Below are 278,959 nucleotides of genomic sequence, written 5' to 3'. Positions count from 1 at the left end.
GCTGAGGCAGAGGGTCCTGGACACACATTGAGCCGGGTGATCTACGCCATGACTAGTAACGTAGCACTTAACTAGTTAACTAGTAACGCTGCTTCCCTTTGAATTGTCTCAGGGGTTGTAGAAAATTGCACTTATTTCTATGAACCTGCAGAGGCGCCGCCCCAGCACTGAGCCTCCAGGCGAGGCCCGGGCAGCATCCGCCAGCCGCGGGGGGCTCCTCGGGGGCGCGGGGGCGGTGGCCGCTGAGACCCGCGGTGCCGTGAGGACTGGAGCCCTGGCAGGGAACCTGAGCGACGTCTGAGATGCCCTGAAGTGGCCGTGAAGACCGGGACCCACGCGGCACCGGGCAGCCCGGCGCCGGTCTGAGGGAGCGGCCGGGCGGCGGTCCCGCCCCTCACAGAACGTCCTCAAAGTCCAGCAGCTTCGAGTGCTGGCGGCTCTTCCACAGGCGGTACAGCCGGAAGTCAAAGTAGGTCTCAATCATCTGCTTCCCTGAGGCAGGAGGGGCGAGGGCGCGCTCAGCCCCGCCTCCAGGACACCACCCCCCACCCCCGCGGGGACACCCCCCCACCTCCGCAGGGACGCCACCCGCGGCGGGCCAGCCCAACTCACCTTGAGCCGACAGCTCCAGGGGCGACTCGAAGATTACCCTGTAAGGAGTCATGAGGGTCCTGAGGTTCTGGAAGAGCTGAAAGGAGGGAGTGGATTCTTGAGTGCAGGGCAGAGCAAGAGAGAGGCGGGCAGAAGCGGGGCTGGGTGAGCAGGAAGTCCCAGCTGGTGAGGCCAGGCACTGGGATCTCTCTGGGAGGGCTGAGACGAAAAGGGAGTCTGCAGAGAAGTGGGGTGCTGTACCTTCTCCCCATTGGGGTTCCCCAGGACGTAGCAGCCCATGACATGGATGACGTTCGGCTCAGGGTTCACTTTGCTCATCAAGCGGCTCAACCGCTTCCAGAAGCTGGTGGGGAAGGGGGTGGTCACAGGCGGCCTCCAGCCCGACCTCCAAGTAAGAGGGGACATGGCACCGCAGCAGACACCGCCCCCCGACCCCCAGCCCCCGGGGCACCCCCTGCTCACTGGATCATGTCCTCTTCCTTCTCCACTTTGGCAAAGGTGGCCACCTTGTTCTTAAGCAGGTACAAGTGTCCTGGGCCACCCTGTGAGAGTCTGCGGTTAGGGGGATGGGACTGCACGCTGGGGGTGTCCAACCACTGTTCCCCCAACACATGCAGATGCAAACGTGCACGTCCCTGGAGGTGGCATCCTCCACCCCTGCCCCACTCCCAAGCAGGAAGGGCTGAGCCCTACCTGGCAGAAAATCAGCATCTTCCAGATTTTGGCCCCCTTGTGGTAGATATTCAGCTTCTTCTCTATCTCCTCTGGGGAGGGAGGGGTGTGAGTGCTGCCCCCACCATCTGTGTGTTCCCCCCACTCCAGCCCCGAGACCAGAAGGCAGAGGGGTCAGAGGGCACGTACCCAGAATGTCCTCGAAGGTCGCGTGCTCGTGGTCCTGGGGGAGACAAGACCCCAGGTCAGAGCCCCTCTCGGGCAGTACCCCCCACCCAACCAGAGATGGGGCTGGGGTCACTCACGTAGAGGATGGGGATAGCACCTGCCACCTGACCCCGAGATGGAGCTGGGAGCACTCACAGAGGATGGGGATAGCACCCCCACCCGACCCTGAGATGGGGCTGGGAGCACTCACGTAGAGGATGGGGATGATGGCGGGGTCGTCCCTGCGGATGATGGTGGGGATGTACTCGGCTTTGGGCACTTTGGAGGAGATGAGCTGCGGACAACAGGGGAGGCACTCAGGGCCCTGGCCATCCTGGAGCCCCTCCACCCCGCCCCCACCGCTGAGCAGTAGCTGCAATGGGCCTCACCATGACCTTGGGTGGCACGAAGCCCTCAGTGTCGCAGGCTACGGCCTCCAGGCCCTTCTCAGTCTCCCAGTCCAGGTCCTCGAAAGCCTCGCCCAAGGTGCAGTGGGAGCTCTGCAAGTCACTACCTGGAGGGCAGAACGTGCCACCAGACTGAGGACCATCTGCAGTACCCGCCCTGGCTGCAACCCCAGAGACGGGCAGGGGACAGAGCCAGCAAGCCATGTCCCAGAGGGTCCTCCAGGCCAGCAAGAAAACCAGGGCGGTTAAGAGAGCCAAGCTGAGGGCAAGCCGGGCTGCTGCCACCAGCTGGAGGCCGCCTGGCGGGGAAGGCCGTGGGCCCTAGGGCAAGGCCAGTGGGAGCCGGGGTGCAAGTATTAGTTCCAGCCCAGCGTGCCCGGGGTCTGGGCCAAGGAGAAATCAGGTACTGCAGGTCTCCGGCGTGAGGGGCACCAGGCAGGGTAGACAGCAAGCCCTGGCCCTTAGTTACCCCTACCCAGAAGACTGGAGGTGTCAGAGTGCCCCCCTCAGTCTGACAAACCGAGGTCCAGCGGAAGCGCAGAAGCCTAGCCATCCGGCTGCTGGAAGCCTGGGGCTGGGGGCCTAGGGGAGCCTCTGGGGAAGGTGGGCCGGCCTGCGGCGCCGGGCACCTACTGTCTCGGGAGTCGTGAGAGGTGTCGGCTTTCATGGGGGTGGGGTCGCTCCAGGACCGGCTGAAGCTCCGCTCGCGCCGCTCGGCGAACGCTGCAGTGAGAGCAGAACCCGTTAGGGACGCGGCCTGCAGCCACGCGAGGTGGCTGGGACCGGGGGCCGAGCAGGATGCGGGCCGGTGGGGTCTGGAGGGTGCAGGATGCTGCTGCAACGGGACGGGTGGGAGAGAGGCAAAAGGCAGACCGGGCAGGGCTGGGGGTCACGGGCGGAGTCTGCGTGAAGGGGCGGGGCCCTGTCCTTGGGCGGAGCCTCGGTGTGTGAAGGTGCCCGCTGGGGACGCCCGCCTTGGGGGCGCAGAGAGCAGCACGCCAAGCCCCAGTCGGCCAAAAGCTGCGCCCCCCACCCATCCGCCTTACTCTGGGCCTTACTCTGGGCCTTCACCCTCCGGCTGCCGACCATGCGCAGGTGTTTGCGGAAGTTCCTAGGGGTGGAAGCACAGGGGTGCTGGTGAGGGCCGCCAGGAGGGGTGAGCAGCCCGTCCCCGACTCCGCCCCTTTCCGTCAGGGGTGCCCTCCCGGCGCCCCCAGCTCTCTCACAGGCCAATCCCACCCGGTCCCTCCCCTCCCCGAGCCCTCCCGCCCGCTGGCTGCTGGGACACTGGCAAGGTTATCAAGCTTCCTGTCGCCCCCCACCCTCCTCCCAGGCCAGCGCCCTCGGTGACCCTGTGCACTTGGTCTCCTATCCCTGCTGCCCACCCTTCCCTTCCCTCCGTGCACCCAGGCACACTCTGACCACCCCCAGCCTCCTTCCCAAGTGGTCAAGGGTTCCTGCTTCCCACGCACGATGGCCAAGGCAGCACAGAGGGCCCCACCGCGAGGTGGGCTTGGGGCCAGCAGATGCCTCCACCCCTGATGTTGTGTCCCTAGGCCGCCTCAGAGGCAGGTCTCTTGAACCCCAAACTTTGTGTCCTGCCAAGGCCCCACTTGCAAGACGGACAGTCAAGCTTCCTGGACACATCTGAGGTGGGGGTTGGGAGGGTAAGCCTGCCTGCTGATCCACAACTCTGGGCTTCGAGGGCCCGAGAAAGGCACGGGTGGGCCTGCTGGCTTCAGTTCAGCTCTCAGCCTGGGAGCTCAGGCCACATGATCCCTCCTGCCTGCCGCGTCCCCAGAGCAGGGCCAGGCCAGTGGTCGCCACCGCCCTTCCCCCATCAGGTCCGCTGGACTGGGGGGGCCCAGGCTAGACCAGAACAGACAAGAGACAGACCCTGGTGGCGAGTGGCTGGCAGGCCCTACCTCTGGATTACAGACGCGGAATCATTCTCCCGTTTCCGGCGCTTCCTCTCCGCGTAGCCCCTGAACACCCTGGGAAACCGCCACGAGTCAGCACTGCCCTTGGCCACAGGCGGGAGGGACAGAGACGTGGGGATGGAGGCACCCAGGGCCCTGGGCCAGACAGAGGGCCCCGGCCTGCCTCGCCCTGTCCTCAGCGCAGCTCCCAGCAGGCCCTGGGGCAGTTCAGTGCTCGCTGGGACCCAGCACGCCCTCCTGGCCAAGGCCCAGGTCCCTGGCCTGCCCCGACCTACTTGGGGGTGGGAGAGTTCCCCAGGGACCACCACCATGCCCTCAGGCTCAAGGTCCTCATGGTACTTACGAGATGCTGGAGTTGCAGCGGGAAACGGCAGCGTGAGAGAGAAGACACAGTGAACAGAGACCCTCAGACCTGACCCCACTGGGGTTAGTTTCCTTCTTGTCACTGACTCGAAGGGTCCCTCACAGGCACCCCAGGGTGCCAGCTATGCCACGGGCCAGTCTTTTAAAGGGCAGCAGATGCTGAGGTCACGGTGACCCAGGCCACCAGGTGCTGGTCAGGCTGCTCAGAGGCCTGACTGTGTGCCCTGCCCCTGCTGGGGCCCGAAGCAGAGTGGCCCCCGTCCAGCCTGAGGGTGGCAGCGCACGCCCCAAGGTCGTTTGCAGGGAGCGTCTTCAGAGTGGGGGACACTGCAGCAGAGTGCCTCCCTGGAGGGAACTCCTCGACAGAATACCCAGCCGCGTGATGGTCAAGAGCACGCCCCCCCAGGGGACTAAGCTGTGATCACTCGCGGTGCGTGCAAAGGCAAGGAGGCCACTGGAGCGTGCACCAGGGCAGAGCCGGGCGGTAGCCCGGGAGAAGCACCCCTGCTGGTGACTACATCAGCTGCAGCCCCCTCCCCCCCCCCCCGCCAGCTCCCCAAGAGACGGGACAGGGCAGTGGGGACAGGACGGGGTGGGGGTGGGCTGGGGTGTGAGCAGCTGGGCCCGCCTTCCCGCAGGCTGACACTCAGGCAGAACGGGCGGAGTGGGGGGCCATAGCTCCTGAACAGCAGGAAGAGGCCCTCGGCCTGGGCCCCGTGCACAGCAGACACAACTCACGCTTGCATAGTTGTGGTTGCCGTCTGGAAACTGAAGAGGTTTTCCTTGGGGAACCAGGTACGGATGGGGACGTCATCTGGAAGAGGCCAAGGGGGCAGTGACTAGAGTGGCTTAGGGGTTCCTGAGCCCTTCCCCACCTGCCCGGGGCGGGGGATGTCCCTGAGCACAGGGTTCCCTAGACCCATCCCAGGTGGGGGGCCCGGTGCCGGGCCAGCAAGTTCCGAGGCCCACTCAGCTGTTCAAGCCGCGACAACTCAGTGGCTTTGTGACACTCGTCTTCGCTTGGCTCTCCCCCTGCTGCCCACAGCAGACACGTGTTCCCCGGAAGGCACAGCCGGCCTCCAGGGCGCCCAGGAAAAGCACTGACTTGTCGCCTTCAAGCCGGAGGGGCGGGGCAGGGACCGTGGCTGCAGGCTCTCCTGGGGCTCTAGGGCCTTCTCTGCCACCCAGACATTCTGGGGTCCACTTGGTTGGCCCTCACCTCTCCCAGACCTTCCTGGTGGAGGCCCTCACCAGGCAGGGAGATTGACCCTTCCCAGAGGCCCTATAGCCCCCAGACAGGGTGGGCTAAGGTCACTCTACTCTCTTCCCTGACCCTGTCCCAGAACCTGGCCTGTGTTCCTCAAAGGAGCACGAGGGCCTGGAGATGCCCGCACCCTTGGCCTGTGCCCTGATGCCCCGCTGGGTTGCTGATTTGGAGGCGCCCGGATAGCACATGGCAGGTCTGCCAGGTAGAATTCTGCTCTTCCGGAAATGACGGGCTTAGAGCCCAGAAGCATGGGGCCACCTGAATGTCCCAGGCAGCTTCTTCCTGACAGCAGGTCTCCAGGGCTCCTCAGCCATGAGCATTGCTCGACAATCTTGGTGGGGGGCTCTACTAGCTGGCCAGGCCCCCGACAACTATGTGCCTCCCTTGGTGAGCGGGAGTCCCGCTGCGTGGGTGCCAGGGCAGGGACTGTCCCCCAGGACTCCCGGGAGGCAGCCCCACCTTTCTATTCAACCAGTCTTGCTGCCTGTTCTGCCCTTAAGACTCTCCCGGCCCCCTCGGCCCCCTCGCTGGGGAAGCATGCCTGGCATGACTTGGTGCCGGCAAGCCTGAAGCCAGCCATGAAGCCTGACTGGGTATGGGGTGTGGCAGCAGGACGCCACCTGTGGGCGGTTCCTGAAGCGCCCTGCACTGTCTGGGGCTCCCGGCGCTTGCTACTGCAGAGGAGGCTGCCCGGCCCCCGACCAGCCCCTCACCAGACACTCGGTCGACGCTGTACATCCTCTCCAGCTTCTTGCGGCGGCCGGGAGCCTCAGGCAGAGGCGGCTGGTCCACCCCAAAGGCCTGAGGGGAGGGACTGGGGGCGAGCTGGGCGCATCCGGGACACTCCTTGGAGCCCTGGCGGCTGCCTGCCCAGCTCTGGCAGGGCCTGCTGACGTCCTCGTGACTGCCGCCCGGGCTGGCGCGCAGGGGCTGGCTGTGGTGGTGGGGGTGCCGCTCCCCCTGCCGCCGCCCCTTCACCACAGCCAGCTCGATGGCCTCGGCCTCCGGGCCGGGCAGCAGGGCCGGCTCCCCTGAGATGGTGTACACACGGGGCTGGGGGCCCTCACCGGCCGGCTTCCCGCTGGCAGCCTCCTCCGGAAGGCTGCCCTCATAGCGGCCGTTGGAGATGAGGGAGAGGCGGCGCTTGTTCTGAGGAGCCGGCTGCATCTCGGGGGACCCGTCGTGGCCAGAGTAGGCGTCAGCCAGCAGGTGGTCTGGGGGAGAGGCACCAGGTGAGCTTGCAGGTCCTGCCCTCCCATCTCCTGGTGCTCTGGAGGCAGGGAATGAACACCCAGCGGGTGCCTGGCCCGCTGACCAAACCCTGGGCCCTAACAACTTCACAAAGGGCTTTCTGAGCTGTGCCATGCCCCAGAGGTTCATACTTCACTTCCATCGGGGCCCCAAGCCCCTCTTCTGTGCGTGTGGGTGATGGGGGGCAGGGACAGGCAGGCCACCTCCCAGCCTGCCACCGCACCCGTGTGCCCAGTGCCAACTTCTCCCCTCCCCCCCACCAGCTGGCCCCCAGAGATAGTGGTGCCAGCCCTGGGGGGTGCCAGGAGGCCTGTTGCCATGCCAACGGCCCAGGCTGGGTGGGTGCCATGGTGATGAGTGACTCGCAGCTCCTCCTGGGGCTCTGGGCCAGGGAGGGCAGGGGGCGTGAGGAAGCCAGCCCAGCAGGGCGGTAGCTGCCTGCTCACACCACACAGTGTGCAAGGGCTGTGTCTGCCTGGACAGGGGACAGCACACCCTCCCCTAGATTAGGAGCTATGGGTGGACCGGGTCCTGACACCGCCTCACGTGCCCCTACCTGCACCGTTCCGGTTTTCGGGGTGACTCTGGGACAGGTACTCGCCAAACGCTCGGGCTGCTCTGAGGGGGTGGACAGCGGGGTGCGCCGTCAGGGCACACCACCCACTCTGGCGCCCCCACCCCCCACCCACACCCTCTGCACCTGCAAGGGAGGGCTCAGGGGTCATCCCCAGCAAGCACTCCCATCCCACCTCAGACCGCCCAGGGCTGGCAGGTCGCAGTTCCGGGGACCTTGGCGCCCCGCGCATCTTGGCCGGACCTGCAGGCGGGGCCAGGGTCTGCTTTCCCTCCAGCCCAGCCGCCCAGTGCGTGTGGGGGTCGTGAGGTCGGGCACCTCGCCCACCGCAACCTCAGGGAGGGGAGCTGAACGGAGGTGGGGGCGGGCGCCGGCTACGCGCATGCTGCAGGGACCGGGACGGGGCGGGGGCGGCGCTGGCCCCGGCGGGTGGCCCGCCGCACTCACCGCACTTTGGCCGCCACCGAGGACATGGCCTCGCTTCTTAGCGCCCTCCTCCGGGAGGCGACGGCGCCCATGGTCGAGGCGGCGGCGCATCCCCAGGCCTCAGAGCGCGCCCCGCGCCCGCCGCCTCCGTCGAGGGTGCCGCGCCGCGCCGAGGACTGGGATCAGGCTCGGGCTTGGGCTCGGGCTCGGACTCGGGACCCGCATGGCAGCTCCGGGGCCCTCCGCGCGCCCCGCAGCACCGGACAGAACGGCCAGGCCCGGGGGTGGCGCTCCGCCCACCGCGACGTCAGGGAGGTGGAAGCCCCGCCCACCTGGCGTCAGAGCGGGGCGGGGCTCAGTGAAGCCCCGCCCGCCCCACAGGCAGTGGGCGGGGCCGGGGACCCGCGGCGCGGGGCGGGACCAACCGGCTCTGCCCTCTAGGCGCTGCGTCCGGAGCCGGGAAACCGAGGCCTGCGGTCCCCTGGCCACAGGGTCCCAGGCCTGGTCAAGGGGCTCCCTGCTCTCGCAGACCCACGTGACCCGCTCAGAGACCTGCAGGGACCGTGGACCCCAAAGTCAAAGGCCTGACAGATCTCTTTTTTGTACAAAAGGACTCCCTGGCACTGTTTAATGATCTGAAAAGCCAAGTGCCCGGTTCATCTTAGGGAAGAATCTTGTGTACAAAGTGGGAACAACTCCTGAGAGCTCCAGGGGGCTTCATGCTTGGTTGGGAGGATACCAGCAGCATCCCAACCTTGGATGCCATATGCCTGCCTGGCTTGGGGTCCTGGGGTCCCACGTGGTCACCTCACAGGCAAGCAGGCAACACTATACCCTGCAGGGTCAGGACTGTGAGCTGCCCATCTTGGTGGGGCCCCTGGCCCAGGGACCTCGGCACAGGGACCACATGTCCCACATAATCAGATCTACCTTTATTGACAGGTAAAGCAGAAATACAAGGACTCCAACACGAGAGGCCACAGGGGCTGACACAGCCCCGAAGACTGCTGCATGTGCAGGGGATGCCAGGGCCAGTGGCCCCAGAGAGACGCTCCACCCTGGGCCCCAGCAGGTCTCCCTGGCAGGCTGGAAGAGCTGCAGGACCTAGGCACTCTGAGATGGAGCCATGGGAGGTGCTGGCTTCAGATGCTTCAGGGTGGAAACTTCTACCCATCTTGGTCAGAGAGCTGGGGAGCTGAGGAGTCCTTGGGTGGTTTGGGGGAAGCCAGACCTCAGTGCTGATGCCGAAGCGAGGGCTCATCCTCCTGTTAGTAAACAGCACATGGTCAAGGTCAAGGTGGAGGCAACCCTGGAGGGCAGCAGGGAGGCAGCAGCTGGCCTTGCTTTGGAGCCCTCAGAGCGCATGGCTCAGCCAAGGGGCACAGGGTGTCCAGGCAGCTCACCGAGTCGGAGCCCTGGTCGGCTGGGGCACTTTGGAGGTCAACGTACGCGTCCTTGGGGCCGCCCAGCAGCACCTCCTCATACTCAGTCTGGTAGTCAGACTCATCTGGGCAGACAGCAGGGCCGTGTGGGTCACCTCCTGAGAGCAGGGGCGGGCCACACACAGGCAGGGGTCCCGCTGTGCAGCCAACCAGGTCTGGGGGCTGCCAGAGGGAGCCTGGTGCCCAGGGCAGCTTATTGAGAGTGACGGTCAGGAGGGGACGTTGCCACCACCACCCCCAGCTGTTGGGCATGTATGTCTCGGGGTCCAACTCACCGTCCCCTGCAGCCACCTTGGCAGGCTCGATACGTGATACAATCTCAGCAAGGTCCGTGAAGGAGGCGTTGGGGCAGGTGAGGACCTGGGGGCAGAGGCGAAGAAGACATCTGACCTGCTCCTGACTGCACCCCGCCCTCTCTGTGACCCTCCATGGTCCCAGCCTCCGAGTCAGAGGGGGGCGTGGATGATGGACAGAGTCCTGAGCAGCCCCCACCCAGAGCACCGGCCTCCCCCGATGAGCACTTCCCGGGTGGAGAGTCAAAAGAGGCCCCTGCCTTCTGGCCCCTGGGACGGGCAGGAGCCCCCTGCCCTCCTAAGTGGCTGAGCGGGGGTGCTGAGGTGCCGCAGGGTGAGCACCAGACGATGGGTCAAGGTGGGGGAGGAGCCGCCTGCTTAGGCACTCACGTCCCACGCCTTCATCTTGCTTGTCCCCTGCCGGTCCTGCAGCGTCTTCTCCAGCACACCGCTGCGACTCCAGATGTCAAACACTGCCCGGCCATGCTGGTACCCCACCTCCTGCACACACAGGGAAACCCCATGACGGGGATGGGAGGGCAGAGGGGCCCAGGGTGCAGCCGGCCTGGACACTCACGCAGATCTCATCAAACTTGTTGAACTCCAGGGTGCCATAGCTGTCAATTGGGGGGCGCAGGTACTCGCAGTAGTCACTGCTCTTCACCATCTCCAGCTGCCGGACACAGCACACATAGGCCAGGCGCGTCTGGATCTCAGCCATGTTCAGCACCTGCCCAGTGGCAGCACTAAGTGTGGCTCTCCTGTCCCCACGTGGCTCCTGGCCTCTGTCTGGGCACAGCCACTGTTTCTTCCCTGGCCCCTCCAACCCCTCCCCTCCCCCGTGGGGAGACTATTCCTGCCGGACCTGCGGAGGGAGACAGGCATCCACCAGGGGCTCTGGAGCCTTTACACATGTCCCCCTCCCCAGAGCTGGTCCCAGGCAGGCAGGGACCACCCCCCGCTGGACCCAGAGTCTGGAAGGCACTACTTCCTCCCTGCCTATCTCAGGGTCTCAGGGTCGTGGGCACCAGGGCGTGGGGAGGGGTGGCCAGGGCAGGCGGGGCTGGGCCCACCTTGACCTTCGTGGCCAAGGGATTCCAGCGCTTCCACAAAAGCCACCATCCCGAGAGCGCGTCCCCGTAGTTGGTGAGGTCTGTCTCATCCCGGCTGCCCACGTCGATGGCAATCACGACCTTTGCCCCCATTGACCTGGCCACATCCGCTGGGGAGGAGGTGGCCTGGTGACCAATGGGGACAGGTGTGCAGAGCCTTGGGTGGGAGCACAGCTGAGGGGAGGCTGGGGCAGAGCTAGGGGTGGGGGCAGAGCCTGCCTGAGAGGTGCTGGGGGAGCACGCGGGCCTGCGGGGCGGGTCTCCTCTCCACCGACACAGCGAGACCTGTGCGGGGGCTGGCGAGCGCAGAGCTGTCCAACAGGTGGCCGGTGTGCCCCAGGAGGGGCCGTGCCCACAGCAGCCCCGACACCTGCAGGCTGTTAGCTCTCGCTGTGGGCACAGATGGGCCCTAATTGCACCGGCCGCCACTTGGCCTTGCTCTGAGCCCTGAGCACTGTGGAGCCGGCGACAGAGCCATCTGCTGGGAGCGTGTCTGCGCGCCTCCTGCACTGCCCCAGCGCCGGGCACACGGAGCCGTGGGGTCAAGCAGGCGGGCACCCCTCCCCGCCCACCCGGTACCTGGGAGGTTGTTGATGTAGCCCCCGTCCATCAGCAGGTGCCCATCTTTGGGGTCGCAGAGTGGGGGCATGTAGCCCGACAGGGACATGCTGGCACGCACGTACCTCCACAGCGATCCTGGAAGGTGTGCAGGAGTCGGGAGAGGACAGCAGACCTCCGCTGCCAGCAGCTCAGAGCCTCGCCCAGACAGGTCCTGAGCCCCCGTACACCTGGCCTGGCGAGGGCACCGGGCCGGGCAGAGGACACCCGTCCCGAGCACCCTCCTCCTCAGAGGGAGCTGGCAGGGCCGGACTTGCTCCGGGCCTCCCCACGTCTCCCCTGGCCACGACCTTCTGCCGGCTCTGCCACCCCACTCACTTCCAACCAGACTCATTTCAAGAGGCTCCTCAACACTCTGGCCTGGAAAAGGGCCCTCAGCTGCCCACTCATGGGTCGGCTTTCCCCGGGATCCCCATCGAGCAGTGCCAGACCCTGAGTGCGATCTGTACACAGCCATGACCCTCATGCCCCACTCTGCCTCCGTCTCCACTGGGGACCCTGCAGCCTTCAGGCCCGCAGCAGAGTCATCTTGTTCAAACCTCCCCGAGTCCCTTGCCTTCTCTGGGGGGCACCCCTTTCCTGGAGCCACTCCGCTCCCGCTGGGAAGATGCGCCCTGGGAGGAGGCACTCACCGTCCGTGTGGACCCGCATGGCAGAGGCGGAGATATCCGTGGTGATGGTGAAGTACGGGATCCACAGGTCCTGTGAGGGGACAGGACTCAGACGGACCAACCCAGGCTGCCAGCCCTTGATTCTCAGGGCCCAGGGCGTCCAGACCCAGGCAGGCGGAGACTGTGAACTCTGCTGGGGCTCCCAGGGCAGTCCCTGGGGGGAGGCGCACCTCGATCTGCCTGTCCTTGAAGATGCTGGAGATGCTGCTGTTGAAGCCAGCCCCCGAGAACATGGAAGTGATGGGGTAGGTCAGGTCCAGCATGGTCTTCACCATCGACATCATGTCCTGGGGGGGCACACAGGGCACACGTGAGGCCCCTGGAGGAGAAGGGGCGCACACCCCTGCCTGTAGGCACAGGCAGCAGCCAACCCCACGGGACCACCAGGAGCCTGAGTCAGGAGAAGGGAGTGGGTACACAGACACACCTGCTTCCTGCAAGCCAGAATGGGGGCCTCCAGGAAGCACCCAGGGCCTGGGGGAGCAAACACCATGGCCGGAGTGGCAGGGCCTGGAGGTCCCAGGGGAGCAGCCGCTGACCCCCGGCAGGCTTGACCAACTGGGCCCTTGCTGCTCGCTCAGAGGGACCGGCTGTGGGCACGCTGGGACGAGGCCATCCAGGCCCAGGGCTGGCTGCATGCCCACCGCTGCCCGTGCCTGGGTGCCAGGGCAGGCGCTCCATCCCCCCGACAGAAGCAGGGCCCTGCCGAGGGCCTCATGGCCGAAGCCCCGGGACACCGGGGAACAGAGACCCACCCTCCTCAGTGAGGCCAGACAACTCGGCCTGTGAGCACAGGACCAGGAGTGCCTGACACCTCAGGGCTTGGGGTAAAGAGGAAGGGGCCTCCTCCCTCCCCAGACAGACCTGGAAGGGGAAAGCTCAGGCAGGGCCTGAGCAGGTGGAGAGGGGCACGTGCCCACGTACTCACGTGGGGACCAGGATGAGCAGAAGGAGCACACGTGCTCTTGGAGGACAGGGACCCAGGACGGCCCGGCATCCCTGGGGTCCTCTGTGGCCAACAAGCCCCTCCCTCCTGAGGAAGCCCCTGCTCAGCACCACCTGCCACGCCCCGCCACGGGCCCACAGGCAGGGTCGCAGGATGACCCGCGGGTTCCAGCCCCACACCCGTGCAGGGGCTGCCCAGCAGGCTCCCGTGGCCCAGCACACACTCAGGATGGCAGGATATCAGGCCCCAAGTTCCATGGCTGTTCCCACACCCCCAGAGCAGGAGGGTGAAGAAGGGAGAGACCTGCCCGGCTGTCTCTGGGCCCTCACTGTCCCCTGGGGCCACTGCCCTCGCAGGCTGTTCTCAGGAACAGGAGCTTCAGGGGCAGTGCATCGGGCAGATGGCCTGCTCTGAGAGCTTCTGCACAGAGCACGACCAGCTCCTTTTCTTTTAAAACTGAGAATGCCACTTCCGAGCCCTCTCACAGTCTCAGCGAGGGCTCCGTCCTGCTCCCCAAAACAGACAGAACCCTTAGGAGGGCGGGTGAAGCGCCCCTCCCCCGCCGTCCCTCTGTCTGCCCGGGCCCCAGATTCTGGGCTGTCCTCTGGCACCCGTTCACTACAGGGCCCACTGTGTCAACAACGTGTACTTCTTACTGTCTGATATTTGGGGTCTCACACACCCAGGGAGAGAGACAGCCCAGGGCCCACCCAGCCCTTCCAGAGTCCACACCCAACCCCCTCTATCTACCCCACACGCCAAGCCTGAATATCTCAGGGCCAGATGCCAGACAGCAGCAGACAGCCCCAAAGCCTGCAGGAATTATTGGAAGGGGCAGATCTCAAGCTGTGCGCCCTGCCCTGCCCTGCCCTTGCCACACAGACCCCCAGCCCCAGGCCTCCCCCGCCTGCCTACCAGCACCGGTGCCCCGACGGGCATGGATGTGCGGTGCACTGCGGGTGCACTAACCTGTCCTCAGTCACAACACCAGGCACCAGAGCCGCCGCCCCCAGCACCGAAGTCCTCGCTGTGCTCTCCCTGCCCCCCCAGCCGCGCTGCAGAGCCGCCTGCAGGGGCCGCCCGTCCCCAGGCCCCTGCTGGCCCTGCCCCCACAGGGCCTCACCTCCGCCCACTGCTTGGCCCGGATGCGGATCTGGCTATAGCTGCGTTCCTCCGAGTACAGGGCGCCCATGAAGGCCCCGATGGACGTCCCTCCGACCATGTCCACGGGGATGCCGCACTCCGTCAGGGCCCGGATGATGCCCACCTGCGCGCAGCCTCTACACCGACAGGAGCAGGAAGTCAGCGCCCGCTCTGCCCGCCAGAACCCAGGACGGCTGTCCTGTCCTGCCCACCCTCAGCGCCCACATCCTGCACACGTCGTGGGAAGTGGGGCAACAGTGGCAACTTGGACAGGGGCAGCGACGCTCCTGAGCGGCAGCCGGCGCTCAGCCTCCTGGTGGGGGCGCTGGGGCTGGCTCCGGGACAGGCAGAGGCTCGTCTCCCCACTTCTGCGGGGCGTCCACCACACAATCAGAAACACCACTTGGGAGAAGCAGAGACCCCAGGACCACAGCGGGAGTAGGGACGGATGGTAGGAGCAGACAGAGCAACACCCGAGAGACAGGGAGGTCGGGAAGGTCTAGAACTGATGACTGACATCAGGCCTTGGGTTCAAGAAGCATTCTAAACACAGAGCATAAATTAAAAAAGCAAACCATTCCTACACTGTTGAAAACCCAAGGTGAAGAAAACTTTAGACCAGACTGAGAACAAAAAGGCATGTTACCTCCAAGGGGCAGCACCCAGAGCTGCGGCCTGCCTGCGCTGGCTGGGAGGTTGCGGCCTTGCCACCCGGCCCTTCTCAGACAGCGTCTGCTGGCCCATAAGTCAGGAAAGAAACAACAGCTTAAATCGAAGAGAGCAAAATTAAGGAAATAATAAAGACCAGAAATTAATGAACCAGAAAACAAACTTATAATAGAGAGAACCCTGAAAGCTACAAGTAGGTGCTTTGAAAAGACGAATTCAGTTGATAGCTCCTGGTAAGACTGATCCAGAAAAGTAAAAAGAAGGGGAGAGAGAGACGTGGGGATGGGAGGGACAGAGAAGGAGAGAGAGGAGGGGGAGGGAGACAGCCGGTCGTCATAACTAACCTCAGGACTGAAAAAGGGAACATCTGTACCAGTTAAGAAGTTAATGGTAACTTTGTGCCTTAAGTAGGAAAAATCAGATAAAATGAACACATTCATAACACAAGTTATGAATAACACAGCTTACCAGACCTGACACTAAAAGTAGAAAACCTGGATAGTCCTATAACCATCAAAATAAGTGGATTTTTAACTCTTGAATCCTCACAAAATTTCATGTCCAGATGATTTTACTAGTGAATTGTACTAAACATACAAGGAAGAATAGCACAAGCCACATTAAGACCTTCCAGACAACGGAAGCAGCAGCAAACAAACCTGCCTGCATTTCAGGCGAGGACAAGCACAGCCCACCTCCCGCGGACCCGAGGGCCTGGCAGGCATGGCAGGGCCACAGGCCGATGAGTCTGTCCCAGGGAGGGGATGCTAGGATCACTCGGTGTGATCCATCACGTCAACAGAACACAGGAGTAAGTCACAGAGTCCCACAGACCCAGAAAAACAAGCCCCGGTCGGCTAAGAACAGAAGGCGTGCTCTCAGCCTGGTACAGGGTGTCTCGGAGACCAGCAGCTGTGTGGCACTCAGCCGTTAAAGGGAGTGCGGTCCTGATGCTGCGGGCCAGACCTGCAGGAGGCTCTAACCAGTGCAACAGACGAGGAAGAGAAGCAAAGGCATGTACGTACTTTGGAAAGAAAGAGGAAGTATTATCTTTATTCTTGGAAGATATAACTATATATATATAAAAAATGCAAAAGAACTACAAAAAAGGAAATAGAAGAAATGAATTTACCAAGGTTGTAAGACGACATATTTACAAATATCATTTCTATTTCTACATATCGGCAACAGACAATTTAAAATGAAATTTAAAGCAGACCATTTACAATAGCAAAAACCCATAAAGTACTTGGATGATTCTAAAATTTACGTGGAGGTGCAGAGGAATGAGGACAATCAAAACAATTTCAAGGAGAGGGAGGGTGAAGGACTGGCACTGCCTGATGATTTCCTACAAAGGCTCCCTGCAAAGCCAGGGCAAGGGAGACGGCGTGCGGTGCAGTCAGGACGGCAGGCCCCAGCGCGGCCCACACCTGGGCAGGTGCTGGCCCCTGAGCCGGATGCTGCAGCAGCCCGGCAGGGAGGGAGCAATGTGAGGGAGAAGACTCTCACCCCCGAGAGCGCTGCCACTCAGAGGCGGCAGCTGTGGGGGGATCGCAGGCCCAGAAACACAAGCTTTGAGAAGATAAGGTCCCTGCAAGAGCCCCCGAGCCCCAGAGGTTAAACTATAAGAACCTGGGAAATCCCACTTCACCAGGTTAAAATGAGTTCATCAAAAACAGCCACTAGGAAACAAAAGTCAAAGACTGGAGACAGTATCAGTAATAAACACATCTGGCAGAAGACTTGTATCCGGACTACACACAACCCCTCCAACAAAAGAGCAGAGGACACGCCACCAGGAAAGGAGGCCCCGGAGCCTGAGTTCAGGGATGCAGACCAGGTCCCAACGGCACCAGGAGTGTGGCCATGCTCGCCCTGACAAGGCCAAGGGTGACAGAAGTGTGGGCAGCCCAGGCTCTCCCAGCCTCTGGGGGGTTGGCTATATTCAACTACTCCAGGCAGAGGTGGTCCGCTCCTAGGTGTTATCCCACAAGGAAGATTCGTGTGCAAATGCTGACAGCCATTCTGTGCATAGTAACGCTGACAGGAGGAGGACCAGCACCGTGTGGAGCCCAAAGGGTCCAGGCAGCGACACTGCAGGCGCAGCCAGGGCACAAAGACACGGACAGAGCTCACGGCCGAGCAGACACAGGCCACACAGGGCAGAGAACTCGGCAGGCGGGCACCGACACTCTCAGAGAAGCTCGAACTGCGAGGCCCAGGCACCTCATTGCGTGCTTTCAGAAACACGGGAATGAAGAGCCTCGCCTGCAAGACCCAGAGGGTGCAGGCCTTGGGAACAAAAGGACACCGGACTTTACAGCAACCCTAGAAGCTACACGGACAACGCAAAGAGTTCCCAGGGAAACCACTTCCACCCAGAACCCCACAACCAGACTGCCCTGCAAGTGCGCACAGAACCAGCACACTCTCTGCTAAGCATGCTCCCAGCATATGCTCTCAAGGAGATTTCTCGAGTATGAACTCTTAACAGAGCCAGTAATACAGCAAGAGAGAGGAAGACACAGTACCCAGAAATGGAGCTGGAAACAGGAGACGCGGGGCAGCTCCCAGATCATGGGGGCAGCGCCTCAGCAGTGCGCCCAGGAGGAGGCCGCTGCCCGGCACAGCCGAGCTCGGAGCAGAGAGGGGGCGGGGCGCGCCGAGACGGGGCGGGGCCTGCAGCGGCACCGGGCGACCTGTGCGCACAGGGCAGCCACATCCCTCCAGGGAAGACAGGCTCCGCAGGGACAAGCCCCACCTCATCCTGACAGTGCCAACAGTGCGCACTGGCTGACCGGGACCCTGAGCTGAGGAGGAGGCAGACAGAGGACAGATGACAGAGATGGACCAAGTCTGACTTTGTGTATGTTTGGGCGGGCTTAGAACTCAATAATTTAGAACTGAAAAAAAATGAAAAAGACAAAAACAAACAACAAAGTCCTACTGCCTAGCACAAGGAACTATGCTCACTATCCTGTAATAATCCACAATGGGAAAGAATATATATGTGTGTGCATGTATAACTGAATCACTTTCCCATGAACCTGAAACTGATCCAGTGTTGTAAATCAACTATGCTCTGGGATGAAACAGACAATGTAAGTGAGGAAACAGCTATGAAGCAGCTGAAATGACTGTCTGCAGGATGCTGTCTTGGGACATCTCTGGATTTGCTGACAGGCAGGGTGGGCGGAAGGCACTGTGTGTTACACAAACACCACAGGGCCTTACTGTAGTGGCATTAATCAAACAAATGCCACTTTGATTAAATTTTCATTAAAAATGCTGCAGGAAACCAGGTCCAAGTCTGGACCAGCTGCTCCAGGCACCTCACTGTCCCAGCCCACAGAAAGTACCTGAGTGCCCCCCTAACCTGGCAACTCTGAGCAAATTGCCTGGTTTTCCAGGCCCACTAGCTCAGCTTTCAAGTAAAAACATGGCACTAATGATGCCTCTGAATTACCCAAGATGAACAGGCACAGTGCTCACTAGCCCCCCACCCCAGGCCAGGCTGCACTTGGGGCACCAGCGTCACCACATGCCTGCAGCCTGTGGGGTCCTTCCCGGCAGCCTGAGGCCCCGGTCCCAGGCGTCCCAGCCCAGCCCTCAGAGCAGGGCAGCAACAGGCAGCAACATGCACTGTGAAGGAAGATGAAAGCAGGGAGGAAGCTGGAGTTAGGGGCGGGGTCTCCAGGAGGACAAGCATCCGCCCCAGGTTCCCTTTCCGAAGGGTCTCAGGCTAGAGCTTCGAGCCTCAGCATCTCCAGTCCTAGGGAAGCGAGGAGCGTGAGTCCAGTTAGACAAGCAGTTCTGAGGCTCATCTGCATTATTTCTCAGACCTCATCCAGCTATGATTTGCCGAGGAGTGGAGAAGCTGAGCAGGGTGGGTGCCCACCGTGACTCTAAGGGGCATCTGCCCTTTGGGCTCCTCTCTCCTCCAGCTCACTCCACAAGGGGTGTCCTCCAGCCAAGGGAGGTGGTGAGCCAGGCCCCTCCACTGGGTCCCAGGGACAGGCGGCCAGCACCACGAGCAGGGCCGGCACCAGGGAAGCAGCACAAGGCGGCCAGCCCAGGGAGTGCCCTGATGTCCACCGTGCCCAGGGGCCTGGGCTCCAGTCTGCAGGGCCCCCCGGCCCTGGGACCAGCCCTCGGGGAACAGGGATCCAGTACAGGTGCTGCACTGCCCCTGCGCGTGCCGCCACTCCAGCCGGCAGCCTGGGCCTGTCGCACCCTCACCACACACCTGCTGCTCCATTTCTGCCCCACGTGTAAATTTCTCTTTAACACACATCAGGAGAAGGGCAGCAAGTGTCAGAACAACCTGGGGTTCAAGTTGTTTGGGCTCAACATCCTTAAAGGAAACCACCCACCAGCCCAAGGAGCTAAAGGCTGCTTCAGAGGGTCATGAGCAGAGCAGATCCCTGTTTCATAAAGCAGAGAGACGCTCACCCAAAGTCCAGAGGAAAGAGGAGACGACTAGGAAGAGACACGCTCTCCTGCAGCCTCTGTGGAGGGGCCACATCTGTGCGAGCGGAGCGCACGAGGACCCATGCCCACACCCATGCACACACACAGCCATGCACACACAGTCACGCACACACACCCACACACCCACGCACACACACACAGCCACGCACACACACACACGCCATGCACCCACACACCTACAGTCATGCACACACACACAGCCACGTACACACACTCTTGCCCACGCTCCTGCACACACACACCCCCACACCCCCACTTGCAGGGACGGGCATGAGAAGGAGGGACTCACCTTGCACCCCCTCCCCCAAGGACCAAGGCAATGGCGTTGCCCGTCAGCACTCTCGCCAGGCGGGAGAAGTCCGAGTGCCGGTCCGGGGGCCTCTGACAGACCCGCTCGTACAGCTCCACCTACAAGAGAGGCCAGCAGACAGACCCACACCTGCCTCCAGGACAGGCCGGCGGTCCTGCATCAGCACCTGAGTGCTGGGCTTGCCTGGGAGGCCCCACGGCCCTGGGCCCAGCCGACACTGGCCACCCCACGTGGAGGGGGTGCGGGGCCTGGACGTCTGGGCGTCGACACCACAGTCAGTCTGTGTCCATCGCGCTGCAGGGCCCCTGCTCCCACTGCGGACCATGCCCAGTCTCCAGGGCTGAGGACCCCGAGGAAGAGGTGCCTCAGGATTTGCGGCTTTTTCTGTCCAAAGGAGGAGGCAGGGACAACCTGAGGCCCTTGGGCTCGGCTCTGGCCCCCAGTGGGGGCTCCTCCATCAGAGGTGCCGCCACCCGACAATCAGGCTCAAGCAGAAGTGAGAGCCCCGTCAGCGCTGCGGGCTGGGGTCAGAGGTGGAGGGAGGGCAGGAAGCAGACCCTGGGGCCCCAGGGTCCCAGCTCACCAGCTTGGGCAGGCTCCTCCTGGAGAAGACTCGGCGAGGGCAGCAGAGGTGCAGGTGGCCAGAGCACCAGCCCCGCATGTTGAGCCAGTCCACGGTGCGGGCTGGCGCGGGCCCGTCCTGCCGGTGCAGCAGCACCAGCTGCTTCTGGGCACGCACGGCGGAGGTCTCCAGCATCCGCTCCAGCTGAGGGAAAGCAGAGCCATGCGTCAGCCAGCCCAGCAGAGCCCTGGCCCACGGAGGCCCCAGGCTGGACGCCGCCTCGCCCACCAGCCCACACGGCTCGCGGCACCGGCCCAGCTGTAGTGCGCTGGGACCTTCCTCTGTGAAGCCAGGCCCCGGGGGTTGCGGCTGCGTGCCCACTGAGCTCTGGGGGCCTGCAGGCAGGGAGGGCACCACCCTCTGCTTCTCTAACATGGCCTCGTGAACACACGCTGCAACCTTCTTCGGCAAAGGGACACCGCTCCTGGCACAACTAGAACCCGCAGCAGAGATGACAAGTTTGTAGCTGGCCCAGGACGGGGCGGAACGTGAGATGTGGACAGAGGACGGACACAAAGCAAAGAGACAAAGCCTCCACTTGGCACCCAGGAAGCTGGAGATGTGGGACTTCGGGTGCAGGGCAACGAGCACGGAGCCCCCAGCCTTGCCTAGCAGCACAGCTGACTGCAGTGGGGTCCGGCAGCTCTGTGAACCTCGAGACACAGCCTCTGGCTCAGCAGCTTTTCTAGGTGGTGCCCTGAAGACACCCTTGCACACGCGTGTAGTAAGGAAATTTCACAGTCCGCTGACAGAACAGACAGATGGCGGGGCATTCACAAATAGAAACTAAACAGCCATAAGACGAGTAAAACAATATGGATAAAACTCAGAAGTGTAAGCATTGAGGAAAAAAAGAAATTTCAAGATGGTATAGGCTTCAGCAGTATGTGAACTGAGAACTTCCAGATGTATAAGCTGGACTTAGAAAAGACAGAGGAACTAAAGATCAAACTGCCAACATCCGTTGGATCATAGAAAAAGCAAGGAAATTCCCGAGAATTTCTGCTTCATCTATTTCTGCTTCATTGACTACACTAAAGCCTTTAATGGTGTGGGTCACAACAAGCTGTGGAAGATTCTTAAAGATATGGGCATACCAGACCACCTTACTTGCATCCTAAGAAACCAGTATGTAGGTCAAAAAACAACAGTTAGAACCTTACGTGGAACAACTGACTGGTTCCAAATTGGGAAAGGAATATAACAAGGCTTTGTATTGTCACCTTGCTTATTTAGTTTATATGCAGAGTGCATGTGTGCTTACTAAGTCCCTTTAGTCGTGTCCGATTCTTTGTGATCCCAAGGACTATAGCCCACCAGGCTCCTCTGTCCATGGGATTCTCCAGGCAGGAATACTAGAGTGGGTTGCAATGCCCTTCTCCAGGGGATCTTCCCAACCTAGGGATCAAACCCGTAGTTCCTGCATTGCAGGCGAACTCTTTACCTCTGAGCCACTGGGGAAGCCCATATGCAGAGTACATCTTGCAAAATGCTGGACTGGATGAATCACAAGCTGGAATCAAGATTTCCAGGAGAAATATCAACAGCCTCAGATATGCAGATGATACCACTCTAATGGCACAAAGTGAAGAGGAACTAAAGAGCCTCTTGATGAGGGTGAAAGAGAGTGAAAAAGTTGGCTTGAAACTCAATATTCAAAAAAACTAAGATCATGGCATCCAGTCCCATCATTTCATGGCAAACAGAAAGGGAAAAACTAGAAGCAGTGACAGATTTTATTTTCTTAGGTTCCAAAATCACTGCAGACAGTGACTGCAGCCATGAAATTAAAAGACACTTGCTCCTTGGAAAGAAAGCTATGACAAACCTAGGCAATGTATTAAAAAGCAGAGAGATCACTTTGCCAACAAAGGTCCATAGAGTCAAAGTTATGGTTTTTCCAGTAGTCACATACGGATGTGAGAGCTGGACCATAAAGAAGGCTGAGTGCCGAATAACTGGTGCTTTCAAATTGTGGTGCTGGAGAAGACTCTTGAGAGTTCTTTGAATTGCAAGGAGCTCAAACTAATCAGTCATAGAGGAAATCAACCCTAAATATTCATTAGAAGGACAGCTGCTGAAGTTAAAGCTCCAATACTTTGGCCACCTGATGGAAAGAGCCAACTCACTGGAAAAGACCCTGATGCTGGGAAAGACTGACGGCAAAAGGACAAGGAGGTGGCATGTGGTGAGACGGTTGGGTGGCATCACCGACTCAGTGGGCATGAATATGAGCAAACTCCGGGAGACACCAAAGGACGGGGAATCCTGGCATGCTGCAGTCCATGGGGTTGCAAAGGGTCTGATTCAATTTAGTGATTGAACAAAAAACTTAGTGACTGAACAACAAACCAACAAAGATGGTATAAAGTAGAACACTATTTACATAAAAAACAGTGTCACATACACACATAGTAAAATGAGACTCTGGCTTTACAAGAGACCACCTGGGGGGTGGGCTACTGGCTACTTCATGGTATCTGTCTCAGTTCAGTTCAGTTGCTCAGTCGTGTCCACGACTCTTCGTGACCCCATGAACTGTAGCACGCCAAGCCTCCCTGTCCATCAGCAATTCCCAGAGCTCACTCAAACTCATGTCCATTGGTCGGTGATCCCATCCAGCCATCTCATCCTCTGTCCTCCCCTTCTCCTCCCACCTTCAATCTTTCCCAGCATCAAGGTCTTTTCCAGTGAGTCAGTTCTTCACATCAGGTGGCCAAAGTACTGGAGTTTCAGCTTCAGCATCAGTCCTTCCAATGAATAGTCAGGGCTGATTTCCTTTCGGATTGACTGGTTTATCTCCTTGCTTTCCGAGGGACTCTCAAGGGTCTTCTTCTGCACCACAGTTCAAAAGCATCAATTCTTTGGCACTCAGCTTTCTTTATAGTCCAACTCTCACATCCATACGTGATATTGGAAAAACCAAAGATATCCGCCTGGTCCTGCTAAAACAACGCCAGAGGTAAAAACAGCAAAATGTTTTCAAAATGTGGAGCGCAAACGTCTGGGTGTTTGTTCTTACTCTTCATCCCTTCCTGAGTTCTTGAAATACTTCATTCAAAGGAAGAAAGACAAACCGGGTCTGAGAAAAGAGCCGGTCACGCTAGTCAGGACCTGCCCAGCCTGCTGCCGAAAGACCACGCCCACTACCCGGCCCCACCCGCCGAAGCCCCGCCCACTGCCCGGCTCCCGCAGGCAGCTCACCTCGCCAACAGTGGGCTCCTGCTCGCCCAGGCCCACGACGAGGATGCAGTCCGCTTGCCGGATGCAGCACTGGGTCCAGGGCGTGAGCGTGCCGTCCGCCTGGTAGAGCACGATCCGGTGGATGTCCTCCTGTTGCCCCAGCCAGCTGGACAGCCGGTACTCGTGGATACTGGAAGGCACAGACACCCTGTTGTGTTTCCTGGCCGGGCAGGGGCCCCCTGAGAGCAGGAAGCCGGGCTTGGCCAGGCTGTTCCCACGTGGAGGCCGCGTACCTGTCCAGAGCAGCAGAGCCAAGGCGCTGTTTTATGCTGTCACTGGTCAGTAGCAGGGCAGGGCCTAAAAACAACCACCAGATGCAGAAAACTGTCGGCAGCCCACCTTGGAGGATAGGCGAGGCCCTTCCTCCTGTAATCTGTCTCTCGGGAAAGCGGTACACCTCTCACGGCTCTCGAGGAAGTGCCTGTGGCCCTGAAGGAGACCCTCCGGGCAGGGGGGCCTGCGGCGCCACGGGAGGGCTGCGCCAGGTGCAGGGACGGCAGCCTCTCTGAACCCGTCTCCCCTGTGCGCTCAGGGCTTGAATCTCTGCAGCTCTGAGCCTGTGTGTGCTGGGGGCAGGGGAAGACAAGCTTGTAAAACGCGAGACCAGACAACTTCCCCAACCCAAGTCAGCGGCTGGCTGGATTCCAGCAGATATGGTTTATCAGGATGGAGATGCATGCTTTCACATGCTGTGTCTCTGGGGTCAGCTTGTTCTTCCATCTACAGCGTGCCTCAGATGGTAAATAATTCACCTACACTCTGGGAGACCTGGGTTCTATCCCTGGGTTGGGAAGATCCCCTGGAGAAGGGAACGGCTACGCACTCCATTACTCTGGCCTGGAGAATTCCATGGACTGTATAGTCCATGGAGCTGCAGAGAGCTGGACACAACTGAATGACTTTCACTTTGGGCTTCCCTGACAGCTCAGCTAATAAAGAATCTGCATGCAATGAAGGGGAGACCCCAGTTCGACTCCTGGGTCAGGAAGATCTGTTGAAGAAGGGAGATACTGTCTGCACAGACACATCTGCTCAACCAGGAGGGCTGCCAGGGGTGGGGACAAAAGCTGAGAGACAGTGGCCCTCAGGGTCAGGAAGGCTGCTGGACTGCCCCGAGGATGAAGTCCTGCTGCAGCAAGAGGAACCCAGGCTCCCCCTGCACTGGCATGTGAACTTCCCCGAGGGTTTACAATTAGAAGGGGAGAGACAGGAAATTACTGCCTGTGTTTAACTGGAAGTGTCTGCTTTCTTGACAGCATACAGAATAAGGACGCGTTCCACACAGTGGAATACTTGCCTAGAGCCAGACATCCTGGAGCGCGAATTCAAGTGGGCCTTAGGAAGCATCACTACAAACAAAGCTAGTGGAGGTGACAGAATTCCAGCTGAGCTATTTCAAGTCCTAAAAGGTGATGCTGTGAGAGTGCTGCACTCAATAGGCCAGCAAATTTGGAAAACTCAGTAGTGGCCACAGGACTGAAAAGGGTCAGTTTTCATTTCAATCCCAAAGAAAGGCAATGCCAAAGACTGCTCAAACTACCGCACAATTGCACTCATCTCACACACTAGCAAAGCAATGCTGAAAATTCTCCAAGCCAGTACATGAACTGAGAACTTCCAGATGTTCAAGCTGGATTTAGAAAAGGCAGAGGAACCAGAGATTAAATTGCCATCATCCGTTGGAATGTAGAAAAAGCAAGAGAATTCCAGAAAAACATCTACTACTGCTTTAACTATGCCAAAGCCTTTGACTGTGTGGATCACAACAAACTGTGGAACATTCTTAAAGAGATGGGAATACCACACCACCTTACTTGCCTCCTGAGAAATCTGCATGCAGGTCAAGAAGCAATAGTTAGAACCGGATATGGAACGATGGACTGGTTCCAAATTGGGGGAGGAGTACATCAAGGCTGTATATTGTCACTTTGCTTATTTAACTTACATGCAGAGTACATCATGCAAAATGCTGGATGAAGCACAAGCTGGAATCAAGATTGTTGGGAGAAATATCAATAACTTCAGATATGCAGATGACACCACCCTTATGGCAGAAAACGAAAAAGAACTAAAGAGCCTCTTGATGAAAGTGAAAGAGGAGAGTGAAAAAGCTGGCTTAAAAGTCAGTATTCAAAAAACTAAGATCATGGCATCCGGTTCCATCACTTCATGGCAAACAGATGGGGAAACAATGGAATCAGTGACAGATTTTATTTTCTTGGGCTCCAAAATCACTGGAGATGGTGACCGCTGTCATGAAATTAAGACACTTGCTCCTTGGAAGAAAAGTTATGACCATGAAAAGCAGAGAGATCACTTTTCTGACAAAGATTCATAGAGTCAAAGCTATGGTTTTTCTAGTAGTCATGTATGGATGTGAGAGTTGGACCATAAAGGAAGCTGAGTGCCGAAGAATTGATGCTTTTTAACTGTGGTGCTAGAGAAGACTCTTGAGTCTCTTGGACAGCAAGGAGATGCAACCAGTCAATCCGAAAGGAAATCAGTCCTGACTATTCATTGGAGGGACTGATGCTGAAGCTGAAACTCCAGTACTTTGGCCACCTGATGTGAAGAACTGACTCATTGGAAAAGACCCTGATGCTGGGAAAGATTGAAGGTGGGAGGAGAAGGGGAGGACAGAGGGCATCACCAACTTGATGGACATGAGTTTGAGCAAGCTTCGGGAGTTGGTGATGGGCAGGGAGGCCTGGGGTGCTGCAGTCCACAGGGCCGCAGAGTCAGACACGACTAAGTGAGTGAGTTGAACCACAGGGTGGTGCCTGTGAGGTGGCCGCTGGTCTGACCTGCAGGGGAGCAGCTCTGACTCAAAGGCAGCAGCCTGTGGAAGTGCGGGAGCAACTCCTCTGGGGGTCGGGACAGACGGCGCTGGTCCCACTAAGGCTGCACTCCTGCTCTGGGGGTCTGACAGAGAGGGAGCCCTCTCGGGGCTGGAGGGGCTCTCAGCCTGCGAGGGCGGGCACTCCTGGGCACTGCGGTGACTAGTTCTGTTCACCTCTTGGAAGTAGAGGACAAGGAGGGACAGGCAGGCCGTGCCTGCTGCGGGAGCACGGAGGAGCCCCGCCTGAGGCCCTGGGGGCCGGGCTCTCTCTGACCCTCGGCGCACAGCTGCTCTAGGCCTCTGCCTGGACCCGAGGGTTCTGAGGAGGCCCTCGGGAAAATGTGCAGCCCCTAGGAGTGCTCTGGGCTCTCAAGGCGTTGGCTACAGCCCTGGCCAGTTAGGAATGTGGTGACCCGCTTGTGCCTGGGAGGGGTGTGCCTAAGGCCCAGGCCATGGACAGGACCAGGGTAGTGCATGGATACAGGGTGACTCCCAGGTACTCCAGAGCTGGCTCTGTGGGGGCTGCCCAGGCCTGGAGAGTCACTGTCAGCCTGGCTGTTACACAGCCTCTCCTCCAAACTGGTGAAGCCAGAGGAAGTGGCTGACCCCCTGAAGCTGGAAGACAAGGCCATCGGCCTAGATCCTCTCTCTACAAACACCCTTCACAGACGTGATCACCTTTCAGCAAAGGAGCCCTCAGGGCGGGGTCCAATGGTTCTGAGCAAGGGCTCTGGGTCAGCGGAGGAGCCTACAGAAAAATGCATCCTGACTCTATTCATTTCATAATCAAAACCCATCCCCAACGGATCGTAAATTTGACAGATAATACCATAATAGTTTTAAAAGAACCTCTTCATGACTTGGGGATAGGATGAAATTTATTCAATGAAATGCAAAAATCAGTAACAATATAGGAAAAAAATGATAAATAAATTGGTCCATATTAGAATTAACAACTTGCATTTGTCAAAGTCAGTGAACTAGATGTGTGCTGTCATGTCCAACTCTTTGCAACCCCATGGACGATAGCCCACCAGTCCATGGGATTCTCCAGGCAAGAATACTGGAGCGGGTTGCCATTTCCTTCTCCAGGGGATCTTCCTGACCCAGGGTTGGAATATGTGTCTCTTGTGTCTCCTGTACTGCAGGTGGATTCTTTACCACTGGTGCCACTTAGGAAGATTTGTCAAAAGACATCATTAAAAGAATAAAAAAGCAAGCCACAGAGGGAAAGATATTCGCATTTTCATCTGAAAAAAGCAACTGTATCCAGACTGCCCATTGACAAGGAAAAGATAACAGCCCCACCAAACAGTTGGCAACTTGACAGGCACTCAGAAGGAGGCATCCCAGTGGCCACAAGACAGACTTTTCAGCTGCCAGGAAATGCAGAGGCAAGCTAGACGGGACACTGCCTCACAGTCACAGACGCCCAGCAGCACAGTACAGCACACGCTCCCGCAGAAGAGACTGTGTGCCGGGCCACCACACGCTCCCCCTCTCCCCCAGAAGAGACTGTGTGCCGGGCCACCACACACTCCCCCTCTCCCCCAGAAGAGACTGTGTGCCGGGCCACCACACTCTCCCTCTCCCCCAGAAGAGACTGTGTGCCGGGCCACCACACGCTCCCTCTCCCCCAGAAGAGACTGTGTGCCGGGCCACCACACGCTCCCTCTCCCCCAGAAGAGACTGTGTGCCGGGCCACCACACGCTCCCTCTCCCCCAGAAGAGACTGTGTGCCGGGCCACCACACGCTCCCTCTCCCGCAGAAGAGACTGTGTGCCGGGCCACCACACGCTCCCTCTCCCCCAGAAGAGACTGTGTGCCGGGTCACCACACGCTCCCTCTCCCCCAGAAGAGACTGTGTGCCGGGCCACCACACGCTCCCCCTCTCTCCCAGAAGAGACTGTGTGCCGGGTCACCACACGCTCCCTCTCCCCCAGAAGAGACTGTGTGCCGGGCCACCACACGCTCCCCCTCTCCCCCAGAAGAGACTGTGTGCCGGGCCACCACACGCTCCTGCTCCCCCAGAAGAGACTGTGTGCTGGGCCACCACACGCTCCCTCTCCCCCAGAAGAGACTGTGTGCCGGGCCACCACACGCTCCCTCTCCCCCAGAAGAGACTATGCCGGGCCACAGGTCTTCTGCTGTCATTCAGTCACTAAGCTGGGTCCAGTTCTTTGCAATTCCATGGGTTGCAGCATGTCAGGCAGGCTCCCCCATCTTCCACTGTCTCCTGGAGTTTGCTCAAACTCATGCCCATTGAGCCAGTGATTCCATCCAACCATCTCATCCTCTGTCGCCCCCTTCTCTTCCTGACTTCAATCTTTCTCAGCATCAGGGTCTTCTCCAGTGAGTTGGCTCTTCCCATCAGGTGGTCAAAGTATTAGAGCTTCAACACCAGTCCTTCCAGTGAATATTCAGGGCTCCTTTCCTTTAGGTTTGACTGGTTTGATCTCCTTGCAGTCCAAGGGACTCTCAAGGGTCTTCTCCAGCATCACAATTTGAAAGCATCAATTCTTGAGCATTCAGCCTTCTTCATGGTCCAACTCTCACATCCATACATGACCACTGGAAAAACCATAGCTCTGCCTAGACGAATCTTTGTCAGAAAAGTGATATCTCTGCTTTTTAACATGCTGTCTATGTTTGTCATAGCTTTTCTTCCAAGGAGCAAGCGTCTTTCAATTTCATGGCTGCAGTCACCATCTGCAGTGATTTTCGAGCCCAAGAAACTAAAGTCTGTCAGTGTTTCAACTTTTCCCCCGTTTATTTGCCGTGAAGTGATGGAATCATATGCCATGATCTTAGTTTTTTGAATACTGACTTTTCAGCCAGCTTTTTTACTCTCCTCTTTCACCCTTATCAAGAGGCTCTTTAGTTCCTCTTCACTTTCTGCCATTAGAGTGGTATCATCTGCATATCTGAGTTTGTTGATATTTCTCCTGGCAATCTTGATTCCAGCTTGTGGTTCATCCAGCCTGGCATTTCGCATGATGTGCTCTGCACATAAGTTAAATACGCAGGGTGAGAACACACAGCCTTGACTCACTCCTTCCCAATTTTGAACCAGTCAGTTGTTCCACATCCAGCTCTTCTAACTGTTGCTTCTTGAGCTGCATACAAGTTCCTCAGGACGCAAGTAAAGATTGGATTTACATAAAGTATCTTTTCTGATCACAATGGTATGAAAATTGAAAATTCACAAATATATGGAAATTAAATGCTTAAACAACCAATGAGTCAAAGAAATCACAAAGAAATGAGGAGATATCTTGAGACAAATGAAAACAAAAGCACAACATTCCAGAATGTACAGGACACAGCGAAAGCCCTGCTAGGAGGGAAGTTTATAGCTATAAATGCCTCCTCTGAGGAAGAAAGATCTCTGATCAACAGCTGGCTTTGTACCTAAGTAACCAGAAGAATCTCAAACTAAACACAGACCTAGAGCTGCACTGGGGCTGTGCTCCAGGGCACAGGCTTTCCCCAGCTGCGGCGGGCAGGGGCCACTCTCTGGTTGTGGGGCACAGGCTTCCCTGTGTGCAGCATGGGTTCTGTGGGACGCAGCCTGGAGAGGCTGCAGCACTGAGGTCCAAGCTTGGGCTTGGTAGTTGTGGCGCATGGACTGAGCTGCCTTGCAGCACGTGCAATCTTCCCGGACCAGGGAGGAACCTGTCACCCCTGCATTGGCAGGCTGATTCTTAACCACTGGACCACCAGGGAAAATCCTCTACCAAACATTTAAAGAAAAATTAATACCAGTCCTCCTCAAAGTCTTCCAAAATATTGACTCTGAGGGAACACTTCCTGACTCATTCCATGGGGCTAGCACCCGTACCCCCTTACCAAAGTCACAGTGGGACCAAGATACCACAAGAAACTACAGACGAGCAACCTTGACAGTGCAAAATCCTCCATGAAAGAGAAGCTGACCAAACTCAGCGGGGTAGTAAAAGGATTACACACCAGACCAAGTGGGATTTATTCCTGGAGTGCAAGAATGACTCAATTCATGAATATCAATCAGTGTAATAAATCACATTAACAGAACAATTGATGCAGAAAAAGCACTGACAAAATTTAACATCTTTTTATGATATAAACTCTCAACAAAATATGAAATGAAAGAAACCTTCCTAACGTATTAGAGGCCATCCATAAGAACCTGACAGCTAACACCCTACTCAAAGACAAAAGACTGAGAGCTTTTCCCCAAGACCAGGAATGAGGCAGGAGGCTGCTTCCTCCTCACATTGCTGGGACATCACTGCCACCCAACGCCACCAACTGTTCAGTCCAGTCCCTGTCATGACCCACAGTTTCTCGCAGAAATAGAAATTCACACGGACACACATGCAGTCCCATGAGTGCACCGCACGGACACCAATTTCCTCGTCTGGATGCTGTACTGTGGTTACATAACCAAGGGTGGGGGCTGGCATATGGCTCTCTCTTTACTATTTTTATAACTTGCTATGAATCTATAATTATTTCAAAATAAAAGTTTTTTTTTAAAAGGGAACAAGCTATTATTATGAATCAGCACATCTGCACTGTACAACCGCAGGTCTTTTGATGTGCCCTGGACAGTCTGACCAGCCTCACTGAAAACGAATGGAGGTTTCCAGATCCAGAACATTTGTTATGAAACAGACCAAGACTAATGGAAATTAATGCTTTTTGTGATTTAAATTTTCACTTGGAGAATAACTTTTAAATATTGAATATTTATAATAGTAGCTCAATTTTGTAAATCATTTTTGTTTGGCATTTATTCAACACCTTCTATTACCCCTTGAAGCTATTAAAATAACCCTGTCTCAGAAAATTGACTTCTTGTCTATTACTATGATCACTCATAATTATATAAAAACATATAAGTAAAGTGTTAAGAATATGGAATGCTTTATGATTTGGAGGATTCCTAAGAATTCTCCAGAATTTCAGTTTCTTATTCTTGAGCCCCAAAACTTCACAGCTGTCAGGAGCGCGGAAGCATGACCTAAGCTGACTGACCACAACTGGGGGTGTTCCCGCACTGTCAGCCAGCTCCCCCAGCCGCTGCAGTGTTCTCTCCAAGTGCTGGAGCAGCTGTAGGCACCCATCCTAAGACAGGCTTCTGCTGGGGGCTCAGGAGCCTCTGTGGGTTCAGTTGGGAGGAGTGCAGTGTGGCTCATACCAGCTCCTGTGGCGTCGGGTCTCCCCATCAAGACTGTCCGGAGGTTCTGTCTCACTGTGATGGTCCCCTCCCCAGCACTGCACCCTAACCCTAACCCACCCAGGGTTATCAGCCTTGCAGGCAACGCTGAGCGCTCTTTCCGGAGAACCTGTAAGAATGAGAGGCAGGAGGAGGAGGGGGCCCAGGGGACCTCAGGTGGCCTTGGGCAGGGCTTACCGATAGCGCTGAGGGCGTGCTTGAGTTCCAGGGTGAAGGCGGTGAGGGGCACGTCCTCTGACACTGGCATGACGGCCACCGTGGAGAGGTTGCTGGCGGGGTTCCCCGAGTCCCACTTGCTGCCCACAGTATGGAACCTAAACTGGTGACCTGCAGAACACAGGGGTGTGTGCTAGCCTGAGGAGCTGGCTGCCGCTGGGACAGTCTCAGTGTCCCTGAATGTTTCCAGGTGATGGCATGGCCCCAGCAGCCTGCCGGGGGAATGGGCACCCGGGTCTGCCCTGGTCTCCACAACTAGAGCCCTGGCCTTCCCTGCTGAAAGCCAACCTCACCGCGGCACCCTTGCGTCTCATACACATCAGGACTGGCCCCGCTGAAGGGCGCACGGGCACGGACTCAGAGAAGACCGTGGGGCCCAGAGAAAATACAAAGAGGTGAAGGGTCGGCCAGGGGAGGACCCATCCTTTGACCGCACCCCGTCCTGGAGTTCTTCCACCACCTTCTCCAGAGACAGTGAACAGCCTGGGTTTTGGACGATGACGCCTTTCTACTGTCTTGTCTGCATAGGTTTCCAGACCCAGGGCTGAGGCACAGAACCACCCACCAGAGGTCAGAGCTGGGTCCCCAGGACCACAGGCTCCCCAATTCTCTAGTAGTGAAGCCAGGAGGCCCCACAGCAGAAGCGATGGACCTGCAGGCACGTATGTCCACAAGGTCGTTACCCTCCATCAGTGCATCCCTGGCCGAAGCTTATTTCCAATCACAAAGTCCCTTCCTGGTGTGTGGCATCTCCTGCTTTCATGGAGGTGGCTGATGGGGCAGCCTCACCCTTCCTGCCGGCCACATCCCAGCCAGGCTCCAGTCTCCTGGGGCCCAGACACGCCGAGGGCTGTCTTCCTGGCTCCCCTGGCCAGCCGCGGTCATAACCCAGCTCCCGCACAGACCTCACTAGGCAGGCCATGGCCAGGGCCGTGCAGGAAGGCCCAGTTCTGTCCATTTCTGACTCTGCTGATCTTGTCCCTGGGGAGGAGGCTGGGTCCCCGCAAGGCTTGACCCAGAAGCCAGCGTGGGGGCTCAGGAGGCAGAGACAGGGCTCCCAAGAGCTAATCTGGGGCAGGGAAAGAGGAAGGAGGGCTGTGAGCCCACTGCCAGCTGCACGCAAGGCAGCGGAGGGCCTGTTCCTGGCTTTGCTGAAGCTTCTCTGTGGGGAGTCCCTGCCTCTCTCTCTTTCCCAGTGACCTCTGACTTCAGAACCCTACATCTGCAGTAGGCCCAGAGGGGGAATCAGGCCCAGCTCCTGATAGCTTTCATTTAGCTTTTAAGAAAAGCTGTGAGAAGCTCTGGTTCTGGCCAAGGAGATGGAGCCGGCACATCCCACCTACCTGCGGCCACCAGCTACAAGGCGGCCCTGGACGCAGCTCTCAGGAGGCCCAGAGGAGCACTGAGAGGAGGGCAAAATGGCCACGGACCTCAGCCCATGGGAAGACCACTCCACCAGTGCCACAGGGCTGGCAGTGTCACGCCCTGACCCAGCTACCGCCACGTGAGACCTTTCCTCCCCCTCCCTAGCGGTGCTGTCTCCCAGGAGACTTTCCAGGGCCCTCTGCCCTAAGCAAACCCTGCCTGGGCTGTAGACCCAGAGGATGGAGCCCCAGCTCTCCAAGACCAGCACTAGCAAGCAGAAGCAGCACCCTGTCCAGAGAGGAGCATATGGGGAACAGAGTCCCCTAAACCCTGGGTGAAGTCCTGGGCTCACCCCCAAGTAGCCCATGTGTGAGACTGGCCAGAACCACACAGCAGAGGCTCTGAGAACAGAAGGTGGTGGTGCACCTGCTGGCCTTCACACCGGCTCAGGGGAGCACACGAGTGCAGCAGACCAGCGCAGTGAGGCAGAGGCCTCAGGAACTAGGCTAGCACTCAGACGCAGCCAGGAAGAGGGCCAGGACGCGCTCTGAATACAAGCACACTCAGAATATGCAGGAGTAAGAGATTTAAATGGGATCCAGATCATCATAATACCCGAAATATGGGATACAATCCAAAATGACCAGGCATACCAAAAGCCAGGAAGATCTCAACTTGAACAGGAGAAGACAATTAATGAAGCCAAAAATGACAACAGGGCACAGAATCTGGAAGTCCCTGACAAGGTATTAAAACAGTGGTTCACAGCTAACCAGAAACAGCCATCATGGGTAGCCTTGAAGCAAATGTAGAAATAAAATAACTGAAACAAAAACCTCTCTGGGTGGGGTTAGAAGCAGAGTCAAGAAGACAGGAAAGAGCCAAAGACCTTGAAACAGATCAAAAGAAGCTACTTGATCTGAGCATCAGAGGAGAAAAACAGTTAAAACACAAGCAATGTCCCAGAGACTTTGGGGATGATAACAAGAGGTTTAACATCTGTGTCTGTGAGTTTCAAGAAAAGAAGAAAGAGTACAGGGCCAAGAGAGTATTTGAAGAAATAAAGGCTGAGACCTTCCCAAACGTTGTAAAAACATACATACATACATATATATAAAATAAACCTGCAGATTCAAGAAGATGAGCAAACCCCCAAACAAGACAAACTCAAAGGAATTCATGCCCAAACGTTCCAGAATCAAATTTCTAAACACTGAAGATGAGGGAAAATCTTGAACACAGTCAGACAGAAACAATGCACGCCTACTTGAGAGCAATTCGGTCTGGATTTCTCATTAGACACAATGGAGGTCAGAGGGAAGTGGCACAAAATGTTTAAAGTGCTGAAATAAAAGGGCTGTTAAGACAGAACGGCACATCCAGCAATATGTATCCTTCAGAACAAAAGCAATTTAAAGACAGCCTTTGATGCAGAAAAACTCAGAGAATTTAAGAACCATTGTTAAAGGAACTCCTTACACAGAAAGGAGAGGACACCAGGAGGAAGCCTGGAACACCAGGACGAGGGGATAGTTTCAAACACCGCGTCTGGCAGCTGAAAAAAAGTCCTAACTAACACTGTGTGAAGGGGTGCTTCAAGGTAAGCAGAGGCTCCAGGCGGGGGCGGGGCTCCCAGGTGCCAGGCCTGGGCACGCACCTGCTGCAGCTCCCTGCTGGAGGCTGCCCAGGATCTTCTCACCCAAGAGGCGAATCAGTCGAGTCACAACCTGGGGGCAGAGAAAGAATAGAGACCTTAACCACACACTGTAAACCATAAAACCAAGCACCTTAGACCCGTGGTCTCAAAACTGCCTCGGTTGTAAACTGCTCCAGGCAGTGGATGGTGATGCGGCCACGGTATGGTCACAGGCGGGTGGGCAGGCACGTGGCCTGCGACCTTGCCCCGGCTGGCCACCCCCGTCTTCCCCAGGCAGGAAACACAGGACAAATGGGGAAGCCACAACCCCCGAAGGCAGACCACGAGGGACCTCCACAGAGCCAAGGGTCATTGTGTGGTGCTGAGTGCCGGCTCTGGCCAGACATGGGCTGGTATTATATGATGTCCAGGAAGAATTACCTTTTAAATATAATAATGCTATTTTGGCTATATTAATTCTAATTTTTTTGAGTTGCAGACTCAAGTAAATAAAGTTGAAATGTCAAAATATGTATAATTTACTTCTAAATGCTTTTGCATGTGGATAAAGTGAGTTGAAAGTTTTTTAATTGCTACATTTTTCAAGATGGCAGAGGAGGTACTGTACAGGAAACCTGCTTTTCTGGCTCTTGCATGCTGTACAGAATCATTTTTGAAAAGAAAGGCTGTTGTCAGCTTACCCCAATCACACATATTTATTGCATTAATAGTTGATCTGCTATAACTACGGTACTAAAAGAAATGATCTGTTTTCTGTGTTATTTTTATCAAGTTTTGGTATTAAAGTCACATTAACTTCATAAATAAGCTGGGGGTTGCTTCATTTGTTCACACACGGGCTCACGGGGATGAATCAGGCCTGAGCCTTCAGAGGGGCCACTCCTGTGACTCTCCAGTAGCAGCCCTGCCTCTTCCTCCAAACCGCTAAGGTGCAGGCTCTCCATTTCCCTGTCTACACTCTCATGACTCAGAAGCAGGAAAGTGACATCAGAAAACCAGAAGCAGGGCAGGCTGCCCTCATTCCGCCTCCTGGCTGACTGCCAGGCACTGCAGTCCTGCCCTGAAGCCGGTGGGGACTGCTGCCTGGGGAAGCAGGGTCTGGCCCTCCTCCTGCAGCCTGCCTGATGGGAGCAGTCTTGGTCTTGACCCAGTTCTGGCATTCTGACTTCACAACTTCCCAGCCCTCACCTGCGGGTACTGGCGCTTGATGGAGTTCAGGGCTCCTTCCGGAAGCTTGGCCAGCTCTGAGTCCCGAATGGCATGCACTGTGGTCGCCCTGGCCTGGCGGGTGAGCGCCTCCACCTGGGGACGGGAGCTGGTGCTATGGCTACAGGCTGACCCCAGGGCCCGGAGGCAGGCCTGAGAGCAGGGTCCTAGTGCCACCATTAGAGCAGGAGGAAACGGGGCTCACCCAGCACCCTGCGCTGGGGAAGGAAGCATCAGCAAGAGCTGTGGGCCTGCCACCAGCAGCCCAGATAGGGCAGGGTCTCATCCTCCCCGCGAGGGCCTCGGGGTCTCAGAGGGACCATCCTCCCAGAGGTGGCTGCCGAACCCACCCTAGGCCTGCTCTCCTGGGAGGCGGCCTGTGGGAGGCAACTCCTGGGCTATTCTACTGCCTGTGCCTCTGCCCAGGTGGGCGCCCGAGGCGGTAAGGGAAAGGGTGTGAGGGGATGGGCGTCAGGTGTAGGGAGAGGGGCAGGGAAGGGAGGGGGCGAGGGAGGGGCGGGAAGGGGAGGGGACGCGGTGTGGGCGGGGCGGGAAGGGGGAAGGGCGGGGCGGACAGTGTAGGGAGGAGGAGCGTGGGCGGGAAGGGGTGGGGTGGGGCGGGCAGGGGAGGGCGGGGCGGCCCTACCACGCCCACGAGGTCTCCGCGGCCGTACTCGCCAGCCAGGCGCTTCTTGCCATCGTCCTTCTGGATCACAGCGCGCAGGCGGCCGCTGAGCACGATGTAGGTGCAGTCGGACTTGTCTCCCTGCCTGCGGGACAGAGGCTGTGGGGGCGGGCGGGGCACCTGGCCGGAAGCCCTTGGCCGGAAGCCCTTGGCCACCAGGAGCAGCGAAACAGAAAAAGGAATCGATTCTTCTCACTACATTTATTTGTTTTGGAAAATCGTTATTTTCCATTAAAAGATATGTATACTAACATGTCAAGGGTTTATTGTGATTTTTAAATAAATGACTTTAAGTAATGATTTATCTTAATTTTTAAAACTGTGAAAACTGGTAGCTCTAAGCCAGGTCTGACCCAGCAAGCGTGGACGCCTGAATTCAGCCGTTAGGACACTGGCCTGAGGCTGCCCATCTGAGCCCGCACCTGGCACACACACACCTTCGTGGATGCTGTTTCCACGCAGCCCCGCTGGGCCCTGTGAAAGACTGTGCCGGTGACGAGGGAGCGCGTCTGAGCGCAGTGTGGGCACCGAAGCCAGGAGGCAGCAGCGAGGCCTCTGCCTTTGTCACCCCCAAGGCATAGCAAAGCTGCCCTCCCCTCTGTGCCCGAGGCCAGAAGGCGGGCCTCACCTGTATATGGCACGCCCGGCCTCCACCTCCATCCAGTCAAGGGCGAAGTCGATCTGCCGCACAAAGGACGACACCCGCCTCACCACGGTGTGCGCCACGCTCAGGACCACAGCCGGCTGCCTCCGCATGATGCTGCCGGGCATCCCGCAGTCATTCCCTGCCCCAGCTCCCCGGCCAGTCCCACCAGGCTCCACCCCTTCACTCCAGGCCGCAGGTGCCCCCTACCCCCACTTATCACGAGGCCCACTGAGCCAAGGGTGAGGCTGGAGCGCAGACCCCGGTCAGCTCCCCTGCCCCCTGAGTATGCCCAGTGGCCAGCGACCCTGGGAGGACTGTCGGAGCCCCTCCTCAGTGGTCATCACCACCCACAGTGTCCTGGTAGCACATGCCATGTATAAGGACCCAGTCCTGGCAGTGGGTCAAAACCCCAATCCCCCAGGATGTGCCAGAAGACTAGAGCAGTGGGGATGCACAGGGGAGGGCATGGCTGAGGGTCAGTGGAAGAGACTGTGGAGGCTTGGAGCCCGGAAAGCCACTGGGTCCAGCAGAAATGTCAGCCACTGTCTCCTGATGCCAGTGTGAACCAGGCTGGGGGTGTGGAGCCAAGCGTGTGCCCGCTATGGTGTGGAGGCCTCTGGAGGGCAGCGCTGGGGGAGTGCTCAGCTCCTGGGCTGCAGTCTCCTGGCTGGACTGGGCCACAGAGAGTGCAGGGCCTGGGGGGCTCGGGACTGGGCCAACCAATGGGCAGATGAAGTCACCAGTCTCCGAGACGACTAAGGCAGGGGCAGGGGCAGGTTAGGGAAACGAAAAGTTCTGCTTTGGGTGACGTGTGGGAGCCCCGAGGATCCCAGGGGCTGGTGAGACAGCAGCTGGACGTGTGGGAGCCCCGAGGATCCCAGGGGCTGGTAAGACAGCAGCCGACATGAGCCTCACCACCAGAGGGAACGGACTAGTGCACAGGGCCCCTCAGGACGTCAGCCAAGGTGCCACTGTGAGTGCACATACGCGGACGCCTACAGGGACACACGCAGACACACAAGTACACGCACACATATGCACACGGCACAGACACAATCGTAAGCAGGCCCCTGGGCCCATGTGGAGACATGCATGCACACTACAGACAAGCTCAGAGGGCCACAGGGGAGCCACGCAGGAGCAGTGGCCAGCAGGGGCACTCACTCGTAGAAGTGCGCCTTGGAGATGGACAGGAAGCTGCAGTCCCGGTTGGCCCTGATGGTGAAGATGAGGGGCTCACCCGTGAGCACCGCCAGCTGGCCCACCATCTCACCGGGCCGTGCCATGAACAGGAACGTGTCCTCCTCGCTGTCAATCTTCCGCTGGTACACATGCAGCAGCCCCGAGACCACGAAGAGGATACTCGTGTCCTGACAAAACACAGGCACTGGCGGAGCTGGCAGAGCTCCCGAGCCCGGGCCAGCAGTGGGCAGGCCGCTGCCCTACCTTCACCTGCATGGTTCACGTAACCGGCCCCAGGCCCAGACTCACTGGGAATGTCCTGTCACTCATCACCACCCAGCCCCGGAGGCACCTACACATCGAGTTGCTCCACACAAGCCTGCCAGCAGCTCAGCACTGCGCCGAGCGGAGACAGGAGCTCGCCCCGAAAGCCTGCAGCACAGCCCCCGCCCCACCCCACCCGGGCACGCAGCACACACTCTCAGGGCCCAGCGTTTGCCGAGGTGCCTGTGAAGCCAGTCTGATGCAACCCCTGTCAGGACCCTTCCTCATCTGCTCACCCCACCCTTCAGGGCCCCTCTCCCTGATCAGAGCAGAAAAGGGTCAGCGTGTCAGAAATGGAAAAAATGAAAGCAGCCTGTGCCAGGCCCCACAGGGCTCCAGGGGCTGGGGGCAGGCGGAGGCAGCCCCAGCTCCAGCGCAGCTTCTTGGGGGTAGGGGGTGCTAGGTGCTGTGGAAGGCCCAGGACAGGCTTTCCCACAGGGCCCGATGGCCGGGGGCCAGAAGCCAGCTAGCAGCCCGCCTCCCTCAGGAAAAGGACAGGCCTTTCCCCTGTCTTGTCCCCAGAAAACAAGAGAAAGGACAGAGGGGAGGGGAAGAGGACCGGGAGGGTCCCCACCATTCTGACTCTCCTCGCCCCCGGCCCAGCCCCGCAGGGCTGCTAGGTGGTCTGGCTCCTCAGCGCTGGCCTGGGTGGCCGTGCTCCAGGGAAAGCCCACACAGGAAGGGGACCCAGCTCGGCCTGCTCGCTCAGCAAGGAAGGCCCTTCTCAACACTGCTGCTCAACCAGCAGACTAAGGACTCCTGCTCCCAGCTGGTACAGGGCTGGGGAAGGTGGCCCTCACCACAGGAGGCCGGAGAGATGGTCTCTGCCACCCAGCAGAGCAGGGCTCCAGGGATCAGAAACTGCATGCATCTGTGCTCGCTCATTCGTGTCTGACACTTTGCAGCCCATGGACTATAGCCCGCCAAGCTCCTCTGTCCATAGGATTTTCCAGGCAAGAATACTGGAATGGTTGCCACTTCCTGCTCCAGCGGCTCTTCCCAACCCAGGGACTGAACCCAGATCTCTTGCATCTGCTGCACTGACACGCAGATTCTTTACTACTAGCATCACCTGGGAAGTCCCACATTCATTTATGAGAAATAAAATTATTTTTCATCTATATTAAGTTTGAGGACTGAGCAAACACAGTGCTTCCTCCTGTACCTGACTTCCTGAGTGAGACTGGTCACAGCAACATGCATGTGCAGGTAACACGCCCATGCTGGGCTGGACAAGGCCGCGCAGGAAGAGGGCGGGCTCACTGACCGTCAGCAGGTCTGGAGATGGCTGCACAGGCCGGAGGGCAAGAGCCCATCCACGCTCAGCGACAGCGGACCGCACGTCGTGTGTCCACTGGGTCTAGAGGGCCACACTGAGGCTGCCTCCTCTGAGCTCCGCGCAGTGCCAGTCCTGGGTGGTCTGGGTGGTCTGGGTCCTGGGTGGACCACTCTCGCAGACTCTGCCTTCCCTCACCTGGTCTCCCTGCCTCAACACCACCGTGCCGCCTGCGACGTGGACAAGCGTCACCCGGCCATCTAACAGAGAAGGGTCCTAGGAACGGAAACACAGGGTCAGGACAGGGAGCAGAGAGAGACAAGCTTATGTGGAGGCTGCACATGGCCCCCCAGGCAGAGACACACAGTCACAGGGTATCGCCAGCCCTTGGAGGACCACGCGTGGAGACAGGCCTGGAGGATGCCACTGGCGACAAGCTGGTAACATTGGCACAGGACAGACACACTTCAGTGTGACACAGCAGAAAACAGAAATGCACACCAGCAGTACTGTGATGTCACGTAATGGAGAGAGGACATCACTGTTGCGAGAAAGGTGACTTGCTGACTGCATGGTGCAGGCCTGACTGGCAAGCGTCCTGGTCGGGTGCCCTTTTCCCTACTAGCTACACTGGGAGCTCTTCACAGCATACTCCTCACGGCATACCCAGGAGCACACCCAGGGTCTTGTGAGGAGAGAAACCTGGAAAGTGAGTGCCAAGGGTGTGGAAATACCAGCTGTGTTTACAGTTCACAGTGACAGTAGAACAGAAACAACAAGAAAATTCACTAGTCACCTCTGAAGAGATGTGCGTGAGTGCTAAGTCGCTTCAGTTGTGTCCGACTCTTTGCAACCCTATGGACCATAGCCCGCCAGGCTCCTCTGTCTGTGGAATTCTCCAGGCAAGAATACTGGAGTGGGTTGCCATGCCCTCCTCCAGGGGATCTTCCCCACCCAGGGACTGAACCTGCATCTCTTACGTCTCTTGCATTGGCAGGTGGGTTCTTTACCACCAGCGCCCCCTGGGAAGAGGACAGGAACCTAAATCACTAGTCCCAGCCATGCAAAGCCAAGGTGGCAGGAGTCTAAGCCTGGGCATTGGGGCTGCCAGCCGACACCCACAGAAAAAGATGGATGCCACGCGCCTCCTGACCAAGAGCGAGACCTGCGCCCTGGTTCCCACACCACAGGGGGCGGGGGGCAGCCCAGCTGTCAGGCACAGGGACAGGGACGATGCAGTCCCTGGATAAAGGACGACAGGGGCTTTAGGGAAGAGGCCTGAGAGCCCACCAGCCCCCACCACTCGGCACCTTCAGGAGCAACCTAGACAGGAAAAGATTGAAGAACTGTCGCTGCATTTGGGGGCGGGGACAGGACACTGCGTTGTGTTTAAAAGCAGCCTGTGTCTTTTAGGGAGGAATACTGAAGCCTTAGCTAAACGGGATGCTGGGCGTGGCTGCCCAGGGAGGCCTAGTAGGGGCAGACAGGCGTGCGTGAGCTCATCGGCTCTGCAGGACGTCGGGTCCCCACCTTCCTCTCCTCTGCCACCTGTCTTGCACGTTCTCATAATAAAAGTTGGTTGTTTTTTGTTTTTCAAGAGAGACTGAAGAAACCAAGTGCCACCAGCAACATGTGGACTCATTCAGACCCTGACTCCACAGAACAGGAGGCCGGAGACGACGTGCTGTTTCTGGTCCAGCAAGGAGGGAGCTGGGAAGGTTCCACTCGTCCTAACAAGGGAGGCTGAAAACCCTGAAACGTCAACAGCTCTCAGACCCACAAGAGAAGTGCTCACCTCTCCCTGTGGAGAGGTGGGGGTGCAGGAACGAAGCCCACAGAGGGAAACCTCCACGGCCCCAAGTGTGGAGGCTCAAGGAGCAAGCCTGAGACATGAAAACTCCAAGGACAGGCCACAGGCCCTCAGCCTTGTGAGATTCTCCTCCAGGTGCTCAACCAGGTTCCCCAGAAAACAGGAGAGCAAAATCGCCTCGGGCCTCCAGTAGGGGAGGGGAAAGGAACCACTGTGAACTGCTCAACAAGGCCTGCCCTCAGGGGAAACTGGTTAACCAGAGCCTCACCTGCCGGAGTTCATCTGAGCCTAACTGCTGGTGTGGGGGAGAGGAACACCAACCCCAGCCTACCCCCACCATCCTGTCTCCCTGAGAGATCAGGGGTAAAGCTGAGACACACAAGGGAAGGTCACAACCCAGAAGCGCAGACACACTAAAGACTGAGACCTCATCTAGGCCCATATACCTCACCGCCTCATCACCAAAGGTCTGGGACATCATGTCTTCTACCAAGAAAAAATTACATGGCATACTAAAAGGCGAAAAAAAAATAATGTGAAGAGAAAGAACAAGCACCAGGATCAGACATGGCAAGGATGTTGGAATTATCCGACTGGAATTTAAAATAACTATGGTTAATATGCTAAGGCTCTAATGGAAAAGGAGACAGCACTTAAAGACAGATGGGCACTGTCAGCAGAGAGATGAAAACTGTAAGGAAGAACAAAAGGAAATGCTAGAGGCAAAAAACACTGTAATAGAAACGAAGGATGCTTCTTTTTTTTTTTTCCAAAGGATGCTTCTGATGAGCTTATTATCAGCCTTGATACAGCTGGGAAGAATCTGAGCTCGAAGATAATAACATCAACAGAAAGCTCCCAACAGAAAAGGAAACAGGAAAACGACTGATAAACACAGAACAGAACATGCAAGGGCCAGGGAGCAACTATAAAAGGTACAACGTGCATAATGGGAATACCAGAAGGAAAAGAAAGGAACAGAAGAAATATCTGAAGCAATAATGAATGAAATTAGTGTCAGGCCAAACCACAGATCCAGGAAGCTCAGAGAACACCAACCAGGATAAACGTCAAAAAATGACACTAGGCATCTCATATTCAAACTACAGAAAACCAAAGATAAAAACAACCCTGGAGGAAGTCAGAGGTAGCACTTGATTTGCAGAGAAACAAAGATAAGACTTACTTCAGACTTCTCCGAAACCATGCAGGTAGGAAGAGAGCAGTAGAGTGTTGAGAGAAAAACCCATCAACATAGAAGTCTATGCCCTGTGAAAACTATTCTTCAAAGTGAAGGAAAAACAATGTTCTCAGAGAAACAAAAATTGAGGGAATGTGTCACCTGTAGACCTAGAAATGTTGGAAGAAGCTCCTTAGAGAGAAGTTAAATGATGTAGGTCAGAAACTCTGATCTACATAATACAGAAGGAAGAACACTGGGAGAGGAAAAGTAAGGGTAAAATAAAAACTTGAATTGTTCTTAATCTCACAGGGAAGTTTGTTTAAAATAACATTAGCAACAATGCTTTAGATTATGTGGCTTATACAAACGTGAAGTGAATGCCATCAGTGATACGCACAGCGATGGGAGGGAGAGTCTGGGGTTATTTTGTTATTATAGGCACTCACACTACCCCCAGAGCAGTACAGTGTTTAAAAGGGAAACACTCTTTCTCGCTGCACGCTGCATACCTCTGACACCAAATCCTCCTCCAACTCCTCGGACACCAAGTGTCCCAGACTCAACTCTGACACTACCTGGATTTGTCACCAGACCCACAGGTCAAGGGCTCAGTCCCACAAGACTGCCCCCTCTTCAGACACCAACCGCAAGTAGAGGGTCCTCAGGCTGCCCACACTTCCGTCCAACCTGGCAACAAATCAGGAGTTCCCACAACTGTAATTTGCCAGAATGGCTCACATAACTCAGGAAAACACTTATCTTTACTAGTTCATTATAGAGTTGACCCTTGAACAACATGGCTTTGAAAGCATAGGTCCACTTACATGTGGATTTTTCTCAATAAATACATATACTACTACATGATCTGCGGTTGGTTGAATACTGTGGACACAAAGAACGTGAAAGTCACTTTTCCTTCTGGCATTCCCATTATGTATGTTGTACCTTTAATAGTTGCCCCATGGCCCTTACATGTTCTTATATGCAACTCTACTGCATGTTCTTAGCTAAGATCCCACAAGCCTCACAGTCAAAAAAGCAAAACATAAAACAAGAAATATTGTAACAAATTTAATAAAGACTTTAAAAAATGGTCCACATCCAAAAAAAAAAAAAAAAAACTTTAAGAAAAACTAAATATTTCAAATCCTAAAAGATGATGCTGTAAAAGTGCTACACTCAATATGCCAGGAAATTTGGAAAACTCAGCAGTGGCCACAGGACTGGAGAAGGTCAGTTTTCATTCCAATCCCAAAGAAAGGCAATGCCAAAGAAAGCTCAAACTACCGCACAACTGCACTCATCTCACATGCTAGTAAGGTAATGCTCAAAATTCTCCAAGCCAGGCTTCAACAATATGTGAACTGTGAACTTCCAGATGTTCAAGCTGGTTTTAGAAAAGGCAGAGGAACCAGAGATCAAATTGCCAACATCCGCTGGATCATTGAAAATGCAAGAGAGTTCCAGAAAAACATCTTTTGACACAAAGCCAAAGCCTTTGTGTAGATCACAACAAACTGTGGAACATTCTTAAAGAGATGGGGATACCAGACCACTTGACCTGCCTCTTGAGAAATCTGTATGCAGGTTAGGAAGCAACAGTTAGAACTGGACATGGAACAACAGACGGGTTCCAAATAGGTAAAGGAGTACGTCAAGGCTGTATGTTGTCACCCTGCTTGTTTAACTTGTATACAGAGTACATCACAAGAAACACTGGGCTGGATGAAGCACAAGCTGGAATCAAGACTGCCATTAGCAATATCAATAACCTCAGATATGCAGATGACACCACCCTTATAGCAGAAAGTAAAGAAGAACTAAAGAGCCTCTTGATGAAAGTGAAAGAGGAGAGTGAAAAAGTTGGCTTAAAACTCAACATTCAGAAACCTAAGATCATGGCACCTGGTCCCATCACTTCACGGCAAATAGATGGGGAAACAGTGGAAACAGTTTGCAGACTTTATTTTCTTGGGCTCCAAAATCACTGCAGATGGTGACTGCAGCCATGAAACTAAAAGACGCTTGCTCCTTGGAAGAAAAGCTATGACCAACCTAGACAGCATATTAAAGAGCAGAGGCATTACTTTGTCAACAAAGGTCCATCTAGTCAAAGCTATGGTTTTTCCAGTAGTTATGTATGGATGTGAGAGTTGGACTATAAAGAAAGCTGAGCACCAAAGAACTGATGCCTTTGAACTGTGGTGTTGGAGAAGACTCTTGAGAGTCCCCTGGACTGCAAGGAGATCCAACCAGTCCATCCTAATGGAAATCAGTCCTGAGTGTTCATTGGAAGGACTGATGTTGAAGCTGAAACTCCAATACTTTGGCGACCTGATGCAAAGAGCTGACTGATTGGAAAAGGCCCTGATTCTGGGAAAGATTGAAGGCAGGAGGAGAAGGAGATGATAGATGATGAGATGGTTGGATGGCATCACCGACTCAATGGACATGAGTTTGAGTGAACTCCAGGTGTTGGTGGTGGACAGGGAGGCCTATCGTGCTGCAGTCCATGGGGTCACAAAGAGTCGGACATGACTGAGTGACTGAACTGAACTGAAATGGATAGGGGACACTTATCTGGTGGACCAGTGGCTAAGACTCTGCTCTCAATGCAGGGGGCTCAGTTCCATACCCTGGTAAGGGAACTAGATCCCACATGCCGCAACTAATAGTTCACACGCCCCAACCAAAGACACCAAGTGCCACAATGAAGATCGATGACCTTGCCACAACTAAGACCTGACACAGCCAAATACACAAATAAATTCAGAACAAAAAAAGCAGATGGGCAGGGAAAGATCCATCATGCTAACACTAATCAAAAGAAAGTAGGAGGAGCTATATTAACTTCAGACAGAGCATTCACACTTCAGAAAAGGAATATTATGGGGGATAAAGAAGGGCATTATATCAATATAATGATAAAGGAGTCAATTCTCCAAGAAGACGTAATAATCCAACGTTGTTGTTGTTGTTCAGTCGCTCAGTCGTGTCCGGCTCTTTCTGACCCCATGGACTGCAGCACGCCAGGCCTCCTTGTCCTTCACTCTCTCCCAGATTTTACTCAAATCCATGTCCATTGAGTCGGTGATGCCATCCAACCATCTCATCCTCTGTTGTCCTCTTCTCCTCCTGCCTTCAATCTTTCCCAGCATCAGAGTCTTTTCTAATGAGTCAGCTCTTCACATCAGGTTGCCCAAGTATTGGAGTTTCAGCTTCAGCATCAGTCCTTCCAATGAATATTCAAGACTGATTTCCTTTAGGATTGACTGGTTTGATCTCCTTGCAGTCCAAAGGACTCTCAAGTCTTCTCCAACACCACAGTTCAAAAGTGTCAGTCCTTCAGCACTCAGTCTTCTTTATGGTCCACCTCTCACATCCATATATGACCACTGGAAAAACCATAGCTTTGACTACACAGACCTTCGTTGACAAAGTAATGCCTCTGCTTTTTAATATGCTGTCTAGGTTTGTCATAGCTTTTCTTCCAAGGAGCAAGCATCTTTTGATTTCATGGCAGCAGTCACCATCTGCAGTGATTATGGAGCCCAAGAAAACAAAGTCTGTCACTACCTCCCTTGTGTAAGAATCCAATACATACTGCATAAATGCTTAACAGCAGACCATCAAAGCACATGAGACAAAAACTGACAGAACTGTAAGGAAAAACAGATGAATCCACTATGTAACTGGAGACTTCAAAACCCTTCTATCAGAAACAGACAGATCCAGCAGACAGAAAATCTGTAAGAATATAGTTGAACTTAACATCATCATCAATCATCAGACTAACTCATGTGAAAACAGCAGACTATACAGTCTTCTCAAGCTCACAAGGAACATTCACCAACATAAACTACAATCTGGGCCACAAACCACCTCTTCACAAATTTAAAAGAACAGAAATCATACAATATCTGCTCCTAGGCTACAACAGAATTAAGGTAGCAATCAATTACAGAAAGATAGCTGGAAAATCCCCAATTACTTGGAGATTAAACAGCACACCTCTAAATAACACATGGGTCACAGAATAACTCTCAAGAGAAATTTAAAATATATTGAACTAAACGAAAATGAAATATAGCAAAAGTAATACTTAGAGGGAAATTTACAGCACTGACCACAAACCAGAAAAGAAGAAAGAGCTAACATCAATAATCTAAGCTTCCACCTTAGGAAACTAGGGAAAGAAAAGCAAATTAAATCTAAAGTAGGTAGGAAAAAAGAAATAATAAAAATGAGAGCAGCAATCAATGAAACTGCAAACAGGACATCAATAGAGAAAAATCAACAAAACTGAAAGCTAGTTCTTTGAAAAGATCAATAAAATTGATAAGCCTGAGACTTCCCTGGGAGTTTGAAGCCTCAAACTTCTAGTGACTAAGACTCCGCACTTGCAATGTAGGCAGTGCGGGTTTGATCCCTGGCTGGAGAATTAAGATCCCACGTGCCAAGTGGTGCAACCAAAGAAAATTGACAAACCTCTATCTCAGCTAACCAATAGAGGTGCCATCACTACAGATGCCATGGAAATTAAAAGGATAGTAAAGGAATACTGTAGCAACTCTATGCCCACAAAGTTGACCTCCTAGATTAAATCAGCCAATTCTTTGAAAGGCACAATCTGCTAAAATTGACACAAGAAGAGAGAGACAACCTGAACAGGCCTATATTTATTAGGAAATTAAGCCAATAATTAATAACTTTCAAAACCAGAAAGCACTAGGCCTAGAAGGATTCACTGGTAGCTTCTACCAAATAGTCAAGGAAGAAATCATACCAATTCTCTGCAAACTCTTTCAGAAAACAGAAGCAGAAGGAATACTACTTAACTTATTCTATGAGGCCAACATTTTTCTCACACAAAAACCAAAGACATTACAAGAAAAGAAAACCACAGATCAGTATCTCTCATGAACATAGATTTAAAAATTCTCAGCAAAGCATTTAGCACATTGAATCTAACAACATATAGAAAGAATTATACACAACAACCAAGGAGGATTTATCCCAGGTACACAAGGCTGGTCCAACGTCCAAAAATCAATTAACCCATCAACAGGCTAAAGAAGAAAAATCATATGATCCTATCAATAAATGCAGAAAAAGCATTTGACAAAATGGTGGCACTAGTGGTAAAGAACGCCCCTGCCAACACAGGAAACATAAGAGACTCAGGTTCAACCTCTGGGTTGGGAAGATCCCCTGGAGGAGAGCATGGCAACCCACCCCAGTATTCTTGCCTGGAGAATCCCATGGACAGAGGAGCCTGGTGGGTTATAGTCCACTGGGTTGCACAGAGTCAGACACGACTGAAGCGATTGAGCAAGCACACACACAATACTCATGCATGATAAGGACTCTCAGTAAACTATAACGAAGGAGAATTTCCTCAGCTGGATAAAGAACATCTACCAAAAAAACTACAGCTAACATCATACTCATTGGTGAGAAAATCAAAGCCTTCCCACTAAAATCAGGTATAAGGCAAGGACGTCCTCTCTCATCACTCCTTATGAACATTATACAACATTTCTTCTAACACAAGAAAAGGAAATAAAAGGCATAAGGACTGGTGAGGAAGACATAAAACTGCTTTTCCTCATGGATGACGTGATTGTCTACAGGAAAAAATTTTAAAAAGAATCAACAACAAAAAATTCTTATAACTAATAAGCAATTTTAGCAAGGTTACAGGATGCAAAGTTAACACACAAAAGTCAATTGTTTCCCTATATACTAGCAATGGATAAGTGGAATTTGAGAATAAAAACACAATAACATTTGTATTAGCACACCTCAAAATGAAATAGTTAAGTATAAATCTAACAAAATATGTATAAGATCTCTATGAAAGAAAACTATAAAACTTCAATGAAAGAAGTCAAAGAATAACTAAATTATTGGAAAAATATTTTATGTTTACAGAAAAGAAGACTCAATATTGTCATGATATCAGTTCTTCCAACTTGATCTACAGATCAATGCCATCTCAGTCAAAATCACTGCAAGTTATTCTGTTGTTGTTGTTCAGTTGCGAAGTCATGTCCGACTCTGGGACCCCATGGACTGCACCACGCCAGGCTTCCCAGTTCTTCACTGTCTCCCAGAGTTTGCTCAAACTCATGTCCATTCAGTTGGTGATGCCATCCAACCATCTCATCCTCTGTCACCCTCTTCTCCTCCTGCCCACGGACAGCAAGGAGATCAAACCAGTCAATCCTAAAGGAAATCAACTGTGAATATTCATTGGAAGGACTGATGCTGAAGCTGAAGTTCCAATACCTAGACCACTTGATGCAAAGAGCCAACTCACTGGAAAAGTTATACCGTGGATATTGACAAACTGATTGTAAGGTTTAAATGGAGAGGCAAAAGACCCAGAATAGTTAACACAATATTGAAGGAGAACAAAGTTGGAGGACTAACACTATCCAACTACAAGACTTACTATCGAGCTAGAGTTATCAAGACTGTGGGGTATTGGAGAAATACTGACAAAGAGGTCAATGGAACAAAACACAGAACCCCAAAATAGACCCCAATAAGTGCAGTCAAGTGATCTTCGATACAGGAACAAAGGCAATAGTTAAGTGGAGAAAAGAAAGCCTTGTTAACCAATGGTACTGGAACAATTGGACATCCACATGCAAAAAATTAATCCAGACACAGACTTTTTACTCTTTTAAAAAAAATAACTCAAAAATGGCTCATAGACCTAAATACAAAATGTGAAGCTATAAAAATCCTAGAAAGATGACCTTAGGAGAAAATCTAAATGACCTGGGATTGTGTGATGGGCAACACATATATGACACCAAAGGCATGATCCATGAAAGAAAGAATTCATAAGCTGGACTTCATTAAAATTAAAAACTTCTGCTTGGTGAAAGACACTGTCAAGAGAATGAAAAGAAAACCACAGACTGGGAGAAAACATTTGCAAAAGACACATCTGATAAAGGACTTTTATCTAAAAATATAAAGAATACTTAAAACTCAACAATAAGAAAACAATATGTTTTAAAAAGGGGCCAAAGACCTTAACAGACCTCTCACCAAAGAAGAATCACAAATGGCAAATGAGCACATGGAAAGATTCTCCCCATCATGTGTCATCAGAGAGATGCAAATTCAAACAGTGAGCTATTACTACACAGTTATTAGAATCGGCCAAGATCTGCAACACTGACAACACCAAAAGCTGGTGAGGATGTGGACCAGCGGGGACACTCATTCATTGCTGGCAGGAACGTAAAAATGGTACAGCCAGCTTGGAAGATGGTGTGGCCATTTCTTACAAAACTAAATATTTAATACACTCTTACCATATGATCCTGCCACCACATCCCCTTAGTATTTACCCAAATGAGTTTCAAACTTAGGTCTACACAGGCACATATCACAGCTTTATTCATGATTGCCTAAAGTTAGAAGGAAGCAAGATGTTCTCCAGTTGATGAATGGATAAATAACCTCTGGCCCCTCCAGACAATGGAATATTATTAAGCACAAAAAGAGACATGAACCATCAAGGTATGAAAAGACATGGAAGAAACCTGAATGCAAACTACTAAGTAAGAGACACTCATCTGAAAAGGTGACGTACTCCACACACTGTACACAGTGTGACTCCAACTCTATGACACTCTGGAAAAAGGCCAAACTATGGCATCAGTAAAGGGTCAGGAGTTGCTGGAGGCCGGGGAGGAGGATGAGCAGGAAAACATGGGGGACGTTAGGGCAGTGAAGCTGCTCCGTATGAAGCTACAGCAGTGGGCACGTGTCGGCACAGTGTCCAAGCCCACAGAAGGCCCGACCCCAGCGTGAGCCCCACAGGAAGCTGTGGGCTCTGGGCGATGACGTGTCCAGGCCGGCTCCCTAACTGTAACAGGTGTCCCGGCGGTGATTACAGAGGAAGTGGTGCGTGCTCTCCGAGGGGTAGCAGGGACACGGGAAACTTCTGCACCTTCCTCATTTTGTTGTAAACCTAAAACTGCTCTTCTCTAAAAAATAAAATCTACTTTAAAAAAATTTTAATAGTGGAAAAAAAACATTACTTGATGACAGCTGAGGAAACATGAACACCGGTTGAGTGTATTATGTTTTGAGACCTTTTCAACACTTGAATTGTGACAATGATATTGTGGCTCTGTTTTGAAACAGGGCCCTTAACCTTTAGAGAGGGATGATGTGGAATGATACAGTGTCTGAAGTTTTCCAGGCAGAAGATAACTGGAGGAGGGGCTAGGAGCAAAGTCATAAAAAGACCACTGTGAGCAGAGGATTATTGGTTGGGTGACAGGTACATGGGGGTGCGTAAGGTTATTTCCACTACCTTTTTACATGCCTAAAGCTTTATATAATGAATAAGAACATAAAAAATAAATTCTGGATGTACCAATTATTGAATATGAAAATTAAAATAAGTTTGTTTAAAATTATTAAAATGAGACTCAAAAAATATCAACTAAAATAATCTGAAAATTTTATTGATGGATTAGATATAATAAATAAAATTTTAAGCGTAACTGAGGAATTCTGAAGTCCAGCTTCGGGACATCTGGTTGGCCCAGACTTCTGACAAAAGCAAAAAGAACTCCTTTCTGAAGGAAATAATGTCACCTTTGGTCTCATATAATTTCTACAAAAAAACACCAAATATAGCACACAGTTACCAAGGAAAACCAGGCCTAGTCAAAGGTGAGACACCACAAGCCGGGGCCAGAGGGAAGAAAGGAAACAAAGTGACTCCAAGGGAGGGACTCCAAGTAGCACGCATGCATGTGGGGAAAGCGCGTGACAGCCAGGCTCCTGACAGCAGACCCAAGAAGCAGGCCTGCCAGCATGCTAACAGGGGAGAACCAGGTCTAACAGCACACCTGCTTCTGTTAAAAGAATTAGTGAACTTAAATAAAAACATCAACATTTCTATTTCTTTCAAAGACTTTCGTAACGAAAATGCAGAAGAAAGGGTAAGATTCACAATGGATAAATGAGAACATACGTTCACTCGAGTCTCTGAGGGAGAAGAGAGGAAATGGACAGAGGCAATACTTGGAGAGAGAATGCCGACAATTTGTCAACAATGATTGAGAGAGACAGACTGAAGCAGCCCAGAGTGTCGTGCCAGATGAATAAAAAGAAACCCATGCTCAGTTTTGCCAAAGTGACACTGCTCGATCCGAGAGAGCCTATCCTGACAGCAATAAGGAGACAGTTCTCCTCAAAACAGGGAAGACGAGCACGCCCTCCTCCGCAGACACTCGGGCTGGAGGCAGCGTGCTGCCGCTGACTTGCAACCAGGGACCCAGCCCAGGGGACGTGAGTTGTCCCTCAGGAGGCTGAGTCCCAAAGCAGGAAGGAGCCCGCGCACCAGCCTCGGTCTCCCTCTGCACGCAAGGCGGCTCCCCACGCCCGAGAACTGGCACGTAGCAGCATCTGCACCAGGCAGGCAGAGGTGCCTGTGTACCCCAACGCTGACCTGAAAGCTGACCCAGTCAGGAGGCTGTGCTGTGCATGAGTGCAGATGACAGAACCTTCATGAAAACCCCCCAGTTCCTCCCCGGGGCGGCCAGGAAAGGAGGCCCCATGACCTGAGGGGTGTGGGAGGCCCCATCTGCCCCTGTTTTCTGGGGCTCAGGGAGGGCAGTCTGGCTACAGAGCTATGCTGCCCTGCGCGGCGCTGGAAGTAAGAGAGAAACAGCAGAGGAGTCAGGCCAGATACTGACAGAGACATCGGAGACAGAGCAGGATTCTAAGGCAGCCAGGTAGTCGTGAGCAAAAATACATCGATCCAGTCCTTCCCTGCATCTCACACAAAAATTAACCGCATCTGCTTTAAAACCTAAGAAAGGTGCAGCAGTAAAGCTTTTAGACAACAATATATAAAAATATTTATGAACCCAAAGCAAGGAAATGTTTCTTAGGCACAAAAAGCACTAACCATAAAAGAAAAACGTAAAAAAAAAAAAAAAAAAGAAAAACGTGATGCTTACTGCATTATAATTACAAACTTCTGTCCACCAAAAAGACCACTCAGAAGTCAAAAAAGGCAAATCCCAGAGGAGATGACTATGTGCAAGACCTACGCAGCATAGGACTCTCGTTCAGAAACTGGGAAGAAACCCCAGAAACCTAAAAGACAGAGAAATGGGCAGAAGGCTCCACATGCCTCCCCCACCAGAGGCAAAGACAGTAAGATGTGAGAGACTCAGTCCCACTAGCAACCACGGAGATTGAATTATCGCTAAAAGCCAAGCCCACACCCCCACTTTTATCTAAAATGGAAAAGCCCCCAAATTCCGACTGCTGGCATGGAGCCCTCATCCACCAGCTTGGAGGCGACACAGACCCACATGTGCTGAGCTCAGCACTGGTGTGGACAGAGCCTCTGGCCCAGGCAGCGGCGTGGATGCAGACTCAGAAGACACACAGGATGCTCCCTCTTACCCAGCACACATGCGGGCGCTGGGCAGACGTCCCCTGGGAGGAAGAGGGGTCGTGGCTGGGAGCACTAACAGTCTAGTCTGGGACGAGGTGGCTTCATGCTTTTCTGTTTAGAAGGCATGCACAACTCTTTATGTGAAGGGAAAAGATAAATAAAAAACATGTATGTGATGAAGGCACATTTTGAAACCTCTGTTAGCATCCTGAGTAGTGCCCTGTGGGCACCCAGAGGGCAAGGAGCCCAGGCTGCCCTGGGAGGGGGTCTGCGGGACACCAGCATCAGGACCAGCAGGCACCGTCCTGAGCCCTGCCCGGGGGGAGGGGTGGCCATGGCCGCCCCTACCCTGGAACAGCTGCCTGAAGAGGCAGGACTTCTGAGGACAGGGTCTCCAGGACAGGCAGACGCCCACCGCCCCCGCCCGCCCCGCAACCCCAGCCCGAGGAGGCAGCGGGGTCACGCACATCCAGCTTCATCAGGGTGAGCAGGTCCTGTGTGGCGGCTCTGAGGATGGAATCTGTCTTCTTGCTGGCGACAGACTCGTCCAAGGTACTGTCTGAGTTGGGGAGGACGGCCAATGGGGTCTCTGCAACAACCACACTCTTCCTGGGCTGGAGAAGAACACAGGCAGCTTGATCAGAAGGGTGCAGGTGGCCGGCCAGCCTGGGACTGAGCCAAGACAGGCCTGCAGGGAGCTCCAGCGCAGGGGGCGGGGCGGGGAGCTGCCTACCTTGCTGGCCACAGAGCCCCCGGGGCGCTCTTCTGAGTGCGGCGGGACCCGGGCTTGGTCACACACCATCCTCAGGTCTGAGGTGGCCCCTGCGGTGGCCCCTGCACACGGAGGGGAGACTCAGGATACTATGCTGGCGCCCTGTATACAGCGGGTGCTGTGCCCACCCAGGGCAGGGCCGGCTGAGTGCACAGACGCGAGGGTACACTAGAGACAGCAGCCTCAGGGACTCACAGAAGACTGCGGTCACAACCTCATGACATGCAAAGGCCGGCAAAGCCCAGTCCCAGGCAGAGCGGGAGGAGCAAGGCGGGCAGCTCCCACTGGGCCGGCGGGACTCAGAAGGTGGGAAGGAGCAGCTGTGGGTCTGCCTGTGGTTTGAGAGCAACTTTGCCTGAATACCGCCCTTCAGGGGGCAAATGAATGCAGTTTGTACTTGTATGAAAAAGTAAAAAATGGATTATTAACAGGAACCAGCCATTCCCTTCTCCAGGGAATCTTCCTGACCCAGGGAAAACCCAACTACACTCCCTGTGATGAACACGCGCATATGTGAAAAGTCATACATTTCCACACTGACCTGCTGTTATACTCATACAATCTATAAAACTTAAACTGTTGAGTATAACTTGCCAGTTTATGGAATTTGATCTGCAGTTGATTAAATCCATGGATGTGGAAACTGAGGGCCCATCTGAGGGGCCATCTGACTGCACTGCACCCTTTCATATGAGGGACTTGGGTCCTGCAGGTTCTTGAACCAATCCCCTATGGAAGCCAAGGACGACCGAGTATATCTCAGATTTTTGCCAGAATCATGTCCTCTAAGAGAGCATTACCTGTACAGACAAGAGGAAAGTTAAGTCTGTCCCTGTATGGATGTTTATTCACACTCAGATTTTGTTATATGTGGATTGCTATTATTTTTAGTTATCTGTTATTTATTTTATCTGAAAAAAAAATCACTAAACATGTTTTTAATATGGTGGAGCAAATGGATAACTAGAAGAAATATATCCCAACCCTACCCACTTCAGACAAAAGATTCAATTCTAGGTGAGTATGAAAGATAAAGGGCTTCCCTCATAGCTCAGTTGGTAAAGAATCCGCCTGCAATGCAGGAGACTCTGGTTTGATTCCTGGGTTGGGGATATTCGCTGGAGAAGGGATAGGCTACCCACTCCAGTATTCTTAGGCTTTCCTTGTAGCTCAGCTGGTAAAGAATCCACCTGCAATGTGGGAGACCTGGGTTTGATCCCTGGGTTGGGAAGATCCCCTGGAGAAGGGAAAGGCTACCCACTCCAGTATTCTGGCCTGGAGAATTCCATGGGGTCGCAAAGAGTCAGACAAGAGCAACTTTCACTTTCACATGAAAGATAAAATGTCAACTCTTAAAGGCAGATTTCCTAGACAGGATACAAAATATATTAACCACAAAAGAAAAAATTTGATCAATGGGACTCTTAAAAGATTTCTGTTCATCAAAAGACACTATTAAAAGAGTGAAAAGTGAGCAGAAAATATTTTTAATACATACATCCAACAGAGCGCTCATACAGAGAATATCTAAAGAACTCATATAAATCAAAAAGAAAATGAAAGGTAAACTAAGTGAAAAAGGCCAAAAGGCAATGAAAACCCCAAGGAGATGGACGACCCTCAGGTTCACAAGTTATCAGGAAGATGGAGCGACAGCCACAAGGCCTGGCTGCAGGGCACAGGGGGGCCAGACGGGAGAGGAAGACTTCCTGGGAACACTGGGGCCTCTGAGCTGCATGGTCCCCAGCGGCGTGGCCTGTGAGCAGACTCTCTGACACCGGAGGCCAATGAGCACCTGAGTGGGGCTGAGACCCAAACTGCTAGAATTTAAATACAAACCACCACATGTGGCAGGGGGCCATATCCTGGACTGTGCAGACTGGAGCAGACAGTCTTGTGACACTGGTGAGGGTATAAGCCGGGCGAGCACTAGGAACCCCCAGCAGCAACTCCCAAGCTAGACACAACACAAATGCCCTCATCAGTCGGCAGAAGATGACACATCCCACAGACACACTGGTGCCATGTGTGTTCACAGTGAGACGTTTCACACCGAGGATGGTGTGCTGCCACATGGAACTCTGAGGCCACGAACACCAGGCTGAGCAGAAGCCAGATTCAAAGCCAGTCTCAGGGTTCAGAGGTCAGGGGAATGCAAGGGCGCGGGATGACGACCACACCACTGCTGACAGGAACTGCGGGGTCCCCAACCGGGGTTCCTTCTGGGTGCTGGCCTCACAGCGGAGCTCGGTTTATGCAAATTCATCCAGAGTCCCGGAGGGCTTGCACATTCTGTATGCACATTACACAACCATAAACAGTTTATGACAATAAAGAATAATTCGCTATTAGTGAAGAAACTGATAAATACACAAACAGAACACAAAGATTCCTCAACAGTAGCTCCAAGTAATGAAACAGCCAGGACAGGCAGATCCACAGACAAAGGCAGGTGGGCAGCAAGCAGTCAAGAAGTTGGGAAGTGACGGCTGATGGGTTGGGGGTCTCTCTACCAGGTGACGAAAATGTGTTGGAAATAGGTAGTGGAGGCTGATGTTCAACTTTGTGAAAATACTAAAAACCACTGAATTGTGTACTTTAAAAGGGTAAAGTCTGGGACTTCCCTGGCATTCCAGTCGTTAGGACTCCACGCTTCCACTGCAGAGGGTACAGGTTCAGACCCCTTGAGTTCCCCTGGTTTGGAACTAAGATCCTGCAAGCCATGTGGCATGGCCAAAATAAATAATTAAAAGGGTGAATTTTACGATAAGTTAATTTTACCTCAAGAAAGCTGATTAAAAAAAAAAAAAAAACTATGTAGATCAGAAAGTTGATACCGAATGAAGATAGCCCTAGAAAACGCAACAGGAAAGCGAAAGACTGTTTTGTGAATGGTGCTGGGTAAATTATCACTAGACAGAGTAAGAAAAGGCTGAATTTCCTACTTTGAATATAATGCAAGAGGGAACCAAGAGAAAAGAAAGACTTCCACGTGGAAAGTGAAACTGAAAAGCCACCAGACAAGAATCCAGAAGAATGTGTTTACATCCAATAAGAAGGAGAGGTAAGTGAGACCCAGAACACAATCACAGTGCAACAGCTGGTTTTCAAATAAGGACACCGAGGGTCTCTGTCCCAAAAACAGAGGCCAGGAGAAGGTATGTGGACATTAAAACTGATGGGAGATCTCTATCTGGAGCATATGAAAAATTTATGCAAACCAACAAAACAAATTCAGGAAACCCTGTAGAAAATGGGCAAAGAATATAAACACACAGTTCTTAAAGAAGGAACCCAAACAGTTCTCAAACACACCAGGAGATGATTAAACCGGCCAGCAGCCCAGGAAACGCAGGTGAAGACAAGACAGAGCAATCCTCGGGGGGGCACCAACAGCATCCCATGGCCGGGACACACCGAGGGCAATCACACACTGCAGGTATCATCGGCCAGCTGAGGTCGCAGCAGAGGTCCCCGTCAGGGAGGTGCCCGGGAGAGGGAAGAGAGCTGACTGCTGACCAAAGGTCACGATGAACCCTCTCTGCAACCGAGACCCGACGAGAAGACAGAGCAGACAGCAGAGATGGCCGGTGCGGGCACCCCCTGGGGAGGGAAGCTGGGTGGTGGCTGGGGTACCAAGGCGACGGTGCAGGCAGCGGCCTGCGAGCACAGCCCAGCTCAGGGGCGCAGGGAGGGCGGCGGTCAGCGGTCACAGCAGGGCTGCGCAGGCCCGGCTGGGGAAACGCCCTGGACACGGAGGCCGGGGGAGGGATGCAGAGCCACTGCGGCTTCCCATGGAGGCTGGGACATAGGCACAGGGGCCCCTGGACCCAGAGTGTGCTGGCCCTCTGGGTGGGTCAGAGAGTCCCTTACCTGCAGGAGCCGAAGAGGCCTGGATGCCAGCCTGAGCCTGGCTGAGCTCGGCCACCACCTCTTCGTGGACAGAAGGCAGCAGGATGGGGTGGCTCCTCTTGGGCAGAGGCCCACAGACTGCAGTGCGGCTGCCCCCACGATCTGCTGGGAGGAGCCGGCATGAGGCAAGACCTCTGTTCCCAGAATGCACAAGACCGCACATCTGGAGGCCTGGGGACAGTCCCCAGCGGACCCTGCCACCTGCCCCCACAGGCCAGCTGCCTGTCACCAGCACCTGTCTGGCCCATCACCTGTGCCCGTCTGCTCAGGCAAGTGGCAAGTGAGCGCCAGCCCCAGCTGCCCTCCCAGGTCTGCCGCCCAGCTCTGAGCACCCCCAAAGAGCCTGGCCAGCCTGCCCCCCCAGCCCCCGCTCCTCATTCATAAACGGATAGGACCCAGAGCAGTCAGTGTTTCTGTGTGTCACCGTCATCCCAGAGGGGACTCCCAGGAGACAAGCCTGGTCAACAGTTTCCTTCCCCAACCCACGCTCCCCAAGTGCTCCGAGCAGGGTACGCAGAGGGCAAAGCTGAGGGCCCGCCCGTGGCTGGTTTTCTCCTAGGAGGAGTAGGGGGCAGGATGTGTGTTGGAGGGGACAGCTGGTGACCTGAGGGCAGGAGGTCGGCCCTGGGGCGGGCAGAACCTGGGCTGCAGGGCTCCTGGGGCCGAGGTGGCCTCTCCGGCCGCTCCTCCAGACTGCAGCACATCGGCTTCTTGGCCTTCCCGGCAGTCACGCTGGCCACAGACACGAGCGGGATGGCCTGGCTCTCCTGAGACAGGGAGAAGCAGGGCTGCCTCAGGAGCGCTCCTGGGCCAGCGTCCCACGAGCGGGGAGACACCAGGCTTTGGCGACTGGAAGGGAGGCGGTGACCAACTAGAGCACCGGCGACGCAGAAAGAGGCGAGTTTAAGGCAAGAGAGGCCCAGCTCGCTGTTGTCTTGCCAACTCCATCATGTTTAAATAGTGGTCAAAACTGTCAGAACCTCAATACACCTCATGAAAATGAAATATAATGTAGGAAACACAGGATACGCCCTAAAGTGTCAGCAAAGGAAGACATGAGAACCGGGAGCGTACCCAAGCGTGGTGTGGAGGCTGTGAACACCCGCTCAGCCTGCAGGCCCGCGGGCCCACTGGAGTGTGGCTCACGAGGCTCTGGGCGCCCCCCCGGGGCCCCACATCATGCTTACTGCTCACCAGAACTGAGGGGGTGAAGCGGCTCCTCCCACCTCGCAGCCACCAGCTCAATCCACTGGCCTCGACTGAGGCAGTGTCGAGGGCAGGGCACACTGCCCCACGTGCCCTCAGGAGGGGCCCAGGGCAAGGGGCAGGCCGAGGGCACAGCTCCGAGGTGGGTGTTGGCTCAGCGCAGGTGGGGTGAAGAGCCGGGAGGGCAGCCACGCTCATAAAGCAGGGGGACCAGAGAGGCGGAGTTCGGCCAAACCGCAGGCCCTCCTGGAGGGGAACCACGTGGGCACAGGGCCCGCAGACAGGCAGCCCATCCCCAGGAGGCCCCTGAGACCCAACGGGTGGGACAGGCGCAGCACTGGGCCCCAGGAGACCCCACCCCGGCCTGTCTGCTGGCCAGGCCCTTGAGGCAGAAGCGGCTGTCCCGAGGACCCATGGTGGGATGCTGGCACACTCACGGGGTTGAAGAGCTCCGTGGTCAGGCCCAGGTAGTTGTGCAGAGCCAGAAAGGTGACCCTCTGCAGCCGTACCATGATGATCTGCAGAGAGACGGGCCAGCTGGGCGGGGTGGGTCTCCCTAAGCCAAGGGCTGAGCCCACCAGCCTCATGGGCCGGAGAGCCCCTGGTGGAGACAACCCAACCCGCATGTCAGGTGTGGGCACGGGGCAGAAGGAAACTGCATGTCTTCTGCGAGTTTCTAAAATTACTTCAAGTCAAGACATTTAATAATAACAAGAGTTCTTCTGGGACACGGTAGGCAATTGAAGACCTCATTGAAGCTATCACTATTAATTTTTACAGCAAAATACGTATCACAAGGTTCTGAAAAAACCATCTTAGTTCCTCTGACACCCACCCTGAGCCCCATGTCACCAGCACTCACTCCTGCCAGTGAAGTCACTTCCACTACTGCGGACTTGTCTCATGGTCCCGGGACTCAGTAAACCGATGATGAGATACTCAGGGCCTCAACCCTGGGCCCCTCCCTGAGACCGCCAGGGCACCAGAGACTGCCTGGAAAAGTGACTCACCTGCACCACCCTCACCAGAGTTTCAGGATATCTCTCAAAAACTCCTTGAAAAGCCATAGCTGGGAGCCGGAGGATGGTGGAGGGGACGGCAGCACGGGCGGACACCGTTTTGTACGGTGCGGCGTGGCCCTGCAACGACAGCCCCGGTTAGCCTGTGTCAGCCGGCCCTGAGACCGCGGAGCCTGGCTCCCCCAGCCCTCGTGCAGTCTCAAGCATCTCAGCTCTCAGCACCCCGCTCTCCAAGGCCTCTGGCAAGGCCACTTGGAGCCAGGATCACCCACCCAACGAGCCTGCTGAGCTCTGCCTGGCCACCAGCGCAGCTCTAGGCGGCCAAGGACCAGCTGGGCGCCACTTGGGAACTGGCGGGTGCTTGACAGCAAAGGTGACTTTTTCAGCCTGTCATCATTCCCAGGCAGTGACCTCGGCCCTTTCTGGATCACAGTTCTGAGTCCTGCCACCACCTCTCCCCTGAGTGCCACTTCCATGCAACCACCAGCTTTTTTCTGAGCTGATGTGATACCACATCAGCGGAATCACACAGGGCCAGGCTCCGTCCACTGAGATGACGCTGTTTGTATACCAGGAGTCTGAGCTGTTTGCTGATGAGAACTAGCCTGTTTTACGGATGTATCCCAGTTTCCTCATGCACCCAGCATATGCGAGCTTGCATGCTAAGTCGCTTTAGTCATGTCTGACTCTGTGCAACTCATGGACTATAGGCCACCAGATTCTCTGTCCACAGGATTCTGCAGGGAAGAATACTGAAGTGGACTGCCATGTCCTCCTACAGGGGATCTTCCTGAACTGGAAATCAAACTCACGTCTGCCTGCGCTCTTACTTTACAGGCAGATTGTTTACCCACTGAGCCACCTGGGAAGCCCTATGCATCCAGCAGGTGAAGGACATTTGGGTTTTCCCCAGTATTGGCAATTACAGATAAAACTAATATAAATATTTCCATACCGGGTTTTGTGTGAACAAAGTTTTCATTTTCCTTGCTAAATATTGTGGAATTATTTACCAAAACCTCAGCTAAAGTTGGAGTTGGTGTGGGGGCTGACCTGTAAGGGGGGTGCTCACACCTACCACCATGTCAGTTACCACCCATGTCAGTTACCCAAAAGAGTAACTGCCTATGTCTTGGATGGGAATTTGCCTCTACCTATCCTCTGGCCATAAAGGCTGAGCACTGAAGAACTGATGCTTTCAAACTGTGGTGCTGAAATAGACTACTGAGAGTCCCCTGGACTGCAAGGAGGTCAAACCAGTCAATCCTAAAGGAAATCAACCCTGAATATTCATTGGAAGGACTGATGCTGAAGCTGAAGCTCCAATACTTTGCGACCCCATGGACTGCAGCTTGCCTGGCTTCCCTGTCCCTCACTATCTCCTGGAGTTTGCTCAAACTCAAGTCCATTGAGTCAGTCAAGTCCATTGATGCCATCCCACCATCTCATCCTCTGTTGCCCACTTCTCCTCCTACACTCAGTCTTTCCCAGCATCAGGGTCTTTTCCAATGAGTCAGCTCTTTGCATCAGGTAGCCAAAGTATTGGAGCTTCAGTTTCAGCAACAGTCCTTCCAATGAATACTCAAGGTTGATTCCCTTTACGATTGACTAGTTTGAGCTCCTTGCTATCCAAGACACTTGCTCTCAAAAGTCTTCTCCAGTACCACAGTTCGAATGCATTGGTTCTTTAGCACTCAGCCTTCTTTATGGACCAATTCCCATATTGGTACATCAAAGTGAAAGTTGCTCAGTCGTGTCCAACTCTTTGCAACCCTAGGGACTATGTAGTCCATGGAATTCTCCACGTCAGAATACTGGAGTGGATAGCTGTTCCCTTATGCAGGGAATCTTTCCGACCCAAGAATCAAACCAGGGTTTCCTACATTGCAGACAGATTCTTTACCAGCTGACCTACCAGGGAAGCCCAGATTGGTATGTGACCACTGGAAAAACCATAGTTTTGATTATACAGACCTTTGTTGGCAAAGTGATGTCTCTGCTTTTTAATACGCTGTCTAGATTTATCATAACTTTTCTTCCAAGGAGCAAGTGTCTTTTAATTTCATGACTGCAGTCGTCATCCACAGTGGTTTTGGAGCCCAAGAAAAGAAAATATGTCACTGCTTCCACTCTTCCCCTTCTATTTGTCATAAAGTGGTGAGACTGGATGCCATGATCTTAATTTTCTGAATGTTGAGTTTTAAACCAGCTTTTTCACTCTCCTCTTTCACCCTCATCAAGAGGCTCTTTAGTTCCTCCTCACTTTCTGCCATTTGAGTGGTGTCATCTGCATATCTGAGATTGTTAGTATTGATTCCAGCTTGTGATTCATCCAGCCCAGCATTTCACATGATGTACTCTGCATATAAGTTAAATAAGCAGGGTGACAACATACAGCCTTGATGTACTCCTTTCCCAATTTGGAACCAGTCTGTTGTTCCATGTCTGGTTCTAACTGTTGCTTTTTGACCTGCACACAGGTTTCTCAGAAGGCAGGCAAGGTAGTCTGGTATTCTTATCTAAGAATTTTTCCAGTTTTCTGTGGTCCACACAGTCAAAGCTTTAGCATAGTCAATGAAGCAGAAGTAGATGTTTTTCTGGAATTCCCTTTTTCTATGATCCAATGGATGTTGGCAATTTAATCTCTGGTTCCTCTGCTTTTTCTAAATAAAGCTTGTATATCTGGAAGTTCTCAATTCATGTACTGTTGAAGCCTAGCTCGAAGGATTTTGAACATTATCTTCCTAGAGTGTGAAATAAGCACAGTTGTAGGGTAGTTTGAACATTCTTTGGCGTTGCCTTTCTCTGGGACTGGAATGAAAACTGACCTTTTCCAGTCCTTTGGTCACTGCTGTTCTCCAAATTTGCTGACATTTACTACCATTTGCTTTATGACCCAGAATATATTAATAGTATGTATTGTGAGTACCCCATGTCCACATGAAAGGAATGTACTTGCTATTGTTGGGATGAGTGTTCAGTAAATGTTCACTTAATTAATTAATTAAACAAGGAGGCTGATGGTGCTGTTTAGATTTTCTACATCTCTGTGGACTTTCTGTCTACCTGTCCTACTGATTACTGAACAAGTGAAGTCATCAGCTTTAACTAGGGATTCATTTCTCCTTTCACATCTATAAGTTTCTGCTTCACTTTTGAGATTCCATTCTTAGGAGAATACACATTTGGGGTTGCTCTATCTTCTTTAGTGGTGTTCCTCACCCTGGGAACATTCTGTAGTCTGAAGTCTACTTTGTCTAACATTAATGCAGCCTTTCGGTTTTGAGCTTTCATGATATAGTCTATCATATTCTTTTCTTTTCAATCTACCTAAGTCTTTATAGCTATAGTAGTTTTATGAAGCCAGCATGTAGCTGGATATTGGTATGTCTATCTAAACTGATCACCATTTAATTGATGCATTCAACATTATTACTGATGTATCTAGGGTTAGGCTCCAATTTTCTGGGGAATGTTGAATTTTTTAGCAAGTTATCAAGCTGACTGGGTTCGAACCACAAGTTCTGTCTTACTCCCTGTCCCACCCCACTGTGCCGTGGGGCTGAGTGCCAGCATCTCTGGTTGGGTGATGCCTCAAGTGCTTGGCTCTCCTGGCACAGCCGCCCCTCGGGGGTTAGTCTGAGACCTGCGCTGAGGCTGCATCTTAGCCTGGCTCTCACGGCCCATGCCCAGCCCGTGCCACGCTGCTCTCTGTCTGCCCTGAGACTCTCAAGACCCATGCACACTCTCTCCCACACTGAGAGAGTCCATGACTGGGCTGCCCTGAGGCAGAGCACTGAGACAGAAGAGGATGCCCAGGGAACTGACCACTCTTGGGCTGCTTTTCCTGTTTTTGATTCCCACCCGCGATCAACCCATATTCTCAGATTCCTGGGTAACTGCTTTGCATTCTACCCAGAGTTTCTGTTGTAATCAGCAGGAGAGAGAGGCTATGGTAGCATCACTCTGCCATAGCAGAACTGGAATTCTATTTCATTTTTATTAAAAATAAAATCTCAATGTCTCTCTTCTTTGAAAGCCAGAATGAAGAAGCCTAATAAATTGCCACAGAGAGCAGCTCATCTGTGTGGTGAGGCTCACTGTTGCTGCTGATAGACAGCCCTGCTATACTTGTATGCAAGGCCCTGCAAAAAAGAATTCACACAAGGTAAAACCCAGTGGACGTCCAGTCTCCTGACCTGACTGCCCATGAGTGAACATGGAAAACACCCCTTCCTCCAAACAGCCCTGCCAGTCGGGAACACTGGGCTCTGGCTCAAGGGGTCCTCGTTGTATTCTGGGCTTAGTTATACCACTTCTGTCTTGAAGTCCTTTCTGCCTGCTTCAGATCATTTATACAGAGAAGGCTGTCCCTGTATGAATCCAGAGAAGCCAAAGCTCAAAAAGATACATGCACCCCAATGTTCATAGCATTACTATTCACAATAGCCAGGCCACGGAAGCAACCTAAGTGTCCATCAACAAACGAATGGATAAAGAAGATGTGGAGTATATACACACAATGGGATAGTGTTGTTGTTGTTTAGTCACTAGGTCATGTGCAACTCTTTGAAACCCTATGGAGTGTAGTCTGCCAGGTTCCTCTGTTCATGGGATTTCCCAGGCAAGAATACCAGAGTGAGTTGCCATTTCCTTGTCCAGAGGACTTTCCCAGACCAGGGAGGGAACCTGTGTCTCCTGCTTGGCAGCCACCCGGGAGGCCCGCAGTGGAATGCTACTCAGCCATGAAAAAGGAGTGAGTGACGCCACTTGCAGCAACGTGGACGGACCTAGGGATCACCAAGTAAAAGGAGTCAAAGGCATGGAATTTATCACGTGAATAAATTCCACATATATGTGGAATTTTTTTAATGATACAAATGAACTTGTTTACAAAACAGAAATAGACTCACAGAAAACAAACAGACATAGAAAACAAAATTACGATTACAAAAGGAGAAACAGAGGGAGGGATAAACCAGGAGTTTGAGATTAACATGGACATACTCCTATGTATAAAATAGATAAAACAATGTCTTACTGTATGGCACAAGGAACAATACTCAAAAGGTTGCAATAACCTATAAGGAAAAGGAATCTAAAAAAGAAAAGTGATACATACATATAAGTATAACTGAATCACTTTGTTGCACAGCTAAGACTAATACAACATTGTAAATCAACTATAATTCAATTTTTAAAAACCTATAAAAACCGTAAAATTTTGAGTTTAAAACAATAAGAAAAAGAGAAGATTGCTCCACAAACGATCCACGACCACAAGAAACAGGAGCCCCAAGCAACACAGAGCAGCCACCTGCCAGGCGTCCAACACAGGACCGGGGGGCCAGCCCCGGAGGCAGAGGCAGGGGCCAAGCCAGGTCAGGGCTCCGCCCCTTGATGCGCATGCACCACTGGCTGCTCTGTGGGGAGCAGGTGCCCTCCTCATGGGCTGACAGGTGTGAGGTTCTCTCTCAGACATGACTCCACTCCATTTCCAGCCCTACAAGGCCTGTGTTGGCAGCATGTCTCACACTCACCAGGGAGCCGAGAGGCCAGGAGACCCCGGGAGAAACAGGGGAAGGATATCCCCACAACCCCACCCCCACAAGCCCTAACAGACAGCAACTCTCATCAGTTCCAGAGTTGGGGAGAAAAGTGTATGTGTGTCTATGTCTGTGAGTATGTCTGTGTGTTAAAGGCAGGGTGGGAAGAGAAAATGACAGCTCAACAGCTGACAGTAAAAACAGTTCAAACGGACTTGTTTACTTAGGAAAACAGTGCCCTTGACCTCAGCAAGAAACTTTAAACAACAGGTGACACAGCTGCAGGGGTGTGCGCAGGCCCGGCACACACCTACACACGCCGACAAGTGTTTTCTCTGGCCCTGGCCACCACAGAAAGCAGTCACGGCAACTTGTCAGTCAACAAGGAGGAGATCAAAGGGTAGCGAGCAGAAAATGGAACTGGAACAACACGTCACCACGGGGGATTTACGCCAGTAACCCCCACATACCAGGGTGCTGCAGAGCCGTGCAGAGTAGGACACCACTGAGGAGCTAGGCACAGCAATCACACCACACCTTTGGAAAGTATCAGAGGAAAGTCAGAAAAGCAGCTGCCTCCAGGAAGGGGTGGAGAGAAGCAGAATGGTACCAAGAGCTTACAGCTAGCCTGAGTTACAGGGCCATCATGCTCTCACCTGGCTAACAGCTGACAAGTCTGCTTCCTACGCTGTGCTTTTTTGTATATCTGAAATATTTCACAACAAATTTGTAAAAATTAAAACAATGGGGTAGGTGGGATCGGAGGAAGGTGTTCCAAAGGTACAAAATTCCAGGTACAAGACAGACGAGCACCACACGTCCACACAGCTCCCGTGCACTGCCTTTGCAGCAGGTCAGATGTGGGTTTCCCTCTCACATAACTGGACTGTTGGGAACACGACAGGCCCAGGTCTGAGACATGGAAGCAAACAAGCAGAGACAAGAAACTCACAACAGCCAGAGGTGATGTAGGGAGCAAAGAAAATCTCATCTTACTTCATCCATAAAAAAAATATTCAGAGAGAAAAAAAAGCTCTCGAAATAAAAAACATGATGACAGGAGAAAAGGGAACCCTCCTACACTGTTGGTGGGAATGTAAATGTACAGCCACTATGGAGAACCGTATGGAGGTTCCTTAAAAAACTAAAAACAGAGCTACCATATGATCCAGCAATCCCACTCTTGGCCAAATATCCGGAGATAACTCTGGTTAGCAAAGATATACACACCCCAGTGCTCACAGCAGCACTATTCACAACAGCCAAGACGTGGGAAACCTAAACGTCCATCAACAGATGAGTGGCTAAAGACGGCGCGGTGAGCAGTGTATACACAGACACACACACACACACAGAGAATATTGCTCATCATAAGAAAAAATAAAATAATGCCATTAGCAGCAATACAGATGAACCTAGAGATTATCATACTAAGTGAAGTAAGTCAGAGGGGGAAAGACAAATATCATATGGTATCACTTATATGTGAAATCTAAAAAAAATGATACAAATGGACTTATTTACAAACAAACAGACTCACAGACATGGAAAACAAACTTATAGTTACCAAAGGGAAAAGGGGGAGGGATTAGGAGTTTGGGATTAATATATACATACTACTATATTTAAAATACCACAGAATGATTGTTCGTTTTCAAGGCAAACCATTCAACATCACAGTAATGCAAGTCTATACCCCAACCACTGATGCCAAAGAAGCTGCAATTGACCAGTTCTATGAAGGCCTACAAGACCTTCTAGAATGAACACCAAAAAAAGAAAAAAAAATTTCCTTTTCGTCATAGAGGATTAGAATGCAAAAGTAGGAAGTCAAGAGATACCTGGAATAACAGGCAAGTTTGGCCTTGGAGTACAAAATGAAGCAGGGCAAAGGTTAACAAGTTTGATCAGGAGAACACATTGGTCATAACAAATCCTTTCCCAACAACCTAACAGATGACTCTACACATGGACATCACCAGATGGTCCATACTGAAATCAGATTGATTACATTCTTTGCAGCGGAAGATGGAGAAGCTGTATTCAGTCAGTCAGCAAAAACAAGACCAAACAAGACTTAAATCATGAGCTCCTTATTGCAAAATTCAGGCTTAAATTGAAAAAAGTATAAAAATCATTAGCATTCAGGTATGATCTAAATCAAATCCCTTATGACTGTACAGTGGAGGTGACGAATAGATTCAAGGAGTTAGATCTGGCAGACAGAGTGCTTGAAGAACTATGGGGAAGTTCGTGACATTATCCATCCTAAAGGAGATCAGTCTTGGGTGTTCACTGGAAGGACTGATATTGAAGTTGAAACTCCAATACTTTGGCCACCTGATGTGGAGAGCTGACTCATTTGAAAAGACCGTGATGCTGGGAAAGATTGAGGGCAGGAGAAGAAGGGGATGACAGAGGGTGAGATGGTTGGATGGCATCACCAACTCAATGGACATGAGTTTGAGTAAGTTCCGGGAGTTGGTGATGAACAGGGAGGCCTGGCATGCTGCAGTCCATGGGGTCGCAAAGAGTCGGACACGACTGAGCGACTGAACTGAACTGAACAGGAGGCATGACCAAAACCATTCCAAATAAAAAGAAATGCAAGAAGGCAAAGTGGTTGTCTGAGGAGAGTATACAAATAGCTAAGAAAAGAAAAGAATCGAAAGGCAAGGGAGAAAGGTAAAGATATATCCAACTGAATGCTGAATTCCAAAGAACAACAAGGAGAGATAAGAAAACCTTCCTCAGTGATCAGTGCAAAGAAAGAGAGGAAAATAAAAGAATAGGAAACACTAGAGATCTCTTCGAGAAAATCAAAGATACCAAGAGAACATTTCATGCAAAGATGGGCACAATAAAGGACAGAAACAGTAAAGACCTAAAAGAAGCAGAAAAGATTAAGAAAAGGTGGCAAGAATACACAGAAGAGCTATATGAATAAAAAGTCTTAATGACCCAAATAAACTGTGGTGTGGTCACTTACCTATAGCTGGACATCATAGAGTGTGAGGTCAAGTGGGCCTTAGGCAGCACTACTACGAACAAAGCTAGTGGAGGTGATGGAATTCCAGCTGAGCTACTTCAAGTTTTAAAAGATGGTGCCATGAAAGTGCTGCACTCAATATGCCAGCAAGTTTGGAAAACTTAACAGTGACCACAGGACTGGAAAAGGTCAGTTTCCATTTCAATCTCAAAGAAGGGCAATGTCAAAAAATGTTCAAACTACCTTGCAATTGCGCTCATTTCACATGCTAACAAAATTATGCTCAAAATTCTTCAAGCCAGGCTTCCACAGTATGTGAACTGAAAGCTTCTAGATGTTCAAGCTGGGTTTCGAAGGCAGAGGAACCAGAGATTAAATTGCCAACATTCGATGGATAATGGAGAAAGCAAGGAAGTTCCAGAAAAATATCTACTTCTGCTTCATTGACTATGCTAAAGCCTTCGACTGTGTGGATCACAACAAACTGTGGAAAATTCTTAGAGAGATGGTAATACCAGACCACCATACCTGCCCTCCTGAGAAACCTGTATGCAGGTCAAAAAGCAACAGTCAGAACCAGATATGGAACAATGGAAGGGTTCCAAATTGGGACAGGAGTATCCCAAGGCTAAATACGGTCACCCTGCTTATTTAACTTATATGTAGAGTACATCACTCGAAACGCTGGACTGCAAGAACCAAAAGCTGGATTCGGGATTTCTGGGAGAAATATCAATAACCTCAGATATGCAGATGAAAGTGAATGAGGAGAGTGAAAAATCTGGCTTAAAACTCAACACTTAAAAAACTAAGATCATGGCATTTGGTCCCATCACTTCATGGTAAATAGATGGGTGAAAAAGTGGAAGCAGTGGCAGATTTTATTTTCTTGGGCTCCAAAATCACTGTGGACAGTGACTACAGCCATGAAATTAAAAGACACTTGCTCCTTGAAAGAAAAGCAGAGAGACATCACTTTGCCAACAAAGGCCCATATAGTCAAAGCTATGGTTTTCCAGCAATCATGTACGGATGTGAGAGTTGAACCATAAAGAAGGCTGAGCACCAAAAAATTGATGGTTTTGAATCGTGGTGCTGGAGAAGACTCTTGAGAGTCCCTTGGACTCCAAGGAGATCAAACCAGTCAATCCTAAAGAAAATCAACCCTGAATATTCATTGGAAGGACTGATGCTGAAGCTGAAGCTCCAATACTTGGCCACCTGATGCAAAGAGCCAACTCACTGGAAAAGACCCTGATGCTGGGAAAGACTGAGGGCAAGAGGAGAAGGGGGAGGCAGAGGATGAGATGGTTGGATGGCATCACCGACTCAATGGACATGAATTTGAGCAAACTCTGGGAGACAGTGAAGGACAGAGGAGCCTGGTGTGCTGCAGTCCATGAGGTCAACAAAGAGTCAGAAGTGACTTAGCAACTGAACAACAACATATTTAAAATCGGTAACCAACAAGGACCTACTCTATAGCACAGGGAAGTACATTCAATACCCTGTAATAAACCATTATGGAAAAGAATCTGAAAAAAAAAAAAATGTATATATATATATATATATATATATATATATATACATATAGCTGAATCAATTTGCTGTATATGTAAAATTAAAACAACACTGTAAGTCAACTAGACTTATATAAAAAAATGATGACAGAAATTAAAATTTCAATGGAAGATCTGGAAAATAAAGTTAACAAAATCTCCTTAAAAGTACAATAGAAAGATAAAGGGAGTGCAGAATAAAGACAATTCTAAATCGGTAAGGTTTCAAAACCCAATCTCCCTGCACACTTCTCAGGAAGCAACAGAGGATCTGCTCCACCTGAACAGGCAGATCAAGAGAGGAGGTGGGAGCCCTGCCCAGGAAGGAAGAAAGCACCCCCGGGACAGGGGCTGGACCGTGTGGCCCAGAAGTTCACAGGGGCACAGAGCCTGGGGACCCAGAGGTCACTCCCCGACCCACGGAATACTGGACAAGGGCAGCAGTGCATGCCACGCACAGAAAACTAAGCAGCCAAAAATGAGGCAACTGTTAACTCCAGGGAAAATGAAAAAGAACTTCACCTCCAGGCTCCACAGGCCCAGCTGCCAACCATGCCCACAAGGCGGGATGAGAGGGGCAGGACGGCAGGGCGAGCAGGGCACTGCCTACAGCGGTGAGTCAAAACAAAACTGAGACAGAAGAGTCATAAAACAGCAAGAGCAGCAGTTGTACACAGGAGACTGGAAGAGCTAGAAGCGGCCTTTCCTGGGAGAGGGTGGTGGAACAGACAACTGCACTTCACAAAACATCAGAAGCATTTTTAGAATTTGTTCAGGTTATTTTGATAAGAACAAATAAAAAGAATTTTAAATCACAAATACACATTTGGTGAGGCAAAAATGATGTCCTTCCAAATGATCATTTAACTCAGTTCAGACTTGTTTTTTCCAAACACCCCCCTCCCCACTCTCAGCCCCCACACTTGAGAAAGGAAGAGTCCTGCCCGGGGGCACTGAGGACCCGGGCCGAGGTGACCGCAGTGGCTGGGAGACAGGAGGTACCTGGCCCTGCTCCAAGCACACAGCCCACAGAGCTGCCACAGACGGTGCTCAGCCCAGAAGTCACAGCAGGATCAGGACCAATAGCAGACCAAGAGGCAAGACACGAGCCTCCACCGCCGCTCTCTCTCTTATCTAGGAGCCCCTGTGTGTGACAGACAGCCTGTCTAGACCTCTCAGGCCTACAACACACCTCACAGACTCAGACACTCAAGCCAGAACCCCACAGAACCCCCCTCCTATGGCCCAACGGGCACACCCAGGTGCCCTCTCCCAGCACAAGGTTCCAGGCAGGGGCTGACCCAAGCAGAAAGCAGGCAGGCTTGCTCGGAGCGGGTGGTGTCCCTCTCAGCCCTGGCCAAGCATGTGCTAAAGGCAGGCCAGGTCCTGGCGGCAGACAGAGACCCGGAGTCCCATGCATACCTCCACCCCCAGCCCGCAAACAGCTCAAAGCATGTGTACTGGTCTGACAGGGGCAGGCTGAACACAGTGGACACCCCTGAAGTCTCCATTTGGAGCCTGTCACCCCTTGTCATGCACAACAACTTAGGGCTGGCTTGGAGGACACCCACCAGGGGTCCATCCAGAGTCAGCATCACACAAGCTCCTAGACTCCTGAGCCCGCACAGAGGCACCCCTGCCACGGTTCTGCTGAACTGCCCCAGAGACCCCTCTGTGCAGTGTCTGGAGAAACTGAAGTACAAGTTGCCTCAGTACACAGCTAAAAAGAAAAGAAAAAGATGTAACTTCCAAGGATAAAATTAAAATCAAATACACCTTTTCAGTGACACAGGTGCATGCATGTATCAAAGCAGCTACTTGCACTTAAGATTTGTTTTACTGTAAGTAGGTTTTGATCAGAAGGAAAAATTAAATACTAAATTCCAGTTAACTGGGAGGAAATGAGGAACACTAACAGCTAGTGATAGAAATAAATTAATTTTACTACTCTATTTTTTAACATGTTTGAAATATCCCATGATAGAAGTTTAAAAGTCATAAACTAACATGAGATGCTATTTTTTAACCTACTGGACTAGTGTGTGGAAAGAGCAAATCACCAAGAAGGCGGTGGTCAGGCCTCTCAGCCCCGGGCCTCTCGCTCACCCCATGTTCTGTAACACGGTTACGTAACAGCGAAGACCACTGACAGCGCTGCACATGTGCGCCATGATGTACCCACTTGGCCAGGGGCCACTTCTCTCCTGTAAACATATATCAGCTCCACCTGAAAAGCCCTTGCAGCTGCAATAAGGCTACATTATGTCTCATCTCACACGCTAGTAAAATAATGCTCAAAATTCTCCAAGCCAGGCTTCAGCAATACATGAACCGTGAACTTCCAGATGTTCAAGCTGGTTTTAGAAAAGGTGGAGGAACCAGAGATCAAATTGCCAACATCCGCTGGACCATCGAAAAAGCAAGAGAGTTCCAGAAGAACATCTATTTCTGTTTTATTAACTATGCCAAAGTCTTTGACTGTGTGGATCACAATAAACTGTGGAAAATTCTGAAAGAGATGTGAATACCAGACCTGCCTCTTGAGAAATCTGTATGCAGGTCAGGAAGCAACAGTTAGAACTGGACATTGAACAACAGACTGAATCCAAACAGGAAAAGGACTACATCAAGGCTGTATATTGTCACCCTGCTTATTTAACTTATATGCAGAGTACATCATGAGAAACGCTGGGCTAGATGAAGCACAAGCTGGAATCGAGATTGCCGGGAGAAATATCAATAACCTCAGATATGCAGATGACACCACCCTTATGGCAGAAAGTGAAGAAGAACTAAAGAGCCTCTTGTTGAAAGTCAAAGAGGAGAATGAAAAAGCTGGCTTAAAGCTCAACATTCAGAAAACTAAGATCATGGCATCTGGTCCCATCACTTTATGGCACATAGATGGGAAAACAGTGGAAACAGTGGCTGACTTTATTTTTCTGGGCTCCAAAATCACTGCAGATTGTGACTGCAGCCATGAAACTAACAGACGCTTACTCCTTGGAAGGAAAGTTATGACCAACCTAGACAACGTATTAAAAAGCAGAGACATTACTTTGTCAACAAAGGTACATCTAGTCAAGGCTATGGTTTTTCCAGTGGACATGTATGGATGTGAGAGTTGGAATATAAAGAGGGCTGAGCACAGAAGAACTGATACTTTTGAACTGTGGTGTTGGAGAAGACTCTTGAGAGTCCCTTGGACTGCAAAGAGATCCAACCAGTCCATTCTAAGGGAAATCGGTCCTGGGTTCATTGGAAGGACTGATGTTGAAGGTGAAACTCCAGTATTTTGGCCACCTGATGCGAAGAGCTGACTCATTTGAAAAGACCCTGATGCTGGGAAAGATTGAGGGCAGGAGGAGAAGGGGATGACAGAGGATGAGATGGTTAGATGGCAACACCATCTCAATGGACATGAGTTTGTGTAAACTCCGGGAATTGGTGATGGATAGGGAGGCCTGGCATGCTGCAGTTCGTGGGGTTGTAAAGAGCCGGACACGACTGAGCGACTGACTGAACTGAAGTGAGCATGGCCTTGCCCACCAGAGTAAGACCCAGTTTTACCCATAACCAATCCCTCCCACCAGGAAGCTTTCACAAGCCTCTTAACCTCATCCATCAGAGATAAGAGAGAATGAAAACCACAATCACAGAGGAGGTGGTGATGATGAACAATGAGAGCCCGTGGGTCCCTGCTTGTCAGCAAGGCCTGCTGTACGGCAGAAAGTGACGCATGAGCAGCCTATGGCTCGGCAGGGGCATCATCAAGGGGCCCCCAGTGTGACTGAGTTCACGACATATCAACCGTATACTCAGGTGGAGTTGGTCGACTTGGGTAAGCAGCTTTAGCAGAACCAAGGGAAACCCTTGGCAGCATGCCTTTTGCGACTCTGGGACATAGGGTGGATGGTATCATTTGTTCCAGGGATGAAATAGAACGGTTGGCATCTATAACCCCTCACCCCTCATTGAGACAAAGGTTGTAGAACATTTGAGACTGCAGGTCCCTGCTTGTTAGCAAGGCCAACCATGCAACTGAGACCGGAACAGCAGTTTAAATGCCCACAGCAAGAGACACAAGTGGTTCAGTTAGAAGATTATATGGCACCCAAGGGTGTTCCTTCAGATGCCCTTTTCTGCTTTGAACAGGGCTCAAATCATTGTGTCCACCCAAAGAGCCCAAGCAGGGACTGGAGGCCCCGTGTAGAACTTGCAATTCACTGGTCACTAGCTAATGTACAGAGAGTAATGGCCCTGGTTGACACTGGTGCCGAATGCAGCCTTATTTATGGCAAGCTGGAGCAGTTTCTTGGTCCTGGTGCACACACTGATGGCCATTGTGGCCAAATGATGTATATATATATATATATATTTTTTTTTATGATGTATATCTAGAATAGTAGACTGTAAAAGCTGAGTCCTATGCTGTAGATTTAGAACAATGTACTGTAAAGGCTGTGTCCTCAGATTTAGAAAAGTGTAATCATGAGGGTGGACTGTGAACAACACAAAAATCTCCTCCTTGAAGGGGCTGTCCTGGCGCCTGTGGGGGTTTTGCAAGTAATGTGAGTTCCAGCTTGTATCCTGGGTGACAAGTGCTGTTTCTTGTTGCAGCCCCTACTACTGTTGCAAGATATAAATCCAAGAGTCAGTGTTTTCACCACGGCAATATTGCAGAAGATGGACTGTGCGTAGACTATGAGGTGAAAGACCCTGAAGAGGTGGAATGTAAAGAAAGAGCAAATTTGCCAAGATGGCGGTGGTCAGGCTCTCTCACCCCCAGGGCCTCTCACTACCGCCCCGTGTTTTGTAAATACACGGCGACAGCTGAGATGACTTACAGCACTGTGTGTGCACGTCATGATGTGCCTCCTTGGCCGCAGGCCACTTCTGTACTGTAAGCATATACAAGCTCCACCTGAAAAGCCCTTGAGGCTGCATTAAGGCTACATTATGTCTGTGTTATGGTGTCTTATGGTGCATTACGGCTGTGTCCACTGGGTCAATCATGGGAGGAGAGAATACAGCATGTCTGCTGCTACACCCTCTATGCCAATCAAGAGAGAATAAACATGTCTGCAGTTTCTCTTCACATCTTCTTTCAGCTTCCTCGCTTGCACCTTGCCTACCCTGGGTTCAACAAACAATGAGATACAGTGAGACAACTAGCAATCAGCAGCTATGAGACAGCTCACTAGCGGGCGAGGTGCCCTCACATGCCTGGCAATTCAGTCTCTGTGGTGGGAGGCAGGTCCCTTGGATCAGTGAGTCTCCTAAGGATTTGCCCTACAGACTGGCCTTCAAACACAGGAAACAGTGTCTACACAAGACCATTCACTGCATTGAGGAAGAGCACAAAAGCTGAAGAAGTGACTGAAGAACACGCGTCAGCACAGAAGATCCAGAAAGGGCCTCTCCTGGGAAGGGGCCTTGGGGCCTGAAGACAGGAGAGATCCCCTTCATCCTGCGATGTTTTATGCATGTGACGCTTGGAGCCCATGCACATGCTACTCAGTCCAAAGAATGATCATTTAAGAGACACCAAAACCCATAAGCCAACACCGAGCTCCCCTCAGACACTTAGTCAGAGCCACTCCCAGGCCACTCCAGGCACACCCCCCACCCACTAGGGTGACCCTCCTGTCAGTGGAGAGCTGGCCTGGGTGCTGAGGGCCCTGCTATCTAGTGAGTCCGGGCAGACCCAGGGGAGAAGAGGTACTCACAGTGATGACATCCAGAATGCTGAGGAGACTGTGGACGCTGTCTCCAGCCAGAACCTCCTTGACCGTCACCTCAGTGCCATCCTGCGCTTGGGAAGCAGAGGAGAGTCACCCGTGGTGGGAGGCCAGGCCGGCCAGGCTGGCCACGCAAACAACCCCCCACCACTCGTCGTGTGGGGCAGAGGCTGCACTCTGTCGATGTGTGGAACGAGAACAGAAAGATGAGGGTGACTAAGGAACAAGGAGGCCCAGCCTAGCCCTCAGTCTTGTGTCTTGTCAGCACCAGGAGGATCTGCCTGAGAGAGTTGGTGGGCCAAACTAAAAGGCTGTGGGAACCAAACACAGTTATTCTCAGTATAAATGATAGCATTTTGACATATTTTTTCCCCACTGGATTAAAGGAGAAAGGAAACCATGCAATGCTGGTGATTTAGGATAGGAACTTCATCTCAGGGTGACCCAGAAAAATTCCTTTGAACTTGTTCAAACCTAGCACAGGTCACAGTCCAGGAGCCCATCCGTCTGGGCCAAAGGCTCTGGCCCTCTTGGGAAGGCCTGCCAGGCAGATGGCACGGAGACCCCTGGAGGAGACCGGACGAGAGCATGCCCTTTCTGCTTACCCCACCAGGCCGCTCACAGACACAGTTACGCATGAGACCTGCACCTTGCAACACTGCGGTCTAGGAGCCGGAAGGACTCGCAGGAGCCGTCCCGGGGCAGGTCCACCCAGGGCCCAGCAGGTGGGAAGTTCACATGGCCAGGGATGGGGGCAACCTCATGCAGTCCAGGGTTCACTGAGTGTCTATGGGAAGCCTGGGTCACCTACCATCAGGCAAATAAACCAAGTGCCCAGGAGGCTTGGTCTAGAGATCCCCCCGCCCTCACCTGGCAACTGTGATTTAAGCACACAATTCAACAGAGGCAGGCAGCAAGGAGTTAGCTGCCAGCTGAATTAATATTTTAATTATTTTCTTACAGTTAAAATTATTTATAGCCTGAAACGTGAAAATAAGACAAGCGTGCGGCTGATCTTCACAGGTCAGTACCCACCCACTGAGGGGTCCTAAGGCAGTGGGAGTGACGGGAGCCACCACGCAGCCCGTGTCACAGAAGCTGACATGCTGCGTCAAGGGCAGCTTTGGTCTAATGTGTCTTTTCCTCCAAAGAACTCAAACTTGAGATTTTGCACCCCCTGAAGGCCCTCAGCTTGGCCCTCCGCATTTCTCTCTGAGGTGCTCTGGCCCACGAAACCAGTCTCACCACCCAGTGGGGAAGGCATGAAGGAATCTGCATAAGACAGCTGTGCAGATGCAGCTGGAGGGGCCTTTGGTGTGCCCAGAGACACTCCTGAGAATAACCCGGATGCTCCACTGGATTTTGCACTGGAAAACTATAAAAGGACAGAGCCAACTATAGCAGCAGCTCTGCTTCCAGCCTGAAGACAAAAGGGATGGCTGCCCAGCTCCACTACAAACAGGTGCAGAGGTTTCACAAGTACCTCCAGGGAGAGCATATGAAGCAGCAACTTCTCACACAACATATAACCGAAAGCCAGCTGCGAAGTGTCATATTCATGGCTGCACTTCTCCACCTTGCACACTTCAAAACTCTGCCAACATCCTGGCGATCCCTCAGGAATGCTCAGCAGAAAGGTAGTGGGACGACTCACCTGACAAACTTTTCACTCCTAGTTGGAGTGTTTAGGGACCTGTATAAATGAGTCAACGGTTCAATTCAATGACAACTACTATAGGATCTGACACCTCAGAATATGGAAGAAATTTTTGATGAACTCAGGACTGGCAAAATCCCAAAAGGTGGGCCAAGGAGTGGACACTTCTCATGTTAGCCAGCTGAAGGCCTTACCTCTTCGACTGAACCACCTAAAGGACCTGGTTTTGGTGTGCAATCTGGCCTTTAACTTATATTCAACTGTATATATGTTGCTGGAGAAATAAAATATGAATCTCCTACCTACATAAAATAAAATAAGTTTTGCACTAAGTTTTCAATGGAAAACTTGAGGAATGTCCAAGAGGGCAGACCATGGAGTCCCAACACAACAGCGCCCCCGCCCGGCCCGGGGTGCTCACCGAGTCCTGCACGCAGACCTCCAGCCGCCCGTCCTGCACCACATAGATGCTGTTGTCCAGCTCCCCCGGCCGGAAGATGTACTCCCCTTCCAGAAGCTGCACAAAGACCATGTGTTTGCAAAGTTCCAGGAACAGCGGCTTCTCAAAGTGACCCAGGACCCTACAGAAATCAGAACACGTGGGGCACCGTCAGGAAGGACACTGTCCCTGCTGGCCAGACCACAGGGAGAGCTTCCACGGGCCGCAGAGCCTGCAGCACTAGCACCTGGCTGCCAGCAGGGCAGGAGCCTGAGGTTTAGGAAGCCCCATCAGCTGCTATCCCAGGAGCTCAGAGAAGTCTCAGGACGCGACTGTGAGTTTGAGCCAGGTTTGTAACCAAGGGCAATTAGTGAAGTGCTGGAAAGAAGAGTTGGGGCTTCCAGGGAGAGACAGGGAGCCAGACTTTCAATATTCCATCAGGCCACTCACTTCCCACACTCGTTCTGCATCGCCCTGAAGGCAGAAACTCTGAGAAGCAGACACACATGGGAAAGAACCAGCAAGGAGGCTCTGCTCACCACCAGGAGGGCAGTGACAGCCAGAGGAGAGAAGCTTTGCCAACTGATAAAACAAATGGTCACATGTTGAGGTCCAGAGAGGTCATGCTGGCTGCTACATGTATGAACACCCACTTTATGCTCACCAGACAGAATATCCTATTTGTGGTTGATCAACCACACACTGTACATCTGCTCTAATTATTAAAGGGCACAATTAATGATGCTGAAGCTGAAACTCCAACACTTTGGCCACCTGATGTGAAGAACTGACTCACTGGAAAAGACCCTGATGCTGGGTAAGATTGAGGGCAAGAGAAGAAGGGGACGACAAACGATGAGATGGTTGGATGGCATCACTGACTCAATGGACATGAGTTTGAGCAAGCTCCGGGAGTTGGTGATGGACAGGAAATCCTGGCGTGCTGCAGTCCATGGGGTCACAAAGTCAGACACGACTGAGCGACTGATCTGAACACTTACCAGAAGTAAAGAACACCCACGTTAAAAATAAGGACTCAGTGCCTCTCATCCTGGGAGATCAATCCTGGTGCTCCTTCTACGACAAGACTCCCTTCCCAGGTGTCAATGCCTTACTGACTCACCGTGTACATGTTGATCTGGTTTTGATTTCTTTCTGATACCCTGAAGGAATGTATCTGTGACTAGTTTAACGTTCTTCATTCACACAAGATATAAAACTGTGCTGAAAACCATACTTCTCTGGGGCTGTCTTCCGGGTTACAGTCCTCAATTTGGCTCAAATAAAACTCTTTTCTATTCCTGTTACAGACTGTTTATTGATATTTTTTGTCGACACAACCATCGGTGGCCACAGGGAAAGGATACCTCGGAGGCCAGGCAGGCACAAAGAAAGCCTCCAGGTCCACCTCTCTCTTACCGGACATTTTTCAGCATGTATAAAACTTCTGATGGCAGGTGAGAATTCTTCACATCAAACTCTGTGAGGTCAGCCTCCAGCAGGGAGGGCGGGGGCTCCTTTGGCTGCAAGGAAGGGTATTCCTTCTTGAATCGCAGGATCCTACAAAGCAAAGAGGCACACACCTGGAGCAGAGGCCCAAAGGGGTTCAAAAGCAGACAGCAAGGAACTTCCCTGGTGGTCCAGTGGTTAAGAATCTGCCTTGCAATGCAGGGGATGCGGGTTTGATCCCTGGCTGGGGAACTAAGATCCCACATGCCACAGAGCAACAAAGCCTGAGTGCCACAACTAAGATCTGATGTAACCAAATTAATTAATCAATTAAATATTTTAAAAATTAAAAAATACAGCAGAGAGCATTTGGGCTGTGAGCCCCATAGCAGGGAAGCCACGGATAGATAGCCCACTGGGGAGGGCAGCTGGGAACTGACTGGTCTGAAGGGCATTCCCAGTACCTCTTGGCCAAAGACAGCACCTTGGCCCTCTTCCTCACCCTCTGCCGGGGGGCAGCTGTGTTCCCCACAAGTGTGTGGGGAAGCATGGTCACCTGCAGAATGAAAGGGGGAGGCTAAGTCTGGACTCTGAGACCTGTGGGATCCAGTTCCCAGTCTCAGGGTCGGTCCCAGCTCTCAGGACGTGGCCCCTATGGGCATTCCGGCCCGGCCCCACCTGCTCGCCTGCCCAGGACGCAGGGCACCTCCTTGGTGCTGCTGACAGCGAGGACACAGGGCCATGTCCCCGGACAGCCGGCGCTCCGAGAACTCCGATGTCCTCAGCCCTGCGTCCCCTCTCCTGGAAGGCCGGCGCCCTCCTCCTCACACCTGTCACGCTGGTACACAACCCCAGTGCCTGCACACCCTCCTGGCCTGGACAGCTCTCCGTCCCCCTCACAGTCCAGGCCCGCTGGACTGCCGCAAACAGTGCTGCCAAGGAGTACAAAGGGCCTGGCCCCTACCCAGGCATCAGCCAGCCCCCTTGGGCAGCTCCCAAGCTGCGTCTGCCCCGTGGTGCCAGCTGTGGTTGTCGGTGCGTTGTCACCATGACTTGTCCTTGCCAAGGGGTTCTGGCCCCACTGGACCACGTTCCTGTCTTCCTTAGACCAAATCCAGCTTGCCAACACACAGTCCTCAGGGGGGTCATCCATGGACAGCCCCAGATCCAACCACACACGAGTGCCTCGAGACCTGCTCGCGGGTCATTCCGTGTGGCCCCACACGACTCTGCAGCAGCCCCCACACCACGCACCAGGGCCGCCCCGGCAGACTCGGCAGCCTGAACCAACCTCCCGCTCACAGCACCTGACCCTGACGAGGAGAAAGAGCCACCCAGGGACACCCACGTGACTCCTCGTCTGACAGTTCAAGTTTTTCTACAAAGAACACAAACTAACTGTGTATCTAGAGAAAAGTTAATAAACACAGTATTTTTAAATATCAGCAAACATTTCCAGCATGCCTTTGAGGCACAGTAAGCCTCTGGGAGTCTGCTGAGCCCTCTGTCCTCAGTGGGTGGGGCCCACCAGCAAAGGCTGCTCATCCCCAAGATGGCTCATGACTCTGGGAAGTGAGGTCTGGGAGTTTCCACTTTTCAGGGCCCAGCCCCAAATCATGGGAGGCCCACCAATCTGCACTGGAGCCAGGACCCTCCGCCTTACACACTTGGGGATGCTCCTGGGAGGGGCTTCTGCCGTCCTTCCTGGCTCATTTCCTCTCTAGGTGCTGTGCCTGCCCCAAACCTTCCCCAAGCCCCAGGCACAGGCTGAAGCTGACCCCTCTGAGGGAGGAGGGGGCCCGCGGTGAGTTACCTTCCTCATGATCTTCCTGCCGTAGAACATCACCTTGTCTCTCTTCCGGAACCTGTACTGAGGACTGGGCTGCACCTGTCCTGCAAGGGGCGCCAAGGGGCAGCCTGAGCACAGCTGGGCCAGCTGCGTGTGCACTGAGCTTGTCCTGCCCGCCCTGCGTCACACAGCATCTTGTTCCTGGGCTGTGACACACCCAAGCAGAGGAAGCGGGACTTCATCTCTTCTTGGAAATGAGAGTCAAGAGAGTTCAGGACACAGCTAAATTCTATAGATCCAACGAGGGGTCGACAGGCCAGCAGTTTTCAACAAAAGCCGCTATGGCCTTGAGAGCTATTTGCGGGAGCTTAAAACACAGAGAAAGTCACCCGAACCTACCACCCTCTCAAGCCCTCTTCTCCCTCCCTCACTGGAGCCACGGCCTCAAGCAAGATACTCACGGAATTGGCTAACCCTTCTGTACACAAAAATGATGGTGGTGCCGATGAGGGCCAGGGCCAGGAGGACTCCAGTGACAATCCCCAGCAGCTGGGCAAGGTCACAGACAGAGCACCCATCAGCAAGGCCCCATGACCCCCAACCCCAAACACAGGCTGGACACAAAGGGCCCCGGGCGGCCAAGGGTGCAGGGGGCCACAGATTCTGGGGCCCGCCCATCACCCGGGAGCAGTGAGGTGGTTACCATGGTGGACTGGGAATGCTGCTCCATCAGCTCCAGACCCCAGGACCATAGGGTGGCCAGATAAAAGCCCACCTAGGGCAGAAGCCTGTAGTCAGGAAGGGCCAGGATGGGCACAGCCCCAGCTTCTCAGGGAGCAAGAACAGAGCTGTGGGTCAGGGAAGAAGTCGGAAGCCCTGGAGACCTCCAAAATGAAGCAGCCTTTCAGGAGGCAGAGGGCCCGAGTCCATCTGCTCCGGAGAAGGGCTACCCACCCACAGGATGGCCGGGCAGGGCCAGCAGCCGCGCTGCACTGACAACAAATGCTCCGGGCACCTGAGCCCTCCAGTCTCGGCTTCCCTGTTCCTCAGGATGCACGTCCAGAGGAGCACACCTGGCTGGCCGGGGGCGTGCAAAGGCCACCTCTTCAGGACCTTCTCATCACAGGCAGGACCACATGCTGCTGGCCCAAGGGCGGACACAGGCCCACACAACAGCAGTGCTGAGAAACCCTAATGAGCCAACTGAATTTTGAGAACATTAAATCCAGCACATAGCAGCAAAGGGCTCCCAAGGAGGGAGTTAACAAGGAGCTTCAGAAGCCCAGACCCCAGGGAGAAAGACAGGAAGGTAAGAGGAAACAGTGAGTGTGGAATGGTGAGTGGGCAGACGGCTAGGACCTCCTATACAGGGGATGCTGGCAGGTTCCCCACAAAGACAAGAAACCAGTCAAACAAGTAACTACGCTCCACTCCTCCTGGTACTCACATCCTTCCAAGCAGTCAGGAACAGGATGGACTGAGGGAGGGGGGCGGTGTGTGTGTGTGAATTCTGTCAAGCTTTTACACAAGTGCCAAGGACTAAAGCAGCTTGCCTGATCCTTCAGAGCCAGGATCACACACAGTACTGATGCCAGAAAACCCGAGGGAATCAATGCACTCAGAAAAGCATTTCAAAAGCAGAATGTTACATCAAGACAGAAAAGGAAGTGATCCAAAGACTCAACCCTCTGAACTTGGCTCAGAAAGCAGAGGAAGCAGTGGGAGCTTCTGCCTCAGAGTGAGGTGCCCAGGCCCTCCTGGCCCAGGCTGTGTGCTTGGCTAGAGACCACCTCCACTGGGTGGCAGACAAGCACCCTCCTCAGGAGTGTGTCCGCTGAGCTCAGCCACCCCTTGGGGGGAGGGGAGGGAGGAGCCAGGGGAACGGTCATGAGAGCGACCCAGACCTATTCATAGTCTCTAGTGGTTGGCAGCTCCGACTTTTCAGCTTTTCACTGCTATTTTAATGCATCTAATTTTCTGGTTTAGGAATAAAAGCCTTTGTGATGTGGCTACAGATGTTCCACGGGAAAAAGGCCCTACCTCAAAGCAAGCAGGCTTCCTAAAGGGAAGCAGGAACTGACAAGTGTGACCTTGAGGAAGAGGAGGGAGGGGTTTAGTCCTGACAGGGGAAGAGAGGCCTGCACGCCACTCCCACAGGCAGCCGGCTTCAAGGAGCTGCTGCAGGGCAGCTTTCTCCTTGTCCGGAAGCGGCAACACTGGGAATTTTCAGGCTGATTCCTCACTGGACTCCTCAGGTCCCGTACCTCTGGGCCAGTGTCCTCCTCTTGCTCCATGGCTAAAAAGTGAAACAAAAGAAGAAAGACTGGTTCCAAGGAGGGCAGAGGTTGGACCACCTCAGGCTCACATGCAAAGCAGTGCCTCCCAGCCCTTCCCTGTGTTCCTGTCCACGTTAAGTTACATTTCTACTGACAGGAAAACTCTGATGAAACACTGTGCTCTCCATGGAGAAAACGCTTTTCACAAGCAAAGGGAGCCACTTGCCTCTCTGTAAACAGCCCTGGTGTAGCTGCCCAAGGAACCGAGAACTGCAGCCAAGCCCCAGGCTCCTCTCCCAGTCAGTCAAAGACAAGTGTGGGCAGCTGGGCAAAGGCCTAGTGCAGCCGGGAGTTCCAGGACCATGGCGAGGAGGCTGAGGCTGGGTAAGGGTAGGGGTGTGTGGCCACCGCAGGCTGTGAGCCAGACCCTCCCTAGTGGGCTGGGCACAGGATTTCCCACCCAGTGTGGTGGAGCCCTGAAGGTGGGTGTGCTGGTCCGGGCTGTGGTGAACTTGAGGAGTAGCCCTGTGCACCTGACCTCTCTGCCACGAGAAGGAGCCATGTCCAGGGCCTTCACCTTGCGGCTCCCAGGTCTCTTAGAAGGGCCACAGCAAGGGAGGGTTTGTCTCTTCCAAAATCCCACCCAAATAAGTCAAGAAGCAGAAGGCAGGTGCAGAGTCACCTGCATTTCCTCACTGGTCCGTGCCCTGTGGGAAACTTTCTTCTCAGACGTCTTCTCAAGGACCAGGAGAGCCTTGACCCCAGCTCTACCGCCCAGCCCTGACCAGTCCCATCCCCTGATGCCCCACCAGGCTCAAGGGGGACAAAGCTCAAGCCCCCAGCACCTGCCACACGACGGAAGCGCCTTCAGCTGCTCCGCTTGCTCCACAGCATGGGGCCAGAGGAAAGGTGGTCAAGTCCAGGAGAACTGGGGGAGCCTGGGGCAGCGGGGCTGAGGGCATGGAGGTTAGGGAGGGCGTGGTTAAGGGGGCTTGGAGATTAGGGCGTAGGGTTTGGACAGTAGGGGTTAAGGGGCCGTCCGGTTGAAGGCTCTCAGGCTGGGGGGGGGGGGGGCGTTTGGTGTAGGGGGCACCCGGTTTAGGGGTGTCGGGCTGAGGAGCACCCAGGTTGGGGGCATCGGGTTTAGGGGTGTCGAGCCGTGGGGCGTCGGGGTTGGGGGGGGCGTCGGGGTTGGGGGGCGTCGAGTTAAGCGGGGTCGAGATGACGGACGTCGGGTTGGAAGCAGTCGGGTTGGGGGCGCCGGCGGCCCTGGGGGGGCAGTGTCGTCCCGGCGCGGGCTGGGGGAGATGATGGCGGCCTCTCCTCACAGACTCAGACTCCTAACCTGGCCACTTCGCGGCGCTAGACGGCGACTCACCGGCACCGCGCGCTCCCGTCCCGCCTCCCCGAAGCCCCGCCCCCAACGTCCGCGCTCCCGAAATCCACCTCCCATCGTCCGGGCGCTGCCTCGAAGCCCCGACCCCGACGGCCGCTCTCCTAACGTCCCGCCCGGACGCGGGGTCTCCCCGCGCATTGGTCGGGTTACCGCCGGTCCCGCCCCCTCCCAGGGCCGGGGCTGCATATTCGACACGGCGCAGCCAATCGGAGCCGCTCTTCCTGCGGCGCGGGGGCCGGTGGGACCGGAAGCTGCCAAAGGCGCCGGAAGCGCTGCGCGGTGGGGCTGGTATCCAAGGCGGCTGGAGCCGGCAGCGGCGTGGTGTCTGTGCGCAGACCTCGCCATGGGTCTCCTGAGCGGGGCGGCTCGCGCCCTGGTGCGGGGCGCCGACCGCATGAGCAAGTGGACCAGCAAGCGGGGCCCGCGCACCTTCTACAAGAGCCGTGGTGCCAAGGGTGTCGGCTTCCACGGTCGCGGCGGCAGGTTCGTGCTGGTCAAGGAAATGGTCCCGGAGCTGGTGGTGCCCGAGCTGGCCGGCTTCAAGCTCAAGCCCTACGTGAACTACCGCGCCCCGGAGGGCACAGACGTTCCCCTGACGGCCAAGCAGCTCTTTCTGGAGACGGCGGCGCCGGCTATCGAGAAGGACTTTAAGGCCGGGACTTTCGACCCCGAGCACCTGGAACAGTACGGCTTTGAGCCCACGCAGGAAGGCAAGCTCTTCCAGCTGTATCCCAAGAACTTCCCGCGCTAGGAGTGGTCGGCTGCCGCGCAGGATGTGCCTGCGACCGAGGACTTGGACCTCCTCGCCCAGCCTAGTTCCGGGGTGGCGGGTGGAGAGGCGGTTCCCTCGTTTCGCTTCTATTAAAGACCTTGGCTACCGTATCGTGTTGTTTTGGGCATCTGGTCACTGTGTAAAGGAAGCACGCCACGTGTTACGTTAAAGCGTAGAGACTTAGGCGACGGTCTCAGGTTCCAGCCAAACCAGAACCCCTACCGAGAGGAAAGTAGACAAGAACACGTGGCTCAGCTTGCAGAAGGGAGATACTTCACAAGGCAGGTCCAGCCACGTGACAGCACTGGGTAATTCACCCTAGGGTTAGAGGTCACCCCAGGGGACAACCAATGAGCACATTTATGGGTCCCAAAGCAGTTTATTTTGGTGAAACTCCCCGCCTTGGGGCAAACCTAAAGATAAGGCCACACGGGAAGCTGCTGCCAAACTACTATTTACCTAAAAGTCTCTTCCCTCTTTATGTTCTGTTTCAGCGCATAATTTCTCAGATCCTAATTCTGTTTAATTGATCCTTAAGTGGAATATCCTAAAACTCTGGGGGAGGGTTCAACATTAATACATTCTGACCTGTGCTGACAGTTGTATCAGGAAATAAAGGATAGAAGCTTGTGTTTTCTGATTCAGAACACCTACCTATATTAGTGGATGCTGAGGAGTTGACAAATGCCACAGTGGCCTGTAGTTCTACATCTTCCTCCAGAGAGGAGGAACTCATCTACGGGAGTCAGATCAGTCACAAGCCCAGTAGGTCTGGAGTTAAGCTGTGTCCAGGTTTAACTGAAGCCACAGTGAGGAAGCGTGACTAATCCACCATAGGACTTAACATATTTCAAGTTCATGGTAAGCTAAAGCAATACACCCTTTTTGGTTATTTGCACAGGAGGCTATACAAGCACTTCTGGTGCCATGATCTTTTTTAATGTTCATATAAAACTACTTCTGATATAACACAAAAACAAACTACTTTGGTATTATAAAGTAGCTTTAAAAATTTTAGTTAATGTAAGTAGTTGCTTATGTAAGTATGAAGAGCTGAAAGTCAAAACACAGGACAAGTTTGAGAGCTGGGAACCAAGCCCCTCCTCCACCCCGCCCACTGCTGCCACAGAGCCACCATTTTGAAGGGCCCAGCAGATAAGGTTTATCTGAGAGGCCAACAGCTTTTCTATCTACTGAGAAAATTTCACAGATGCACTGAGCCCCACACAGAAAACTTCATGTAACCAAAATAACAGTGAGATAGTCTGGGGACACTTCATTCTCAAAAAAGATAAAGATGTATTCTAGGTTTTATTTGTGGAAATTGTCTTTACCATGTCAAACCAAACAACGTCTTCCCCAGCTCAGATGTTCTCCCACTTCCAGAGGTGAAGAACATGATTATAAAAGGAGCAAGTGGCCAGAAGGTTGATGTCAAAGTCTGCTGCCTCCAGATCCTGGTCGCAGTCACAGATCTTGATCCCTGAAGTAGGCAGCCGGACATCCTTCTTGTCCTCTGCAGATGGCTGCAGAGGAGCCTCTAGCTTGCTTCCGTCCTGGTGTGTGGTGCCTCCCACTCCATCACTGTCAGCTAAACACTCTGAAGAGGGTGCTGGTGACGGATCTGCAACCTTCAGGGCAGGGTCCTGGTCTGCTGTTCTGGCTTCTGGGTCACTGCCAGGGAAGGACGGCTGGGTCTGTGGCAGACGGCAGAAGTAGAGCCAGGACCAGTCGGTTCCATACACCAGCGAGTTGGGCAAGGGGTAGGACAGAGAGACTGCTTCCTGTTCTTGCTCTGGAGCGAGACGGGAGGACACAGGAAACAGCCAGAGTTAATCTCATCACCCATCCCCGACAGACCCTGCCCACCCTCAAAGAGAAACTTCCAAGAGCAGCCACCGTGTGTCATGCAGAGGACTGCTGAGACACAGACAGACAAGCAGAGAAGCGCAGACCATCCTGCAGTGAAGGCGCTGTGTGCCTGAGAGAGGAGGCATCCTGCACCGCGGATCTCCCATCTAGGGTGCCTGAGGACTCAGGGAGCCAGACAGAGGGAATGGGGTGTATCCGAAATGAAGGGAACAAGCACGCGTGAAGCACACCACAAGGAAAGCTTGGTGTGTGTGAGGAATCACACAGGCGTGGACATGGCTGAGTTGTCATCTGGAACTGGCAACATGTCAGAAGCGTCCCGGCACACAGAGCTCCCTTAGAGAGTCTGGATTTGAACTGGGAAAGGAGTCATTCACTGCCTGAGCAGTTGTCCTTGTGGTGAGTTGCTATGGCAACTCCGAAGCTGAAGGGCAAGACGAAAATGGCAGACATCGTTCTGACATTTGCCGAGAAAGTGTGAAAAGTGACACGTGACCGGAAGAAATGATGAGAGGCCCTCTGGTGGTCTGTGGTAAAGAACCTGTCTGCCAGTGCGGAAGAAACTGGTTCAGTCCCTGATCTGGGGGACCCCACATGCCGTGGAGCAACTAAGCCCGCGCGTTGCAACTACTGAGGCCGTAGAGCTGGTGCGCTGCAAAAAGAGAAGCCAGTACAGCGAGAAGCCCCTGCTCTCTGCAGCTAGAGAAAAGCCTGCGCTGCAATGAAGACCTGGCACAGCCACAAACAAATAAATAAAAAATGTTAAAAATAAAAATGACGCTGTGTCACCAAACCTGAGGTGCTCAAGGGTCCAGGTCAAGGCCGAGGCTGGCAAAAGCAGCCGCAGAAAACTTCTGGCCAGTGAGCTGGGGATGTGAAAACTGGGGATTAGGAAACTTTTACCAGCTGAAGGCCCAGTGGCCGGCCATTCAGTCTTCAGTCACCTGGACACCACAGCCACGTCCCCAGTGTAGGTATCGATGCCGCAGTGCTTAAAATCATGATCAGACTCTGAACCATGACCAGAATGAGAAGTGAAGAGGAGAGGCCAACGCTGGCCTCAGGAAACAGACCAAGGACACACCCAACGCACCAGAGATCCTCCTCCCCAAGTCAGGAAAGAAGCCTGATGCTGAGCTCTCCCAGAAAGCAGAGAGGCACCTGGCACCACCACAGAAGGAAGCTCCAAGGACACTGCCCTGCCCCTCGGTGTGACCATCTAGGGGCCTGGGAGGCAGGGTCGCTGGGACACTCTCACATCCAGCAACCACAGGCAGCGTCCACTCGTGGTCCAGGTGGACACAGCAAGCCTCCTGCCACACAGCAACGCCTCACAGCAACGCAGCGCGCCTGATGCTTGGGGCACTGCAGCAAGAGCTGAACAAGCGCGCTGGGCAGCAGGCAGGCGAAAAGTTCCGTGAAGGAGAAAGAGTACAGTCAACACTGATCACAGCACAATGAAGCAAGATCAATAATGTGGTCAAAACACAAAAAAAGTGTTTCCACCTAGGAATTTTAAAACCTTCTACTAAACCACACTTGGATAAAAGGGGAAATACAAACTTGGATCACAGAGTTTCTTCATAAACATGAAAGCCGAAGCACCACGTATCAGAACCTAACACTATGCTCAAATCAGAGAATAATTCAGACATAAAAATACTAACTACACAGCAAGTAATAAACATAAGTGAACTGTAGTCCCAACTCAAAATGCTACAGAAAGAACTAAGGAGGCAGGAGGAGAGAAACGGCAAAGGTAAAAGAAGTTGACGAGAAGGAGAAGAGCAACGACATGATGATAATGAAAAATCAAACCCCACTTCTTAAAAGAGATAAAGCATACACACTACTAACTAATCTAATTAAGGAAAGAGAAACATAAACATTTGTATATTTCTGTAACTACACAAAGTAAAACAGGATAAAGAGGGAATAACTATTAGGAACTTTTGACCCCAGTAGAGACATAAAGCACAAACAAAGCAACTTTCACAGAAAAATATAAAGTTAACACAGAATCATCATTCAAAAATAAATCAGGCCCAGATAGTCTTGTAGGAGAATATTCACCACATCTTGAATATAAAGACAACCCAAATGACATATAAATTACTTAAGAGATGATAACATGAAAAAAATTTTTTCACATTTTTTGTTTTGATTTTCACATGAATCAAACATAATGCTGATAAATAGCACAAAAGAAAATTTGTGTCATCTTTGAACATTATTGAAAACCCCAAATAAAGTATGGACCAGAATGCAATACTACACTGAAAAAGATAACATATCTTCCAAAGAAGACACACAGATGGTCAAAAGGCACTTGCAAAGATACTCAACACTGTTAATCATCAGAGAAATGCAAAGAAAAATCACTGCCAGGGTCCAGCCTCGGCAGGATCCATGGGGTACCCTCAGGGTGAACGGCGTCGGTAAGAGAGAGAGAGAAGACACTTGAGACCAGCCTTGATAGGGCCAAGTCTGCGAGGGGGAGAGAGAGAAAGAAAGAGAGAGAGAGAGAGAGAGAGAGTGACCAGACTGGGGGTGCTCAGAGTCTGGCAATCCTTTATTTTTTACCGTGGCTTTTATAACCTAAGTCAGTACATTTTTAAGGGGAAGATAGTTTAACATTACGTCAGACAGCAAGCAAATGTTAACCCAATAGCTACTTTTAGAATAATTTTTCTTGTGTTTTCTAATAGGGCTTCCTCACCCCTCAAAGGGCTCTATGTCTACTAGGGCCTTTATATGATTCTTTATGTTCTTTTATGATTATGTTCTTTTATGATTAGGTTCTTTATGTTATTTTATGATTAGGGTATTATAAGCAATCATGCATATTAGTACCAAGGGCATAAACGCATTTGCCAAACAAACTAAAATACCAGCAAAGGAGTTTAAATTAAAACACTCCTTTCACCCTGGATAATCTCATAAAATACCACCACCCGGGAAACTTACTGGTTACAGTTCTAAATTGATTCTTATTTGGAAAGAGATCGGGGAAAGCCTTCTGCCTCTGTCACAGAAATTAGGGAGTAGTCTGTTGAAGCAAGCATCAGAAAGACAGATATCATCTTTAAGGTGAGCACCAGGGGCAGCTTTTCGGAATCCCTGAAAACCTGATCCGCCTTGCCTGTCAGGCTGTCTCCTCGTGACCTTGTCATGGGTGGGATCTCGTGTGCCGGCTCCCGGCAAATCACAATGAGATGTAACGTGACACCTGTCAAAATGGCCATCAGCCAAAAGACCACAAATACCAAATGTGAGGGAGACTGTGGAGAAGAGACCACCCTCCTGCACTGGCACAGACACTGAAAATGGTGTGGAGGCTCCTCAAAAACTGCACACAGACCTGCCAACCATATGATCTAGCAATTCCATTCCTAGGTACATATCCAAAGAAAGTGAGAGAGATTCAAGATACAGGCAGCCCAATGTTCCTATGTGTGTATGCCCGACTCTGAGACCCCATGGGCTGTAGCCCACCAGGCTCCTCTGTCCTGGAGTTTTCCAGGCAAGCATACTGGAGTGGGTGACCATTTCCTCCTCCAGGGGATCTTCCTGGACCAGGTATGGAACCTGCGTCACTTGTGTCTCCTGCATCGGTAGGCAGATCCTTTACCACTGCGCCACCTGGGAAGGCCTCCAATGTTCACACAGACAGAAGGCAGAGATTCGCTCAGTTGTGTCCAACTTTTTGCAACCCCACAGACTGTAGCCTGCGAGGCTCCTCTGTCCACAGAATTTTCCAGGCAAGAATACTGGAGTGGGTTGCCATTCCTTTCTTCAGGGGAATCTTCCCGACCCAGGGACTGAACCTGGATATCCAGCATTGCAGGCAGATTCCTTACCATCTGAGCCACCAAGGAAGCCATCTAATGTTCAGAGCAGCATCATTCACAGTCACAAAGAGTCAGACACGACTAAGCTGCTAAGCACAGCACAGAGCACTGGTGGTTACCAGTGAGGAGAGGGAAGGCAGGAGGGGCAATAGAGAGATAACGGATTAAAAGATACAAACAATGTGTGTGCGCGCTCAGTCGCTCATTGTGTCCAACTGTCTGTGACCCCATGGACTGTAGCCCACTAGGCTCCTCTGTGCAGGGAAATTTTACAGGCAAGCATGTCGGAGTGGGTTGCCATTTCCTGCTCCAGGAGATCTTCCCGACCCAGGGACTGAACCCACATCTTCTTTTGTCTTCTGCACTGGCAGGCAGATTCTTTACCGCTATGCCACCTGGGAAGCCAAGTTACAAGCTAAACTCTCATGTGGCGCACAAAGACGCTGCGAGGACACACCGCACAGAGCCTCCCGGGCGGCCCAGCGGTTAGGGCTCTGTGCTCCCACCGCGGGGGTGCAGGTTCACTCCCTGCAAGTTCCTGCAGGGCGTGCAACAAAACCCAGCCCAGAAAAGGGCATGCTCAAAACATACATACGCAATATATACATGTGAAATACTGGGCTGGATGAAGAACAAGCTGGAATTAAGATTGCCAAGAGACATAGCAATAACTTCAGATATGCAGATGACACTACCCTTACGGCAGAAAGCAAAGAGGAACTAAAGAACCTCTTGATGAAAGTGAAAGAGGAGAATGAAAAAGCTGATTTAAATCTCAACACTCAAAAAGCTAAGATCATAGCATCTGGTCCCATCACTTCATGGCGAATAGACGGGGAAACAATGGAAACAGTGACAGACTTTATTTTCTTGGGCTCCAAAATCACTGCAGTTGGCAAATGCAGCCATGAAATTACAAGATGCTTGCTCCTTGGAAGAAAAGCTATGACAAACCTAGACAGCATATTAAAAACCAGAGACATTATTTTGCTGACAAAGGTCTGTATAGTAAAAGCCATGGTTTTCCCAGCGGTCATGTATGGATGTGAGAGTTGGACTATAAAGAAAGCTGAATGCCAAAGAACTGATGCTTTTGAACTGTGGTGTTGGAAAAGACTCTTGAGAGTCCCTTGGACTGCAAGGAGATCCAACCAGTCAATCCTAAAGGTAATCAGTCCTGAATATTCACTGGAAGAACTGATGCTGAAGCTGAAACTCCAATACTTTGGCCACCTGATGCAAAGAACTGACTCACTGGAAAAGTCCCTGATGCTGGGCAAGACTGAAGGCAGGAGAAGGGGATGAGACGGGATGAGATGGTTGGATGGCGTCACCAACTCAATGGACATGAGTTTGAGTAAAGCTCCGGGAGTTGGTGATGGACAGGGAGGCCTGGCGTGCTGCAGTTCCATGGGGTCGCAAAGAGTTGGACACGACTGAGCGACTGAACTGAACTGTGCAGCACAGGGAATGGAGCCAAAATGTTACAGTAACTGTGAACAGAGCATAACCCTTAAAAATTGTGGGTCACCATGTTATACATCCGCAACATAATACTGTAAGTTATCTATACCTCAATAAAAGAAAAGTTTTTAAATTAAAAAAAAAAACAAACTACTTTGACAACTAAAACAAAATGAAACCGTAACCAAGTGTGATTTATTCCAGGAATATATATTCCACATTAGGAAATCCATAAATAAAATTTACTATATAAATATATCCAAGGAGAAAAATAATACAGTTCAACAGATAGTATAAAAGCATTTGACAAAAAAAGTCAACAATTCCTGATTTTAAATAATACTCAAGACAACAGAAGTTGATGAATACTAAGGACAGGGAGCTCAGACGTAAGGAGTCCACCTGTGATACAAGAGTGAAAGTGAAGTCGCTCAGTCGTGTCCGACTCTTTACGACCCCGCAAATTGATTATGGCCTACCAGGTTCCTCCGTCTAGGAGATGCTTTACCGTCTGAGCCACCAGGGAAGTCTGTGATACAGGAGATTCAGGTTCAATCCCTGTGTTGGGAAGATCCCCTGGAGACGGAAATGGTTATCCACTCCAGTATTCTTGCCTGAAGAATCCCATGGACAGAGGAGCCTGGCAGACTACAGCCCATGGGGCTGCAAAGACTCAGACACGACTGAATGACTAACACTTACTTCTCTTTCAAGGACACACTTTAGTCCTTACATATCATCAAACTACATGGGAACTAGCAGGGCCCCTCTTCAACGTCAGGAATAAGGCAAGATGTCCTCCACTCTTTTTTAAAATTGTACTGGAGACACCAGTAAATGAAGTTAAATGAGAAAATAACTAAAGGCATTCAATTTGGAAAATAAAGAATAAAACTCATCTTTTGCAGATGACACAATATTTACTTGCAAAACCCAAGGAATCAATAACAAAACTAACGGAAACACAAGTTTATAACTGGCAAAATATGAAACTACCAACAAAAAACCCAACAACTTTCAAATAGACAATTTAGTTAGAAGATACAATGAAGAGAATGCCCACCTACAAGAGCAACAAAAACATTAGATTACTGAGGAATATACTTAACAAGAAATGTACAATGTATGCACACAGAAGAAAAGCTAGTTCTTGTGGACTGGTTCAAAATTGGGAAAGGAGTACATCAAGGCTATATATCGTCACCCTGCTTATTTAACTTACATGAAGAGTACATCATGCGAAATGCTGGACTGCATGAATCACAAGCTAGAATCAAGATTGCTGAGAGATATATCAACAATCCCAGGTATGCACATGACACCACCATAAAGGCAGAAAGTGAAGAGGAACTAAAGAGCCTCTAGATGAAGGTGAAAGAGTTGAGTGAAAAAGCTGGTTTAAAACTCAACATTCAAAAAACTAAGATCATGACATCTGGTGCCATCATTTCATGGCAAATAGATGGGCAAACAATGGAAACAGTGAGAAATTTTATTTTCTTGGGCTCCAAAATCACTGCTGATGGTGACTGTAGCCATGAAATTAAAAGACACTTGCTCCTTGGAAGAAAAGCTATGACCAACCTAGACAGTGTATTAAAAGGAAAAATATCACTTTGCCAACCAAGGTCCATATAGTCAAAGCTATGGTTTTTCCAGTAGTCATGTATGGACATGAAAGCTGGATCGTGAAGAAGGCTGAGCATCAAAAAATTGATGCTTTTGAATTATGGTGCTGAAGAGACTTTTGAGAGTCCCCTGGACTGAAAGGAGATCAAACCAGTCAATCCTAAAGGAAATCAACCCTAAATGTTCATTGGAAGGACTGCTGCTGAAGCGGAAGCTCCCATACTTTGGCCACCTGATGCCAAGAGCTGACTCACTGGAAAAGACCCTGATGCTGGGAAAGATTGAGGGCAGGAGGGGAAGGGGGCGACAGAGGATGAGATGGTTGGATGGCATCACTGACTCAATGGACATGAGTTTGAGCAAACTCTGGGAGATAGTGAAGGACAGAGGAGCCTGGTGTGCTGCAGTCCATGGGACCACAGAGAATCAGACACGACTTAGTAAATGAACAACTACAAAAAGATACAGGAACAGATCTGAACAAATGGGAAGGTATCCCTTTTCTTGAATAAGATCCCAGATGATAAATAAGTCAGTTGGAAAGTTAATTTGTATCTAACACAATCCCTATAAAAAACTAATATGCATTTTTTTCTGGGACAAGCTAAGTTGACACTCAAGTTCAAACATAAGAATAGTTAGGAAGTCCTTGAGAAAGACCTAGAGAAGGCAGTAAGCCCACTCTAACAAACACACTAAATGTTTCCATGGTTAAAGAGCAGGTGTGAACACATCAAGACAGCCAGAGGGGGCAGAAGAGAAGAGAAGAAATGCAGGGTCCACACAAGTGCCAGAAGTGCCTGGGCACAAGAGCTGGTGTCTTGAGTCCCCGGGGGTAGGGGTGGGGGAGGATGGGCTTCCAGGAACAGTGTCGGGACAGTTCCACATACCACACAGGAGGACTCGGATCAAAATTCTGATCGTGAAAAGATGATTTCCAACAAGTATGAGAAAACACTGATGAATTCCTTTAGAATTCATCTAGCTGTGTTTAACTAAGATTCAAAAATCTAGACTCAATTAAAAAAACCTATAAATTTGATTACACTTTAAAAAAAAAACCCAACTTTTGTATGGGAGGAAAAACACTATAGGCAAAATCAGGGTAAGAAAACAGAAAAATTATTTCCAACATAAACCAAAAATTAAGGGCTAATGCCACTAATACAATGGGCTAGTACACAGGAACTCTTTAAACCAAGGGAGAAAAAGACCAGGATTCAGAGAGAAAAACAAGCAAAAGACAATTCAGAAAAACAGGAATATAAAACCAGCCCTTCCGCAAGTGAAAATATATTCAGTTTCACTCCTACTTAGGGACATGCAAATTCCAACTACTGTGAGATATCATTTTCACACCCATCAGACTCAAAATTCCAAAGCTGGTGACACATTCTGCTGGCAAGGCTGTGGGAAAGCAGGGTTCTCATCCATGGCTGGTGAGATGATGAAATCTGACAGATGACAGTCTGTGGACCCTGCAATCCCACATGTAGGCAGTAACCCTGAAGATACACCTCCAACAAGCAGAAACACATATGCAAAACAATATATATGAAGCATTATTTGTGGTTATAAGATATTAGAAATAACCCAAATACTCATATAGAAAATTGGAAGAAAAAACTACAGTATACCCACTCAATGGAGTGCTATACAACTTAAAAAAAAAAAAAAAAAAACAACTCTATGAACCAATAAGGAGTGATTTCCATGATGTGCTTTAAAAGTGAAGTAAACAAAATATGAATTTATACAGAATATCTTTTGTGTACCAAAGGAGAAGTATGGATATATAAACATACAGGCTAATTTTTGCAAAAAGACACAGAATTGTAACAAAAACCTAATGAATAGGTTACCTACAAGAGGTAAGTGGGAGCAACGCAAGAGAAGGACGGGTATCTCTGTTGTTCAGTTGCTCAGTGGTGTCTGACTCTGCAACCCCGCGGACTGCGGCACCCCAGGCTTTCCTGCCCTTCATTACCTTCCGGAGTCTGAGCATGCCTTTTAACACATCTTCTTTTTCTTTTTTTGGCTGCACTGTGGCACGCAGGACCTTTGCTCCCCCATCAGGGATTGAACCTACGCCTCCTGCAGTGGAAGCACGGAGTCTTAAGCACCGGACCGCCAGGGAAGTTCCTAACGTAATTTTCATTTCTAGAACATTGTTAATGATTTTATACATTCAAAAGAAAAATGAAATCGGTGAGGATGAATAAAAACATCCTTTAAAAAAAAAACCTAACTGTATTTCAAATATAATTGCCAGAAAGAAGGAAAAAACAACTCCAATCCAAGTAAACTCTGACCGCGGCGCACTGACCAAATCAAACTAACGGGACAAACAGAGCGGCAAGAGCGTCTGGGCCCACTGAACTGTTTGCCTGGGGTGTGGCACCAACAGCATTCCACAGGCTCAGGCACGTGAGTAAAGGCTTGCTGGGAGCCACGGAGACACAGAACGGGAGCAGCAGAGAGAAACCTGTGGTGCTGGAATGAGTTAGCGGTGTCAGCATGAACTCATGTTCTGCCACACACACGTGTGTACACACATAAATCCACATACACAGATACACAAGCATGAGCATACATGTATATACAAGCGTGTACACACACGTACGTGCAGATATGCAGACACGCATACACATACATGTACATACACTCACCACTAAGAGGAGCCAGGACTTCCCGGAAAAACAGCTTGTCCAGGGTGTGGGAGGGAGAGCCCAAAATGAGCCCAGAGCAACCAGAAAGGGAGCTGTCACCTTAACCACATGACCAAAACCAACATTAGCGACAAAGGGACAAAGTGGCATCTCGCGGCTGCTGGCCCCCTCACTCGGAGGGCAGAGCGTCACCTCCGGGAGGCCCGACACCAGCGCATAACCTACAGGACATACGCTGCAGACACACAGCCACGGGCAGACGGGCAGCAAACAGCACCCGTGAGGAAGCGTGAGTGCCTCTCCTAGGATCAGACGATGGAGGCTTTAAAACAAACATGACTAGAGATAAACAGGGACATCCTGTAATGAGAAGGGTCAACACATCAGGAAGACACACGACCACGAGCACACATATACACACCTGACCAGCCCCCAGGTCTCTGAGACAAAACCTGACAGAAATGAGGGAGGAAACAGACACAAATCAGCAACGATAGTTGAAGCAACTGTAGTCCAATTAAAACAAGAACAGCACTCGAGACACTGACTCCCCACTTTCAGAAATGAACGACCAGATAAATCATCAAGAACAGACGGTGAGCCCTCCCCCGACGGGAACAGAGCACGCGGGCCTCCCCGGGCGGACCACAACCAGGCCACAATGAGTCCCAGTAACCTAACCCTAAAACTCGAATCAGTAACAGAAATTCAGGATGTTCTCAAAAATGTGGAAATTAAACAGCACACTGCAAGGTAACCAATGAGTCAAAGAAGAAATGACAAAGAAATTGGAAAATACTTTTTGAGATGAATGAAAATAAAAATACAACATACCAAACTCATGGGACACAGGGCAAGCAGTGTTCAGAAGGCAACCTGTCACTGTGAAGCCTACACTACGAGAGAAGAGAGGGCAGAGGACCGCCGGGGCGTCCACAGGCCAGAGGGCAGCAACCCGGCAGGAGCAGAGCCGAGGGCTCAGACGAGCAAGCCTACAGGCGGCCACCACGGGCCGGAGATGGTGGGGAACCCGTGGGGGTACGGCGGCCGCCTGCTCCTACCAAGGAGGGGACAGGACCCCAGTGTCGGCCAGGATTGAGGAGCAAGAGCAGGGTGGGGGTTCAAGAAAAGAAAATGTGAGGGACCCCTGGTGAGAGGAAGGCCAGGTCCTCCTGACAGTTCGGGCCCTGCTGGGTTCTACCCAGAGCAGGAGGAAGAACCGGGGCAGCAGCTGAAGCGTGTCTGGAACGCAGGCCGCTGAGCCAGAACTGTCCGCAGTGGTGACCACCCCGCAGGCCCCTGTGGGGCTGGGGGTCGCTGGGTGCAGAGGCACACAGGTAACGGAGACGGGCAGGTGAGGACCGCGGGTACAGAGCAGCGGCTGAAGCTGAGGCTCTGGAGTCACCCTGACGGCAAGGCCAGGTAACCCGGGACGTGTCGGGACAGAGGAGGAGCCTGGTGGGCAGGGGTGGGGAAACCGCTCACCTGCTGCCGTCTGGTAGTTGATGATCGTAAAGCCGCCGTGCATGCAGGCCGCTAGGAGCAGGTCGCGGTGGAACGGGTGCCACTTGAGCCTCCACACCCCGCCCTGCACTGGCACGTCAGCCAGTGGCCGCCACAGACTCCGCGTGTCCCAGAGGAGAACATGCTCGTCGTAGCTGCAACCCACGAATCTCAAGCAGTGTGTGGGAAAGCGGGGCTCCGGGGGCAGGGTACCTCCCAGGAGACCCGGACCCGCCCCTCCAGGACGCAATCCCTCACTGAGCCCCCGACACCCACACTCTGGTTCAAAGAGCAGCCCAGTCTGATGCCACAGCGGCCGCAGCGGGAAGCGGCGCCACAGCCGGGACTCACCTTCCCGTGGCCAACACGTTCTCACGGTGGGGGCTGCTCTGGATGCTGCACACGCCCATGGAGTGTCTGCGGGGGGCAGGGGGCTGAGCAGGCGCCCCGCAGCTCCCCAACAGAAGCTGGGGACGGGGCCGGGCGGGGCGGCGAGGGAGGGCTGGCCCCATGAGGACTCACCTGCGGCTGCTGAAGGCGGCTGTGCCGGGCGTCCTGGTGTCCCAGCCCTTCAGGAGGCCATCGTCCCCACCTGCAGGGAAACAGAGCCCATCCCCCCTGGTCAGGAGGCACGCTGCGGATGCGCAGCGGCCATTTCTCGGGTGCAGTCACGCCCGTGAGGACATTCCCACACGGGCAGGCTGCCACAGGCAGGCAAGCCCCAGAGGCAGCCACCTGTGTGCCATCGTGTCTTCACACGCTGCAGAGAAGAAGGGAGAAACGGGGGCCACACCTGCAAGAGAAGGGCAGAGAGAGTCCCGGGTCCAGAGCGACCAGCCACATGGACTCAACCCTTCCGACTCCTGCCACCCGGAGCCAGCGTGGCTGCATCCGAGCGCTTTAGAACAGACGTGTCTGAAGGAGGCTCCGGAGACACCTGCAACTGGCGACACATTTCCGTGTGTTTTAAAGAGAAAGGTCCCTTGTAGCCTCGCAGTGAAAGGGCTTCTTTTGGGGAAACCGAAGGGACAGGAACAAGAGGGAGCTGGTGCCCAGATGCACAGCCAGTCTCTGAAGAAAAGCGATGCCAAGAGATGGGCGTGGCATCCTGAAGGAGGACGGGCAGGGGGGACAAACAGGAGCAAGCCAATCACACGGCTGACCGCACCAAACGCGCCCCCCACCCACCCACCAGCACATCCCGGGCGCACCACAGACGAGGACGGGGTGAGCGTGACCTGTGTCCTTGGACCAGCAGAAGCCACCATCCCAGCACTGAGCTGCGGGTGAGCCTCAACACAAGCTGCCATCCCATGGCAAATCCGTAAAGAGAACTGCTGTGGTTTCTTTGCACACCGGGCTCCCTTCTCTCACACTCCACGGGCTCCACCAGGAGCTCCTACTGATCTACCTTCGTGCAGCAGTTTCCCACCCTTCCTCCTCTCCACTGCCCCCACCTCATTCCTCCCCTGTGTACAGCAGGTCTCTAGCCCACACCCTCACCCCCCTGCAGTCTACACTCAACACAACAGCTAAGGTTGTTGTTCAGTCACTAAGTCGTGTCCGGCTCTCTGTGACCCCATGGACTGCAGCATGCCAGGCTCCTCTGTCCTCCACTATCCCCTGGAGTTTGCTCATATTTACACCCAAAGTCCGTGATGCTGTGTAACCATCTCATCCTCTGCCGCCCCCTCCTCCTTCTGCTTTCAGTCTCTCCCAGAATCAGGGTCTTTTCCAGTAAGTTTTTTGCATCAGGTAGCCAAAGTACTGGAGTTTCAACTTCAACATCAGTCCTTTCAATGAATATTCAGGACTGATCTCCTTTAGGATGGACTGGTTGGATCTCCTTGCAGTCCAAGGGACTCTCAAGAGTCTTCTCCAACACCACAGTTCAAAAGCACCAAATTTTTGGTGCTCAGCCTTCTTCATGGTCCAACCCTCACATCCATATATGACTACTGGAAAAACCATAGCTTTGACTATACGGACCTTTGTTGGCAAAGTGACATCTCTGCTTTTCAATACGCTGTCTGGGTTTGTCCTAGCTTTCCTTCCAAGGAGCAGGTGTCTTAATTTCACAGCTGCAGCCACTGTCCTCAGTGATTTTGAAGCCCAAGAAAATAAAGTCTGCCACTGCTTCCACTTTTCGCCCCCATCTATTTGCCAGGAAGTGATGGGCCCAGATGCCAAGATCTTTGCTTTTTGAATGCTGAGTTTTAAGCCAGTTTTTTCACTCTTATCTTTCACCTTCACCAACAGCCTCTTTAGTTCCTCTTCATTTTCTTTCATTAGAATGATAAGGATCCTCTTAAATTTTAAAATGTAAATCAAAAAACATTCCTCTGTCCAACACCCCGCAATGGCTCCATTCCACTCTGAGCAAATGCTGGCATGTTCCCGGGGGCCTCAGCCCAGCACCCTGTCTCTGTGACCCTATGCCTCCTGTTGCACACTCACTGCTCAAGACACACAAGGCTCCACACCAGGGCAGTCTGTGCCGCCCACGGCACCCAGTACCCTTGCCTGTCTGACCTTCCTCTTCCCAAAGTGCGTTCACCACCAAGTGTACTATACGTGGCCTTCCTTGTCTGTCTCCACCAAGCGCTGGAAGCTTCGTGAAAGCAGGGACTTTGTCTTCCTAACAGACATCTCCCAAGCCCCTGGGACAGTGCTCGGCATGTGGTAGGTGCTCAACAGACGCTAGCTGGATGAATGAATTGATCCTGAATTGTTAAAACATTGTCTCACTCCACTGTGGCTTGAATTAGCTAAGCCTCAAAGCAGAAGAATTAATTCATGAACGAGAGCTCAAAAAATCAAGTCTTTATTGTTCTGTGTCTGTTCAAGGGTGCAACAGTAAAAACTCCAGAAAAGATCCCCTTTCGGGGAAAATAAGCATTAAACACAAAATCTTAAGTGGTCTGAGGACATCCCTGACGGTCCAGTGGTTAAGAATCCGCCTTGCAATGCAGGGGATGCAGGTCCAATCCCTGGTCAGGGAATTAAGATCTCATGTGCCTTGTGATGTGACAAACAATTAATACGATGAGGACAGGGCGCCATGAGACCAATGGCAAGGGACTGAACCTGTACAGTGTTTCTAAAGACAAGATTTTAAGCTGGGCCCTGCCAGAAAAGTAGAATTAACCTGTGAAAAATTAAACTAGGATTAAAGAAAACACAGAATAGTTGAGGAAAAGAAGACTGAGAGCAAGAGCAAGGAAGAATCACTCAAAATAGGGCCAGCCAGGTAGGCACAAACCCAATCGCATAAGACCCAAGGCCCCGCTGGGTACCCTGGGTGGGAGCTGCAGAAGGCTCAGGACTGAGCGAGGGAGAAGCTCACGTGTTCAAACACCTGCTCTATCCTTGAATGGGAGGCTGGGCATAAAACGCAGGCAACTGCCCAGGGCTCTGCCATGACCACAGGATGGGACCGTGGTCCTGACAAGTGGAAAGAGAGGAAGAAAGATATAGCCAATTCTGAGAAATGCTCAGAAGACAAAACCAAGAGACAGGCTCTCAGGAGGGGCAAGTGGATGGAGACATCTGATTTGGGTGCCCAGACCTTGTCCCGGGGCCAACGCGGCAGGGCCACACAGGAGCACAGGCGTGGCTGGAGCCCCGCGGAGGGAAGTGCTGGCAAGCACCCCAGCATGAGCGCGGCGAGCTGGCAAGACAACACAGCCAGATCTCAGAAGAAAGGTCTGGTCCCACCAGCGAAGCACAGTGTCTGTGGAGGAGACATGATAACCGAGTCGGGAGAGCCAGAAGAGGCCGCCGGCGGGACCGCGAACACAATCGCGAGCGTGCTGGTGCGGGACCGGCCAGCAGGGCAGAGGGCACGCTGGTGCGGGAACAAGCCTGTAGAGCAGAGGGTGCCTGGCCGCACGGAGAACCGGGGCCCGGACCGCGCAGCCTCGATGCCTGAGAGGGACGCGGGGGACGACCAGGCAGGCCCGTGGACCTGCCCCCTGGGCTGGGCAGCACGCTGTCCCTCTGCACGAGGCTCCGGGGCCGCCCCGCTCGTGGTGAGCGCGGCATGCCACCACCACCCAGACAGGAGACGAGGCCTCGGCTGCTCTCAGCCTCTGTGGATTCCGTAGCCCTCCACCGTCTTCCCTCAGAGCCCCGTGCCCTCCGCGGCCACCAGGGTGGAAGGGGCTCCCGGTGCCCAAGTCACCACCCCGTCCACACACGCCACCGCTCTCCACAAACAGCCGGAGGAATCACCCCCTTGGCCTGTGTCTCCTCTGCTTCCTCCCGCCCCTCACCCTCAGCAAGTCTTCAAGGGGGCGCTCAGCGGAGGATACCAACCTGAGTACACGACTTCCGTCTGCCAGTAATTGAAAGCAGCAACCCAGGCCTCAAACCGATGGGCCTGCCACGTGACCACAGCCTGCAGTCCAGGCCCCGCCTCGCTGATCTTCAGGAGGTGGAGCTGCCCTTTGGAGTCGCTGCTAATGATTTTCAAGGGCTGGTCACTGGCCCTGGACACAGGGAACCAACGGAGAATCTGGCTGAAATTGATTCACTGCCCCAAACTCCTCACCTCTTGTGGTTCCCAAGCAGGGACACTTTATGCCCCCAAGACACAGCAGAGAGAGGCTCTCCAGGCGCTGGTATGTGAACAAGCCTCCTAAGAGGTTTGCCTGGGCAGAAACTGAAGCTGCCATGAGCTTGTCAACTAGGGTCGCCTTCCCCCGGTGAAAACACGTCCCCTATTTCTTTCACAATAAAGACTGGCAGTGACACTCCCAGGCATGAGAGCCATCGTCACGGCCAGCAAGGTGGCTTTCCTTCTCTCTCTCACACGAAATAGCCAAGACCTAGGCCCACCACCACTGGCCCTCACCTTCCGGCTTTCCCAGTGGACCAGTCCAAGGACAAGGCCAGACACTGCTTTTCCAGGGCCAAGCGGGAGCAGGGCTGTAGTGTCCAAGTGTCCTGCTAGAGAGAAGGAAGCCGTCACAGGGGAACGAGCGGCCCCAGCCCCCCAAGGAGAACACTGTCTACTGCAGCAGACATGCGTCCTCAGGCGCACCTGCAGAGCAGAGCCCGAGGACACTGCAAAACCAGCTCCTGCCCTCCAGGAGCCCTCACCGCTGAAGGAGGACCTGCCCACACACGAGACCTCAGGGGAAGCGGGTCTCTCTGCTGCCCAAGCCCTCCTGGAGACTAGCGCAGCGCCCATGCAGCCTCTTGGAAGCACTGCTGCTGTGTGTTCCCATCGCCTAGGGCCTCCAGGGACAAGAAAAAGGGAACTTTCCTCTGACTCGCTTCCACAGGACACAGCCAGCCATGGAAACGCCGTTTCTCTGGGCTTGACTCTATCTGCAGGGTCCCAGCAGCTGTGATCTCTCCTGGGTTTTCCTACTCCTGCCTCCAACTCCGGTTCTGAGCCCAGTCCTCCTCAGGTATTCCTGCCATCTCTCCTGAGACAGGGCTGCTGCTCTCGGCAGGTCGGAAGCAAGGCCGTCCTCACCACCGCTCAGCACCGTGGACCCGAGGCCAGCTGGACCTGCTCCAAAGCCCACTAGCAGCACCTGCATCAGCGCCTCCCCCTCCACTCCCCTCGCCCGCTGAGTCAGGATGTGGTCAGGGCTACTTCTTCCACCTGTTCCCGTCCCCCAGCATGTGGGCACTTTACAAATGTGTGCCATGGGATTGCTGTCAGAGGCCTGGGGTACGTCACAGAAGAATCACCACTAAGTCGCTCAGCCGTGTCCAACTCTCCGTGACTCCATGGAGTACAGCCAGGTTCCTGTCCACGGGATTGTCCAGGCAAGAAAATTGAAGTGGGTTGCCATGCCCTCCTCCAGGGGATCTTCCTGACCCAAGGATCGAACCCACATCTCCTGAATTGCAGGCGGATTCCTTACCCACTGAGTCATGTTTGGGGAAGCCCAGAGGAATCCTATGCTGTCCTAATTATCAGTGATAAACACTTCAACCCAGAAAACACTGCTCTTCCCAGCCCCAGCACCGTCAGCCCAGGAATGCTGGCCCAGGCTTTCCTCACATGGTGTTCAGGTCCCGTCAGGTTAAAGGACCTGCCTGTCGCTTCAGCTCCTCTGCTAGTGACACATAATGTGTCTTCCTCTTGGAGTTAGATGTAGAACCCATGAACTTAAAAAAGACTGTGTGCTACCTTAGAACGTTTCATGATAAACTTCACCACTGAAAAGATCATCCTAGAAAAATGTTCGTCTCAGCACTGCCTCCCTCCATGTTCTTTGCACCCCTCACTAAGCCTGGCCCAGTCACTGACCTCAGATGGCACCAAGCGGAGGAGCTCTATGGACCCAGAAGCATCTGCCACGCCCAAGAGGGGATGACCGGCTACTGGAACGTGACACCTAGGAGAGAATGCACGTGCCAGTCAGAACACAGAATGTGCCCGGAGTACAGAAGAACAACAGGCACCCCCGTGACTCACTGTTATAGATTTCAGCTCCAAAACCAGTTTGGAGCCTACAGTTCTGTTCCTACAAGATCCTCCAGCTTATGAAGCAGAAAACCAGCACTGCTTCCCAGACAGACCAACGGTACCTGTATGGCTTGGAAACTGAAAAAGGAAATGAGCCCCAAGTTTACAGCTGCCTTCACAGGCGGGAAAGACAGGACAGGAAAGAAATGAACCCCAACTTCATTCAGATGCCTCCTTGTCTTGTTGAATGCTGCCAGGCATCAGGCTCCTCTGGCTAAACAATCAGGTTTTCATGACAAATTCCAACCAAGGGGGACTGTTACCAAACATGTACCATTTCATGTCCAGGATCGCAGAAGTGTCTCTTCTTTGGACTTCAACCAGGGGGCAAGGAGAGCTGTCCTCATTGCAACTATACAGGTAGAGACGACCCAAACGAATTGGAGGCTCGTCAACATCCAGTTCACTCTACAGAAAAAAGCAGATGTGTTCTCTGAATACCTTAACAGACACTGAGGAACCCAAAGGATGGGAAAAGGGACAGGGAAAGAAGAGGTGTGCCAAGACTCGGGAACTCTCCTTTTCTGAACTGGAGAAATGTCTTTTCTCTTGTATGTGATTAATGAGTAGGTGGATTAGGATAGAATGCTTCTTCTAAACGGGCCAACAGAAAGGAGCTGTGGTTAGGATTCCCATGGGACAGTTTGCCTGCCTAAGACGGTCCCAGTGCCAGCTTTCACTCTTAAAAGTGCTTAGGTTTGGATCCACATAAGTGGATGCTTTCAAGGCATTAGGTAGAGCTCCTATGACATCTCTTTTTCTCTTTGCTCTAGACTTCACCCATAACCTGGGCCACGCCGGCAAACAGACGACTTTCCGCTTTCAGGACGCCGTTCCTACCCTACATTCCGGCCACAGGCCAAGGTCGCGTCCACCCCATGTGGCTCCACACGAGATGTCTCCATTCCAGCCTCACCGCTGCAGACCAGAGAGGTCTTGACGCTAGCGGTCGGCTCTGCCTCTTAGGAGCCTCTCCTCGCCCTTCTCGAGAGGAGCTCAAGTCTGGGATTCTAGCCGCTCGGGAACGGCCACCTGGGGTCGCAGACCGCCCGAGGCCCAAGGCCAGCGCACCTGGCTCTCCCGGTCGGCGGGCCGGTCCTCCGGCTTCCACAGCTGGTAGGTGCCGCACGCCAGCAAGTGCCTGCAGCCCGGCAGCGGGCACCACTCCACCGAGTCCACGGTGTGCTCCGTGTCCACCGCCTGCAACAGCTGGACGCGGCCATCTGCCCCCGCGCACCCGGAGGACGCGGCGACGGCCGTGGTGGCGGGCAGCGCGCGGCAGAGGCGGAGTAAGGTATCCACGTTGACAGCGCGGAGCGCGGGCGCTCTGCGACTGGGCCCGCCCAGCCGGGTGGACGGCACTGCTTCCACTTCCGCCGTCGACGCCAGGCCTCTTCCGGGGAGGGACTTCTTACCCCACGGACGCCCCCGCGAAGCTGCGCTCCCGCGCCCCCTGCTGGCCGGCGGACCTCAACCCGCCCCGCGTGCCCTGTGCAGCGGCAAGGCCGGCCTGGGACCGGGCACCTGAGCGTCTGGCACGGAGTCACCTGAAGGCTGGACTCTGAAAGGGGAGCAGAGGAAAGCAGGGCATGGAGGTGGCTATGCCACGGGCCTGAGCCTTCGGGGAGCAGAGTCCAGGGTCTGACCCAAAGGGCCTGGGCACGGGCTGCCCTCCTCTCCCTGGTCATGTCCACCGCAGGGAGCTAGCTGCCTGAGGGCAGTTAAGTGCAGCGCATCTTAACTGCAGGCAGTTAAGTGGACGCAGAAGTCCTGCCAGGACAGCAGAGAAAGGAGACAGGGTGGGCCCCAAGGCCCCAGGCCCCAACAGTGAGCAGGAAGGTAAACAGAGGACACGGAGAAGAGACAGTGTCTGAGCTCTTGGGGCAGGTGGGGGTCTGTGCCCATTAGATATAGGATATAGAGGAGGGGGACCCAGCACACTCACTGACTTGGAAGACTGAGTTATGTGCTGGCACCATTCAACAAAGCCAGTGAACTCTACAGAACAAGTCTGGGGAAGGCACATGTCAGATATTGTTATGAACTGAATGCTGTTATTGTTCAGTGGCTAAGTTGTGTCTCTGAGACCCCAGACCACAGCCCACCGGGATTCCCTGTCCTTCACTCACTCCCAGACTGAACTGTGTCCTCCCTCAAAGATATGCTGAAGTCTTATCTGCAACATCACAGAATGTGACCTTCGGAAACAGGGTCTTCACAGAAGCCATTCAGTTAAGATAAGGTCATTAGTGTACCCCTAATCCAGTATCACTGGCATCCTTGAGAGATGTGCTCTATTACAGACACCCACAGGAGAAGCCTGTGAGGTATGTAGCCTCTACAAGGTAAGGACTGCCTGAGGCCACTGGAAGCTGGGAGAGCCTGGAGCCTTCAGAGGGAGTACCGACGCCCTGCCCAAACCTTGACGTGAGAGACTGGTGTGCAGGACCTAGACCCTACATTGTTTTAAGTCACCCAGCTTGTGTTCCTTTGTTACAGCAGCTGCAGGAAATGGGACAAGACTGAGATCCACATGGAGACCTGGGTGGTTAGCCTGTGGTTTCTGAGGTGGTTTCTATGGCTAGAAAAAGTCAGCTGTTCAGATGGCAGCTGAAGCAGAGTAGAAAGGTTGGTCAGGAAGCAGGAGGACACTCTGAAGTGGCTGACCACACACCTTGATCTAATCTGGTGCAAAAGACAGTCAGGCCAAGCAGCCCCCTGCCTCACTCCTAACAGGTAACAGCCATGAATGCTGAACTTTCAGACGCTCTCAGATGTGTGGCTACAAAAGTCAAGAGGGCGGGGCCATCAGAAGAGCAGAGCCAGGGGCCAGATATCCAATAAACGACAGGGGAAGCTAGGGGATACAGACAGTCTGTGGGCCCCAGGGCACCTTCCCGGGGCGGCTGCTCCAAAGGCCTTGGCAGTGAGAGCAAGCCCTCAGCCCCGCAGCTACCCTCTCAGCTTCCCCCAGGGCCCTGCACCAGGCCAGACTCAGAGTCTAAGCAGCAGCACAGACACAGCACCACCAGGAGGGGACAGCCACCAGCGATGGCCCCACCCCTGCAGCCACAGTTGACAGCTAGCCCACGGCATGCTACTTCGGGTGAGCCAGGAGTCACAGCAACAAGCACCCGAGGTCAGCACACAGTGTGACATCCTCCAGGTCAGCGGAGACTTCAACACTTCCATTCCAGTGGAATTTTCTGAGGACTAGCTAACCACAGGGGAGTCAGTGCTGGTTAGGGAACATAGGCCGGCTGGAGGGCCAAGCTGGCCACTCCCCAAAGGACACAAGGCAGGACACACAGCCTGCAGGCTGGGGCGGGCGCTCATCCCAGGAGCCTGGATCTGAAGGTGAATCGAGCACATGTGGCCCCAGATCCCAGAACACTGGCCTGCACAGCACTCCCCAAGCCTGTGCCCTGGCCAGAGCTGACCTCAGGCCAGCTGTGATCCACAGGACTGCCTCTTAGAATCACATATATCCTCTTCCCCGATGGTTTTCTAAGCCCCCTGGCGGTCTGGGGGCACCTGGAGCAGACCCCCTTGCAGCAAAGACTTGAACTTGGCTGACCTGCACAGCAGCTAAGTCTTCTCAGCAAAAACCCGTGGGCACATGGGGTCCCTTCCCCTGAAGGAAAGCCCTGCCTCGGGGTTGGGACTGAGGTGCCCGCCTGCTCCCCACATGTTGCTAGCACCCATCTCCCCAGTCCTATTCTCCAGACACACTGCCCAAGAAGCCTCCAAGTTCTGAAAGGCAGCCACGGAAAGTTCAGCTCACAGACCAAAGGCCACCCAGGGCTGGCCCCAGTCAGGGAGGCACACGCAGGGCATCCCGGGAGACAGCGGGGAGCCTGTGGGGCCACGTGGGGCCTGGGGCGAGCCAGGATGGGCCAGGGTCCCAGCCACAGCCGCATGCGGCCCCTGGGGGGCTCAGCAAGGTGTACAGGACGCTGGGGACCCAGGTCAGCTCCAAGTCACGGGGGCCCCCAGCAGGGCTGGTGACGCCCCCCCGCCCTGAGCCCCCAGGAGTGTGGGTGACAGCGGCGGCCCCTGACGGGCCCAGATGGGCCAGCGTGTCCTCCCTCCCGCCGCCCAGGCTCAGGGCAGAGTGCAGCCTCACCATCTGTAGCCGCGGACGCCGCCTGAGGCAGAGAGCAGAGCGCGGCCAGGGTGTGGGCGGCCCCACTTTACTGTGCCTGCTGCCCCCCCGCCCGCCTCAGCCTGGCCGCCCAGTGAGCGTTACAGCAAACGACCCGATTTGTACTTCTGAACCCTCCCGCCACCTCCCCCCCAAAAAACTGTACATGAGTTTACAAACATATTAACATATAAATAATGAGAAGCGTCCGGCAGGCCCTCCCAGCTGTCTCTGCTCCGGGGGAGCCTCTGGCTGCCGGGCGGGGGCAGGAGCCAGTGCAGGGCGACCCCGGCCCGCCCGCCGCTGCCGCCGCCTCCGGGGAGCCGGGAGCCGCGCGGCCGCCACGTCATCGCTCGGGCTCCAGCTCGTGCGGGAAGGGGCGCCGCTTCTCGCGGCAGTGCTTCTTGTGGGCCGGCCAGTCCTTCTGCTGGCACTGAGAGCCACAGTAGCGTGCCACCTGGCAGCGTCCGCAGATGTTGAACTCCCGGAGCTGAAAGGACACAGAAGAGCCCGCTCCGGTCACATGAGGACCCGGGGGGCCCGGCCGCCTGAGCTGAGGCTGGAGGGCCCGGCTCCAGCCGGGCAGCCCTGCAGGGGAGAAGCGCAGCCCCGGGCGGCGGCCCGCACGCACCTGCTTCTCGATCATCGTGCAGGGAGGGTAGTGGCACTCGTAGTAGGTGCAGGACGTCTCCTCCTCCTCCACTACGTCCCCGTTGGCGTTGTAGTACCGCGTCACGTTCAGGACCGGGAACTGCTCCTCTATGGGGTCGGTGGGCAGCTGCTGGATGGCCAGCCAGTATAAGCTTTGCTCCCTTAACCAAAGAAACAGGGTTTCAGGCCACCTTGGCCAGAAAGGGGCAAGGCACGGAGGTAACAGTAGGTGACCCCAGGGTAGACCAGCTGCCTCCCCTTCGCAGGACACCCCCTCCCCAACAGTGACCAACAGTCTGACTGTCCTTTGGCCCACCGGTTGCATGGGCTCCCCTCCCCATAACACCCAGGATTCAGCCTGTTTCTCTTCTCACTAAAAGGCACAGGGAGGGCTGTGTATGTCTTGCCCCTCGGTCTTCCCAAGACCGTGACAGCCGGGCAAACGACGGGCATGGAGACCGCATGGTCTCGGCCCCAGGCTCAGCCAGCCTGGGCAGCACCAGGCCACCTCCCTTCCTGCTCGTAGGCCCAGAGGTGTTCAAATCTGCCCCCGGAGAGATCTGGGGATCTGGGCGACCCACCCTCCAGGTGCTGCAGTTGCTTGCCATCCTCCCGACTGCTTCTCTGCCTGGACGGGGCGGGCAGTTCGTACCTGCCCACATCTGTCCCACCACCACAGGTACAGGTGGACGGGGCAAACCTGAAGCAAGGAGCAGCCCACCCCTGGGGCTGGCCTTCAAAGGAGGCACCTGCTGCCCCGCGAGAGCTGTGGCATAGGTGGTCCGTCCCCTCCAGCCTGCCCGCTGTCTTGGGAGGCCAGGCCGAGAGGGACTTGAATAAAAACGGAAGGGGCTGGCACAGCACACGTGCGTGCTCAGTCGTGTCCGACTCTGCGACCCCACAGACTACAGCCCACCAGGCTCCTCTGTCCATGGGCTTCTCCAGGCAAGAATGCTGGAGTGGGCTGCCAGGCCCTCCTCCAGCGAATCTCCTGACCCAGGGGTCGAACCTGCGTCTCCTGCACTGGCAGGTGGCTTCTCTAGCACGGAGCCACCTCAGTGAGTCTACTATACTCCTCAGTAAAAGAGTGAAAAAAAGGGCCTAAATTTAACACCCCAAACAAAACTCTCAGAGAAAACACAGGCAGAGGCTTCACAGCATCAGATACGGCAATGATCTTGGATATGACAGCAAAGGCACAGTAACAAAAGAGGGAAAAAGAGTATTTTTGTGAAAAAAGATATGAAAATTCAAGTATTTTGTCCATCAAAAGAAACAGTAGAATAAGAAGACAATCTATAGAATGGGAGAAAACATTTGCAAACCAAGTATCTGATAAGGGATTCATACCCAGAATAAAGAACTATGCAGCTCAACTAAAAAACAAACCAGCAAGTTTTGAACAGAGATTTCTCTGAAGAAGACACACACAGGGCCAAAAAGCACATGAAACGATGCTCAACGTCACTGGCATCAGGAAGACACAACTCAAAACTGCAGTGGGACCACCTTGCACTCCTGGGATGGCTGCTATCAAACGAACAGAGCCCACCACGTGCTGGCGAGGACGTGGAGACCCTGGGACCTCTGGGCACCGTGGGAGGAGGCAGAACACGCTGACGCCATGGACAACAGCATGGAGGCTCCTCAAAGACTGAACAGAACTAGCAGAGGATCCTGCAATCCCACCTCTGGGCGCACCCTGAGGAACCGAAAGCGGAGACCAGAAGAGCTCTTTGTACAACTGGGTTCACAGCAGATGAGGGAGGAGGCAGCCCCAGTGCCCGACGATGGAGAGCGGATAAACCAAGTGTGCTGCACACACACACGTGCTTTCCGAGCTCTTCAGCAAGGCCCGAGAAGACCGAGAGGAGGGGAGGTTTAGCCCCAGCCGGCGTTTGAAGACGGGAAGGGAGGAAACTGCCCCTTTGCTCAGAGAACCTTCCGCCTGGCTGGGCCACCCCGTGCCCACTGGGGTGAGGCCGGGACAGCAAGCAGGGGTGCGGGCCTGGCAGGTGTGTGCTAGGACCCCCCAGTCACAGGGGCTGATTCCCACCACGAGCCACCGGGCAGAGGTCACAGATGAGACGGGAGGACACGTGACGCGCATGACGGGGAGCTCAGGCTGCCCTCGGGATGGCTCTGTCCCAGCATGTGCAGGACTGTGGACAGGCTGACTGCTGCGGGCAAGCCAAAGCAACCCCGACCAGCTGGGTCCTGGGATGACCAACAGTGAGGGACCTCGGGTGGGGCCCCAGAGCAGTGTAAAGCAGAACGGGGCCATCCCTCCAGCGACTGCAGTGGTCAGCGGCAGAGCCGGCCCAGGTCCACCCTGGTCTCGTGCGAGTGCTGAGCCACCAGCCTGCTGACCGCTCAGCCACCCCTATACTTGTCCTGATGACACAGCCTTCTGTTTTGGGGTGATTTTTTTTGCTGTGCCACGCAACTTGTGGACAGGAATAGGTGAATTTAATTCAGATGACCATTATATCTACTACTGTGGGCAAGAAACCCTTAGAAGAAATGGAGTAGCCCTCACAGTCAACGAAAGAGTCCAAAACGCAGTACTTGGGTACAACCTCAGAAATGACAGAATGATTACAGTTCATTTCCAAGGGAAACCACTCAATATCACAGTAATAATCAAGTCTATGCCCCAACCAGTAACACTGAAGAAGCTGAATTTGAACAGTTCTAGGAAGACCTACAAGACCTTCAGGAACTAACACCAAAAAAAAAAGATGTCCTTTTTATCATAGAGGATTGGAGTGCTAAAGTGGAAAGTCAAGAGATTGCTGGAGTAACAGGCAAGTTTGGCCTTGGAGTACAGAACGAAATAGGGCAAAGGCCAACAAAGTTTTGCCAAGAGAACGCACTGGTCACAGCAAACACCCTCCTCCAACAACATAAGAGACTACTCTACACATGGACATCACCAGATGGTCAATACTGAAATCAGACTGATTATAGTCTTTGCAGCCAAAGATGGAGAAGCTCTATCCAGTCAGCAAAAACAAGATGGGGAGCTGACTGTGGCTCAGATCATGAGCACCTTATTGCCAAATTCAGGCTTAAATTGTAGAAAGTGGGGAAAACCACGAGACCATTCAGGTATGACCTAAATCAAATCCCTTATGATAATACAGTGGAAATGAGAAATAGATTCAAGGAGTTAGAGCTGATAGACAGAGTGTCTGAAGAACTATGGACGGAGGCCTGTCACATTGTGCAGAAGGCAGTGACTAAAACCATCCCCAAGAAAGAGAAATGCAGGAAGGCAAAATGGTTGTCTGAGGAAGGCTTACAAATAGTTGAGAAAAGAAGAGAAGTGAAAGGCAAAGGAAAAAGATATACCCAACTGAATGTAGAGTTCCAAAGAAAAGCAAGGAGAGACAAGAAAGCCTTCTTAAATGAACAATGCAAAGAAACAGAGGAAAACAACACAACGGGAAAGACTAGAGAGCTAGTTAAGAAAACTGGAGGTACCAAGGGGACATTTCATGTAAGGATGGGCACAATAAAGGACAGAAATGTCAAGGGCCCAACAGAAGCATAAGAGATTAAGAAGAGGCTGCAAGAATACACAGAACTATACAAAAAAGATCTTCACGACTCAGATAATCACAATGGTGTGATCACTGGCCCAGAGCCAGACATCATGGAGTGTGAAGTTAAATAGGCCTTAGGAAGCATCACGAAGAACAGAGCTAGTGGAAGTGATAGAATCTCAGCTGAGCTATTCCAGGTCCTAAGAGATGATGCTGTTAAAGTGCTGCACTCAATATGCCAGCAAATTTAACAGTGGCCACAGGACTGGAAAAGGTCAGTTTTCATTCCAATCCCAAAGAAAGGCAGTGCCAAAGAATATTCAAACTATCATACAATTGCACTCATTTCCCATGCTAGCAAGGTAATGCTCAAAATCCTTCAAGCGAGGCAACAGTGCATGAACTGAGAATTTCCAGATGTTCAAGGTGGATTTAGAAAAGGCAGAGGAACCAGAGATCAAATTGCCAACATCTGCTGGATCATACAAAAAGCAAAGGAACTCCAGACAAATATCTACTTCTGCTTCACTGACTAAAGCTAAAGCCTTTGACTGTGTGGATCACAACAAACGGGAAAATTCTTCAAGAGATGGGAATACCGGACCACCTGACCTGCCTCCTAAGAAACCTGTATGCTGGTCAAGAAGCAACAGTTAGAACCGGACATGGAACAATGGACTGTTTCCCAATTGAGGAAGGAGTATGTCAAGGCTGTATATTGTCACCTTGCTTATTTAACTTATATGCAGAGTACGTCATGTGAAATGCCGGGCTGGATGAAGCACAAGCTGGCATCAAGATTGCCAGGAAAAATATCAACAACCTCAGATATGCAGATAACACCACTCTAATGGTAGAAAACAAAGAACTAAAGAGTCTCTTGATGAAAGTGAAAGAGGAGAGTGAAAAGGCTGGCTTAAAAGTCAACATTGAAAAAACTAAGATCATGGCATCCAGTTCCATCATTTCATGGCAAATAGAAGGGGAAAAGAGTGAAAGCAGTAACAGGTTTTATTTTCTTGGGCTCCAAAACCACTGGCAACGGTGGCTGCAGCCACAGAAGTAAAAGACGCTTACTCCCTGGAAGGAAAGCTATGACAAACCTAGAAAACATATTCAACAGCAGAGACATTACTTTGCCAACAAAGGTCTGTAGTCAAAATTACGGTTTGAAGAATTGATGCTTTTGAACTGTGGTGCAGAAGACTCTTGAGAGTCCCTTGGAAAGCAAGGAGATCAACCAGTTAATCCTAAAGGAAATCAGTCCTGAATATTCATTGGAAGGACTGACACTGAAGGTGAAACTCCAATACTTTGGCCACCTGATGCGAAGAGCCAACTCAATGGAAAAGACTCCAATGCTGGGAAAGATTGAGGGCAGGAGAAGGGGGCGACAGAGGATGAGATGGTTGGATGGCATCACCAACTCAATGCACATGAGTTTGAACAAACTCGGGGAGACAGTGGAGGACTGAGGAGCCGGGCGTGCTGCAGTCCGTGGGGTTGCAGAGTCACACAGGACTTAGCGATTGAACAAGAACGCAACCTATGGGTTCTAAGTTCCCCAACCAGGGTTCAAACCTGGGCCCCCAGCAGCGAAAGTGCCAAGTCCCAAGCACTGGATCACCAGAGAATTCCCCAACCTTCCTTTTTGTTGATGAAAGAACCGTCCTATCCCCAGCAGAGCAGATAAGTGCTTCAAAACTATCAAACTCCTCAGTGCCGCTGGTCACTGCTGAGGAGCCCGGCGGCCGCTCCAGAGAACTCCAGGTGGTTTTGTGGCTTGCCACATCTCAGCAGGGGAGCGAACAAGGGTCCTAGTTTTGCTTCAGCTAAATTGGGCTCAGTTTCTGTCACTTGCAACCACAAGTCTAGACTACCATAATCCCCAGGAGGATAAGAATCCTAACTAACTGTCAGGAGGCTCAGCCTCCTTCAAGAGCCGTGTGAGGGCACCTTAGCCAGGATCAGACTCTAACACTGGAGTCTGGACCAAGGAGAGGTGAAGGCTGCCCAGCTGACTTCTGAGCCACTGTCCTGCTTCCATGAGAGCAGGACAAGACCCGACTGTGTGCACAGGGGCGCTCCTGAGACAGGGACGCCTGCTGCATCTCAGGGCGATCTGCCCACCTACACAGGACCAGAGAGACCCCACAACCCGTCCCCCATGAGAGCCAACTCAGAAGACTGACCCAGAAAAACAATCAGGACGTTCTCCTCCCCCAGTGAAGAGGAACCCCACACCTTGAGGGGAGATGACCAGCATTCCCAAACCCACAGAAGCCTCAGAGCACAGAGCCGACCCAACCCCTCTCAGCAGTAAGCTTGGAGGGGCCACATCGCCAGGCCCCAAGAAGACCCACCTCTGCTTGCTGGAGGTCTCCTCGGCTCTGGGCCGCCAGCCCCAGGGCACCAGCTGCAGGTTGTCCAGGCGATTGTCCACAGTGACGGCGTTGAGATGCACCACCTGAAACCCAGGGGCAATGCCTCCCCTGTGCCGCTCCCTAGGAAACAGAGAGTGTTCCAGACAGGCTCCCTGACCTCCATGTGCCCTGAATAGTCCTCAGCACACCCATGTGGCCCGTCGGGGGCACGGCTGCTGAGGGGAACCCAAGTCTGCCAGTCTGTGGCCCAAAGGGGAAAGCCCAGCCCCTGGACTTAAGCGCTAGGCTACAGGGAGCCAAGGATGGAACCCCAAACCATCTCACACACAGCCTGGGGGACACCCGAGTGGCCCCAAGTACTTCGGAACCTTAGCATTCACACAGAAGAGAGAACAGCCCTTCCCTATGTCCCACCGACAAGCTCAAAAGGGCCTAGGAGGGGCCAGACCCCACCCGCCTCCAGAGGCGCCATGGTCTGAGTGCTCAGCGCAGGAAGGGCACACGGCCTGACTCTCAGGCCAGCCCGCCAGGGCCAGAGGACATAGAGCAGCCATCCTCCCAGTTAGTAGCAATGACAAAGAAGTAACTAGGAGACCTGGGGAAGGTACCATCTGTCGATGAGAGCAGAAGGATCTCTGGCTGCCCAAGTCCCTTGCACCGCAGGGCTGGTGCAAACCCAGAAGGGGAATATGCAGCTTGGAAACACCCACCACAGCAGCTCATGAAGGAGCCTTCCTGACCCCCTTCCTCGGTTTTTGTCAAAGGCGTATGCAAATATCTTAGCACCATTTCCATCTGCGTCTACTTCCATCCGGGCCTGAGAAGAAACAAGAAAAAGCTCTGTTAAAAAGCCTGCAATTCTCAACAACATTCCAAATTCCTCTTAGAGAAATGATTGAAACAAACAAGCCAGAGGGATAAATGCCAGGCCTATTCCTGGGACCCTGGTGGTCTCTGGAGGAATCCAGACACGTGGCATGGAGAAGTACCTGCCTACATGAAGGCAAAACACACTTAAGAACCACTCTTTGCAAAATACTGTGGACGTGGACACAGAGAAATACATCTCCCTACCTTAAAAAAAAAAAGTCCCTAATCCAGTAAAAAAGATAAGCCCTGGAACAAGTAAGTGTAAAAGGGTGAAGGCTGAGATAGGAGTGGGGTGGGTCAGCAGGGTGGAGGGAGGAGCAGGCAGGTGAGGACTGGAGCCCAAACAGCTTCGCCAGGTAGGAACAAAGGCACTTGGCCCTGCTGGAGGCCGAGGCTGAAGAGAAGGTGGGGCGGCCCTGGACAGTCTCCCTGGTCACAGCAGCTTATCCGACTGAACTCAATCACAGACATGGCACAATTTGACTCTTTTTTGGGAAGAGCCTGCAAGCAACAAGGAAGTGAGTAAGGCAGCAAGCATCACAGTGGTGGTGGAGGTGCTCCACACTGACAGCCAGGCTCCCTGGAGACCAGGGTTCTGGACAGGGCTTCACCAGCCTGCTTGAGCAGCTCACGCACAAGGGCTTGCCTCACATCACAGGGATGAAAACCCACCCCTCATGACCCTTCTGGGCACGACCGTGGGCAGGCCAGCAAAGGAACAGAATCCTTACCTCAAACGAGTAGCCCTCCACCAGCGGGATGTCTTGCTCGTCTATCAGTGTATACTTGGTCTGGAAATTAACATTTCAAGACATTACATTTGGAATCAGCACAAGGCACTAATGATAAGTAGGAGCAGCCCTTTGGGCTCAGAGAGGTAACTCCACCCTGAAGGTAGGCAGATGTGCCAAAGGCTGCTCCTTCCCCACTCAGCACGGCGCACAGATGTGGCACCAGGCTCCACCTGCCATCTGCTCACGACTAGCCAAGAGAAGTGCCACAGAACTGCTCAACCACTAAGCTGTGTGTTTCAATGTGTTGATAAACCCAGTCCAAGACCACGATGTCACAGAAAGAGGCAGGGCCCTGAGATTGAAGCAGAATATCCAGAAGGTTTCAACTATCAGGCAGTCCGCACACAGGTGCTCACGGAATTGTCCTTCCTATCTCTTCGTCTAAAACGTTCCAAGTAAAAGTTTTAAAGGATGGCATTACTGCAGATGACCACTGAGTTGCAGAGATCTCAGCGCTAATAAGGAGCCCACCCTTTCGTAGTTAGAAAGTCACTGCCCCTTGCGGGAGGGCAGGAAACGGTCCCCGAAATGGGCCAGTCTCACTTTCGCTTGGAGAGCTTTTTACTAGTATCTGAAGCGGCTTTACCTTCATCTGACTGCCTCTGCTCCTCTCTCCCACCAGAAGCTTCGGCCGCTGGTGATGGGAACAGGGTTCCCATCCAGGGTAAGGTCCGTGGCTGGTTCAGCTGCACGGCCGGCCGGCTCCTGGAAACAGCCAAGCCTCAATGCCCACAGGTGCCAGGAAGCCCCAGCCTCGAACACGCGGAGGGCGGGGCCCGGTAAGGGAGAGAAGCAGAGGGAGGCCCCACTCGGCCAAGGCCAACTGAGGCTCAGCCCGACGGGGCCGCCGCGAGCAGCCCGAGCCCTGCTCGAAGCTCACTACGGACCCGCAGGGGCCGGCGGAGAGCGAGCGCGCTGCCCCGGAAGGGCCTGCGCTCCTCGCGGCCGCAGGCACAGCCGCAGCCCCCGACCCACGGCGCACGGTCGGAGCCGGCACTGGACCAAGGCTGCCCCAGGAACCAGGCCACCGGCGAACCTTCGGGCCTGTGCCCGTGCGCCCCGCCGCCCTGGCCGGGCCCTGCGCCCTCAGCCTCGCACCCCCGACTCCGACTCCCAGACCGAGCCCGCGACCCCCAGCGCTGCTCAGCCCCTAGCCTCACACCAGCCCCGGCCCTCGGCCCCGGCCTGGCGCACCACGCCTCCCGCCCAGCCCCGGCCCCAAGCCGCGCCGCGCACCTTTCCGGCCACCCGGCCGAGCCGCACGATGCCCAATTTGAAGTCGGTCATGGCCGGGCCTGCGCTCGGCCGGCGGCGCCGCTCCCTCGGGAGGTGCCGGGGCGGGGCCACGGCGCGCCGGGCGGGCGAGTGGGGGCCGGGAACGGGGCCAGGCGGGCGGGCGGGCGGGACGAGGCTGGGCCGGGGTCGGGCAGCCGCCGCCGGGCGCCCGCCGGACCTGCCACGCGCCGCCGCCGCCGCCGCCGCCACCGCCGCCGCGCGCACCTCAGCGAGCGGGGCCGGGGGCGGGGCGCGCGGCGGACACACCCCCGCCCGCCGCCACCCGGCCAATCGCGCGGCGCGCAGGGCGCCGGCCGGCGCGCGCCGCCACGCCGCAGCCAGTGGCGGGAGAGCGAGTGCGCAGGCGCGCTGGGGCGCCGCGAGCGCGCGGGGGAGGGGCGCGGCCGGGGGCGGAGCCTGCGTAGCCGCCCCGCGCTACGTCAATTTCGCGGGAAGCTTTGTGCCGGAGGCTGCGCCACCCGCTAGCAGCGCAGACCCCCGAGCTCGGCCTCGGCCCGCGCAGCGGGCGATTTGACTGGGCACCCTGGGCCGAACGGGCCCTGCAGGTCGGGGTCCGTGCGGGGCTGGCTGCGGCTCCCTGTGAATAGTCCGTGGACAGAGAGCAGGAGGCCGGGGTGGATTCGCGGATCCGGAGTCCCGGGGCCCCCATGACTGCGTGGCTGGATCCAGTGCCCTAGGGACGTGGGAACCCAGCGAGCGCTGCTGGCTGACCGGGCACCGGGCCGCCCTTCTCCCTGGCCGCCTCCGCGCATGGGCCGGGATCAGGATCCCATAGCCCATGCTTGTGCTACACGATCCTTCCCTGGGCTTAGAGAAGGGGCGCAGAAAAGCCTGCTCCAAATCCTTCCCGAACAGGAACTCCCAGACCTGGCGATTCGGGGGGGCGGGGGGGGCGGTATACCTGTCTCCTGGCAACCACTCCATCTGGCTCTCACCCCCAACCCCCATGAAACCGCTCTACACCAGTGCGCCAAGCAAACTGGAAACCCCTGCTCCTGTTCTAGCGAGGGAGACAGAAAAGGCCCATGACCAGCGAGTTACACGCCTTGTTAGAAAGTGATCAACGCTGTGGGGAAACAAGTAGATCAGCATTAGGGAGTTGGAGGTCCGGGGAAAGTGGGGGCAGGGTAGATCTCACTGCCGAGTAACTTGAGCAAACTGGGAGGGAGCGAGGGAGTGAGCCATGTGGGCTCCAGGGGAAGAGCATCCCCGGCAGAGGGAAGAGCCCAGTACGGAGGCCCTAATCTGGCATTTTTGAAAAGTGGAGGTGGTCTCTGTGAGCTGATGAGTGCATCAGAGCAACAGGGTACATGGCCAGAGAGGTGGAGGTTGGGAAGGATGTAGGGTCTGGTGAGGACTGTGACTTTTACACTCAGAAAAGTGAGCCATTGGAGGATTGGAAAGGAGGAATAGCTTTTTAGTGCATCATGGCAGCTGATGCAGACAGTGAGGGAAGGGTGGAAGCAGGCAGGATGTTTAGGAAGCTAATGCAAACTTACCCAACTAAGAGATGATGGTGTTGGGGACACCTCTGATGGCAGTGTTTTGTAGCAGTCGGGATAGCCCTGGTTATGCTGCAGTAACAAACAATCCTAAATTCTCAGCGGCTTAGCGAGATAAAAATATATTTCTTCCTCATGCTACAGGTTAAGGTTATAAGGCAATTGAATACATGAGTATAGATTGGTGTTCACTAGCGTATTTGTTGTACTTAAAGCCATACAACTGGATGAGTTCACCGTGGGAGGAAATGCAAGTAGAGAAAAAGAGAGAAAAAAGATTGAGCCCTGGGTATTCTCATCCTAAGGGGGAAGGGAGGCTGGGAGGAAGAGCTGGTACAGAGGATGAGGATGCCAGGTAGGAGGGAAGCCAGGGGAGGACAGTGGGCCAAGTGATGACAGTGCTAGGCTGAGAAGGAGAGATCGGCCTTGCCCAGTGCTGCCGAGAGATCCCAGGTGGCGGGCACAGAGCACACCAAAGGGTGCTGGCCACCTTAACAAGTACGTGACCGAGGAGTAAGCCCGACCGAGGGGGCCGAGGGGGAGCGGAAGGGAAGGCCTCGGGCGACTACTTTTCTAGGGTATTCTGGCTGAAAGGGAGCAGAGAAATGACCAGAGTGAGAAAGAAAAGGCAAGTCCGGAGAAACTGTGGGTTTTATGGTGGGAAAGGAAACAGCATGTTTTCCGCCAGTGGGAATGAGCCGGTGGAGGAGAAAGAGGTGAGCCATTGCTGAGAGGAGCGTGTGAGGGCTGGCCTGGAACTGCTCAGGTGGTTCAGCTCAGCCACAGCTCCAAGGGGCGTCTGAGGTGAGGGCGTACGGATGTAGGAAGCTGGGGGGTTCTCCTCTGATGAGAAGGAGGCCATCAGTTGAAGGTAAGAAGGGAGCTGGTCCCAGGAGAGAGGACAAGGATGGAGCTAGGAGAAGACGACAGGGGGCTCAGCAATGTCAGCTGCCCAGTCAGTATAACTGCGTTTCTCCAGCCTATTTAGGCTGCTCCTGAGAGAGCAAGGCGAAAGAAGGCTGAGGTGATCCCAGGCGAGTGTGGAGAGGTGAGGGGGACAGAGGGAGACGTCTAAGAGAGTCTGGTCCCGGTGCTTGCCCGGGGCACTCAGGGGGCTTCAGAGGATCGCTGATCGAGGGGATGAGCAAAGATGGAAAGGGATTCAGAGCCGCGCGGACTCGAGAGGGGCTACAGGTGCTGGGGACGCTCGGGTCTCTGTGACCTGCTGTTGTCTGACAACCCCCCACCCCCGACCACACTTCATGGCTTCCAACCACATCAGCTTGTTATTTTACACAATTGTGTGACTAACAGGGGATCTTCTGTCCCACCCAGTGTCAGCGGGCCCCTCCTTCATTTGGAGTCATCTGAGAATTCGCCTGGAGCACATTTTTCTTCCATGTGACCTGCCCTGGGTGGGGTGTCCTGTTATTTAGCCAAGAGAGCTGGACCGCTCACCCCGTGGAGGCTCTACTCTATGTGACAGGCCCTATTGGACCTCTGCTTGAATCTCTCTTGCTAGTATCCCGCTGGCCACAGCAAGCCCTGCGGGCAAGCCTGGAATCCGTGTGGGAGGGGTGCGCACAGCAGCGCAGAGTTCTGGAAACCACAGCCTATGGCGGGGCGGGCACCAGTGGAACAACCTGCCCGCCACCCATCCACACTCTGGCCCCTAATGATTCAAGTTCCTCCTGCATGAAGACCCCAGAACCACACCTCACTTCTGCTCTTGGCTTATGACATGCAGCAAAGCCAGAAGCAAGTTATCTGCCCCTGCAAGACCCACATTCCATGGGGAAGCACAGGAAAAGTAAATAGACACCCGGTTCAAAAAGGAAAAGAGGGACGTACCCCCCGTAGCCATGGGCACTCGGCAGGGTTGAAATGCAGCAGACCAGCAGACGCTGTCACAATGCTGCTTTAAGAGCTCGTGTGTTCTGGCGAGTGATCCCCTCCCCCTCCCTCTTCCGGGGTGGGCTTCTCCCTCTGCCTCTTGGCCCTGCCCCTCAGTCATCCTCGCTTCTCCACGGGGAAGTGTTTGCAGCTTAAGTAGCTTCCTCAGCCTGCTTCATTCCTGGAGAAAGTTGAGGGCCAAGAAGCCTCTTTTATTTTGAACATCATCCATTTTAATTTAAGCAGATACAACCGTTAAAAAAAAAATGCAGATTTTCTAGGTATCAAATTATAACACATTTTGTTAGACAAAAGCCACCCGGCAAATATCTTTGAGAGGCTCCTCTCTGCTGTGAACGTCAAGGTCGAGCCGTGTGCTCAATACCTCCAGACGCTTGGAAGCCCTTTCATGTGGCTCAGAGCATCTGTGAGGGTCCCCTTCCCGGGATCTTTCCACAATTTTAACAAAGGGTCATATACCACGCCCTTGATTTCTTCTAACCCTGAAGTTGTGTTTTGCTGGCCGTGCCCTGGATTTAATCTTCTGCAGCATGCCATGTCTTACCTTGAGGACCTTTGCTGCCTGGACAGACTGGGATTGAGAAATAATTTTATTTTCCAATTGTAAGACCTGACTTGAAATATTTCCTCCAGCTTCTGGTGGGACATGGAACATTACTTGTTTACTTCGTTTGTCTTTGCTTTGTTTTACTTTAGCATAAATGACTGAAAGAAACCGTCGGCCCCTGTCCTCCCTGCTACCACAGCCGGTGGTCTTCCACTTCCCCACGGATCCCGACCCAGCCCTGCCCTTCTCTGTCCTTCACTGGTGATGCATGTCCTCACCGCCTGCCAGGTTTGCCTGCTGCCTGGCTCCAAAGAGTCACATTTCAGAATTTTGTGATTGGCAGCATCTCACTTCTTAGTGTCAGTGTCTGGTCCGATTTGTGCTGCTGCATAATAAACAACCCCAAAACTCAGTGGCTTAAAACAGCTATTGATTTTCTAATGATTCCATGGTGAGATTGGGTTCTGCTGGTTGACTCTCCTGCTGATGGCTGGTGTGCCAGTTTGTCTCAAACTGTCACCATCAATTTGTTGCAGAAGGGGGACCCCTTCCAGGGCCCGAAACTGGGCTCTTGTCTAACACTCGGAAATGAATTGTCCGAGGAGACACATGCTGACAAAGCAAGAGATTTTATTGGGAAAGGGCACCCGGGTGGAGAGCAGTAGGTAAGGGAACCCAGGAGAACTGCTCTGCCGCGTGGCTCTCAGTCTTGGGTTTTATGGTGATGGGATTCGTTTCCGGGTAGTCTTTGGCCAATCATTCTAATTCAGAGTCTTTCCTGGGGGCCCACGCATCGCTCAGCCAAGATGGATGCTAGCAAGAGGGATTCTGAGACGTGGATAGACACGCGGTGTTTCCTTTTGACCTTTCCCGAACTCTTCCGGTTGGTGGTGGCTTATTAGTTCCATATTCCTTATCAGGATCTCCTGTCATAAAACAACTCATGCAAATGGTTACTATGGTGCCTGGCCAGGGTGGTCGGTTTCAATCAGTGTGCTTCCCCTAACAAATTCAGTTCTTTCTCTCCAATACCAATCCTATGATTGTTTCTTTTCTTTTTTTTTTTTTGGGGGGGGGGTGGGGGTGGGGGGCGGCGCTGTGACTCACTGCTTATGGAATCTTAGTTCCCCAACCAGGGATCATCATCGGCCAGTCATCTCCCTCTTCTGACTGTTTTGACACACGTAAACTGGTAGAAAGTTCTGGGACTTCAGAGGCCAGGTCTGAGGACAGGCAGCTTCATCGTCCTCTCGGGGGCCTGCCCACAGGTAATCAGTCTCACTACCTGGAAATCCTCATTCTGTGCAGACACAGAAACAAATCATATGGGGAGGCTTCAGGGAAGGAGAACCTGACCAGCACCCTGCCATCCCAGCCACATGGGTCAAGCTGTCAGACACCAGCAAAAAGAACATCTAGGACATTCTAACCTGGACAGATACCACACAAAGTAGAAGAGCCTCTTGGCTGAATGCAACCTAGTTCTCAGTTCGTTCAGTTGCTCAGTTGTGTCCGACTCTTTGGGACCACATGGACTTCAGCACGCCAGGCTTACCTGTCAATCACCAACTCCTGGAGTTTACTCAAACTTACATCCATTGAGTAGGTAATACCATCCAACCATCTCATCCTCTGTCACCTCCTTCTCCTCCCGCCTTCAATCTTTGCCAGCATCAGGGTCTTTTCCAAGGAGTCAGTTCTTCGCATCAGGTGGCCAAAGTGTTGGAGTTTCAGCTTCAACATCGGTCCTTCCAATGAATATTCAGGACTGATTTCCTTTAGGATGGACTGGTTGGATCTCCTTGCAGTCCAAAGGACTCTCAAGAGTCTTCTCCAATACCACAGTTCAAAAATCTTTGGCGCTCAGCTTTCTTTATAGTCCGACTCTCATATCCATACATGACTACTGGAAAACCCATAGGTTTGACTAGATGGACCTTTGTCAGCAAAGTAGTGTCTCTGCTTTTTAATATGCTGTCTAGGTTGGTCATAGCTTTTCTTCCAAGGAGCAAGCAACTTTTAATTTCATGGCTGCAGTCACCATCTGCAGTGATTTTGGAGCCCAAGAAAATAAAGTCTGTCACTATTTCCACTGTTTTCCCATCTACTTGGCATGAAGTGATGGGACTGGATTCCATGATCTACATTTTATTGAGTGTTGAGTTTTAAGCCAGATTTTTCACTCTCCTCTTTCACTTTCATCAAGAGGCTGTTTAGTTATTTTTCACTTTCTGCCATAAGGGTGGTGTCATCTGCATATCTGATTATTGATATTTCTCCTGGCAATCTTGATTCCAGCTTATGCTTCATCCAACCTGGCATTTCACATGATGTATTCTGCATATAAGTTAAATAAGTGAAGTGAAACTCGTTAACAGGGTGACAATGTACAGCCTTGAACTACTCCTTTCCCAGTTTGGAACTAGTCTGCTGTTCCATGTCCAGTTCTTACTGTTGCTTCTTGACCTGCATACAGGTTTCTCAGGAGGCAGGTAAGGTGGTCTGGTACTCCCATCTCTTTAAGAATTTTCCACAGTTTGTTGTGATCTACAGTCAAAGGCTTTGGTGTAACCAGTAAAGCAGAAGTAAATGTTTTTCTGGTATTCTCTTGTTTTCTCAATGATTGGTGCAACAGTCAGGTCAGTCCCTCAGTCGTGTCCGACTCTTTGCGACCCCATGGACTGCAGCACCACAGGCCTCCCCGTCAATCACCAACTCCTGGAGCTTGCTCAAACTCACATCCAGTGACTCAGTGATGCCATCCAGCCATCTCATCCTCTGTCCTCCCCTTCTCCTCCTGCCTTCAATCTTTGCCAGCCTCAGGGTCTTTTCAAGGAGTCAGTTCTTTGCATCAGGTGGCCAAAGTGTTGGAGTTTCAGCTTTGGCATCAATCCTTCCAATGAATATTCAGGACGGATCTCCTTTAGGATGGACTGGTTGGATCTCCTTGCAGTCCAAGGGACTCTCAAGAGTCTTCTCCAACACCACAGTTCAAAAGCATCAGTTCTTTGGTGTTCAGCATTTTTTATGGTACAACTCTCACATCCATACATGACTACTGGAAAAACCATAGCTTTGACGAGATGGACCTTTGTCAGCAAAGTAATGTCTCTGCTTTTTAATATGCTATCTAGGTTAGTCGTAGCTTTTCTTCCAAGGAGCAAGCATCTTTTAATTTCATGGCTGCAGCTACCATCTGCAGTGATTTTGGAGCCCCCAAAATAAAGTCTCTTACTGTTTCCATTGCTTCCCCTTCTATTTGCCATGAAGTAATGGGACTGGATGCCATGATCTTAGTTTTCTGAATATTGAGTTTTTTTTTTTTTTCCAGTGGGTTTTGTCATACATTGACATGAATCAGCAATAGATTTACACGTATTCCCCATCCCGATCCCCCCTCCCACCTCCCTCTCCACCCGATTCCTCTGGGTCTTCCCAGTGCACCAGGCTCGAGCACTTGTCTCATGCATCCCACCTGGGCTGGTGATCTGTTTCACCATGGATAATATACACGCTGTTCTTTCGCAACATCCCACCCTCACCTTCTCCCACAGATGAATATTGAGTTTTAAGCCAAAATTTTCACTCTCCTCTTTCACTTTCATCAAGAGGCTCTTTAGTTCTTCTTCACTTTCTGCCATAAGGGTGATTCATTTGCATATCTGAGGTTATTGATATTTCTTGTGGCAATCTTGATTCCAGATTGTGCTTCATCCAGTCCAGCATTTCACATGATATATACTGCATATAAGTTAAACAAACAGGGTGACAATATACAGCCTTGACGTACTCTTTTCCCGATTTGGAACCAGTCTGTTATTCCATGTCCAGTTCTAACTGTTGCTTCTTGACCTGCATACAGATTTCTCTGGAGGCAGGTAAGGCGGTCTCGTATTCCTATCTCTTTAAGAATTGTCTGCAGTTTGTTGTGATCCACACAGTCAAAGGCTTTGGCATAGTTGATAAAGCAGAAGTAGATGTTTTTCTGGAACTCTCTTGCTTTTTTGATTATCCAACAGATGTTGGCAATTTGATCTCTGGTTCCTCTGTCTTTCCTAAATCCAGCTTGAACATCTGGGTGTTCATGGTTCACGTACTGTTGAAGCCTGGCTTGGAGAATTTTGAGCATTACTTTGCTAGTGTGTGAGATGAGGGCAATTGTGCTGTAGTTTGAACATTCTTTGGCATTGCCTTTCTTTGTGTTTGGAATGAAAACTGACCTTTTCCAGTCTTGTAGCTACTGCTGAGTTTTCCAAATTTTCTGGCATATTGAGTGCAGCACTTTAACAGCACCATCTTTTAGGATTTGAAATAGCTCAGCTGGAATTCCATCACCTCCACTAGCTTTGTTCATAGTGAGGCTTCCTAAGCCCACTTAACTGCGCATTCCAGGATGTCTGGCTCTAGGTGAGTGATCACACCATTGTGATTATCTGGGTCATGAAGATCTTTTTTGTACAGTTCTTCTGTGTATTCTTGCCACCTCTTCTTAATATCTGTTGCTTCTCTTAGGTTCATACCACTTCTGTCCTTTATTGAGCCCATCTTTGCCTGAAATGGTCCCTTGGTATCTCTAATTTTCTTGAAGAAATCTCTAGTCTTTCCCTTTCTATTGTTTTCCTCTATTTATTTGCCGTGTTCCCTTAGGAAGGGTTTCTTATCTCTCCTTGCTATTCTTTGGAACTCTGCATTCAGATGGGTGTATCTTTCCTTTTCTCCTTTGCCTTTCACTTCTCTTCTTTTCTCAGCTATTTGTAAGGCTTCTTCAGACATCCATTTTGCCTTCTTGCATTTCTTTTTCTCGAGGATGATCTTGATCCCTGCCTCCTGTTCAATGTCATGAACTTCTGTCCATTGTTCTCCAGGCATTCTATCAGGTCTAATCCCTTGAATCTATTTGTCACTTCCACTGTATAATCATAAGGGATTTGATTTAGGTCATACCTGAATGGTCTAGTGGTTTTCCCCACTTTCTTCAATTTAAGCCTGAATTTGGCAATAAGGAGCTCATGATCTGAGCCATAGTCAACTCCCCATCTTGTTTCTGCTGACTGTATAGAGCTTCTCCATCTTTGGCTGCAAAGACTATAATCAGTCTGATTTTGGTGTTGACCATCTGGTGATGTCCATATGTAGAGTTTTCTCTTGTGTTGTTGGAAAAGGGTGTTTGCTATGACCAGTGCATTCTCTTCGCAAAATTCAGTTGGCCTTTATCCCGCTTCATTTTGTACTCCAAGACCAAAATTGCCTGTTACTCCAGATATCTCTTGACTTTCTGCTTTTGCATTCCAGTCTCCTATGATGAAAAGTATCTCTTTTTTGGGTGTTAGTTCTAGAAGGTCTTGTAGGTCTTCATAGAAACATTCAACTTCAGCTTCTACAGTGTTACTGGTTGGGACATAAACTTGGATTGTTGTGATATTGAATGGTTTGCCTTAGAAATGAACTGAGATCAATCAGTCATTTTTGAGATTGCACCAAGTACTGCATTTCAGACTTTTGTTGACTATGAGGGCTACTCCATTTCTTCTAAGGGATTCTTCTCTACAGTAGTAGATATAATGGTCATCTGAATTATATTCCCCCATTCCAGTCCATTTTAGTTTGCTGCTGCTGCTAAGTCACGTCAGTCATGTCCGACTCTCTGCGACCCCATGGACTGTAGCCCACCAGACTCCTCCGTCTGCGGGATTCTCCAGGCAAGAGTCCTGGAGTGGGTTGCCATTGCCTTCTCTGCTATTTTAGTTTACTGATTCCTAAAATGTCTATGTTTACTCTTGCCATCTCCTGTTTGACCATTTCTAATTTACCTTGATTCATGGACCTAACATTCCAGGTTCCTATGCAATATTGTTCTTTATAGCATCAGACTTTACTTCCATCACCTGTCACATCCACAACTGGGTGTTGTTTTTGCTTTGGCTCCATCTTTTCATTCTTTCTGGAGTTATTTCTCCGCTGATCTCCAGTAGCATATTGGGCACCTACCAACCTGGGGAGTTCATCTTTCAGTGTCTTATCTTTTTGCCTTTTCATACTGTTCATGGGGTTCTCAAGGCAAAAATACTGAAGTGGTTTGTCATTCCCTTCTCCAGTGGACTGCATTTTGTCAGAACTCTCCACCATGACCCATCTGTTTTGGGTAGTCCTACATGGCATGGCTCATAGTTTCATTGAGTTAGACAAGGCTGTGGTCCATGTGATCAGTTTGATTAGTTTTTTGTGATTGTGGTTTTCATGCTGTCTGCCCTCTGACAGAGAAGGACAAGAGGCTTAGGGTTAAGATAAGGGAGGTTCCTGTTAGGAGAGACTGACTCAGGGGAAACCAGGTCTTGTTCTGATGGGCAGGGCCTGCTCAGTAAATCTATAATCCAATTTTCTGTTGATGGGCGGGGCTGTGTTCCCTCCCTGTTGTTTGACCTGAGACCAAACTATGGTGGAGTTAAGGTGAACCCTTAAGGTGAACACTTAAGATGGCAGAGTAGAAGGAGGTGTGCATATCTTCTCCTGCAAGAATTCCACAATTACAACTCAGTGAAGAACTGCCAGTTCTAACTGTTGCTTCAACATGGAACAACATACTGGTTCCAAATAGGGAAAGGAGTACATCAAGGCTGTATATTGTCACCCTGCTTATTTAACTTGTATGCAGAATACATCAGGAGAAATGCTGGGCTGGATGAAGCACAAGCTGGAATCAAGATTGCCACAAGAAATATCAATAACCTCAGATATGCAAATGACAACACCCTTATGGCAGAAAGTGAAGAAGAACTAAAGAGCCTCTTGTTGAAAGTGAAAGAGGAGAGTGAAAAAGTTGGCTTAAAACTCAACATTCGGAAAACTAAGAATGGCATCTGGTCCCATCACTTCATGGAAAATACATGGGGAAACAACGGAAACAGTGACAGACTTTATTTTTGGGGGCTCCAAAATCACCTTAGATGGAAACTGCAGCCATGAAATTAAAAGACACTTGCTCCTTGGAAGAAAAGCTATGAGCAACCTAGACAGCATGTTAAAAAGCAGAGACATTACTTTGTCAACAAAGGTCCATCTAGTCAAAGCTATGGTTTTTCCAGTAGTCATGTATGGATGTGAGAGTTGGACTATAAAGAAAGCTGAACACCAAAGAATTGATGCTTTTGAACTGTGGTGTTGGAGAACTCTCGAGAGTCCCTTGGACTGCAAGGAGATCCAGCCAGTCCATCCTAAGGAAAATCAGTCCTTAGTATTCATTGGGAGGACTGATGCTGAAGCTGAAACTCCAATACTTTGGCCACCTGATGTGAAGAACTGACTCCTTGGAAAAGACCCTGATGCTGGCAAAGATTGATGGCGGGAGGAGAAGGAGGTGACAGAGGATGAGATGGTTGGATGGCATCACAAACTCAATGGACATGAGTTTGAGTAAACTCTGGGTGTTGGTGATGGACAGGGAGGCCTGTCGTGCTGCAGTTCATGGGGTTGCACAGAGTCAGACATGACTGAGTGACTGAACTGAAGTGCTGAACAACCATCATCAGAAGAATGTTGGATCCCACCAAAGAAAGATACCTCACACCCATGGGCAAAGGAGAAGCCCCAGGAAGATGATAGGAGGGGTGAAATCTCATTTAGAATCAAACCCCATACCCACCAGAGACGCTCGGAGGGCTCAAACAAAACTTTACGTGCACCAGGACCCAGAGACCCCACAGATGCTGAGCCAGAACTGTGTTTCAGTGTCTCCTGCAGAGGTACAGGTCATCTGTGGCCTGCCACAGGGGCAGGGGCTCTGGCTGCAGGAGACCTGGGTCACAAAGCCTGTGGCATAAGCCTGTTGGAGGAGGTCACCATTAACCCCACATAGAGCCACCGAGCAGACGACCCACAAATTGCAGAACAATTAGATCAAAGAAATTCTCGTACTGTTAAGAAAGTTCTAGGACCCACAACAGATTTCCCAATCTGGGAATCTGGCAAAGGATTCAGAACCCCCAGGGAATTTGACTTTGGAGGCCAGTGGGATCTGATTACAGAACTTACACAGTATTATGGAAACAGACTCTTGGAGGGCACAAACAAAACCTTGTGCACACCAGGACCCAGGAGAAAGCAGCAGTGACCCCACAAGAGACTGACCTAGACTTGCCTGTGAGTGTCCAGCAGTCTCCTGTGGAGGTGTGGGTGTGCGGTGGCCTGCTGCAGGGTCGGGGGCACTGAGTGTAGCAGTGCGTGCACGCGACCTTCTGAAGGAGGTCACCGTTAGTTTTCAGAGTAAGTAATAAGTTGGGGTAGTTCGTTAGACGGCTGGGACAGCCAGGGTCCCTCCCGCAGCCTCAGTCAGGGTGTCTGAGTGAGGTGGGAAGTCTGACTCTTAGGTCCTGGCTTCCCCCACCCCCAGGGGATGGCTCCAGAGCAGTAGCCAGATACTGTCACGGGGAGCTCAGGACCCTCAGGGAATGAAAGCAAAAGCTGCAAGCTCTCCTTAGAGCCTGAAAGTCGTGTGGCATCTATCTGGCAGTTTAAGCAAGTCAAGGGGTCAGGCCCATTCAACAAGAGGGGATGGCATCCACCTGCTGACGGGAGCAACAGTGAGAGTGGAAAGGGATGAGAGAAGTTGTTGGGAGACATTGTTCAGACAAAAGTTAAGCTGTAGGAGAGGCTGCTGGGGAAGGTTCTCGGAGGACAGGGTCAGGGGGATGAGCACTGCATTGATCATATTTTTTATTTTCTGTATCTTTGATGTTTTGACATCTTGAGGGCCTTGCTGGCTGGGGAGAGACTGCCCCTCCCAGGCTGGCTAATTCCTAGAGACAGCAAACAACTCAGCCTGCCAACACAGCTTTCACATGCAAACCAACCGGTTTAGAGCCCACACCCCAACCACCTCCTTTAATTGCACACCAGGCCAATCACCCAGGGCCAGGTACTGGACAATGATAGATCACTGAAATTATTCACTACCCAATCCTCAGCTTGTGGAAACTTGCCCACCTGCCTCCTGCCCACTGAAAACATGGGCAAGGCTCTGGCCAAGCTCTCTTGTCCCTCCTTCTGCTCACAGCTGACACTGGTGCTTCCCCAAGTGGCCCTGCATTGTGTGGCTTGCCCCTCTTGGGAAGTGTAAGCTTTGAACTCTTCTTTCAAGGCAGTTGGCTGTGTCTGTCACCTTACCATAGCTGATTACAACATATCCTAGGGTTCATGTTCAGATATAGGCCAGGAAGTGAAAATTGGAGGGACGCCTATGCAGATTCTGAGGTCAGAATTCCAGCACCAGTGGTACTGGAGAGAGAATGACAAGGAGTGAGTCAGGCGCTGAAATCACCAAAGAATAAGGGGAGATGGACCTCAGTTCTGAAGGTAACAGTAACAGTGCTGGGGGTGGTGGGGGATGAATGATTACTCTGAGAAAATGAGAGTTAAAGCTGGAAGTTAATAGGGTGAAGGGGGAAATGGTCTGGAGGTAGTCATAAAGAGGAGTTCACCCCACTTGCAGGCCCAGAAGTAGAGGCATTGTTTGAAAATAAACATTTATACTTTAGAGATGCCATGAAAAGCCTGGGTTCTGTGAGAGCAAGAGGAAAGGAATGTTTAGAGAAATGGGATGTCAGAGTGGTGATGGTGGACAGGAGGACACAGCAGCAGAGATTCTGGCAGGGGAGGGTTGGGGTAGGGTCAGAGTAAGGAGTGTGCAGAGCTTTACTGGGGGCCAACTGCAGGAAATAAATGTGACCTGGGATAAAGGCCCCCTGTTTCTGCCTCCATCTCTGCAGCAGCCAGCATACCCTCTCTCCCTGTTGCCTCAAACACTTCCTTTTTGACTTCTGCCATGGATATTTAGCATGTAAGGGCTTCCCACAGTCCTCACTATCCCAAACTCCCTGTTCAGGGATTCCCCCATTTGCACTCCCCTGACAGCAAAGTGTCAGACCAGCCAATCAGAGGCTCCCTCTTGCCTCATCAGAGTCCCAGGTAGGCCAGATGGGCCTGGAGCCTGTGAGAGCCCTGGTCTCAGGATCTCCCTGGCTCCCGGGGACCCCTCAGCCTATAAGACTAAGGCCCCTGTTTGTCGCTGGAGGCCTAGATTAGGTTTCTGGCTCTCATCCCCGATTCTGATGTCATCAGAGTCCTGAATAGAGTCATCAGGTACAAATAAGTCTCTCATAAATCTTTTTTTTGTCCTTCGTGCCCCTCAGACTCATGCCTAGAAGTGCCAGTTCACTCGGGTGCCTAACGGGCGCCTCTGGCTCTGCCAGTCATGATTTTCTTCCAAAACAGCTTGTACCGAGGCCGGTGTCGCCATCAAAAAATGCCTCCCATTCGCCGAGCAGTTCTGGACAAACACCTGGCATCATCCTGACGCCCTCCTTCCAGCAACCCGGTATTTACCCAGCACCGCCTTCTCTGTCCTCAGCCCCTCACCACCCACCTCCTCGCGGCCGACCAAACGCCCACCGCCCAGGACAGGAGCCCAGCCTGGAGACCTCCGGCGGGGCGGGGGGAACCCCTCGGCGGAGCCTGGGCTGGGGGTCTGCCCGGGCCGCCCCTTGACAGGTGGGGCGGCCGGGGGCGCAGGTGCGCCGGGCTCCCGCGAGCTGCGCTGGAGCTGCGCTCGGCGGGCCGGGGAGTGGTGGGGAGAGGCCGGGGGGTGGGCGGGGGCCGGGCGGACCGATCCAGGCGCGGCTGGGGGCAGGGCTGGAGCCGGCGGGGCCGTTTGGGAGACCAGGAGGAGGGAGGGCTGGGGACAAGAGTGGGGAACGGCCGGGGAGTGGCCTGACAGGCTAGGGGGCGGGGCGCGGAAACGGGGGTGCGAACGTTATAGGGGAGGGAGCGTGGCGACTAGGGGGCGTGGCGGGGGCGACGAGGGGCGTGGCGTGGAGTGGGCGCGGGGAGTGGGGTGTGAACGCTGGAGGGGGCGTGGCGTGGCGATGGTGGGGCGTGGCCTGGACGAACGGGGCGTGTCGGGGTGTGGCTGGAGGGGGCGTGTCGGGGCGTGTCGGGGCGTGTCGGGCGGGCGAGCGGGCGGGGCTGGGAGCGCTGCGGCCTCGGCGCCGGCGGGGCGGGGGCGTAGGAGGCTCGGCGCGGCCGCCCCGCAGGGCCGCGGTATGGGGCGGGTGCAGCTCTTCGAGGTCCGCCTGAACCACGGCCGCGTAGTCTACAGCCCGGGGGAGCCGCTGGTGGGGGCTGTGCGCGTGCGCCTGACGGCGCCGCTGCCCTTCCGAGGTGGGCGCGGGGTCCGGGGAGGGCCGCACCTGCGGCGGGCGGGCTGCGCTCAGGAGTGGCCGAGCGGGCGCGGGGCCCGGGACCTGCGAGGCGGGGGGCGTCCGTCCGAGCGCGGGGAGGGCTGCGGGGCTGCCGGGAGGGCGGCGGGCCGCGGGGTGGGAGGCCGGCGCCGGGCGGGGCGGAGCAGGGAAGCCAGGGTGGCCCAGTCCTTCCGCATCTGCCCTTCCTGTCCTTCCGCCAAGGGGCGGCCAGACTCGGGGCCGGGGCTTCGAGCCCATCTGGTTTGCCGAAGGCCGCTCTGACCTGGACCCGCGACGCCTCCGACCTGACCTTCCCTGTCGGGTCTCTGATCCACTGCGCCCTGCACCTGCTGGGCCCTCCTCTCGAGCCCGGACCGCGGTCGCTTTCTCCCCCAGATGCTCAGGCAGCCCCCCGAGTGTGCGGGTCCCCGGCCGAGCCGCGGGGCACTGCCCACACCCAGCCAGGCCCTGAGGGCTGAGGGGGTCTTGCTGATCCCCGCGCGCCGCAGGTCCCCGGCCCAGGGAGCATCTGGAACCCGAACCTGAGCCCTCAGATCCGGTCTCTCTGCTGGCGCAGACATCTGGGACTTTGAGACTCGGGATCCGGTTGCTGCGGCGGCCCTTGCTAGGGCTCCCGACGGCGCCGGCCTGGTCTCCTGCCTGAGGTGTGGACGGGGCCCTGTCGGGGGCCTCACACCCGGGCGGTGGAGGAGGACGTAGCCAGGGGCGGGGCCTCTTTCCTGAGCCCGGCGCTGAGTGTGTGAGGCTGTGTGGTGTGCCCGTCCTGGGGCGCTTCTCTACCTCGGGCTGATTGGCCAGAACCACAGCTGTAGGGGCTTCCTTCTGGACCTCCAGGCTCGCCCGTGGGGTTAACCGTTCAGCTCGTAGGGTGCCCCCTGAGGACAGAGAGCCTCTGCCCTTCTTTCTGGGCAGCTACTGCCTCATCCTGGACAGGTGGGACCCCCCCTCCCCATAACCTGTGGCCTCTTTAATGTCTCCACACTTGGAGTTTGGGGTTGGGTTAGTCGGGTAGGTGTGGTTGGCAGGGGCTCCGCGGCTGGTGCATCTTTTCTCTGTGGCACAAGCTGGTGGTGAGGTGAGTGCAGCCGGCAGGGCACGGAAAGGAGGGGCAGGCCTGTGGCCTGAGGACAGGCAGGCCCTATGAGACCCCACACGGAGCTCTCCACCTGGCCTGCTGATCTGCTGTCCCCCGTAGCTGGGGTCCAGGGCGACTAACAGTGGAGGAGTGGCCCGAGCTTTGTGTGACTAACCTGGGTTGGGCAGAGCCTTCCAGCCTCCACATGGTGGGTGGGATGTGGCTAAACGGACAGCTGGGTCACAGCAGGCTGAAGGAGACCCTGCTGATGGTCCTGACTGTAAGGGTGCTCCCAGAGCCCTGGGACAAGGAGGAGCAGGTGGCCTCGGGCCAGAGAGGGTTTTATTCAGGCTGCCCCCCAGGGGGAGAGGGGATGCCCTCTGGCCGGGCCTAGGGGTGAGAGAGGAAAGACTGTGGTTTTTTTTAATTTTAATTTTTTGTATTTATTTATGGCTGTGCTGGGTCTTCACTGCTGCACGGGCTTTGCTCTACTTGTGGCAAGCAGGGGCTGCTCTCTAGTTGCAGTGCTCTGGCTTCTCACTTCTCTTGTTGAAGAGCACTGGCTCTAAGGAGCACGGGCTTCAGTAGTTGCAGCTCTTGGCCTCTAGAGCACAGGCTCGGTAGTTGTGGTGCTCAGGCTTAGTTGCTCTGAGGCACGTGGGATCTTCCTGGATCAGGCATCAAATTCTTGTCTCCTGCATTTGCAGGTGAGTTCTTCACCAAATGAGCCACCAGGGAAGCCCCCCATGGTTTTTTTAAACTTTCACTCAAAAGATACTTGTTGAACTCCTGCATCCATAGGAGCAGGATCCTTAGGATTTCCATCCTAAAGGAAATCATCCTAAAGGAAATCAGTCCTGAATATTCATTGGAAGGACTGATGTTGAAGCTGAAACTCTAATACTTTGGTCACCTGATGCGAAGAGCTGACTGATTGGAAAAGACCCTGATGCTGGGAAAGATTGAAGGCAGGAGGAGAAGGGGACGACAGAGGATGAGATGGTTGGATGGCATCACAGACTCAATGGACGTGAGTTTGAGTAAACTCCGGGAGTTGGTGATGGACAGGGAAGCCTGTCATGCTGCAGTCCCTGGGGTCGCAGAGTCGGACACGACTGAGTGACTGAACTGAAGTGAACCGAACTGAGCTCCTGCAACCAGACAGCGATGCAACAGGGAGGCCCCTAGCAGGACATGGAGGCTGGGAGGCAGCAGGCCTCTAAGCACTTGACTGAGGACAGTCAGTGCTGATCTGCAGTCAGCCCTGGGAGCTGATGTGGAAGACAGCTGGGGAAGGAGGTGCTTTCCTGGAATCTGGGTCCAGCCCAGTCGGAGGGTCAGGCCGGGGGTCAGGCAGGGCTGCCCTGTGTTCTGCTCTCGACAAGGGAGGGCGATGCCTGGACGACAGCAGCACAGCCCCTGGCTCTGGCGACTCACTGGGCTCTCACCCTGGGCCAGAGGCCTTTCCCACTTCCCAAGGACCAACCCACGAGTCCTCGAGTCCCAGCAACACTGGGAGGTGGGTGTTGTCATTCCTCTGGTGTTACCGATTTGGAAACACGACAGAGGGAAGCGGCTCTCTGGCCAGAGTTGCAGTGAGAGGATGCGGCGGAGGCTGGGCCGCCCCAGGTCTGTGGGAGCTGGCGGAGGCAGGGACACACAAAGATCCTCACGGTCAGACTGCAGGTGGTGCTTAGGAGGAGGGCTGCTGGACAGGTGAGCGTGCTGGCTCAAGAAGTTCCAGAAGTCACTCTGGCACAGGATCCACATGATGGTTCTCCTTGGAGGACCGAGGAGACCTGCAGTTCCCCCTGCGGAGGAGAGCATGCGTAGGGATGGGCCTTCTGACTCCAGGCTGGTGATGGCTCCCGCAGGCAGGGTCCCCGAAGGGGTCTCAGCCTGTTTGCAGAGGAGGCCGTGGCACGATCATGGGGAAGGTTAAACAGTTCAGGCCTGCCTGGGATAACCAAGGGTCAGTCTTGTTTTCTGGGGCCAGGTGCCACCGTGGCTTGTTCACTTTAATTCTGGAGCTGGCTTCTGGCTGAGTGTGTGCCTGGTTTCGCCGCCCTGCTGTTGGACCTGGGGGCTGTGCCTAGATGGTTTGCTGTTACGAGGAGTGTTGCTGGAGGCTCCTGAGTAAACAGGGTGGGATTCTAAGGGGAACTACTGGACCCCTGGAACCTCTGTGTAAAACTTGCACAGATCTTTTGGCTTTGTCTCCAGGCCCCTGTGTCAGCCGACAGTCTGACTCCCATAAGCAAGGGTCTTTCTATTAATACCTGCTTGTAACACGTCAAACAACATTTGTCAACCTGATGGGTTAAAATGGTATGTCATCTGAGTTTCCTTGAATTCTAGTGAGGTTAGACAGCTATTCCTTTATCTGCTGCTATGCAACAGTCACCCCTAAGTGGTTTAAAGCAACCATTTTAACTCCTGCTGTTGTGAGTCAAGATTTTGGGCAGAAGTCTGCAGGGTGGTTCTTCAGCTCTGTGTCCATCCACTGGGGTCACTTGACAGTGCCCGGCCGGCACCGGGCCACCCTAGGGACCACTGCACTTCTTCCAGCATATTCTATTGTTCCCAGTGTTCTCAGGGCAGCCTGATTCAAGGGGGGACACGCCCTCTCCACGGGGAGTGTTTCAAGCAGTGTAGTGTCTGGAATCCACTAGGGAGTCTTCCAGTCAGCCTTCCAGTCCGGCTTCCCCTTTGCTGTTCCCGGCTGTGTCTCCTGGGCTGTGCTGGTCTGTAGGAGTGCTGCTGGTGTTCAGACTTCCAGTGTGGGAACAGTTCCAGGTCTGGCCCTCAGAGGGGATGGCTGGTGGAGCAGAGATGAGGAATTAGGGCTGAGGTCCTAGTGGTGATGCTGGGCTGGCATGGAGGCTGAGGCCAGTGCAGTGCCAACGGGGCGGAGGGGGAGCCAGGGGTTCATGGAGGGCAGCCCAATGCACTGTGGGTGACCCTAGGGAGGCCTGTCCCCTGTCAGCAAGGTGGGGCCCGCCTGGGGAGCCGGGGACAGAGCCAGTGCTGCTGCTTCCCCTACCCCGGGCACTCGAGATGCCACCTTCTGCCTGGTGGCTTCATCAGGAAGGTATCAGATTCCGAGTCGCCTTCCTTCACTAATCCATCAGGTCAGGGGAGGAAGGGCGGCTGGCAGGCAGGCTAAATCTTTGGTCTTGACTCAGCTTGCAGGGAGAGGAAGGAAAGGAGGGAGCCACGGGGCTACCTGTCACTGAGTCCCCACCCCCCGGCCTGCGGACCTCCAGCTGTGGTGTCCCCTCCGGTGGCCAGCCTCAGCTGGGGCTGGTCCAGCCACGGCCTTCCGACTGCAGTAGTGGGCTCTGGACTGAGCAGTTCGAGTTCCTGAGCACAGCCTGGACAGTGGCGGTGACCTGCTGCCTGGTTCCTGTCTGCGGGCTTTCCCTGGGAGCAGGGGGAAGGCCCAGCCACCCCAATGCAGAAATCAACGCTCCTGGGCAGTTCTGGCCCAGGAGCCAAGGTGTCCCCACCCTCTCGCGTGCCAGACTGCTGGTCTCCTATTTTCTCAGGCGCGTCTGACCACATTCCTGCCACATGAGGGCTAATAGGTAGCTTCCTGGTGCCTGGAGGGGTGCCTCCCAGCCTAACTGACATGCCTGTGAGGCAGCAGGAAGGTGGGGCTGCCCCACCCACCTCTGTTCACCTAAGGTTTCCTAAGCTTCCCCTGTAGGGAAGGGGTTTTCTCTGGTCTGGTGAGGGGTCAAGGTGCTGGGGTTTGCCCAGGGGTCATCTGGGTGACCCTTGGGGCCTTCCTGTTCTGGACTGCAGGATGGCTGGAGCCCTGCACCTCAGCACCCTGGCTCGGTGGGAGCACCTCGGGATGTGGGAGAGGCAGGCGGTGTCCTCTGGAGGGCAGCCGGTCGTGTGCTGGCTGTCCTGGAGCCTAGCTGGGTGATTCTGGGTCCCATCAGTCCTGCCTGAATGCCTGTGCTGGGGCTAGGGAGGGGCCAAGGCCGGCACCTGCCTGGGACTCACACTGGCCCTGCCTTGCAGCCATCCGTGTGACCTGCACGGGGTCCTGCAGGGTCTCCAACAAGGCCAACGACTCAGCCTGGGTGGTGGAGGAGAGCTACTTCAACAGTGCTCTGTCTCTGGCCGACAAGGGTGAGTCTGGAACCCACCCCTCACCTCCTCCAACTGAGATGGGTCTGTCTGTCCCCCTACTTTCCTACCTGCCTCTGGCCTCCCCGCACTGGCCCACCCTCTCCCAGGGTTTCTCTTGGTGGCAGGAACAGGGCACTGCCTGCTGGGGGCTGGGGGCTGAAGGGGGCCAGTTCCTCCCGGGTTTGGATGGGTGCAGTGGGAGCTTGTCAGCTGCAGGGCATGCTTCTGCCCTGGGCCCTGTGGTGGCGCCTTGTCCCCTCTCCCCACCTCTCTTGTGTCCTCAGGGAGCCTGCCTGCTGGAGAGCACAGCTTCCCCTTCCAGTTCCTGCTTCCTGGTGAGAGCCCGGCCCGGCCCGGCGGTGGCAGTTGGGGAGGGCGGGTGGGAGGTGGGGGACAGTGGGACCTCAGTCCCTGCTCTCTTTCCAGCCACGGCTCCCACGTCCTTTGAGGGCCCTTTCGGGAAGATTGTACACCAGGTTCGGGCCACCATCGACACACCACGTTTTTCCAAGGATCACCAGTGCAGCCGTGTGTTCTACATCTTGAGCCCCCTGAACCTGAACAGCATCCCAGACATCGAGGTGAGCCTGGGGCAGTGGCCTGCCGGGTGGCTCCCACCCTTGTCTGATGCCCTGCCCCCAGCACAGGTGAGGCCACCTGTGGAAGCAACAGCCTCAGTTCTGAACTGACCCCGGGGATCCTGCCTGCCCACACCCGCCAAACCCCTTCCCTGCTCTCCTCCCAAGCAACCCAATGTGGCCTCCACCACCAAGAAGTTCTCCTACAAGCTGGTGAAGACGGGCAGCGTGGTCCTCACAGCCAGCACTGACCTCCGAGGCTACGTGGTAGGGCAGGTGCTGCGGCTGCAGGCGGACATTGAGAACCAGTCAGGCAAGGACACCAGCCCGGTGGTGGCCAGTCTGCTGCAGGTCAGCATCCCCATGGCTGCTGGGCCCCATCCCCATGGGGCAGAGGAGGGGTGGGTGGCTGGTCTGCCTAGGCTCACAGGCTGACCCTTCCCCAGAAAGTGTCCTACAAGGCCAAGCGCTGGATTTACGACGTGCGGACCATCGCCGAGGTGGAGGGGGCCGGCGTCAAGGCCTGGCGGCGGGCTCAGTGGCAGGAGCAGGTCCTGGTGCCCGCCCTGCCCCAGTCCGCCCTGCCGGGCTGCAGCCTCATCCATGTGGACTACTATCTGCAGGTGGTAGGGGTCAGGGGTGGGGTGGGAGGAGGGGCCGCAGCCGGGCTCCTCACGTGCGCAACCTCCCTAGGTCTCCCTGAAACAACCGGAAGCTGTTGTGACGCTCCCGGTCTTCATCGGCAACATTGCTGTGAACCACGTCCCACTGAGCCCCCGGCCAGGCCCCGGCCTGGTGGTGCCCTCAGCCCCGCCCCAGGAGGAGGCAGAGGCTGTGGCCAGCGGCCCTCACTTCTTCTCCGATCCTGTCTCTCTCTCCACCAAGAGCCACTCCCAGCAGCAGCAGCCGCCTGCAGCCCTTGGCTCTGTGCCCCACAGTGCCCCAGAACCCCGTCCTCAGGATGGCAGCCCCGCCCCACACCCTCTGCCCCCTCCCTTGTGCATCTCCACAGGTGCCACCGTGCCCTACTTTGCAGAGGGTTGTGGAGGTCCGGTGCCCACCTCCAGCACCCTGATCCTCCCCCCGGAGTACAGCTCGTGGGGCTACCCCTATGGTGAGTGGAGGCCTGGGGCCTGGTGGGGAGGGAGTGCCCCGGGCCCCATGCAGACCTGGCTGTCTCCCCACAGAGGCCCCGCCGTCCTACGAGCAGAGCTGTGGTGGTGTGGACCCTGGCTTGACCCCAGGGAGCTGACCCCATGCCACCTCGTCTGGATGGGCGGCCCTCTGCCCTGGGACTGGGCTCCCAGGACCTCGTGCCTTCACTCCTGGCCTGGCCCGGCCCACTCAGGACCCGCTGCTGCCCGCTCTTCCCGCGGCCTCTACCTCCAGATCAGCCTCTGCCCCGGCCAGCCTCCTCAGCTCCCCAGCAGTTGGCCTCTCCCAGGGGGTTGGGGCCTAGAGAGACGCGGTGTAAATAAAGTGCTTCATTTGTAGAGCTGGGCACAGTGGCCTGTTGGGGCCCTCCTCTGCAGGGTCTGTGTTCCCCTCCAGTAAGGGGGTATTGGGCTTCCCAGGTGGCGCTAGTGGTAAAGAACCACCTGCCAATGCAGGAGATGCAAGAGACCATGGGTTTGATCCCTTAGTTGGGAAGATCCCCTAGAGAAGGGCATGGCAACGCATTCCAGTATTCCTGCCTGGCGATTGCCATGGACTGAGGAGCCTAGTGGACTAGTCTATTGGGTCATGAAGAGTTGGCTCGCCCTGACCTGGGGTGTACCCAGCCCCTCCCACTGGACACGCCCCTCATCACACCCCGCTGGAGACGACCCTCTCTTCACCACGCCCCTCCTGCTGGGCACGCCCACTCGCCTTTCCATGCAGGACTTGCCCCCTTCTTGGCCCCGCCCTCACCCTCCGCGGTGCCCCTCCTTTCCTCTCTGGGCCCCTTATGCTTCCGGGCGTCTTCGTCCGGACCGTGGCTGTTGGTCGCTTCCGGCTAAGCAGCGGTGGCGATTAACAAGGGCTGGGGCTGGCCTTTGGCCTCCCGGTTCTGCTTCAGGGTGTGACTTTGGAGGCAGCTTGCATGTCTGGAACCTCAGCGTCACCTTAAAGTGGCCTTGTGATAAGGTGAGGCCTCCCCTGTTCCATTTTGTTAGCACCAATCACTCCAGGAAATGCAGTTTAGACCTCGCGCGCCAGAGGAAATCCAGTCAGGGTGAGGCTTCCCCAAGTCCCTTGCCTTTGCCCTCAAAATCGGGCCCTGTTGGCACCGCAACCACGTCTAGTTCGGAGGGGTTCAGCTTCTCGACTCCCATCCCTGTGTGAACACACAAGCCCGCTCCCGGGGGCTGTAAAGGACTGTCGTCTAGGACGCAAGGAACCCAGGAACAAATAAAAAGGCAGGGTTCCCCAAAGGGGCATTTTGCAGAGTTCCAGAGCGCCCGTAAAAGTCCCGCAGGGCCAGGATCCTGGTGTGCTTTGGGAGCCCCTGGGGGTGGTATGACTTCAGGTTCAAATTCCAGCTCTGCCATATGCTGAAGGAGTCACTTTGGCTAGGTGTGTCAGTTAACTTTATGATAAGCTCATGGGACTACGAGGGGACAAGTCGAGTGTCTTCTACCCTCTCCACCCCCCACGATAGATTATTTCTTGCACATTTAATAGTCTGGAGATGGCATAGCTGTCATTCTCAAGTCGAGGGTGACACCTCTAGGTTTAGGTTGGCAGTTCTATCATCCAGGTTACCAGGCCTGCACCTCCCACTTTCTGGGGGACAGTAGTATCACTTTTGCAAATTCCATTGGCCACCCTACCTGGAATTGTGCAGGCAGCCATGTACCCTAAAACTTGACTTTACTGTTTGTGGGACAAGGAGAAGATGAATATTGGAGAAAAGCACAAAACATACTTCAAGCAGGATAACCTGTGAAATATCTACTAGAAGCTGTAGCCCCACAGTTCAGACTACCTGTTTCAAATCCCATCTCTGCTTCTTGACAGTAGTATAACCTGGAAGGCAACCCCCACCCTCTTTTATTTTGCTCACTGACAAGACCGTGGATAAAAGTGATGCCCACCTCTCAGTACTGACCTGACAGTCACAGGGACAACACGTAATGTGTCATCAGTGAGCAGGGATAATACCAGCGTAGGGTGGATTGGGCTGACCCGAGCATTGCGTACTTCTGACACTCATTTACGGTCAATATTTGCCTAGTAAAAGACTTTTTTCCACATCTTAACTCATTTATTCTTTCAACAAATATTTATTTTGTCTCCTGCATGCCTAACATTGTTCTAGGTACTAGGGCACACAAAACAAAAATCCCTGACCTTTTGGACTTGAATTCTAGTGGGGAAGACAGACAATATGGCAACGGAATGCTATGGAGTAAAATAAGGAAGTTTTGCGATGCAGTAGTATTTTTAAGTAGGGGCAAGGATACACTTCCCTGAAGAGGTGGTATTTAAGACCTAAGGATTGTCAAGAAGTGAGCCACAGATACCTGAGAAGTGTTTCAGAGAAGGGGCAGACTAGGGCCCAAGGCAGGAGTGCAGACGGAGATGGTGCCAGAGAGGCAGGTGTAGGCGAAGGCTAGCTTGGCTGTGCAGGCCAGAGGACAACTCCTGAGCCGCCTCTCCAGAGGCTCCAGACAGAGCTTGGGGTTCCCGGCCTGTCAGAAGTTGACTTAGGTTGCCCCCCACCCCCTAAACCTGGGAAAGGTTTCCTTGGTATTTAGGGTCGTCCACTGCCTCCTCTGCAGCTGTGGGCACTCTCAATGCCAGGTTTCCACGAGATTGAACCCTCACAGCCCCGAGGCCCAGACTCAGATTAGCTTCTGACTTGGGACCTCCTCAGTTCCTGTCGTGAGGACCGGCCAGAGAACCGCGATTTCAGTCTATGCTGCTTCTCTCAACTGCCAGGGAATGAAAGAAACAGGTGGAGCCATGCGGAATGGGTGGCCCAGGCTGGCTTGTGTGGTGCTGTCCAGTGACGGCTGCTTGGGTGCGCAGCAAAGGTCTCACCCTGTGCGCAACTGGGTGGCCTGCAGGAAGGCTGGGGTGATCCGAGAGGCTGCCTATCTGGGGCCACCTCCAAACTGGAGCATCTCACTCCCCTTGTATAAGCCAGGCATTTTCCTTAACCAGAGCGCCCCCCAAAGAGACAATCCCCCCGCAATGGGACACTGCCCACACTTCCCAAACAGGACACTGTCCCCAGCCAAAGCGCAGCCGTATACGGGGCATCTTCCTGAATCAGAGCATCATCCCCACAGTCCGGAAATGCTCCGGGCCGAGCACCCCGGCGCAAGGGCATTCACACTAACTGAGACGCCTCCCCCAAGGCAGCACTGCCAATGGGGGCAGCCCTCCCCCGGGGGGCTTCACCTCTCCCGCTCAGGGATGCCTTCTCAGTGAGGACAGGCGAGCCCCACCACCGGAGCATCCCCGGCCCGTAGCCGGGCCCTTCTCCCTAACCGGACGCAGCCGCAACTGGGGCGCCCCTCCCACCCGGGCACAACCCCCCGCGCGGGCACCGCCCTAGGACGCAAGCCGGGGTCCGCCTCCTACGAAGGCCGACGGAACCGATGTGTGTCCGGGGTGAGAGGTCAGGGGTCCTTCCGCACCCCGGCCGGCCCGCCAGAGCGCCTACGCAGAGCGAGAGGGGACCGCGCGGGCGGGAAGACCGCGACGGGCCGGCGTCCGGAGACGCTCGGACCCCGGAAGCCCGCCGCGCGCGGCCCCGCCCCCGCTGCCGCCGTCCACCCGGTTCCGGCCCGCACAGGCCCGCGGTGCGGACGCCGCTCCCAGGCCGCAGTGCGCAGGCGCGGGGGCGCGCGCAGGCGCAGACGCGGGCTACCGGCCCCGCCCCGCCCCGGGCCTTGAGGAGCGGGCGGGGCGATGGCGCGCGGGAGGGGCGGGGCCACGCTGCGGGCCCGGGCCATGGCCGCCGCCGATGCCGAGGTGAGGAGCGGGCCGGCGGCGGGCGCGGGCGGCGCGGGCGCGGCGGGGGCGGCGCGGGCCGGCGGGCCGGGCGCGGCGGGCGCGCGGGCGGGGGCGCGGGCGGGTTACGGGGCGCGCGGGCGGGCGCCTCCCCACCGCCGCCGCCGCGCCTCAGGCCGAGGCCGGGCCGAGGCGGCCGGGCGTCCGGGCCGCGCTGCGCGGGGCGCGCTTTGTGCGGGCGGGCGGGTGGCGAGGGGCGCGCGCGGGCGGGGCAGGGGCTCGGGCAGGGCCGTCGCCCGGCGTGCCGCGACCCCGGGCCTCGGGCCGCGACCGGGAGCCTCGCGGGAGGGGCGGAGGACAAAAGGGAAAGTGGGGCGAGCCCGCCAACTTGGCGGCGCGGGCGACGCGAAGCCGTGCGCTCCCGGCGCCGCTCCTGCGCCCGCTGACCTTTCACTTTGTTCCGGAGAGGATGGCTGGGTCTTGAAGGAAAAGTTGGCCGGGCCGGCGCTCTTCTCCCCGGACAAAGCTGCCGGCTCCTTGGCTGTCAGGAGTACGGTCGCACGACTTCTGTTTATTTCCAGGCAGACCGCTCACGCTGGCTTTGGATGTAAAAAGTTGCCCTCCCTTTGTTAATGTTTCTGGCCTCCCCTTTGCTCGCTCTCGGGAATAGTTTTCCCTGGCTCGTGGCAGCAGAGAAAGCAAACTCTTGTGAGATGGGCCACTAGCTTTCCGCAGAAGGGAGAAGCCGGAGGGAGGCGGTGTGCCTGGGGAAAGGCAGGAACGGCGTTCTCCGGGCTGACACGAGGGACCAGTTTTGAAGAAAGTGATGACCTAGCAGTTTTTCTGTGGAATTACTCCAGGTTTTCTGTGTAGTAATAACCGCGGGGACGTCTAAAGATCAGGAAGCCAAGGTGTGTGATAAGACCCTGTTAGAGTAATCTGGTGTGTAGGACCTGTACTTTTATCCGGGTAATGCACCGTCTTTTAACGTTTCTTTATTTCTCTCTTGCATTTTTGGGGGGTATGGATATAAGTAAACTGAGAACGTGCAAGAAAATTCTTGAGTTCAACGTGAAGAGTATTTGTTAGCACCTGCAACACTCAAGGAGTGTATTAGGCTGAGCAAAACGGAAAAGGTGAATTAGATAAGCGCCAGCCCTTGTAGGAGAGAAGATGAGCAGTGATCGCGATACCGCTTTCTGAGCGTCTTCTGGGTCCCGGGCACCGCGGGCCCTTAGGTGAGTCCTCCCCTTCACCTTTCTCTGCTCTGTGCAGCAAGTGCTGCCATTTCCTGGTTAAGTGACGTGGGAACCGAGGTTTGGGAGCGATTGGGTGACTCGGCCCAGCCAGTTATCCAGTTAGCAGTTGTTTGGTGTCTGGCACATAGTAGGTTTTTAACTAATAATTGATGAACACATTGCCCCAGACGTCACTGATTCCACAGGCAGCCTTGACTAGAGGGCTTGCTCGAGCCAGTGGCAGTGACAGCCTGTTTTTCCTAAGCCCTTACCTGTGTCCAACCCTGCCTTAGCTGCATGAATTCCCTCATTAAAGTGTGACAGCCATTTTTGAGGTGGGTACAATTACATCCCTGTTTGCACAGTAGGGAACAGGGACTGTGAGGCCCCAGGTTACAGAACTTGTGCAGAAGATGGATGCAGTGGCCTGGCTGCAGAGCCCCTTGAGCTGTATCTGTGGTGGTCACTTTAAGCTGATGAAAGCTCTGGGCTTCGGTGGGTGATCCTGAGTGTTTATTATGGAGGCGCACGTTAGGGCGGGGAGGGACTCCAGGACAGTGGCTAGGCATGGGGTCAAGTGTTGCCACTGAATCACGGAAATGGTTACTGTGTCAGGGTTCTCTAATGGCCAGTTGATTAAACCGGAAAGTGGACGTTTGAAATTTATCTGGCCATATATTTACTTTTTCATCTTTCCTCAACTTAGAAAAAGGTCACCACTTTTTCACACTGAAGAGAGGCCCCCTGTTTTGTGGATTTTGAAGTGCGCTTTTGGAATGTGTCTTCCCTTTTGTGGATTACTGAGTGGGGGCTCCTTCGGTTTAGTGTGTGTTCAGGGTCACCTCAGGCTTTTGACCCAGCAAGATGCTACCTTTCAGCAGGAGGGCCTTCCCAGGAAAACTCTGCATTTCTAGCAGGGTGGCTACTGTGTGTCTCTTCTTTCGTGTTTCTTAAGAGACATGCACATGAGCATGGTTGAAAGTCAGGTAGTGCCGGAAGGTGGTAAAGAAGCTGCGTCTTCTCTAGAGGTAGCAGCCCCTTGACTCTCTTTAGCATTTACCTTATGGGGCTTCCCTGGTGGCTCAACTGGTAAAGAATCTACCTGCAATGTGGGAGGCTTGGGTTCAAATCCTGGGTTGGGAAGATCCCCTGGAGAAGGGGATGGCCACCCACTCCGGTATTTTGGCCTGGAGACTTCTGGTTTGCTGAGCGACTTTCACTTTCACTTTGTGTTGTTAGGCAATACGTTTGTGTTGTCTTATCTTTATTCACCAGTTTTAGGGGTTAGGGTTCCCGCTAAGGTCTCTGTTTTCTTGTCCTCGCTCCTGTTCAGGCAGCGCACAGTTGTGGTTAAACCCGTGTCAGGGTCTTCGTCAGTCTGATCAGGTCAGTGTTGCGCCTTGCTGAGCTGGCTGGTGGGCCACACACGATTCGATTTCTTCCCTTGTACAGACATTTTTATTTCCCTGGAATTAATAATCGCTTTATTTTTCATTTGCCTGATTCCCTTTGAATCTCGGAATAATGTTCCTGCACCTTTCATTCTGTAAAGTGCTCCTTAATTTAATTTTTTACCCCCCAGCCTTGTCAGCTCAGCAGCCGGTGCCGCAGTGCTCCTCAGGCCCCCCAGCCCAGATGGGGGCCTTGTTTTCTGGGCCTGCGTGCTGCCACCCTGGGGCTCTGCCCACTTCCTTGCCTCTCACACTCCCTGTGTACTCACTTTTTTGGGGTGGTGGTAAACAGTCTTCAGTAGCTTCCCAGTAGTTTGCTGGGACCAAGACTTTGGGACTTGCCTGCCTGAAAATGTTTTCATTCTCCTGCCACACTTAAAAGAATAAGTTTGGCTGGGCTTGGCATTTAAGTGTCTTATAGTCTTTGTTGTTGCTATTGAGAGCTCTATAGTTTGATTCTTTTTTTGTTTTTTGGCTGCACTGTATGGCTTGTGGGATTTTAGTTCCCCAACCAGGAATTGAACCCAGGTCCTCCACAATGAGAGCATGGAGTCCTAACTGCTGGACTGCCAGGGAACTCGCCAGCCTGATTATTAATCGTTTGTAAGCATATTCCCACATCAAACTTTTAGGATCTTTGCGTCCTTGATTTCCCTAATTTTCATGAAATGCCTTCGTTGTAGTGCTTTCTCATTTATCCTGCAGGGTACTAAGTAGCCCTGGAATCTGGGGATTGAGGTCCTTAAATTTATAGGGAGTTTTTGTATTATGTGTTTGAGATAGTTCTCTATCAGCTTCTCTTTTTCCAGTTTCTTTGAATGTTGGACTTCCTGTACTTAATAGTCTAATTTTAAAAATGTTTTCATCACATCTTTATCTTTTTGGTCTTTTTGAGAGTATATTTGATAATTTTCCAATTTGTTAAAAAATTTTAACGTCTTTCATATTACCGTGTTCTTTACTGTTTTTTTGTTCCTTTTAAAATGCCTCCTGTTCTTGTTTTATGTATATAGCATCTTTGCTTATCTCTTAATTTCAGTTTTTAAAACTGTAGTTAAAATTTTGAAAACTAAAAAAATTTTTGTTTCCTGCACACTTTATGTTTCCTGTGCATTCCTCTTTCCTGTTATATCTTTTGGTTTCTTTCTTTCATGCTGGAGACCCTTCTTCCAGTGTCTGGTGCTCCTTGGCTGTTTATTCATCCTTATGAATAAAATACTAAAAATGGAAAACTGAGTGTACTGGGGGGCTTGTTTCCTTGTTGCTTTCACTGGAGGGTGATGACTAACGTTTTTTGTTGGCTCGTCTCCAAATGTTACTGTCCTCTGGTTTAGTTTCCTCAGAGAGGGAGCCTGGCTGGCTGGATGTTGGAGCCAGATTAAGGGGCAGGGAGGCAGGAAGGGCCTTCCCTTTGCCGAATCCCCCTGCTTTCCCTGAGCTGTCCACTGCTGCCTTTCTTTGTGCCACTCACCCCAAGTGTGGTACCTTCTGGTGTCTGTAGCTGTGCAAAAGTGCTTGTCTGAGTGTGTGGAGGGGCTGGGGCCCTTCCTTGGAGTTTTGCACCACATCCCTTCTCAGACCCTTTCCATTGTCCCGCCAGTCAGCCTGCTCCTCAGCAGTCACCACCTTACTCGGTTTCCCCTTCGTCTGCTCTGTGGAGTGATTCATGTTCCTTTCGCCTCCGTCTTCCTATTCATGTTTTGTGTAGCGGTTCCAAGTGTTTCCTAGGTGGAGTGCGCGTTTCTCTTTCCTGTTCTTGTCTTTGGCTGAATTTTGATAAGAGAAGGAGTGCAGAGTCTGTTCTGCATCCAGCAATCAGAAGTATTTACAGTAAATCTTGAGAAGTTTCACCCGTACTAACAGCACAGCTATCCTGTGGAAAGGGCTGCCCGTCTCAGATCTTCCTGTGTAGGTTGTGGTTCTGGATCATCACAGAGGTTGGCAAGGGCAGTACACGTACCCCAGCCCTGAGGCCCAGAAGGACATCTGTGGGTAGCTTAGCTGTTGGAGACCCTACACGTGCTAAGTGCTGCATTAGGGCCAGAGCGCCGCTTCCTGCCTTTGCTTCCTGTTGTATCACAAAACCGGTTTGTATATTTGACCACATTGTAATTGAGTTCGTCTTTTAGAATAATTTAGCTTATGGGAACCATATTTTGGGCTCTCCTCTTTAGGAACATTATGTTCTCTGCCATGCATTGGACTTTCCATGTGAGATGGGTGCTGTTATCTCTGAGAGTGGGTGGTTTGGCCCCAGTTGACCTTGCTCCGCAGCAGACCACACGGGGAGTTGAGGAGTGGGGCCCGGTGGTCCAGGCTTCGCAGGCGTGCTGCAGAGGGCATCAGTTCCAGGGCTGCCCACTCACTGTCCCACTTTACTTCACTTCTGGTATTTTTGTTTATTAAAACAGAAACAAAAAACTCTTCAGCGATTTTGGATTTTAAAGAACAAAAATTGAAGTGGTTCTTTTAACTCTTCGAAGGTGGCATTTCCTATGTCACTTTGCCACTAACATAACTGTCAGTTGATATTTTACTTTAGAACAGTTTTTGGACTGCTTTCTGCATCCCACTTTTAATAGATTTGTAAGTTCTGATCAGGGTGTGTTTAAAATGCTGTTTCCAAAGGGTCTGTAGGCAGTGTTGAGCCCCTTGTGTTTATGAGGTGCTAGTCTAGATACTGTGTAAGAGGATATGCAAGTTTATGAGGTTGGTGTCTGGTTTCACAAAATTTAAGCGTGTAATAGAGCAAATACCAAGCAGGAAATGAGATGGAATCAGTTGAGGGTAAACAAGAACAGGCCTGGCTGCTGTGCTGATTGCTGCAGGCAGGCTTGCGTTGGGAAAAACTCCTTGAGGAAGATGAGTTCGCCTCAGGTCCTAAGGAGGTAAGACGTGAAATGGAAGGGCAAAGTTCGGTTGTACATTTCAGAAGGAAAAAAAAATTAGGCATTTTAGCAAAGTTAGAAAAATACCACTGTAATGGCAGAAAGCAAAGAGGATCTAAAGAACCTCTTGATGAGGGTGAAGGAGGAGAGTGAAAGAGCCGACTTAAAACTAAACATTAAAAACACTAAGATCATGGTATCCGGCCCCATTCTTTCTTGTCAAATAGAAGGGGAAAAGGTGGAAGTAGTGACAGATTTCCTCTTCTTGCGCTCAGAATCATTGCAGACGGTGACTGCAGTCATGAAATCAGAAGACGATTGCTTCTTGGCAGGAAAGCTATGGCAAACCTAGACAGTGAGTTGAAAAGCAGAGACATTACTCTGCCGACAAAGGTCGGTATAGTTGAGGCTATGGCCTCCCCAGTGGTCACGTATGGTTGTGAGAGCTGGACTGTAAAGAAGGCAGAATGCCACAGAATTGATACCTTTGAACTGTGGTACTGGAGGACTCCTGAAAGTTCCTTGGACAGCAAGGAGATCAAACCAGTCAATCTTAAGGGAAGTCAACCCTGAGTACTTGTTGAAAGGACTGATGGTGAAGCAGAAGCTCCAGTATTTTGGTCCTCTGATGCGAACAGCCATCCCTTTGGAAAAGTCCCTGATGCTGGGAAAGATTGAGGGCAGAAGGAGAAGAGGGTGTCAGAGGATGAGATGGCTGGATGGCACCACTGATGCAAGGGACATGAACTTGGGCAAACTTCAGGAGATGGTGAGGGACAGGGAGGCCTGGTGTGCTCCTATCTCTGGGGTTGCAAAAAGTCTGACATGACTGGGCGACTCAGCAACAGTAGCAGCTACAAGAAAAGTTGAAACCTAGAAACATAAGAATGCCAAGTATTTGTCATCTGTTTATTTCTGATCTGAGTGTGCAAGTTTGTGTCTCAGGTGGTGGTAATCAGTGAGTGTGTGTTGCGTGCACTCTTCTTTCACAGATCATCTCATGTGCGTGTGTCTTTTAACGTTTTTGGTAGCCAGGTGGTGTTTGTTTTATAGACGTCCCAGCTTCCTCGGTTATGAGCTGGGTGAATCTGTAGCCTTTGTACACGGTGATATTACTGGTCAGAAGGGGCGAGCGGCCTGAGCTGAAGCTGGACAGGTCACTGAGCTGGGTTACGGAGGGCCTTGTCACTGTGGTGATGTGTTGGTGGTCTCCTGAGTGCTGTAGACATCTGCGGGGATTGTTTTAGGAATTCACATTTTAAAAAGATGACCCTGGCTGCTGTGAAGAGTGGCTGGGTGAAAGCTGGAGGGGAGCAGGGGGCCAGAGAGCACGCTTGGCCCCGTGGTAGGTGGAGTCCAGGCACATGTGTTTGAGTTTGTTTTGAGTAGATGAGTTAGTTTCATGGTTCAGATTCTAGAAATGTGGAGTGAGACATCCCCCTCTCTCATCCCCCAGGTACTTGGTTCTTCTCTTGGCAGGCTACCAGCATTCTAAGTACTGTGTATGCAGACACGCACACATAGATACGTTAGAACTCCTACTGTGGACCTTTTTCCGACCTACTCAGATGTAGACATGGTGGGCAGACACACCCCATGTCCCTGTCCCCCGAGTCAGCTGTTGCCTCCTCATGACCACTCTCCAGTCCATCCTTAAGTATTTTTAAGCGGTTCTTAGATATATTTCATATGTGAATATTTCAGTTAGTGTAAGTATTTCTTTCAGTCAGTAAATATTCAGTCACTGTTCAGATTTCTTATTTCAAGTTAGGAACAAAATATGGTCTCTTCCTTACCCTTGATAGGCATCTGTTAATTCTCAGTACATTGATTCCCATGTCGCTATTTTTCTCTTGCAGTTAAGTTTTGAAGAGATTGGTTTATTTGTCCCAAAGTTTCCCATAACGTTAATTTTGCTGATTCCATCCTTGTGATGTTGTTTAACATGCCCCTTTGTGCTCAGTGCTCCTGCCGCTGATGCCTCAGGTCTGGAGCTGCAGCCTTCCCGCAGGATAGCTGCGCGCCGTGTGCAGCTCCTCAGCAGGTGAGACGCGTGGCTGTGCTGGGAGCCCGCTGCAGGTGGAGTGCATGCTGGATCCCCAGGGCTCGGTGCGAGGGAGAGGGAAGCGTCACACGAATGCTTTAAGCTCATTGCCTGCGTGTTGAAGTACATACTTTGGGTATGTTAGGTTAAATAACACTGATTACAAATTATTTGTGTTTCTATTACCTATTTTTTTCTGGCCACGGTGTGGCGTGTGGGATCTGGCTCCCTGAGCAGGGATCGAACCTGGGCCCCTGCATTAGGAGTACAGAGTCTCGGCCGCTGCATTAGGAGTGCAGAGTCTCGGCCCCTGCGCCACCAGGCTGGTCCTCGTCCCCGTGCGCTTTCTGATTATGTTGCTTAGACGCTTCTGGAATGCGCCTGTGCACATTGTTTTCCTGCTGGGGGCGTATTTTATTCCTTTATATGGTAAATAATATTCCATTGTAGGAATATAGTGTGTTTTGTTTATGCATTTATCTGTTGCTCCCGTTTTTTGACTATGATGACTAGCACTGCTATGAACAGTCATGAACAAGTGTTTGTATGGATATATGTGTTCATTCTCTGGGGTGTCTGTCGAGGAGTAGAATCGCTGGGCCCCGGGTGGCTCTGATTAGGAACCGCTCGCCTGTGTTCCCTGGCAGCTGTAGCATCTTCCACTCCTGTCAGCAGCGTGTGAGACGCCCCACTTCTCCACGTGCTTGCGGACACTTGTTGTTAACTGTCTTTGATCATGGCCGTTCTGCTGATTTGGGTTTCCCCGTTTGTGTTATCTTCCTTATAGAAATGTCTGCAGAAATCCTTTGCCCATTTCAATTATATTGTTTCTGTGGTGAGTTATAAACATTTTCTATATATTGAAGAATATAGATACAAATCCCTTATTGATATATTGAAGAATATAGATACAGATCCCTTATTGATATATGATCAGGAAACATTTTCCTCCATTTTGTAGGTATCTTTGCAGTTTCCTGTTAGTGTTCTTTTTGAAACAGCATTTATTTTTGGATGCGCCGGGTCTTTGTTGCAGCTCACGGGCTTTCCCTCGTGTGGTGAGTGGGGGCTTCTCTCTGGTGCAGCGTGAGGACTTTTCATCGCGGTGGCTTCTCTTGTTGTGGAGCACAGGCTGTGGGCATGCGGGCTCAGAAGTGTAACTCCTGGGTTTAGTTCTCCTTGGCATATGGAATCTTCCAGGACCAGGGACCAAACCCACGTGTTCTGCATTGGCAGGTGGACTCCTAATATTGGATCATCAGGGAAGTCCCTTGATAGGGTTCTTTGAAGCGCAAATGTTTTTGATTTTGATGAAGATCAGTTTGTCTGTTTTCTTCTTTTGTTGTTTCTCTTTCTGGTGTCGTATCTGTGAGTCCATTGCCAGATCCATTGTTAAGAAGTTAGCACTGTGTTTTCCTCTGAGTTTTATGTTATAGTTTTAACTCTTAAATTTTGGTCTGGGATCCATTCTGACTTATATATGGTGTATGGTGTGAGGTAGCATGTCCAGCCTTACTCTTTGCTAGTGGAGATGCAGTGGTCCTAGAACTGTTGGTTGAACTCCTCCCCCGAGGGTTGTCTGGGCGCCTCTGCTGTAAATGGATGGCCGCAGACGCTGGGACCTCAGACGCTGGGCCGCAGACGCTGGGCTGCAGGCGCTGGGCCCGCAGGCGCTGGGCCTGCAGATGCTGGGCCGCAGACGCTGGGGCTCGCTTCTGGACTGAGCTGCTGTGCACTGGTTTGTGAGTCAGTACCACACCATCTTGGATGCCGTACCTGGAATTGTGGGTCCACCAGCTTCGTTCTTGCTCTTCTGGGTCCCTTGCAATTCCATGTCAGTTTTAGGGCTAGCTTGTCCACAGATGCCAAAGCCTTTGACTGTGAGGATCACAATAAACTGTGGAAAATTCTGAAAGAGATGGGAATACCAGACCACCTGACCTGCCTCTTGAGAAACCTGTATTCAGGTCAGGAAACAACAGTTAGAACTGGACATGGAACAACAGACTGGTTCCAAATAGGAAAAGGAGTACGTCAAGGCTGTATATTGTCACCCTGCTTATTTAACTTCTATGCAGAGTACATCATGAGAAACGCTGGGCTGGAGGAAGTACATGCTGGAATCAAGATTGCCGGGAGAAATATCAATAACCTCAGATATGCAGAAGACACCACCCTTATGGCAGAAAGTGAAGAAGAACTAAAGAGCCTCTTGATGAAAGTGAAAGAAGAGAGTGAAAAAGTTGGCTTAAAGCTTAACATTCAGAAAACTAAGATCATGGCATCCGGTCCATCACTTCATGGCAAATAGATGGGGAAACAGTGGAAACAGTGGCTGACTTTATTTTTCTGGGCTCCAAAATCACTGCAGATGGTGAATGCAGCCATGAAATTAAAAGACGCTTACTCCTTGGAAGGAAAGTTATGACCAACCTAGACAGCATATTAAAAAGCAGAGACGTTACTTTGCCAACAAAGGTCTATCTGGTCAAGGCTATGGTTTTTCCAGTGGTCATGTATGGATGTGAGAGTTGGACTATAAAGAGAGCTGAGCACTGAAGAATTGATGCTTTTGAACTGTGGTGTTGGAGAAGACTCTTGAGAGTCCCTTGGACTGCAAGGAGATCCAACCAGTCCATCCTAAAGGAGATCAGTCCTGGGTGTTCATTGGAAGGACTGATGTTGAAGGTGAAACTCCAGTATTTTGGCCTCCTGATGCGAAGAGCTGACTTGTTGGAAAAGACCCTGATGCTGGGAAAGATTGAGGGCAAGAGGAGAAGGGAACGACAGAGGATGAGATGGTTGGATGGCATCACCAACTTGATGGACGTGGGTTTGGGTGAACTCCGGGAGTTGGTGATGGACAGGGAGGCCTGACGTGCTGTGATTCATGGGGTCGCAAAGAGTTGGACACAGCTGAGCAACTGAATTGAACTGTCCACAGATGTAGAAAGCCTTCTGTGATTTTTGTAGGGATTGCCTTGATTTTGTGGTTCACGTTAGGGAGTATTACCATCGTAATAATACTTGGTCTAATAGTCCATGAACACAGGGTGTCTTTCCATCTGTTTAGGTCTTTATCTTCTTTCAGTCTTTTTTTTTTTTTTTTCTTCAGTCAGGTTAGCTAAATTTATGTCAGTTTTGTTATCTCTTCAAAGAATCAGCTCTTGTTTTGATGACAATCTCTGATTTTCTTCTCTCGTTTTGTTTGGGGGTAGGTGGGCGGTTGCCGTGCAGCATGTGGGATCCTAGCTGTCCTGCCAGGGACCAAAGCTGTGTCCTGGACAGGGGAAGCTCGGGGTCCCGACCAGTGGACTGCCAGGAAACGCAATCTGTTTTGCTAGTCTCTTTTTAAAATTTTCACTCTAACCTTTGTTACTTCTTCTGCTTCTTTTGGGTTTAGTTTGCACTTTGTGAAATTGTTTTTGTGTGTGTAAAATATGAGGTGTAGGGATCAGGATTCATTATCTCCTATGTGGCTGTGCACTTGAAAAGTGTCATTTACTGGAAAGACCACCCTTTGCCCCTTGTACTTCAGGGTCGCTTTGGCAGAAATAAGGAAAAGCACAGATGTGAGGCTCTTCAAGACTCTCCCATAGTAGCTCCTTCCTGCCTTCTGCCATGTTCACCTCTTCAGGGTTGAAGATGTGTCCCCCGACGCAGGCTGGGTCCCCCCATGTAACGGGCACAGAGGCAGGGAAGGTGGACGGGCAGCTCGTGGCATGCTGACCGCTGGCACACGGCGCAGTCCCTGTCGTCCACTCCCCGCCATGTGGGACAGCCCCCTCCTCGGGGGTCTGTGTGACTGCACGTGCCAGGCGCCTGGCTCAGAGCAGGTGTTAGGATGGTCACAGCCCCTCCTCTGGTCCCTCCACACGTGCCACTTGCTTTCCTGCGGCATGCAGAGCCCAGTGCTTGGGTTGAGGGGTGTTCTGGCGCAGAGACAGCGGTGGGAGAAGCGCCCTGGCCTCAGGGTGCCCATAGGAGGGGCGGTAGGTTTGGGGGGGCTTTGGGGTGTGGGAATTTTCGCAGTGGATGTCTGCTTGGTGGACCCAGTGGATGGTGGGGCAGCTTGGCCCATCTCAGGTGCCAGCAGTGGTGGAGTTGCTGTTTTCTGGAAGTGAGTCTTGTGTGATCGGGTGGGTCCTGCTCTTGGGTCTGCAAGGGTCTACTTGGTCACGTGAATGAACTTTGACCTTTTCAAAAGGTTTTAGTTGAGATGGAGCAGGGCACACATTTTGGCAATGTCTAGCATTGTATTTCTAGTGTGCATTACGAATTCAGCCTCTACTGAGTCGCTCCATGGGCTTTTCCACTCTGTCCTGACGGCTCCTCCGTCAGATGGGGCCACCGTCCCACCATCTCCACTTCACAGAGGAGTCTTGTCTGTGCTGCTTGCCAGATGCTGTGGAGTTTGATTAAAAGTCAGTAAATGGTGAGACCTCTTTGAAGGACGGAGGAGCAGTTAAACTCAAGTTTCCTACCCACACACTGTCTTAGCGGCCCCCTGGGATGGTGGGCGCACCGTCTGCGCTGTGTGCCCACGGGTGTCACCGCACGTGGGGTGGGCCTGGGTCCCCTCGTGGGGTGAGGGCCTGCACGCGCGCCCCGACCTTGCTGCGCCCATGCCTGTCCCCTCGTGTCTGGCTCTGTGTCTTGGCCTGCCAGCCATGAGCTGTCTGAGTGTCGTGCAGAGCGCTCCCGGTGCTTGGTGCGTTGGACACAGGCTTCTCCTTTACCCGCATCTGTTAGGTCTCTGGTTCTTTCGTTTCAGATCTCGTACCTTTGCCCTGTAACATCTGTGTGGAGGAAATGGGTGGCTCTCGTCTCCTTGTCTCACTCCTTTCTGGGGCGGAGAAGCTTCTGCAGAGCGCCCACCATGAGAAGGTGGCCTGAGTCTCCGCTCAAGGAGCCCAGTTGGTGGTGGACAGGGCTGTGACTGCAGAGTCACGGTGCCTCCTGCGTGTGCTCGGCCTTGGCTCTTTGTGAGGACGAGGGATGGCAGTACCCCTGGGCCCTTGCAGCGGCCTGGGCAGAACCCTGTTGGAGGGTGTGGTCCACCCCTGTGGCCACTCTGCTCTCCTGTCCCGTGTGGGCCGCTCTGTGGACCGCCTTCCCCGGTCTTGGGTCAGACCTCTTCCTCCAGGTGTGCGTCTGTTTCTTCAGGTTTTGTCCCTCATCACTCGTCGTGTTGAACTGAGGTTTAGGGTGGGCCCCCCTCCGGGGTCAGAGCCCTGGCTTGGTGTGGCGCTCCCCATGGACGCGGGCATCCGAGGGCGGAGCGGCACGGCGTGTGTCCCAGAGGGTCGGGGGCAGGAGTCATGTACGTCCTCTGTCCGGGGGTGCTGGATGCCATGGTGAGCAAGGACTTTGCTGGGAGGTGTCGTTTGGACAGGACCTGAAAGAATCCATGTTTGCTGGGCGGAGAGCCAGGGGTCTGAGAGCCTTGAGGGCCAGACCAGGACTGCGTCCAGCCCCCGGTGGGGAGGCTCCCTGTCCCTGAAGTGTGCTGGAGGCCGGGCGCCTGAGGGTCTCATGGGGTCCCTGTGCTCGGGAGCCGGGGACTCAGCAGGACGGCAGGGTGAGGGGAGAGCACACCTGACCTCTCCCACTGCCCACGGGAAGGCAGGGGCCCTTCTGTCTGCCCCGAGGCTTCAGGGGCTGGTCAGTAGAAGGGAGGATGGACGGAGGCAGGCTGGCTGTTGTGGACCAGGTCCGCCTACCCTCCTCATGTCTTAGGATGGACTGTGAAGCCATGGAATGCTGCCTGTCTGGTGTGTGAACACGCCGTGGATTTCACAGGGCACAGAAGCTCTGTTGGTAGCTTTGATGCTGTAAGGACTGTCTTGTCCTGATTTGTTTTAACTTATGAGTTAAATGAGTGCAGACTCTTGGGTGCTCCAGTGGAGGTAGAAGTTTTTGGCGTGGATTTTAAGATCAAGGTCAGAACTTCTAGATCCTGACATTCAGGAGCAAGTGTGGACTGTTTGCGGATGTGCTGAGGGACTCGGCACACTAGCCGCCCTCATGGGTTTGCGTGTGTCCTCCCCGGAGCGCTGCTGGCGTGCTCTCGCTGCGTGCTCCGTGCTCTTTGCTACATCCAGGCGGTGAACACTTTGCAGGCAGCACTGCCATCTGTTCACTCCGGTGCGGACGGCACGTGAGGAGCTTAGCACTTTTGGGCAGCGGGCCCTTCCCCGTATCGGCAGCTGTGAGCTCCGGACGGGACCTGTTGTTCACCACCCTGATGGCTTTGGTAGCCGGATGTTCTCTGGAGGGGCCTTGGAGGGGCCTTGGAGCACAGAGACGCTGGGAGGCCGGGGCAGTTCTGGGGAGCCTGGGGCGGGCGGGGGTGGGGGGCGCAGCACAGCCAGGAGACGCTGGAGGCGGCTGGTGAGTGGTGGGGCTCAGGCGAGGGTGGGAACAGCTGAGGTGCTAAGAATAGGCCCGACTGTGTGCGTCTGAAAGAAGAGCAAGCAGGGAGGCGTGGAGGAAGTGAGCACCCGCGGGAGCGCAGTGTCGTTTCTTGAGACGGGAGGGCCAGGTGCCTGGTGGACCTTGAGAGGGGGAAGGTTGGACAGGGGACGGTGGTCCACGGAGTCCAGGAGAGAGGCCGGCCTGCTGCAGAGGAAAGTGTGGGGCCCAGGCCCCCGCGGCCAGCTGCGGGGCCGGGCAGCCAGGGCAGGGGCCCGAGCGGCCTCGGTGTGATGGATGCCCGGAGCCCCGGGGTGCATAGTGTGGCGCGGTTGTGTGCCGCCTGTACGTGGCAGGTGCTGTCTCGCGCTCCAGATGTTTGGGGACTCTGCCACGGGACTGGGGGCGTTGGAGCCTCTTCTGCCCATGTGGGAAGGTGCTGTGCAGGGCGTCCCAAGGTCAAGAAGAAATTGCAGAGGGTACTTTGGAGATGCCAGTGGGAAGAGCCACCTTCCACCTGGTCCTGGAACACAGAGAAGCTGAGTCACCAGGACGAAACCGCATCTGTGCCAGGGTGGAGCGCGCGGGGCTGCTGTGGGTGGGCAGGAGTCCTGCCGACCCTGGCGCCAGCCCCCACCGGGGTCAGCCTGCTTTGCCGTCTGGTTTTGAGAATCCAGCAAGACGTTGTGTGGGAATAGCGGGAGGAGTTGGGAGCAGTTGGGCGGTTATCAGTGTGTATGACTTTATATCTCTTGTGTAAGTGCCGTGTGGAGGGCACAGCTCAGCACGGCGCACGGGCAGTCGGGGTGGCTGGTCCACAATCAGAAGCTCAGAGGGATTCTCGTCCTTGTCCCAACGGTGGTGGCGAGCTTCGGGACGCGGTGGCGTGGTCAGATGTGCGTGCTGGGAAGGTCTCCCGGCCACTGTGTGCAGAGGGGCTCATGGAGCGGCCACGGCGGTGGGGGCGGCAGTCCTGGGGAGATGGGGAGGCCCCTCCCTGCGAGAGCTGAGGATGGTTCCTGGGCCCCAGGCCTGAGCCGGACGCTGGCTTCCGCTTGGGCACCAGACTGGGGGGTGGTGCCAGTTGTCGAAACAGGCACAGACGGGGCTGAGGTCAGCTCCAGGCACGGTTCGTTTTGGAGGTTGGAATGGTTGGATAGTAAATATTTTAGGCTTTGTGCACCACGAAGTAAAATCAAAGATAATTTCGTAATTTCTTACTGACAAAAGTCAAAATACAATATTGATGATTGCTTTTTTCTGCCTTCCTGGTGATACAGATCTACCCCCCAGAAGAGTGACCGTTTTGGACGGGTGTTTTACTTGCTTGGGTTTGGAGTTGGTTTCCTGTCATCAGGATCTATTGGAAATGTTCATCTGCTGATGCTGAACTTGATCAAAGATCAGTTTTCTGTTCCTCATTTTTGAAAATGTCTCCATGCTGATAGGTTTTGCCAAATGCCAGAATCGGTCCAGAAACATGATTTTTTTGAACTTACAGTATTATTCACATACCATAAACTTCACATTTGTAAAGTGTACTGTTTAGTATTTTTTCCCTGCTTTTTGCAGCTATCACTGCTAATTCCAGAACGTTTCTGTCACCCTGGAAAGAAACTCTGTGCCCATTAGTTGCCATTCCCTGTCCCTCCCCGCAGTCCTGGCAACACCGCTCTACTTTCTGCCCTTGTGGGTCTCCTGTTCTGGGTGTTTGATGGAAGTGGAGCACACGTGCTTGTGCTCAGTCCCGCAGTCGTGCCCAGCTCTTTGCGACCCCATGGGCTGTAGCCTGCCAGGCTTCTCTGTCCCTGGGGATTCTCCAGGCAAGAACACTGGAGTGGGTTGCCATGCCTTCCTCTAGGGTATCTTCCCAATCCAGGGATCAAACGTAGGTCTCCCACATTGCAGGCAAATTCTTTACTGTCTGAGCTGTCAGGGAAGCCCATGAATACTGGAGTGGGTAGCCTATCCCTTCTCCAGGCAATCTTGCTGACCCAGGAACTGAACCGGGGTCTCCACATTGCAGGCAGATTCTTTACTAGCTGAGTTACCAGGGAATTTATAAATGGAATCATAAATAAATGCCTTTTGTGATTGTCTTTCCTCGTTTAGCACAGGGGCGTCCACGTTGCAGGCTGTGTCAGCACCGGATGCTGTCTTGATGGCCAAGGAAAGGTGCGTTGTGTGGATGTAGCATGTGTTGTTTCTGTTCTTCAATAGGTGGACTTTGGGTTTGATTCCACTTTTTGGCTGCTCTGCATATCTGAGTACAAGTTTCTGTGCGGTGGACCTCTTCATTCAGCTCTCTTGGGTGTGTACCGAGCGCTGGAGTTGCTGGGTCAGACGGTAACTCAGTGTTTACCTGTTTGACTGCACTTCTTACATTCCCACCAGTGGTGGGTGAATCCAGGTTTTCCACATCCTTGCCTTCACATCCTGTGCCCACTTTTAATATGGTTTAATTACTGAGTTGTAAGAGAGTTTCTGTATTCTGACCCAAGTCTCTTACTAGGTAATATGATTTGCAAAAAAAAACTTCTTTCCGTTCTATGGTTGTCTTTAACTTTCTGATTTTTTTTGGTGTCCTTGGAAGCACAAAAGTTTTTTTTTTTTTTTCATTTATTTTTATTAGTTGGAGGCTAATTACTTTACAGTATTGTAGTGGGTTTTGTCATACATTGACATGAATCAGCCATGGATTTACATGTATTCCCCATCCCGATCCCCCCTCCCACCTCCCTCTCTGCCCGATCCCTCTGGGTCTTCCCAGTGCACCAGGCCCGAGCACTTGTCTCATGCATCCGACCTGGGCTGGTGATTTGTTTCACTATAGATAATATACATGTTTCGATGCTGTTCTCATGAAACATCCCACCCTCGCCTTCTCCCACAGAGTCCAAAAGTCTGTTCTGTACATCTGTGTCTCTTTTTCTGTTTTGCATATAGGGTTATCATTACCATCTTTCTAAATTCCATATATATGTGTTAGTATACTGTAATGGTCTTTATCTTTCTGGCTTACTTCACTCTGTATAATGGGCTCCAGTTTCATCCATCTCATTAGAACTGATTCAAATGAATTCTTTTTAATGGCTGAGTAATATTCCATGGTGTATATGTACCACAGCTTCCTTATCCATTTGTCGGCTGATGGACATCTAGGTTGCTTCCATGTCCTGGCTATTATAAACAGTGCTGCGATGAACATTGGGGTGCACGTGTCTCTTTCAGATCTGGTTTCCTCGGTGTGTATGCCCAGAAGTGGGATTGCTGGGTCATACGGCAATTCTAATTCCAGTTTCTTAAGAAATCTCCACACTGTTCTCCATAGTGGCTGTACCAGTTTGCATTCCCACCAACAGTGTAAGAGGGTTCCCTTTTCTCCACACCCTCTCCAGCATTTATTGCTTGTAGACTATACAAAAGTTTTTAATTTTGACAAGTCCAGTTAAAATTTTTTTCCTTTGATCGCTTGAACTTTTGGTGCCATATAACTGCATAATCTATGTCATGCAGTTTGTTTCTTTCTAAAGGTTTTGCAACACTGAGGTCTTTGCTCTGAGGTGCTCTTGGTATTTGATGTGAGGCGGGAGCACAGCTTGGTTCTTCGTCGCTTGCCTCTCCAGTTGGTCCGCCACTGTTTACTGATGACTCTTCTTTGCCCATTGAATTGTGAAGGCATCCTTGTTGAAAATCAGTTGACCACAAATGTGACAGTTTATTTCTAGATTCTCAGATCTAGTTTGTATAGCTGTATGTCTGTCCTGCCGGTACCATCTTGTCTTGACTTCTCTACTCATGTAATAAGTAAAACAAATGGGAAAGTGTGAGTCCTCTGACGTAGTCCTTTTTCAAGATCTTTTCAGGCTTATCTAGACTCCTGCTTCCTTATGAATCTTAGGAGCAGGGTGATACTTGCAGAAGAGACTTCTGGGACTGTGATTGGGATTGTGTTGACTGTAGATCAGTTTGGGGTGTGTCCATCTGAAGTCTTCCAATCCATGAATTCGGGTGATGTTTCCATGTGTTAAGTCTTTAATTTCTTTTTTATAAAGAAATAATTTTGCTTATTTCCTTGTTTTGGCTGTGCTGGGTCTCCGTTGCTGCTGTGGCCTTTCTCTAGCCGTGGCGAGCGGCGCTGCCCTGGTTTCGGCGCGCAGACTTCTCGCTACTTCCCTCGCTGCGGAGCACGGCCTGCAGACCTCGGGCTCAGAGGTCGTGGCACGCGGGCTTCGTCGCTCTGAGGCTCGTGGGGTCTTCAGGACCAGGAAGGGGGCTTGCGTCCCCATCGTCGGCAGTGGGTTCTTACCCACTGGGCCTCAGGGGAGTTCTCCTGCTTTCCTGCTTGATTTTAGTATTTGAGTCTTCTTGCTTTCTTGGTCAGTCTAGTCAGAGGTTTGAGTTAAGTTGAAGATGCGAGGAAGTAACTTTTGATTTTATTGATTCCTGATTGTTTTTCTGTTCCCTATTTTATTTTCACCCTGGTCTTTTATTTCCTTCCTTTTGCTTGTTTTGGGGTTCGTTTTCTTTTTTCTAGTTTCTTAAGGTGGAAGCTTAGGGTCTTGGCATGAGTTCTTTTTTGATACAGGGGTTTAAGACGGTTCCATTTCCCTCACAGTGTTTCTTTCTTGTGTTATTGGGTTCAGTTATGTTTCCTCAAAAGATATACTGAAGTCCTGTTTTCCCAGTATCTTAGAATGTGACCTTGTTTGGAAATAGGGTCATAGCAAATGAATTCGGATGAGGTTGAACTTGAGTAGGGTGGGCCCAGGTGTCAGTGTGACTGGTGTCAGCCTCAGAGGAGAGGACCTCGCGAGCACAGACCTGCACAGAGCGAGGACCAGGTGGGTAGTCCCTGGAGGAAGGCAGCTGTCTGCCTGGAGTGCCTAGGATCTCTGGCAGGCAGGAGGCAGCTCCCCTGGAGTCATCTGCGCCGGAGTGGCCCAGCTGGGCTTCTGGCCTCCAGACCTGTGAGACAGTGAGTCTCTCGTGTTGTAATCAACCCAGTTTATGGGGTTCAGTTGTGGCAGCCCTAGGAAACAAACAAGATGCTTCCTGTAAGTTTTGATATGTTCTGTTTTCTTTTTTTGTAGCTCAAAATATGTCCTCTTTTCTTTGACCCGTGGGTTATTTAGAATTGCAGTGTTTAACTTCTCAGTGTTTAGGTATTTCCTGGACTACCCTGATTTCTTGATTTCTAGTTCCATTATGGTCAGAGGACATCCTTTAATAGCAGTGTGTTTAAATTTGCTAGGTTCTTTTAATGGCTCAGAGTCTGTCCTGTCCTTTCTCAGAGCGGGGCCTGCGCTGTCCAGGCAGCTGTGCCTGGTGTGTCAGGCGGGCGTGCCCCCAGTCTCCAGTCTTCGACCCTTCCTCCCCACCCCCTCTTTTTTCTTTAGTGATTCTGTCGGTTGCTAACAGGGTTTTGGAATCGCCAGCTGTTCTTGCTGGCTTTTCTTTTCCTTTCTGTTCTGTAGGTTTTACATCACCTATTTTGAGACTTTGTTGTTCAGTTCAGTTGCTAAGTTGTGTTCAGCTCTTTTCAGCCCCATGGACTGTAGCACGCCAGGCTTCCCTGTCCATCACCGACTCCCGGAGCTTGCTCAAAACTTATGTCCAAGTCGGTGATGCCATCCAATCATCTCATCCTCTGTTGTCCCCTTCTCCTTCTGTCTTCAGTCTTGCCCAGCATCAGGGTCTTTTTCAGTGAGTCAGTTCTTCGCGTCAGGTGGCCAAAGTATTGGAGCTTCAGCTTCAGCATCAGTCCTTCCAATGAATATTCAGGACTGATCTCCTTTAGGATGGACTGGTTGGATCTCCTTGCAGTCCAAGGGACTCTCAAGAGCCTTCTCCAACACCACAGTTCAAAAGCATCAGTTCTTTGGCACTCAGCCTTCTTTATGGTCCAACTCTCACATCCATACGTAACGACTGGAAAAACCACAGCTTTGACTATACAGACCTTTGTCGGTAATGTCTCTGCTTTTTAAATATGCTGTCTAAATTGGTCATAGGTTTTCTTCCAAGGAGCAAGTGTCTTAATTTCATGGCTGCAGTCACCATCTGCAGTGATTTTGGAGCACCCCAAAATAAAGTCTGTCACTTTATTTTTGGAAACAAAATGGGAAGTCTGTTTCCATTGTTTCCCCATCTATTTGCCATGAAGTGGTGGGACTGGACTGGATGCCATGATCTTAGTTTTCTGAATGTTGAGTTTTAAGCCCGCTTTTTCACTCTCCTCTTTCACTTTCATCAAGAGGCTCTTTAGTTCTTTTTTGCTTTCTGCCATGAGGGTGGTGTCATCTGCATACCTGAGGTTATTGATATTTCTCCCAGCAATCTTGATTCCAGCTTCATCCAGCCTGGCATTTCACATGGTGTACTCTGCATATAAGTTAAATAAGCATGGTGACAATATACAGCCTTGACATACTCCTTTCCCGATTTGGAACCAGTCCATTGTTCCATGTCCGGTTCAAACTGTTGCTTCTTGACCTGCATACAGATTTCTGAGAAGGCAGGTTAGATGGTGTGGTATTCCCATCTCTTTAAGAATGTCCCACAGTTGTGGCCCACACAGTCAAAGGCTTTAGCGTTGTCAGTGAAGCAGAAGTAGATGTTTTTCTGGAGCTCTCTTGCTTTGCTGTTAGTTATGCGTATAACTGCGTTGTTACATCTACCTGTTGTTTGTCTTTGTGTGAAGAAGTGTCCCTCTTGGTCTCCAGCAGTATTTCTTGTTTTGAAGTCTGTTTTGGGGACTTCCCTGGTGGTCCGCTGGCTGAGATTGCTCCCAGTGCAGGGGCCTGGGTTCAGTTTGAGGTCAGGGAACTGGATCCCATGTGCAACAACTGAGATCTGGCACAGCCAAATAAATAAATAAATAAATAAATGTTAAAAAAGTTTATTTTGTTTAATACCAGTGTAGCCTCTTAAGTTCTCTTATGGTTTCTATTTACATAGTACACCTTTTTTTCCTGCTTTTACCTTTAATCTCATGATGTATTTCAATCTAAGCATGCGGTTGGATCATTGTTTTTTTAATCCGTTGGATCAGTCTAGGCCTTTTTGGTTGAAATATTTAATCCATTTGCATTTGTTATAATTACTGAAAAGGCAGGATTTACACTGTTTGGTATTTGTTTTCTGAATGTCTTACATCTTTTTTTCCTCTTTTCCTCTGTTAGTTTCTTTTTTTTTGTTATTTTCCAGGGTACTATTTTAATTCCCTTATTGTCTGACTGTAGTTATTCTTTATTTCCCTGAGGATTATTATTTAATATTTTAACTTATAACAATCTACTTTGTATTATAATAGTGTTATTAAAATATTATATATCACAATATTTGCTCCTAGGGGTGTGGAGAATGGATAGTTAGGGAATTTGGGATCAGCGTGTACACGCTGCTGTATTTAAAATGGATCACCAGCAAGGACCTGCTATGTAGCGCCTGAAACTCTGCTCAGTGTCATATAACAACCTCATTGGGAAAAGAATTTGAAAAAAAATAAACACATGTATATATATAACTGAATCACTTTGTTATACAACTGAAACTAATGGTATTGTTAATCAACTGTACTCCAATAAAAAATAAGATATAGAAAAAATGTGCTTCCCTGGTGCCTCAGCTGGTAAAGAATCTGCCTGCAATGTGGGAGACCTGGGTTTGATCCCTGGTTTGGGAAGATCTCCTGGAGAAGGGAATGCTACCCACTCCAGTATTCTGGCCTGGAGAATTCCATGGACTGTATCGTCCCTGGGGTCCCAAAGAGTCGGATACGACTGAGCGACTTGAAGACTTTCATCACTTTCCTCCAGCTCCATTTCTTGTGTCCTTGTTCTGTTATTGTCATACACATTGTATCTTTGTGCATTGTCTCCCCATCCGCACAGACTGGCAGTGATTGCTTTATGCAGTTGTCTTTTGAGTCATGTGGGAGAACAAAGAGATACACCTTAAAATACCTGTGTACTGTCGTTAGTATTTACCTGTGTGGTTGCCTTTTCTGGTGTTCTTTATTTCTTCCGTGTGGATTTGTGTTACTGCCTAAGTCCTTTTGTTTAGTATGAAGGAATTCCTTAATATTTCATGTAGGGTGTGTCTGCTAGTGACAGATTCTCTTTTGTTTGTCTTGGCATGCTTTAGTTTCTGTTTCATTTATGAAGATACTTTGGTGTGTCTAGAAGTCTTGGTTGACAGTCTTTTTCTTTTGACACTTTAAAAGTCATTTCACTGCTTTCTACCCTTCTGGGTTTTGTTGAGAAATCAGTGGTTAGTCTTGTGGAGGGTCCCTTATACATAGTTGCTTCTGTCTTGCTGCATTCAGGGTTCTCTGTCTTGGCTTTCAGCAGTTAGATTATGTGTCTTAAGTGAGGATCTCTTTGAGTTTATCTTATTTAGAGTTTGTTGAGCTTCTCGGAATTTTCTGATTTTTCTGACTGTTGTTTTCCTTTGAGTTGTGAACTTTGTGGTGAGTGTTTTGTCTGTACTGTGCGTTGTCCTCTTTTACCCTGGCTGATGTCTTTGCAAGACACACACAGCGATCGTGGGGTTGGAGCATGGCATTCGGTGTTTGAAACCATGCCTCTCCTCGTGTTTATGTGACGAATTCAGCTGGCGTGGTGACCAGGTGGCGCTCGGCGAGAGGCACTTGCCTGGTGTTGCTGAGCTCTGCCTGTGTCATGAAGGCAGCCCTAGATGCGTGTGGACGTGGGAGCCTGGCTGTGCGCTGCTGTGTGCGGGTCCTGGATTTGAGTCTCACATGGTCTTTGCTGCATTTAAGAGCACAGAGCCATCCTTGGCGTTTAGGCTGTCTAGAAACAGGCGGTGCGCTGGGGGTCTGCCAGCCTCTGATGGAGCCCCTCTGCTTCTGGGCGCCCTGTCTTTTGTCACAACACTTACTTTCTGTTTTGATTACTGGTTTCTTTATGCAAGCTTTCTTTATCATTGTTTCAGTGATGGGGCTGTAAACTTTTTTGAAAGTGGGTCTTTAGGTTTTCTTGGTTTCCCAATATCTTAACTTTACCTAGCACAATTTTAGGTGATTTCTGTTGTATAACAACATATAATAGGAGAAGGAGGTGGAATTGGCCTGTGGATGGATAGATTGAATGAGTTATTTATATATATGTAAATTTGACCTTGGTGACCGAGGTTGAGTCCTAAAGGCCTCCATAGGAACCCTGTGTTCAGTCACTTGTTCCTTTGTTTGTTTGTTTCTGTAACAGGCATTTCATGCCTTCTGCGTGCCAGCTTCTGATTGAGGGTCAGGTGGGAATGAACGTGGTGCCTTGTCTCTGTCGAGGTCCTTGTGTTCTAGTTTGAGAAAATCTCACAGTTACACAGCTTTATTAGCTTTATTAGTTTTATTAGTTTTAATAGGTTGCTTTTAACGGAGAGAGAAGGTGTGGAAGCAGCCTTGGGGAGGAACCTGCCTGTCGGGGCGGCTGGAGGAGGCTCCTGGTGCCCCTTCCTGCTGCTGGCGGAGACCCGGCTCTCTGACTCCAGGCGGAGACCCGGCTCCCTGACTCCTGGAGGCAGGTGGAATCTGGGGGTGGGCTGGCTTCTGCACTTGTTCAGGCTGGAGTGGAGAGGTGGCTGCCACCCTCCTCCATGATCCCCAAGTGATGTTTGACCATCTGAAATTGGTCCACCCCAACTGAGATGTCCTTTACGTGTGAAGTATACTTTGGATTTCAGAGGCTTATTGAGACATTTTGTGCTTTTGCAGGGTACTATTTATTTATTTATTTTTTAATATTAGTTACATGTTGAACTGGTAACATTTTGGATGTGTATTGGGTTAAATAACATTTATTTAAATTAATTACTCCTCTTCACACTTTTTAACAGGGCTGCTGGAGAATTTAAAGTTATCTTTGTTGGTCCTACTGTGTTACTGTGGACAGTGTTGCCCTGGGCTGAAAATCTTTTAAGTTTGTCTTGACTCTGGTCCATGCTGGAAAAGAATCTGGCAGCCTGTGGGAGAAAGACTGATTCTCCAGGGAGAGGGCCAGAGAGGAAGGGTTCCAAGCGGAAGGAGGGCCTGCGCGCCTGCAGGTGAGGGGCCCAGTTGGGGCAGGAGGTGTGGCTGGGACACGGGCTGGCGCCACCGGCCCGGGTTGCTGAGCGCCGCGGGGTGTGCGTGGCTCCCCGTCTGCCCGCAGCCCTGCCCAGCGCCTGTGCTGGGGACGGCGGCTTTCGGTCCTGCTTTCTGGCTCCAGCACGGAGGGGGCGGGGCTGTAGGCACCCAGCTGCTCTGCAGCCTGAACGCTCATCATCCTGGCTCTGAAAACGAGGGCGTTTGTGCGCACGTGCTTCTTGTTGTTTAGTCCTTAAGTCATGTCTGACTCTGCAACCCCAGGGCCTGTCGCACACCAGGCTCCCCGTCCTTCACTGTTTCCCAGCGTTTGCTCAAATTTATGTCCACTGAGTTGGCGATGCTATCTAACCATCTTATCCTCTGTCACCCTCTTCTCTTTTTGCCTTCAGTCTTTCCTAGCATCAGGGTTTTTTCCAGTGAGTTGACTTTTCGCATCAATCAGGTGGCCAAAATGTTGGAGCTTTAGCTTCAGCATCAATCCTTCTGATGAATATTCAGGGTTGATTTCCTTTGGGATTGGCTGGTTTGATCTCCCTGCAGTCCAAGGAACTCTCAAAAGTCTTCTCCAGCACCACAGTTCAAAAGCATTAATTCTTTGGTGCTCAACCTTCTTCTTGGTCCACAACTCTCTTGACCTTCCTGTAAATGAAATCCCAGTTTCTTAGACTTCATTCCACCTTTGCTGTTTCCAGGACCTTCCAGACCTACCCTTTGAGCCTGTTCAAGCAGGACACCATTGACCTGGTTGTTGCCAACCCCCCTGGTTGGTCCTCAGCCTTCTTTACTGGCCTCTCAACAGCACGTGACATTCACATTCAAGAAGGAAGGAGTGATTATGTTCAGTTGCTCAGTCGTGTCCGACTCTTTGCAACCGCTTGGACTGCAGCATGCCAGGCTTCCCTGTCCTTCACAGTCTCCTGGAGTTTGCTTAAACTCATGTCCATTGAGTCGGTGATGCCATCCAACCGTCTCATCCTCTGTCGTCCCCTTCTCCTCCTGACTTCAGTCTTTCCCAGCATCAGGCTCTTTTCCAGTGAGTCAGCCCTTCACATCAGGTGGCCAAAGTATTGGAGTTTCAGCTTCAGCATCAGTCCTTCCAATGAATATTCAGGACTGATCTCCTTTAGGATGGACTGGTTGGATCTCCTTGCAGTCAAAGGGACTCTCAAGAGTCTTCTCCAACACCACAGTTCAAAAGCATCAATTCGGTGCTTAGCCTTCTTTATGGTCCACCTCTCACATCCATACATAGCCACTGGAAAACCATAGCCTTGACTAGATGGACCTTTGTTGGCAAAGTGTTAGCTCTGCTTTTTAATATTCTGTCTAGGTTGGTCATAGCTTTTCTTCTGAGGAGCAGGCGTCTAATTTCATGACTGTAGTCTCTCTCCACAGTGATTTTGGAGCCCAAGAAAATAAAGTCAGTCACTGTTTCCGTTGTTTCCCCATCTATTTACCATGAAGTGATGGGACTGGATGCCATGATCTTCGTTTTTTGAATGTTGAGCTTTAAGCCAACTTTTTCACTCTCCTCTTTCACTTTCATCAAGAGGCTCTTTAGTTCTTCTTCGCTTTCTGCCATAAGGGTGGTGTCATCTGCATATCTGAAGTTATTGATATTTCTCCCAGCAATCTTGATTCCAGCTTGTGCTTCATCCAGCCCAGCATTTCTCATGATGTACTCTGCATATAAGTTAAATAAGCAGGGTGACAATATACAGCCTTGACATACTCCTTTTCCTATTTGGAACCAGTCTGTTGTTCCATGTCCAGTTCTAACTGTTGCTTCTTGACCTACATACAGGTTTTTAGTAATTGTGTATATTACAGATGAACCCAAATTTAAATTTTTTATGAAATTTGGGGAAAAAAACAGATGGAACTATACCAGTAGTTAACGTGGATATTTGAATTATGGGATTGGGATTGACAGGGTTTTTTTTAATATTTTTTTGGAATATAAGTTTTTTTTAGAAATAATGAACATTTATTAGTTTTACAGTAGAAAAAAATTAATAGATAACCCTGAGTTGAATAATGCTCTGTGGAAACAAAGCTGCCCCAAGAGATGCATGAGGTCACCCTGGCAGTGTGTGGGCCCAGGCCTCACCCCTCATCCCAACCAGGCTGCACCAGCACCAGCCGCCCTGCCTTCCCTGGCCCCTCAGCGCCAGCCCTGCTCAGTCCCCAGCATCCACGCAGGAGGCACCTAACCTAACCCCTGGGTCGTGAGCAGATCAGAGCGGGGGCCACCGTCGCCTGCGTCCCCTTCGCCCAGTCCTGAGCACAGAATGCGGGGTCTGAGAGTGGCAGCCTGTGGGTGATGAGTGTGTCGGAGACGACACTGTGGGAGATGAGCTTGTAGAGGAGGCGAGTGGTGTTCTGTTAAGCCAGGAGTGCAACTTGTAAACATGTAAAGCAACACCATTTTTGTCTCTACTTTTTTGTTTTGAAAAGTGGTAGAACTCCCTGGTGTCTGCCTACAATGTGCGAGACCCGGGTTCGATCCCTGGGTGGGGAAGATCCCCTGGAGAAGGAAATGGCAACCCACTCCAGTACTCTTGCCTGGAAAATCCCATGGACAGAGGAGCCTGATAGGTTACAGTCCATGGGGTCTCAAAAGAGTTGGACATGACTGAACAAGTTCACTTTATTTTTTATAAATGTATTCTATATTAACATGCGGGTTTCTTGTTATTTTGAAAGAGAGTGGCGGGCCGCCCCGGTTCTGATTTCTGACTTGGGGGGAGTGTCTGCAGCCCAGAGAGACAGGGGGCCCCCGTGGCTGCTCCAAGCGCGCCAGCTGGTCTGGGCCGCGCCGCTCAGCAGGGCTGCACCGCAGTGACCTTGACCCCACGAGCCTGTTTCTCACAGGGCGTTCATTCCGATGGCAGCAAGCTTCATGTTTTTGTGCTGCAGGCTTCACAGCATTCACCTCCTTTGGTTTACTGTCTCCACTGTGCTCAATCCTTTTGTCAGATGGGGATTTTGAAGGAAATTCAGCCGTGAATGTGTTTGTTTTTCCCATGTTATTTCAGTCCCATTATAGAGCAGTATTGTGGAAAGTTTAGAAAAAAATATCGAATCTGATTAGGAATATAGTCTTCTTTCAAGAACCTTTCTGATTGGAAGAAAAACGTAGTGAATTTCTCTGGTGTTCTGCACATAGCCTGCGCTTCCTCTTCTCACCACCAGATGGCGGCCCGTCCAGCTGAGCCAGGGCTGTGGTTGGCCCTCCGCCACCTTTCTGTGGGTGGCGCGGGTCCTGGTCCCCGTCCCTTTTTCAGTCACTGCTCAGCAGGGGCTGGTCCTCCTCCCAGGAAGCTTGGGGCTCTCCTGCCCGTCAGAGGCTCGGCCCACCTCCGTCTGCCTGCTGGCGCCTGGCGGCCCTGCAGGGTCCTCCAGGGTGGACAGTGCCCCTCCCCGCCGGTGTCTCCTGGGAGGTGCTTCAGGTCTGCAGAGGGGAGCTGGTGTCTCCCCCTTCTTGATGTATCAATCCCACCCAGCCTTGTTTTCCCTCCCGTGTTCTGCAGGGGGTGTGGAGCGGGGCTGCGGGAACCCTGGCCTGGGGAGGTGGTCAGTTACTGGACGCTCGTGCTGCCTGCTGTGCAGTGGATTGAAAACTTTCTTCTCATTAAAACACTTGAAGGCCCTTCCTGTCACATTCGTAACCTGGAGAAGCAGGCACTGGTGAGAGGAGAGAATATGGCCTGATATGACCCCGTTCCCGGGACTCCGGTCGTGCCCTCAGGAAGGAGCAGCTCTTGAGTGAGGCGGCGCTGCCCAGCTGGTGCCTGCGAGAACCGTGGGGCCCGGTCCGACGCGCGTCCCTAGTGACTGTTCCCGGCGGCTGCACTTGGTGCCATCGGTCCAGCGTGAGACCTTCCCTGGTCTGCAAGAAGCAGTGGTCACAGAGAGGGTACCCGCTGGGAGAGTTCCTGGAGTGCTGGTCTTCCTCTGAGGACTCAATGCCCGGCCTGGAGCGGAGGCGCAGGCCCTGGCGGCAGCAGAGCCGGGCTGGACGGGCTCTGTGTATGCCGTCTCTCTACAGAGCCGGTTTCGGAAGCAGCTTCTGAGTGTCTTCTGACACCAGGCAGGGCTGCATTCTTGACAGGCATCTGTCAGAGAGCGTGTGGTGGTGTGGTACCTTCCTAGCCCTCTGGTCCAGTCCCCTCACTGCTCACCAGTGTCTTGAGTCCAGTCCCCCCATTGCACAAGACGCACTGTCGTCCTTGGCGGAGAGCCCAGAATGCTCCCTGCCCCCATTCCAGAGCACCTCCTTTGTTCCTTTGTTTTTCTGTCTCGTCTTAAAGAGCAAGTGCACGTCTGTGTGGTGTGGTGGCCTCTCCTTTGTGTGGTCTTTTTGTGACTGCATGACTTACCTCTTGATGTTACAGGGCTGCATTTTGTAGTCCATCATCCCTTGAAGTGTGTTCATCAACAGTCTTGGGACAGGTGTCATGGAAGATGTATCCTGGGGCAGTCTTAGGCTGGGTGCTAGGGCTCACCTGGGGGAACAAGTCCACCGCGTTTCCCGGGGTTTCCCTGTCCAGCGAGGTTGGCAGAGTTGTGGTTCCTTGTGGGGCTCAGTGCAGAGCTGGACCTTCAGGGTGAAAGTTGAGCGAAGGACATGCAGCCCAAGACCAAGGCTCTGGCCTGGGAGCGCTGAGTAGTGTGGTGCCGTAGGTTGCCACCTCAGGGTGTTTGGCAGGCTGATTTGGACCTGAACATTGTTGGGCTGGATTAGGGGTCAGCAAACTTCTTCTGGCAAGGCCATCTGTGCATGCGCCTCATGGTTTGTGATACATGTGCTTTCTTATTTTCATATGTTACGCATGTGGAAGCCGTTCTTAGCTGCTGGAAGCACACAGGTGGGCTGGGTCTGGAGCTGGCCAGCGGCTGCTTTGAGATTCTCCGTGCTGTTAGATGTGAGCCTGAACTCTGCACGGTGGGAGCACTGGGTGTTTTGAGAAGATAGAGGACAGTCACAGTTTTAGAAGATGACATTTGAACTGCAGAGTAGATGTTAAGAGGGGCGAGTAGATTGAAGAGGGGCGAGACTGGAGTGAGAAAAGGAGTTAATAGACGGTTCCTGCTACTAGTGGCTTCAGGGGTTAAAACAGGAAGGGAGCAGTGTCTCCTGTGCGTGGTGAGGGGGCATCGAGCGTGCTGATGGTGCACAGGCGTGAGGCCTGACCGAGATTCCTGTTTAGAGCACCTACCTGTCTGGTGGCGTTGGGTCTCAGTTTCTACCTAAGACTCGAGTTGTGCGCCAGAGCGAGGTTGCTCCGAGGTGTGTGCGCCTCAAGCCTGGACTCCCCCTGTGCCGGGGGTGACTGCCGGCTGGTGGTGCCGTCCGGCCCTCGTGGCGGCCGAGGCACTTGGGAAGGAGCTGGCTGCAGAGGGACTGGGTGTGTGTGGACGGGGCCAGGCGGCGTTCCGAAGCGGACACAGGTGTGCAGACTCTGGGAGTCTGAAGTTTTCGAGTCGGTGGGCTCGGAGGGCTGGGTAGGGCCTGGCTTCAGTCTGCCCACGTCTTCAGGAATGGGGCCAGCCGGGGTGGGAGGGTGGCGGTGACGGGCTTTAACAGAGAAGGAGTGCTGCTGTTGTAAGGCTCGGGAGAGGCGGAGCTGTGGAGACAGTGGTGGGTACCTGGGCCACCATGGCTTGGGGCCGGGCTGTGGCGGGGCCTCCCTTTGGACGGCTGGACTTGGGGGTGACTGGCTCACAGCAGACTGCAGATGTGTCTGTGATGCACTTGTATGTGTTAAACAGTGAAACTGGCTGGGGTCCGTCGGGCATGCTTGTGTCCCCCGGCTTCAGGCGTTCCTCAGTCTCCTGGGGCTGGTGGAGGGTGTAGGTGATCCCATGGCACAGGGCCGGGGTGGGGCCGGGTCCCGGGGTGTCGCTGGACCTTGCAAAGGTTCGCGTGTGGTTCCCTTGCCATGTGGGTCTCTCCTGTTGCCCCCAGACTCCCATGAAGAGTGAGTTCCCACCTCTGACAGACGTAGCCCGTGTGTCCCTCGCTTTCTGCGACCGCGCAGGTCTTGGCACTGTGCGTTAGGGGTCATGAAATTTCCACCTCTGTACTTGGAGTGTGTGTTTTTTTTTTTTTAAATGCAGACGTTTTAAACATAACTGCATGTCATTTAGTGAAAGAACATTAAAGTGTTGGTCAGTCGTGTCCGACTCTTTGCGACCCCGTGGGCTGTAGCCTGCCAGGCTCCTCTGTCCATGGGATTCTCCAGGCAAGAACACTGGAGTGGGTTGCCATGCCCTCCTCCAGGGGATCTTCCCCACCCAGGGATCACACCTGGATCTCTTGCACTGCAGGCGGATTCTTTACCGTCTGAGACCTAACAAAATTCCAGTAATTCACATCATCTAACCATTTTAAGGTTTCCCTCCAGTCTTGTCGGAATGTCACTTTATGGTTGATTGGTTCAGATCAGCGTCCCAGCACAGTCTGCACTTGCCGGGGATTCTGCTCAATCCGAAGCGTTGGCCTGGGGAAGAGCCTGGGTCGGCGGCCTTGCGGGGTGCGGAGGTTGGGTGAAGACTCACAGCCGGGCAAGTGGCCATCGGCTCTCTGCAGAGAGGCCGGCTGAGGGGAAGCCGCAGATGACGAGGAGCCCGTCTGTTTCAGAGTCACTGAAATGCATTGTATGCGCCACTTTGGGTATTGTGTTTTCCAAATTTTGGAACTCTCCTTTTTTTCTGTCAAGGGGAGAAACAGACAAAGGAGGGGAAAAAAATATATGTGAGATGTTGAAAGGATTCATTCTTTCTTTCCCCACTGTCTTGATAATTGGCTTGTGAAATTGATATGTGGTAAATAGTTTAAAATTAGGGGGTGCGGGTGGGCGGGTAGCACTCTATATCCTGGAATTTTCTTGGATTAAAGACGTGTCCGGCTTTGAAAACCCGTCTGGTGCCCGCAGCCCAGCCGGCATTGGCGCCTGCATGGTTCTCCGGGAGGAGAAGCCACCGCTGGGCTGAACCCTGGGCAGAGACCTCGGACTGGGCCTGTTCTTTGTATTACGTAAGGATACCTGAAGACCTTAGACTAGGACTTCATGATTCCTTTGTTTTTTTTCTCTGAATTTTATTTTTTTTGTGTTCTGTTCTCTTATGAAGAAATTATTTGATTAATATTTCTCTTTTTATTTTAGGAGTATGATTTCATAGGGCAAGAGAATATTGTCTTTTGAAAATGTAAATCACCATCTCAGAATATCAGAAACCCAGGGTCCTTCTGCCCCTTGCTGATTCTCACAGACTCAGTGGAGGGTTACCAGGTTCAGGAAGTAAGGATACAGGGTGCCCAGTTAGGTTTGAAGTTTAGGTACACTTAACTAATGCTGAAACTTGACTTATCATTTATCCAACCTTCAGATATCGCTGGACGTCCCAGTGTTGGGCAGCTGGTAGTGCCTGCTGCCCTGGTGGCTGGACCTGCACTGGGCTTCCCACGTTGGGCCTGGGATTGGGGATTCTCCTCACCTCCTGGGATGCTTCTTTCCCTTAGGGTTTGGTTTTATCAGTGGTTGTGTATGGGTGTGTGAGTTGGACCATAAAGAAGGCTGAGCGCCGAAAAATTAATGCTTTCGATCTGTGGTGTTGGAGAAGACTCTTGAGAGTCCCAAGGAGATCCAACCAGTCCATCCTAAAGGAAATCAGTCCTGAATATTCATTGGAAAGACTGATGCTGATGCTGAAGCTAAAGCTCCCATACTTTGGCCACCTGATGTGAAGAGCTGACTCACTGGAAAAGACCCTGATGCTGGGAAAGATTGAGGACAGGAGGAGAAGAGGGCGACAGAGGATGAGATGGCTGGATGGCATCACAGACTCAGTGGACATGAGCTTGAGCAAACCCTGGGAGATAGTGAAGGACAGGGAAACCTGGTGTGCTGTGGTCCATGGGGTTGCAAAGAGTTGGACATGACTTAGTGACTGAACATGATTGTATATGTCGGAATCTGCCCTTTGGCATTTCAGTAGGAAACTTCACAGAGTTTTCGGTCTTTTTTCTCCAGCCGCATCAGGGCCTTAGATCAGATGTGACCCGGGTGTTCCGAAGGGTAGAGTGTGGTCTCCTGGGAGAGGATGTCCGGCCCAGCGCGGGGCAGGCGTGTGTGGGGCGGCTGCGCCCTTCCCCGGTGGTGTGCTGCTGCTCCCGGTCTGCGCTGGTCCCTCCTCGGCGGACTTCGTCCCCCTCCCCGGTGCCTTTCAGCCAGGTCTGATAGGGGTTGTGCTGGAGGCGTGAAGAGGTTGAATGAGGGTCTGGATAGGCTGGTGGAGGGGCTCTTATTAGGGCAGCTCAGGCATCATGGGTGCCAGCTCCAGTTTTACTGTCAGAAGCGGCAGGTCACTGTGTGAGGGCCAGGCGCAGGGCCGAGCCTGCAGTGCTTGACCGAGGATGAGGCTGGGGCCCGCCTGCTCTCCCGTGGCCCCGAGGGAGCACGCTCGGTGTGGAGTCGGGGGCTCTGGTGGTGGACAGAGGGCTGTGTCTCAGGGCTCCGGAGACCCTGCTTCTGTGAACGCGGCGTCCTTGGTGTAGCCGCTCCACCCCGCCCTCGACCCCAGGCCCCACTCGGGCTCTCCACTGCCTCCACCCTGTAGCTGTCTTCTGATTTGGAAGTTTGTGTGTAAAGGGCTCTTTGACTGAAGGAAGCCCCAGAATCCCGCAAGTCCCAGGCCCTGAGAAGATCCCGTTTTCAGTATGGGTTTGTGAGGTAGAGGTGAGGTCTGCTCGCAGAGGTCCTGGAGTCTGGGCAGGCATGCTATGGGTAGCGGGGAGCAGACCATGGGAGGAGCTGTCTTTCTGGAACTGCCGTGTCTTGGCGGTGCGCTGGATGAGAGCCGAGCGGCATGTGTGCCCAGTGAGCACACACGGCTGCCTCTTCCTGCTGCGTGCGGTGCATTCTCAGCTGTGCTCAATTTTGTGGCTTTCGCCAACCGGAAGGTCTGATGCTGCGGACGAGGTCGCAGGTCTGGGTTCCCGGTGTTTGTATGGGTTTGACTCTGGGTTGTGTCTGTCTCCCAGGGAGGAGGTAAAGGAGCTAGGGCTCCTCTTTCTTTGGACAGGTGGGTCTTGGGTGGAGGTGGGACAGGTGAGCAGGTATGGCCGTGCAGAAGGAGGGGAGGAGAGTGGAGGGCTTGTCCACAGTGGGGGCTCCTCTCCTCCTGAGGTGGGGGCACTGGGGTTCCGGGCCTGTGGGGCCATGGTCACAGGCTGTAGGGAAGCCGTGACCTCTCAGTGACAAGGCCTGAGGGAGACTTTAGAGGATTTCATTGGAGGTTCCTCCAGGAAAAAGGCCAGGCTCTGGGAAACGAGTGAGCCACCGGCAGACCCTCACCCGTGTTGGTTCTGTGGTCTATGTACAGAGAGTGGCCTTTTGGGTTCTGACGTCTGTGGCCGTGTTGACTTGGTCACAGCCTGCACTGCTGGATGGTGGTTCGCCTGTGTGAGTGTGTTTCACTCGTGTACAACCAGGTCAGTCAGTTCAGTGCAGTCACTCAGTCGTTTCCGACTCTTTCTGACCCCATGGACGGCAGCACGCCAGGCCTCCCTGTCCTTCATCATCTTCCAGAGCTTGCTCAAACTCATATCCATTGAGTCGGTGATGCCAACCAACCATCTCATCCTGTGTTGACCCCTTCTCTTGCCCTCAGTCTTTCCCAGCATCAGGCTCTTTTTTCCAGTGAGTCAGCTCTTCACATTAGGTGGCCAAAGTATTGTATCTTCAGCTTCAGCATCAATCCTTCCAATGAATATTCAAGGTTGATCTCTTTTAGGATTGACTGGTTTGATCTCTTTGCTGTCCAAGGGATTCTCAAGAGTCTTCTGCAACACCACAGTTCAAAAGCATCAATTCTTTGGTGCTCAGGTTTCTCTGTGGTCCAACTCTCACATTCATGGAGAAGGAAATGGCAACCCACTCATGGACCGAGTAGCCTGGTGGGCTATAGTCCATGGGGTCACAAAGAGTCAGACATGACTGAGAGACGATACGTCACATCCATACATGACTACTGGAAAAACCATGGCTTTGACTAGATGGACTTTTGTTGGCAAAGTAATGTTTCTGCTTTTTATGGTCATAGCTTTTCTTCCAAGGAGCAAGCATCTTTTCATTTCATGGCTGCATTCACCATCTACAGTGATTTTGGAGCCCAAGAAAGCAAAGTCTGTCACTGTTGCTATTTCCTGTCACTGTTTCCCCATCTATTTGTATGACGTGATGGGACTGGATGCCGTGATCTTAGTTTTTTGAATGTTGAGTTTTAAGCCAGCTTTTTCGCTCTCCTCTTTCACTTTCATCAAGAGGCTCTTTAGTTCCTCTTCGCTTTCTGCCATAAGGGTGGTGTCGTCTGCATATCTGAGGTTATTGATATTTCTACCAGCAGTCTTGATTCTAGCTTGTGCTTCATCCAGCCCGGCATTTCGCATGATATATTCTGCATATAAGTTAAATCAGCAGGGTGACATTATACAGCCTTGACATACTCCTTTCCCAGTTTGGAACCAGTCTGTTGTTCCATGTCTGATTCTAACTGTTGCTTCTTGACCTGCATACAGATTTCTCAGGAGGTTGGTAAGGTGGTCTGGTATTCCCATCTCTTTAAGAATTTTCCATAGTTTGTTGTGATCCACACAGTCAAAGGCTTTGGCGTAGTCAATAAAACAGAAATAGATGTTTTTCTGGAATTGTCTTGCTTTTCTGATGTTCCAGTGGATGTTGGCAATCTGATCTCTGGTTCCTCTGCCTTTTCTAAATCCAGCTTGAACATCTGGAAGTTCTCAGTTCACGTACTGTTGAAACCTCGCTTGGAGAATGTTGAGCATCACTTTGCTAGCGTGTGAGATGAGTACAGCTGTGTGGTAGTTTGAACTTTCTTTGGATTGCCTTTCTTTGGGATTGGAGTGAAAACTGACCTTTTTTAGTCCTGTGGCCACTGCTGAGTTTTCCAAATTTGCTGGCCTGGTGAGCGCAGCACTTTCACAGCATCCTGTTTTGGGATTTGAAATAGCTTAAGTGGAATTCTGTCACCTCCACTAGCTTTGTTTGTAGTGATTCTTCCTAAGGCCCACTTGACTCTGCACTCCAGGATGTCTGGCTTTGTGAGTGATCATGCCTTCGTGGTTATCTGGATCATTAAGATCTTTTTTGTATAGTTCTTCTGTGTATTCTTGCCACCTCTTCTTAAAATCTTCTGCTTCTGTTAGGTCAGGTAGATGATTATAAATGGAGAAGTCCTAATTTAGTCAGATGATAGCTCAAAACTGTGTTTTAACCCATCATTTTGTTTTGTTTCGATCTGGGAGAAAGGATAACCTGCTAGGCTAGACAAGGTTGAGAGAAGTGAAATAATTTCTTTTCTGCGAGCTTGTGATTAAGTGCTGCTCTTCCTTTTTATGCAAATCTGGCCGCTGGTGGCCTGAGTTTTAAAGGCACAGCGGCATTAGAGGAGAGGCTTGGTAGAGGCTTGTGCAGACATTTCAGGCCCAGAGAGTATTCATTTTCTCTGGAGTGTCTCTTTATATTCATCTGACGAGCTAGTTTGTCCTTCATTGGAGACCCTGCCAGCACCTCAGGCTCCAGCCCCGTGCGGACCCTCGCCCTCTCTTAGCCGCGTCCTGCCCACCTGCCTGTCTGTCCTCTCCCCCCTTCCACCCTGTGCCCCCAGCAGCAGTGCTTGGGCTTTAAGTGGGGACAGGAGTGTAGCTGAGATTCGCGCTTGCCCAGGCCTGGCACGTCGTGTGTGTCAGTGGTTCCTGAATGCCCTCAGGTAGATACAGGATAAAACGGGCTCACTCTGGCATTATTAGAAGGTGTGTTACATCATATTCTTAAAAACAGACCTTTTTTGGGGGGAATCATGAACCTTAATTTTGTGAGCAGACGGCTGGTGGTGGTGACCAGACGTGGGAGGTGGGTCGTTCGTGCTGAGTTCGTGGGAGTCCTGGGCCATGCAGCTGTTCCTGCTCTGGTTCATCTCCAGACATCCGGTGCTTGCCAGCGAGGACCCGGGGCCTAGAGGTGGTGTCAGTGGTGGGACCACAGTGGGATGAACGCGGTCACTCAGGATCACTCGGTGCCACCGTCCTGACTCCTCCTTAGGTGCTGACAGCACAGCTCTGGCACCGTTGCTGAAACCGCGGGGTGAGGTCCCGGAAGGACCTCTGGGAAGGGCCTTGGGCCCCCGAGGCCTCCTGTCTGAGGGAGGTTGATGGGTGTGGGTGGTGGGTGGTGGGTGGTGGTGTGCAGCTGGGATGGGCTGAGGGGTGCCGGGGTCCATCCACGTGGGGCCATGGTTGGAGACGAGGTGTGGTCCCACCCCGCCCTCGGTGGACAGTGGGACTTTGGGGTCCTGGGCTGAGGCAGCTGGCCCCCTGCCCTACCTGGTGGGGTGGGTCATGGTGGTGTTACTGAGAGGCGCAGCCAAGGATGTTCCTGGGAGGTGATGCCTGAAGTCAGGTGCCGATGTCGGGGCAGGTGGGTGAGCTGTGTGAGTGTTGCTCACGGCCCAGACCTTGCGGGTCGGGACCTGTGTGCAGGCTCAGTGCTGGTCCTGTGTGTCCGGAGGCTAGCTCCCCCCACGGGCCTGACTGGGCGCTGCCTCCCCCAGCCCAGGATCGCCCCAGCTTCTCGTCGTCCCAGCTCCGGAAAGGCAGACTTTGTAACGCCTGTGCTGACTGAGGTGGAAGCAGCCCAGGCTCCTGGCTCCTGGGCTGGCTGCCCCCGCGGTCCCTGCCCCACCTGTGTCTCTGCGTCTTGGTCCTGCGCTTTCCGGGACACAGGTCCCTCAGCCGCGCTGGGGCCTGTGTGTGTGCCCACAGTCCAGGCCTCCGTCCACATGGGGTGCAGGCCGAGCAGGCGGAGGAGCCCCCATGCACGCAGGTGTGCTGTGAGCGCCGAGCACCCTGGGCTGTGGGCCCCGTGTGGGGCTCCAGGACCTTCACCCCCGGCCGCCCTGGGGGCATGGGGCCCTACCCTCTGCTGGCCCCACATCGGGCGCCAGGCCCTTCACCCCCAGCCACCCTGGGGGCACGGGGCCCTACCCTCTGCTGGCCCCACACCGGGCGCCAGGCCCGTCATCCCTGGCCGCCCCCGGAGCAGGGGTCCCCACATTTTCCTAGCCCACGTCGGCTTCCCCGGGGCAGGGCCCCGCCCTCAGCTGCAGGAGCCGTGGCCCAGCGCGCCAGGCCCCTGGGGACAGAGCCTGCGCTCCCGCTCTGAGTCCTCGCTGCCACCTCCGCCCTTCGTGCTCAGCGTTGCCCTGTGTGCCTGCACCGCACGGCCCGCTGCTCGTCTGAAGTCCTTTCTAGCTGCTTTTTGCAACAGTTTATTTTTTAATAATTTCAAACATACAGAAAAGTTGCAAGGTTAGCACAGTGATGCCTGTCTATCTTTACCACACTCCACTGTGTCCTTCACATGTGCCCCCGTGTGAACCCACCTACGTGCACATATGTGCAGCGTGCTCTGAAGGGCTCAGAATCAAGTTCAGACTCTTACGCAGACAAGGACATTCCTCTTGAATAACCATCAGAATATGATGGTGCAGCTGTGTGGTCTGCACACGACTGTCAATGTTATTCACACATGGACCCAGTACCCGGTCACTGTGTGTACAGCCGTGTAGTCACACGAGGACACGTTCACGGTGCCTGGTCATTACTGTGCTTACAGTCATCTTGTGGTCACACGTGGTTACCTGTGGATACGATGCTGGTCATTGTGTGTATATTCAGTCACCTTGTCACATGTGGTCACACGTGAACACAGCCCCCAGTCACAGTTGTCACATCGCCACACGTGCTTACGCGTGGATGGGGCACCCAGTCACTGTGTGTAGTCTTGTGGTCACACGTGGTTACTGGTGAACACGGCACACGGGCACTGTGTGTACAGTCATGTTGTCACATGGACACAGTGCCTGCCACTGTATGTACAGGCATCATGTGGTCACACGTGGTCACCCCTGGACACGGCGTCGGGTCACTGTGCACAGCCGTTGCGTGGTCACACGCAGAGACGGTGCCTGGTCACCGTGTGTGCAGTTGTCATGGTAACCTTCCATGCTGCTTTTGTGTTCTTGCCGGGAGCTTGCGGGGTCTCCTGGCTCCTCTGGTCTCCAGCTCCCCAGTCTTCCTTATCCAAGGGTCTGCGCTGCTTTCCAGAAGCCTAGGGTTGGGTGTCAGGAGACCGGAGACCTGCCTCTTTTCCGTGACGACCCAGGATGAGGAGAGCCTGCAGGTGTCCCCAGTACTTGAGCACAGTCTTGCAGGAGATTACTGGGAGATTCTGTAAAGGTCGTGTTTCTCGTGAAGCTCCTCCACAGTTTGTAGTGACAGCTTCCGCCCCCAGCGTGCTCTGCCGTCAGTGGTTGGAATCTCGGGTAAGGAGGTGCATCCCTGTTGGATTGTCAGCTGATACTCATGTTGCTCACTCAATGGACACGAGTCTGAGCAAGCTCTAGGGCTTGGCGATGGGCATGGAGGCCTGGCGTGCTGCAGCCCATGGGGTCGCAGGGTCGGACTCGGCTGAGCTGGCTCGTTCATCAGTGCTGGTGTTTACTCACCATCGTTCCTGTCATTACTCATTCTGACGCTCAGAGGAAGGACTCCCAGGAGTCGCATCCCGGCAGTCTGTCCTGGTTCTTGGACACGGCCCGCCAGCTTTCAGCGTGTCGTCCTTGGGTTAGCCCGAGATTCTGAGCTGCTCTTGTGCCCTGGCCGCCGCAGCTGGTCCTCTCTCCCGTGAGCCTCGTCCTCTCTGTGGAGGCAGCACATAGGAGTGATTCTGTGCGGTGCCCCAGGGCCCCACTCTGCTGGAGTGTCTCTGGAGGTGTCCCAGGCACGCCGGGGTGGGCTGAGGCTCCTCCTGCAGAGCAGGGCTGGGTTCACCCACCAGCTCTTCATGTGGGGGTTGCCCTGGTCTCTGCCTGGAGGGGAGCCCGCAGGCCTCAGGTCTCAGCCTGCGTTCTGCTTGGTTCGGGTTTTGTCATGGTTTGGGCTGGGTGTTCCCTGAGTGCACGTGCTGGGGGGGCAGGGGGCTGGCGGTGTGCCGGGTGGGGGCCGTCGGGGAGCAGGTGCAGCTGCCTGAGGGGGTGCGGCTGGGCCTCCTCCTGAAGCGGGGTGGGGGTGGGGAGCGGAGGCCGTGGGGGCAAGGGGTGGGGGCTGGGGGCGGGGGTCAGGGTCTGGGGGAAGGGCAACGAGCAGGGGCCCGGGGAGCGGAGGCTGCGCTGTGCTGTTCGTGGAGATGAGGAGGGTGTGTCAGGCCTGCCAGTCAGCGTGCTCCCACCTCCAGGGAGAAGGCCGGGGCCTCAGCTTTCCTTGGTGCCAGGCCACGCTCCCGCTTCCTAACTGTGGCGGGGCCGTGCGGTGGGCCAGCGCCAGCAAACCATGCTGTCGTCCAGGCCTGAATGGGGTGAATGCAGGCTATTGAGAGGGCTGAGAAGACCCCTGCAGCTGTGCACCCCTGCTTCTAACCTCACAGCCCCCACTGTTACACTGTTAGACCCTCACAGCCCCCAGTGTTGTACCCTCACAGCCCCCTACTCTATCCCACCCTCATAGTCCCCCACTGTTGTATCCTCAGAGCCCCCACTCTTACACCCTCACGGGCCCCCACTGTTACACCCTCATGGCCCCCACTGTTACACCCTCAGAGCCCCCACTATTACACCCTCACGGCTCCCCACTGTTACACCCTCATGGCCCCCACTGTTACACCCTCACGGCCCCCCACTGTTACACCCTCACGGCCCCCACTGTTACACCCTCAGAGCCCCCACTGTTACACCCTCACGGCCCCCCACTGTTACACCCTCACGGCCCCCACTGTTACACCCTCAGAGCCCCCACTGTTACACCCTCACGGCTCCCCACTGTTACACCCTAACGGCCCCCACTGTTACACCCTCAGAGCCCCCACTGTTACACCCTCACGGCTCCCCACTGTTACACCCTCACGGCCCCCACTGTTACACCCTCACTGCCCCCACTGTTACACCCTCACGTCTCCCCACTGTTACACCCTCACGGCCCCCACTGTTACACCCTCACGGCCCCTCACTGTTACACCCTCACGGCCCCCACTGTTACACCCTCACGGCCCCCACTGTTACACCCTCACGGCTCCCACTGTTACACCTTCACGGCCCCCCCACTGTTACACCCTCACGGCCCCCACTGTTACACCCTCACGGCCCCCCACTGTTACACCCTCACGGCTCCCCCACTGTACACCCTCACGGCGCCCCTACTGTTACACCCTCACGGCCCCCACTGTTACACCCTCACGGCCCCCACTGTTACACCCTCACGGCCCCCACTGTTACACCCTCACTGCCCCTCACTGTTACACCCTCACGGCCCCCACTGTTACACCCTCACGGCTCCCACTGTTACACCTTCACGGCCCCCCCACTGTTACACCCTCACTGCCCCTCACTGTTACACCCTCACGGCCTCCACTGTTACACCCTCACGGCGCCCCCACTGTACACCCTCACGGCGCCCCTACTGTTACACCCTCAGAGCCCCCACTGTTACACCCTCACGGCCCCCACTGTTACACCCTCACGGCCCCCACTGTTACACCCTCACTGCCCCTCACTGTTACACCCTCACGGCCCCCACTGTTACACCCTCACGGCCCCCACTGTTACACCCTCACGGCCCCCCCACTGTTACACCTTCACGGCCCCCCCACTGTTACACCCTCACTGCCCCTCACTGTTACACCCTCACGGCCTCCACTGTTACACCCTCACGGCTCCCCCACTGTACACCCTCACGGCGCCCCTACTGTTACACCCTCAGAGCCCCCACTGTTACACCCTCACTGCCCCCACTGTTACACCCTCACGGCCCCCACTGTTACACCCTCACTGCCCCTCACTGTTACACCCTCACTGCCCCTCACTGTTACACCCTCACGGCCCCCACTGTTACACCCTCACGGCCCCCACTGTTACACCCTCACGGCTCCCACTGTTACACCTTCACGGCCCCCCCACTGTTACACCCTCACTGCCCCTCACTGTTACACCCTCACGGCCCCCACTGTTACACCCTCACGGCTCCCCCACTGTACACCCTCACGGCGCCCCTACTGTTACACCCTCAGAGCCCCCACTGTTACACCCTCACAGCCCCCACTGTTACACCCTCACGGCCCCCACTGTTACACCCTCACGGCCCCCACTGTTACACCCTCACGGCCCCCACTGTTACACCCTCACTGCCCCTCACTGTTACACCCTCACGGCCCCCACTGTTACACCCTCACGGCCCCCACTGTTACACCCTCATTGCCCCCCCACTGTTACACCCTCAGAGCCCCCACTGTTACACCCTCACGGCCCCCACTGTTACACCCTCACGGCCCCCCATTGTTACACCCTCAGGGCCCCCACTGTTACACCCTCACGGCTCCCACTGTTACACCTTCACGGCCCCCCCACTGTTACACCTTCACGGCCCCCCCACTGTTACACCCTCACTGCCCCTTACTGTTACACCCTCACGGCCCCCACTGTTACACCCTCACGGCCCCCACTGTTACACCCTCACGGCTCCCACTGTTACACCTTCACGGCCCCCCCACTGTTACACCCTCACTGCCCCTCACTGTTACACCCTCACGGCCCCCACTGTTACACCCTCACGGCTCCCCCACTGTACACCCTCACGGCGCCCCTACTGTTACACCCTCAGAGCCCCCACTGTTACACCCTCACAGCCCCCACTGTTACACCCTCACAGCCCCCACTGTTACACCCTCACGGCCCCCACTGTTACACCCTCACGGCCCCCACTGTTACACCCTCACGGCCCCCACTGTTACACCCTCACGGCCCCTCACTGTTACACCCTCACGGCCCCCACTGTTACACCCTCACGGCTCCCCCACTGTACACCCTCACGGCGCCCCTACTGTTACACCCTCAGAGCCCCCACTGTTACACCCTCACAGCCCCCACTGTTAACCCTCATTGCCCCCCCACTGTTACACCCTCAGAGCCCCCACTGTTACACCCTCACGGCCCCCACTGTTACACCCTCACGGCCCCCCATTGTTACACCCTCAGGGCCCCCACTGTTACACCCTCACGGCCCCCACTGTATACCCTCATGGCCCCCCACTGTACACCCACTGTACACCCTCACGGCCCCCACTGTTACACCTTCACGGCCCCCCACTGGTACACCCTCACGGCTCCCCACTGTACACCCTCACGGCCCCCCACTGTACACCCACTGTACACCCTCACGGCCCCCACTGTTACACCTTCATGGCCCCCCACTGGTACACCCTCACGGCTCCCCACTGTACACCCTCACGGCCCCCCACTGTACACCCACTGTACACCCTCACGGCCCCCACTGTTACACCTTCACGGCCCCCCACTGGTACACCCTCACGGCTCCCCACTGTTACACCCTCACGGCCCCCCACTGTTACACCCTCACGGCCCCCACTGTACACCCTCACGGCCCCCCCACTGTTACACCCTCACGGCCCCCACTGTACACCCTCACGGCCCCCACTGTACACCCTCAGGGCCCCCACTGTACACCCTCACGGCCCCTCACCCTTGCTGAAGTTCATGTGTGTATCTCTTCACCCCCGACTGGCACACAGCTCTCAGGACTTTGCTGAAACAGGCCCCTGAGGCTCTGAGCACAGAAGTCTCTGTGCTGTCCGTCTGTCTGTTGCTGTTTGCTGGCTCCTGGGGACGTCACACTGCTGTCCCTGGTCCTGTCGCCTGGGCCCTGCCGTGCACTGTGGCCCCCTGGACTGGTGTCCCCGGCACAGGACAGGCACTCAGGAATGGGGCCGGCCTTCAGGCCCCTGTGCCCGTGGGTTGAGCTCGCTCCTGTAACGGGGTGCCCCGTGGCCTGCTGGGAGCGGCTGTCCACCCCGGTGCCAGCAGCTGTGGTCTGGGGGCCGGGACTCGGTAGTGCTGCCGGGCCCCCCCATGTGTGTGCACGTGACTTAAAAAACAGCTGGTCTTAGGTCCTTGGGGGCCCTCAGGGACCCCAGGGTCCCCCACTTTGAAAACCCCTGAGTTTCAGACCACTGGTCAGGTCACACACACGGAGCCTGGAAGTGGGAGGGTTTCCGTGGAGTTTCCTGGGCCTGTTGTGAGCACTGGCCTATCCCCTTGCAGCCCGTGTCATGGGCGTCCTCACGGGCCTGCGGTGCCTGGTCTGCCGTCCTTGGTGGGCTGGTTCTGATGTGGGTGTGATGCCCATGGACTGGGGTGCTTTGGTGGAGTGCGACTGATGAATGCTTCTCTTCCGCAGGCGGTTCCAGCGAAGGGGGAGACCAAGCAGGACTGTGGCCTGGGAGCCGAGCTGCCGAGCGAAGGTAAGGGCGCCGGGGCCTGCAGGGGTGGCTGCACGAGGTGTCTGGGCTTGGAAGCCCCCCGAGTTGCCCGGCGTGGAGGGAGGCTGGCGAGGGGCTGGGGCCCAGGGAGCCTCTGGCCGCCCTGCGTGGGGCCGGCCTGGATGTGCCGGGCTGGGCCTGCCCGTGGTGGGTGAGCCCCGCCCCCGAGCCTGCCGCTGGGCCTCCTGAGGGCAGCGTCCTGGCCATATGGTCCCACCCGGGCCCGCTCCACTCCTGCCCCGGGCTTCTGCCTGCCTCAGCCGGGGTCCAGACCAGCTGGGGGCTGAGGCCAACTGAGCTCGCGGCTGTGGACGCCCAGCCGGGCCCTGGCCTCTGAGGGCGTGCAGATGCCAGGCTGAGCCTGCTGTGTGTGGGTAGCTGCTCCGCTGGGCGCAGGCTGGGCCATCTTGGCAGACATTGCAAGGAGCCAGGGCTGGTGTCCTGTGGGGGCCCGGGCGCCCAGCACGGTGACCCCGAGCCTCCCGGGGCGAGGCCTCAGGGGGCCTGCTGGCGGGGAACACCTTGTGCCCCAGGCTGGCGGCCACGTTCATGTGCGCCCTGAGCTGTGACGGGGACTCTGATGGCCCCACTCCCTCCCAGGCAGCATCTTTGTCACCTTTCACATCCATGGGGTCCTCGTCTGTGACCACATGTGCACGCCCGAGGGTGACTGTGGGTGATGCATTGTGGGCCCTGGCTCGGGGCTGGCGGCAGGCAGCCTCACTCTGGGAGAAAGGACCCAGGGGCCCAGGCCACAGGGCAGGGTTGTGTGGGCGACGGCATGTGATCGAAGTGCGTCAGATTCCAGGAGAGCTGCTGGGGCTCTGGGGCTGGGTGAGGTGGGGCTGGGGGGCCTTGCTGCCCAAGACTGTCCTGGAGCCCCACCCCTCCCCAGGTCGGAAGCCCGTGCTGGGGGCAGCTCGTGTCTGCCTCCGGTCCCAGGTGCCTGGCTTGCGCTGATGGACCGACATCTGTGGCTGTGCCCTGCTTACCGCCTCACTCGCCCCTGGGGGTCGAGCCTACAGCCCCTCTCTGCTGTCCCCGGCCACCCACACACTGTCCTGCGGCCCCTCTGCTCCCGTGTGGGACCCCTGGAGCCCTGCCTCAGGGTTCTCCGGCGCTGTGCTTTCCTCTCTCCTGACATGCTGCCGTCCATGGGCTTCTCCCCTCCCTCTGCCCTCCTGGACCTTTTCCTAAAGAACTTGAGGGTGAGTGCTGCCGGGTGCTGGGCCCCTCCACACGCGTGGCCCCTGAGCCCAGCCCTTGGCCCCTCCCGGGAGCCTCCAGGCTGGTTGCCGTGGCGGCTGCCCCGCGTCCATCCCCACGGCACTGGCTCGTGGGCCCCGTCTTTCTGATCAGAGCCGTTGGGTTTTGGTGTGTCTCCCTGTTGACTGCTGACGCTGGGCATTTCTTCTTGTGCTTATTAGCCTTCTGTATATCTTCTTGGTGGAAATGTCAGTTCAGATCCTTTGCCCATAAAATTGGTTATTGATTTTTTAAAAAATTTATTTATTTTTTACTTGAAGGATAATTGCTTTACAGAATCTTGTTGTTTTCTGTCAAACCTCAACATGAATCAGCCACAGGTACACATCTGTCCCCTCCCTTCTGAGCCTCCCTCCCACCTCCCTCCCCACCCCACCCCTCTAGGGTGATGCAGAGCCCCTGTTTGAGTCCCCTGAGACATACGGCAGATTCCCGTTGGCTCTCTATTTTATATATGGTAATGTAAGTTTCCATGTTACTCTCTCCATACATCTCACCCTCTCCTCCCCTCTCCCCATGTCCATAAGTCTATTCTCTAGGTCTGTTTCTCCATTGCTGCCCTGTAAATAAATTCTTTGGTACCATTTTTCTAGATTCCGTATATATGTATTAGAATTTATCTTTCTCTTTCTGACTTACTTCACTCTAGATTCATCCTTCTCATTAGAACTGACTCAAATGTGTTCCTTTTTATGGCTGAGTAATATTCCATTGTGTATACGTACCACAACTTCTTTATCCATTCATCTGTCGATGGATATCTAGGTTGCTTCCATGTTTTAGCTATTGTAAATAGTGCTTCAATGAACAATGGGATACATGTGTCTTTTTCAGTTTTGGTTTCCAGGGTATATGATTAGGAGTGGGGTTGCTGGGTCCTATGGTGGGTTATTGATTTTTATTGATGAATTGTCAGAGGTTTTTTAAAATACATTTAAGATGCAAGTTCCTTATCAAATGCGTGATTTGAAAATACTGCCTTCCAATCTGTACTTTGGCCACTTGATGTGCAGAGGATAAAATGGTTAGATAGCATCATCAGCTTAATGGACGTGAGTTTGAGCAAACTCTGGGAGATAGTAAAGGACAGGGGAGCCTGGTCTGGTGTAGTCCATGGGGTTGCAAAGAGTCAGACACGACTTAGCGACTGAACAACAGCAGTCTGTAGGTTATCTTTTCACTTTCTTGACTGTGTTCTTGGAAGCACAAAATAAAGTCCAGTTTATCTGTTTTTCTTTGGTTGCTTGTGCTTTTGTTATAGCATCTAAGAAACCATTGCTTAATAGAAAGTCATAAAGATTTATGCCTGTGTTTTTGTCTTATAGTTAGAGCTTGGATGTGTTTTCAATTAATTTTTGTATATGGTGTATCAAGGGTCCGACTTCCTTTTTTGGCGAGTGGAGGTGTTTGTCCCAGAAACTTTCCTTTCTGACTGGCTGTCAGCACCCGGCCCAGGGTGGCTGTGCTCCGGGCCCCGTGACCACCTGCATCCGCATCCTCCTTGGTGTTTCTGCTTCCCATTTCTTCACTCTTCTTTTTCACAATTTCTTTTACTGTTGGTGAAAAGTTATTTTCCCTGCGCATTTTAGACTAAGGTTATGGAGTTCCTCAATATACTGATTGGAACTTCAATTAGGGTATCATTGAACTTAGAGAGTTAATTTGAGGTGACTTGCATCTTTGTATTTTTGCCATCTCCGTAGAGACTTTGCATGGTCTTGGTTAAATTTTATATCCTATTTTATAGTTTTCTGCTTTTGTGAATACTATCTTATTTTTTTCTCATGTTTTCTTCCCCAAAGTTTGTGCTGGCATAGAAAAATGTCCTTATTATTTGCATTTGATTTCAGGTCTGGCAGCCTCTCTGCGCCCCTGTTTGACGTGCGTCTGTGCCCCAGGTGTGTGGGAGAGCTCGCTCCTTGTTGCCAGGCCTCTCGCTTCATCTCTTCTCTTGTGGGGCCGCCTGGGACCCCACTCTTGTGTGAACCTTAGTGGTATTAATAGATGTCCTGACGTTGTTTCTGATCTTACATAGAATTATGTAACATTTCTGAATAAGTATACGTTTGCAGTAGATTGGCACATGGGCTTCTCCAAGCTGGGTAGGTTTTTCTGTTTTGCTGAGGATTTTAAAAAATTAATAGCCGCTTATTGATTCAGACAGTACTTACTGCACCTATGTTTCTGTGCTCAGGCTATGGTAGTGAATGTGGGCCTCGCCCCAGGGGCCAGTGCTGCTGTGATGGAGCTGTGAGGGTGCTGTGCTCTTTACCCGGGAACTGGGCTGGTGGGTGTGGGCTCCTGGACATGACCACTGTCCGCTGCACCCAGTGCTGTAACTGTGGGCTTTCTCCTGCTGGTGGCAAGTGTGTTTCTTGTTTATCAAGTTGTGGAGGAGATGAGCTTCAGAGACCAGAGGTTTGTAAGCTCCTGACTGACAGACTGAACGCATCCCGTTTTCTTTAGGTCTGTTCTTGGGCAGCTGCTTCGGAGGCCTTGTTTTCTGTCTGAATCCTCCCCAGTTTTGTTTTCTAGCAGTGACTTTGTTCCTGGAGGATACTAAATCTGTGTCATGTGTTTGAAGCCTTTTAAGAAGCGGGTGTTTGTTTCTAGGACCATGGCCCCGCCCACTCCTTGGTTGGGGATCGGGGCAGACTGCCCTCCCTCCCGGGGACACGTCGTCCCCCACTTCATCAAGTCACTGTTGAGATAGCGACTGTGATGTGCTTTGTATTTAGTCCATCTGAAGTCAGATGTTTGTCCATGAAGTAAACAGTTTCCTGTGAGCATAGCAGTGGGACTCTGTGTTGGGGTCACAGGTGGGCACCCCTGACTCTTGTTCTCTTTCTGCAGGATCACCCATGGCTGCTGATGACGGCTCAGCGGAACAGCAGGGAGGGGAGGCCCCAGTGGCTGCAGATGGGGAGACCAACGGGTCCTGTGACCAGAGCGATGCCAGTGGCCTTGCGGCTGCTGTGAAGCACCCTCAGGAGAGCACGCGAGGCAGCCCGCAGGAGGGGGCTGGCCCGGGGGCCCGGATAGCGGAGAATGGGATTCTGGACAGAGACCCCGAGGTGGGGAAGCAGAACCACATCCGCTCTGATGGCTTCCCCCAGAGTCCTGTCGTCGGGAGCAACGGTTACTTCCTTGGCAAGGCCCCATTGTCTGAGCCGCCACTGCGGGTGGCCAGCACCCTGGCTTCCTCCCTGCCTGGCCATGCGGCGAAGACTCTCCCTGGCGGGGCTGGCAAAGGGAGGACTCCCGGTGCTTTTCCCCAGCCGCCGGCTGCTGTGCCAGCCAAGCCTGGGGAGGGCGGCAAGGACACAGAGGACAAGAAGGCCCTGGCCCCGGGCGCTGATGTCAAAGTCCACAGGGCTCGGAAGACCATGCCGAAGTCCATCCCGGGCCTGGTAACACGTCCCTGTTGGGAGGGCCTCTCCTGTCTGTCTGCTCTTGGTTTCGTGTTTGGACGCAGGTGGACTTCTCTGCGCGGAGGGGAGAGGCCGGGAAGAGGGGGTCATTCTCCAGGGTTGCCAGCTGGGTCCCCGCGGGTGATTGCCAGCCTGTCTTCCGGGCTTCCCTTGGTGTGCCCAGCCGACGGGTTGCTCCTCCCCCTCTTTGGGAGTCACTTTCTTGGGAGGCTCAGCACCCACCCATCTCATTGGGGAGTAAGCAGCGAGGAGGGCGGTTAGGCCCGGAGCTGCTGAGCTGTCTGCTCCCAGGTGTGCAGTTGCACCCGGGAGTTTCTTGGGCGTGTCGCCAGCTGGTGCCCTAGGGCCTTCCCTGGGCCCCACGGCCTGATGCACACCTGAGGCTGAGGGTTCTGCCGCGTCGCCCCAGCGCCTCCTCCCCCCAGCGCCTCCTCCCCAAGCCCCGCCCCTCCGTCACCTCCTCCCGGAGCCCCGCCCCTCCATCACCTCCTCCCGGAGCCCCGCCCCTCCATCGCCTCCTCCCCGAGCCCCGCCCCTCCACCACCTCCCAAGCCCCGCCCCTCTATCACCTCCTGCCGAGCCCCGCCTCCAGCATCTCCTCCCTGAGCCCCGCCCCTCCAGCAGCTCATTACCCTGTCCATCTCCCTCCTGTGTCCCCAGCGCCTGGTCCTGCTGGTCCTTGTAACGCGTTGATGTTTTCCATTTTGACAGTTTTTTTCTTTTTTCATATCCAGCGTATCTGATTAGATTTTAAGTTAAGAATATCTGTGTTCTTAGTTACATTTTTGTTTTATCCTTCAAAAGATAGTTACAAATCTTCCGTGGTCTGGGTTGAAACTGACGTTTCCTCACATGGGGTTCTGTTTGGACCTGGCACCTCTTATTTGGGTGATTTTCCTCTGAAATGCTTTTCCACCAGGAGTGTTCTCACCCTTGTGCTGTGGCTCCCTGTCCCCTGACCCGCCCTGCCTGCTGTGACTGGGCCGGAGGTGCTGGGGGCTGAGCCGCTGCCCGTGCGGCGGCTGGCCCTGGCAGGGCTTCTGCTTTCTGCAGTATTTTTTCGTATGTGCCAAAACTTAAAAAACTTGTAAGTAACTATTCACAGGAAGCCACACAAGTCAGAGAGACCCATGACCCCTGCCCAGGGCACAACAGTGCCCACCTGGCACCATGAGGCCCCCTCTGTGGTCATCCCACCATCCCCATCCCCCATATCTGTTGAGTGTCATTTCAGATGTTCCATAACACGGGGTTATGGAATGCACCTCCGACATCTGCAGGCTGTGTCTACAGGGCCCTCCTTTGCACGTTGACAAGTTGTGTGTGTTCTGTAACTCTTGCCCATCCAGGGATATTTGGGCGGTTCTCAGTTTTGGGCTGTTCCATTAAAGCTACACTACATACTCGTGCACATTTTTGTTTGGACCAAAGTCCTTGTTGTCTGTGAGAGTTTTGGGTGTGCACCCTTGTCACGTGTTGGTTTGCAGGTGTTTTCACTTGTAGCTGGTCTTCATCCTTGCACTTCTGAAGACCTACAGTCTTTCTTTAAGGAAAAGTTGTTCATTTTGATGAAGTTCAGCTTGTTCAGTTCAGTTCAGCTCAGTTGCTCAGTTGTGTCAAACTGTTTGTAATCCTGTGGACTGCCTGTCCATCACCAACTCCCGGAGTTTACTCAAACTCGTGTTCATTGAGTCAGTGGTGCCATCCATCTATCTCATCCTCTGTCATCCCCTTCTCCTCCTGCCTTCAGTCTTTCCCAGCATCAGGGTCTTTTCAGATGAGTCAGCTCTTCGCATCAGGTGGCCAAAGTATTGTAGTTTCAGCTTCAACCTCAGTCCTTCCAAGGAACACTTAGGACTGATCTCCTTTAGGATGGACTGGTTGGATCTCTTTGTAGTCCAAGGGACTCTCAAGAGTCTTCTCCAACACCACAGTTCAAAAGCATCAATTCTTTGGTGCTCAGCTTTCTTTACAGTCCGACTCTCACATCCACTACTGGAAAAACCATAGCCTTGACTAGATGGACTTTTGTTGGCAAAGTAATGTCTCTGCTTTTAACATGCTGTCTAGGTTGGTCATAACTTTCCTTCCAAGGAGTAAGCATCTTTCAATTTCATGGCTGTGGTAATTTTGGAGCCCCCCCAAAATAAAGTCAGCCACTGTTTCCACTGTTTCCCATCTATTTGTCTTGAAGTGATGGGACTGGATGACATGATCTTAGTTTTCTGAATGTTGAGCTTTAAGCCAACTTTTTCACTCTCCTCTTTCACTTTTATCAAGAGGCTCTTTAGTTCTTCTTCACTTTCTGCCATAAGGATGGTGTCATCTGCTTATCTGAGGTTATTGATATTTCTCCTGGCAATCTTGATTCCAGCTTGTGCTTCATCCAGCCCAGCGTTTCTCATGATGTACTCTGCATATAGGTTAAATGAGCAGGGTGACAATATACAGCCTTGACGTACTCCTTTACCTCTTTGGAACCAGTTTGTTGTTCCATGTCCAGTTTTAACTGTTGCTTCCTGACCTGCATACAGGTTTCTCAAGAGGCAGGTCAGGTGGTCTGGTATTCCCATCTCTTTCAGAATTTTCCACAGTTTATTGTGCTCCACACAGTGAAAGACTTTGGCATAGTCAATAAAGCAGAAATAGAACTTATACAATATTTTTCTGTTAAGACTGTGCTTTTGGTATCATCCCTAAAAACTCTTTGGCCAGCCCTAAATCCTGAAGATTTTCTCTAATTTTCATAGTTTTTTAGTCTTATGTGAACTTTAAGTATATATGTGTGTGTTAGTCACTCATTCGTGTCTCTTTGTGACCCCATGGGCTATAGCCTGCCAGGCTTCTGTGTCCATGGGATTCTCCAGGCAAGAATACTGGAGTAGATTGCCACTCCCTCTTCCAGGGGAATCTTCCCAACCCAGGGATCGAATCTGGGTTTCCCAAATTGCAGGCAGATTCTTTATCACTGAGCCACCAGGGAAGCCTTAAGTATATGACCTATTGTGAATTAATTTTTATACTAGACTTGAGGCTTAAGGTGAAGTTTATTTATTTGCCTACCATTTTTTGACCCACCATTATCGATTTTAAAATGCATGTCAGAAAATTGTACATTATGTATTTATCTCATTAAAATTATACTTTTATTCCGTCCCCACTTGTAGAATTTTGTTCTAACATAGTTTTATTCTTGAAAGGTTTTTACTGTCACTCTCGTATTCCTCTAGAGAAAGAAAAAAAGCAATTTGAAATTTAATTTCAAGAAATGTCTCTGACCATAAGGTTTATCTAAGGGTTAGCTTTGTTCTGGTGGAGTTGCTATGATTGTTACTAGTACACAATCAGTTGCAATGCTCATCATTCTGTTGGAAGTTACTGAGCACACTCAGGCTGTTGCAGGGAAATGAAAGAGAAGGGTTTTGAGGCTTCAGAAGCTAATTTGCTGAAGGCCATGCTTGCCTCCTCCACACACTGGTAACTCAGTCTGCTTCCCAGACCCCTGCGAGAGGACGGGCCTGGAGATGTGGAGACTGGGGGCCCTTCTGGCTCCCGGACCCAGACCTGGCCTCTCCTGACTGCTGGCTTTTCTGTTCCCCAGACCCTGCTCAGTCTTGTTCAGTTTTCTTAGGAAAGCATGTTTTGTTGAAAATTGAGTTTTGAAAACAAACATATTGCATGTTTATGACAAGAAATCTATTTTCCATTAAAAGCTTAAAAATGCAGGGTTTTCCATAGCTGGGTGGCCTCACGTCCCCAGCACGGCAGAGCCAGTTGCCTCTTGGGTTGTGGTGTCACACCATCAGACTCGTCGGCTCAGGGTTACGTTAGTCCCTGCTCACATGAAGGAGGCGAGGGAGGCCCTTGTGCCCCCCGCCGGCACGCTGTGTAGACTGGCCCCCTGATTGACTTGAGTCCGCTCTTGGAGGTGCTGCATGGGGCCTGGTTTTCTCCGTGAGTGTCTTTGTGTTCAGGAGAGGAAGGTGGGCCAGGCAGGGGTGGGTCCTAGTGCATAGGGGGAGCATATGGGTGTTTGCTACCCCTGGAAGGGAGGCACCTGGCTGTGGCCTGGACGCGGAGGCGGGGCGGCGAGCAGAGGCTGGGATGGTACAGACGCAGTTGCCTGCAGGTACCTTAGTCACAGGTGGCCGTGCGGGTGTGTGCGGGTACTGTAGACGTGGGCACGAGTCCTCTTGCCATGTGGGGGACTGGCCCTGGCCTCGGCCCCGGCCCCGGCGGGGGCGCCGCCTGGAAGTCCACCCTAGCGTCTCTACCTCGGTGGGTTTGCTTGGTCAGCGGATAGAGCCCTATCCAGATGTAGAGTCTTCACTCAGGTTTAGCAGTTCTTAGCTTTATTTTTTAGATATTTTGAAAGGAGCCCTGTGCGGGGCCCCCAGGCAGGCAGGGAACGTTTGGAGGAGCCAGAGGGCAGAGCATGCTCAGGTCTGGCTGCGAGGAGCCTTGGCCTTGGAGCTGGGTCCCCAGGCCACCCCTAGGCAGGCCTGTCAACCTCTCCCAGATGTTGATGCCAGGAGATAAGGACGCCTTTTTTAAAACACTCTATTAAAATGCACATAACAGGATTTAGCATCGTAGTCATGTTTAAGTGCCCAGCCATCACCCTGTCATCTCAGAACTTGCTCATCTCCCCAAACTGACCCTCTGTCCCTGCTAGACTCACTTGCCTCCCCTCCTCTGCCCCCCCCCCCCCACACACACCTCTCTATCTACTGTCTGTCTCAGATTGACAGAATCAGTGCCTGGTCCTTCATAGAAGCAAGTTCAAGTTCAGTCGCTCAGTTGTCTTTGCGACCCCATGGACTGCAGCACATCAGGCTTCACTGTCTATCACCAACTCCTGAAGCTTGCTCAAACTTATGTCCATAGAATCAGTGATGCCATACAATCATCTCATCCTATGTCGTCCCCTTCTCCTCCCTCCTCCAGTCTTTCCCAGCATCAGCGTCTTTTCCAGTGAGTCAGTTCTTGTCATCAGGTGGCCAAAGTATTAGAGTTTCAGGTTCAGCATCAGTCCTTCCTATGAATATTCAGGACTGGTCTCCTTTAGGATGGACTGGTTGGATCTCCTTGCAGTCCAAAGCACTCTCAAGAGTCTTCTCCAACACCACAGTTCAAAAGCATCAGTTCTTTGGCACTCAGCTTTCTTTATAGTCCAACTCTCACAATCAGGCATGACTACTGGAAAAATCATAGCTTTGACTAGATGGACCTTTGTTGGCAAAGTAATGTCTCTGCTTTTTAATATGCTGTCTAGGTTGGTCATAGCTTTTCTTCCAGGAGTAAGTATCTTTTAGTTTCATGGCTGCAGTCACCATCTGCAGTGATTTTGGAGCCCAAGAAAAGTCTGTCACTGTTTGTATTGTTTCCCCATCTGTTTGCCAGGAAGCTATGGGACAAAGGTCCTTCATACAAGGATGTGTCCTTTTGTGTCTGGCTTATTCTACCCTGTACAGGGTCCTCAAGAGTCGTCTGCTCTGTCTCAGAACATCCCTCCTTTTCAAGGCTGAGTGATATTCCACTGCATGAGTGTCCATGTACACACCACACACATAGTTGGTTTATCCACTCTCCATCGTTGGGCACTTGGGCTGCCTCCTCCCTCATCTGCTGTGAACCCAGTTGTACAAAGAGCTCTTCTGGTCTCCGCTTTCGGTTCCTCAGGGTGCGCCCAGAAGTGGGATTGCAGGATCCTCTGCTAGTTCTGTTCAGTCTTTGAGGAGCCTCCATGCTGTTGTCCATGGCGTCAGCGTGTTCTGCCTCCTCCCACGGTGCCCAGAGGTCCCAGGGTCTCCACGTCCTCGCCAGCACGTGGTGGGCTCTGTTCGTTTGATAGCAGCTATCCCAGGAGTGCGAGGTGGTCCCACTGCAGTTTTGAGTTGTGTCTTCCTGATGACCAGTGACGTTGAGCATCGTTTCATGTGCTTTTTGGCCCTGTGTGTGTCTTCTTCAGAGAAATCTCTATTCACATGCTTTGCCCACTTTTCAGTCGAGTTCTTTGTTGGGATGTAGAGTTGTTATATATTCTAGACGCGAATCCTCTATCAGATACATGCTTTGCAGATGTTTTCTCCCATTCCGTGGGTTGTCTTCTCATTCTGTTGGTTGTCTTTGATGCACAGAAATTAAAGTTTTAATTGAAGTATAATTGACTTACAATGTCATATTAGTTTCAAGTATACAGCCTAGTGATTAAATATTTTTATATATTACGAAATGATCACCAGGGTAAGTCTAGTTTACAGTCACCATGCAGAGTTATTATACAATATTGTTGACTGTATTCTGCATGCTGTAGTTACGCCTCTATGACTTACCTATTATATAACTGGAGGTTTGTACCTCATAATCCCCTTCACCTATTTTGTCTGTCCTCCCCCATCTCTCCCCCCTGTATCTGTGAGTCTGTTTCTGTTTTGTTATGTTTGTTCATTTTTTTTGTTTTTTAGATTCTACATATAAGTGAAATCATGATATTTGTCTTTTCCCCTTATTTCATTTAGTGTAGTACCTCTGTATCCAGAGGTATTGTCGGTATTGTCACCGACAGCAAGGTTTTATTCTTCTTTCTGGCCAAGTAATGTTCCATGGTGTGTGTGTTTAAAAACCATGTCTTCTCGTCCGTTTGCCTGTTGATGGCATCTGGGTTGCTTGCATGTCTTGGCTGTCATAAACAGCGCTGCAGTGAGCATAGGGGTGCATTTATCTTTGTGAATTGTTATTTTTGGGTTTTTTGGATAAATACCCAGGAGTGGAATTTCTGGGTCATATGGTAGTTCTGTTTTTAATTTTTTGAGGAATCCCCGTAGTGTCTGCACCAGTTGACGTTCCCGTCAATGGGCACTAGGGTTCCATTTTCTACACGTCCTCTCCAGCATTTATTATTTGCCGTCTTTTGATAATGGCCATTCTGACAGACATGAGGGGATATCTCATTGTAGTTTTGACCTATGAGAAATTTTTAATTTTAATAAAGTCTAATTTATCTTTTTTTTCTTCTGTTGCCTGTGCTCTTGTTGTAATATCCAAGGATTTATCACCAAGTCCAACGCTGTGAAGCTTCCGCCTTGTTTTTTCCTACAAGTTTCCTAGTTGAGGCCTTTGATGCGTTCTGAGTTCATCTCTGTCAGTGGCGAGAGGCGAGGGTGCTCCTGCGTCCACCCTTTTGCAGCCGTCTGTCCAGTTTCCCAGCCCTGTGTGTTGAGGGAGTGCAGCTGCTGTGTGTGCGGGAACGTGCGGCTCAGCCGAGTCGGGCCGAGGTCGGGCGGTGACTCTCGGGGAGCGTGCGGTGTGGGCGCCGGTCGGGGCCGCTGTTGACCTCGCCCGGGAAGGCTGAGGCCAGGACACTGAGGAAGTGGGTAGATCTCAGCAAAAGAATCTTACATGTGGCCTGATGCTGTGGCGTGAAACCCCCTGGGGGTGTGACCCGCGTGGAGGGCGCTACCTCAGAGCTTCCTGGGTGTCTCCCGCGAGTCATACGCGTCACCTGAGCCACAGGCTGGCGAGTCCCCCTGCCGCTTCCCCTGGAGACGCAGACCCTGCTGTCCCCTGCGCCGCCACCGCGCTCCCCCGCGGCTTGGCCTGTCCTCGTGGGGACTGGGGGAGGCAGCTGGTTCCGAGCCGCCGGCCTGCGTGCCACTGCCGCCTGTGTGTCTGTCGGTTGTGCGTCTGTCGGTTGAGTCGGTGCCGCCTGTGTGTCATTGTTGGCTGTCTCTGTTTTGAAGCACGCGGCAAGTAAGGACCCCAGGGAAGGCCGGGACGCGCGCGACCATGAGGAGCCGAAAGAGGAGCTGAGCAGGGGCGCCTCGGAGTTTGCACGCCAGCAGCTTTCACCCCCCTTCCCGTCCCTTCACCAGTCGCTACCTCAGAACCAATGCTACGTGGCCACCGCAAAGGCCCAGACAGGTAAGGGGGCTCGCCGCGCTCGCCTGGCCCATGTCACCGCCTCTGCTGGCCTCCAGCTCCCAGACGATGGTCACCGTCAGGCTGATGGTCTGTGGCTGTGGTTCGGTGGGGTGGGTGCTCTAGGTCTGGGGTGGTGGTCAGTTCAGGGGCTGAGTGCTGGGGCCCGGCACGTGGGACGGCCCCTCCTGCATCGGAGAGGGGCACGCCAGGTCCCTGGTGGGCCTTTCTGGAGGGGCGGCTCCTGGGGGGCTGCGGGGGGAGAGCTGTGGAGCCTGCTCCCTCTGGAGACTGGACTTCTTGGGGCAGACGGGCTCTCCGCTAGGCCCTGGGCTCGCGGGTGAGGGGCGACTCAGACTGCGAGAGGCCCGCAGCGCGGGTGGGGGCGTCCTCTTGTTGCTTGTCAGTAGTTTGATTTCAGACCCGAGTCTCTGGAGGGCCCTCTGTTTCACCACGGGCACAGTCACCCTGCGGGGGGCGCTCGCCTCTGACGTCATGGCGGTGGCAGACCTGGGCCCCTTGGTGTGTGCTTGCCACGCGGAGCGCCCTCTCACACAGTCGCCTGGGAGGCGCTTCTGGCCAGGCGTTTCCTGCCGTCCCCTGGAGCTCCCCCCGAGGCTCATGTCCTCGCTGCGTCCCCCAGGGGGTGGGGACCCCTGGGTCACCGTCCTGCGTGTCTCGGGAGGTGGGGCCTAAAGGGCTGCGTGATCTGCTTCTCCCGCCTGGCGACGTGGGCGTCTGGGGACATCTGCCGGGACTGACCTCCCAGCGTGGCTTCCCCCTGCCCGTCCCTTCCCGCCTTCCCGTGGAGCTTCTGCTGCAGTGAAGGGCTTCCCTCTCCAGCTGTGCCTCTGTCTCAGCTCGTGGGCCCTCCTGTACGTCTCCCGTCCATCACCGTCATGTCTGCGTTGTCCTGGGTCTGCCTTTCAGGCTGGCTCCTGAGTCCTCCGACGTGACCCCCTGGCTTGTGAGGATTTCCTGCCTCTCCCGGTGGACCCGGCCCGTGTTGTGCTTCCTGGTCCTGGGCCTAGCCTTGTCTCCAGGGAGCTCACGTTTTGTTTGTTGAAACGCATTGGTTGTTTAGAACACAGGGTCAATCTTTCTTCCCACCACACCTGGTGTTATTGTTAAATGGTAATAGAGTCTCAGCCAGACAGAGCGGCAGCTCTCTGTGAAACAGCACCCGTGTGTGTGGGGCTCGGCGACAGTGTGAGGAGCAGGTGCTTCTGTTAAGATCGGGGACTTCCTCATGGTCCAGTGGTTAGGATTTGATGCTTTCGCTGCTGAGAGCGCAGGTTCACTCCCTGGTCAGGGAACTGAGATCCTGCAAGCCATGTGGTGCTGGGGGGAGGGGGGAGAGGGGTAGGGGCAGGAAGAGTTCAGATTGTTTCTGTTTGAGCTCTGTCATTTCCTCATCCTTTCAGGACAAGTTCTCTAAGCAGAAACACTTAGACTGTAGTAGTTTCCCATGGGAGTCCTTCCTGCCTTCTCTGCAGGCTGAAGACAGGGCCCCACAGGCTCAGGATTGCGAATGCGGCCTGGTGCCCAGACCCTCCCGCGGTCTGCTGGCCCTGCTCCTCGGGGGGACACAGGTCTTCCCTGCTCTGCCCGTGGCCTTTCTGTGTGTGACCGTGGCTGATTGTGACGGCACCCATGTGGCCTGGGAGTGGGCGGCCTCTGTCCACCTGGTCCTTCAAACCCGCCTCCCCTCCTTCCTCTGTGCCGCCTCCTGTCCGTGTTAGACTTGCCTCGGGACACTCAGGATTTCAGGTCGTCCCTTCTTGTTCCCACTTTAAGTTACAGCGGTGAGAACTCCGGCAGGCCTGTTCAGCCTCATCGCAGGCTGGCAGACTCCAGATTTGCACGAAGCGCACAAGCCGCCTGCCTCCCAAGATCGCTGGGAGGCCTGCTTGGGTCTCGCCTGCGCCCCTTCCCGTGCGTGGATGGCGTCGTATCTCTCGTGCTCCCCTGCAGGCCCGCGTGCTGACGGTTCTCGTGTCCTGGCGCCCATGCGCACAGCCATCTCTTTCTCCAGTGTCTCCTTGCTGTGTTTCGTGGAGCTTAAACATAAGGCGTTTCTCTCAGTCCTTTAGAGGAGCTCCTCCATGTTAAAGCAGTGGTTTTCAGATTTTTTTAGAAAACAATTCTTGAAACTTCTTACAAAAAGAAAACATCATAGGAACCCTCACTCCAAAGCAGTGAGCCTGGGGCTGCCTCGCCCAGAACAGCATCAGTGGCCACAAGCCCTCCCAGCCCCTGCTTGGTCCCGCGACCACTGCTCTTGCCTGGAAGCCCTGCTCCCACATCGCCCTCCCTCCCTCATGTGCAGGGACAGGGCACTGAGCTGTTGTGGAGTTCTGACCAAGGACGGAAGGTCCTGGTGACCACGACTTGTCAGACCCAGCCGGCTTGTGTGTGCCTCTGCACAGCGTGCTGTTTCCTTGCGAACAGATTGCATGGTCCGTGGTGGGTTTTCTGCTTTCTCTTTGCAACTTACGACACTGTTGTGGGTGCTGATGGTATTTTGGTGATCAGCCTGCCTTTAAAAACATTTGAATGGCATTTCTTTTCTTCTCTTGTCCCCTTTTGACTTTTTTTTTCTTTTTAGCTTGCTTGCCTTTTGTTTTAGCAGCTGCAGTATCTCGGAAGAAAAAGCGAAGAATGGGAACCTATAGCCTGGTTCCTAAGAAAAAGACCAAAGTGTTAAAGCAGAGGACGGTGATTGAGATGTTTAAGAGCATAACTCATTCCACGGGGGGCTCCAAGGTAAGGGGTGTGCCAGGCTGTGGGGGCCCTCTGCCTCTCTGCTCTGCTCCAGGGCAGCCCCCGCCATGCCCACTGGGAGGAGTCAGGGGGTCCCGACGCTGCATCTGCACTGTTCCAGGGTGAGAAGGATCTGAGTGATGGCTCCCTCCATGTGAATGGTGAGAGCCTGGACCTGGACTCGGAGGAGGACGACTCGGAGGAGCTGGACGAGGATGAGGACCAGGGCGGCCCGCCAGCTGCTGCGTTCCCTGCTGAGGATGGCAGGGCCTCCAAGGACGGCATGCTGGCACCTGACCGTAGCCAGAAGGTGGGTGGCACGTACACCCCACCTCAGTCCTGGGTGAGGGGCTAGAGGACATCTGCACTTGGGCCTTAACAAAGCCCTGCTTGCTTGTGGCTGTGATTCTTGGGTTTCGTCTCTGTTGGGTCTTTGGACAGTCTGTTTTCATCAGAGCAGTGCTTGTCTTTCTGGGCAGTACTCCCTGGAGTAAATGTCTTGTCTGTAGGCTCTGGAGTAACAGCAACAGTGTCGTAAATACTCTGCCAGCCACGCTGACCCGGTGCCTGTACAGCCTGCCCATGGGCCTGGCTTAGTGTCCTGGGCGCCCGCCCAGGGTGCGGTCTTCCTGCAGGCGAGGACCCTGTCCTCCTGGTGGGGCGAGTGCCCAGCTGTGACAGGCCTGTGGGGCGGTTCCGTGTGCGGGTGTGCTTGATGAGCTCAGATGTGCAGTGTGGTGGTCCTGGCGGTGCACCGCCCGGGGTAGTGCGGGGGTCCCCACAGGGGCACCGGGAGCAGGCCTGAGCAGAGCAGCTCTTGGCGTTCGGGCCTTCCAGTCAGGGAACGGATGAGTTGGAGGAGGAGCAGCAGCCGTGGCTGAGAGTCAGGCAGATGCAGAGCTGTGGTTTTCCCGTCAGCGCCGTCTGAGGAAGCCCTGGGCCATCTTTGTGTAAGACAGACGCCATATCTGACGAGTTACTCTGGACTAAGGGTGGGCAGAGATGATGTGGTGAGTTTCTTGCAACAGTGACTTTTTGAAAGTGTGTGATTTTGTTGATTAGCCTTTTGCACTTGGCAGTAGTGCTGTGGGTATAGATTTTGATGTGTGTGAAGAATTTTCTTTCAGCCTCTGGAGTTCAGGAGTGTCTTGTTGTTCAGTCACTCAGTCATATCCAATTCGTTGCGACCCCATGGACTGCTGCAAGCCAGGCTCCTCTGTCCTCCACTGTCTCCCAGAGTTTGTTCAAATTCATGTCCGTGGAGTCGATGGTGACATCCAACCGTCTCATCCTCTATCGCCCACTTCTCGTGTTGCCCTCAGTCTTTCCCAGCATCAGGGTCTTTTCTAGTGTGTCGGCTCTTTGCATCAGTTGGCCAAAGTATTGGAGCTTTAGCTTCAGCATCAGTCGTTCGAATGAATATTTGGGATTTATTTCCTTTAGGACTGACTGATCTCCTAGCAGTCCAAGGGATTCTCAAACAGCAGCACGGTTCGAAAGCATCAATTCTTCAGCACCCAGCCTTCTTTATGGTCCAGTGCTCACATCCATACATGACTACTGGAAAAACCGTACCTTTGACTTTATGGACCTTTGTCAGCAAAGTGATATCTCTGCTTTTTAATACCCAGTCTAGGTTTGTCATAGCTTTTCTTCCAAAGAGTAAGCATCTTTTAATTTCATGACTGTATTCACCATCCACAGTGATTTGGGAGCTCAAGAAAATAAAGTCTGCCACTGTTTCCACTTTTTCCCCATCTGTTTGCTGTGAAGTGATGGGATCAGATGCCATGATCTTAGTTTTAAGCCAGCCTTTTTAGTCTCCTCTTTTACCCTCTTCAAGAGGCTCTTTATATCCTCTTTGCATTCTGCCATTTGAGTGGTATCATCTGCATATCTGAGGTTGATATTTCTCCCGGCAGTCTTGATTCTAGCTTGTGAGTCATCTAGCCAAGCATGATGTACGCTGCACACAACTTAAATAAGCAAGATGACAATACATAGCCTCGATGTACTCCTTTCCCAATTTTGAACCAGTCCATTGTCCCATGTCCAGTTCTAACTGTTGCTTCTTAACATGCTACAGGTTTCTTAGGAGGCAGGTAAGGTGGTCTGGTATTCCCATTTCTTGAAGAATTTTCCAGTTTGTTGTGATCCACACAGTCAAAGGCCTTAGTGTAGTCAGTGAAGCAGAAGGAGATGTTCCTTTGTCTTTTTCTAGTATTGCTTAAATTTCAGAATCATTGTAGCCACTTAAGCCAGTTCTACTTGTCTAGGAGGTTTGGGGGCAAAATTTTAAATGTTGTCGCAGCCCCTGAGGTGTAATTATTCACCTCGTAGAAAATGCGAACACTAGAGATTTAAAGGAAATTTTAAAATCATTTAAGATATCATTTATTATTTTTCCCATCTCCTGTAGAAGCATAGGAGGAAGCAGTTTCCTAGCCCCTGTGTGTGTGTGTGAGAGAGAGAGAGAGAGAGAGAGACAAAGTCGCTCAGTCATATCCGACTGTGACCCTAGGGACATAGTGCTTGGAATTCTCCAGGCCAGAATACTGGAGTGGGTAGCCGTTCCCTTCTGCAGGGGATCTTCCCGACCCAAGGATTGAACCCAGGTCTCCCACATTGCAGGCAGATTCTTTACCGGCCGAGCCACAAGGGAAGCCCCTCTAATGGTATTTGGAAGGTGTGCTCTCAGACCTGTGCTCACCGTTGCCTGCAGTGGGATCAGACCCGGGGTGCCCAGGTTCCTCCTCATGCACCGTGTACCGCTCTGCGCCCCTCAGCAGGTGTTGTCTGCCCCCTGCTCCCCGCTCCTCGAGCCATTTCCTGCCTTCACAGGGGACACTCGGAGCATGACCTGCCCCCTGCGGTGGGACGTGGGCATCACCAGGTCACGGGCTGCAGCGTGTGGGGAGGGCCGGGTTTGTGTCTGTGTGTCCCTGCACCTCTGTTTTGTTCCAAGCAGGCCAGGCAGTCCCTCACGGTCACTAGCTGTCAGGCTTTGTTTCGTGACCCCCTTTCTGCCGTCCTGTGGCCTGGGCAGCATGGGGTGAGTGTGTTGCTGACCGATGGCTTGAGGGGCTCTGTTGTCGGCCTTGGCTGTGACACCAGAGCTGAGGGACACTAAGCTGCTTCTGCGTGATTTCTGGGTTCTGGATTCTAGTTATGACATACAGGCCTTTCTCCTTGGCAATTTTGAATAAATTGATGTAAGCTATCTTTTGTTTTTTCATAGGCTTAGTATTTTATGTGTAATTGTGTGATTCATGTAGAACTTGTGATAAGACGTGAGGTAGAGCCAAAGTGGGTTGCACGCATGGAGAGGAGTCACATCTCAGTGAAGCTGGTTCAGCGGATTGTGAGGCCGGGCTCCATGCGGCCGGCAGAGTCCTCGGACGGGCGTTGCTTCCCTGGTGACGAGACCGCCTGTGTCACATGCATGCAGCACTTGAATGCGAGTCTGTCTCTGGATTCTCAGTGTTGATGGAAGTTCTCCTCCTCCAGAAAGAATCTAGATACTGAATAACACTGGGTAGGTGTTAATACAAACGGGAAAAAATCAAATGAGTATCAAGCTAACAAAAGAATCAGGAAGACAAATAAAAGCAGAATGAAGAAGAAAATGTGGAAAATGAAGTAAGACGGTGGGAGCAGGTCTACACAGGTCAGTGATGGTAACAGACTTCGGTGGGTTTACGCTCGGCTGTTCAGAGATGGGAAACGAGAGGCACACGGCCGGGCCTGAGACGGGACGTGCGTGAACACCGAGCTCAGTGTCTGTCCGCCAGTCACAGCCACGCCTCAGAGGGACGGGGTGGGGGCTCTTCCCAGGACCTGCTGGGGTCCCGGGGCGGGAGGGAGCTGGAGGCTGTGTCCTGGGGTCCGGCTTGCTGCCACATGGATGGGCTGAGGTGCAGGCCAGCCTGCAGGGCGAGTCCGCTTCGGCCCAGCAAGAGGCACCCCTGTTTCTGAGTGGAGCTGGTTACTCAGTTGTGACTGTGGGATTTACTTGTGGTGTTAGTTCGTTTTTACTGTGTGTGACGGTGTCTGAAGGTGGCCTGGGGTCCCCAAGCCCCTCCGGGGCCATCACGGTTCTGGGGCCGAGCGGGGTCCCGGAGCCCCTCCGGGGCCGTCACGGCTCTGGGGCTTACCTGTACCTGGGGCTCGTTTGGCTTTCTCATTCTCTGCAGAAGTCTCGCTGTGCGTGTGTTCCCAGCCGGCTGTCCCCAAGCCCTTGGCTGTTCTGAGGAGTCTCTAGGGGAGGAGGGACGCTGGGGGCGTTGTGGGGCTGCCCCCTCCAGCCTGGCAGTCACTGTGCTCTGTACCCGCCGGGGGGCCGCATGCCCCACGTGTGCCTCAGGTTGAGCGCGTCCACGCCGCAGTTCTGACTCGCGTTTCCTGGCCTCCGAGAAGGTCAGGGGCGTCCTGGAGCCTTTGCCACGTGGACGCTTTCTCTTGTAAGATGCCTGCCGGGAAGTCAGCTGTTGATCTCTGTGGTTGTCGGTCTTCTTAAAAGAGCGATCTGTAGGCAAGGAGCCCCTTTGCATGCGGCCAGCACGCCGCCCCCTGCTCCTCACTGGTGACCGGTGCTCGGCACCCTGGTCTCAGCACTGGGTTGACGGGGTGGGAGGGTGCGGCTGTCCCCGGCGCTCTGGCCTGCTGGCTGGGTCCCTGCACCGTGTGGCATCTGCCTGCCGCGGTCCCCCGGGCGCCCATCTGTCTGCGTCCCTCACGGCGCTTCTCCAAGCCTCAGCCGGCTGCCGTGTGCGTTCTTGTCCACTGACCCCTACTCCTCCCTTGACAGTCATGTGGCAGGAGTTTCAGAAGTTGTTAATTTGCCCATTTTAGTGGGTAGTTCCATTGCTCACTGTTTTTAAAATAACTATCCAGTGAAATTTAAAGATACTTAAATAAAGCGAACTAAAGATACCAGGAAAAAGTTGTATGTGTTGGTGGAAGTTTTAAACCATCACAAACATGAGTGAAGAGAAGATGCACATAGCCACTGTTAGGGCCTCCTTGGTGGCTCAGTGATGAAAGAACCCGCCTGCTGATGCGGGAGACCCCAGTGTGACCCCTGGGTTGGGGTCTGGAGAAGGGAATGGCTACCCACTCCAAGACTCTTGCCTGGGAAACCCCATGGCTAGAGGAGCCTGCTGGGCTACAGTCCGTGGGGTCGCAGAGGTAAACACAACTTTGTGACTGAACTGCAGCCGTAGCCTCCATCTTCCCTCACACGACTGTGCCGAGTTGGTCATTCTTGTTGCAAAGCTGTGAGGTGAAAGCCGGAAGGGAGCATTAATATTTAAAAGGACGAGGGAGAGAGTTCGCTGAGAATATAATCCTCCTCTGAAACGTCTAGGGAAGTCAGCTGAGCAGCCACTGCAGCTGGTTAGCTGAGCGTGGTCCTGCCGGCTGGAGAACGTGCGGACAGTCTGCCAGCAGGATGCCCAGGATGCCGGCTGGCGTTTACGACCGGGAGGTCAGGACGGCGTGGCCGGGCCTGTGCGCGGGGGCTGCTGCTCCCCCAACGGTCCTGGGGCGGTTTCAGCAGCTGATGATGCGGAACACAGAGCCAGTGTCACCCCAGGGTTCGCTGTCATCCTGTAACACCGCCGGAGTATCTAGCAGTAAACTGAACCAGAGATGCCTGTGACCTGTGAGGGGAGAGTCGTACAGCTTTGCTGAGAGAGGTTTAAGGAAACATACGTTCATGGAATGACCATAGTTTGTCTGAATGAGAGGATCCCTTGTGTAATTTCCCTTGCCCCATGTTATCCTTAAGCTCATCCGAATCCTCATAGGCCCTTCGGTGGGGCCAGCTGATGTGGGGGTGTCATGGCGGGGACAGGGGCGGGGTTGGCAGGACGGGGCTCGGTGGGGCCGTGCAGGCACCATGCGGGGCAGCTGCCCACCCTGCCATCCGTCTACAGCGCGGCAGTTTGCTGTCAGAGCTGGGCTTCCAGCTGGGGGCAGAGGCCGTGACCTTCTCAGTGGGCGTCACTGGGATGATTGGCGGCAGAGTGGAGGCCGATGAGCCGTGGGTCACGGGGCTCAGAAGACATGGGCTCCTTTCCAGACACACGGGGTGGTGGTCTCACGGCTCTGAACACACTCAGACCACTGGCTGTGTACAAGGGTAGGTGAATGATAAATCAGAGAAGCTGTTACTTAAGAGAGCAAATTCCAGAAGATTTTAAATGTCCACACAGGGATTTCCCTGGGAGGCCAATAGTTAAGACTCTGTGCTTCCAGGGTGGGGACCAGGGTTCATTCCTTGCTTGGGAACCAAGGCACCACATGCCATATAGTGCAGCCAAAAGTTAAGAAAAAGTTAACACAAAATATTCAACTGTGGGAAAAAAGCTTTGGAAACCATGTTTTCTAATCTCAGATGAAGGCTTTCTGGTGTAAGACACAAACCCAGAAGCCGTGAAGTGGGAAATGGAGAGGTTTGACTTATTTAGTTGGAATTTCAGAAGTTTTATATTAAAAGAAAGACGAGAAGCAAAGCCCATAAGACTTGGTAGGAGAGCGTTGATAACATATTTAGCAGACAGAGGAGAACTCTCTTGTGGGTGTGTAGCTCCCACAGTTACTAGAAAGCAGGGACCCCGGGGAAATATGGGCCAGGAGTGTGGTCTCCCGGACTTGGAGGGAGAAGCAGAGGGGCAGGGCTGGGGGTGCTCGGGACTGTGGGGCCCCCCACCCCGAGCGCCAACCGTGGTGGGGACCCGTGTCACTCTTTGTCCGGGCGTCTTGTCTGTCCTGTGGGATTGTGGGGGTTTGCAGCCCCTGGGGAGCCACAGTGGGCCAGTGTGCAGGGCGGAGGAGGGCGCGGGTACACACGGGCTTCAGGGTCACCGTGCACGTAGGGGCGGTGAGCACGAGCACCTCTGTTCTGTGATGGGAGGGATTCTGCAACACACTTCTACTTAGAAGAAGGTGACTTAGAGAAGCGTGCTGGGTGCTGCCGCTGGGAGGCTGGGTGCACGTGCCCATCTGGAAGGGGTCTGAGCGTTTGCCACAGCCTGAGGCCTGGGCCGGACTGGGCCCTCAGTGTGGAGCGGGCACGCGGGCGCCCCCAGCAGCCCCTCAGCACGGGAGTCCGGGTGCCTGCCCCCAGAGGGTCTCACTGGCTTCTCTTCTCTCTCGGGCCCCCGCGTGGCCGCTCAGGTGGATGGCGAGTCTGAAGAGGAGCAGGAGTCGGCCGGCACCGCAGATGAGGAGGAGGACGGGGACGAGTCCGACCTGGTAACGCCCGCGTGCGCGTGTGACGAGAGTCCTGGGTCCTGCCCCATGGAGCGGCCCGCACGCAGAGCCAGGAGGGGCCTCATGGCCGGTGGGCGGCGGGTCCAGGGGAGCCGCTGGCCCTCCAGGCTGGACGGGGCTCAGAGCTGAGGGTGGGTCGGAAGCTCGGCTTGGGGGGTGGCAGGGGCTTGGTGAGCTTGTGCCGTGTCCGTCCAGCCAGGGCAGGTCTCTGAGAGGGAGACGGTGGCCACGTGGGGGCTGAGAGGATGTGAGGGCGGCCCTGTGGCGATGAGCGTGTTTCCCTGGGGCCTGGCCCTGGTGCAGTGCAGCTCACATCCCTCCCTGGGCTCTGCCACGGAGGCACAGGGCGCTGGGGCCCAGCTCCAGGGCTCAGGCTCCCAGGCAGCTCTCGGGACGGCACTGAGCCGCCCCGGTGTGTCTGTGGATCTCGTGAACACAGGCTGTTAAGTGTCTCCTCATCCTTGGTCAGCGGGGCTGCGAGACCCTCGCGTTAGACTTGGCAGCGTGGTTTGTGGGCCAGCTTTCTGTCTGTCTAGCTCAAGGCAGTTAGATCCTGTCTGCGTGGAGGTGTGAGATGCAGACACTCAGGAACTGTGACATGTCATGAGCAGTGACAGTCTCTTCTTGTTCTCTGGGCTCTGGCTCATTTGGTTGTAGACCTGAAGCAGATCGAGGCTTTGTCCTTTTCTCGAGAGCAAGGCGAATGGTTGCATGCGAGTGAAAGTGGCTTCTTACTGAGCTGCTTTAGTTCCTGCTAGAACTTTCCCATTTATTCTTTTTTGTGCTGAAACTCAAGTAACCAGGCTTGGAGTGATGTTTAGGGACAAGCATCAGTATCTTTACAAATGTGACCTGGAAGGGACCATCTGGGAGTGAGAGGGGTCTTGCGGTTGAGGGATGGCCACATGGCAGGAGCCAGAGCCTCTGCGCCCGGAGCCCACACTCTGCGTTTCTGCCCTCCCCCTGCTCCCCAGAGCTCTGAGTCCAGCATCAAGAAGAAGTTCCTCAAGAGGAAGGGGAAGCCTGACAGCCCCTGGATCAAGCCGGCAAGAAAGAGGAGGCGGAGAAGTAAAAAGAAGCCCTGCTCTGTGCTAGGTAACCACGGAGCCGCACACAGCCTGGGCGGGATCGTGCCTGGGGACTGGGTTCTGCAGAGGGCTTCGTTCACCACTGTTAGGAAAACAGACGCCCAGCAGTGACTTTATCAGAGCTGCGGGGGGGGCTGCCTGGGGGGTGCCCGGGGGTCTCCTGCCCGCAGGCCCTGAGGGGTGGCTGCTTGCTGACCGCTCCCCCACAGCCTGTGTCCTGCCCTCGGTGTCCTGGGGCCAGACCCTGGGCCACGAAGCGGTGCTCAGCCCTTTGGTCAGTCCCCTTGATCCGGGGGTGGTTCTGTCTCAGGCTGACTGGGAGGGGAATGACCTCAGGCTCAGTGGCCCAGCCCTGGTCTGCAGCCTTGCTGTGAAGGGCTGAACGCAGCAGGGGGTGTGCCGTGCTCCAGAGTGGGGCTGGTGAGCCCCTCTGCGCCTGTGACCGAAGGCCCTGCCACGCCCTGTGCATGGCCGATACCCCTCCCCACTCAGCCCTCACGGCCCGGCGCTGCTCTGCGGGGTCCTCTCCTGGGGCCAGCGCCATGGAGCCCGCTCACGGAGGGCACTTCTCTTTGGCTTCTCCACGTGTCACTGGGTCATCCGCGTCGTTGCTGGTGGGAATTGCTGCACGGCCTCTGTTCTCCGATAGAGAAGCAGGTCATGGAGCTGCCCCCGAAGTGCAGAGGGCTGCTGGCGGGCCCGCGCGGCAGGTGCTCTGAGGCTGGGTCAGGTGGTGCCTGGGGCTTGTTTGCCCACCTGCCACCATTCGTCCCTGAAGCTCCTCTCCTTCACTCACAGTTCCTCGTCTCTCTACCTCGAATCATCAGCCGAGATCACACACCCTGTGTTTCTGTTGTCGGCTGACAGAAGCCATTGTAGACCCAAGACTAAGTCATTTGGGATGGAGGCATCGCCACCATCTTGGGTATAGCATGCAGAATGCCTGCTGGAATATTTATTCAAGCAGGAGTTTTAACTGTATTCCCTTTGTAAAGTGTTTAAAATTGCACAGTTTACTGGGGTTCCTCAGATGGGTAATGATTTCTGCAGGTGGTCAGCTCCTTCCTGCCTGAGATCTGGGTGCAGACTGGCCTGGACTCAGGGTCTTTCGATACCAAACTTCTGTATTATACCTGTTCAATTCCCGTCATTGAAATAACATCAGTGGCTAGCATTTAAAGCTTGCTTGTGAACTGTGGGCATTTGCCCGTTGCTGGCGGTGTTAGCTATGCTGTGTAAACGCCTGTTTTCACGGGCTTTCTCAGTGAGATGCCCTTACGATGACTGATACCCAGGTGGCCTTCTGGGTCACATGGACAGGACCCCCCCCCCCCCACCCCCCCGACGGCTCTTCACTCGCACACTCGCCTCTCGGCGTGTTCAGAGTGCATTACCCTCTGGAGGGTGAGGGGCTCCTTAAACCTTGTTCTCGTGGATGGACATCCCTCCAGCCTTTCCCTGTGGACCCTGGAGCCCACTGCCTGAACTGGGCAGGTTCTCAGTGACGCTGTGTGCCTGGGGCGTCTTTAGCTGCCGCCCAACAGCTAGTCTTTCAAACCTGCCATTTGATTTTTCTCTTACTTTAAAGTAACATAGAATGTGTGTACAGTGTGTCTGCTTGTGTCCTCACATTGTTTTATCAGCTTTAATCCAGCTCATGAGGTTGTAGAGAAAGGCGTTCTCCTGTGTCTGTGCCTTTGCTCTCCTTGGCCCGGCTGCCCTGTCCCCGGGGCGCTCGAGTGGGAGTGGGACCAGGCAGCAGAAGTGTGGGCGGGCGTGTGTGTGTGTGTGTGTGTGTGTGAGTGAGTGAGCTGCCTGGCTGGTGAGTGTATGTCTTGGCACGTGCATGTGTGTGATTTGTGTGGCTGGTGAGCGTCTGTGTGTCTTGCATGCATGTTTGTGTGATCTTTGTTGCTGGCGCGTGTCTGTATGACATGCGTGTGTGTGATCTATGTTGCTGGCACGCGTCTGTATGACGCGCATGTGATCTTTGTTGCTGGTGCGCGTCTGTATGACACGTGCGTGTGTGATCTTTGTTGCTGGCGCGCGTCTGTATGACATGCGCGTGTGTGATCTTTGTTGCTGGCGCACGTCTGTATGACACTCGCGTGTGTGATCTATGTTGCTGGCGCGCGTCTGTATGACACGCGTGTGTGATCTTTGTTGCTGGCGCGCGTCTGTATGACACTCGCGTGTGTGATCTATGTTGCTGGCGCGCGTCTGTATGACACGCGCGTGTGATCTTTGTTGCTGGTGAGCGTCTGTATGACGCGCGTATGTGATCTTTGTTGCTGGCGAGCGTCTGTATGTCTGTCATGCACATGTGTGTGATCTGTGTGTCTGGCGAGCGTCTCCATGTCTCGTGTGCACGTGTGTGTGATGTGTGTGTCTGGAGAGCATCTGTATGTTCTGCACGCGTGTGTGTGTGGTCTGTGTGGCTGGTGAGCCTCTGTGCCGCGGGGGTGGTGATGTGTTCCCAGCCCCCCCGTTTGATGAGCGTACCTTTGGTTGCAGGTTCTGAAGCCTATGCGTCATCCTCAGGCAGTGCAGAGCCAACGGCGCCTGGCGATGGCGGAGGGTACATGGAAGTGCCACTGGACTCCTTGGATCTCCGTGTCAAGGGTGCGCTGACCTCTGACACAGAAGGTGAACGCGTGCGTGGTGGGGCCAGTGGGGGGAGGGTACGTTGGATGCCGTGTGGGCAGGACGCTGTGCCGGTCGCCATGCCCCAGAGGTCGGGTGTAGACAGGTGCCGGGGCGGCAGTCCCACGGGCCACACGCACTCTTGTTGGGCTCCCCGCAGGAGGCGCCTCTGCCCGCAGGTGGCAGTGTTCTGCGTAACCTGTTGCACGGTCTCGCACTCCCGCAGTGTTGGTGGAAATGTGTGTCCCCTTGGTGTCGAGCTGCTGGTGCTCAGACGCCCCGTGCTGCGTGTCGGGCTTGGGCCCCTCACCGAGGTCCTCGCTCCACAGCACTGGGGTCTTGGCACTGGGGCCGTGTACTCCCACCGTCCGAAAACCTTTATCTGGGGAAAGGAGCTAGTAGCTATTTGGCCTTTTTGGGAAATCAGTTTGAAATGAAATCTGGGGCTAATGTAAAACCTGTGTTAACTTTTTCTCATGGACTTTGCTGGCTGAAGGGTATGGCTTCCAGTGGGGTTCAGCCGGACATTCTGGAAAGGACAAATGAATGGCCTTTAGCTGTGAACACTAGGGGAGTTTGGATTACTTGTTCAACTTAGGCAACTACATCTATAGCTTAGGAAGAAAATCAGAGGCTTATCCATCAGAGAAATGGTAGCTTTTCTTCTTGTTGCAAATGGAGCAGAAACCATTCAGTGATCCCCTCACGCCCTCCTTCCCGGTGACATGACGTGTGTGTTCTCTGCTTCTAAACGTTCTTAGCTTTGTCTCAGGAACATGCTGACTTGGATGCCTGCAGGAAGTAGTGCTTATTTTACCAAATTGTCCACGGTCGGCAGTGTGAGGGCAGTGCAGCCGGGATGCTTGTCTAAGCTGAGCCCCGGGCTGAGGGGTGGGGGCCTCTGCCTTCGCGTGTTTATGTTCAGTTCCTCCAAGTAAGGGCCACACTGATGAGAGCTCTGCATTAGGAGGAGAGGCCGCTGCTGGGCGTGGGGTGAGATGCTTCTCTGGGGGTGTTTCCCATGGGGCCAGCCCTGCCGGGGCCCGCCCAGTCACGAGGTATGTGCAGGGACGAGTTGGAGTCTCCGGTTGTATGTATTCAGTCCTGGAGTTTCAGACCCTCGAGGAGGCAGCTGTGGAGCCCGAGGCTGGACGGGAGGGCAGGGGCCTGGGGCTCCTTGGCAGCGAGCCCTGTGACCTGGACCAGCGGGAAGGCGGGGACCGACCTGGTCACAGGGTCCCGGCTCTAGCCTGGAGAACATTTTGCGTCGGGATGGGCAGTGGCCCTCATCCGTGCCTGTGGGTCTGCCGAGCTGAGGTCAGGTGCTGCTCTGACCCCGGTGGCTGCCTGGGGCTGTGGGCAGGTGGCCAGAGCTGAGGGGGGGACTCACGGGGTCTGCTAGGGTCTGTTCGTCTGACGCTCTGTGGCTCCGCTGTCTGAGCTGCTGGCAGGTCCTCCCCTCGCCCTGACCTTGCGGCCCGTGTCCTGGTCTCAGAGTCAGTTTGCTGAACAGGGTTGGGGGCCCCTGCAGGTGGGTTTGCTCTTGGGCGGCGGTGAGGGCGGGGCCCCGCGGGGTCTCAGGGTCGCCCTCCAGCCTGGTTCCTGCACGAGTGGGTGCTCCTGCCGCCGGGGCACAGCTGGGCCTGGGTCCTGCGCAGGGAGGGGCGTGGGCCGCGGGACTGTGCTGTGAGAAGGAGCAGGGCACTCGCCTTCCTTTGGAGGCCGTAGCTGGGCTGAGGGCTCTTTCTGGCCACCAGCCTGTGTCCCCAGCATGAGCCAGCCTGGCTGCGGACCCCCTTTCCCTGGCGCTGCCCCCTCACCTGCCTGTAGGCAAGTCGGGGTGATGTTGCTGTTCCTAAAAGGCTCACTGTGGTCCTGGTTTTCTTCTTTGTTGTCCGCACGTCTGTCATTCAGCCGGATGAGCAAGCTCTCTGTTTGGTTATAGTGGGTCATCACTAAACAGGCTGCCTCTAACCCCCTCCAAGTGGTGCTAACTTGCTTTAGTCGTGTCCCACTCTTTGCGACCCCATAGACTGTAGCCCGCCAGGCTCCTCTGCCCATGGGATTCTCCAGGCGAGAACACTGGAGTTGGTTGCCATGCCCTCCTCCAGGGGAATCTCCCGACCCAGGGACTGAACCCGCATCTCTTATGTCTCCTGCATTGGCAGGTGGGTTCTTTATCTCTAGCGCCACTTGGAAAACCCAAAATGTTTCTAGATATTACCAAATGTCTTGAAGGCAAAGGAATCAAGCTCCGTTATGTCAGACTGTTTGTGACTCCATGGACTGTAGCCTGCCAAGCTTCTCTGTCCATGGAGTTCTCCAGGCAAGAACACTGCAGTGGGTTGCCATTCCCTTTCCCAGGGGATCTTCCCAACCTAGGGATCGAACCCAGTCTCCTGCATTGCAGGCAGATTTTTTACCATCTGAACCCTCAGGGAAGCCCCCCTTTAAGTGGACCAAGCGCTCATTTTGTGGCTGCAGTTCTGAGACCGAGCAGGGAAGACGAGCACTCCCCTCGTGGGGATGGAGTCTTGGCCTGGGCTCCCTGTGTCCTGCCGTGAGCGTGTCTGCAGGGACCCTGTGTCCGCGTGCCCCGAGTGTAGCGGCGCGTCAGGGCGGGTGGCGTGGCGGCGACACTCAGGCGTCTGCTGTGCCGCAGGGTTGGCCAACGGTCCTGATGCGGGCGAGACGGATGGCCTCCAGGAGGTGCCGCTCTGCAGCTGCCGGATGGAGACCCCAAAGAGCCGGGAGATCACCACTCTGGCCAACAACCAGTGCATGGCCACAGAGAGCGTGGACCACCAGGTGAGCAGGCTGCCTTGTGCTGGGGGGGGCCCTGCCTGGGAGATGGCCGTCTGCGCAGCCGTGCGGGGAGGCTGGGGGCCGTCTGCGCGGCCGTGCGGGGAGGCTGGGGGCCGTCTGCGCGGCCGTGCTGGGAGGGGGCCGTCTGCGTGGCCGTGTGGGGAGGCTGGGGGCGGACGTGGCCATGGGTGCTGCTCTGCTGAGGCCACACGTCGCAGAGGCTTTCCTGCTTCGCTGTGAACTTGAACGTGGATAGCAGAGACTGGGGTGCCGCCTATCTTCTTTGGAGGAGCTTCCCACACAGAGAGCCTCGCAGCTGACCTCTGACCTCGCTGCTCAGGGCCACAGCATGTCTCGTGGAGCAGAAACAGCAGTGGCTCCTGCTATTACGTGATGCCTCGTGGACGGTTGGACGTGTGTGTCCTCTGCTCCGGCCAACGCAGGCAGCTTCTGCCGCCTCCTGCGGCCCTGTGCCTGCCTGGCCTGGGCTGCTCCCGGCCGGCCGGTCCCCTGCGTCCTGGGTCACAGGGCTGGAGGCCTGCACTCGTCCGGGCGCTGCGGCGGCCCCTGTGCCCAGCTGGGTTTGGCCAGAGCGCCTGGGCAGGGACGCGTCGGGTTCCCTTGCTTGTGGCTCCCTGCAGCGCAGCTGTGCCCTCGGAGCGCTGCTAGGCGAGCAGCTGGGCAGCTTCCCGTACTTCCTGCCATGACCGTGACGTCAGTGGGGCAGGTGACCCCTCACCTGTAGGGCTGCTGGGCCCCTGAGGTGGGCCCGTCCTGGGTTCGCAGAGCAAGTAGTGATGTCTTTTCCTGCTTTTCTGAGCCGGTGCTTCAGCTGTCCCTCCCCGCTGCCATTCCCCGAAGTTCATCTTAGGAACTCAGGGTCTTTTCCTGGGAAATTGATCCAGAAAACAGTACAGGTCAGATGTTTGGCCTGATGAGTGTCTCAGGTGGCAGGCACTCCAGTAACCACCCCGGGGCAGAAAATGGGATTGGCCGCGAGCAGCCGCCCCCCGGCTTCTGTGCTCTCTGAATGGTCTCACCATCCACGTGGGTGTCTCTGGACTTTGCGCTTCTCTGTGGGATGGCTGGGCCATTGGACCCCATGGTTGGAGTCAGCAGCTCCCAGACACACAGGGCGTCCAGCCCGCTTGTCTGCAGTTCAGACAGAGGTGGACCTGGCTCAGTGGAGGGGGTGCACCCCAGCTAAAGCGTGGTATCTGGGGTTCTTCCTTCTGACTGCCCATGTTTACCATCCCCTCAGAGCCTCACGGTGTGAAGCTGTGCCGCTCACTGTTCACTTAGCAGCCGATGGTTCCATAAGGACCTCGTCACTTCAACTCGTCACGTTACACAGCAGAGCATCCCAGAGGAAGGGCCTTCCCTTCATTGCCTGGTTGTTGAGGCAGTGGATTTGTTCTCTGTTGTTTTCAGAGGTTGACCAGTTCTACTTCTAAAATATTATGAACTCACGTGTTTAAACAGATTCAGCAGGTTTTAGTCTTTGTGTTATTGTTATCATTGAAGCTTCCCCGCAGTCCCTGGGCCTGCAGGACCCTCTTCATCTTGGACTCAGAGCGTCATTTCACAGTGATACTGAAATGCCATTATGAAGACCAATTTTGAAATGATGCTTAGAAAGTGAAGTGCCTCTATTTGCTGCTTCACAGAGCGCACAGGAGCACATGTACGATTGCACGGTCTGTGTAACTTGGAGAACAAGTGATTTCCATGGTGTTGTAGAGTCACTCACAGTCAAGACACCTGGATGGTCTCAGGGTAGGGATACGAAATTAGTGGATGACTGAGATGTTTACATCGCAGCAGATCTTTTAAGGAACCCCCTTGTGGAGTCAGAGAAGAATGTCCACATTTGTCTGCTCTGAATGCAGAAGCAGATATACGACTTGGCTGTCTTATTAAACCAGATGTTAAAGAATTTTGTGAACAGTATAAAACAATGACACATTTCTCATTAAATATTTTAAAAATAATTTTTATTTAAAATATGGTCTTCATGTGATAGGTTTATTGTTGTTTTAAAGTAAGTTGATATTTCAATTCTTCTCTCTTAATTTCTAACACTGTCAATATTAATGGGTGTACTGCACTTGGGCAGGGCTCTTTGGGCCTTCAGGATGCACAGGCACGCTGCATCAGGGCCTCTGCGGATGCCGTTCTCCATCCTCCTCTCTCCTGTCCAGTCCTGGGCTCTTTCCGCTCAGCTCTGTCCAGGAGTCCTTGTGCCCTGACTTGAGGGGCGTCTGGCAGGTTGGGTTTGAGGGCTCCTTGTGGCTGGCCCGTGCTGGCCCCAGGTCCTAGGCTGGACTTGCTGGGGTTGGGCAGTGTCTCCCAGGCTGCCCGCTCTTCTAGGATACAAGGAGGACCTTCTGGTATCTGGCTCCTACCTGTCCAGGGTCCATGGGATACTGCCCTGTCCCCTGCCCGGACACTGGTGTCTCAAGGCCCACCCCACCCACTTGCATCCTGTGGCCTTTGGTTTTGATTTAAATGTCATCTGTGGTTTTGGTTTTGCTGTCTAATTGCTCTGATTTTTTTGTGGGATTCTAGGGAATTCTTAAGCTGCTGTTATTTTCCCCCAAATATTTCTCTCTTTGAATGCCCAGGCCACTTCGGCCTCACCAGCTGACGCCCTCAGAGCCGGTTCCCTCATCTCCTTCCCGTGAACTTTACCGAGGCATCATCCACATGCTTGAGGTTGCCTCTTTCAGAGTGTGTCTCTGTCACATGTGTGACAGAGACACACAGTCGTGCAACCAGCACACTCCTGATTTCTGTGCAGGGGCGGGGGGCATCAACTCTCCCTGGACCCATTGTCACCTGACCTGTTTCTCCTGGTGGGCTGGGTGGACGTGGAGGACTGGGCCGCCTGCCCCCTTTGCTTTCCTGCCCCCGCCCCATGCTGGGTGTGGTGTGCTGACCCGGTCTCTCCTGATGGCAGCTGGGCAGGTGCACGAACAGTGTGGTGAAGCATGAGCTGATGCGTCCGTCCAGCAAGGCGCCGCTGCTGGTGCTGTGTGAGGACCACCGGGGCCGGATGGTGAAGCACCAGTGCTGCCCCGGCTGTGGCTACTTCTGCACGGCCGTGAGTGCCGCCCCCCTCCAGGGCGCCAGGCCCCCAGTACCCCCGCTGCTCCCGGGTCTGCCCGGCAGGGCTGCCTGCCCCCCACCCCCAACCCCGTGTGCTCACCGCAGTGCCCCGGGCCATCTTCCTCGGGGGCTCGGCCACAGATGCCCACGGCCTCTCTCGGGCTCGTGGGCTCCACGTGGCCCTTTGTGCTCCGGGCTGAGAGCCTCTCTCCTGGGGCTTCTCCAGACGCTGCAGCTCTGTGCCCTCCCTGTCCTCAACATCCTTTTTTGCTTCTGTTGAAAGATGGCCCCGGGTCGCGCTATCCACCCCAGCGCCCAGCCTGCAGTTGGGTGGGTTCTGTTGAGGGCTGTTGCCAGCTCTCAGGTCTGTGAGTCTGCTTCCCGGGTGTGTCCTCCGTGGGTCTCCTGTGGACCTGGTCTTAACACATGGCCCACCCGCCGAGCAGCGCGGCGCAGAGCACAGCGCAGGGGTGGGGATGCCCTCCGCTTCAAGCAGGACGCGAGTGGTCGCACCTCGGGAGGGCGCAGGGCCGCAGGCCGTCCTCTCCTCCCCGCGCTAGCTTCCTGTCCCGCCCGGTGCCGCACCTCGGGTTCGCTTGCTTTTCTGCATTTTAGTCCCAGTTAGAAGAATGACTTGTCGCCTTCCCGTCTTTAGGGTAATTTTATGGAATGTCAGCCTGAGAGCAGCATTTCTCATCGTTTCCACAAAGCCTGTGCCTCTCGAGTCAATAATGCCAGCTACTGTCCCCACTGTGGGGAGGAGACCTCCAAGGCCAAAGAGGTGACCATTGCAAAGGCAGACACGACCTCCACGGTGACCCTGGCCCCTGGGCAGGAGAAGAGCTGTGCAGTGGAGGGCAGAGCCGACACCACCACGGGCAGGTACGAGCCCCCAGCCCTCAGGGTCCACCTGACGAGGCCCGACGTCCCCGGCGTGCCAGGGGCCTCCCTGCTGGCGCAGGCGCCATGAGCTCTGACGTATGAGGCTGGGAGGCACGCTGACTTGAGTTTGCTCACTCACTCGTCTGTGTGTGAACCTGTGTCACACTGTCCTCAGTGACATGTGTCAGTGTTTTGTGTTGAAGCACAGGGCTACCTGAGACAGCAGTGCCGGTGCGTGCCTGTCCCTGTCTGCATGTACCTGTGTGTACGTGTAGGATGTGGAATATTAGTGTCAGCTGCTGTATAGCCTGCTGTTACTGTGTTATGTTTCGGAGACCCTAGCTGAACTCATAAGAAACAGTCTAGAAGAGAAGGATTTGTATTGCAAGCATATAGTTTTCTTCCTAAAAGAATTAGGTGGAAATAGCTGAAGAACTCATAGAGCTAATTGGAGTCAGTCGGCCAGATGATCAGTTAAGGAAAGGTGTCAGAAGCCTTGTCCTCACCAGCCTGTCCAGCTGAAAGCCAGGGTGAAGGAGAGCCTTCAAAACAGCAGCAAACTCGTGACCTACCCTAATCCGTAACTAAAAGTCCGCTGAAGGTTATTCAAGAGGCTTAGATTGTAAACATTCAAAACTTAGTATTGGGATGGTGTTGATGCCATCATATTTTTGTGAATTAATTATGTTAATCTGTAAATTTAATGCTCTTTGAGTCAAAATTCCAAGGTGTTCCTTGTGTTGGTCAGGCAGTGGACTTGAGATTCAACCTGGAGTTCATTCTCTAAAGCAAATTTGAACATTACGCCAGAAGTCCAGGAAAGGTTGCCCTCGCTTCTGAGTGTCCTCTGTTCCCTGGGGATTTGGTCTGCCTCTGGGCGCTTCCCTCTGGGCCCAGAGTGGACAGTCAGTGAGCCCAAGGTCATTTTCCATCTCAGAGGAGCAGCACAGGTGGGGGTCTGAGGGGCCCTGTTTTGTGTATTCATTGGTTTCCATAGGAGGCGGTAGTTTGCATGTCTCTAAAACTCAAAATTCCACTTACTTCCTCCTCCCCGAAGTGCTGCTGGCCCCATGCTCTCAGAGGATGACAAGCCGCAGAGCCTGGCCCCCCAGGTGCCAGAGGGCTTCGACCCCACCGGGCCGGCTGGGCTGGGGAAGCCGGCGCCGGGCCTCTCCCAGGGGCCTGGGAAGGAGACCCTGGAGAGCGCACTCATCGCCCTGGACTCCGAGAAGTAAGCCCTTCCTGCAGCCTCCATTCCCCTGTCCTCCTGCGCGAGGCCCCCACTGCATTCCTGGGTGTCCCCATCCCCCAGGCGTCTGCATGCACCAAGGCCTCATGTGCCTGCCATGTGCACCCCTGAGACGTGGGCGCCCCCCAGGAGTCACCAGGCCACCCCAGCCTGCAGGTGGGGGTGTATGGGGGGGTGTGTGTGTGTCCCTGCGTGCACGTGTGTGGTGGGGGAACTGTGCTTGCTGCTGACCCGTGCTCTCTCCGCAGACCCAAGAAGCTCCGCTTCCACCCGAAGCAGCTGTACTTCTCGGCGCGGCAAGGGGAGCTGCAGAAGGTGCTGCTCATGCTGGGTAGGTGGGCGAAGACGCCTCTGTCCTCGCAGGGACTGCCCGCCGTGTCCCGCCCTGTTCCACTTCTCTGGTCGGCACACACAGGCTGCCCCTGGGGTTCGGCCTGTTTGCCATGTTCATGCTCAGTCACGGCAGTGGGTGTATTTGCTCGGAATTAGCAGGAATGAGGCATGTGACTATTAAGAAGTGCTGTGGAGTCAGGAGGAGCGTGGTCAGTGAGCCGGGCTCTGTGCCGAGTGGACACGCCCGTGCCTTCCGCACAGAGAGCAGCCTGGGATGCCCGCGCTGCCAGTGAGTCCTGCCACTGCGGTTCTGACCCGCTGGGTGCTGAGGAGCAGGCAGCGCTTTGCTTCTGAGCTCACAGCTTAGGCTTGACTTTTGGGCTGGAGAAGGTGGATGCAGAATCTCTTTACTTGACGGGAAATCAAGAAACAAGTGTAGCAGTTTGTTCTGGGGAAAAAAAGGTTTTATTTTACGTTGACCAAAGTGGTAATTTTTGTCATTTTCCTTTTAGACCTTGTGTAGTACTGAGGTCGCCTCCCTGCTCCAGGCTTTACCTCATGGCCTGTGTCCATGCCAGGTTGGGAGCTGCACTCAGTAATTGCCTCCCCTTAGGGCCTGGCCTGGGGGTCCTGCTCCCATGGAGCATCCATCCTGGGGCCCCTCCAGCCTCATGTTTGGGCAGAGGCTGGCCAGGGGACACGGGAGAGCCAGGGGCCCAGAGTTAGGCATGGTGCCAGGGCCTTTGACCGCAGCCTGCCTGCCGTCCCCCGGGACCTCCCCACCCTGGACTGGCCCGCCTGGGTGCTAGGGTTGTGCCTGATGAGGGATCGGCATCTCCTGTTTGTTTGCAGTTGACGGGATCGACCCCAACTTCAAAATGGAGCATCAGAACAAGCGCTCGCCCCTGCACGCTGCGGCGGAGGCTGGCCACGTGGACATCTGCCACATGCTGATCCAGGTTGGGTGCGGTCTGCGGCAGCAGCAAGGGCCCGGCCTGGCTGCTGGTCCCGAGGGCCGCGTGCTGCTCGCTGTTTCCTGACTGGTTCTCGTGTGCTTTGGGTTTTAGCGTCGCCGACTTCCCAGGCTGGGGGTTCAGCCCAGGCGTGCACACGTGCCCCTCTGCCCACCTCCTGCAGTGAGAGCTTGCGTCCTGTGGTCCCGTGAATATCCCATGGTTGTATGAGGGGCACCCCCCACCCAGCAGGCACGCTGGCCTCTATGTTGTCTGAAAGTGCGTCGCCCACTCTCAGCGCTGTCTCTCTGGGAGGTCCCCCCCGTCCCAGGCCCCTGTGGGACCTCTGTTCCCGAGAGGCCACCTTTCAGCTGGTTCTTGATCTCTGGATCCTTCAGGAAATTTCCTTTTGTTCGTGGGTCTAGACTTGCCACTCAGCCCCCAGCTCAGTCTGGGGGGTTTTCTCTTTGGGCTCTGGGGCCCTCCCTGAGCGCCTGTGTTTACCTGGCGCACCTCCTCTCCAGCTCTGCATCCTTCCAGTCTACTTTCTTAGGCACTGCTCCACGTGACCCTCAGCTCCTTTTGGGGGTTCACCTCAAATGGGGATTCACCTGTGCTGCCTCATTTGAATTCCTGGGTCTTTTCTTGCTCCCTGAGAGATCCTTCTCAGTGACCTCTGGGTCTCCCTGCAGTGCTGGAAACTCTGTTCTAGTCTTTCTCATTTCAGGTTTTACCCAAATGCCTGGTGCTGGCTTGTTTGTGTGAAAAGGAAAGGGCTGAAATGCCGGAGGTGGGCTCTTGGTTGGGCCTGTCAGCTGGCAGTTTTCGTGTTGGGGTCCCCAGGAGGGCTCCGGGCCTGGGAGCGCAGTATGCCTCCACTGGGGCCTCGGGGCACCTGTCGCCAGCTGCTGGCCTCCGGTGTGTGGTCGCAGCGGCTCTATCCTGTCCCCGCCTCCTCCCTGGCGCTGCGCGCAGTGAGGAGCCTGCTTTTGCATTGATGTTTACAGTAGGTTTACCTGTTGGTTTAGATTTCTGATGCCTGAGACCCGCTTCTCAGATCCCTCTCAGCTTTGGCTTGGGCGGGCCAGAGGCTCGTTTGTATGGACCTGTTTAAATAGCATGCAGCTGGGTTCTGCTGCCGCCTCTTCTGACTTCCTTCTTCCTTTGGAGGAGGCAGCTCTGCACTCCTTCGAAAGGACCTATTTCCCCCCACCTTTTTGAAAGAAAGAAAAGAAAGTGAATTTGCTCGGTCGTGTCTGACTCTTTGTGAACCCAGGGACTGTAGCCCAACCAGGCTTCTCTGTCCATGGGGATTTTCTAAGCAAGAATACTGGAGTGGGTTGCCATTTCCTTCTCCAAGGGATCTTCCCAACCCAGGGATCAAACCCAGGTCTCCCGCACCACAGGCAGATGCTTTACCATTTGAGCCACCAGGGAAATTCCACCTTTTTGAAAAAATTTATTTATTTATCTTTTTTTTTTTGGTAGTACCGACTCAATGGATGTGAGTTTGAGTTAAGCTCCGGGAGTTGGTGATGGACAGGGAGGCCTGGCGTGCTGCAGTTCATGGTGTCGCAAAGAGTCAGACACGACTGAGCAACTGCACTGAGCCGAGCTGGGTTTTCACTGCTGCTCTGCCTTTTCTCTAGTTGCGGCGCTTGGGCCTCTCTTGCTGTGGAGTGTGAGCTCTGAGTGTTTGGGCCTTGGTAGGTGAGGTGCGTGAGCTCCGCTGTTGCAGCTCCCAGGCTCTCAAGCGCAGGCTCAGTAGTTGCGTCTTATGGGCTTAGTTGCTCCGTAGCATACGGAATCTTCCCAGATCAGAGATGGAACACGTGTCTCCTCCATTGGCAGATGGATTCTTTACCACTCAGCCATCAGGGAAGACCCCACTTCTTTTTTAACATTAAAATATGTACGTGTGTACATATTTGTTGTTGTTTTAATTGCTAAGTCATGTCTTACTCTTGGTGACCCTGTGGTCTGCAACCCACCAGGCCCTTCTGTCCATGAGATTTCCCAGGCATGAATACTGGAGTGAGTTGCCATTTCCTTCTCCAGGGCATCTTCCTGACCCAGGGATTGATCCTGACCCAGGGTGTAAAGAGTCCTGCATTGGCAGGCGGATCCTTTACCGCTGAGCCACCAGGAAAGCCTGTGTGATTAATAAAGAAGAGTCTAAAATGTAAGCATCTTGGTTCATCTTAGTGGCTCTAGAGGGAGCCGGCCTGGTCTGCCTCTCCCCTGAAGCACCATGTCCCCCCTCGGGCAGCTCTGAGGACGGCGTCATCGTGACCACGTGTGTGTCTCTCTGGGCTCACTGCCCTGCAGGCACCCTCAGCCACACGCCTGAGCTCCCTCCACCTCTGAACTCCACATGGTGTGACTTGTTTGCCTTCTTTCGTTCAAAGAGCAACAACCTAAGGGGTTGTTCAGATCCGGGGGACCCAGCATGGCCTGGGGGCCACTCACTGACCCACTGCCCATTCCTGCTTCTGCCCACGGGCCATGATTTAGGAAACAGTCCTGGGAGAGAGCACAGGTGTGTTGTGTTCTATTTTGCAGCTTCTCTTGAGTTGTAAACTGTTGGAGAATAAAACGTTACGCATTGGTTTAGAAAGAACCAGCACTGCACATGTTAGTGATCTTTATGGCTCCGCACTGTGTGTCCGAGCCTGGAGGTGCAACAGCTGGGCACCTCTCAGGTGAGGTTCTCAAGCGGGCACTCCCGAGGCGGGCCGCCCTTCCCCAGAGCCCTGCGTGCGTGGTGGGCGGGCTCACTCTGCTTCGCCCTGGATCCCACGGTGCTGCTTTTGGAGGCCCAGGTCTCCTGGGTGCCTACTTCTTGTGTCCTCTTCCCGGCGGGCTCTGGCCCTGGTCCTGTGCCCTCTCCTGGCCCCAGGCAGCCAGGGAGCACCCTTGCTCACGGTGTGGTCAGGGTAGGGGGCGCCTGTGAAGAGCGTTTTTGGTCATTCCTGGCCTGACTCATTTCCATGCCGAGGTCTCAATGGGAGCAGCTCCAACTAGGCAGCTGCAGCACTGCGGCCATTGAGCTAAAGGAGACCCATCGGGTGCCGCCTTCCACGCCCTGCAGTGGACTGGGCCAGTCCCAGCCTCTGACCCCGCCTGATTGTCCCCACGCTGGCCCCTGCTCTGGCCTCTCCTGCCGGTTATCCATCTCTCCTGCACGTCTGTTTGTCCTGGCTCTGACCCTGTCCATCATTCCAGGAGGTTTGATCGGGTCCTCCCGCCTGCTCTGCTCTGACCTGGTGCCGGCTGTGAGCGGGGGGAGTCTTCCGATGAGGAAGGTGCCTGTCCTCGCAGCCTCGGGGCCCAGGGGAGGGGAGAGCAGCGGCTGTTGCCCTGACACGTGCCGCCCTGTTCTCTGGGGGCTCACCCTTCATCCCCCTCCTCCTGTGTCTCAGATGGCTTGGTGTCATCTCCCAGGCACCCCACCTCTCCCTGGGATGGTCACTCACCTTTGGGCTGGCTTCCCTGCTCTGGTCCTGGGCTGCACAGACGTCCTGTGTGGGGCTTCCGTGCCGCTGGTTGGGTGGGTCACGACTGGCTTGGGTTTCAGACAAGTGCACGGAGCACCAGTCCTCGAGGTCCCAGGGTCTTAGTGCTGGGGTGGGGGAGATGTCCCTCTGACCCTGACCCTCTGCAGCGCGGCCCCTGCCTCCGCTCCTGCCCATCAGCCTGTGCAGCCCTCTCAGACCTGGGCCCCTGCCTTTGGGGCTGCCCACCCGCTGAGGACTCAGGGTGGCTGGGGGTCTGGGGGAGTCTTGCCAGGTGTGTGCCCCCAGTCACAGGCGCTGCCTGGCCTTCCACCGGCAGAGGCTCATCCTGCCTGTGCACCTGGGCAGAGTGGCTGACCTCATGCTGGCCTACTGGGCCCCCCGTGCAGTGCTCCACCCTGCCTGCCCCTCACGTGTGTGCTCCTCCGGGTTGCTCTGGGGGTCCCGGCTCCTCCTTGCCCAATTCGGACCGGTGTCCCGTGGGTGTTTAGCATGTGTTTACCACCTGCCTGGAGGCCAGCGGGTCTCCTTCCAGCCCCTGCTGCTCAGCCCCTGGCTTCCGTGTGCCACTCTCCATCTGCTTTTAAGTTTCTCACTAAATCATTACTCTTGTGTTTTAATTGCTAATAATAAAAACAGCCTTGTAGGTGTTAGCTCTTCATACATTAGTGTAAGAAGTTAGTTTCTCCCCCACAAAGAAAAGGTTCAGCTGCCAAATAGTTGCTTTGCTCTGAGTGGACAACTCACCTTGGGCGTCTGCATTTTAGACAGAATTTACCCGAGGACTCCTGCTCGCTCATTAGTTTTTAAGTACACCCACTATTAGAAAATACATGCTGGAGATGAATTTTTGTTTGGTTTATTTCAGCGAGCATTAGAACAGCCCAGAAAGAGCTCCAGGTCACTGCAAGCTGGTCCCCTTACCTCCTGGCCCCGCCTTGCAGAGACCCTTTCCTCACCTCTTCTTTGTCTGCGCTGGGATCTCACTTTCTTATTTCTAAGAGATTGTCAGTGATGTTGCTATCTTTACTAAGTTAACTTAGAAGTGAAAGCTCTTCCTGACAGAAAATAGAACCGTCACTTTGGAGCCTCAGGCTCAGTCGGCAGACAGACCGAACGTAGCCCCTGTGCTCCCTGCGTCTCCACTGTCGGAGCCTGGGGGGTGTCTCCTCCCTGGTGTGGCTGCAGGCTGAGTGTCTGTCCCTCTTCTCACAGGCGGGCGCCAACATTGACACCTGCTCCGAGGACCAGAGGACCCCGCTGATGGAGGCGGCGGAGAACAACCATTTGGACGCGGTGAAGTACCTCATCAAGGCCGGGGCCCTCGTGGATCCCAAGGTACCCGCCACACGCACCCCACTCCCCGTAGGGCTGCTCATGAGGAGGAGTAGGGCCGCTTCCCTGGGACGCCCTCAGGGATTGGCGGCCGCCGGCCACCCACAGGTGTCTGCAAGTAGGCAGCGCAGCTTGTGCAGCGGCAGTTTGCTCATGGGAAGTACTGTGAGCGCTGGCTGCACGGGGCCTGCCGCAGACCAGCACCAGTGAGTGTTTGTGTGCAGAGGGCCCTGCTCTGCCCTTCTTGGCGGGCACCTCCCCTCTGCGTCTGCTGTTCGGAACCCTCTCTCAGGAAAGTTGTCATCATGTGATGTGCCAGGCTGGACGAAGCACAAGCTGGAATTAAGATTGCTGGGACAAATATCAACAACCTCAAGTTATGCAGATGATGGCACCCTAAGGGCAGAAAGTGAAAAGGAACTAAACAGCCTTTGAAGAGGGTAAAAGAGGAGAGTGAAAAAGCTGGCTTAAAACTCAATATTAAAAAAACTAAGATCATGTCATGTGGTCCCATCCCTGCATGGCAAATAGAAGGAGAAAAGGTGGAAGCAGTGACAGATCTCCTTTTCTTGGGCTCCAAAACCACTGTGGTTGGTGACTGCAGCCTTGAAATTAGAAGATGATTGCTTCTTGGAAGGAAAGCTATAACAAACCTAGACAGTGTATTAAAAGGCAAAGACATCACTTTGCCAACAAAGGCCCATGTAGTTAAGTCTTAACGGTCTTCCCAGTACTCACGTATGGATGTGAGAGTTGAACCATAAAGAAGGCTGAGCGCCAGAGAATTGATGCTTTTGAATTGTGGTGCTGGAGAAGACTCTTGAGAGTCCTTGGACAGCAAGGAGATCAAACCAGTCAATCCTAAAGGAAATCAGCGCTGAATATTCATTGGAAGGACTGATGCTGAAACTCTAATACTTTGGCCAACTGATGCAAAGAACCAACTCATTGGAAAAGACCCTGATGCTGGCAAAGATTGAAGGCAGGATGAGAAGGGGACAACAGAGGATGAGACGGTTGGATGACATCACTGATTCAATGGACATGAACTTGGACAAACTCTGGGAGATGGTGAGGGACAGGACCTGGTGTGCTGCCATCCATGTGGTCGTAAAGAGTCAGACGTGACTTGGCAGCTGAGCAACAACAACTGGAGAAAGAGAAAAAGAGGCATCCATATTGGAAAGGGGAAGAAAAATAATATCTGTGCATAGACGACATGCTCTTGTATTTAGAAACTCATGAAGAGTTCACACAGATAGAAAGTCATGAAGAGTCCACACGGAGACTTGTCAGTACTGATAAGTACATTTGAGAAAGTTTAATATATCAATTCAGTACAGAAGTATCAGTTGTATTTCTACACTTGTGAATGATCCAAAAAGCAAATTAAGAACACAGTTCCATTTACAGTAGCATCAAGAAGAATAAAATACTTTGGAATAAGCTTAACCAAGGAGGTAAAAGATTTGTACACTAAAACAATGCTGAGAGAAATTTGAAAAGGCACAGATAAATGGAAATTATCCTGTGTTTGTGGAGTAGAAGCAGGCAGTACTTTCATCCCTTGTTGTCTGCAGGGGATCGATTCCAGGACCCCCACAGATTCCAGCCCACCAGTGCTCCAGTCCCTTGATGAGACTGTGACAGTCAACCCTCCTCATTGTGATTCTACATCTGTGGGCACTGAGTGCTGACTGTATTGTTAGAAAGTCTTACTGCCCAGAACCACCTGCAGATCAGTGCAGTCCCTGTCAGAATCCCAGCACTGTTGTCTACAGAGAAACCCTGAACAGTCAAAACAGTCTTGCCAAAGAGCAACGCTGGAGGCCTCACACTTCCTGACTTCAAAACTTAGGACAGAGCTGCAGTAATCCAAAGAGTGTGGTACCTGCCTCGAGACAGACACGTGGAGCAGCGGATGGAGAGCTTGCAGAGACGGACATGTGGGGTGGTGCAGAGAGAGCCTGAAGTGCACCCTGCAGACAGCATCGGGTGATTTCTCTTACAGGCCAGACCATCCAGTGGCAGGAGAGGGTGTCTTTCCACCACAAGTGCTGGGAAAACTGGACTTCCACCCACAGGAGAGTGAGTCTGGGCCGCTTTCTTACTGTGTATTCACAAGTTAACCCAAGGGGATCAAAGACCTACATTCAAGAGCTAAAATTGTAAAACACTTGACAGAAAACAGAGAAATCTATGTGATATTGGATTTGGTAGTGATTTCTTGGACGTGACACCATAAGAAGATAATAGGTAACTTAAACTTTATCAAAATTAAAACTTTGGTCCATCAAAGGAGAGTGAAGAAACCACCCCCCAGGAGAGGGAAATATTCATCAATTCTGTATCTGCTGGGCCTCACTCTCCAAATCACACAGACATGTCCTGCTACTCAACAACAAACTGGAGCCCAGCTCAGAAGTGGGCAGAGTTTGAGCAGACATCAGGGAAGATACTTATATTTGAATGCCAGTTGGCACATGAAAAGATGCTCAACATCATTAGTCTTTAGGGAAATGCATTCAAAGCCACAGTGAGACCCCATAGGACAACTGTTGTCTAAATATCAGAAAACAAGCGCCAGCAAAGATGTGGACAGGTTGGAATTCTCATACATTGCTGGTGGAAGTGTGAAATGATGTGAAAACTGTAGAAAACAGTCTGGTGGTTCCTCAAAAAAATTAAACACTTAGCTTTAACTGTATGATCCAGTGATTCCAGTCCAGGGTGTGTACCCAAGGAGACAGGAAGCAAGGACAGACAGGTGTGTACACACCTGCTTCTCTACGCTGTTTACAGTTACCAAAAGGTGGAAGCCCCCCAGGGTCCATTGATGTATGGTGGATAAGCCAGATGTGATCCATCCCTGAGGTGGAGCGTTGTTCAGTCTTCAAAAAGGAAGGAGATTCCAACACAGGCTGCAACACAGGTGAACTTGAGAATGGTACACTGAGAGAAGGAAGCTGACATGGGACGAAGGGTGTGTGATTCCGCTCAGGCGAGGAAGCTGACACGGGACGGACGGTGTGTGATTCCGCTCAGGCGAGGAAGCTGACACGGGACGAAGGGTGTGTGATTCCGCTCAGGCGAGGAAGCTGACACGGGACGAAGGGTGTGTGATTCCGCTCAGGCGAGGAAGCTGACACGGGACGGACAGTGTGTGATTCCGCTCAGGCGAGGAAGCTGACACGGGACGAACGGTGTGTGATTCTGCTCAGGCGAGGAAGCTGACACGGGATGATTGTGATTCCACTTATGTGAGAAAGCTGACCAGGCAGATTTAGAGATGAGGCCCCTCGGGGTGAGGGCAGGGACAGGCTGAGTGGTGCTGCCTGAGCCTCCTGCCTGGGCTGGTGGGAGGTCCTGAGCTCAGAGTGGTGATGGTTGCATGGCTTGTAGAGCAATTAACGAGGCCATGGAGTGGCTCAAAAATGGTTTGAATGGCAAGTTTTAGGTTAGATACACACAGTAACAATAAAAGTGTTGAATCTTAGAGCCTTTCACATTAATACACATTTTTTCCGCTGAAAAAATCATCATACAGTTCATACTAATTTATCAACTCCTTTTTCCCATCAAATTCTGTTTTTCTATGTCATTAAATGTTATTCTAAGCATTATTTCAAATGGCTATGTTATATTTCATGATATAATTTGTATCATTTTTGCCAGATTCACTAGTTTAATATGTGGATGATCAATTTTTATTATACACAATGCTTCAACAGACATTACATAGCTAAGTCTTTTCACATGTTTAAGACAGATTTTCTGGTCAAGGATTTTTGGGGGCAAGATATATACTGATTTTTAAGGCCTTTGATCCCTCTTTCTTGAATGCACCGGGAAGTATGTGAGCACTCATTTCCCTGCACTCTCACCAACACCAACCATTACAGTTAAAAAAAGACTCACAGTTTGATTATGCAAAAATGAGTTTTTTTTATTATTTTAATTTGCTTCTGTCAAAGTAAACAGTTTTTTGTATGTAGTTATTTACATATGTAGAGTACATCATGTGAAATGCTGGGCTGGATGAATCACAAGCTGGAATCAAGATTACTGGGAAAAATATCAGTAACTTCAGACATGCAGATGATACCACTGTAAGGGCTGAAAGTGAAGAGGAACTAAAGAGCCTCTTGATGAAGTTGAAAGAGAGTGAAAAATGTGGCTTGAAACTCAACATTCAAAAAACTAAGATCATGGAATCCGGTTGCATCACTTCATGGCAAATAGATGGATAAAAAGTGGAAACAGTGGCAGGTTTTATTTTCTTGGACTCCAAAATCACTGCGGAGGGTGACTGCAGTCATGAGATCAAACGACACTTGCTCCTTGGAAGGAAAGCTATGACAAACCTGGAGAACATATTAAAAAGCAGAGACATCACTTTGCCAACAAAGGTCTGAATAGTCAAAGCTATGGTTTTTCCAGGAGTCATGTATGCATGTGAGAGTTGAACCATAAAGAAGGCTGAGTGCTGAATTGATGCTTTCAAACTGTGGTGCTGGAGAAGACTCTTGGGAGTCCCGACAGCCAGGAGATCAGACCAGTCAGTCCTAAAGGAAATCAACCCTGAATATTTATTGGAAGGACTGATGTTGAAGCTGAAGCCCCAATACTTTGGCCACCTGATGAGAAGAGCTGACTCATTGGAAAAGACTCTGATGCTAGAAAAGATTGGGGGCAAGAGGAGAAGGGGGCAACACAGGATGAGATGGTTGGATGGCATCACTGAACCAATGGAGATGAGTTTGAGCAAACTCCAGGAGATAGTGGAGAAGGCAATGGCAACCCACTCCAGTACTCTCTCCTGGAGAGTCCCATGGACGGAGGAGCCTGGTAGGCCGCAGTCCATGGTCGTGCAGAGTCGGATAGTCGCTTCAGTTGAAGTGACTTAGCAGCAGCAGCAGCAGCGGGAGATATTGGAGGACAGGGAAGCCTGGATTGCTGTACTTCATGGGGTCACAAAGAGCCGGACACAACTTCACAGCTGAACAAAGTTACATGAGTCATGGATGTTTTTTCAAGGCAGTATCTAGTCCTTTGCTTTGGTGGGTTTTGAGATCTGGCAACCTTTAGCTGCTCTATAAATGCCTGCAGGTAAGTGTTAGTCCTCCATTAGGATGGGTGGGTGAGTTCTGCCTAGTGCTTGGCCAGGGGACAATTTCCTGGCCCCATCACTGGAGCCAGTGCCCAAGCAAAGCACTACTGCAGAGGCAGGAGGTCAGGGCTGAGGGCTTTGTAGGAGTAGCTGTACCAGCAGGACAACTGGTTGGTACAGGTCTGGAGTGGACAGTTCACCAGTGAGCCTAGCTGCGCTTTGGGTGCCATAGAAAGAGGGGCCCTTGAAACCCAAGACCAGACACAGAAGACAGTCTGTCTGAGAAGCAGACTGTAGGATAGCACTGAGCTGTCTGTGGTTAGAGTCCCGGAAAGGAGGGAGACCCAGTGGAAGAAAATGTATTGAAGGAAAAGTGGTCATAAATTTTCCAAATTTGATGAAAAATAACCTCCAGGTTCAAGAATCTCAGCAAACCCCAAGCTGGACAAATGCACAGGCTGCTACGCCAAAATGCATCATGTTAAACTGTGGAAAACCTTAATGCGGCCCCAGAAGAGCAGCCTGGTGCAGCACATGTAAATGAACACTGCATGTGCTTGCCTGCTTCGCATATGAAACCACAGGGGCCAGGAAACCATGGAGTGATTTTCTCATTGTGCTGAAAGGGGGAAAAAAGTCCAAAAACATGTCCGCCAAGAATGCTACAGCCAATACAAGTGTCCTTCAGAAATAATTGTGAAATAAAACATTTTCAGGTGCACAAAAACTGACAGAACTTAATAGCAGATTCACAGTAGAGCCAGGAGGAGAATCTCATCCTTGGAAATAATGAAAATACCAGAAATGGGGAAGTTTATTAAAAGGTGAAGGCTGTTTAAAGGAAGATGAGTATTGTGAGATGGAGTTTACACAGACGGGACATCGACACAACCGTGGGAACTAGGGGACGGTGGAGCGGCGTGAGCATGGCCCTCAGGGTCAGTTCTGGGAGCAGGCAGTGCTGCTCTGAGCTGTGGACAGTTGAAAGTTGTGATCTTGCAGAAGACTGAGGAGTAACTTAAAAGAAGCATAGCTTTAAGGAAATATTTTTTAAAGGTAGTAGAGAAAGTAAAATGGAATCTTAGTGCTTTGTGACTGGAAAGCAGGAAAAGAGGAGTAAAAACAGGTGGGACCACAGCAAGATGGTCATCTGACCCTCACCACATCGTAGTTCTGTCCAGCATCAGAGGATGAAGCCCTGCAGCCTGAGGAGACGTTTGAGCTGGTGAACAGACGAGAGCCAGCCCTGCTTCCACAGAGAGCACGTGAGAACATGCGGAGAGCACATGCGAACACACGGAGAGCACGTGCTAACACAGCACAGTGAGCACACAGAACACTGACACAGAGCACACACTAACACAGAGCACATGTGAACACATGCAGAGTGTGTGCTAACAGCGCAGTGAACACGGAGAGCACACGCTAACACAGAACCCATGAACACATGGAGATCACACCCCAACACAGCACAGTGACCATGTAGGGCACACACTAGCATGGAGAGCACACGTGAACACATGGAGAGCACATGCTGACACAGAGCACATGTGAACATAGGGAGAGCGTGTGCTAACAGCACAGTGAACACGGAGAGCACACGCTAACACAGAACCCATGAACACATAGCAATCGCACCTGAACACATGGAGAGCACACATGCACACACAGAACACCCGGGGACACATGGAGATTACATGTTAACATGGCACTGAATGTGGAGAGCACATGCTAACACATGGATAGAACACGCTAACACGGCATGCTAACACAGACAACACTCACACACGCACCAGGCAGGAGCGAGCAGGGTGAAGGCGCGTCAGGCACGTGGTGAACAGAAGAGTCAAGTGCAGCAGGCGAGGGCATAGAGCGTTCGGAGGTGAAGAGGGAACGGTTTCCTCAGCAGGACACAAAAAAGTACAGAAGAGATTGACACTGTTGAGAGCGTTAGAATTCAGGATTTCCAGGCCTTCCCTGGTGCGGTGGTTAAGATTCAACCTCCCAGTGCAGGAGTGCAGGTCCAGACTCTGGTCAGGGAGCTGAGATCCCACATACCTCAGAGCCAAGAGACGGTAACAGAAGCAGTGTTGCAGTGAATTCAATAAGGACTTTAAAAAATAGTCCATATAAAAAAAAAAAAAGAGATTTTCGTGTTTCTGTTGAACAGAAGACGCATGGAGCACGGGAGGGGCCGCACAGTGCGGGGGGCCTCCTGCAGGTGGAGGGAGGTTGGGCAGCCTCCATCCCTGGCCGTGGGTCCTGTGAAGCCCACAGCTGAGCCCCCCGGGGAGGAGCGCACGTCACTGCTCTGGGGCAGGGGTCTCCGGGTCAGGGTCACGGGGCACCGAGGGCACGTCGCGGCATTTGGTGTGTCTTGCACAAGAGGAGGTCCCGGCAGCCCAGGTCTCCTTGGCCAGCGACACAGGCTGGGCTGCCCAGCATCAGCGAGTGTGAGTGAGCAGGTGCGGCATGTGCCCAACGGAGCCCTCAGGGTGTGGGACTGAGTGGACTGCAGAAGGGTGTTTGTCTACACGTTACAGCTCAGCACGCGGAGTCTTTGTTTCTGGATGTGCACTTGTGTAGCCAGAGCCTCGGGGGGCACCCACCTTCGAGCCTCGGCCGTCACTCCCCCCGCCCTGTCTGGCCTCTACTCAGAGGGTGGAGTGGGGGTTGGGCGGCGGCTCTGGTGCTGGGTGTTCCGTGGCTGAGGTAGATTTAGGTTCCTGGGAGGTGGAGACAAAGGCCAGCCAGCAGACGCCTGCCGATGGGCCCTGGGGCTTGGTCGCCATGGAGCGTCAGGCGGGGGGAGCTCAGCACCCTAGGGCTCCCGGGGCCTGTTGGCTGTGGGACCTCAGCGGCTCTCGTGTTACAGGACGCAGAGGGCTCGACCTGTTTGCACCTGGCTGCCAAGAAAGGCCACTACGACGTGGTTCAGTACCTGCTCTCAAATGGACAGATGGACGTCAACTGTCAGGTAATTGCCCCATCCGCTCTTGATGCTGCTTCATGGGCTCCGCCTGACCTGAGACGAGTCCTCGCGGTGGTCCTGGCCCTGCCTGTCCTCGGGGCCACCTCTGCAGGGCCTGGAGACCTGGCCTCTTCTCCCCAGCCTGTCCGCCTCCTGGCCTGCTCTCTGGCTCACTGGCCTCCTAGAGGCCCGTCTTCAGGCACTGCCACTCGAGCGGGGCCCCAGCCTCCATGGGCCGAGCTGCCCTGGGCTCCTCGCCTTCCCTCCCAGCGCTGACTGTTGTCGGATGTTCCGTCTCTTCCCGTGTGCTTGCTTTGCGTCTGCCTGTCTGTCCAGCTGCTGTCAGGACTCTGGGGTGTCCTGCAGTACCCAGCACAGAGTAGGTCCCGTGTACGTCTCCTGACCTGTGAGGGGCTTGGGGAGAAGATGAGGGTGCAAGGAAGGGTCCTTCCAACTCTCAGGGACCCCTTCCCACCCCCTGGGACCCCACACATGACTGCGGTTCTGGGGTGACCACCTCCGTCACAGCGCGCCCCGTGTGCCGGCTCTGCTGTGGGCTCTCCCGGACGGACCACGGCGCCGCTCCCTGCAGAGAGGTTTGTGTCCCTGCGGGCCCCTCCCTCGGCACAGGTTCATCTCCCGCCCGGCGGACTGGGCTCTGCTGCCCTGCCATGTACCCGGTCCCGCAGCAGGTCTGTGGGCACCGTCTGACTTCAGCCGTGGAGGCCGAGTGGGTCCACGGGAACATGCGGTGACTAGAGCAGGCAGCAAGTTGTGTTGGCAGGGACTGAGCCTCTGGCCGCCAGAAGAGGAATTGGCCATGTGGTCCTTGTTGGCTCTGAGCTGCTCCTGGTTTAAATAAACCCCCGGGACCGCCGAGTGGGGTGGGGGCAGGGTAGAGAGGCAGCCAGCTGGGCAGGCTGTGGTCAGCTGGGTGGGCTTCTGCTCCTTGCCCTCCTTCACGGACTCCTCATCCTCTGATCTGGCATCTGTAGTTCATGCCTTGTGCGTGGTCTGTCCTGGGACCACCGAGTGGGCAGATGTATGCTGGCCGCTGCCTCCTACCAGCCAGGCACACTCTGCCCCTGGCCCTACTCTCTGCCCCGGCCCTGCTCTCTGCCCTGGCCCTGCTCTCTGCCCCGGGCCTGCTCTGCCTCCGGCCCTACTCTCTGCCCCTGGCCCTGCTCTCTGCCCTGGCCCTGCTCTCTGCCCCGGGCCTGCTCTGCCCCGGCCCCTTTCGTAGGTGATGCTGTCCGGGGCGCAGGTGTGTTGGTTGCCGGGCGGCCTGCCTGCACTCACCAGGGTCCCTGGGCAGTGCCCCAAACCTCGGTTTCCTTTAGCAGGACGGGGCCCCCACTCCTACCCCCTCCCTGGGGCCACTTCTCAGGTCCTGAGTGATGACTGTGTCTCTCCTCGCACATCCAGGGGCTGTGATAGGTTTTTCTTTGTCTTTGAAATTAGGATGATGGCGGCTGGACGCCCATGATTTGGGCCACTGAGTACAAGCATGTGGACCTCGTGAAGCTGTTGCTTTCCAAGGGGTCCGACATCAACATCCGGGACAACGTGAGTCTCCCCTGGCAGGAGGGCCTGGAGGACAGGCGGACGTAGGGTGGCTGACGGCACATTGGTCGTGGAGGCCGCATCCTAGCGCCTGCCCTGACCTCTTCCTATCCAGTTGTCAGCATGTGCTGACCCAGTGCGATCTCCTGTGTCGGCCAGTAGTTGGGTGTGAACCAAGGGGCACAGGCCCTGAGACCTGCCTCGGGTGGAGCTGTGTTTCCAGAAGTTTAGAGACATTGACTCTGGTGTCTGTGGTGGGGACTGCGGCCCAAGACACACCACCCCGGGGCTGAGGTGCTGAGGCGCCGGGCTTTCTGGGAACAGCCTTCGGCTGTGTGTTAGTGGGGAAGTTTGCTTGCAGGCAGCACCAGGCACTTCTGATGAAGCTGAAGGGGAGTCTCATCTCGGGAACGCTTTGGGGGTCCCAGCACCAGTGGGTGGTGGCCTGCTCTGGCATGAACCTGTGTGCTGCCTCCCAGGCGAAACACAGGGTTCCCGGGACACGGACGGGCTATGCTTGTGAGCTGTGTCCACCTTTGCAGAGTTACCAGAGCTGTAAGTAGGAAGCTGGCCACAAGTCCATGGCATTGATGATGGAGTAAGGCAGGAAGGCACAGCCATCCCTCTGCTCAGAGCCGCAAGTGGACCATGTGAAGACAGGATGGGAGCGGTGGCTGCTTTGCAAGAGGACCCTCCCCACAGAGCCTGGGAGCAGTAACCCCACCAAGGGCACTGCTGCTGGGGGCCCCCAGGCCTGAGATACACCCTTAACTGGGAATACTGAACACACCTGACGTGGACATAACCAGTGCTTCTTAATCAGACACACCAGATACCTGAGAACCAGTCCCCTAACAGACATGACTAGTCTTTCTTAACCAGACCTAACCAGATACCTGAGAACCAGCCCCCTAACAGACATGACTAGTCTTTCTTAACCAGACATAACCAGATACCTGAGAACCAGTCCTCTAACAGACATGACTAGTCCTTCTTAACCAGACATAACCAGCTCCCAAACCGCACGTAGCCAGGCTTCTGCCTTGTGTTGCCGAGCGGCCCTCTCAACCTTTTTCCTTGCAGTCCCGCCCGGGCGCTGGCCTGGCTCCCTCCCTGTGGCTGCGCGGAGCCGCCTGCGTGTCCCGCGTGTGGGCTGCGGCCGGTCTCCGCGCGGCCAGCCCTGCAGGGGCGTGTTTCCCGGGGGCGGGTCTGGCTGCCCCACGCTCTACTGCTCTCACAGATGTGCTGGGTCTTTCTCTTCTTTTCAGGTCTTTTCATTTTTTTACTGGATTGTTTATCTTATTCTCAAGTTTGGAGAGTTTCTGTGTATTCTAGATAGAAGTGCTTTATTAGATAGTGTGTTCTGTTACTCTCAGTTCAGTTTATCAATTATTTTGTCTATGTGTGTGCTAAGTTGCTTCAGTTGTGTTGACTCTGCGACCCAATGGACCATAGCCCACCAGGCTCCTCTGTCCATGGCATTTCCCAGGCAAAGATATTGGAGTGGGTTGCCATTTCCTTCTCCGGGGGATTTTCCCTTGCCAGGGATGAAACCTACATCTCTTAGGTCTCCTGTGTTGGTGGGAGTGTTCTTTATCACGTGTGAAATCCCTGCCCCACCCAGACACTCCATGTCTCCTGTTGTAGTCTGTAGGTTCAGAAGCATGGTAGGAAGTGGGGTTGGGCTCTTTCTTCTTGGTGTGTGGACCTGTCACTGTTGCCAGCAGTGTGCGTAGGAAGCGGCCTTTCCTCCTTGATGGGCTCTGCCCGGTGGCCACGCTTGTCTTCCGGGCCTGGGCCCTGTCCTTGTTCTGGGGCAGGCCCTCCTGACGAACATCGCTTCAGGGCCTGTGAGGAGAACCTCCCAGTATCCACTTCCATTTCTCCCTCCCCAGCTTCATGCAGTTCCTCTCATGTATTTTACTAAATAAACAACATAATATGGGGCTGTTTGTTTAAACAGTGGTGGCCTCTGGGAAAGGCTGTGACGACGCGCTTGGTGTCTGGCTCCCGGAGTCCCCTCCTCCTCAGGCCCGTGTGTCCACTGCCATTTCCTTCTGCGTGTCTGAGGTCTGTCCGCATTTCCCGCCATGCTGGGTGGCCTGGGGTGAAATCTCAGCTTCTTAACGCCTGCAGAGTCCTTTCCCTCGCTCTTGAAAGGTGTTCTTCTGGGTGAAGAGGTGTGACTGACAGTTGGTCTCAGTGCGTCCCTGAGTCCTGGCCCGCACGTCTGCAGCGGGAAGGTCTTGCTGGCGGCCTTGCTTGGTCTCTCTGTGTCACGTGCCTCTTCACTTCCGGGTTCTTTTAAGGCTGTCTCTTTGTTGCTGGGCTTTGGTGCTCTTACTACAAGGTGCCTGGTGACGTGTGCGTGCAAGTGTGCGCTCAGGGTTCCCCCTGGGTCCGTTGTAGGGGGGCTTTACCAACCTGGAAGCTTCCCACTCACTTCTTCCAGAGTCGCCTCTGCCCCACCCCGCTTGTGGAGGCTGTGGTTCCATGTGTACCGAGAAGCTGTTCCACTGCTCACTGAAGCCCTTTTCATTTGCTGAGGTTATTTTTCACTCTGGACGTCTGCTTCGTCGGTCCTGCGCGCTGTGTCCTAGCTCGCCGGCCTCCTCCATGGTGTCTGCTACGCTGCTGATTCTGTCCCGTGTGCTCCCACCTCGGGCACTGTGGCCTTCAGCTCTGAACGTCCTGCAGGGCCTTCTTGGTATTTTCTGAAGTGTGTCTCTTCTGAACACAGTTGTTCGGCTTCTCTGATGCCCGAGTTTGCTGGTCCACCCTGTGTGTCATTTCTGGGTTTGGGTGGTTGACTTTCTGCTCGTTGTAGGTCTGGTTTTCCGAGTCTTTGTTTGTCTGGTAAGCTGACACTGGAGTCAAGATGCTGTGAACTCACCTTGCTGGGAATCTGTCTTCAACCTTGTTCCCAGTGCAGCAGTGTTATTTGGAAATGGCCCAGTCATGTGGGGTAGTCTGAACACATCTCAGCTGAGGCTGGTCATCCCTACCCTGTGGGGCCGGCACTGAGCCTTGGGCACCGGGGTGTCCTTCTGGAGGCCCAGGCTTGGAATGTGCAGCCCTCCAGAGGCCTGTCTCAGCCCATCGCTGGCCCTCACTCCTGGCCGCCTTGTCCTGGGGCCGCCTGATCTGGAGCTGAGAGGGACAGGGAGCAGCAGCCAGCTCACTCCCCCCTCGGGGTGCAGCCCCTCACTGCCTGATGTCCAGCTCCTGAAAACTGTTCTGCCTGCATTCCCACCTAGGTGTGGGTAGGGGTAGACCCATCATAGCCCCTCTTGCCCCTCCTTTGCTGGACGCCTGTGAGGCGTGCGGGCCTGTCCTGAGGTAGTGGCCCGGGCACCTCCCCCAACCCAGGCCTGGGGGCTGGGACAGGCTCAGTTCTGCTGATAAGGTCTCGGAGAGCTCTGATGCTGGAGCAGGAAGAGGCCCCTGGGGGGGGCTCCGTTTCACTGAGGAGCCCACAGGTGTGCGGCAGGTGGAACCTGGGGCGGGGGCTTCTGAGAGCGATGCCGGGGAGAGGAGTCCGCTTCGCTTTCTCTGTGGACTCAGCAAGCGGGGCAGGCCCTGGCCCCTCAGCTCCTGCTCCACGCTGTCTTCCTCAAGGTGGCCAAGCTGGAGGCCTGGGACATATGAGGTGTGGGGATGGGGCGCTGAACGGAGCAGGGCCCGGCGTCCCGGACATGATGCACCCTCTGCCCACACAGCAGAGAGCGGAGGCTGCAGCCCTGAGGCCAGTGGCCAGAAAGGGCAGCGGGAACATCGCTGGGAGTGTCTGCAAGGGAGGCGGAGCCGGGGGCCGGGGGCAGAGCCGGGGGCTGAGCCAGGGGCTGGGGGGGCAGAGCTGGGGGCTAGGGGCGCCCTGCTCTGGGAGCCAGGGACCAGGGGCCGCTCTGGGCGGGCTCTCTGTGCATGGGGCCGTGTGCAGCAGGTTGGATATGCCATGGTTCTCGTTTAGACTTTGTCTTTTGACTTTTAGGTTTGCTCCTCATTGTTATCTTATCTTGTTTTTTATTTACCTTTTGTTTTCACGTTTGTTTTTTAAGAACTAGTCTTCTAACAGACTTAACATGGTAGATTATATCACGTGTATAATCTATATGTGGTAAATCATATATTTTACATACGGCACAGGTACTTCAAAATTTTTCTTTGCCTCATTTAAAGTTTTTAGATTTTTATGAAATAAAGTTTTAATCAGATTTGCCTTTTTCACATCTTACGTAAGCATCACTACCCTACAGTCATGACTGTGCCTCAGAAGGAACGTAATTTAGAAAAGCAGGTAAACTGGCCCCGGGTGGTGTGTCGTGTACGGCGCAGCCCGATTCAGGAGGCTGTCTTCTGTTTGTAACCTGCTCTGCACTGTGATGATGTGCATTTTAATGAAAGCGAGACAAAACAGCAGGACGCCTCTGTCGGATGGGGCTCACCCCCGTGTCCCCCACCCAGGAGGAGAACATCTGCCTGCATTGGGCGGCCTTCTCGGGCTGCGTGGACATCGCTGAGATCCTGCTGGCCGCCAGGTGTGACCTGCATGCGGTGAACATCCATGGGGACTCGCCCCTGCACATCGCAGCCAGGGAGGACCGCTACGCCTGTGTCGTGTGAGTGGCTCCAGGGCCCCGGGGACTTCTTGTGGCGGACAGGCCTCTCCCGCCAGGCCTGCGGTCAGCGGTCAGCGTAGCTTGGGAGGATTGCGGTGAAAATCCGCCATCCTGGAGGCTCCCAGCTCGGGGCCAGGGGAGCGACGCCGTCTGGAGGGCAGATGGGTCGCTGGGAGCCCCGCTTGCCAGAGCCTTTTCTCCACTCCAGGCTGAAGCTCAGGGCCGTGCGGCCCCATCATCCCTGCATGGGGGCCTGGGACGAGGGGTGCCCCTGCCACGGGGCCTGCGCCCTCTCGGATGGGGTCCCTGGGGACGCCGAGCTCTGGCACACTGATCCTCCCTGGCACACCATCGCCTGCCAGGTGCTGAGCTTGTGGCCAAGAGACGTCGCTGTCCTTTCATCCCGAGGGTGCCTTTAATGGAAAAGCTGAGAAAAGTCGGATGCCATCCCTAGTTTCTGTGCTCTTCCCGCGAAGGACAGTGCTTATGGGGAGGAGGCTGTGTCTGCGTGGTGGCTGGAGGCGCCGGTCTGCAGGCTGTGGCGTCTGGGAGCAGGCGGCGGGTCCTGTTTGCACTGGGTGGGCATGCTGCGTGCATCTTGTCGTTGAGTCTTGGACTGAAGGGCTGAGCGTCCTGTGCCTGGCTCTCTGTGCAGCCTCTTCCTGTCCCGGGACTCGGACGTCACCCTGAAGAACAAGGAGGGGGAGACGCCCCTGCAGTGCGCCAGCCTCAACTCACAGGTGTGGAGCGCCCTGCAGGTGAGCCAGGCTCTGCGGGACGCAGCGCCCGACAGGCCCGCCCCGGTGGAGAAGACGGTGAGCAGGTGAGGAGCGGCCAGCATCAGGGCGGCGCAGGCGTGGGAGGGAGCTGGGCTCGCCTGGAGCTGACACGCCCCCCGTGGCAGGGACATCGCTCGGGGCTACGAGCGGATCCCCATCCCCTGCGTCAACGGTGTGGATGGTGAGCCGTGCCCCAGCAACTACAAGTACGTGTCTCAGAACTGCGTGACGTCCCCCATGAACATCGACAGGAACATCACCCACCTGCAGGTCGGCGGGGGCCCTGGTCCAAGCGGTTGCTGGGTGGTGGGAGGCTCGGGCCCAGGCTCGGGCTGCCCTCAGCTCTACTGGCTCAGTTCTGGCCACTCCCCCAGCACCTGCCCGCTTTCCTGCGCTCCTGGGGCCAAGAGCCCAGGTCCCCAGCCCCCCCCCTGCAAGCCCTGCGCCGGACCCGCGTGTTCTCTCCACCTCCTCCTTGGGGGAGGCTGCAGGCCCCGGCTTCCTGAGGACCGTCCCCAGAGCTGGGAATGGCGTGGGGCTGTGGGGTGGGGCGCTGTCTGACACGGCCCTCCCCGCAGTACTGCGTGTGCATCGACGACTGCTCCTCCAGCAACTGCATGTGTGGCCAGCTCAGCATGCGCTGCTGGTACGACAAGGTGAGCACGCGGGTGAGTGGGGGGTGCAGGGGGCGCCGACTGGGGGCCAGGGCAGGGGGCAGGGCGGAGCCTGTGTCCCTGGGTTGGGGGCTGGGGCCAGGGTGGCGTCACTAGCCTGGCTGGAGGCAGCTGCGGGGCTGGGAGGGTGCTGCTGAGGCAGGAACCCCCCGACTTTGGTTTGGGGTTCAGAGGTCATTATTGGGGGCAGGAGCGGGGTGTACTGGGGTGAGGAGGGCACATAGGCCCTACATGGAGGCTGCTGGCACAGGGTCGTCATTAGGGAAGACGGAGCATCAGGGTCACCCAAACTAGAGGCTCAGGCATTGTGGGCAGGGCTCCTGGCACCTCTCTGAGGGTGTATCATGCTGACGGGGGCGGGGCCCGCAAGCTGTGCCCCTCAGAACGGCCCCTGAAGCTGCCAGGGCCTCAGACTCTGCCTGGTGTAGCCCAGCGGTTCACAGCGTCCCGGGTGTCAGACAGAAACAGGGTGCTGGGTCCCTCCAGAGTGGGTGTTTGCAGAGGGGCAGGATGTGCGGGCAGGTGGTCCAGGTGGGAGGCCACAGGGCAAGCTGCAGGGGCCTCAGGAGGCTGAGAGGATGCGGGGAAGGTGGGCAGGCCAGCCAGTCAGGGACCAGGAACCAGCCATGTGGACTCTTGGCCGCTCCTCCCGGGTGGAAACCAGCGTTCTAGGGGCGTGTTCGTCCGCGGGGGCCCTGCCGTGGGTGGTGAGCCCTTCTCGTGTCTGCCCCAGGACGGCCGGCTGCTGCCCGAGTTCAACATGGCAGAGCCACCCCTGCTGTTTGAGTGCAACCACGCCTGCTCCTGCTGGAGGACCTGCCGCAACCGCGTGGTGCAGAACGGCCTCAGGTGAGAGCTCTGCGGTCAAGGGTGCGGCTGGCCTGGGCCCTCGGGCAGCTCACGGGTTTCACGTGTGTCCACAGACGGGAGAACGTGTGTTTAGTGTGTGCGTGTGTTCCTTGGAGCCTTGGCCTGTGTTATGGGTTGGTGTAAAGAGCAGAAGCTGTGTGTGTGTGTGTCTGTCTGTCTGTCTGCATGTGCATGTTCCTTGGAGCCTCGGCCTTTGTTTCATGTTGATGTAAAGAGCAGGAGCCGTGTGTGTGTGTGTGCGCATGCGTGCGTGTTCCTTGGAGCCTTGGCCTGTGTTAGGGTTGATGTAAAGAGCAGAAGCTGTGTGTGCGTGCGCGCATGCGTGTGCGTGCGTGTTCCTGGGAGCCTTGGCCTGTGTTATGGTTGATGTAAAGAGCAGAAGCTGTGTGTGTGTGCGCGCATGCGTGTGCGTGCGTGTTCCTGGGAGCCTTAGCCTGTGTTAGGGTTGTTGTAAAGAGCAGAAGCTGTGTGTGTGTGCGCGCATGCGTGTGCGTGCGTGTTCCTGGGAGCCTTGGCCTGTGTTATGGTTGATGTAAAGAGCAAAAGCTGTGTGTGTGTGTGCGCGCATGCGTGTGCGTGCGTGTTCCTAGGAGCCTTGGCCTGTGTTAGGGTTGTAAAGAGCAGAAGCTGTGTGTGTGTGCGCGCATGCGTGTGCGTGCGTGTTCCTGGGAGCCTTGACTTGTGTTATGGTTGATGTAAAGAGCAGAAGCTGTGTGTGTGTGCGCGCATGCGTGTGCGTGCGTGTTCCTGGGAGCCTTGGCCTGTGTTATGGTTGATGTAAAGAGCAGAAGCTGTGTGTGTGTGCGTGCATGCGTGTGCGTGCGTGTTCCTAGGAGCCTTAGCCTGTGTTAGGGTTGTTGTAAAGAGCAGAAGCTGTGTGTGTGTGCGCGCATGCGTGTGCGTGCGTGTTCCTGGGAGCCTTGGCCTGTGTTATGGTTGATGTAAAGAGCAAAAGCTGTGTGTGTGTGTGCGCGCATGCGTGTGCGTGCGTGTTCCTAGGAGCCTTGGCCTGTGTTAGGGTTGTAAAGAGCAGAAGCTGTGTGTGTGTGCGCGCATGCGTGTGCGTGCGTGTTCCTGGGAGCCTTGACTTGTGTTATGGTTGATGTAAAGAGCAGAAGCTGTGTGTGTGTGCGCGCATGCGTGTGCGTGCGTGTTCCTGGGAGCCTTGGCCTGTGTTATGGTTGATGTAAAGAGAAGCTGTGTGTGTGTGCGCGCATGCGTGTGCGTGCGTGTTCCTAGGAGCCTTGGCCTGTGTTAGGGTTGTTGTAAAGAGCAGAAGCTGTGTGTGTGTGCGCGCATGCGTGTGCGTGCGTGTTCCTGGGAGCCTTGGCCTGTGTTATGGTTGATGTAAAGAGCAAAAGCTGTGTGTGTGTGTGCGCGCATGCGTGTGCGTGCGTGTTCCTAGGAGCCTTGGCCTGTGTTAGGGTTGTTGTAAAGAGCAGAAGCTGTGTGTGTGTGCGCGCATGCGTGTGCATGCGTGTTCCTGGGAGCCTTGACTTGTGTTATGGTTGATGTAAAGAGCAGAAGCTGTGTGTGTGCGTGTGCATGCGTGTGTGTGCGTGTTCCTGGGAGCCTTGGCCTGTGTTAGGGTTGTTGTAAAGAGCAGAAGCCGTGTTTCCTACCTGCTCAGATGTGGGTTCAGGTCACACAGCCCAAAGGCGAGAGCCGGGCTTCCCATGAGCCGCCTTCTCCAAGCTTACGAGTTTGAGCGTGTGTGGACACTTGGGTCCCCTTGCCCTCCGCCCTTTGTGTCATGGAGGTGGCGTCTCGTGTAACATCTTTTGTCGCTTAGCTATGTGGGTGTTTAGCCTGCTGACCCCCCAGAGCCAGACCCTGGGGCTGTGGTCATGGAGCTTTTTTCTGTGGAGTGCTCGAGAGTTGGAAAGTCTAAGGTCATGAGGGCAGATTTATGTCCTGTGTACGTTTAGCTGAGCGTTAATGACCTCAGGATTTTGGGGTCTGTTAATAGTAAGTAACTTCGCTGCACCGTGTGAGCAGCCCACACTTCTATGTCCTTGTGTGTGGCTGGAAGTCCTTGGGGAGAGGACAGACACACCTGTCTCCCTCTAGGGTCCCAGAACACAGATGGCAGGCGGATGCCCTGACTCTCGGGGCCGGGAGGGGGCCCCCCCTGCCCCCAAAGGTCAGCTCAGCCTTGCCGTTCGCACATCACCCGCGCCCAGCTGCATTCCAGTCGGGGCTGGCAGGCTGCTCACCGTCTGGTCCTTGTCACAGCTGAGGCTTGCCCAGCCTGGTCCCATGCTGGACGCTGGGGCCAGACCCTGCAGCGCAGGGAGGGTGGGCGGGGCCGAGGCCCCCCGCATCTCCTGAGGCGTGAAGGGCAGTGCGGGTGGCCAGGGCCTGGGGTTGCTTGGAGTCTCTGTTGCTCCCTCACCTGGTGCTGAAGTGCCTCCAGACAGGAAGGCGGTGTCTCCGCCCTCTACTCCCGAACCTCGCGTGTCATTCCTGAGCGGAGTGAGCTGGGACGTAGCTGTGTTTTCCAGGGCGAGGCTGCAGCTCTATCGGACGCAGAACATGGGCTGGGGCGTCCGGTCTCTGCAGGACATCCCACTGGGCACCTTTGTTTGCGAGTGAGTGCCGCTCTCCCGGGCCCTGCCCCTGCAGTCACAGGGTGGGTGGGTGGGAATCTCCTGGGCCTTGCCCCTGTGGTCTCGGAGTGGCGGAGAGGGGCAGCATGGGGGAGGGGCGCCAGGCAAGCCCCACCGCCCTCGTGGCCCAGACGCGCCAGGCGGGGCTGCCCAGGCCGGCTGTGTGGCTCGTGGAGTGGGTGCCCCCGCCCCGTCCGCTCTGACGCCTGCACTCCCTCCCCCGCTTGGAGCTCGCTTCAGAAGGTCTGTCAGGGTTTCGTTCGTGATTCCCAGGGATGACCACTTTGGACCCTGGTCAGAGGGTTTCTGTGTTGTATCCTGGGGCCAAGGTTCAGTCCTTGTTGAGTCACAGCAGATCGTCCTTGTGTGGGACTCCTTCAGGTTCCCAGGTGCCGCGTTCTCACCACCCCGCCCTGACCCACAGGTATGTCGGGGAGCTCATCTCTGACTCGGAAGCCGACGTGCGGGAAGAAGACTCTTACCTCTTTGATCTTGACAACAAGGTAACGCAGCCCGAGGGGTAGGACGTGGCGCCGGGGGGACCGTGGTGTGGCGGTGCCCATGGGTAGGGAGACTCGGCGGCCCTGGCCGCTGCCGGCCCTTCTGCTGGGCTTAGGTGCCTGCGGTGGGGTCACCAGGCCCAGAGGCCGTGTCTGTCCCGCCAGCCTCCTGAGTGTGGGGCTGGGACGCAGCTCTGCAGCCTGAGCCCGCCCTCTGAGCAAGGGTGGAGGCTCCGTGTGCACTGAGGGTCACATGTGTGACCACGGAGTCCTCCGTGTCCCGGCTCCCTCCCAGGGTCTGGCGGGGTCGCTGGACTCCAGCTTCTCCGCTCCGGGCCCTGATTTCCAGGGGTTTCTGAGCTGGCACAGCTGCCCTCCGCCTTGCCCTGGCTCCTGAGTTGCTCCCTGGTTCCTCAAGGCTGACCTAGGAACTGGCTGGAGCTCACAGGTGCTGCCAGCAGGGGCCCTCAAGTGCTCGGTCCTCCTCAGGAGCCTGAGCCTCCGAGCTGGGTCGGGGTGAAGCCAGGCGCTCGCTCCCATGCCCGCCCAGTGTGCCGTGTATTCCGAGTGCCCTGCTGAGCGGACATGGTCCCCTCACCAGCCGACGGTCCCCTCCCGGCCAGGCCACCGTTCCCGCTGTGGATGAAGGAAGCTTCCAGACCCCAGGCTCCCATGGGCTGTGGGTGCTCAGGGGTCTGCTGCAAGGTCACCAGGAGTCACATGGTTGGCTAGAGGTTATATTCAGTGCTTTTCTGCATCTGTTGAAATCTTTCTGCTCCTGCAGCCTCTCCCGTACTTGCTGGAGTAATACAGAGGGTGATTCCACTTTGTGGGCCATCACACCCAGGTTGTATCTCACACCTCTTACTCGGTGCATCCTAGCTGCGGCGTTCGCCTGCAGGGGCTCACGCGTGCCCCAGCGCGGCCACCGGGCACCGCCCCCCCTGCCTGTGGTCTGTCTCTGGGGTCCCTGTGGTCTGTCTGGTGTCTGGGGTCCCTGTGGTCTATTTCTGGGGTCCCTGTTGGTCTTCGTCCTGCTTACCTGTTGCCGCCTGTTCCTAACTGGTTTTTGTTTGGGTCCCAAACCTGCCTGAAGGGCCTCAGGGCGTAGGCTCCCTCCTCTGGGAGCACGTGATCGCGTTGCAGGGACCGAGCTGCAGCTGCCCCCTCTGAGTCCGGCTCAGCCTCCCCCACGGTGAGCCCAGCCCGGCTGCCCGGCATGCGGCACAGCCAGGACCGCCCCGGGCGGCCTCGCCGGGAGCTCGACCCCCGAGGTTCTCTGCCCGCTGCTGCTTGGACGTCGCCAGCCTGTCTCCGCCTCCGCCTCTGCAGACCAGGCTGCCGGTCTGATTCTCACAGCCCCTGACAGGCGGGCGAGGGGTCGCTGTCGGGAGACGGGAGGAGGGCCGTTCTGGGTGCCCCAGTGGCCCCTGGCAGAGTGACCCTCAGAGGGGCTAGCTGCCCTGCAGGCCCTCCACGTTCACTCTGGGAGGTCTCTTCCTTGCTCCACCCAGCCCGCGTGGCCTCGGGTGTTCCGTCCCGTGACACATTCATTCTGGGCACGTGACAGGGCGGATGCACCCATGGCCCCCGCCACTCCAGCTCAGGCCTGAGATCCCCAGCACTGACTTTCAGAGTGCCCACACCTGCTGGGTGCCTGCGTCCCGAGCGCTGGTGTTCAGAGTGCCTGCACCCACTGGCGGTACCCCCCTGCCCCATCGTCCGAGGCAGCAGGGCACTTTCTGGCCTTGCTATCCGGGTGTTTCCTGGGTCACAACACCTGTCCTCCTGCTGCGGATCTGCCCGTCTCCTTGCTGTTCTGGAACCTTCCAAGCACCCACCCACTTGTCCTCTGCCCGTGTCACCTGACTCCCTGGGTGCCCACACTCAAGCGGGCATGGGCTCTCTCCCCTCATTTGTGCTGCAGGACCAGGTGTGGGTGGTTTTTGATCAGAGAAGCTTTGAAAGAGCAACATGCTCATCTGAAAGGACATGTTTTAAAGGCCCGAGCAATGTTTCTCGCCGGAGGGTCGTGGTGGTTCTTGTGGAGGGAATTTCCAGGACCGGACGCGCAGTCTGGCCTTCAGGATGGGCGGCCGAGCGCCCAGGATGCACCCTGTGGGGAGTGTGGGGGTGTCGGGGCTGGGACTGGGGGCCGGTGGGTGGGCAGAGGAGCCCCTGCTCGTCCCCAAGGAGTCCTGCGTTCCTGGGGGCTGCCCAGGTCCTGCAGACTCAGGCGGGCCTGGCCGCCTCGGGTCCTGGTGTGGATGCTGCGTCCGTGGGGCCCTCGCCGCTGTGGGGCCAGCCCTGCACCCCTTCCTCCCGCACCTGGGACAAGGACCCCTTCTGTGGCCCATTGAGTCTCTCGTTTAGCTCAGGAAGCTTCCTTCCTGCAAGGGTTCCCGTTTCTGGCCTCTGCGGGTAAAGCCACAGGGGAGGGGGAGAATTGGCCCAGTTGCGGCCCCTCCCGCCCCGCTGGGTGGGAGGTCAGAGCCCGCAGACACGGCGGTGCTGGGGGGCCCTGCCCCTCTCCGGGGGGCTCGGGCCGGGGGGCCCTGGCCATATGGCCCTTCCCGGCGCAGCGTCGCTCTGGTGTTTTGGGTTTTTCCAGGGGAAACGTGGCTTTCTCAGGGTTCAGCCGTGAGTCCAGACCTCTTCTCAGGGTCAGGTCAGGCCTGGGTCCTGGCCACTGTCTGTGCCCACGGGGTCACCACCACCCTGAAGGCTGCTGTTGGCTAAGTCCCCTTAGCAGTGACCTGGCAGACCCCACCCTCTGCTCCTCTGACTCCCCGTTCTCTTGTCTCCCTGTCCATCTGTCTCTCTGTCCCTCCATCCGTCTCTCTGTCCCTCCATCCGTCTCTGTGTCCCCCCATCCGTCTCTCTGTCCCCCCCTTCCCTCTCCCTCTGTCCCCCGTCCCTCTACCCCTCTGACCCTGTCCCTCTACCCCTCTGACCCCCATCCCTCTCTCCCTGTGTCCCCCTGTTCCTCTCTCCCCATGTCCCCCAGTCCCTCTCTCCCTCTGTCCTCTGTCCCTCTCCCCCTCTGACCCCCGTCCCTCTTTGTCCCCGTTCCTCTCCCCCTCTGTCCTCCGTCCCTCTCTGTCCCCTGTCCCTCTCCCCCTCTGTCCCCCGTCCCTTTCTCTCCCTCTGTCCCCCGTCCTTCTCTCTCCCTCTGTCCCCCGTCCCTCTCTCCCTCTGTCCCCCGTCCCTCTCTGTCCCCCGTCCCTCTCTCCCCCCTGTCCCCCGTCCCTCTCTCCCCCCTGTCCCCCGTCCCTCTCTGTCCCCCGTCCCTCTCTCCCCCCTGTCCCCCGTCCCTCTCTCCCCCCTGTCCCCCGTCCCTCTCTGTCCCCCGTCCCTCTCTCCCTCTGTCCCCCGTCCCTCTCTGACCCCCGTCCCTCTCTCCCTCTGTCCCCCGTCCCTCTCCCCCTCTGTCCCCCGTCCCTCTCCCCCTCTGTCCCCCATCCCTCTCTCCCTCTGTCCCCCGTCCCTCTCTCCCCCCTGTCTCCCGTCCCTCTCTCCCCCTCTGCCCCCCGTCCCTCTCCCTCTCTGACCCCCGTCCCTCTCTCCCTCTGTCCCCCGTCCCTCTCCCCCTCTGTCCCCCGTCCCTCTCTCCCTCTGTCCCCCGTCCCTCTCTCCCTCTGTCCCCCGTCCCTCTCTCCCCCCTGTCCCCCGTCCCTCTCTCCCCCTCTGTCCCCCGTCCCTCTCTCCCCCTCTGTCCCCCGTCCCTCTCCCTCTCTGACCCCCGTCCCTCTCTCCCCCCTGTCCCCCGTCCCTCTCTCCCCCTCTGTCCCCCGTCCCTCTCCCCCTCTGTCCCCCGTCCCTCTCTCCCCCTGTCCCCCGTCCCTCTCTCCCCCCTGTCCCCCGTCCCTCTCTCCCCCCTGTGCCCCGTCCCTCTCCCCCTCTGTCCCCCGTCCCTCTCCCCCTCTGTCCCCCGTCCCTCTCCCCCTCTGTGCCCCGTCCCTCTCCCCCTCTGTCCCCCGTCCCTCTCCCCCTCTGTCCCCCGTCCCTCTCTCCCTCTGTCCCCCGTCCCTCTCTCCCCCCTGTCCCCCGTACCTCTCTCCCCCCTGTCCCCCGTCCCTCTCCCCCTCTGCCCCCCGTCCCTCTCTCCCCCTGTCCCCCGTCCCTCTCTCCCCCTGTCCCCCGTCCCTCTCTCCCTCTGTCCCCCGTCCCTCTCTCCCCCTCTGTCCCCCGTCCCTCTCCCCCTCTGTCCCCCGTCCCTCTCCCCCTCTGTCCCCCGTCCCTCTCCCCCTCTGTCCCCCGTCCCTCTCCCCCTCTGTCCCCCGTCCCTCTCTCCCCCCTGTCCCCCGTCCCTCTCTCCCCCCTGTGCCCCGTACCTCTCCCCCTCTGACCCCCGTCCCTCTCCCCCTCTGTCCCCCGTCCCTCTCTCCCTCTGTCCCCCGTCCCTCTCTCCCTCTGTCCCCCGTCCCTCTCTCCCCCCTGTCCCCCGTACCTCTCTCCCCCCTGTGCCCCGTCCCTCTCCCCCTCTGTCCCCCGTCCCTATCCCCCTCTGTCCCCCGTCCCTCTCCCCCTCTGTCCCCCGTCCCTCTCCCCCTGTGTCCCCTGTCCCTCTCTCCCTCTGTCCCCCGTCCCTCTCTCCCCCCTGTGCCCCGTACCTCTCCCCCTCTGACCCCCGTACCTCTCCCCCTCTGACCCCCGTCCCTCTCTGTCCCCCGTCCCTATCCCCCTCTGTCCCCCGGCCCTCTCCCCCTCTGTCCCCCGGCCCTCTCCCCCTCTGTCCCCCGTCCCTCTCTCCCCCCTGTGCCCCGTCCCTATCCCCCTCTGTCCCCCGGCCCTCTCCCCCTCTGTCCCCCGTCCCTCTCCCCCTCTGTCCCCCGTCCCTCTCTCCCTCTGTCCCCCGTCCCTCTCTCCCCCCTGTCCCCCGTACCTCTCTCCCCCCTGTGCCCCGTACCTCTCCCCCTCTGTCCCCCGGCCCTCTCCCCCTCTGTCCCCCGGCCCTCTCCCCCTCTGTCCCCCGGCCCTCTCCCCCTCTGTCCCCCGTCCCTCTCCCCCTCTGACCCCCGTCCCTCTCTCCCCCCTGTCCCCCGTCCCTCTGTCCCCCGTCCCTCTCTCCCTCTGTCCCCCGTCCCTCTCTCCCCCTGTCCCCCGTCCCTCTCTCCCTCTGTCCCCCGTCCCTCTCTCCCTCTGTCCCCCGTCCCTCTCCCTCTCTGACCCCCGTCCCCCGTCCCTCTCTCCCCCTGTCCCCCGTCCCTCTCTCCCTCTGTCCCCCGTCCCTCTCTCCCCCTGTCCCCCGTCCCTCTCTCCCTCTGTCCCCCGTCCCTCTCTCCCCCTGTCCCCCGTCCCTCTGTCCCCCGTCCCTCTCTCCCTCTGTCCCCCGTCCCTCTCCCTCTCTGTCCCCCGTCCCTCTCCCTCTCTGACCCCCGTCCCCCGTCCCTCTCTCCCCCTGTCCCCCGTCCCTCTCTCCCCCTGTCCCCCGTCCCTCTCTCCCTCTGTCCCCCCTCCCTCTCCCCCTCTGCCCCCCCTCCCTCTCTCCCTCTGCCCCCCGTCCCTCTCCCCCTCTGCCCCCCGTCCCTCTCTCCCCCTGTCCCCCGTCCCTCTCTCCCCCTGTCCCCCGTCCCTCTCTCCCTCTGTCCCCCGTCCCTCTCTCCCCCTGTCCCCCGTCCCTCTCTCCCTCTGTCCCCCCTCCCTCTCCCCCTCTGCCCCCCGTCCCTCTCTCCCTCTGCCCCCCGTCCCTCTCCCCCTCTGCCCCCCGTCCCTCTCTCCCCCTGTCCCCCGTCCCTCTCTCCCCCTGTCCCCCGTCCCTCTCCCCCTCTGCCCCCCGTCCCTCTCTCCCTCTGCCCCCCGTCCCTCTCCCCCTCTGCCCCCCGTCCCTCTCTCCCCCTGTCCCCCGTCCCTCTCTCCCCCTGTCCCCCGTCCCTCTCTCCCTCTGTCCCCCGTCCCTCTCTCCCCCTGTCCCCCGTCCCTCTGTCCCCCGTCCCTCTCTCCCTCTGTCCCCCGTCCCTCTCTCCCTCTGTCCCCCGTCCCTCTCTCCCCCTGTCCCCCGTCCCTCTCCCCCCCTGTCCCCCGCCCCTCTCCCCCTCTGTCCCCCGTCCCTCTCTCCCTCTGTCCCCCGTCCCTCTCTCCCCCTGTCCCCCGTCCCTCTCTCCCTCTGTCCCCCGTCCCTCTCTCCCTCTGTCCCCCGTCCCTCTCCCTCTCTGACCCCCGTCCCCCGTCCCTCTCTCCCCCTGTCCCCCGTCCCTCTCTCCCTCTGTCCCCCGTCCCTCTCTCCCCCTGTCCCCCGTCCCTCTCTCCCTCTGTCCCCCGTCCCTCTCTCCCCCTGTCCCCCGTCCCTCTGTCCCCCGTCCCTCTCTCCCTCTGTCCCCCGTCCCTCTCCCTCTCTGTCCCCCGTCCCTCTCCCTCTCTGACCCCCGTCCCCCGTCCCTCTCTCCCCCTGTCCCCCGTCCCTCTCTCCCCCTGTCCCCCGTCCCTCTCTCCCTCTGTCCCCCCTCCCTCTCCCCCTCTGCCCCCCCTCCCTCTCTCCCTCTGCCCCCCGTCCCTCTCCCCCTCTGCCCCCCGTCCCTCTCTCCCCCTGTCCCCCGTCCCTCTCTCCCCCTGTCCCCCGTCCCTCTCTCCCTCTGTCCCCCGTCCCTCTCTCCCCCTGTCCCCCGTCCCTCTCTCCCTCTGTCCCCCCTCCCTCTCCCCCTCTGCCCCCCGTCCCTCTCTCCCTCTGCCCCCCGTCCCTCTCCCCCTCTGCCCCCCGTCCCTCTCTCCCCCTGTCCCCCGTCCCTCTCTCCCCCTGTCCCCCGTCCCTCTCCCCCTCTGCCCCCCGTCCCTCTCTCCCTCTGCCCCCCGTCCCTCTCCCCCTCTGCCCCCCGTCCCTCTCTCCCCCTGTCCCCCGTCCCTCTCTCCCCCTGTCCCCCGTCCCTCTCTCCCTCTGTCCCCCGTCCCTCTCTCCCCCTGTCCCCCGTCCCTCTGTCCCCCGTCCCTCTCTCCCTCTGTCCCCCGTCCCTCTCTCCCTCTGTCCCCCGTCCCTCTCTCCCCCTGTCCCCCGTCCCTCTCCCCCCCTGTCCCCCGCCCCTCTCCCCCTCTGTCCCCCGTCCCTCTCTCCCTCTGTCCCCCGTCCCTCTCTCCCCCTGTCCCCCGTCCCTCTCCCCCCCTGTCCCCCGCCCCTCTCCCCCTCTGTCCCCCGTCCCTCTCTCCCTCTGTCCCCCGTCCCTCTCCCCCTCTGTCCCCTGTCCCTCTCCCCCTCCCCCATCCCTCTCTCCCCCTGTCCCCCGTCCCTCTCCCTCTCTGACCCCCGTCCCTCTCTCTCTGACCCCCGTCCCTCTCTCCCCCTGTCCCCCGTCCCTCTCCCCCTCTGTCCCCCGTCCCTCTCTCCCTCTGCCCCCCGTCCCTCTCCCCCTCTGCCCCCCGTACCTCTCTCCCCCTGTCCCCCGTCCCTCTCCCGCTCTGTTCCCCGTCCCTCTCCCCCTCTGTCCCCCATTCCTCTCTCCATCTCCCGTCCATCTGTCCCTCTGCCCTGCTTCTCGGGTGGCGCTCCTTCCCCCTCCATCACCGGGTCCCTGAGGGACTGTGCTGCCTTGTGGTCCTCATGGACCCCGGCACCTCTCTGGGTGCCCACAGCGCCGTCCACGTGAATCCCGGATCTGCGCTCCTTTTCGCCTAGTGGGAGCCCCGGACGGGGGTGGGGCGGGGTGGCGCCCGCGCCTGCCCCGGATGCTGCTCAGTGCGTGTCTCCCCCAGGACGGAGAGCTGTACTGCATCGACGCGCGTTTCTACGGCAACGTCAGCCGCTTCATCAACCACCACTGCGAGCCCAACCTGGTGCCCGTGCGTGTGTTCATGTCCCACCAGGACCTGCGCTTCCCGCGGATCGCCTTCTTCAGCACCCGCCTGATCGAGGCCGGGGAGCAGCTGGGGTAGGTGCCCGGGCGGGCGGCGGGTGGGCAGGAGGCACCGGGGCGGGGCGCAGGCCCAGACCCCGGCTCTCTCTCTGCAGCTTCGACTATGGGCAGCGCTTCTGGGACATCAAGGGCAAGCTGTTCAGCTGCCGCTGCGGCTCCCCCAAGTGCCGGCACTCCGGGGCCGCGCTGGCCCAGCGGCAGGCCGGCGCCCAGGAGGACGGGCTGCCCGACACCAGCTCCTCGCCCGCCGACCCTCTATGAGAGCGCCGTCCGGCGCCCAAGTGGACGCCGTTCGCTGTGGTTTGGGGAAGACGGAGAGGCGTGCAGGAGACCGTCCGGCCTGCCCAGGGCCGCGGGGGGCGGGGCCCGGCTGCGCGGGGACGCCTGGGCTCCTCGCCGGCCTCGCCGTGAGTTTCCGACGGTGGTCTTTCTGCTCCACGTTTCTCGTCTCCCCCCGCGCGCCGTCGCTCCCGGCTCACCGCCGGGCTGGGGGCCGCGTCCTGTCGGCCGGGACTCTCCGTGTGGCCTGCCACGGCCCGCGTGGCCGGTGCTGGCTCCGGGCGGCACAGACCCCGTGCCCACCACCCCTGCGAGGTCAGGGCCGAGCCACTGCTGACTTTGGAAAAAACGTGGGTTTGCTTTTTAAAGAAATCCTATATCTAGTCCTATACACCAGACCTCTCACGTGTTTCTTTCCGAGGGGGCGGTTTGGGGTGCAGGATGGCCACGGCCCCAGAGCACCGCACCTCCTATTGATTTCTAAGCCACATGCTATGATGATGAATAAACTGATTTATTTTCTACCATTATTGGACATTAGGACAAACAAGAAATAAACACAAAAACACAGACAACGGTGCTGATTCTGGTGTGGTTTCTACTCACCATGTGAAAATAAACTATCAACTGTATAAAGAGAACAAAGTGATTTTAGAATAAAATGCAGGAAAAACTTTTTTTAAAATGTTAGTCTTGTAGTGTGAATAAAATTGCCGTCACCTTTTGTGTGATGGCCTGCCAGGTCATATACTTTTTTTTGGCATATACTTTTTTAAACACTGTAATTAGTGCAGTAACAGTGGGTTTTCTGTGCAACTCTTCTAAAACATTCATGATGCAGTCATGTTTATTTTTTCTGTTAAAATGTTTTTGACAGTTCTAAGAGCAGTCTTTTGGCTCAGACCATTTCTTGTTCTGTTTTCAATGAAATCAATAAAAAAAAAAAAAAGAAGTACTTTAAATGAGGCTTTATCATGGTATCATGTTTCAGCTGGTTTCTGCGAGACACCCACGCTTCCTGCAAGTGTCACGCGGTGCTTGTGGTTCCCACGCAGCCCTGGGGACCGGCGGGCAGGCCCAGCCCTGTGCCGCCTCCAAGCAGGTGGGCCTGCAACCCCCTTATCCCTGGAGGAGGATGTGGCCTGTCCCTCCCCAGGCAGCCCTCAGGGGGGTGTGTGTACCTGTGTGTGGGCGTGGGGGCGTCTGTGTGTGTCCAGCGCTCCAGAGGCTGGAAGTGGATCTCCGGACACAGTGACGCTGGAGTTAGACGCGGTGAGGCTGGAGAGGGACGCGGGGAGGCTGGGGACGGACACGGGGAAGCTGGGGACGGCAGAGCTGGGCTTTTCCCCTCCTTATCGGGCAGGCCGGTGTCTACAGAACCTCTGGTCCCAAATCTCACCTTCAAGCTCAGGAAGCAGCTTGAATGCTCTGCCTTTTATACACAGAAGTTACTCAGATAGACTCTTTCGAACATTTGTCCAGAACCTGCATTTTGCAAGCAGTCCAAGCAAGGGTGTTTTCCCTGTGGACGGGGACTGAGGCCCCGTGTCTGGAGCCGGGGGACTGAGCTGAGACTGGTCTGCATGAGAAGCCCTCTCTTCCCTGGGGACTTGCTGCCTTTCTCTCCTGGGGGCACCTGGACCCCAGGAGGGGCTGTGCTGGCCGGAGGGCCTACCTGCAGCTGGACCTCAGGCCGATATCATACCCCGTGTGCCCCTTGGACCAGGCTCCGAGCCCAGGGGCCAGAGGCTTCCACTGGTTCTGTGCTGGGGCAGGGCCAGTGCCCAGACAGCTCTTTGTTGACTTGAGATACAGTCCAGTTGCAAACTTCGGGGTGTAGGGGAGGCCTGTGGCGGGGGTTTCCCCATGGGGCGTTTCGGCAGCGGGTGCCGGGTAGCTGCGTGTGTTCCCTGGTCCTGCGGGGTCTGCACCGCCCCTTGGTGCCCCCACCGCCAAGACGCTCCCCTGAGGGGCTGCCCAGGGTGTGGGGGCAGGCCAGAGGCCTCCTGTGGGGTGGGGGCACTTGGGTAGAGCGTGAGGGTCTCACCTGGCCGCTCACTCTTCAAGGCAGACCTGTCAGTTGCCTGCCTGCCTGGGGGTCCCTGTGCCCCGGCCTGCCCAGCTCTGTGGCTGCCCCTGCCTAGGTCCAGACTGTGGCCTCCTCCACGCTTCCCGACAGCTGCTCCCGTTTCCACTGACGTAGACGGGCAGAAAGGAGGGTTCCGAGCCTCGTCTTTCTCCGCCTGTGCAGTTACCCTCCACCCACACCGCCCTCTAATCGTTGGAGGAAGAGGACCTGAGTGCTGCTGCTTCACTGCTGATAACACTGAACGTCGCATTAATGACAGACGGGCCTTCCCTCCTGTGTGAGTTGCCTTGTAAAATTTAATTGCGTCATTTATATTTCTCTTATTGATTTGTGTGGTCTCCTTATATATTGTAAGGGCTTCTCTGGTAGCTCAGTTGGTAAAGAATCTGCCTGCAATGCAGGAGACCCTGGTTCGATTCCTGGGTCGGGAAGATCCCCTGGAGAAGGGAAAGGCTACCCTCTCCAGTATTCTTGGGCTTCCCTGGTGGCTCAGCTGGTAAGAATTGGCCTGCAGTGCGGGAGATCTGGGTTCAATCCTTGGGTTGGGCAGATCCCCTGGAGAAGGGAAAGGCTACCCACTCTGGTATTGTAGCCTGGAGAATTCCATGGACTGTGTATGGGGTCGCAAAGAGTGGGACATGACTAAGTGACTTTCACTTCACTTTATATATTGTATCCTTTTACTCATGGTGAACTTACATTTTTATATGGTAATATCGCTTGTGATTTCCGATTTTGTACCATATTTAGAAAGACCTTCATCTCCAAACTGCAAAAATATTCTCAGACCTCTCTAGCAGCCCAATGGTTAGGAGCCTGTGTTCCCACTGCAGGGGCATAGGTTCAATCACCCGTCGGAAGATCCTTCATGCCTTGTGGTGTAGCCAAAAAAAAATTATAAAAATATTCTCTAGTACCTGTTCAGTGTTTTATTTGCAAGTTTAACTCTTGAATCCAGGTGGAATTTATTTGGTATGTGTTGTGAAAAATCTTAAATATGAATATGGAGGAATAATCTTCCGAGGTGGCTCGGGGGTAAAGAACCTGCGCGCCAGTGCGGGAGACCTGAGTTTGATCCCTAGGTCAGGAAGATGCCCTGAAGAAGGGAATGGCAACCCACTCCAGTGTTCTTGCTTGGAGAATTCCATGGGCAGAGGAGCCTGGCGGGCTGCAGTCCATGGGGTCACAGAGGGTCAGACTGAGCAGTTCACACACTTAACCTCTGCACAGTGAGGCGCGTGGCTCTTCCGTGTACAACCGAGCAGGCTTTGACCCACGCCTTTGCCCAGGTGACCTCTCCTGTGGAGGTGTAGGCCGTTTGCATCCCCGAGAAACGCACCCCCCCACCCCCCGCCTCCGTCCTCCCCAGCTGGTCCCGCCTCTGAGACGCAGTCCCTGTTCTAAACCTCACATCTGCGGACTGGCAGGGTGCTCTGTCAAGCTTCTCTGCTCAGCTGTTTTCCGTTCACTTTCATAAAGCTCTGGCTCATGTGTCGTCTTCCTCCTGAGGCGCACCCTCAGTGGGAATCACCAAGCTTGTTTGTCCCGCCACCTGTGCTGTTTGCATCTGGGGGCTTTTGTCACTACAGCCACTGCGAGCATCCTTGTGCCTCCTGCATCTCAGGTGCGTCTGAAAGTGGGCTTGTTGGCGCGGCCTGAGTGTTGGTCTTTGTCGGCCTGTCCTGGAGGCCCTCACTGTGGCTTTGACTGGCATCTGCTGACTTGTGAGGCTGGGCACTTTCCAGAAGCTTGTTGCCTCCTGCGTGTCTTGTTTGCCAAGTGTCTGTTAAGCCTTGTGTATGTTTTTGATTGGCCTGTGTATCCATTGAGTGTAGGAGTTATTTATAGGCCCGCTAGAAGTCCTTTGTCACATTGTTGCTGTTTAGTTGCTCAGTCCTGTCTGACTCTTTTGTGACCCCCTGGACTGCTCCTCTGTCCATGGAATTTCCCAGAGTAGAATATTAGAATGGATTGCCATTTCCTTCTCCAGGAGATCTTCCTGAACCAGGGATTGAATCCAGGTCTCCTGCATTGGCAGGCAGATTCTTTACCACTGTGCCACCTGGGAAACCTCTTGATTTAAACTTAAAGTCTTTATTGGGATACAGTTGACATATCAGAAAATGCACCCATTTTAAGTGTTTCTTGAAAGTGAGTTGCTCAGTCATGTCTGACTCTTTGTGACCCTGTGGACTGTAGCCTGCCAGGCTCCTCTGTCCATGGGGATCTACCCAACCCAGGGATCGAACCCAGGTCTCCCACACTGCAGGTGAGGTTACCGTCTGAGCCACCAGGGAAGCCCAGGAATACTGGAGTGGGTAGCCTATCCCTTCTCTAGGGAATCTTCCTACCCAGGAATTGAACTGGGGTCTCCTGCATTGCCAGCAGATTCTTTGTCAGCTGGGCTGGCAGGGAAGCCCTGCATGTTCCATGAGTTTTAGCAGTGTCTGTGCCTGCGTGACCGTGTCCATGACCAGGGCATGGTGACTGTTGCCTCAGGCTTCCCTGCTGCCCCTGCATGGTCCACCCGCCTGCCCTGGGGCACTGACCTGCCCTGACACTTCAGACCAACATCTCCTGCTCTAGACCTTTTTATAATTGGAATCTTGCACCGCGGATTCCATTGTATCTATATTCCTTGGCTTAATGTGTACTTTAAAATTTTGAAACCATCTCAAATTTATGGAGAACTGCAAGCATAATACAGTGTTTCTGTATTATAAAACATAATACAGTGTTTTCTCTCTGAGTCATCAGGAAACAGATTTCCTCCTCCTCGATGCCCCAGCACCGCCAGCACCCGGATGGTGACCCTCAGGCCCTGGGCGGCCCCTGCCTGTTCAGCCGCCATTCTGTGTGGCTGTCGCATCTCCTGTCATTTTAGCCAGAGCAGGCCCATCAGCCTATTTTCATGGACTTGACCATGAAGAGGATGGATTGGTGCTCTTGTCGAAAGTCCTCAGTCTGTTCCTGTCTCCTCGGGGCCGGGTTTGAGGCTGCGTCTTGGCAGGGACGTGTCAGACATGGTACTGGGTCCTGGTGTGGCCTCCCAGGTGGCCCACAAGTTGGGTTTGGTCCACTTATTGATATGCAAGCTTGAGATCATTGGCCTGAGATTCAGCCTTCCCCACAGCTTCGGTTTTCTTGTTGTAATTCATAAATACTTTGTGGGAGAAAGATCCCATCCTTCATCAGACTTTCCGGTTACTCCTGGGGGTACACACTCACGAGTTGTACGACATCCAGCGGGTTACAGTCCGTCAGTCATTATTCAGTAGCTGAAATGTCAAAGGTTGGACGTGGTGACACCCTCTCAAGATTTCTTGTTTCTCGCTGAGCACATCTCACTTTATGGCATGAGATGTCCCCGGCTCGCTGGTACCTTCCCTGCCCCCATCCGATTCGGCTGGTTTTCTAAAACTTCAGCCTGCCCTTTCGCTGTTTTCTGCTTGTCTAGTCCTCTGTTTGTGCCTTTCCCTGTTTGCAGGCTGTCTTTTGGTTGAGTATGTTCTGTGATCTGCCCTGCCCGCTCCGTTGGCTGGTTAGCGCGACCCTTCTTGTCCCCGTCTCCCACTGGCTCCTCTGGGGTTCCCTCTCAGGTGACTGCAGCCTGCTCTCCGGCGGGGTCACCCAGGCCGCCGCCCATGTGAGGGCTTTCCTTCCAGTGGGACAGGCCCGCTTGCCCAGCTGTCGTTCACTGTAGGCCCTAGAGTTTATGCCCCAAGGTGCTGTTTTTGCTCTACTAGCCAATTGCTGTCATTATTCTTAGTTTGTACCTTGTCTACTCATTCTCTCACTGGTTTCTTTTTTGTAATTGCTTTATGGAAATACAAGTACATACCATGCTGTACGCTTTACAGTTTCCCACCTAGTGGGTTTTAGCGTGTTCATGGTAGCATGCAGCGTCGTCACAGTATTAACCCTGTCATTGCCCAGGAAGAACCCCGGCCCCTGCTGCTCCAGCCCCAGCCCCCTTACAGCAGAGCACCCCCGCGTTCATCTCCCACCTATTACAGCACTGCTGTCCGTATTCATTTCCTGTTTCCACATGCTGCAGTCACCCACTGCACGGTTAAATTACAAGTAAGATTAAGAAAATTACAGTTCTGTGCTTTTGCTAAATTTGTTCCTTCTCTGACTCTCATCATGTAGATTTGACCTTCTAGTTAATTCTATTTTTCTTATCTCTGAAGAATTTCGTTTATTTTATTGCACAAAGATTTGTTGTTCAGTCACTCGGTCATATCTGACTTTTTGTGACCCTATGGACTGCAGCGTGCCAGGCCTCCCTGTCTATCACCAATTCCCAGAGCTTACCCAAACTCATGTCCATCGAGTTGGTGATGCCGTCCAACCACCTCATCCTCTGTCATCCCCTTCTCCTCCTGCCTTCAGTCTGTCCCAGCATCAGGTTCTTTTCCAATGAGTCAGCTCATCAAATCGGGTGGCCAAAGTACTGGAGATGCAGCTTCAGTATCAGTCTTTCCCATGAATATTCAGAGTTGATTTCCTTTAGGATGGACTGGTTTCGTCTCCTTGCTGTCCAAGGGACTCTCAAGAGTCTTCTCCAGCATCGAAGTTCAAAAGCATCAGTTCTTTGGCGCTCAGCCTTCTTTATGGTCCAACTCTCACATCCATAAATGACCACTGGAAAAACCGTAGCCTTGACTATATGGACCTTTGTCCACAAAGTAATGTCTCTGCTTTTGAATACACCGTCTAAAGTTGTCATAGCTTTTTTCCCAAGGAGCAAGCGTCTTAAAATTTTATGGCTGCAATCACCATCTGCTGTGATTTTGGAGTCCAAGAAAATAAAGTCTGTCACTTTTTTCATTGTTTTGCCATCTATTTCCCATGAAGTGATGGGACTGGATGCCATGATCTTAGTTTTCTGAATGTTGAGCTTTAAGTCAGCTTCTTCACTCTTCTCTTTCACTTTCATCAAGAGACTCTTTAGTTCTTCTTCACTTTCTGCCATAAGGGTGGTGTCACCTGCATATCTGAGGTTATTGATATTTCTCCCGGCAATCTTGATTCCAGCTTGTGCTTCATCCAGCCCAGTGTTTCTCATGATGTACTCTGCATATAAGTTAAATAAGCAGGGTAACAATATATAGCCTTTATGTACTCCTTTCCCTATTTGGAACCAGTCTGTTGTTCCATGTCCAGTTCTAACTGTTGCTTCCTGACGTGCATATAGGTGGCAGGTTTCTCAGGAGGCAGGTCAGGTGGTCTGGTATTCCCATCTCTTGAAGAATTTTCCACAGTTTGTTGTGATCCACACAGTCAAAGGCTTTAGTATAGTCAATGAAGCAGTAGTAGATGTTTTTCTGGAACTCTCTTACATTTTCTATGACCCAACGAATGTTGACAATTTGATCTCTGGTTCCTCTGCCTTTTCTAAATCCAGTTTGTACATCTGGAAGTTCTCAGTTCACATACTGCTGAAACCTAGCTGGAAAGATTTTGAGCATTACCTTGCTAAATTGTGAAATGCATGCAGTTGTGCAGTAGTTTGAACATTCTTGGGCATTGCCTTTTTTTGGGATTGGAATGAAAACTGACCTTTTCCAGTCCTGTGGCCACTGCTGAGTTTTCGAAATTTGTTGGCATATTGAGTGCAGCACTTTCACATCATTGTCTCTTAGGACATGAAATAGCTCAGCTGGAATTCCATCACCTCCACTAGCTTTGTTCATAGTGATGCTTCCTAAGGCCCACTTGACTTCACACTCCAGGATGTCTGGCTCTAGGTGAATGATCACACCATTGTGGTTATCTGGGTCATGAAGATCTTTTTTGTATGGTTCTGTATATTCTTGCCACCTCTTCTTAATATCTTCTTCTTCTGTTAGGTCCATGCCATTTCTGTCCTTTATTCTCATTTTTGCATGAAATGTTCCCTTGGTATCTCTGATTTTCTTGAAGAGATCTCTAGTAGTCTTTCCCATTCTATTGTTTTCCTCTTATTTCTTTGCAGTGTTCACTTAGGAAGGCTTTCTTATCTCTCCTTGCTATTCTTTGAAACTCTGCATTCAGAGGGGTTTATCTTTTTTTTTTTTCTCCTTTGCTTTTCACTTCTCTTCTTTTCTCAGCTATTTGTAAGGCCTCCTCAGACAACCATTTTGCCTTTTTGCATTTCTTTTTCTTGGGGATGGTTTTGATCACCACCTCCTCTTCAATGTTACAAAACCTCCATCCTAGTTCTTCAGGCACCCTATCAGATCTAATCCCTTGAATCTATTTGTCACTTCCACTATATAATCGTAAGGGATTTGATTTAGGTCATACCTGAATGGCCTAGTGATTTTCCCTACTTTCTATAATTTAAGTCTGAATTTGGCAATAAGGAGTTCATGATCTGAGCCACAGTCAGCTCCTGCTTTTGTTTTTGCTGACTGTGTAGAGCTTCTCCCATCTTTGGCTGCAAAGAATATAATCAATCTGATTTTGGTTTTGACCATCTAGTGATGTCCATGTGTAGAGTCTTCTCTTGTGTTGTTGGAAGATGGTGTTTGCTGTGATCAATGTGTTCTCTTGGCAAAACTCTGTTAATTTTTGTCCTGTTTCATTTTGTACTCAAAGGCCAAACTTGCCTGTTACTCCAGGTGTTTCTTGACTTCCTACCTTTGCATTCCAGTCCCCTGTGATGAAAAGGACACCTTTTTTTGGTGTTAGTTCTAGAAGGTCTTGTAGGTCTTCATAGAACCATTCAACTTCAGCTTCTTCAGTATTAGTGGTTGGGGCATAGAATTTGATTACTGTGATAGAGGATGGTTTGCCTTGGAAACAAATGGAGATCATTCTGTCATTTTTGAGGTTGCCTCCAAGTACTGCATTTCGGATTCTTCTGTTGACTGTGGAGGGCTACTCCATTTCTTCTAAGGGATTCTTGCCCACCGGTAATATAATGGTCATCTGAATTACATTCTCCCATTCCCGTCCATTTTAGTTCACTGATTCCTAAGCTGTCAATGTTCACCCTTGCCATCTCCTGTTTGACTACTTCCAATTTTACCTTGATTCCTGGACCTAACATTCCAGGTTCCTAGGCAATATTGTTCTTTACAGCATTGAACTTGACTTTCACCAGCAGACGCATCCACAGCTGGGCGTTGTTTTTGCTTTGACTCCATCTCTTCATTCCTTCTGGGGCTATTTCTCCACTAATCTCCAGTAGCATATTGGGCACCTACAGACCTGGGGAGTTCATCTTTCAGTGTCATGTCTTTTTGCCTTTTCATCCAGTTCATGAGGTTCTCAAGGCAAAAAGGCTGAAGTGGTTTGCCATTCCCTTCTCCAGTGGACCACGTTTTGTCGGAACTCTCCACCACGGGCCCGCCCGTGTAGGTGGCCCTACATAGCATGGCTCCTAGTTTCATTGAGGTAGACAAGGCTGTGGTCCATGTGATCAGTTTGGTTAGCTTTCTGTGATTGTGGTTTTCATTCTGTCCTCCCTCTGATGGAGAAGGATGAGAGGCACAAACAAAACCTTTTGTGCACCAGCACCTGAGAGAAAGGAGCAGTGACCCCACAAGAGACTGAGCCAGACTCACCCGGGCATGTTTGGGAGTCTGGTGGAGGCGTGGGTTGACAGTGGCCTGCCGTGGGGTCAGGAGCACTGAGTGCAGAAGTCGTGGGAGGCGTGCATGCTGGCATAAGTCCTTTTGAAGGAGGTTGCCATTACCCCTACCATAGTTTGGCCTCTGGGCACACTACATGGCTGGAACACAGCCCCACCCGTCAGCAGAAAATTGCATGAAAGATTTACTGAGCATGGCCTTGCCCACCAGATTATCCCCTCAGCCAATCCCTCCCATCAGGAAGCTTCCACAAGCCTCTTATCCTCATCCATCAGAGGGCACAAAGGCTTGCCAGTGATGAATTCTGGTTTTATTGGTATGGGAGTCTTAATTTCTCCTTCAGTTTTTAAAAACATATTTATTTTTGGCTGTCCTGGGTCTTCTCTGCTGCTCGAGTGCTTTTCTCTAGTATTGAGTCGGGGCAGCTCTCTGGTTGTGGAGCATGGGCTTCCGGTTGCAGAGCGCTGGCTCAGGTTCAGTGGTTGTGGTGCTCAGGCTTAGCTGCTCTGTGACATGTGGATCCTCCCAGGTCAAGGACTGAACCCGTGTCCCCTGCTTTTGCAGTTGGATTCTTAACCACTGGACCACCAGGGAAGTCCCTTTCCATCACTTCTGAACGATTATTTCACTGGCAGAGGACGAGATGGTTGGATGGCATCACCAACTCAATGGACATGAGTTTGAGCAAACTCCGGGAAATGGTGAAGGACAGGCAAGCCTGGCGTGCTGCAGTCCGTGGGGTCGCAAGAGTTGGACATGACTGAGCGACTGAACATCAGCAAAGATAGAATTCTGGGTTGGTGGGGAGTTTGCTTTCAGCACCTCTTCATTCCACTCTCTTCTTACTTGCATGGTTTCAGAGGAGAAGTTGGGTGTAATTCTTATCTTAGTTCCTGTGTAGGTACCGTGTTCTCCCCAACTCCCCTAGCTACTCTGAAAGTTTTCTCTTTGTTTTTGGTTTTCTGCCTAAATGTGGTTTTGGGTATTTATTTGTTGTGTTCTCTGAGCTTCCCGAGCTGTTATGAAGAGCACACCGTGTATATTTCACATGGTTGCTTTCCCTTCATCAACGAGAAGCACGAGGGGTGTTCTTGATTCTTTATTGTAAGAACCTAGTGTTGCTCCCAGAGGTACACCCCAAAGTGTGAGGCCCCCTAAGACACCGGCCCGGGAGTTTCCCACTCCCATCCTAGCTCATTCTCTGCCTCTGGTAATTTGTCCGAGTTACTCGGTGTTCCTGCCAGTTTATGCCTTCCGCGGTTTTGGGCCCAGTAGTGGATCTTGGCCAGGGCTGTCTATGCCTGCCTGTCTCGAGTCCAGGAGGGGGTTCGTGCTGTGACCTCAGTTCTCTGACAGGTTCAGGGAAAGCCATTGGTTTCAGTTGTTTCAGCCTTTTTCTTATTGTAATGTTGGGCGTGTTCACTTAAGAAGTCTACATGTCAGACCTGAAACTCGAAGTTTGGTGTCTTTTAAAGAAATTAAAAAATGAGAGAAAAGGTATTTTACATTATATACAAGTGCTCTTCTTTTCTTTGCAAATCCAGATTTCCAACTACTGTCATTTTCTTTAGCCTGAAAACATCTAAAAATAATTTTAGCATAGATTTTTCCAGCAAAGAATTTTTTCATCTTTTCTTTGTCCAAAAGTATCTTTGTTTCATCTCAGTTTTAAAGGTGATTTCAGTGGGTGGATGTTCACGCTCCCTTTTCTGCAGTGTAGAGACGCTTCCATTGCCTTCTGAACTGCCTAGTTTCTGATGAAAAATCGGTGGTTGCTCTGCAGTGTTACATCTGTTAAGCCCATCCATGAATTTTTCATGATTTCCCATTCTGGACATGGCATTTGGTTCTTTCATGGCCTCAGTTTCTCTTTTGAGATTCACTCTCTGTGACTTCACTGTATTTATGTTTTCCCTTAGCTCTTTGAACATAATTATGATGGCTTTTTTAACGTGTCTGTATTAATCCTGTCATATCTGTTTTGTTTCTGTTGACTGATCTTTCTCCTAGTTATGTCACGTTTCTACACTGCTTCTCATGGGTGATAATTTTTAATTGGATGATGGGCAGTATGAATCCTATGTTAACGGTCTGGAGTTTGTTGTCTTTCTCTGGGAAGCATTGGCAAATAGTTACTTTACTTTTAGATGAGCTTGATCATCTCAAGTCTTTATTTTATGTCTTTTTTGGAGAGAGGTCTAAAGTGGCCGTTAATTTAGGGCAAGGGTGGCTCCACGCTGACAGTGGGCCTCTACACTCTCGGCCTCTGCAGCAGAGGGTGCGGCCAGGATTCCTGCTCTTGTTAGGACGCGGATGGCCCCGGCCCGGGGTGAGTGTGGCGCTGCTTAGGGCACAGCCGCGGAGCCCCCGCTCACATTTTGCGGAGCCTGCGCTTGCACAGGGCATCTGTCAGCCCGAGGCCCCGGGCTCCCCTGTGTGGGTTTCTGGCGCTCCTTATCTGTTCACTCCTGCATCTCTGGTTTCTGCCCCTCAAAGTCTGCCCCTCTGCGTCTCCAGCCTCTGACTCCTGTCTTGGAGCCTTGCCAGGAGAATGTGACTCTGCTTGGTTCCCCTCCTTGTGCTGTGGTGGGAAGTCGTCCCCTTCAGCTGGGCCAGGGTGAGTGTGAGTGTGAGACATGTGCCCGTGTCTTCCTTTTTCCAGGAATAAGTATCCCGGACTCTCTGTTGTCCAATATCTGAAAATAGTTTCACATATATTTGCCCATTTTTACAGTTTTTATGACAGAATGGTTATCTAGTACCCACTATTTCATTGTGGCCAGAAGCAAAAGAATAATAGAATTATATTTTCTTCCAACTTGAAAGCAAGTTATTTTTGTCATTCAGTCACTCAGTCGTGTCTGACTCTCTGTGACCCCAGGGACTGCAGCACGCCAGGCCTCCCTGTCCTTCACCAACTCCTGGAGTTTTCTCAAACTCATGTCCATTGAGTCAGTGATGCCACCCAACCATCTCATCCTCTGTCGTCCCCTTCTCCTCCCATCTTCAATCTTTCCCAGCATCAGGGCCTTTTCCAGTGAGTTGGCTCGTCCCATCAGATGGCCAAAGTATTGGAGCCTCAGCATCAGTCCTTCTGATGAATAGTCAAGGTTGACTTCCTTTAGGATGGACTGGTTTGATCTCCTTGCTGTCCAAGGACTCTCAAGAGTCTTCTCCAGCACCACAGTTTGAAGGCATCAGTTCTTCAGCACTCAGACTTTTTTATTGTCCAGCTCTCACATCCATACCTGACTACTGGAAAAACCATAGCTTTAACTATACCAAATTATTATAATTTTTTTTTTTTTGGCAGTTCAGTAACTTTATTGGACCATCAGCAATTAGTTCTCGTCCACATTAACTGTCTGTAGATTTTTTAAGGTGGTGACGGGCACGTAGGTAACCAGAGTGTAGAGCTTGTTTGGCGAGTCTTCGTCTTCATTACGTTTTCTGGACAACCGCACACGGATCCGGTATGGGACATTCCTGATTCCTTTGGCCCAGACGGCTTTGTTGAGCCTGGTGTTGATGCGCACGTCCGGAGTTCCCATCTCCTTCATGGCAAACTTCCGGATTTCTTTGAGTGCCCTAGGGGCACGCTTCTTGAAACCCACTCCATGGATGCGCTTGTGAATGTTGATGGTGTATTCTCTTGTCACCACCTCGTTGATGGCGGACCGGCCCTTCTTCTTCTTGCCGCCCTTCTTTGCGGGAGCCATCCTGCAGGGCCGTGGTTGGAAAGGAAGATATACCAAATTATTTTAATACCATTTATTGACTTATCTTTCCTTTCTCACAAATCTTAAATCTCATCCACTAGATTTATGTTCACACACACACACACACACACACACACTCCTTTTTATTCTGTTATACTGTTCCATTGTGTTATTCTGTTCATGTATGTATTGTTTCCTTGTGATTTCGGTTTTTATTTTATTTTTTTCATTTATTTTTATTAGTTGGAGGCTAATTACTTTACAATATTGTAGTGGGTTTTGTCATACATTGACATGAATCAGCCATGGATTTACATGTATTCCCCATCCCGATCCCCCCTCCCACCTCCCTCTCTACCTGATCCCTCTGGGTCTTCCCAGTGCACCAGGCCCCAGCACTTGTCTCATGCATCCAACCTGAGCTGGTGATCTGTTTCACTATAGATAATATACATGTTTCGATGCTGTTCTCATGAAACATCCCACCCTTGCCTTCTCCCACAGAGTCCAATGATTTGGGTTTTTAAATAGAAAAAGTCAATCATAGATACAGTACGGAGACGAGAAAAGTCAAAGCTCAACTCACTTCCAGGGTCTTTCTCAGATTAATCGCTTTTAACAGTTTCATGAATATTCTTGCAGATATTTTATGTAAAGAATATATTGATGATAGTATGTAATATTTTTAAACCTCTTACTGTTTTTTAAACAAACAGCGCTTATTATGTCCAGGTACTGTTGTAATGTGCTTTACATACATGACCACTTAGTTCCCGTGAGAATTCTATATGGTGGGAGTCGTCCCCACCCCCTAACGCAAATGATGAAACAGACAGTAAGGGCCCTGCCCAGGGCCATACGGCCCAGGCCGTGTGCTCCAAAGCCCTTACCTCCCAGTCTGTCTCCTCATTTGCATCAGTGGTCCCTTTGGGTCCCTAAAGCTTCTAGTGAGTGAGTGACAGTCACGCAGTCCTGTCCGACTCTTTGCGACCCTATGGACTGTAGACCACCAGGCTCCTCTGTCCATGGGATTTTCCAGACAAGAAAACTAGAGTGAGTGGCCTTTTTCTCCTCCAAGGAATCGTCCTAACCCAGGGATCAAACCCACGTCTCGTGCATTGCAGGTGGATTCTTTTTTGTGAAGACTCATTTTGTATCGGGGTGTAGCCAGTTAACAATCCCGCCTGGTTTCAGGCGAACAGTGAAGGGACTCAGCCACAGGTACGCATGTATCCATGCTCCCCCAGACTCCCCTCCCATCCAGGCTACCACAGAACACTGAGCAGGATTCCGTGTGTTGTGCAGTGGGTCCTTGGTGGTTATCCATGTAAAATACAACAGAGTATACACGTCCATCCCAAACTCCCTAACGGTCTCTTTTCCCACTCCTCCTGGCAACCATGAGTTCATCCTCTAAGTCTGTGAGTCTCTTTCTGGTTTGTAAATTCATCTGTATAATTTCTTTTTAGATTCCACATATAAGGAACATCGTCCGATCTTCCTCCTCTGTCTGACTTCACTCACTGTGACAATCCCTAGGTCCATCCATGTTGCTGCAGGTGGCATTATTTCATTCTTTTTAATGGCTGAGTAATATTCCATTGTATATATGTTCCACATCTTATTTAACTTATATGAAGAGTACGTCATGAGAAACGCTGGGCTGGAGGAAGCACAAGCTGGAATCAAGACTGCTGGGAGAAATATCAATAACCTCAGATATGCAGATGACACCACCCTTACAGCAGAAAGTGAAGAACTAAAGAGCCTCTTGATGAAACTGAAAGAGGAGAGTGACAAAGTTGGCTTAAAGCTCAACATTCAGAAAACTAAGATCATGGCATCCAGTCCCATCACTTCATGGCAACTGTGGAAACAGTGGCTGACTTTATTTTTCTGGGCTCCAAAATCACTGCAGATGGCGATTGCAGCCGTGAAATTAAAAGACGCTTACTCCTTGGAAGGAAAGTTATGACCAACCTAGACAGCATATTAAAAAGCAGAGACATTACTTTGCCATAAAGGTCCGTCTAGTCAAGGCTATGGTTTTTCCAGTGGTCATGTATGGATGTGAGAGTTGGACTATAAAGAAAGCTGAGCGCCGAAAAATTGATGCTTTTGAACTGTGGTGTTGGAGAAGACTCTTGAGAGCCCCTTGGACTGCAAGGAGATCCAACCAGTCCATCCTAAAGGAGATCAATCCTGGGTGTTCATTGGAAGGACTGATGTTGAAGCGGAAACTCCAATACTTTGGCCACCTGATGTGAAGAGCTGACTCATTGGAAAAGACCCTGATGCTGGGAGGGATTGAGGGCAGGAAGAGAAGGTGACGACAGAGGATGAGATGATGGGATGGCATCACTGACTCGATGGACATGGGTTTGGGTGGACTCCGGGAGTTGGTGATGGACAGGGAGGCCTGACGTGCTGTGATTCATGGGGCTGCAAAGAGTCAGACACGACTGAATGACTGAACTGACTGACCACATCTTCTTTATCCATTCCTCTGTCATTGGGTGTTTAGGTGGCTTCCATGTCTTGGCTATTGTAAACAGTGCTGCAGTGAACACTGGGGTACATGTACCCTTTCCGATCAGATATTTCTCCAGATCTATGCCTAGGAGTGTTACTGCGGAGTCATATGGTAGCTCTATTTTTAGTTTTTTAAGGAACCTCCATACTGATCTCCACAGTGGCTGTACCAACTTACATTCCCACCAATAGTTTAAGAGGGTTCCCTTCTTCTCACACTCTCCAGCATTTATTGTTTGTGGATTTTTTGATCTTAGCCTTTCTGGCTGATGTGAGGTGATGTCTCATTGTAGTTTTGATTTGCATTTCTGGAATAATTGGCGATGTTGAACTTCTTTCTAAGTGCCTCTTGGCCATCTGTGTTTCTTTCTTTGGAGAAATGTCTGTTTAGGTCCTGTGACCATTTTTTGGTTAGTTTGTTCGTTTTGATGCTGCTAAGCATCATGAACTGTTCGTAAATTTTGGAGACGAGTCCCTCGTCAGTCACATCATGTGCAAATATTTTCTTTCGCTCTGTGCCTTGTCTTTTCGTTTTGTTTGTTGTTTCCTTTGCTGTGCAAAAGCTTTTGAGTTTAAGTCCCATTTGTTTATTTTTGGTTTTATTTCCATTATTCTAGGAGACGGATCAAAAAAGATATTGCTGCAGTTACTGTTGGAGAGTGTTGGCAGGTGGATTCCTAACCACTGGACCACCAGGGAAGTCCAATAATATTTTGTAAATGTGTTTATTTCCTTTTTTATGATGGGTTATTTAAAAACGTACATCAGCTTTTAGGTTCTTTATTGCTTCTGCCTTACAAGAATTTCACTTTCTTCTGTAGTCCGGTTCAGCAGCATTTCCCTGAGTCGGTGGTTTTCAGTCCGTGGCCATGCAGTGTTGTTGGCGCGTTGTCTCCAGACGACCCTGCTGTCGGCCACATGCAGCTTCCAGGCTGGGTGTCCCTGCACCCGAAGATTAAAAGCCGTTTTTGCTCTCCTGGTAGTTTGTATTCACATCAGTATATCTACAATTTCCTTTCAGGGCTGTATGGGCTACACAATTTGATTATTGTCCATTTTTATATTGTTGGGACTGTTCTTTTATTCTCTTTGTCCTCGTTTTATTTATTCGCACTTTTAGATTAACTTTTGTTACATATTTGTCAGTTCCCTTCCTTCATCCTTTTCAGACTCCCATTTCTCCTGGGAAAATGTCTAGAAACAGGTGGATCCCAGGTCTGGTGCTCAGGAGAGAAATTCGCCCGGGAGACGAGGTTTGGGAGCTACCTGGATAGAGCGCCCGTTTGCGGGGGCTGACTCTGCCCCGGACACTTGCAGGTCTGGAGACAGAGGCAGCGTCACAGTCGGGGGTGGCCATGGGTGCTCAGCAGCGCTTGGCAGAGAAGTGCCGCCTGCAGCCCCGTGACTGAAGCGGGGCAGCAGACGCCAAGAGTGCTCCAGGGGGTGAGGGCAGGGGGAGCCCAGCGCAGGCCAGTGGGCGCCCGGGAGTTGCTGGTGATGTGGGCTCTGGCTTATATCTGCGGGCTTATATATATCTGGCTTATATATGCGCATCTGTCGGGCTTGGGGACAGCAGGTGGCACCTTTAGGGGCCTGTGAACCATGGGGCTGATGTCAGATGAGCAGGGGGCCCAGAGCGGCAGGGCCGGTGCCCCAGGGAAGCCACAGAGGAGCCGTGGGCAGCTGCGACGTGGTCAAGGCTGCAGGGAGCAGTCATGAGGTAGGCGACACCGCTGGCTGAACAACTGGGAAGATGACTTTGGTGGTGGAGAGATGGAAAGTGAAAGTTGCTCAGTCCTGTCTGACTCCTGGCGACCCCATGGACTGCGGTCTATGGAATTCTCCAGGCCAGAATACTGGAGTGGGTAGCCTTTCCCTTCTCCAGGGGATCTTCCCAACCCAGGGATCAAACCCAGGTCTCCTGCATTGCAGGCGGATTCTTTACCAGCTGAGCTACCAGGGAAGCCAGAGAGATGAAAGGGACCCGAATATCCTTATTTTTAAAAAATCATTTACACTTTCTATTTACATCTTTTTATTGAAGTAAAATAAGCATAATATAACACCTAGCACTTTAGTCATTAAAAATGTACAATTCAGTGACTTCTAATACATAGTGTTGTTCAACCAACAGTTCAGTTCAGTTCAGTCGCTCAGTTGTGTCCGACTCTTTGCAACCCCATGGACTGCCGAAGGCCAGGCCTCCCTGTCCATCACCAACTCCCGGAGTCCACCCAAACCCATGTCCATTGAGTCAGTGATGCCATCCAACCATCTCATCCTCCATCGTCCCCTTCTCCTCCTGCCTTCAATCTTTCCCAGCATCAGGGTCTTTTCCAATGAGTTAGCTCTTCACATCAGGTGGCCAAAGTATTGGAGTTTCCGCTTCAACATCAGTCCTTCCAATGAACACCCAGGATTGATCTCCTTTAGGATGGACTGGTTGGATCTCCTTGCAGTCCAAGGGGCTCTCAAGAGTCTTCTCCAACACCACAGTTCAAAAGCATCAATTTTTCGGCGCTCAGCTTTCTTTATAGTCCAACTCTCACATCCATACATGACCACTGGAAAAACCATAGCCTTGACTAGACGGACCTTTATGGCAAAGTAATGTCTCTGCTTTTTAATATGCTGTCTAGGTTGGTCATAACTTTCCTTCCAAGGAGTAAGCGTCTTTTAATTTCACGGCTGCAATCGCCATCTGCAGTGATTTTGGAGCCCAGAAAAATAAAGTCAGCCACTGTTTCCACTGTTTCCCCTAAGTTGCCATGAAGTGATGGGACTGGATGCCATGATCTTAGTTTTCTGAATGTTGAGCTTTAAGCCAACTTTGTCACTCTCCTCTTTCAGTTTCATCAAGAGGCTCTTTTCTGCTGTAAGGGTGGTGTCATCTGCATATCTGAGGTTATTGATATTTCTCCCAGCAGTCTTGATTCCAGCTTGTGCTTCCTCCAGCCCAGCGTTTCTCATGACGTACTCTGCATATAAGTTAAATAAGCAGGGTGACAATATACAGCCTTGACGTACTCCTTTTCCTATTTGGAACCAGTCTGTTGTTCCAATGTCATGTTCTAACTATTGCTTCCTGACCTGAATACAGGTTTCTCAAGAGGCAGGTCAGGTGGTCTGGTATTGCCATATCTTTCAGAATTTTCCACAGTTTATTGTGATCTACACAGTCAAAGGCTTTGGCATAGTCAATAAAGCAGAAATAGATGTTTTTCTGGAACTATCTTGCTTTTTCGATGATCCAGCGGATGTTGGCAATTTGATCTCTGGTTCCTCTGCCTTTTCTAAAGCCAGCTTGAACATCTGGAAGTTCACGGTTCAGCACTATCTAATTTCAGGAAATTTTCATCACCCGGAAAAGACACCGGGAAAATGTTACCAGTCTCTCATTCTGCCTCCTCCCCTGCAACCTGTAGTCCACTCTTTGTCTCTTTGGATTTCCCTGGAAACAGTTCATAAAGCAGAATCACGCATGGGTGACCTTCTCTGTCTGACTTCTTTCACTTAGGGTCATGTCTTCGAGGTTCATCTCAGATACAGCTGGGATTAAATGTACCAGGATTTTATTAGGTGTTGTTACGTGATGATGAATAGACATTATTGTCATTAGAGATAAATTGGGAAGGAGTACGAAAGGCTGGCAGACTGATGCAGCTCTAACTTCCAGCGACAAGAAAGGGACCGAGTCTGGCGGGAACATCGTGCTCCCTGCGCTTCTAAGGCTGACTTGGTGAAGCCGCTGTGGAGCTGGGATCCCCAGTCCAGGAACCAGGACCCCACACAGGAGCTGGGACCCCATCACAGGAGCTGGGACCCCCATCACAGAAGCTAGGACCCCCCCACAGGAGCTGGGTCCCCCAGCTCAGGAGCCAGGACTCCACACAGGAGCTGGGACCCCCAGTTCATGAACCAGGGCTCCACACAGGAGCTGGGACCTCCAGCTCAGGAGCTAGGACTCCACACAGGAACTGGGACCTCCAGCTCAGGAGCTAGGACTCCACACAGGAGCTAGGACCCCCAGTTCATGAACCAGGACTCCACACAGGAACTGGGACCTCCAGCTCAGGAGCTAGGACTCCACACAGGAGCTGGGACCCCCAGTTCATGAACCAGGACTCCACACAGGAGCTGGGACGTCCAGCTCAGGAGCTAGGACCCCACACAGGAGCTGGGAACCCCCCCCCCCCCACACACACATGCACAGGAGCTGGGACCCCAGCTCAGGAGCCAGGACCCCATCACAGAAGCTGGGACTGCCCCCCCCCCCCCCCTCCACCACCACACACAGGAGCTGGGACCCCAGCTCAGGAGCCAGGACCCCATCACAGAAGCTGGGACTCCCCGCCCCCCCACCACACACAGGAGCTGGGCCCCCGCACAGGAGCAGCGTGGGCTCTCAAGCAGTAGTCCAGTATATAGTTGGGCCTCCTGCACCTGGGGCAGCCAAGTACATATTCAAGACAGCCACTGCTTTTCAAAACAATCATTGTGTCCTGTGTGTGTGTCTTAAGAAATGCTGACAAGTAATTAATCAGTCATCTGAGGGAGCAAATAAACCTAAAATGAAGGAGAAGAGAGGAAACATTAGGAGCAGATATTAATGAAACAGAAAACAACCACATGATAGAGGTAATCAGTGAAGCAAAAATTGGTTATTTGACAAGATTAACCAAATGGTAAACCTCAGCAAGATAGAGAGAGAGAGAGAGAGAGAGAGAGAGAGAGAGAGGAAGACAGACAGAATCCAAAGGTACCAGACAGACTAAAGAGATACAGTGAACAAATGTAGGCCAGTACATTTCTAGAAGAATATAACTGAATGAACACTGGCCTGGGAGGAAATAGAAAACTGAATAGTCTTAAATAGAGTCAGTAATTAAAATCACAATGAAAACATCAGGCGACTCAGTTGATTCAGCTGAACTTTCGAAATACAGATGCTTTATAGAAATGCTCCCCAGGGCTGCCATAACAATGATGCCAAAATCTAATAAAAATAGTACAAGAGAGGAATTCAGAGACATACCTGCAACAACTCAACAGATGATTAGTAAACCAGATTTCTCATGTGTGTATTCCAACTCTTTGCAACTCCATGGTCTGTAGCCCACCAGGCTCCTCTCTCCCTGGGATTTCCCAGGCAAGAATACTGGAGGGGGTTTCAATTTCCTACTCTAGGGGATCTTCCCGACCCAGGGATCAAACCCATGTATCCTGCATCTCCTGCACTGGCAAGCGGATTCTTGACCACTGTACCACCTGGGAAGCCCATAACCAGATTTCATTGGCGTGTAATAATAGTCATGACCACACTTGATTTATCACAGGAATGAAAGGTCGGTTTAACTCTTATGAAGTCAGTTAGTGTAAGTCACCTACACAGGAGAAAAATTATATCCTTATCTCAATGCAGAAAAATGATCTGATAGAATTCTTCATCATGATAAAAACTACTAGATGTTAAGACTAGAGGAGAATTTCTTGTGCAGTAAGGTGGGTCTTTTTTTTTTTTTTTTAAGAGCATAGCAGACCTCATAATCGTGAAAGGTTGAAAGTTTTATTTAAGATGAGGAAAAAGATGTGTACTGTCCCATTTCTGGACTTATGCACCAGCACAGGAATGTAAGGAAAAGAAGCAAAGCATATAATACTTGGAAAGATGAAATGAAACATTTTTCAATATTATCTACACAGAAAATAAAGAAATCTGACAGTGAATTATTAATCAGAGAATTTAGCAATGATGCTGTGTACAGAGAACTGTTGCACAGAATGTGGGCAACAGAACATGTAACTCTAGGGGGAGCCCTTGTTTTAATGTGAAAACAGGAAATACCTGGGAATAAATCTCATACAGGATCTTCATGGAAAAAATTGTAAAACTTTATTGAAATGAACCAAAGACCACCCAAATAAATGAAGATACATATTTTGCTCATGGGCTGAAAGTCTCAGTATCACAAATGTGTAATTTGCCCCAAACTGATCTATTGATTCCATTCAACTCTTGTCAAAAGTCTACTGTGTGTGTATAACTCGACAAGTTGGTTCTAACAGTTATACAGACAGGGAGTTCCTTGGTGGTCTGGTGGCAGGACTTGGCACCTTCACTG

The 278,959-nt window shown here is 53.7% G+C and overlaps 8 protein-coding genes and 1 pseudogene across 36 annotated transcripts in view; 4 read left to right on the top strand and 5 right to left on the bottom strand.

The window, feature by feature from the left end:
• Positions 1 to 7,982, bottom strand: part of NSMF (NMDA receptor synaptonuclear signaling and neuronal migration factor) — an 8,610-nt gene extending 628 nt beyond the window's left edge. The window contains exons 1-16 of one of the 7 annotated variants that reach the window (XM_061154082.1): positions 7,741 to 7,982; positions 7,469 to 7,536; positions 7,276 to 7,337; positions 6,182 to 6,682; positions 4,940 to 5,015; positions 3,824 to 3,892; positions 2,945 to 3,009; positions 2,532 to 2,621; positions 1,881 to 2,005; positions 1,703 to 1,786; positions 1,474 to 1,507; positions 1,306 to 1,376; positions 1,075 to 1,154; positions 853 to 955; positions 613 to 688; positions 1 to 492 (exon numbers count right to left, since the gene is read on the bottom strand). The exon at positions 1 to 492 is cut by the window's left edge and continues 628 nt beyond it. In XM_061154082.1, the coding sequence (XP_061010065.1) occupies positions 395 to 492; positions 613 to 688; positions 853 to 955; positions 1,075 to 1,154; positions 1,306 to 1,376; positions 1,474 to 1,507; positions 1,703 to 1,786; positions 1,881 to 2,005; positions 2,532 to 2,621; positions 2,945 to 3,009; positions 3,824 to 3,892; positions 4,940 to 5,015; positions 6,182 to 6,682; positions 7,276 to 7,337; positions 7,469 to 7,536; positions 7,741 to 7,830 (1,692 nt within the window). In that variant the 5' untranslated portion in view covers positions 7,831 to 7,982 and the 3' untranslated portion in view covers positions 1 to 394. The remainder of the gene's footprint in view (positions 493 to 612; positions 689 to 852; positions 956 to 1,074; positions 1,155 to 1,305; positions 1,377 to 1,473; positions 1,508 to 1,702; positions 1,787 to 1,880; positions 2,006 to 2,531; positions 2,622 to 2,944; positions 3,010 to 3,823; positions 3,893 to 4,939; positions 5,016 to 6,181; positions 6,683 to 7,275; positions 7,338 to 7,468; positions 7,537 to 7,740) is intronic. The other 6 variants (XM_061154087.1, XM_061154083.1, XM_061154086.1 and 3 more) reach the window with 6 other exon arrangements.
• A 647-nt stretch (positions 7,983 to 8,629) lies between these two features.
• PNPLA7 (patatin like phospholipase domain containing 7) lies at positions 8,630 to 85,224 on the bottom strand. 13 transcript variants are annotated; one of them, XM_061154068.1, is made up of 37 exons: positions 85,143 to 85,216; positions 84,542 to 84,648; positions 83,685 to 83,716; positions 82,124 to 82,195; positions 81,882 to 81,969; positions 81,445 to 81,524; positions 80,096 to 80,187; positions 79,602 to 79,742; positions 78,165 to 78,324; positions 76,075 to 76,155; positions 60,243 to 60,371; positions 59,670 to 59,750; positions 58,631 to 58,793; positions 57,988 to 58,128; positions 54,076 to 54,176; positions 53,810 to 53,956; positions 40,098 to 40,175; positions 38,282 to 38,487; positions 37,100 to 37,231; positions 36,433 to 36,556; positions 35,769 to 35,882; positions 34,581 to 34,650; positions 31,520 to 31,669; positions 23,516 to 23,579; positions 23,244 to 23,412; positions 20,001 to 20,183; positions 19,397 to 19,515; positions 13,925 to 14,081; positions 12,026 to 12,142; positions 11,817 to 11,886; positions 11,146 to 11,262; positions 10,528 to 10,676; positions 10,032 to 10,184; positions 9,845 to 9,955; positions 9,437 to 9,521; positions 9,123 to 9,259; positions 8,630 to 8,984 (listed from the first exon to the last, which is right to left on the bottom strand). In XM_061154068.1, exons 3-37 carry the CDS (start codon positions 83,712 to 83,714, stop codon positions 8,952 to 8,954), a joined length of 4,044 nt encoding a protein of 1,347 aa, XP_061010051.1. In that variant the 5' UTR covers positions 83,715 to 83,716; positions 84,542 to 84,648; positions 85,143 to 85,216; the 3' UTR covers positions 8,630 to 8,951. The 13 variants fall into 13 exon arrangements, with proteins under 13 accessions (XP_061010051.1, XP_061010052.1, XP_061010053.1 ...); XM_061154069.1 differs by lacking the exon at positions 85,143 to 85,216 and adding an exon at positions 85,042 to 85,120; XM_061154070.1 differs by lacking the exon at positions 85,143 to 85,216 and adding an exon at positions 85,075 to 85,089.
• LOC133065376 (NADH dehydrogenase [ubiquinone] flavoprotein 2, mitochondrial-like) lies at positions 76,486 to 77,992 on the top strand (annotated as a pseudogene).
• A 103-nt stretch (positions 85,225 to 85,327) lies between the features above and the next one.
• On the top strand, positions 85,328 to 85,974 carry MRPL41 (mitochondrial ribosomal protein L41). The gene has a single exon (XM_061154089.1). It carries the CDS (start codon positions 85,436 to 85,438, stop codon positions 85,841 to 85,843), a length of 408 nt encoding a protein of 135 aa, XP_061010072.1. The 5' UTR covers positions 85,328 to 85,435; the 3' UTR covers positions 85,844 to 85,974.
• Positions 85,975 to 87,156: 1,182 nt separating this feature from the next.
• On the bottom strand, positions 87,157 to 109,471 carry DPH7 (diphthamide biosynthesis 7). The gene is made up of 10 exons (XM_061154046.1): positions 109,171 to 109,471; positions 106,414 to 106,811; positions 105,617 to 105,750; positions 105,124 to 105,211; positions 103,708 to 103,802; positions 103,170 to 103,342; positions 99,375 to 99,444; positions 99,204 to 99,269; positions 98,835 to 99,007; positions 87,157 to 87,659 (listed from the first exon to the last, which is right to left on the bottom strand). The coding sequence occupies exons 1-10, from the start codon at positions 109,469 to 109,471 to the stop codon at positions 87,229 to 87,231; spliced, it is 1,929 nt and encodes a 642-aa protein (XP_061010029.1). The 3' UTR covers positions 87,157 to 87,228.
• Positions 109,472 to 109,621: 150 nt separating this feature from the next.
• On the bottom strand, positions 109,622 to 119,101 carry ZMYND19 (zinc finger MYND-type containing 19). The gene is made up of 6 exons (XM_061154067.1): positions 118,970 to 119,101; positions 117,671 to 117,730; positions 116,780 to 116,886; positions 116,049 to 116,189; positions 110,118 to 110,298; positions 109,622 to 109,976 (listed from the first exon to the last, which is right to left on the bottom strand). Exons 1-6 carry the CDS (start codon positions 119,018 to 119,020, stop codon positions 109,833 to 109,835), a joined length of 684 nt encoding a protein of 227 aa, XP_061010050.1. The 5' UTR covers positions 119,021 to 119,101; the 3' UTR covers positions 109,622 to 109,832.
• A 14,916-nt stretch (positions 119,102 to 134,017) lies between these two features.
• Positions 134,018 to 141,533, top strand: ARRDC1 (arrestin domain containing 1). The gene is made up of 8 exons (XM_061154065.1): positions 134,018 to 134,203; positions 139,352 to 139,462; positions 139,747 to 139,797; positions 139,889 to 140,043; positions 140,209 to 140,391; positions 140,487 to 140,663; positions 140,734 to 141,154; positions 141,228 to 141,533. Exons 1-8 carry the CDS (start codon positions 134,086 to 134,088, stop codon positions 141,290 to 141,292), a joined length of 1,281 nt encoding a protein of 426 aa, XP_061010048.1. The 5' UTR covers positions 134,018 to 134,085; the 3' UTR covers positions 141,293 to 141,533.
• Positions 141,534 to 144,944: 3,411 nt separating this feature from the next.
• On the top strand, positions 144,945 to 257,876 carry EHMT1 (euchromatic histone lysine methyltransferase 1). 11 transcript variants are annotated; one of them, XM_061154058.1, is made up of 28 exons: positions 145,580 to 145,895; positions 146,019 to 146,222; positions 188,452 to 188,515; positions 192,653 to 193,209; positions 200,973 to 201,153; positions 203,759 to 203,916; positions 204,035 to 204,223; positions 211,093 to 211,170; positions 212,163 to 212,283; positions 214,791 to 214,922; positions 217,582 to 217,727; positions 220,684 to 220,827; positions 221,488 to 221,714; positions 222,772 to 222,945; positions 223,212 to 223,294; positions 224,149 to 224,255; positions 228,980 to 229,102; positions 237,085 to 237,186; positions 238,642 to 238,746; positions 243,208 to 243,362; positions 244,018 to 244,185; positions 244,267 to 244,411; positions 244,720 to 244,797; positions 245,549 to 245,664; positions 248,190 to 248,276; positions 248,719 to 248,797; positions 256,475 to 256,650; positions 256,731 to 257,876. In XM_061154058.1, exons 4-28 carry the CDS (start codon positions 192,661 to 192,663, stop codon positions 256,894 to 256,896), a joined length of 3,789 nt encoding a protein of 1,262 aa, XP_061010041.1. In that variant the 5' UTR covers positions 145,580 to 145,895; positions 146,019 to 146,222; positions 188,452 to 188,515; positions 192,653 to 192,660; the 3' UTR covers positions 256,897 to 257,876. The 11 variants fall into 11 exon arrangements, with proteins under 11 accessions (XP_061010038.1, XP_061010040.1, XP_061010036.1 ...); XM_061154055.1 differs by lacking the exons at positions 145,580 to 145,895; positions 146,019 to 146,222 and adding an exon at positions 144,945 to 145,005 and having other exon boundaries at positions 203,783 to 203,916; XM_061154057.1 differs by lacking the exons at positions 145,580 to 145,895; positions 146,019 to 146,222 and adding an exon at positions 144,945 to 145,005 and having other exon boundaries at positions 214,791 to 214,898.
• A 12,005-nt stretch (positions 257,877 to 269,881) lies between these two features.
• Positions 269,882 to 270,346, bottom strand: LOC133065378 (large ribosomal subunit protein eL31-like). The gene has a single exon (XM_061156145.1). It carries the CDS (start codon positions 270,303 to 270,305, stop codon positions 269,928 to 269,930), a length of 378 nt encoding a protein of 125 aa, XP_061012128.1. The 5' UTR covers positions 270,306 to 270,346; the 3' UTR covers positions 269,882 to 269,927.
• Between the last annotated feature and the right edge of the window lie 8,613 nt (positions 270,347 to 278,959).

The sequence above is a fragment of the Dama dama genome, chromosome 11 (genome assembly GCF_033118175.1).
Source record: "Dama dama isolate Ldn47 chromosome 11, ASM3311817v1, whole genome shotgun sequence".
NCBI classification, from domain to species: Eukaryota; Metazoa; Chordata; class Mammalia; order Artiodactyla; family Cervidae; genus Dama; species Dama dama.
The sequence above is the reverse complement of the archived record's forward strand: the minus strand, read 5'-3'. Positions and strand labels throughout refer to the sequence as shown.

What these genes read in the sequence shown, in the direction of transcription:
- PNPLA7 (XM_061154068.1), bottom strand. Translation starts at nt 83,714, where the DNA reads ATGGAGCAAGAGGAGGACACTGGCCCAGAG. An exon ending in CAGAAGGGTTAGCCAATTCC is followed by an intron (nt 81,525 to 81,881) that starts GTGAGTATCTTG and finishes CGCCCCTTGCAG; the next exon opens with GACAGGTGCAGCCCAGTCCT. An exon ending in CTACATCAACAACCTCCCAG is followed by an intron (nt 10,677 to 11,145) that starts GTACCGGGTGGG and finishes CCTCCTCCCCAG; the next exon opens with CGGATGTGGCCAGGTCAATG.
- MRPL41 (XM_061154089.1), top strand. Translation starts at nt 85,436, where the DNA reads ATGGGTCTCCTGAGCGGGGCGGCTCGCGCCCTGGTGCGGGGCGCCGAC.
- DPH7 (XM_061154046.1), bottom strand. Translation starts at nt 109,471, where the DNA reads ATGGTGAGGCTGCACTCTGCCCTGAGCCTGGGCGGCGGGAGGGAGGAC. An exon ending in CCGCCGACCGGGAGAGCCAG is followed by an intron (nt 105,751 to 106,413) that starts GTGCGCTGGCCT and finishes TTTTTTCTGTAG; the next exon opens with AGTGAACTGGATGTTGACGA. An exon ending in GACGGAAGTCGTGTACTCAG is followed by an intron (nt 99,445 to 103,169) that starts GTTGGTATCCTC and finishes GTTTCCCTGCAG; the next exon opens with GTGGGGACGATGGCCTCCTG.
- ZMYND19 (XM_061154067.1), bottom strand. Translation starts at nt 119,020, where the DNA reads ATGACCGACTTCAAATTGGGCATCGTGCGGCTCGGCCGGGTGGCCGGA. An exon ending in CTCCTTCATGAGCTGCTGTG is followed by an intron (nt 116,190 to 116,779) that starts GTGGGTGTTTCC and finishes TCTGTTTCCTAG; the next exon opens with GGAGCGGCACAGGGGAGGCA. An exon ending in GCACGATGATCGAGAAGCAG is followed by an intron (nt 109,977 to 110,117) that starts GTGCGTGCGGGC and finishes GTGTCCTTTCAG; the next exon opens with CTCCGGGAGTTCAACATCTG.
- ARRDC1 (XM_061154065.1), top strand. Translation starts at nt 134,086, where the DNA reads ATGGGGCGGGTGCAGCTCTTCGAGGTCCGCCTGAACCACGGCCGCGTA. An exon ending in CTTCCAGTTCCTGCTTCCTG is followed by an intron (nt 139,798 to 139,888) that starts GTGAGAGCCCGG and finishes CTCTCTTTCCAG; the next exon opens with CCACGGCTCCCACGTCCTTT. An exon ending in CTCGTGGGGCTACCCCTATG is followed by an intron (nt 141,155 to 141,227) that starts GTGAGTGGAGGC and finishes GTCTCCCCACAG; the next exon opens with AGGCCCCGCCGTCCTACGAG.
- EHMT1 (XM_061154053.1), top strand. Translation starts at nt 144,985, where the DNA reads ATGGCCGCCGCCGATGCCGAG. An exon ending in GAAGCCCTGCTCTGTGCTAG is followed by an intron (nt 212,284 to 214,790) that starts GTAACCACGGAG and finishes CTTTGGTTGCAG; the next exon opens with GTTCTGAAGCCTATGCGTCA. An exon ending in TGCGCTGCTGGTACGACAAG is followed by an intron (nt 244,798 to 245,548) that starts GTGAGCACGCGG and finishes TGTCTGCCCCAG; the next exon opens with GACGGCCGGCTGCTGCCCGA.
- LOC133065378 (XM_061156145.1), bottom strand. Translation starts at nt 270,305, where the DNA reads ATGGCTCCCGCAAAGAAGGGCGGCAAGAAGAAGAAGGGCCGGTCCGCC.